The following is a 243,937-nucleotide window of genomic DNA, read 5'->3' on the forward strand; positions in this document are numbered from 1 at the left end:
TTCTAGAGCCCGATGTAGAGACCACCTGCCGGGGCTGGGGGCTGGAATCTGCTGTGCAAGTGGGGGGGGGGGGGGGGGGGGGGAAGAGGAAAAGCAGCTGCCTGGGAGGCAGGATCACCATGAAGGTGACCCAGGGGCTGGAGCCCCCCTGCTGCGGAGCCAGGCTGAGGGGGCTGGGGCTGCTCAGCCTGGGGGAGAGACGGCGCCGGGGGGGCCTTGGGGCACCTCCCGGTACATAAAGGGGCTACGAGAAAGCAGGAGGGGGCTTTGTACGAGGGCACGTGGTGACAGGGCAAGGCCGGAACGGCTTTAAGCTGAAAGAGGGGAGACTGAGGTTGGATCTTGGGAAGAAACTGCTCCCGGTGAGGGCGACGAGGCGCCAGCACGGGCTGCCCAGAGCAGCTGTGGGTGCCCCATCCCTGGCAGTGCCCAAGGCCAGGCTGGACGGGGCTGGGAGCAGCCGGGGCTGGGGGGAGGGGTCCCTGCCCACGGCAGGGGCTGCAGCTGGGTGCTCTGTGCGGTCCCTTCCCACCCAAACCGCTCTGTGGTTCTATGCTTTCTGCATGCTCCTACCTGGCACAACCCTGCGCTTCCTGCAAGCATCTCCCCAGCGAGGCGAGAAGCTGGCTACAGAGGCAGTGGGGCATCCCCGGGGGGTGCCGTGATGTGGTGCCAGAGGACCGTGGTTCCAGTACAACCAGTCTAACCGCCATGCCAGGTCGCCATCTGTCATTTCAAGTGCACACCATGTCTGCAACCTGGAAAACTGTAAATACAGCTGCTGTATTAATAACAAGAGTAATAAGTAACCTGCTGCTTCCTCCTGGCGCCGGCCTGGGGGCTGCTGCATCTCCCCTGTGATGCTCTGGCTTAGCCCTGCCTTGCCAAAGTACAGCTTGGCTGGGCAGAGCCCTCCCCTTGCCACCAGTGCAATGGACAAGAGGTGGGGTGAGGAACTTCTTCATTGTCCTTCGGGCTTCTGCGTCCTGGCTTGTACCATCGGGAAGGGAACAGCTGGATCAGGACGAGAGGGCTCGGGAATATGATTTCCAGGGCTTGAGGATACCAGGGCTGGAAGAGAAGAGCTACAGTGGTGTTGCATGGCCAGATATTTAAAAGATCTGAGCGAAGGTTTAACGTGGCTTTGCAAAATTAGGAGCAGATGGCAAGTGATGGCTTGTGCCCGAGAGAACAGGGAACTGCTGGGAAACCACTCACCAGCAATGATAAAACTCCAAGGAAACCTTATGCTCTGGATATGGGTCCTGATGGCAGCTTCAGTGTCCCAGTCGGATGGAGCGGGGCAACTTGGTCCGTGCTGCTGCTGGTGTCACAGCTGCATCGGGTTGGGGCGGTGGGAAGCCAAGGACAGAGGCTGACACGGGGGAAAGTTGCAGGGACATTGCATGCTCAGCGGAGCGGGATGTCCCAGGGGCCACGCAGGATGCTGGCGGTGAGGGATGCTCACAGGCATCCCCTGGGCTACGTGGGCGAGGACTCAGAAAGGCATTTCCAACATGGGCTTTGGACACACCAAGCAGTAGGAGCAGAAGACACCTTCAAGGAAAACACTGAAACCAGGTGAATAAACGACAGGAACATTTCCAGATTTTCCAGCAATCCTAAGGAACAAACCAGCAGCCTCAGCAGCGGCCCTGGTCACCAGCACTCAGGGAGATGCCACCGTTTGTGGCCCCCATCACCCACAGCCTGTGCCCGACCGCATCTAACTCCACCAACTGCCGTGATGATTTAGTCAGGAGTTAGGGTATGCAGGTTGAGCTCCTTCGTGCCAAGCAGAGCTCAGGGAGGTGAGGTAACCTGCCTAAAGCGGGGGGTGAGTCAGCACCGAGGCAGGAAACCTCCCCGGGACTCGCCCCTGCTGCAGCCTCCAACCACGCTCCTGATCTACAGGTTATTAGTGCGCGGCTCCGGTTGGAACGGCGCTGGAAGACAACGTCAGGGCGAGCACAGCTCGCTTGCCCACTGGTGAAGGAGCGCAGCAGACCCCTGGTGCCCCCCTCCACAGGGTACCCTGGCTGCCCCGGCACAACACCCCATGCCGGGCATGGAGCCGTGACATTTTTCTTTCTTGGTCAAAAGTCCTCACCGGGGAAACGCGCGTGTGACTGCGCAACGACATCCTGGGTGCAAAGTGCAGAAACACCGCCAGCCAGACCGAAACCAAACACGCCTGGTCTGACAAACCGCCTGGCCTCGCTCGTCTGGCCCTTTCCGTGCCTCTAAGGCACCAAGAGGTCTGGTCTCCAGCCGGGAGCGCTGCAGGGGGTCGTTGACTTTGGGTACCCCACTGGCCACGTGAGCCTCCGGCCATGGGCACAGTGTCACCGAGGCGGCTGCTGTGTCCCCTGCGCTGGCTTCGGCAGCTGCGACGCTGCTGGCTCCAGGCCCAGATGCGGCTCGGGGACTGCTCACATGATGGCAGCATCGCAGCACGCTGCAGCAGGGATGCAGCTGATGTGCAAGAGGATGCAGCAGCCGTGCAGCGGGGTCAGGTTCCTGCAGCCCAGGCATACTGGCTTCCACTGCCAGGGAAAAAACAGGTCTGGGAGGAACAAAGCCACCAAGGAGGTACATCTCCCAGCCCAGGGCACCTGTGGGCTGCAGGGAACAAGCCCCCTCTGCTCGCCCTGGTGCAACCAGCCCTGGTAGAGACGATGACACCAGTTTCCCCCTCACCAGGGACAGGTGGTGGCCCAGGACACCCATCATGGTCCCACAGCACCTGCTAGAACCGCTGAGAGGCAAGACCCATGCCTGGACTGGTGTTGCACCCACAGCCCTGCTGCACTCCCCGCTGCTGAAGGGTGCTCGCAGCTTTGAAACCCGTGGGTGGGGTGGGCAAGCACCCGCACCCTGTCCCTCGCACCCTGCAAAGCAAGGGCAAAACCAAGGATTTGCAGGGAACCGCTCCGAGCCTGGCAAATCCTGCCACAGTCTGTGCCTGCCTCATCCCTGCTGCAATCCACAGTCACTTTAATGCGATGTTAAATTCCCAGTCTTACAGCTCCAGGTGACAGAGCTGGGCAGCCAGCTGGCTGCTAGGTATTTCTTTGTTTGTTGTTATTTTCTTTTTATTTCTTCCTCAAACTCCCTCCATCATTTCAGACTACAGTGGCTCTTACCTGCTCTGCAGCTGCTCACAAACCCAGAAGGACATTTCTGTTAAAAAAAAAGGGAAAAAAAAAAAGGTACATCTTTCAATCCATACTATACCCTCATGGGTTAGAAAAACAGAAAATCATTGCAAGTTTTTTCTGAAATGGTCATTTATTTTTTTTTTCCCCAGTCAATCGTAGCTTGTGTACCTTGAGCGGCTCTGACGACGGAACGGGGCTGGGGGATGCTTTCCCGCGGGACACCGTGCCCTCCCCAGCCACACCATGGCACCAGCCACCCGGTGCCACCTGCCCGCAGCCCCCTGGCCCCGTTGGAGGTGCTGGCACAAGTGACCAATGCCTTCCACAAAGTAATAATATATCTCTCCATAAAAAAACTGTAACAATAATTTATCTGCTAACAAACATTAAGAGCACAAAACCACCTCATTTCTCTGCCCCACCTGCTCCTCTTGCACCTTAGCATTACGCGTTCTGTATCCAAGAGGGACATCTCGCCGTTTCCCCACATTCCCAAATCTTTACTTACCTTAAATCCTTAAACTTGCTGTTTGTACAGCTGCACCGACAGCCCTGGCCTCCCACCAGCATCACCGCATCTGGCTGTGAGTGCTTGGCCGGCAGCTGGTCCGGGGGAAGAGCTGGTCCAGGGATGCAGCTGTCTCCCGCATCCCTGTCACCCCAGGGACCCCACCTGTGCCCATGTGCCACTGCCGACGCCAGCCCAGCATCTCCGTTGGACAAGCAATTAAATCACGTGGAGCTCACCCATACTTTAAAATAAGCTTTATTTAGATCTTTTATAATTTTATATTTGCATCCATGCCTTCAAGGATTCTCCCCCACTCACATGGGGAAAAGTTAAATCTAATGTTACCCATAATTCATATGCTATTTATCGAAGTTCTCTTTTAAATAAATCATCCTCTTAGTACTTTTTAGAATTATTTCCTAATTTACAAAAAAGCTGAAATGCAAAGGAAACTACTCAGTAACAAGGAAATTGCTCATCTGTTCTGGTGGTTTATAGTTTAAATTATAAAAACGCAAGGAGAACAAAAAAAAACAACCAACCAACGAACCAAACCCCAAAACCCCAACAAAACGTATAAAAATGCTTCTCTGCGGAGAAAGATGCCACGGGGCAAAGCCTGCCCTGCCAACCCAGGTCCTCCCCTCGGCAGAGCCCGGGGGGCTGCTCCCTCCACTTGCCCCCCCATGGCCTCCCCGCATCATCCCTTAGGAATACACAGCGCGAGGGCATCAGCGGTTTAGTTCGGTGATTTAAGACAAAAATACCCCTTTTTCAACCGGGGTGCGCGTATCAGAATTAAGAAAAATAATACACTATTATAGCATCATTAAATAAATCTTAATACATTTTTTTTAAGAGCTTAAAATTATATCGTAAGCATTAAAGCATAAGGTACTTGTCTTGGCATAAGCAGAGCGCGGTGTGTGTTAGTGGGGAGGGGAAGCAGCGGCTGCGCCGGGGGGCTGCTCCCAGGGCATTCCCAGGGAATTCGGAAGCACAAGCTCCACCTGCGCCTCAAAATCACCCCGGTGCCACAAAAACCTCCCCGGCGGGGACTCGTACCGATTTCCCCAGCCCCTCCCCCGACAGCAGTAACACCCCACGTGGAAGCGGGGTGGCCAGCCCTGACTGGGCGACGTCTCAGGATATCTCGGGCTATCACCTCTCCCCTGCTCCCAGCTCATGCCAGATCCCCCAAATTTCACTTGAAGCAAAGGGTGAGCCCCCCAGATGTGGGGTAAGACAGAGGGCAAAGCTCCCACCAGTTTCACCCCCCCTCCCCGACCGATTTTCTGGCATGTATTTAAGTTTGCGTTTTCCAAGGCGTTAAGTGCTCCTGGGGCATCTGCAGCCACGGGGCCAAGAGTGCCGACAGTGGGGGGGGGGGTCCACGGTCCAGTCCCCCCCAGCAGCAGCTTCCCAGGACAGTACAGTACAAACACACCCTTCTTCCTCCCCGCCCCATCCCAACCGACATGGAAAAATATAAAAATCCCAAAACTTCTGCAATAATTTAGTTAGAATAGCTCCTCTGGGTTTGTGCAAATAAATTAAAACAACTAAAAAGGAACGTTAAAACACTTATTTCCAGACCGGCAGGCGTTACAACCAGCCCGTGTCGCCTCCGCGGGGTTCGGCCAGGAAGACATCACAGCGAATGAGATTTTTTTTTTTTTTCATTTTTTTCCTTTTTGTGTGTGTGTGTGTTTTCTCTCTAAGGTCCCTCAGCTGGGCAGGTTCTTCGTCCCCAGGCGAGGACATCCCGCGGGCTGGGCTCCGGAAAACAGCGGGTTTCGGACAAGAGACGTCACAAGCACAAAGTGCACAATATTTTGGGTATTTACAGAGACACAGCAGTCCTTCAAGTTTCAAGTTTTGTCAAAAGAAGAAGGAAAAAGAACCAAAAAAGAACAGAACCCCAAAACAAAACCAACAAAAACCCAAACGGACAAACTGAAGTGACAACGGAGGAGTTATCAGTATGGAAGAAAAAAAAAATACAAAAAACCACCATGAAAAAAAGGAAAAAAACTGAAGTTACGACACGGCTGCATCGCTCCCAAGACAACAGGTCACACGTCCACAGGCGGGGCTGGGGCAGGGGTATGTACAGCGGTGGCGGTGAGCTGGGGAGAGGTGGGGGGTCACCAGTCCGCATCCTCCTCGATGTAGTAGTCGGGGGCCGTACCGTCGAAGAGGCCGGGGTCGAGGGACTTGCGCTGCTTCCCCCGGGCAAACACCCTGGAGATGGAACCGAAGCCCATCTTCTCTTTCTTCTTTTTCCGCTTCTGGTCTTCCAGGTCCTCTAGAGACTGCGGGGGGAGAGGACACGTGTTTGGCCACGGCGCTTTTCATTGACCCCCTCACCCCCAGCTCCCAACAAGGATGATGGACCACAGGGTCCAGGTCCCCTAAAAGATTTGGGTCCAGGTCCAAAGCAACATTAAGACCCTGGACCAAAAAATAAAAATATCTCTGAAATACACGATAGAATCTGCAGTGAAATTGGGCCCCCTACCCACATTTCTGGGATTTTGGTTTCTTCATCCAACTGCTTCAGGATTTTGGCTCCAGCAATCTAACACCAGAGCAAGCGGCTTACAAAAATACCCCCACGTTTTAGGGGCACATGCAGGAGAATAACCTGATCTAGGCTGTGCCTTACCAAAACTAAGACTGCAATGGCCCCTGAGCACAGCAACTGCCTACGGCATCACCTGGATTTGAGGGAAACTCTCAGAATTCTGAGATTACCATCCTGAATGGTAAGGCTTCTGTGTTTTTTTCCTCCCCTAAAAGCCCCAGCCACCGCCTCTGACAGCCCCCCCAAGTACTTGCTAGCACAGGACAGGGTCTCACGAGCAGGATTTAAACAGGGCTTTGTGCCCTACCTGTACGATTGGGTTGTGCAAGTTCTTCTGTACTGGTCCAGGACTGTCCCCCTGCGGCAGAAGGAGATGGATCCATCTGTATCAGCCTCAACTCAGCCTGGGACCCCCCACCCCCCCAGCAAAAAGCAGGTTGTTTGGGCAGCTGAAAGGCTGTGGGGCTGCAATAAACTCCCTGGGACGCAGCTCTCCGGGCCACTACGCCTCCAACCCATCCCCATCCCCATCCCCAAACCCAGCAGCGCTCTGGGAAGCGAAGGACCCGCAGCATCCCCAGCACCCATCTCCCCAGCCAGACCCACAGAGTGGGGAGGCAAGCCCACCCCCCCCTGCCCCGTAGTGGCCTTACGTTGCAGAGTGAGTGCGTTCGATGCCGGGGTGAGTTGATGTCACTCGGCGTGGATGACCGGTCACCTTCGGCCGCGGAGGCATCGGAGATGATGGACGGCTGCCGGGAGTGACAGGGACTCACTCTGACCGCTGGAAAGCAGAGCAGGGGGCATTGGGGAGTTAACATCGCGCCAGCAAAAAACATCACACCCACGCCCTGCAAAGCCTCTGAAGCGCTGCCAGAAAGTTGTGCCTGGTTTTCCTTTCCCTCTAGGGGGGAATAAGGCAGCTCCCCGAAATGGTTTGGCCCGGAGAACTTGCCAGTGCCCCGACCCCAGGGGGTGCCCACCTTGCCGGTCCGCCGGGTGCTGGGGGTGCGAGTGGTAGAGGGTCTGCTGGCTCTGCCGGATGGCGGCCGTCAGCGGGAGGTCGGCCTGCATCACCCACTCCTGGTTGCCGTTCAGCACCGTCTCGCCCGGCATGGCCAAGGAGTGGCGCTTGGGGACGTCCTTGGTCAGCGTGGCGAGGGACTGCTTGGCCTGGGGAAGGACACCAAGGTGGTGGAGGGGGAAAACCCTATGAACACATCTCCCGGCACTGCAGAACCAGCAGCAACACGCCACGGCCAACCCGCCCTGCCCTTTGCAAGTAAATACCCGAACCGCGTTGCTCCCTGCACCGAGGATAACCCGCTCCTTTTTAGCGATGGAGTCTTACTTTTGATTCTTACTTTTTCTGCCACTATTGCAATAACGCAAGCACTGCGGCGAACGCAGGCATGCAACCGCTGCGGCAAACAAATGCAATATGGCAATACACGCAGCAAAACCTGCCAGGGCGTTGGAAGCACCGGAGCCGCTGAGTCGAGCACCTGGCACAAGGCTGACCCTTGAGACGTGCCCACCGCGTCTCCGAGCTCACCATGGCCAGCTCGGCCTCCAGCTCCTTCATGCGGTTGTCTTTCAGGTCGAGCTGGGAGCGGAGGGCACTGGCGTGGTCCGTCGCCTCCTTGGCTTGCCGCCGCAGCTCCCACTTCTCCCGCTCCAGGAGGTCCTTCTCCTTTGCCAGTGCCTTCACCGCGTCCTCGCTCTCCTGCCGGGACACGGGGCGGCCATCAGGAAGGGGAAACCCACCTGCTACTACAAACCCCTCTGCTGTGATCCCCTCAGGGACCACCCGACCTCTGCCTTGCCAAAGGGCAAGCAGCACCTTTGGGTGTCGCAAGAGCCCTGTGCCCGCAAGCAGGGAGCTGTGGGATGTGGCCGGTCCCCCGAAAAGGGATGCCGGGCGTGCACCTGCTTAAAATTACAACCGATTCCCCACACCTGGCTCGCTGGCCACATTTCCTCTGGGATTTATTTATCCTTAACTCCCTCCAGTCCAGCCCTTGCAGCAGGGGAGCAGAGTTTCACCCGATTGCAACCCAGGTCTTGCGCTCATGCCACTGCCAGCCCCCCACGCCACGAGACCCCGGCGCTGGGCTCCCACGCTCACTTTCCTATGCTGCTCGTAGTTCCTGATGAAGTCGCGGAGCTGCTCCTCGCGGCTCTCCAGCGTGGCGTACAGCTGCTGCATCTGGCTCACCAGGTCCGTCTTCTCTGCCTTCAAGCGTTTGCGGTCAGCTTTCATGGCTGCAGGAGAGATGACGGCTCGAGCGTGGGGGCACAGAACCTTTCTTTTGCCTCCATCACTTTTACTTGTCGAGGAAAAATCATCAAAATTATGACCCTGGGGCTGGGCTGGGTGCAGATGCCCACTCATCCCCATCGCTGCTCCCCTGCAACCCCCTGAAATGCCCATCGCATCGCTGCTGTAGCTCCTAATCATCCCCTGCTCTCCAAGGGGCAGCTCAGCCCCTGCAGAAGGCGATTTGGGAGCAAAACTGCTGCTGCAGCCACAGGGCCCGGCGCAGGAAAACCTGCTGCTCCCTTCCAGGATAAATAAACCACAACCGGTTTATTTTTAGCAGCCAGGCAGATTCCTGCAGCGCTCCCACGAGCCCAGGGCACGGCTCCCCGCGTGCCCCCTTCCAGCTCAGCAATGCTGCATGGGGATGGAGCGGGATGCAATGTGGGGGGGTTTGGCCAGCCCCCCAGAGGAAATCAAGACCTTTGTGTTTTCCCTTGCCCACGCACCAGCAAGGGATGCTCGCCGACCACCAACCCGGGGACAGCTTTGCTGTAAGTCTGGTAAAACCGGGGAGGCATTAGAGAAATACCACGTAGGACAAAGGGCTTCAGTAATTTCCGCACGTTAAGGGCTTTGCCCAAGCCTTGAACTTGGTCCTTGGCAGCGCTGCAGAAATGCCCCGCGGCTCCCTGCTCCAGATACAACCCACCCCCCAAAAATAATACGCAGAATCAAAATGCAAACATTGCTTTTTGTTATAGGACAGACTCTGCGTGCTTTTCCACCCGGAGGAAGTGCTGCTCTCAGGGGAGTGGGATGGTATGAAACAACCCCTGCCCCTCCAGTGCTCGCTGCACTGCAAGCAGCTGAGCCTTGTGACTCACCCCTCTCCATAAGAAAAAAATAATAAATCCAGCTCCCCTCCAAATCCCCAGAAAAACCAACCCCAAGCCCACCGAGAGCTGTCTGTATTACAAAACCCTCCAGATGACAGCACCATCATGAGTGGGACCCATCTCCACACACGGGTCCAACCTATTTCTATTAAAGAAACCCAGGAGGAGCGTTTCAGCACAGGCGGTGCGTCCCACCTGCCCCGTCAGGAGTCACTCCGTCTGGGGGCTCATCCTGCCCCATGATGGGCCTCAGCTCCTCCCGACGAGACACGTGTGTGATAAAGACTGGATGGAGGAATGCAAGAAAACCATTACCACGGCACGCTTACGAGGAAATTAATTCCCTTTGTGCAATGAGCACCTTCGGTACCCTTGGCTTTGCGCCTCTGCCCTCCGCCAGCCCAGGAAGGCTTGTGCGGACCCTCCCTCGGCTGGGGACCCTCAGCCCCGGAGCTGCTTTTTGTTAAGTACTCAGATAAAAGCATTTCCACCTGTGTGCAGGCAAGGAGAACATTGATATTAGATCCACACCAGCATCCTCAGGCAGAATAACCTACTAACAGCACTGTGTGTAACGCACCAGCGTAATGCACTGCCACAGCCCCCTAAAGAAGAGTAGCACCCCTGCTCAGCCAGCTGTCGAGCTCACCGCAGCCACCTCCCGCATCCCATCCCAGGTCATCAGGACTGCTGACTCGTGGAGGGATGTGCTCGGGAAGGAATTTCTTTCCGTCCACAGTTGTTGCTGTACACGTGTGCTGGGGAGATGCTTGGGATGGAGCCAGTAAGGGCTTGCAGGTTAGCGCAGGAAAAGGTTTGGGGGGGGCGGAAATCAGACCACAGGGTGGAAGAAGAGGGAGACGTTTGGGACAACACAGATTGTCATCCATTAAAAACCGGGAGCTGAAATTTTGAGATTTTTCCAACTAACTACTCTGCTATTAAGCATTGCAGGTAAATCTAAACACGGAAAAACAACAAACCAGCTAAGAAATGCCATAACGATTCCCACTGTCCTGTGACAGGGAGCACTGGGGGTTCCTCCTTGCCTGCTTCAACGAACGTGACTCCTCCTGGGACAACTGAGCTCCTTCCCACACCAGGACTTTCCTTACTTTTTTCCCCACTTAGGAAATTCCTACAGAAACCATCTAAAAATAACCGCAAGAGGACTACAGGTAAGGTCTTAAAAAAGCCCTTCCCACCACCTGCGTGTCTTTAACCACACGTGACCTCAAAACTCATTCCAAAAGCAGAAGGAAGGATGCGCGGAGCGAGCCAGACCCGCGGAGCCGGGTACGCAGCACCACCGTCCATGCTGGCTGCCGTTCCAGGGCACATGTTAGGTGACCTGGGCTCCAGCAGGGGAATTTCTGCCCCTCAGAACCCTGCCCAGGCAGGGTCCATCTCAGCCCCATCCCCGCAGGACATCACGCTGCCAAAACCCCTGTTTTCAAGCCCTTGAACGCTTTGTGACACTTATATAGGAATTTTTTCATTTCCTTGAGGATACCGAGAGGCTCTTGCCAAAGTTTAAGTCACATCTGCACTGGATGATGCTGGAGACAACAAAAGGCTCCTAATGAATTTAATTAAAGAGTGAGTCCTCTATAGCATACAACCTGTTTTAATTAGTGGCAGCGTTCAGGGTCCTTAAAGATTTACAGAAAACACTTCATCGCTTGCCAAAAATTCAACAACTGTTCAGAAGTACTATTAGGAAAAGAGCACCTACCACCTCCCAGGGTTGAATATTTACCAGTATTCAGGCTAAGCAGTGCAGCAGGAAGGTAATGGACTTTGGCTACTGCAAGAGCAGTTTCTTTCCTATTAACCCCAATGGACAATTTACCTTTTGTTTCAATTGGGATTTGAGAGATTTGCTAAAATTAATGCACTTTTTTTTCCCTCCCTGCCATTACCAGCACTCTCCCTCCTCCGAAACTGATTAGCTCCTCAGCTTACAGAAGATTTATCAGCCATTTGAGAACGTAATTCCAAACCCAATTAATAGGAAATTAATTGAAAGAGGCAGGAGAAAAATAAGAAGTTAGGCAGAAGCGAGCAGTTAGGGCTGCCAGTGGCTCCTGGACCGAGCACCGCTTGGTGCAGCAGCTTAATAGGTTCTTAGCAAACAAGCCTGGCTAATTACTCAGCCAGGGAAAATGAGCCACTGCAATCCACGGTGTGACGGCAGGGGCAGCCAAGGGGCAATAAAGTGGGTTTTCACTGGCCATCGGGGCCATCCCAGGAGACGAAATGGTGAAATTTTTTCTTTAATCTGACAACCCAGGGCCACGTTTCTGTGTCCCACCCCCTCAGGAACAGCTCAATACACCCCGCCCTCCCGCCCATCTGCACGGTGGGCTCCAGCAAAATCTCCGACCTGTTCGTCGACCCAAGACAGCAAGAGAAGCAAGAAATCCTAAACCTGTACCGTGAGTGGAAACTGTTTACCTCACGCAGCTTATTTGCATTATTTATTTTCCCCTCCCACCCACAGCACATGGCAGAAGCAGAGGGGGAACCCACCAGCCCCCCCTCAGACTCAGCACCTTGGCACCAGCCCTGGCAGCAAGCGGTGGGCAAGACAGGTTGGGAACAGTGGTGTGGACCCCCCAGCCCCCATCACTGCCCCCCACGTCCCCGTTAGTCCTGTAGCAGGTCAGCCTGTGCTCCCGTTATTTGAGCTTCCACGTCCTGCCACACGATCCATCCCCTGAGCATCGCTCCTTCTGGAGAAGAAGGATGATGGCCACAGAGTGGTGACGGGACCCACTCTACACCAGACTCCTCTTGCAGCCAAAACAATTAAAAATCCCTGCCCCCCAGAGCCTTCTGTTTCTACCTTTACCTAATGAGCCGAAATCTAACCGCTCCCATGTGCCAGCCTGAGCGGTACATCCCTGGCCGGGGCAGAGGCACAGCTGAGCCGCCCAGCGATGCCACCACCAATAGTGCCACCACCCCACGGTCCCTGCCTTGACACCTCACCAGCCTGGATGGGAATTAGCTGCTGCTTGCTAAAACCGAGCATCTTCCTGCTACGATGGGGGCTGTGATAAATACCATCCCATCCCTTCAACATTAATAATATCTAATTAAGGGAAAGTGAGGCAGTGGTGGTTGCACCATCTAGCCCAGGTTTGCTTGGAGAACACCTGGATCATAATTAATTTGGCTTCCTTGGTAATGGGATGTTAGATGAAACCCACTATGTTTGGGCCACGGCAACCTGCCTCTGCTTGGCTACCTGCTCCCGGGATGAAGCAGCAGATCCCAAACACAAGGCAGGGCACTGGCAGCGGACACGGCCACCTCTGACTCCCATCTGCTTGTGAGCGCTTCCCTTGCTGGGTACAAGGTGGATTTTCATACCAGGAATGGGATCCGAGCCAACTAACACTTACTGAGTCATGTACTTCTTCTCTAACACGGGGAAAGGCATGCTCGGGGGGCACCGCTCCAGCCTCGGCAATGCCCTGTGCAAGAGGAACGCGTAAACCCATCCTGTCCCATTAACATTCACTTAATTTCTCCTGTTTCTCTGCCCCAACCATGAAATTCAACATTGTCGCCATGACTAACCCATAAAATCAGTCAGCCCTGTGCAGGAGTCGCAGGCTCTGTAGTTAAACGGGCGCTGCCGTCACCGTCTGTGGAGATGGTCTTGCTGTCAAAGCCATCAATGTCACGCGGCGTCGGGCAGAGGCACCGCTCGCTCCCAGGTACACGGAGGTACGGTGGGGGCAGATTTGAGCAAAGTGCCAAATTTCAGGAACAACAACAACAAAAAATAATCATGTGAGGCGTTCACCTTGCGGGCATTTACCTGCAACCACCCTGCTGCGAGGCCAAGGGCTTGCCAAAGCAGAGCCCCAGGGGTCACCAAGCTGGTCAACGACTTGTGCTGTGACTTTAAGGTGGGTCTTCACAGGAGCAGAACAGGTTATCTGTACAGAGCCCCACGTCCTTTTGGTGGAGGGGGCTTCCTCCGCTGGGTCCAGGGCTGAGACGCCCATCTGCTGGATGCCCAACCACCAGGACACCCATCTGCTGGGACATCCAACTTCCCACTCCTTGGCCACCCCCTTTCACTGCAGCCAGCCAGGGGTGCTGGGGGTTTCTGCGGGGGGCTTGCCGCAGCCCAAACACCCTCCCTGGGGGCTCACAGCTCCGAGGTGCGGGTTTGCGAGGGAGGAGACCACGCTACGACCCATTTGCGGAGCAGACGCCAAGCCGGATCACGCCTCCCCGAGCCGCGGGAAAGCCAGCCCAAGGTCTCCACCTTGGCAGTCGAAAAGGAAACAGAAACCAGGTTTGCTCTCCCTGTGATAATCCCGCAGGTGAGCTCTGGCATATTGGATAAACCTGCCCACAAACGGGGCTGCTGCCATTAGCCCACACACTCACAGATGTCACCTGGCCAAGAGGCTCCTCAAGTCCTCCAGGCGCTCGGGCACAGTCCCTTGCAGCAGCAGGACCAGCAGCAATAAAGCTGTCTGCAACTTCTCCTGCCAGAGATTTCTGCATCAGAAATCCAGAACACATCCACACCTTTCCAACCAGGGCTGGGGAAAAATATCTACGTGCATTAACACTGTAAGCATGATCGGGAGTCCCAGCCCCAGCCAAGGAGGAGAGGATGGTAGGACGTAGCGCTATGGGATTCTACTTGGACGTGAACCGATTTTGAAAAAAGTGCAAGCGATGGAATTAGCCCAGAAAAAGGTGCAACAAAGAAGCCTAAAGCACATGCTGCTGGGGATACTGAAACTGCTCGAGTCAGTCCTGCAGAGCAGCCTGTGCTGCTGCAGATCCCTGCTCCCCCCCTCAGCACGGCACCGGGAAGATGCCACACGGGCTGGTCACCGGCTCTGCCCCCGTGCAAAATCGGGACGGGCTGGAAACGCACTGCCAAAGAGGGACGATGAGCCCACGCTCCTCCACCCAGACCAAACAGAACCCTGCGTGGCCATGGAAAACAAAGGCACTTGAACCTGCAGGAGCCCCCCTGAAAGCAAACCCTGCCGGCAAACCTTCTCCGCTTCCCTCGGCATGAAGGCCCTGTGAGCCAACATCTATCTGAACCGGTTGCGTCGTGCTTCCAGGCTCAGAGCCAGCAACGACAACAGATTTCCATATAATTTATCTGCTAACGACGTTACACGCGCCCCAAGGCCGGCCTTGCACCGCTGCAGGCGCAGGGATGCTGCAGCCAATGCTGCCGGGCATCCTTCAGCCAGGAGCATGGGGCTGGGCAGCGCTGCGTGCTGTGGGGTGGGGGCAGCTCTGGGAGCCACGGGGATCGGCTGACACGAAGTCCTGAGCTACAGGACAGTGTGGCCGGGTATCCCGCAGCTCCCTGTGCTGCCTTATCCCGCAGCTCCTTAACACAGAGCCGTTACTTCCCCCAGCGCCTCTATTAGCAGACACGTTTCTCCTGGCAGAGCCATTCACCAGGCGCAGTTATTGCCGTTTTTTCCCCCTTTTTGGCTACAGATAACTTTTTCACAGAAAGGAAAAAGGATTTTTCCCCATCCCTCCAGCTGCTGATCCCGTTTCCATATTACCCATCTCCATATCCGCCACCGTGCTAAGCCTGCTCTGCTGCCCAGCGCCTCCAGCCCAGCTTGTGGGGCCGGATCCAGCACGGCGAGCTTTTCCAAATTACCCCAAAGCTTTCCAGTATTGCAGGGGAGGGACGGAGCATCGATTTAAAAAGGCTTCTTGTTACGCACCGTTCCAAGTGCAAGCTGAGATTCCCGCTTCCCAGCCATCACACCTGCAAAGAAGTCCTGGAAAACCAATCCCAGTGGCTCACATAGCAGCCCAATAAAAAACCTACATTATATTCCTTAAATACTCACGATTCTCAAGCCAACCCCAGTTTTTCTCTATACTATCCTCCGCAGAAGTGCTTATAACCTCGCTGCAGCTTCCTAGATGACTACTACTAATTTTTTTTGGAAAGAGGCTTAAAATAGTTCTGCTTTTCTGTATTTTGTGTTTATCAGCACTTCTCCCTCCCCGTCCACACGGAGCAAACATTCTTTCATTAAGGTTTTTCTTCTCCAGTTACAGTTTTATAGACCCAGAGCATTTTCTGCTGCTGGAGGCTGCACTGGTGGCCTGAGGGGGCTCAAGATTTTAAAGATATTTTGGCTGTTACTAATTTATAGGAATGTTTTTGCCAATCAGAGAGCAATAGAATAATATTTTCTGAAATCCCCTCCCCAAAAGGAGACTCAGGCCAATTCCCTGCCCCCCCTCTACATCTCAGCCCCTCGGCTGGGGGAAGTTGTGATGGGTTGGGGCTCTCCCACCCTGCAGCCCCTCCTGTGCCGCTCAGCCTCTGAGCACGAGTCCTTCTGGCAGCCTCTCCATAACCCGCAAACAGGAGCCGACACGCAGAAGTTACGCTCGGTACGTGCAGGATTTGAGATGATATTTAGAGCCGCGGCACTGCAAGGGTTGAAGCAGAAGAGCTTTCCCCCACCCAGGCTCACCCCCTGGCTCCAGCCAGATCCTCCTGCCCGGACAGAAGTTTTTGGGGTAACAAAGCTGCGCCGCGGCGTTGCGCTCTGCTCGCCCCATTCCCTTGCCTGCAGCACCCCAATCCACGCGTGACAGCAGGAGACCCGGCCCCTGCCTCCAGCAGCGCTCCCGCTAACTCCAGGCGGGATAAAGCAAACTGCAGCCACCAGGAAACTCTGCTGCTTCCCTCCTAGAGTCCGAGGGGCTGGGATCCAACGCACCCCCACCTCACCAGCTGCCTTGCAGCTGCTCCCTTGGCTCTACTCTACAGCTGGCTGCAGCGGGATTCCTTCGCAAATGCCCTCCATCCCATTTCCCAGCTCGTCCTGTCCCAGTGCCACCCCTCGTCCCATCCCAGTACCACCCCTCATCCCATCCCAGTGCCACCCCTCATCCCATCCCAGTGCCACCCCTTGTCCCGTCCCAGTGCCACCCCTCGCCAGGGCAGGACAGCAGGGGGGTCCCAGGGAGCACTGTCCTGCCATCACCCCCCCCCCCTCCCCCCACATGCACACAGTGAATGCATGCTGCCCAGCCCAAGTGAAAAGGACAGGTTTTCCTTGCCTCAGTGATTAATTTCTTGGAATTTTGGGGTTGTGCTGGGGGGGTGCACGCGAGGAAGGACGCGCAGCCCTTACCCTGCAGAGCCTCCTTGGCGCGTGCCAGCTCCTGCTCCTTCTGCGCCAGCTGCACCTTCAGCTCGGTGGCCGAGAGCACCTCCGGGGACTTGCTGCCGTGCGTCTCCTCCAGGTCTTTCGTCAGCATTTCCTTCATTTGCCGGAGCAGGTGAACCTCCTCCTGCAGCTGGGCCACCTCCTCCCGCAGCAGCGCTGGAGGAAGAGGAGACACAATGTGAGGAAGTGACCGACGGCTCCCGGCACGGCCCCACACACCCGCTGCAAACTCCAACCCGGGGGAAACGCTGCCGAGGCGACCACCCCACGTGCAAAACCGCTTTGCACAGCCCAAAACCTGCAGCAGTGCTCGCAGCACACCGGGACCGGAGGAGGAGGAGGAAGGATGTGATGGGGAGGTGCCGGGTAGGGAGTGGGGAGCCTTCCCTGGGTACTGGTTTCCAGTTTTTGCATTAAGAAATTAAAAATAAGTGTTAATACATAATAGTAATAATAAAAATAAACCAAGAACCACCTCCCCACCCAAACCACTCACTGGCGGGGTGCTCATATGGACAGCATCCCACAGAGGCTGCTGAGCTCTGCTGTGCCCCATAGGATGCGCTTCAGTCTGCTCCGGCCAGCCACGCGTGTGGGGTGTACTCAGAAATATTCAGCAAAACCTCTCTGAGACTGCGAAAGGGAAGACGATGCTTCCACCTGCAGACCTGAATCCTGAATTTTTCAGGTTTACACTGGGTGAAAGCTACACCCCTCAAAGCAGCCGTGTGGCAAAAGCATCCCAGTGCATCCCAGCACATCCCAGCCTGGGTCCCCTCTGCAGCGGGAAAGCTCCAGCAACCTCCTTTCCTACAGCTATGCCCACTCCTGGGGGTCATAAAGTGCTTTTCTGCTATTCCTACATTGCACCCATACCCTCACTTCCCCTCGCTACCCTGTTCCTGCAAAGCACCGCTGGGCCATGCATGCGCCGCTGCGATCCTCCGCACGAGCCAGACATCGCGATGCAAAATGACTCGCGGCAGCGTGCGAACAGCTTTATTCTGCTTCCCCCGCCCCCGCCCCCCCCCCCCCCCCCCCCCGCCTTTGAGAACACACAGAGAAAAAACCCTTACTCATCCAAAGGGGGTTAGTGATTGCTTGGGTTTGCACCGTGCCTGGGGATATGGGGAGAAAACCCCCACCCCTCAGCATGCATGTTATGGTTACAGAAAAACAAAAGAAATCAACACCCTATCTCCAAGCTGCTGCTGTTGGGTCCTTTCCCCAGTATCAGACACCCTGGGGGCCACCAGCTGGGCACGAAACACAGAGGGTTTGTCTCCTATTTTTGCCGAGGTCCCTCCACTCGCGCTGGCGAAGCGGCGGAGGAGACTGTGGCGGCAGGACAGGGAGAGGCGGCTCCCCCCCGGCCCCACCAGCAGTTGCGCCAGGAAGGCATAAAATCTGGTTTGCATACTTGAAATGCTTCCCGTATGAAAACTGGCAAGGCCCCATGCTGTAAATTATTTAGCAGTAAAGTCACTAACGAGGAACAGTCGAGCTCCGGGCTGCAGATTTCGGTGCAGTCCAAAGCGCTTTCTTGAAATTCATGTAAAAAGCAAGAATCGAGAGGGGGTCAAGGCTGGAGGTGTCTTCCCCTGGGGGGGCTGCAGAAGTGCAGCGTTTCCCCTCCAGCCTTTGGGAAGCCGGGGGGATGCGAGGGACCCGTACACGTGTAGTATTTGCTGTGCAAAACCCACCCAGCGCCTTCCCCAGGTGCGCAAAACCCCGGGCGACCCCACAGAGCACCAGTGCCTGCCACGAACCGCTCAGGTTTCCCACATGGATAATTAATTTCCACGTCTCGTTCCAAGCCACCTCACCCAGGAGATGGGGTGGGCTGCCCCCAGCAAAGACCCAGTGCGGGAGGAGGGAGGCAGGGCAGTTGGCGCAAGGGCGATGGAACCCGCCGGGTTTCTGCAAATTGCAGCATTTTGGTGGGAACCCCTGAACAGTCCCAAGGAAGGGCAGCCCGGGGGGTGGATTTATGCAGCAGGGAATCCTGGAGGGGTCCTTGGGCACAGCCCGAAAGCAGATTTTCAGCCGCTTCTTACAAAGCTCCTGTCTACAAAGCGCTGCCCAACACAGCTTCCCCGAAACCACCGTTCTGCTCCAGCCCTGGTTAGAAAACGGCAAAAAGCACCCCAAAGGCGTTCCTCCTTTGAAGCAGGCTACAAGGCCATTTAATCCCCAGCTTCATACTCTGCTCCTGAAACCACTGCAAGATTAAATCCAAGATCCAGAAGAAGCTGCAGGTGCAAGCAGGGAAGGAGCGTATGGCACCGTGTGCCCCGTGCCACCGGCTGCCAGGCACACAGCTTCAGCTGCACGCTTATGGCAAAACCTCAGCTATGGAACCCCAGATCAACCAGAAACCAGGGATTCTTGCTTTGGCATATCCATATAATTTAAGATATATATACATCATCTATTAAAAAAAATGTATTGTGCTTTGTGATACGTATTCATTTTTGCAATACATCTACATTTTGTAATACATACATATATTGCAAAGCACAATCCCCTTTTTTTACAGATAGATATACACATAAAAATTGCAACACGCAGGCCATGCAGCCAAGGTGCGCCAGGAAAACCCTACACCCCTTGCTAGGCTTGGAGAGTGAAAGACCTCACCAGTTTTTCAATACACCGCCAAGCACTGCAGTCCTTGCTCCCCTCCCAGCTCCCTCCTGGGGCTGCTGCCGGTGCCTTCACCATAAAAACCTGGAACAGGCTTTGCGGCAAGACAAACCATCCGGACCCTTCCCATCGAGTTTCTAAAGGGCTTTCTGGGAAAGAAGCTGGCATTTCAGGGAAGCGATGGGAGTGACAGCATCTCCCGGTCTCCTTTGGAAACCATTTCACGAGCGATTTCTTGCATCATTCCAAGCTTCTTCACAGCACCCGCTGCCAGGCAGGCTGGACGGCAGCAGAGCGCCGGTGTTGCCTTGCACCCGTCATTACCCTCCGCTGCGCAGGATTCCCACCCCGCTCTGATATTCCCCCGGGCTCCCCATCCCTCCCACCCATGCCAAGTTTAAGCGCCTCAATAAATGATTCAAAAAGCGCCATTTGCAGGCAGCCCTTAGCGATCCTTACAGAAAAGTTCCAATAACTGGGAAAATAGGGCCAATTATTCAGGAACCTCATTCCAACCCCTATTCTTCCCCATGCAGACGGCTCGGCAGGGATTTCCATACACTTTCCCATGGGCTGGATGGGTCTGGGTCTCCATCTGAAGGCACAAAGGTGCTGCCCATGGCTTGAAGCGAGCATCCCCTCTCTAACAGGGGCCGGGGCTCAGCAGCCCACACATGGGGCTCCACACGCATCCCCAACATGATGCAAAAATACCATGTGGAGGACAGAATAATTTTTTTTTTTAAATTTTTGCAGTTTGCCCTTGCAAGCATTGCTACGCTGGGGTGCAAAGTTACATGTGCTGTTAGGAATTGCTTCCCAAATGTAACAACCTCGAGGCAAAAAGCTGCCACAGCACATTTTCCCCAGCATTTTTGCCCCTTTTTATCTTTTTAACCTTTTTTTGGAGTACATGTGTGACTACACGCTACAATTCCTGAGGACCTGGGGGGAAGGAGGTATCATCCCGCACGGACGAGCCCTGTCACATGCTGGCTCATTCCAGCCCTTTCCAAATCTGCCCCAAGTGGGCAGCGATAAAATTAATGCAATTTAAACATTTCCCGGACTAACTGACAAAAACTACCATTCATGCTGAAATAACTGGCTGTTAATTATCTTTCAGTTGATAGCATTAAACTTCCCTGACACTATCGAATTCTGCACCCTTGACGCTTTAAGCCCTGAAGAGACAACGTAAATAAGACTTTTGCAGGGGTTTTAATTGTGGCGGACACCTCCAGACAGCATCTGAGGCCGAAGTTTCCACTCCTGCTCCTGCAAATCCCACCTTGGGCTCCTCTCGGCAGCAGATCCACCGGCCATGCAGCAGCAAAGCCTTTTACTGGCCTTGGAGCTGGCATCACTTTAAAAACATCCATTTAAAAGCCTTTTTTTTCCCCTGTGTAACTCAGCTGACACGATTGCTGTACACGCGTTTCTGTCTTGAGAGGGTACAGATTAAAAATGAATGCGGTGTAAACGTCAAGCTTTATGTTGGTGAAATTAGTATCTTGGGTGAAAGCTGCATTTTGTGCCGCTGTTGCAAGTTTGCCAGCAAGATGGTTTTTGCTTTGCTGGGCACAAGTCAAGGGGGTTTTTATCCAGGACATCAGCAGGGAAACGGCCAGATGATGGAAGCGTGCCCTGGCTCACGGCAGTGATGGCCACACGTGGGCAGAGAGCACATCTCGCTGTGGACCAAGCGCTGAAGATCAGTGGATCAACCCCCAGGGGTGATTTGCACAGGTGATCCCTGCACGGGGATGCAAGCGGGGGAAAAAAAAAAAAAAAGGGGGAAAGATGGGAAAATGCAAAATCTCTGAGCTAACGGCATCACCTAACAGACCTTCACCCACTGAGAGCATGAACCCTCGGTCATCGTTCCCTCCCTCCTGCAGGGCTCTGGCTCAGGATCGATCGATAGTAGGTACACACACACACACGTAAATACACATGGACATACATACGCCTCTGTCCTGGGATGGCAAGTACAAGGGTCATACAATAAAAGAGTATCATTAGAAGAAAACAACGATTTAAGACCCAGGGATCAGCCTAGCGAGTACTTTAAAGAGCATCCCCAGCGCCTTTGCTCCTTCAGCAGCTCTCCAGCTTGGGAGCCAAGCCTCCTGCAGGAAGGTCCAGCCTGACATCGCTCCCAAAACAGGAGCCAAGCCTCCTGCAGGAAGGTCCAGCCTGACATCGCTCCCAAACAGCCTGCAGGACGTCCAGCTTTCCTCCCTCGCCACATCCCAACACGGCATAATTCGGAGGAAAAGCAGGAAGAACCAGGCACCGGGCTGGGTGACAGCCAGGCATGGAGCAGGGGGACCAGCCACTGCCACACCGATGTCTGCAAGGAGCCGGCCTCTCCGCAGAGGAGCCCACACTCGATAAAACATTTGCTTTGTGCAAAACACGCTCAGATTTGCAAAAGACCCAGTTACCCGCCGCTGCCTGGGACCCTGCTGGTGCAACATCAACGTGTCCAGCCTCTCCCTCAGACACCACGCTGGACACACAGCGGCTCAAAACCAAAGCCCCATGCAGCAGCATCCTCCTCGAGGGGTCAAGAACAAGGGCCTGTGACTTAGTGACTTGTCCATCACGACACCCAGCCCAGGCCTGCTGCCGCACATCCCAGCTCCATCCCTGGGCACAGCACCTACCGCAGCACCGCGGTGCTTTGGGGACCACCACTCCCTCCCAGGTGGGCAGTGGGACCCCAGCCATGCCCAGCAGAGCCTCTCGGGCTAACGAAGGGAATTTTGGTTCCACACATCCATCATTTACTTTCCAAGGAGAAAGCTTTAGATTCCACCCCTGCTACCCGCCGTTATGCTGCGAGTGAGCGAGCTGTCACGCCTGGACATGGGTACGCATGCTCCTCAGCAAGTTCAGGTTAAAGCTTTCGCCCAACACACATACATCCTCGCTAACGCCATTTCTGAGCATGCTCTGAGTTTGACACCCGCTTGGCCTCGGTGCATCCATAGGGTCACATGCTTCCAGACACTTGGCCTTGGTGCTTCGATAGGGTCTCAACCCCGGGACAGGACCCCCAGCCATACGCCCCCACTGTGCACCATCAACCGGCACTCGCGTCTGCCTGCAAATCTACCCCTGTGTCCTGCCACCCCCCCACTCCCCTGAATTACCCCCGTGTCCTGTCCCTCACTCCCCCCCAAATTACCCCCATGTCCTGCCCCCCCCCCCTCCCCCCCCCAGAAGGACTATTCCCCCACACAGACCCCTGCTCGGCTGCCCTGTCTGCACACCGGTGGCTGTCGCACAACGGATATAAAAAAAAAAATAATCAAACCTGATATAAACCTCCCGTGCATGCCGGGGCGGGGGGGAGGGGATGGGCAGAGGGGCTCGGGGGTTGCTTACAACAGCACAGAGGATTTTAAAAGCAGCCGGCCGGTGGGCTGCGACCCCCGGAGCCCCCGGGAGCCCCCGCCGGCTCCCAGCACGCTCCAACTTCGCCAGACAAAATGGGCTACGGGGTGCGGGGGGGCCGCCCGGCCGCCGTCCCCACGGGCCGCGGGGGAGCTGGACCCCCTGGCCCCAGCCCCGGCGTTGCCCTGGGAGCGGGGGCCCAGCCCGCACGCCACGACCACCCTCGGCGGCCCGGGCGAGCTTCGAGGCCGCTCGGCAGCCGCCCGTGTTTTGTTCCTCCCAGGAGGAAGCGAACTGCAACGGCACAAAGCCAGCGGGGGAGGGCAACAACCCGCCGGGCCGCGGCCCCCCCCGCGCCGCCCTGCGAGGCGGCGGGACCCCCCCGGGACCCCCTTACCTGCGTGGGCTACGCGGGGACACAGCACCCTGCCCCTGAGCATCGTCCCCCGCTGCCCCCTCGCTGTCCCCCAGGGACCCGAACAATAGGCCGGGAGCGGAGCGAAACGCCGCTGGCCGCGGCGCGTCCCCGGCTCGCTCTCCTGCTCCGACTTCATGGCGGGGGCCGGGGGGCTCGGGGGTCCCCGGGCTTTGGGGCTCCCCGGGCGGGCAAGCTCCTCCCCAGCACGGCGCTGCACGGAAGTACGGTGGACGCTACCTGTGCCGGGAATTTGACCCGTCGCCGGTGGCCGCGTTGCCCCAGCCTGATGTCACGCCAGCAGGAGTGGCTCTGCCCGCAGCCCCAGCCGAGGTGCGCAGGATGAGGCCCGCAGCTCTCCCCCGCCGCCCCGGGCCGCACCAACCCGGTGGCGGAAAATGATTCCCGGCGCCGGCCATCGCTCCTGCTGCCACCCCACCGAGCCGGGGAACGGCGCCCGCTCTCTTTGCGGTACTGGGCCCACCCACCGGCAGCGCGGTGGGGAAACTGAGGCACAAGGTAACGCGCTGCGGAGCAGCCCTGCCTCCGGCACACGGCAAAGCTCTTCCTTGCAAGGGGAACGGACGCGGCGCTTGCTCTTGCAGCGCTGTTTGTGATTTATTTTTGTGCAGGGCGGGTGGCGACTGCACAGCACCCACCACTGCAGGAGCATCGCCGCAAGCCGCCAAGGCTGGACCCCCACGGCGAGGAAGGGCAGAGGTGTGGGAGCTGGTGGGGTGGGGCGAGCAGGGACACCCACAAAAACCCAGTGAGAAAATAGGGGCCATTTATTTTTCTATAATAAAAAACTGCATAAAGACACACCGCAATCCCAAACCCTCCAAAAACCCACCAGACTCACGTCGCTTTTTGGCTCCCCTATGGCACACACCGCCCCCATTACCTGCCTTCACCCAGCTGCCTGGGCTGCCTCTTTCCAAGCCCTCCGCAGCAGACCCACTTTTTAAATTTATTTAACCCCACCAAGGAGATGAGGAACCGCACAGAAGCACTTCGGGTTTATGCATTTGTGCCCGTCTCTCCACTGCTACCCTCATCAGATGAACACTGCCCAGCTGCCGGCCCAGGGATGCTTTGCGGGCAGCTCCCAGCACGCTGCCTGCACGCACCTCTCGCTCTGCCCAGGAGGGCAAGAGCTGCCCAAAACTCAGAGAACACAGTCCTGAGACAGAAAATCACCGTGCTCCACTCTCCAACATCGCCTGGCACGCGAAGCCTCGGCCAGCCACTGCAAACCCAGCGCCCCCCACCCCTACAGCAGCGGCATCTTCGGCATGGGGAAACTGAGGCACGCCTGGTGCGCATGGGCTCTTACACTCTTGGGAAGCTGGTGGCAACGTAACCGCAGAAGTGAGCCATCCCTGGCTGGGAAGAGGCACAGCCGTGGCCATCTCGTACACCCAAGCGAGCCTGGGTCAATAAACCAGGCCCCTGCCCACCTTGCCACCCACCCCCGCCCCACTGCCGGGCATTGCCCCACTCCTGCCCTGCTGCTTCCTCCCCAGCAGCTTAGGAAGGGAGTCAGGTTTGTTTTGCAACAAGCTTTGCTTTTCATTGCAATAAACTCCAGTGCATGCAACAGGCTGGCACTGGCAGGTGCTCGCGTTTGCCGGCAGCCTGGTGCATGCCATGGCACCGCCCGCAGCGTCGCTGCCAGGGCGTGTGATGCCCCCTGATCACCCCAACCCCCTACCATCACCAACCTCCTCCATGCCCACGGAAGCTCAGCTCTTAGCTGCTGCGTCACCTCCCATCGCTCCCTGTTTGCACAACTCCCCTCCCCGGGGATCAAGTCGGAGCGCGCACCGCCTGTGCCGACTCAGCTCCCGGTGCAGCAGGGACGCTGCGCTGGCTGGAGCAACCCCAGGCAAGCGAGGCAATGCCACCGGGTTGGGGGAGCACCGGCTGGTTTACCTCTGCTTTGCAAACAAGCATGGCACAAAGGTGAGCGTGCGCCTCTCGGTGCGATGTGCCGCGGCACGGGAAGGGGGCAGAGCAGCCGTGGCCCCACCACACCAAACCTAGGGAGGAGGCTCCCTGCGTCACGGGCATTGCACAAGCCCTGAGCTCCCCAAAAGCAGCTCCTTGGAGCCTCCTCCGACCCGCTGAAGCGAGCGGGAAGACTGGGCTGGGCTCGCATCCTTGCTCCTGCTGACTAATGGCGCGCCAAGCAGCGCTACGCACGCCCACAGCACCAGCAGTGCCCATCCTCATCCCCAGCACACGCATGCAGTGAGATGTGCTGAGATGGGGCAGCACCGCTGCTCTTCAGCCCAGCAGGGATGCTCCTACCCCCTTCCTATTGGATTTAAAAACCCCTTTGGAAGGCGCATGGGAAAAGGGTGCTGCTGGTTAATTAGAAGGCAGTGCACACCTTGCCCAGGTTTGCATGGTGCAGCCGGGGCTGGGCAGCGCTTCCATTGGGGTTGGGCTCTGGGGTCCTGCCCTTGCTTTGGAGCAGCCCGTTACTGCGTGGCCAGGGCCGGGCGATGGTGGGAGCGCGGCGGGGAGGGGACGCCAGCCCCATGCCGGGAAGAAGCTGAGGCCGGGGGTATTTTTGTCCATTGAGTCACTTCCTTCCCGCGGCTCCCAGCTGCTGCCTGTGCCGGCAAGGGGGACAGGCGCTGGATGTTGGTGTGAACGGGTCTGTCCCTTCATCGCAAAGCCTGGCAGGGAGCTACCTGCCTCCTTCAACCCCCCCCAGCCAAGCCCCTCCTGAGGGGCAGGGGGGCCATTCCCCACCCAAGCCTGGCTCAGAAGGTCCCTGCAGATGTGGCATGTGGGGGCTGATCCAAACCAGGCAGCTCCACCAGAGGACAAACCTGCATCAGGCACCATCTCCAGCTTCCCGGTCCCACCAGGGTTATGGCTCTGGAGTAAGCCGGCTATGGGTGGTCACCACCAAACCCACCCACCTCCTTCAAGGTGAGGCTGAGGATCCCAACTATCCCCTGCAAGGGCAGGGACCACTACAGACTGGCAACAGGGAGTCACAGCGGACTCCAAAAGCACTTCAGCTTCAGCATCGCCACTCAAAAAGGTACCGTTCTCACCAGAACACTTAATGGCAATTGGTGGTGCATTAAATGCAGCTTGACCATATAGATGTGGATGTATGTACTACCCTGAAGGCACAGGCACCTGCGGTGACTGCTGACTAATGCAAGCGCGGTGAGAAGTACCTCTGCAGAAAGCCAGCAATGTGTTTCCATACCTTTGGACAGGAGCTGGTCCTTGCAGAGCTCCATCTGACCCGAAGAACAGTGCTGTCCACAAAAACCACCCACCCACCGACTGGAACAGAGGAACAGACCCTCTACAAATCCTCCTGCAGCAAAATGCCGCCTGCTTCCAGGAAAACTTGCCAAAACATTTCCACTGCACCGTGGAAACCCCCTTCTCCATCCTCACATCTCGCAAAAAGAAAGAAAAAAAACCCCCAAAAACCAAATAAAGGAGACATTTCGAAACAGAGCTGATTTCTTTTTTCCCCCCGGTTTTCCTTTCAAGGAAAAACTTTTCTCAGAAATGACACGTTTTTGTCAAACACTTCACTTGTGACAAATTGGCACTGTCACCGAGAAGCGCGCGCGGCTGGGAGCTTCGCGGCGCTTTGGGAAGCCTCTGTCTGCTTTTAGCGAGTTCAAAACCCGACAGAGGCGAGGCTGCAAAACGTAACGTGTGAGGCAGAGGATTAATTAACGTAGATCTGGCTCCAAAACCAGAGGAGGTAAGAGTAATTTTCATTCAGGAACTTGGCATCTCCTCCTCCTCCAGCGCTGCCGGAGTACTTTAAGCTCCTGAAAATCGCACATGCATTGCCCAGAGTTTTTGCCATGATTAATTAAAGCCTCAACGGAGAGAAAAATCCACAGGGATTTAACAAATTTTTTTATGTCCCTACCCAGTGACGTACACAGTGACTTTCTCCTTCTTTCGAATAGCACTGCAAAAGCTGTTTGCAACGTAGAGAGGCAAAAAAAGCAACGAGTAGAGGGGCAAAACACCATCATTGCCTGGTTCCTGTGCTCCCAGCTGCAAGCTCGTTTGGTACAGTTGCCCCGAGTTATTTCTACTGTGTTTGTTATTTTATCAGGAGAATTATGGTTATCACCACAGACATTGTATGCCTAACAACTTCTGGGCTCCTTACAATATTTTTATTCAAATGCTAAAAAGGCTGTAATGAGACTAAGATAATGGCCTGCAAAAAGAATAAGATATGGATCAGAATTGGGGGAATTTGGTTTAAAAAAAAACCAAAACAAAACAAAAAAGAGGAGGAAAACAAACAAAAATTACCCATCCCAATTAACATTCAAAGACAGTAAAGGGGGGGGGGGGGGGGGGGTGGGGGCGGGAAATAGGTATACTGGGGAGGGTTGTTTCAGCTGGTACCTAAACCCCAGCGCAACCTGCCCTGCTGCTTCTCGGGTGATGAGCAGCTCTGCCTTGAAGAGCGGCTGGCAGGGGAGGGAAGCCCCCCAGCCCCTGAGCCCCCCACTGCCGAGCGCCTCGCCAGCTGGGACCCACACCCCCTGGGGGGCCAGGCGCCCACCAGTGCCGTGCCCTTGGCAGGCAGGCCTGCTGCTCGCTGCCTGCATCCAGCAGCGAAGCCGCCGCCTTCCCACCCTCCCCGGCTTCATCAGCGCTAACGAGCGTGCGGGGAGGCGAGGGACACCCCGCAGCCGTGGAGGGGGACAGGGCATGGGTGGCTACCCGGCGTGGGGCATCGACCAGCGAAATGTGGGCTCCCACGACAGCGCTGAAACCCCACCAGAATCAATATTGTCCTTTTTTAAAACAACGCTGGGGGGAAACGCCGATCTGATATAGATTCAGTGTTGAGTTTTACATTATTCATTGAACCTCGTTCTATGTCATGCTGCAGCGAATATATTACCATATATGATGACAAAGAAATTACAAAACTCCTGCAAATACATGATAAAGCAGCAGCCTGGGCTGCTATGGCAGCCCGCTCGATCGCCCCATCTCTCATTAGCAACATGTAATTAAGTCGCTATACATAGGGGTTGTGCCTGTGCCGCCAGCCACTTTATGGTGAAAGAGGAGAATAATGAATCAAAACAGTAATAAACCAAACAGCAACAAAACCCAGCGCTGCGTGGCAGGTCTCAGACTTCGGGAAATGTTCCCCTTGTCGAGGTTTGCGATGCCACGTCCCCACCCGCTGCACAGCCAGCCACGTCACTGCAGGGCCACCGTGGGGCCACCACGTCCCCAGAGCCACCCAGCTCAGCCCAGCTGTGCAGGGACCGCGGGGGGCACTGCCAGGGAATGGGCTGCATGCAGAGAAATAACAGGGAAAAAAAAGAAGCCTACCAGGAAAAGTTAATAATTTATCTGTACATAAAAATGCGCCCCCATTTCTAAAGCTCACTTTGCATCCTCAACGACATGCACGAGTTCGCTGGGGCTGGAGGGAGCAGCTCAGTGCCAAATCCGGACACTATCTGTGCTAACCAGATGTTAGTGCCTTTATTTTTTTATTATTTTTTATTTTTTGAAGCTGCCCTTTAGCTTCCAGAGTTTCAAATAAGCAATTCCAGTGATCCCTCTTCATTAACACTCCAGCAAGATATAAATGTGTATTAGGGAATTCAGTGCAGAAAACATCTTTTCATGACACCTGCTGCCCCACACACAACCTGCTGCATTTATCAAAACGAACAGAGCTTACCCAGACTCTGTTTCTTTATGGCCCAAACCTGCTGCTCACCGGGCACGAGGCTGGGTTTGCACAGAGGGGGGATGGGCTGGGGACCCCCCCCCCCCCCCCCCGGCTCACGTCCCCTCCAGCAGCCCCACATGGTAAGAACATGGCACCCACCGACAGTCCCGGGGCCAGGCACGGTGTCATGACACAGGCTTGGGACTGAACCGTGAAAGGGTTTGGGTGGGAAGGGGACCGCACAGAGCAACCCAGCTGCAGCCCCTGCCGTGGGCAGGGACCCCTCCCCCCAGCCCCCGGCTGCTCCCAGCCCCCGTCCAGCCTGGCCTTGGGCACTGCCAGGGCTGGGGCACCCACAGCTGCTCTGGGCAGCCTGTGCCGGCGCCTCGCCGCCCTCCACCGGGAGCAGTTTCTTCCCAAGATCCAACCTCAGTCTCCCCTCTTTCAGCTTAAAGCCGTTCCGGCCTTGCCCTGTCACCACGTGCCCTCGTGGTCCCCAGTATGAGAAGGACACGGAGCTGCTGGAGCGGGGCCAGGGGCGGCCACACAGTGACCGGGGGCTGGAGCCCCCCTGCTGCGGAGCCAGGCTGAGGGGGCTGGGGCTGCTCAGCCTGGGGGAGAGACGGCGCCGGGGGGGGCCTTGGGGCACCTCCCGGTACCTCCTTATGCTGGGGACCCCCAAGCTGGAGGCGGCGCTGCAGGGGGGTCTCAGCAGAGCGGGGCAGAGCCCCCTCCCTTGCTGGCTGGCGGTGCAGCCCCCGGTAGGGCTGGCTTGCGATGCAACCGACAGAGCTGGCAACGTGCTGCACGTTGGCACCTTCCTTCCAACTCGCAAAGCGGGCACAGCGCACAGCCCACCGAGCCGTGCCCAGCCTCCCGACCGCTGTTCAACCAGGGCCACGAAAAGCAACAGGGCTTGCTCGTCTGCATAGGCTCCAAACGATGCTCCAAGCACGATTTTTGGTTGCTTGCAGGAATTGCAAGGGGGGAAAAAAAAAAAAAAGTGAATAAAGCCTGGCTGAAAATCGCTCAGCTTTGCAAGGCAGGTTAGGAAAGCCGGGGAGAGCTGCACGGATCAATGACCCCATGCGCCCGGACGCATCCCGCTCCCCTCCCATCCGCTGCATGTATCAACAGAATATTTATAAATCAATTGAAAGCAATTAATCAGCTAGAGGAAGATAAGGGATAATGAAGAAAAGAGATTAGCTGGCGAGGCACAAACAGAGCTCCTCCGGGGAGGAAATGCTGTGGTTGGAAGCCTCCTCTGCAAAGCCTATTAGCTCCACTTAAAAAAGAAATTTAAAAGAGGCAACCTGAATAATTAAAAGGAAGAGTTAATGGTTCATGCTAACAGCTTCTAAAAACCTGCGGCAGCCGTGTTTATTAACAGACATGGCCCACCGACAAAGGGACCTGCAGGAAAGCCACCGCCTCACGCGATGCTTGGCCGGGCAGGGATGCTCGGCTGGGGAGGGACCCCTGGCCGGGCAGGGACCCCCGCAGCCACCCAGCATGCTGGAGCCGCGGCCGGAGCCAGGGAGGCTCACGCGGATGCTGGGAGGTGCATGGAGCCACCCTGTTGGGTTCATTGAAGTGACCCACCCCTTCTAAAAAGTTAAAAATAAGAACGGAGAAACAACTCCAGGACTGGAGGGGAAGCCTCCAGGGACATAAGCCCTAATATTTCCCAGCCGATGCATCCCACAGCAGCATCCCATCGCCAGCCTGCTCCTCGTCAGCACAGCCAGTGCTAAATATACTGTTGTTTTGGTCGCCAACTGAAAAGTTAACCTCGGGTCTGAGCAGCCAACAGTTACATTTTCTCTGCGTTTTCCTACAGATTTTTCCACCCTAATCCATCCACACCAAACCCTGGGGAGGGAAGCCTCAGGACAAGACCAGCAGCAACTGCCTCGGCCGTACTGCTGCCATTAGTTACATATTTCACACCCACAGAAGATGCCAACACCAGAGCTGGGCTTCATCCAGTCTGCAGGACCAGCATCACCATGACAGTGCTACCAAGAACCAGCTGATTTTTTGCCAAAATTACACACCTGTGCTGCTCCAAGGGGGGTTACAAGCTGCTGTTCCGATTTTGAGGAGCATCCAAAAATGCTACATCCACCCGTTGTAACTGGCATCCTACAGGAACAATCCTCAGGGTGCCTACGAGAAGCCTTCCCAAATCCATGACTTAAAAATCCCTGTGCCACTGCCTCGGGGGCTGCAGGATCCCACCTGAGAGCTGAAATCTGGGTGGGCATCTTAAGAAGAAATAGCTCAGGAAGAGCTGCCACCAGTTCAGGGGACCAAACGCAGCATTTCAGTTCAGTATTTGCCTTTTTCAGGTTAACGCTCCACAAAACTGCCAGGTCAGGGCTGGAGCCCACGTGCGTTCTGCGGAGGGGATGGAGAGCACACGTCTCCCTGCCTCACTCGCCAACTTGCAAGGCAGCAATTTAACCTTCAAGGAAGAGCTTAAATTCATTTAGTAACAGCCCTTATCTACAGGCTGGGGGCAGAATAATTCTACCGAGAACAATATATAATAGATAAAAATAACTGCACTGCAGCAAAGGGATGGATAGCACGGTGCAGGGCAGCGCTGAGCGGCTACCTCCCACCAAACCAGCCCAGTTTAATGGCAAGTCACCAGTCCACAGCAGGAAAACTGTCCCCATCCTGATGTGTAAGGGCTAACGAAGAATTAACAGGCTAGCGCAAGCTGAGCTCATGTAAGTGGGATGCTCCCCAGCAGCCCAGCACCATAAGTGACTCAGAGCCGTTTCCAAATACTTTTTTCCCCTCCTTTTTAAAATATTTTAATAAAATATATATATATATAAAATAATTTTTTAAAATTAAAAAAACAACCCCAACCTGAAGGTCTTTCCAACTGCCTAAGCAGTGAAGGACACACATTTTATTTACGCACCACTTAGCAAACTTACAAACTACGTTTATTAAAGCTTCCTTCACAGCAAAGTTTGTCTTTTCCCCGTCAGGAAGCATCAGAGAAAAAACCAAAAAAAGTATCAAACACCTGAAGGTGTTCAACCCTTTTTTCCCCCCAAATTTTACCACCAGCTAAGTATCACAGCACACTTAACTGCAATGAAACAAATATACCCCTGCCCCATAAAAAACCCAAACTGACCCCAAATCAGTACCGGCAGGCTGGAAATGGGGAGGCAAATGCCAACCGCCACCAAAAACCTGCTTTTTTCTGAAATACCTGCAGCACTGTCCGACAGCAGCATTGTGATGGGTGGTGTGACACTACGCATCTATTTTATATGCACAAAGACAGAAAAAGCCACTGAAAGCTTGGAGGCCTGCACTTGGTGCCTGCCCGGAATTAAAGAACGCACAAGGTTGCAAAGTTAATAAAAGCGACAGCCTTTTATTAATCTTAGCTCGCGCTGCAGTGCTCGGAGCTGGCAGGCAGCCGCGCTCACAAAGTTATCAGTGCGTTGCACCAGGCAAACCTAGGGCTAGGAAAAATCAAATCAAAATCTTAAGAAAAAAAAAAATAAAAAAAAAGAAGAAAAACCCAAAAGGGAGCATCAGAAGCCACAGAAGATACATGCCAAAGCCAAAAGGAAAAGCCCAGGCTCCAGCAGCATCAGGCTGAGGACATGGGGGATGGAGTCCAGAGCTGGATCCCCATGGAATGAGCTGTGTCGGTGCCCCTGAGATGGGGGCTGCAGTCCGGAGCTGGATCCCCATGGAATGAGCTGTGTCGGTGCCCCTGAGCACTCTTGCTGGGGTGGAAAACTGCATCCCGGAGAAGGCAGGCGCGCGAGGAAGCACAAGCCAAGCAAGGCCAGCCAAGCAGAGGGGAAAAAACCTCGTAGTTTTTGTTTCCAAACAGATGAAGCAAATTTGGGACACTTTCTGGAGGAAGCCACGCTCTGTGAAGTTTTTCCTGGGACACGCTGAAAGCCCGGGGAGGCTGAGCACTGCAATTCCTCTGGCAGCAAAGCTCCAGGTGAGCACGGAGCAGCCGAGGACATCAAGCTCTGAGCACATACGGCATTTACACCTGCTCCTGGCAGACCCGCTGCACCGTGGTGGGAAAAAGGCTGCTGAAGCATGGCTTTGAGCTTTTAAATTGCATTAAATGCCTTTTTCAAAGCTCCCTGGGAGGCACCCAGTGCTGTGGTAAGGTTACAGGGTGGACGTGCAAAACCCGGGATGCCCCATCTGTTTTAACAGCCCTGCTGCCCTTGCACAGGATGGCGGCCAGGGGATGGTGACACTGCCACGGGGAGGGACCCCGGCACGAGGTGACAGCCTTGGTATTCCCAGCATCAGCACTGGGGCACAGCAAACGCCAGGGAAGAGTGAGGGCCAGCGGGAAAGAGGAGGGGAACAGGACTTTGTGCAGGGAGTAAAAGGAAAAGAGGGCAGAGAGTCTGGAGCAGCAGCAGGAGTGGCCAGTTTTCACTACTTCATCACAAGTCTCACGGTGATTACTGGGCTCAGTTGCTTCTTTGCTTTTTCCACCCCTCCCAAACACCAGGTTTTTAACTCAGACTCATGAAAATCTTGGCTTTCAGCTCATAAATACACGTTCCTGACCCTCCCTGCATTTCCCCCACCGCATACGGCGCAGGTGGCAAAGCCAACAGAAGGAACCCTTCCCCCCCGCACTCCTCATAATCTGGACCACGACTTTCCAACAGCCAGAGGATGAAAACCATAATAAATGACCCTAGGAGACAGGTACCCAAGAAGCAATCATATTAACTCCAAACTAAATGCGATCAAGAATAGTAATTCCGGCATGGCTTTTCAATGCCTTACTTGAGCAGCACAAAAAGGATTTTGTTTCCTGCTATTCATTCGTATAAAGGCTTCGGTGCCGTGCACCTTTCCTACACTGCCCTCACAGGACCTCTCCCGAGCCGTGCCCAGCACTGGGCACTGCCCCAGGAAAAATATTGTTGTACTGAAAATATTGCTGTACCGTACAGGCCAGTAATAACAAAAACACAACCAAAGTGACTTAGGGATTCGGAGAAGGGGGAGGGGGGGGGGGGCGGGGAAAGCCACAAGCAAACGCAATGTATCTAACCTGGCGCAAGCAACAGCGCATGGGAAAAGGATGCTCAGCTCCGGGTGCAGCGGGTACCGGGGGTGGGCACGAAATAAGGGGCACTGCAGGGAGAGCCAGGCTGCGGGCAGCGACAGGTACCAGGGTCCGCAGCGACCTGGCACAACAACAGCACCAGCGAGCCAGGATTCAGCCCGGTCAGACCCATGGGTGAGGTCACTGCGCCCCAGCCCCCCAGCACGGTAAATACGACTTTCTGTGGATGACTCGGAGCCTGAGCAGTCCCCGGGGGTCAGGGGCATGCCTGCCCCTGGGAAAACTGGAAAAATTAAAGAAATAACTGGTCATTCACACCCCGGACATCCCCCACCCCTCACACACAACACGCAGAGCACACCCAGGAGATTTCAAAGACTCAGAATTGTTCAAAAATACTTTTTCCCCTAGCGAGGCAGTGAGGTTTTTAATATTTCAGCTGGTTTGTGCCTTATGTGCACTGGGAGAGGATGCTGGCCAATTCCCCTCTCCCAGGGGCTGTGGGCGAGACCAGAAGGTGGGGGAAAAAAAAATCTTCAAGAATGAGGCTGGGTGAAAGGGTCTCCATCTGACAGCTTAATATTGCTAAATATAAGAGTCTCAGGCAATGCTTCAAATACCCAATTAAGAGGCATTAGAAGAGGTACTGTGGAGCACAGCCCCAGCCTTTGCCAAGTTCAGCTGCGGAAGGAACTGCTCTTTTCACCAATCCCCCCCAGCAACACTGCAGAAATGATTTTTTTTTTTTTTTAAAAAAAAGCCCTTTATTTTTTTTGAGCAAGATTCACCCTCGCACCACAGTCCCCACAGGATTACAAATATTTGATGCAATCTGAAAGAAAACAAAACCGTCCCAAAATGACAACTGAGAGGGAAACAATCTGGGAAGTTTTAACCTTCAAAATCTGTCTCTTAATTCTGGTTGCAGTTTCTGCAGGCGAGGGAGGAGAACAACGCAGCCCAAGTGGTGTCTGTGTTACAAAGGCAACTTCAGATGGGCTTGTAGAAGAACGTGACCGTGCCGTAGTTAATGCTATTAATGTTCAAAGTGCAAAGACAACTGATAATCCCCACCGGTTCCTGGGACAAGGATCAAACTGTGCAACACGCGGCCATGTGGTGCTGTTCTCCATCTCCTTTTATCGGGGATGTGAACGGTCAGCGAGGAAACCTAAACCCCTCCATCACCAGCCTCATCCAGCAGCTCCACAAGCAAAAGGGAAACTGTTGGCAAACTCTGCACTGAGCTTCCAAAGTTAAAAAGCAAACAAAAAAAAGCAGCTTTGGAAACAAAATCATCCCCTAGGCTGCCGGAGCAAAGCACGGAGCAGGCTCGCCCCAGGGGCTGGGGCACAGTGATGCAGATGAAGAGCCCCAGAGAGCATCCGCAGCAGGTCCCACAGCCTAGAAAGGCTCTGGAAACCGCATCCTGCAGCACTGCCCCAGGAGCAAATGCTTCTGGCACCTCGAGTCCCAAAGGCACCCACCGTCCTACACCCCTAAGTCAGCCTGCACATGTGCAGGAGCCGCCGATGGACCATTTAAGAGGAAACAACCCCAAATACAGTCCCTGGCATTTATACACACACAGTATGATTATTATTATTTTTTTTTAAACACGTGAGCCAGAGATTTTACTCTGTTCTTCAGCCACTTGCAAAATCCTCCTGAAAGGCTGCTGGGGGTTACGCAGGGATTATATTGTTTAGTGAGCCCGTTATAATCCCCCTGATAAGAGGGGTGATCTGCACAGAGAGGCATTGGCTCGACGCTATTTGCAAATAAAAATTAAAACCGAGATAGCGGCAGGTTTGCTCAACCTTATCTCCAAAGCGTGGCAGAGATGCTATTTGATCCAGCTCCGGCTGGGGAAGGAAAGCAGGGCTCCAGGGAAGTTCAGCGAGGGCAGCTTTTCCCTGGTGCAGGCAGCCCTAAGCACTGCAGAGAAAAACCAGAGAAAAAAACAGCAACCCAGCAGGATCGGCACACTGGGAGCTCTGGGAACAGACACCTGGAAACTGGGTGTCCTGTGACGGTGGTTTCTTACATGGGGAAAAGCACTGATAAGCCATACCAGCCAACCAGCAAAGTTAAAAAGTCTTAAATCCCCTTCCCCTCTGGAAACCCCCGAGCTGCTGGCCAGAGAGCAGCCCACTGGCACCTCCCTAGCGCAGGGGCTGCGATCCCAGGGAGGGCTGGAAACGCAGGCTGCCCCCCCCCCCGCCGGAGAACCCTTGGAGAGCGGAGTTCAGCTTTACGGCATCACAAGGAGCATCTCCGGAGATAACGAGTCCACAAGCAGCTCTCCTCCGCCTTCCCAGCTATAAATAGGGTAGGGCTGGATGTTATCTGCGATGCTCAGCGCAGTTATTTCAGTTACGTCGCCCCTGGGAATTGCAACCGCGACTGCTCTGCTGCTGCAAAATGATCCGCAAATTGATGAAAGATTTTGAATTTTAATTTTGATACTTCTTTCTTTTTAGATCTAGGCTCCAGCTACCTGGAGCAATTTGTTTCCTTAAGCCTGGCTGCGAAAGGGCCAGCACCACACAAAGCGCTCCAGCTCTGAAAGGGACGAAGCCAGGCTGCAGGAGCGCGGGGTTTGTCCCAAAGCCAGCTTTTCCCTGGAAATTGCATCTCTTTGGGAGTGGGCTCCTTTCCGCTCTCCTTAGGGGCTGGTGTTATTTGAGGTCAACTGACACCCCCAGCTCCCAGCTATAGCTTCAAGGGCATCTGTAAGCCTTCAATACCCCGTAAGAGTAGCACAGGTGGATTTACATGCAGGAGTCTCTCCCCAAACTGTGTTTCGGGGAGGAAAAGGGGAGCCCTTGGGGGGGATTATCCATATTTTAAGGGCTGCCATGACCCGAGAACCAGACAACCAGCATCTACTCCAGCCACTTCTCATGGTCTCTGCTATCACAGCAGAGGAAGAGAGGAAAAACAGATCAAAAGAGCCATGTGGGGAAAATAATGAGTTTTGATTGTGCCGGCGGCACCAGGTACGAACACAGAGGGAAGGAGGGCCAGAGAAATCCATAGGCAATACGGCGGGATATAACACACTCTGTACAACCATTAAATGCACGGTCAGCAGCAACCAGCCCTGATTCAGCCCCAGCCCTGCAAAACCATGAAACCAGCTTAAGAAACCCCACAGGAGTCCAAATATAGGAGATATTATATATAAATATAGAGAAACATAAGGAGTTTCTTTCACTGCTGCCGGGATTTTGGGGAGAGGTACAGGTCGGACACAGAGGCGCTGCAAAGCTGTGGCAGGCAGCAAAGCACCACACTCCCAGGGACTCATTGGCACCAACACAAGACACATTTTCAGAGAGAAAAGAGCTCTCCAGCAGGGCCTGCAACTGCCTTTTTCAAGAATATCATCCTAACATAAATACAATCCTGTTTTTTTGGTCGAAAAGGTAAGTATGTAATGATGCCACGGCTCTGAACATTCCCAACAGCCTCAGGGTATATTGGCACACAAATATGAATTAAAAGCCCAATTTTTCCAATATCCAAGTTTATTTTGGGAAACAAACAACAGGAAGATAAAGCAGATGCTGAGCCCTCCGCGCCGACAGCATCCCTGTCAGCGCAGGTATCGCTCCCAGCGAGCACACAGGCAGCACTGGAAGCCAGCGGCGGAGTGGCCGAGATGGACAGCTCTGCACTGCCTGCCAAAATATCTCACCGAGCAGCTGCACATTAACAAAAACCCAGGGAATCACCCTGCTTCCAGCCCGAATCCCACCCGTTACCATGCAGCACTGCCCTGCCTGTGTAGTTGCCACAAAGCCCGTTAACTTCCATACCCATCGCTGAAGTGTCGTTAGGACAACTGGCATGAGAGGCTAAATTCTCCTCGGCACACCATTTTAATAACGTCAGCCCTTCTGAACTCAGCAATACACAGCAAGGGAGGGACAAAGGAGGCTGCCACGACGACCAAGGGGATGCTCAGGCCCCCCAGGGACTGCAAATTCCTTGTGTCGCCCAACTTCTGGAAGAAAATCACTTCTCGCTCCCTTAACAGCAGCTTCAGCAAAGCTTTTTAATCCATTCAGGGAGAAACACAGGCCACCGGCGTGATGATGTGCACCTCCACCGCAGGGATGCGGAGATGTGCACCTCCACCGTGCCGTGGGGGATTTCATACGAGGGCATACACCCCGTGTAACACTGACTCAGTCACGTGGGATTTCACCGCCTGCTTCAGGACGCACATCACTACCCCCAGCTCACACGTTTCCACTAGCCCCCATGGATCCTGTGATGCAAGCGCTGCCCCACGGAGCCTGTGCTTCCCAGACCCTCTCCATCTTCTGCAGCAGCTCCTAAGAATAATTTAATGCAGTCTAACGTACTCTTAAACACAAAGTCCTCTCTATTTTAAATTGTTTCATTCCAAAGCAAAAGCATGTTTTAAATTAACACCCAAAATGGGGGGGGAAGCCAGCACACTCCAAAAATTTCATGTTTGCAAGAGGTAATTCCACACGTGAATATTCTCAATCATCTCCCTGTCCCCCCATTCTCCTCTTAACTATCCCCAAAGCTGCAAACAGGGACTTCAAAGCCAAACCCCGTTTCCAACTGGAAACCTGCAGACTGGTCCCCAGCGGGTTCAGGGAGCTGCAGGGCAGCGGGGATGCTCAGCGCCAGGCGACGTGTTGCCGGGGCTGGACCACTGACCCCAGAACGACCACTACACCTTATGGCATATAGAAACACATACATTGCCCTGACTGCCCCTCCCCCAGACAGTGCCTGGGGCCAAACCCACCCTCGGCCAGGCGGCACCGCTCCACAGGGGCAGGACCCCTGTGATGCTCAAGACATCACTCAACACCCCAGGAATAACAAGCCCCAGGAGGACGCAGGAGCGGGGGAATGTGCCGTTCAACTGGATTCGGCTCCAGAAACCATCCTCCCAGGTGCAGCCCAGCAGTTCCCCCCAGAGCAGCCAGACCACTTGCAGACACAAGCACAGACCTGATCTCTGTCCACACAGCAGACCCCCGGCATGCCCCACGACCTGCCAAATTCCCGAGGGTCTCACCATGGGGCAGCACCAGCAAGGGCTTGGCTGACGCGGGCTGTCCTTCAGCACAGCAGCGTTGACCCCCCAGCCCCAAAAAATTGCACCAAAATGCTGACCAAGAAGCGGTGCCTCAGAACAGCTGCGATCCCGGCCTTTTCAGCACAAACATCTCACATGAAAGCAGAATTTCCCTCCCAGTGAACAGTGGTTTATACATTCTTTGGCAACTGCATTACCATGAGCAAACACAATCTATATTTCTGCCTTGCTCATTTGTTTGCCAAACGTGTTTGAACCGAGTATTTCATCTGCCGTGAGATAAAGCAACTGTGCCCGAAGTTTTGCAGCAGGTAAGAAGCCACCTTGATCAGTCCCACCGGCATAAATCCTACCCACAAAGGGCATCCCACCAGCTTCACACCAGGACAGGGGTTTCGCCCCAGCCACCACTGCCGACAGTATCCCGGCCCCTCTTCTGACCTAGGATAACACATGGCAGGAGTAAGGGGGGAACTGAGCTGCACCAGGGCACGCTTGAAAAGCACTGTTGGATCACGGACAGAGACCAGAACAAGCCCCCCTGCCCCAAACCCCAGCCCCAACCCGAGTGCCCCCAGCGCTGCCCTCCTGCCAACGTGCCCCCAGCTCAGCCCGGCTGCAGCACCAGCACTGGGTACAACGGGGGGTTCTCAGCTCACGGCCACTTCATTAGCCCAGGACACATTTCACCAAAACTCCCTTAAAATGCCCCAAACACACGTCTGTGGTTCCATAGGATTACTTTTTTTTCTTCTTTTTTCTCCCCTTGGTGATCGGCATATCAAATGCGCTTCCTTTATGAAAAAAGAGAGAGGAAAGGGCTTGTTTGACTTATTTTCTTTTTCCCCTGACCCAGCAAGCTCCTGCAGGCCAGCCAAGCCTTGCCAGCACAGCGATGCTCCCAGCCCTCGGGCAGAGCGGCTCCCCGCTGCAATCCGCCTGGGAATCGCTGAAGGATCGCAGCCCCTGCGTCAGAACCCACTGCTGCTCCCCTCGAGATGAGTCTACAGGAGCCAAGTAAACTGAGATGCATCCCCAACCTGAAAGCAGAGGCTGCTCTGGATACACACGGGAAGAAACCAGCTAGGAACGGAGCAGCCAGGTTGCAAAGCACCATCACTCAGCCCCAGCACACTCAAAGGGCATCTGTTTTGGTTTTTTCTCTCTCTCCCCCCACAATGTTTAATTTGATTTTTTTCTGCTGCTTCCTGGCTGCATTCTGGGACACCACACACCCCCCCCCATGTGAAACTCCTCCAAACCCGCACGAGGAACTATCTGCTGCTGTGAGAAAGAGCCACTCCAGTGCCTGCCCGGAGTCCTGGCAAGGGAAAAGCCACCCCCGAGGTGCCACAGGCACCCAGCATGGGCTCCCCGCCCCCCCCCAGCGGCAGAGCCCCCGGCAGCCCCATACCCAGGCTGGGGGGTCAGGCAGAACCACTGACCCACAGCTGGGAAGCTCCCAAATCCCACCAGCAATTCCCACAGCCATCCGGTCCCAGCTCAACCTTTCCCCTCTTTACTCCGCTTCCAAGTTCAGTTGAAGACATTACCCTAATTACAATTATCTCTGGCACCATTCCGCTGACCCGGAGCGCTTCGCTCCCATCTCCCTCTCCCTACAGTCGGGCGATGATCCTGGTTTTGTAACTTGTCCCAAGAATTCCTTGGTTTGAGCTTTTTTTGCAACCACCCCGCTTCAGCCAAAAGGCAGGAGAAACAGGGATGCTGCAGGGGGCCGCGAAGAGATGGGAACGTCTGTGCCAAGGGTGGTACGAGGGGAAAAAGCCTCCATCGTTTTAAATCGGGAATACAGCCACTCCCCTGGGTGCTGTTCAAGCTAAGGACGGGGCGATGCAGGGACAGGCTCGCAGGCGTGGAGCATTTATTCCTTACCAGCACCACAGGGCTCATTTTGGGGAGCCAGGAGAATCCCCCCCGTTCGCACTCCCGCAAGCCATGCGTCGGGCACGAGGGCACACACTGATGCCGCGCTTCAGGGTACATTTTCAGCAGTTCTTTAAGGGCTTGGTGGGATTTTTAGAAGCACCTAAGCCGGTTAGGTGTCTAAATCCCACAGAAAGTCCCTTTGAACACTGCTACCTTCCTAAATCCCAGCCGGTGTTTATTAGTGTCATTAGACACTTAAATACCTCCAGCCACATGCCCTAATCCCAGGGCTGGGAAGCTGCTGACCACCACGAGCCGCAGCTGCTGGCTCACCAGCTCCACAATACAGGGACTGGGGACCCCCATTCTGGGGCGGCCCAGGCAGGCACCCCCTTGTGCCACCCCCCAGCCCTCCCCCGCCATCCTGGGAACGCAGCACAGCAAAGTTTACTTGCCTTCCCCCCCCCCTCCTTCTATCTCTGCGAGCATCGTGATGAAGGGAAGATCACTATCTACAAAGTCTCTTTGAAACAGGCGCCCAACAAAAACCTGGATTTCCTCCTGCTTCGCACGGGCCCCCACCCCGGTCCCAGCGTGGGATAAACCTTTAAAGCGAGGGGCAAGGCAAGGGAGATGCGCTAGAGCCAGCACTCCGTGGGCAGCTCTGGTTTTTGGGGGTGCCCAGTGCTCCAGACCCCGGGGTGCTGCACGTCCCCCCGGCAAACACCCCAGCGCTCCAGATCTGGGTGATTTTAACCCTTCTTCCGAGGTTGCAATGCGTGCAGACCCTCCCTGCAATCATTCTCCCACCCCTCAAGCCAATTTAATTCTCCTACAAACCTCTCTGATAACAAGGAAGAACATGCCTGAGCGGGTTTGGTGCGTACCATGTCAAATACGCTTTAATTGGTGATAATTTCTGCTGTACCCAAGTGAAAAAGAAATGTATGCGCTCCTCTGCTCTGCGGCTCAACGTTAAAAACAAAGGGCAAAAAGACCAACTTGTGAAGGGGCAGCTCTTCTAAAAGCACCTCGAGAGGCTTAAAGTTTGCTCCAACCTAGGAACAGCCAGCAAACCCCCGTTTTAATAACCATAAGGGATTTGGAGAGATTCTGCACGTCAGCAGCCCCCCGGACACCCGACGTTCGGGGAAGACACACTGGCTCTCCATCACCACCGGCTGGCTGGAATATTTTGATGGATAGCCTGATCGGCAGGTGACGGCGCCTGCTGTTTGCTTCTCCATCCCTCCAGCCAGGGGACAGAAACATGATAAATCCAGGAGGAATGGACCCCTGCCCCCACCCCCACCCCACCCACCCCCAGCAAATAAACACTGACCCAGCCGGTTTCTGAATTATCCGCTGGGTGAGGAATTATCAACTATAATTGATATATAATTGGACTATGAATGGATGAGCAGCCAGCACTAGCACAGAAACCTGAGTGGGGTCACAATTAATTCACACACACACACAAAAAGAGCTAAATTCATGGGATAAAATTATTTCTTGTGATTAATTTGGCCAGCTCTAATTACACCGTAGAACAGACTGATGCTCCATGACTTCCAGAGGTCTCTGCCTCCTCCTCGCAAGCTGGTTCCCACCAGCATAGGGGCTTCTGCAAGAGGCAGTATTAGGGGTCCTGGCTTTGGGGGCTCCCCGGTGGGGCAAGCCACGGCACCACCCAGGAAGCAAAAAGCACACGATAAAGCCATGGCAGCTGCTCCGCACCAAGCGAGCGGGGGCAAATGTCAAGCAGCGTTTTGCACAGGTAGTCACCATCCTGGGGAAAAGCAGATGTTGCAGGTCCCCCAGGTTTCCAGCCCCCCCCTCCCCTCTTTTTCTCCAGTGTGCTCAGCCGGGGCCACCTTTATGGGAGCCCCACCTCGCAGCGTAACGGAGCTGGCAGGTGGGAACGGCAGCCAGGGCATAATAATTCAAATATTCCCCGGGGAGCGCCAGCAAGAACAGCACAATCTTTCCCTTTAGCCGCATGTGAAAGGTGCTCTTTGCACTCTTGAGCATCGTGTGCGTTTAGAATCCGTGCTGGAAATCTGAATCTAATCTGATCGGTGCTTTCATTTCATTTTTTTTTTTTTTTTTTTTTCAAAACAAGCCCAACAACTCTATACAAACAAGATCTGCTGAAGCTCTTGTTCCCCCTCACCTGCCTGATTGTTTCTTCCCCCCTTGCTTTGCTGTATCAAAATAAACAAACCCCCTCTATTGATTCTGGCTGTTCTCAGAAGATTTGTGGCAGAAAGCTGATGTTCGCTGAGTTATCGCAAAGCGGGGACTGCGTGCCCACTGGTTGGAAACGCTTCCTTGGAACAAAAAGAACGATAAAAAAGCAGTTATAGTAAAGGACATGCTTTGCTTTCTCAAACTGGAAGGAAATGTGAAGTATGACTTTTTTAATAATTCATTTTGACAAGTCTCCACCCTTCCTGTTTTTTTCTTTTCTTTTTAAAATCCAGGCTACGCTAGCAAAATCAATACAAGCAATGGAGGTTTACTTTCACTTCGGCTTCCAGAAAGCAGCAGAGCTCAGAGAGCCTGTGTCTCCTTGGATCCAGCACACCCAACCATTTTCACCAACCGCTCCTGCAAAAACACATTCTTCTGTTGCATCTATGTGATGGCACCAAATGAAGGGCTTCACTCTACCCAGTACCTTCTGCAACCCACAAAACTTCAAATTCACCTTTTGCTTTTGGAGCAATTAACGCTGCAACAACGCTAACAACCTGGTTCAGCCCCAATGCACCAGAGAACTGCCACAGCCCGATCAGGATGCCCTTGCAAAAAGGCTGTCTGTACCGGAGGCAGAATGATAATCTTCTTAAAGAAGGTTGTTTAGCTCTGTAATTGCCTTACATTGTAAAATCCTGAAGAAAAAAAAGCCTGCTCTGCAGCACACTGGATACGTTCTGGTCCTTGACCAAGCTCTGCAAAAGTCTGTCAGACCCTCTTGGCTTTATTCTCCCTTAAAAAAAAAGAAGTAAAATTTGAGTTTTCTGTATGGTTACCCACAGCAGGATTTGGCATGTTTCACGAACAGGGACCGGCAGCACCAGCGAAATGACAGAGACCACAGTACAAAAGTCCTGTAGACCAAAAATCCCATGAAATCACCCAGAAGAAATGCAGGTTAAATCAACTGCAACATTTTAAATTGAGCTGCCTTCGCCCTAAAACCAGCACCCAGCCCAAACTAACACCAGCCACCAAGGGCTGAGGTTTACTCAACACCACACACCTCGTCCCCACAACCCAGACTGATGCTCGTGCTCCACAGGCTCACCACCCCCACGTTCCTTTTACCTCCACTGGCAACTCCATTAAACATCTCACATGCCTCGCTTGTAAAATGATGAGATTTTGCCACAAACCCACCCTGAGTTGACTTCTGGCCATCAACAACAGCATGTTTCTGCTCAGGGAGGTACAGAGCACCCAGCTGGCTCTGCTTGCTTTATACCTGTGGGCAGCATCCTCTGCCACGCAGGTCTACCAAGACCCACCCTTCCCTTCAGATGTTCCCACTTTCCTCGTTACCTGCTAATGAGCAAAGACCCAAGGGAAGGCAGCCAAGGCAGGTGCTAGCAATCAGGAGCCTCATCCAAGCCCAATTAGGGCCGGTGCCACCATCAGCTGACGAAGAAACCCTCTTTGATTCACAAAGCCCTGACGTCCATCCGCACAGAACCGCTGCTCAGAAACCCCAGGGTTTGCCCCAGCACCCCAGGACCGGTGGTGGGGCATGGCCACCCCAGGTGGTTGACCACCAAGAGAACTTCACGCCTGCAGCTGCCTTGCCTGAGGCTGGAAACAAGCTCCCTGCCGCCCGTGTGCTTCTATTTTAAGACTCATGATCGCTGCTTTAAAGAGGGCATTAAACTGATGGATTGTGGATTGATGCAAAACCTCGATGTCCTAGAAAGCCATGCAAATAAATGCCTGTCAGAGTAACTAGGAGGGGAGCCAAGCTCACTCTGACACTCACTGTCGAGACAGACTGGATTTTCTCCGTCTTCCCTGAACGGCACACGTTGCTGCAGCACCGTCCTGGCATCACCTGCGGGCAAAACCATCCCCCAGTCGGTGGCCCTGCAGGAAAGGCATCGATCAGAGCAACTTCAGCACGGAGCATCCACCTTCCGCATCCATCGCCAAGAGCTTTAGCCGACCAAGCGCTGGTCACCCACCCCCCACGGGAGGACTGAGACCAGGAGCAACCTCAGGCTCCCAAAGGGAGGGGATATTTTTATTTGCACAAACACAATATTAGCACTAATCACATTGTCAGGGTATCAGCTCACACTCGCTGCCAACAAATTAGGCCAGCTGCGCATCTGCACTTGCTCATTTGGCCACCAACCTGCTTTAGCAATTAGATAATTAAAACATCGCCCTGCAGTCATTACGATTCAAATCATTCCCCGTAAGAGGAGCACCATGAGGTGTGATTTCTGGCATGCCTATCTCCCGCGGCTGCTCCGCTCCTCGGCTGGAAGGGGAAGGAAGGGGGAAACCTTCAATGGGTGTAAATCCGGGCATTTACACCTCTCCCCTGTGTTGCATTCCACATCTCCCAGCGCGATGATTTATGCCAGCGGGAGAGGTGGCCGGTGGTGGAAGGCAAGGAGGACCGAGCCATGGCGGAGAGCTGGATCCCTGCTGGCCACCAAGCAGAGCTGATTGACAACTGCCCGGCTCCCTGCGTGCCGGGGAGATCGTTCCCATTCCTGCAAGGGCTGCCTGAGCACCGTGCACTGATTCTCCCCTTCCCAGTGGCGTTCATCCCCATCATTTACTGGCTTGACACCTCTCCTGACTGCTGTGTTCACGGTAGCTCCAGTGGGGCTGAATCGGACCGTTCCACTCCAGGATTTCACACTAAACAGCCCCAAAGGAGGAGAGGAGGGAGCCACCCCCAGCTGCCCCCCCACCGGCCATGTGCCCCAGCCCCGCTGCCCGGCTCTGGACACGCTCCAGCACCCGACGTCCCTCCTGCGGCGAGGGGCCAGAGCTGAGCCTGGCACGTGCGGTGCAGCCTCGGCAGCGCCGAGCACAGGGGGACGGTCACTGCCCCCGTCCTGCTGGCTGCACCGTTTTGGACACAAGCCAGGATGCTGCTGGCTGCCTTGGCCACCTGGGCACCCTGCTGGCTCATGCCCAGCTGGCCCAGCCAGCCCTTTCCCCTGAGCAGCCAGGTTCTCCAGGAGATGCTGTGGGAGACGGTGGCAAAGGCTCCACCACTGCAGCGCAGGCAGCCACCACCCCCAGCCCTTCCCTCAGCCCCCGGCGGGTCATCTTCTCGTAGAGGATCAGGTTCACCAAGCAGGACCTGCCCTTCACAAACCTACCCTGGCTGGGTCTGATCCTGGCTGTCCCACACTTGGGATGAGCTGCTCCAAGACCTTCCCCAGCACCCAGGTCAGGCTGGCAGCCCACGGGACCCCGGATCCTCCCTCCTGCCCTTCTTGGCACGCTGGCTAACCCCCCAGCCAAGTGCCCCCCCCCCCGGTTAGCTGGTAAATGACGGAGGGTGGCTCGCTGAGCACATCCAGCAGCTCCCTCAGTGTCCTCGGCTGGATCCCACCCCATTCCTCCCACCTATTTCAATCGCACTCCCTGGCCACCACTTTGAAATGAGCCCATTCTGCCGCCAAGCCTGCACTGCACGCTCCTGCCTGGCCAGAGCATCCCTTGAGCCACAGGAGGAGAACACCCACTCACCACCGAGACGTCCCCAGACCGCTGTCCGCCTGTCCCCACCAGGCTGCTGGCACAGCAGTGCCACGCACGAGATGCTAAATGGCCTTGCCACTGGGAGAAGGCCTCACACACTAATTGCAAAAGCACCGTCAAACACCGCACATGCCTGTGTCAGCAGAGGACTCCGGGGATGGCTGCGAGCCGGCTCCATCCAATGCATTATTGTCTTTTTAGTGTCCCTTTGTGTTTGAAATGAAGTCCCTTTACGTGCTCTGCCTCTGCAGGGATGGCTGCTGTGCAGTCTTGCAGCTCAAAATTAAACAAATAATTAAATACCTGTCATTACTTAGCCAAAAGAGAGCTCTCGCAGTAAGAACAGGAGAGCGAATGTCCCCGGGCTGGTAAAGGTTATCAAAATACCAGGGTTCAGAGGAAGGGGGCTGTCACACATCGCTCCCTAATAACAAACAGCAAAGCAAGCCCTTCCAGGAGAAGGAGATAAAGAATTTCTTCCTCCACCAGTGATAACTCAAAGGGCACTGTTCAGCTGATGGGAATTGATTTTTCTCCCTTCCTTTGCACTTAGAGAAAAGCGGGAACGCAGCGAGAGCCTCCCGATGCGACAGAGCCAGATCGATGGCAGGGAGGGGACAGTCGGCACCCCCGTCCCTCCCGCAGCATCACTGGGATGCCCCACACTCCTGCCCGGCTGGGCTCAGCACAGCCCCTCCTGAAAGCGGGGGGGCACAAGCGAACTTGGAGCCGGCAATGAATGGATTTGATCAGAATAAAACCAGGGGGAATAAATTCCCATTAGCACAAGCAGAGCAAATGCCGTGAGGGGCGAGTCGGGCGCTGGGAAGGGACGGGGTGGAGGACAAACCCCGCTGCACCATCCTGCCCTCGCAAACAAGAATTAACAACCCGCCTGGCTGCCCAGCAAAGCAAGACTGCAGTGCTAATCCACTGCTAATTAAACAGGTTTTCACTACAGGCTCCCTCAAACCCAAACCTTGTGCTTCCCGTGTGCACAGAAAGAAGGAAGGCAAAAAAAAAAAAAAAACCAAAACCAAAAAAAAAAGCTGTCTAACACAGATCATCCAGAGATCGATCCTTCTCCCACTCACCAAACTCTTTAGTAAGAGTCACTGAAAGGCAATGATTTTCCCCCTTCTTCTGTATCGATCATTGCGCAGCCGCAGGACGGGGGGAACACTGGATTGATTTGGTTTCGCTCTAAACCCCGACGGCAGCCTAAGGCGGCTGTATGTATAAGCACAGCCCTGATTTAACAGGCTGTAAAGCTCCACTGTTTTCTCACTATTGACTTTTATTGCGGCGCATAAAATTTTTAATGAGAAATAAACTGATAGAGATACATTACCATGGAGGAACCATGATCTGCTCATTTGTGAGCCATGATGTCAAAGATCACGTTTTTGAAATCTAGAGACAAAAACGCACCCACGGTGTATTCATGTCGGTATTCAGCTGGAATTGGCACTGAAAAGTACCCCCTGGATGGTGACGTTCCCCTGCAATGGGACTGTGTGGCGTTGGGCAAGATGCTGGTGGTGGCACCAACACAGGCACCACCTGAAGGGGATGCCCAGCAAGTGGCTTTGCACCTGCAGACCTACGGCATGTGCTGCCATGAAAAGCAGAGCCTGGAAGAGCTGGAAGGAAGAGTTCAGCCACCCCAAAAGCTACGGAGCTGATCCCCCTTTTCAGCCACCCTTTGGCTTCCACTGTGCCTCCATGCCTCGGCAGCAGCCCAGGTGCATCCCACGACAGGAACATCTCTGTGCTGTCGAGATGTGCATCAGCCCAACCCAGCAGGGAGCCCTTGAGTACCACCTGCTGTGCCCCGAGGGCAACAAGGAGTAACACCACCCCCCCCCCGCCCCCCCCCCCCCCCGTATTTCAACAAAGAACACAAAAAAGAAAGGAAAGTCACCATGGTGGGGAAGCGCTGCCCTGCTCCAACCTGGGCACTGTATCTTCATCCCTGTGCTGCCTTTGACACGGGCTCCCCACCTTCCCTGCCCAAGGCAGCTTCCCGGTGGCTGTCCAAAACGCTGGGACACACGCGCCAGGGTGACAGCCTTGGGAGCAGGACGATGGCAGAGCCCACGTGACCACAAAGGGGACCTCATGGCCACCCAGCATGGGGGGACCAGTGATGCCCTCCACGCTCTGCATTAACCTCCGCCCCCAGATGTGCTGCCAGGGTAGACAGCTGCTGCACATCTGGGTAAAACCCTTCTTTTTTTGCTCCCCTTGTCAGAAGTGGCTGGTCAAATCACACGCATTTCAAAAAACGACATCCAGGCGTGCCCTTGCCACGCTCCTGCCACAGAAAATGCACTCGATTTATCTCCCTTTCTCCCTCCCATGCTCCCATTCGTACGTGCCAAGCGCTGCTGTTCCAACATCCACGCACCATTGCTCTCCTGCACCAGTGGTACATGTGCACGTCTACCTGGAAACCACTATTCTTAACACTGATTCAGATTCACATGGATATTTTTTATTATTATTTTCAGCACGGAAAACAACTCCTTGCTTTCTGGCGGCTCCCTACCTACCACTTCGCAGCCAGACTTGGATCAATGACTTATGTCATTTGTCCGTCATTTTCCGCTGGGAATTTCCCCCCTCCAAGAGGGTCTCACAATTGCACGGGGAGAGTGCACCAATGGCATGACCTGCCTGCACGCCACTGCTTCAACCCAGCAGAGCTGAGACAACCCCCTCGTGTTTCCCAGGTCTGACAGCACCTCCCGATCCAGCAGATGGCACAGGCTTCTGCTGTGATGCTCCCCTCCCCCCCGCAGACCCCTGCCCCCAGCACGCTCACCCCCCAGACCCCCACCCCGAGCCATCGCGCTGTGACCACGGGCTGCCTCCTCCCAGGTAGCGAAGCAGAGGGGGCCATCAGTACAACGTTAATTAACAAGGTGCTGGAGCAAATCGATCCAAATCTCTTCTTCTGCCTTTGCATCGTGTCCCCCTGACAATGGGGGCGGTAGGAAAGAAAACTGGTTTAAAGAGCTTTTCAGAGGTGATGCTCTGATATTGGGTGTACTGGGAGAAATCCTGGTTTCTGCAGATGATATTCAAGCGACTGAGGGCAAATGTGTATCCTGGACATCCAACGGAGAAGCAGAGAGAGCTCTTAAGCTATAAGAAAACATCTCTAGGTAGTAATTATTGTGCTTGTAAAATATCTTTACCACCTTCCAAGTCGCCACTGAGGGTGACCACCCACCATCGTGCTGCTGGACAAGCGTTTGGCAAGCAGTGCCGTGCGCTGTAGCTGCATCCCCATCCCAAGGGCCTTAAAAACCCAACCAAAACAAAACCCAGCAACTGGCCTGACTTTACAAAGTGTTTGTTTTTGAATCCAGAAAATTAAGATTAAAAATTTAAATAAGTTAAAAAGGGGTATTTTGCACGTAAAAAAAAAAAAAGCATCCAGGCTTCCCTCCTCCCTGGGGTGGAGGGGTTATGCGAGTATCTGCCTTCACTTTGAATATAGCCCAGAGCTGCCAAGCGCTTCTAAAACCAAAGTTAACGAGTTCGCAATTACCGGCTGGCACATTCCTCATTTTTTTTTTTTTTTGTTGGTGTCATGCCTGCCCCCCCTTTTCACTCTTGCTTTATTTTCCAAGCAAGCACAAACCGGCTGCCCCCCAGCAGACCCAGCATTTCACACACCACCATTCCTTCACCAGAGTTTCCCAGAAACACGCACAGCCCTTGATTCGAGACACAGAGGTGGCTGCAAGGTGTTCCCAATATTTTTATTCCAACATCATCATTTTGCTGGGTGCTACCGTGGAGCAGAGCACCCACGTGGCCACGGAAACACCTTTCCCATTGCCCACCAACTCCAGTAGCACACGGCCACTCCTTAGCTAATAGCCGGGTTTTTTTCCTGGAGAGGGGACCCAAGGGCTGTGGGGCGAGCTGGTATGTCAGGGAAAACAAGAGCAAACCAGCTCACCTTGTCTGGAAAAGGCACACCATGTTCAGAAACCGGCATTTTTATTGCCTTTAAAATGGTTATCTCCTGCAAGTGCTGCAGGATCTTATGAATGGAGAGTAACTGGGAGAAACGGCTCAGCCATGGCTGGAGGAAGAGCCAGCAGCAGGGGGAGAAAAATAAAAATAAATAATAATAAAAAAAGATAATAAAAGACCGAAAACCTCAGACTCTCCCTCCCCGAAGTACGCTGCCTTAGCTTTAATAACTAATTATCGTATTACGAAGCAAAGGCTCACAGGATTATGGTGTTTAGTAATATTATAATGGATGCGAGCCAGCCTTCCAGAAAGCCTTTTGTATTCCTGCTTTGCACCGACCTGGCCTCAGACCTGGGCTTTGCATCCCAGTGCACTGCCGGAGACAAATACCCCTCACTCCACATCAGTAAATGCACATGCATTTAGTAAATATATGCTTAGTAAATTATATATGTATTTGAAAAAATATCTCTAATGCAGGTAGGGGGCAATTTCAGACCATGATGTTCTCTGGCTGCTTCCACTCAGCCAAATAGATTATAAAATCCTTCAGCAGCAAAATAAACAGCTTAGAGCAAACAAGAAGCTTAGCACGCCGGTACTTTAGATTTTTCTGGCAAGGACTGGCCATTGCTGAGGCCACCGAGCCCTTCCCCGCGGTCCCCTCCTGCTCCCTCCGCCCAGCCCAGAGACCTGCCCTGATGTCTCCTCTGGAGCAACTGGCAGCGATACAGCACAGGGGGGATTTTTCTTGTTTTTCCTTCAGGGCTGCTCTGCCAGCTCTACAGACTTGGGCAGAGTTTCTCCTGGCATGGAGCAAAGCAGAAAGGGGAAAGCTTCAGCAAATGCATCGGATGCTCCTAAGCTCCGTGACACACCATGGAGCTGTTCTCAGCTCCGTAGAATCGGATGGGTTCAGGTTGGAGGGACCTTACAGACCTTCCTGTTCCAGCCCCCTGCCCGTGGGGGGGCCACCTTCCACCAGACCTGGCTGCCCAAAGCCCCCCATCCAGCCCAGCCTTGTTTCTAAGGTGGGTTTTCAGCCCTCCCAGGCATCACCCCCACTCTCTTGGTCCCTCGCTAAAGGAAAACCGAATCCACAGCAGGAAGATCAGAGTACGTGCCCAAAGCTGTCGAATGCACGAGAAGGCAACACTAGAGAAAACCTCTTTTCCTCCACCTTTTCTCAATTACATCAGCAACCGAGTTTTCATGCCAGCAGAATTAGAACCAAGAGCAAAAGCATCATGTGAATGTGAAAATGAGATGTGGTTTGGGGGCTGGGTTGGGCTTGTTTCAAGCCAGTCGATGCCTCTTTGTGATTCCTATTTAGTGGCAAAGCATCCTTTCTCGGGAGGAGTGGGCAGCCACGTCCTACCTGCCCAACCCGGCTCGACACCGGGGCTGTGTCTCCTCTTCCAGAGCCGGGCACCATCGCTGCCTCCTGGACACCCCCGTCCAGCTCTTCCCACCCTGTGCTGCTGGTGGTCACTGGTTTCGGGGGATCCTAATGCCGCAGGACGCCCAGGGCTGCAGCACACCTCCCATGGCACGGCATCGCTGGGCACCCCCGCGGCTTTGCTGCCCCTTCCAAGAGTGTGTCAGCATCACAGAGGCAGACAATTGTCCACATCACCGCCACGAAAAACACACATTTTGGAATTCCAGCAAGTAATCCTGCACCAGAGAGAAGGCGGGATCGTATCACGAGTGACAGGAGGTCACATTCTCTTCTCCAGCATTTTCACCCCAGCCCTCTACCAGCATGAATTAGAAATGTCCAGCTTCATCAAGGCTTACTTGGTCCAAACAGGATTTGGGGTCTCTAAGGGCCGCTGCAGAATATCGAGTTTAAAGAGAGACGTTAAAGACATCAGGACAATGAGGGACACGTCAATGTTCCTCTGCTGCCATCTCTTCTTTTGAGACAAAATGACACAGATTCAAAAAACACGAGAACTGGATTACCCTGCTCTCTTGCCAAGTGATCAAATTCCCTTCCTACAACCCATCCCAAATTCTTACATTTCGCACTCACGGCCTCTTGCCAGGAAATACAGGAAACTATTTCCCAGCTGGGAAGGCAACAGTCCCAGCGGCCAGGGACTGAGCCCGTGGCCAACACCAACACCTAACCAGGGCACGGGATGGAGAAGGACACCACACCACACCAGCCCCCATGCAGGCAGCTCACACGTTCCTCTCTTCCGTGCAAACAATCCTTTCGTAGCTACAGCATCCTCACAGGCAGAAATCATTTTCCGCCACAAAAAGGACTTGCAGGGGATACGCGCAGATTTAAGAACAAACTCTGGGAATAAGGAACTTTTAGGAAATTTGCATTGGAGGAAAACCCCTAGGATGAAGGCCAGCACAGAGGGGTCCGGCCCCAATTCCACATCTCATCACCCCTTGCAAGAGGGGATGGCACCTTCCCCAAGCAGGTGCTGCAACGCCAACGAGACATGTTGCTGAGTCGCGTGCTATTGTTGGCCCCCTTGCCAGCCAGCAGAAATATTTCAGGCTCCAACGAGGCTGCAAGATGCTTCTAGACCCCAGCCGCTCGCCTGCATGGTGTTTATAGGCTGTAATGGTCCTCCCCTCTGCTTCAAGCCTCCTTATGCAGAAAAACCTCCAGTGAAAGCAGTGGGAGGCTCTTAATTGCCTCCGCCTCAATCAATACAAACAGTCCTCGGCAATGCCAACTGCCACAGCAAACGCTGACTCCACAACGGCTGGATTTCCACGGTTTTTTACCATTTCCACTGTAAAAGAAAGCTTAAAAGCAAGCAGGCTCTATGCGGGTGGAGGTACCGGAGCTACTGCTCCCAGGTGAAGTCCACCAAACCCTGCAGACCTCTGCCAAGGACATCGCTCTAACCTCGAGCAAAGGTCTGTGTAGCACCAGCCACAATGTTGGCCACCAGCAACTGCTTTTCTACAGGCTGGAGAGAGCCACCACCGACCTCTGTAGGTGCCCGACTCCCCTCCTCAGCTGCCTCCAGTGCCAGCCAGCCCTCCCAGCTGCGCTGCCGAGCGGGATGCAGGGGATGTGCATCAACCCTGCCCTGAAACCAACCACTGCCACTGACCAACCAAACCTGAAAGGACCCACCCACAAGTCTTCCGATTTAATGCCATCTGCAAAATATCAACGCTTATACTCAGCAGGAGGCACAGCAGCTGGGATTTCTGAAGACATAGGGGGGAATCTGAGCTCCCAGATCTTCTGGGTTCTTGAGTTAAGCAGGCTTAACACCGACCGAGGGAACTCATGTGACGCACGTGGGAAGAGTCTTCCCTCACGTTACAAAATCCCACTTCAAATACTGAGAAAACACAGCAATACCAGAAATGTATCTGAAAAGGCCAGGGTCAACCAGTTCTTGAAGGTGCTACCATGTTTTTATCTGAAGTGAGCACTAAATTGTCTTTAACAATGTGTTAATTAACAGGATTTCACCAAGTTTATTAAGCAGCTGTACAGCCTCTTTCGTAGACAAGTCCTTAGCCCTGCAAGTTTCTAAAGGTCTTCCATTCGGTAAATCACAGCCTCGCCTACGCCATCAGATAGCCTACTACCTCCGTGTGACACTCCTCTTATAATTACTGAGGTCATTTTAGCAGGTAATTTGGCATAGCTGTCATCGCTTCCGAGCTTAACATGCCTTCCTTCCCGAGTGTCACACACGTGTGCTTCTCATCTGGTCCCAAGAGCAGCCCAGAGGGCCCCAGTGGGATCTCCCACTGCATCACAGGACCACGTGCAAGGTACCAGTATCGGACACCTGAGCGGGGCACTAACGAGAGAACGGAACGGCTTCTTTCCGGACACCTCGCAGTCCCCGGGATGAGGTGCAAGATGCCAATGTCACACGGAGAGATGGGAGAGGAGCATGAGCTCAGACAGCAGTGGCAGCACATCAGACTTGTAAGAGAGCAATGCATAATGGATTTAAAAAAAACAACCACACAAAAAAAAACATGTAGAGGGTGGGAGGCCAACCTTCCCCATCCTGCTCGCTCCGTGCCAGAACCTTCACAGCAGCAAAAGCTACGCAGCAAAGCGCCAGCCACGGCACACTGCGGGAGGCAGCCGGCAGCTAAGGACAGCAGGGACCTGCCACCCCACCAGCGGACCCGGTCCCAGCGTGACCCCACGGGCGTCTCCAAGCCAGCGCCGGACCCTGGGCAGCGCTGCTGCAGGATAACCACGGGGCCCTGGCACCTCGTGCCCCACCGCTGCTCCACGGTGGCCTCGGGAAGCGCGCTCTGGTTTGTTTGCCTTCTGAACCAGGGCTCTCGGCGAGCGCTGGCGGAGGACGTGGACTCCAGCCAGGCTGCAAAGAGCACAAGACTCCTTAATTACTTCACGGCACTTCTTTTCCTTCGTTGTGTCCATTTGTGCGTGGCTGGATCATGAAGTTTGCCAGTGTTAACGATGTAGGCTCCTCCAGAGACCCATTCACTCAACGGGGCTGCGGATGGGATTGGTAAGAAATTAATTTAGGGTGCAGCAATACATCAAAAAGGAGAGGGAAATAAAGCAGCCCAGCCCTGCTCTAACGGGGATGTCAGCTGGCCAGGGCATGAGCACAAGACCACGGTAATGACAAAAACCAAGGGACATGCATCACAGTCATCTCTACAAATAAAATTGCAGAACAGAAAAAAACCCCACTCTTGAATGGTAATCCTTGGGTTACACAGGGATCCAAAGTTTAAAACGCTTCCTTAAGATACATTTCTACAGTCTTTCTTCAGGTTATAAACGTATTCACTCTCTGCTTCCCATAGATCCAGGTGTTCTTTTAGTCTGGAAAGGTCTAACTTCGTAGGCTGTGCACTTCAGACAACAACCGATAAACCCCGTTAGATTCCCACAGAAAGGACCTGAGAGGAGCCGATGAGGAGCAGACGCCACAACTGAGAGGAGACGGAGGACCGCAGCAGAGGGGGTTACACCACCACTAAGCCCCAACCTGCCTGAAAAAGAAGTTTCCAGATGGGTACGACAAAACCCAATATGCCCGTAGATCGCCTGGGAATTCCCTCTCCCTCTAAGCTTGAGAAAGGGGAGAAGAAAGCGAAAGTGAGCAGAGATCCAAACCAGCAGAACCTGGCTCCTCCTGACGGCACCTCCGAGACATCCACCGCTCCTGGGGTCCCACCTGCTTTGGCGGGGACGGAGCAGAAGCCCCTCAGCCTTGCAAAGCAGCCATGGACGCCCTGAGAGAGCGAGTCCAGATGTCCCTGTTTTTGCAAGAAACCAGACTTTGCAACTGCTCGAAATCCAACCCAACTGTGGGCGCTGCCGAAAGCCACCGCAGCAGTGCCAGCGCCCGGCAGCTACATAAACCAGCACAGACCCTGCACTGTTTGCTCCTGCCTTCAGTCCCGGCATTGGCAAAGGAAAAACCATAAAGCTGTCCCAGTGATATACATCCCTGCTCTTCCTCGCCTGCCCGGCGCACAAGGAACATCTGTAGGTTGCTCCATCCACCAAGAGTGGAGGTTTGGAGGGTGGGGATGGGGGTGCACAAACAAGACAGTCTCGTGTTTTACAAGAGATTGTGAGTTCCTCTTTCAGAAGAGAAACTGAGCGCCATTCATGGCTGGCTGTGACTCTAAATGCTTGTGAGACAGCTGCCATATGGGTTCAGATTCATCACTTGTGTTTCCTAACTTGCACATCTGTTTTCTGTAAGTAGCTGTCCAAGCCAATGCATCTCCCCTTTCCTCACGAACCGCCCACAGAGCTTTTCAAGGACAAATCATCATTGCTTTTGGTGTTTATCTGCTTAGTGGTCTCCACTATGTCATCTTAACAACCTAAAGTACTGCTCAAAAAAAGCCAGAGCGGGCATTCCCCTCCCAAAGCAGGGTCACACGTGCGCCGATTATTGGGGGTGGGTTTCATCAGGATGCTGAATGAGAAGACACGGTCTGTTCCCATCAGCAACCCAGGAACATCCCGCTCAGCTCCTCTGATTCCATTAAAGTCACCAAAATTATTCCCGTTGCCGTGTGCCAGGGCATCTTCTCCCAAACAGAAAGCTGACTGCAGCAAGCCAAGAGAAAGGGGGAATTCCTCTAAGGAGAGAAGCGTCAGGAAAATGGCAAAAAGCCGATGGGGGGTGTCACAAGGCGCTGATGAGACTTCCCAGACCCGAGCTCATCTGGACACGAGGAATGCATGGCATGCAGAGGGCAAAGAGGGCCAACACAGATCCAGGAGAGTCAGGGTCCTCCGGATGGCTACCAGAGCAACAAAACCGTATTGCTTTGAAATTTTACTGAACAGCTAAGAATTCCTCTCTCTTCCTGAAAAAAAGCCAGCACGGTGGCCTCAAACATCTCCCTACCAAAAACAGAGTACAATCCATTGTGCCTTCTCTCTTCAGTGCTTGTAAGAAACCTACCAACTGGGTACTGAAGTACTGGGATAAATGGAATAAAATAAGAGAGGAAAGGCCAAGAAAGCAAGCAGAAAGCATGTACTGGGGAATTCATGGTCTGAAAGCTAAGGACACAGCTCTGCACTGACCACCAGCTTCCAGGGCAGCAATGCCACCAGGTTCTGCAGCGCTGTGGGGATGGCTAGCATCAGCCACCCACCCAACCGTGGTCCTGGCCACAGTCACCCCATCATCCTGACTTGGAAACAGGTACAAAGGCAATGCTGATTTCATGATGCTTCAGGAGCTCCAAGAGACTTGGAGATGGCCAAAAGCAAGATGCTACATCAATGGGAAGTGGTACAAGGAGAGGGCATGGGGTGCCACCTCGCCTCTTCAGGCTGCGAGGCACTCGCGGATGGCACGTGGTTTGCTTCACGCCAAGTACAATTATGCAGGAAAACTGTTTTAAAATAAATTAATATGCTCAACTGTTAATGGTGCCCTCCAGCAGAAGCACGCGGCACGGGCCGTTGCCATCCATGAGAGGAACCACGAGCAGTACCTCAAGGGCGCACCTAAGCCCCCCAACACCCAAGCAGGACACCTCTCGGCATTTAATACATACACTCAAATCCTGCCTCTTGCTCCCCCATGGAAAAAAGCAGTGAGGAAAGGGGAAGGGTGGAGAGCGTCAAACACGTCTCTGGATTCACAGCACTGCACTGTAACAGATTAAACCACAACAGCGCAGCCCGGGGAGGACAGACAAAATATTAGGCAGAATTAAGCCTCAGAGAAAAATGATCTCGATTTCTTTTATCCTGATGTTTTGCAGCAACTTTTAAAAGCCTCCTCTTTAGCCGACGCTCCACAGTGACACCAGGCTTTCGGCAGCCCCCCCCCCCTTCCCCAACATATATAGTGTAAATCACAGCAGTCACGAATGATACTGCCATTGCAAGAGCTTTACGTTGGAACACCGCTACAATTGTCACAGAAGGCATTAAAGCCTGCCTTTGCCCCTGAAATTTAGATTTACAGGAAAAGCCATTTACTTTAATTCCCGACTAATGATTCTCTCTTCCCATCAACATGTTTTTCCTCCTTGAAGAGCTGTGTTTGCAGAGCTATTTCGCAAGTCCTCCTCCTACTTCTCAGTTAATTATTATGACAGCGCAGCAAAACTTCAAGGGCTCCTCCTTCCCCAGGTGCTGGGGAAGACACCCCGCTGCTGCCACGGTGGGCAAAGACTGGGATTTGGAGGGATCTAGAGCCACCGGGCAGCTCTTCCCACAACACGATGTGCTCCCCCCTCCCAGCATCGTCAGCTGGGCTGCAGAACAGGGCAACCCCTGCCCCACCAACTTTTTCATTAAAGAAGAAAAAAAAAAAAATTAATAAAGCAGCTTGTTTTCTCCTGCCAGACCTCATGCGCGGAGGGCAAGCTTTCTGCTACGTCTAGACATTTCTTTTTTGTAACATCCCAGCCCGACTCGCCCATCAATAGTCTTTAAATATTGAGAAGGGCTCCCGCTGTGACCACCGCCGCTCCCCCCAGCCGGCGATGGCCAAGGCCATCAAGCAGAGGAGGTGGCATCTGCCAGCTTGGGCGCAGTTGCTTAAGTGCACGGTGGCAGCCCCGGGAAGCGTATCTGCGCCCAGCTTGAGCCCTTAATTATTAATATTATTTAGATAGCGCCGTCGGGGAGCACAGAGCTTTGCAGAAGTGCAAGAGGAAGAATTTGCCCACCACTGCGCGCCTCGTCCAGACCGGGCTTCACGCCGCTGCCATGCCACAGAGCCCTTCCCCGCTGTTTCGCTGTTTGCACGATGTTCGTGTCCAACAGCTAAGCCAGGCTGGGAGTGAGGGATTACTTTCTGCCCATCAAAGGGCTGTCAGAAGGATCTCTCGCTTTGCTGATTTAGCTTGCGGGAAAACCTCGGGTGGCACAGGATGGGGGCACGGGTGGCGGGGTGTGCGTTACAGGGTTTCACTGCAAGCAGAGCTGCGGAACTAAGAGCTGGAGTCGGGCTGGGAGCAAAGGCAGCACCGGGCAGCGCCGTTACGGAGCAGCAAACACGTGCCGATGGAGACCCAGGTCCATGCCCCATTGCTTTCCTCATGGCCACACAGGCCGGTCTCAAAGGAACTGAGCAACATCCAACCCAACCTGCAGCCAGGCCTGGATGCGGCTCTTCCTCGGACTGCAGGTGCTCAGCACATGGCCAAGCACTGTTTGGAGCATCGCCGGGTGGATCCGGCCGTTCCTGCAACCATGACCTGAGGTTTTATTTACCACCCTGGGTGGTTTCTCTACCCCACAAGCCCTGGCAGCTTGTGGCTCCTGACTTCACCCCAGCGGACACCACCTCCTTCCCACCACCGTGCTCTTCCTCCCTCCCAGATCCAGCCGGTTCTCCTTCCTTTGTTGACGGAGGCCAGCTTTGTTCCCTGCACAACAACAGGTGATCCAGCAGCATCGTGTCTGGGGGCTGGAGGATGTGAAGGCAACCGCCAATGAATAAAATGTGCCTCTGGAGCCCCTCCGGCTGCAACATCCACCAGAGCCAGATGATGCCGAGAAGGCAAAACTCGCTGGAATGACAGAAAGGCTCCACTCGCCCACGGACTCAGCTCACACCATGTGCTGCAACCCTGAACTTGCGCTCCCAGCCCCGCGGCATAAGGCTTGGAGCAAAGGATGCTCAGCCCCCCCGAGCGCACAGAGCAGGCTGACGCACAGGTCTCACCCGAGGCTGCCCGGCGCTCACTAACAGCCAATTATTTGGGCTGCTACACTGACAGCTCAATTCCTTGCAGAAATGAGGTGCCGCAGCCAACGTTGCCCACCCCCCACCCCCAGGCCTGCGTGCTGGGATAGACACGCTGCTTGCAGCTCATCAATGCATCACCATCCTCAGATTTACCGGCACCTGCCTCTGGGCCAGAACCAGCCACGTTTGGCATCGCTTCGGTTTTTGCGGTACAAGGATGCAGAGAAACAGCCCACAGCTAACTGTAATAAACCAGCAAATAACTCCAACCCACCGGGGCAGCCCAAGCACCATGCTCCACTCCAGCCAACTCCAAAACCCCAATTTATCCCTCACTCCTCCACATCCTCCCACCTTGCCCCAGGCACCAGCCCCCAAAATACAGAACATCCCAGTATTTTGCTCTCTCCATACTTCATCGCGACAAACAACACAACACGAGGAACAAGCGCCGGGGAGGCACGCAGGCAAGGCACGGCTCCAAAGCCAGCACAATTCCTCCCCCAGGCCACGGCAGCACGTGCGCGGTGGTACACGGATTTAAGGGTGGTGGTCGTAACGCTGCGGGCTGGATCCCATCAGCAAAATAAAGCAGGAATTAATACACTGCCAGGCTGTGCTGAAGTGCAATACCTCGCTCTGATAACAAAATTATTTAGCCAGATTTCCCTCCCCGCTCCCCATCCCTCCCCAGACTCCCAGCTCCTCCCCGCCCCCGTGTCTCTGGGCGACCCTCCTTCCCTTTCCCATCAAGCCAACAAACACGCAGGCACCTAATGGCAATCCATACCGAACGGACAATGAAATTAGAAGGGAACAAAAGAGCAAACCTCGCGGCTCCATGGCCTGGCGCTCGGCGGCGGAGGGGCAGCCGGGCAGACAATGGCCCCAGCTGTTCCCGGGAAGCACCCAGCCACAATGAGACCCCAGCCACAATGAGACCCCGTTCTGGCTCCGGAGAGGGTCCCAGCTCCCTGGGGGGCAGGAGGTTGTCGCTGGAATATGCAGCTCATTGGTTACCTGTCAGCCTTCCTGGGCGGTTATAAAGTACAGCCGCTGCCGGAGGGTATAATGGGATGTAATAACGAGATCGCTGGCTCGTTTGACGCCGGCCCTTCGACAGAGGAGCTTTGATTAGGTGATGGGAACTGGCAGCATCCGCCGGCTTTTAAAAAACACACAAGCTCAAAGCTGTAAAATAAAGGCATCCCCAGGAATGTGGCCACTTTTCCATCCCTCCCAGCCCAAAAGAGAGAAATAAATGACAACCTTAATTTCTCGCCCTAATCTCTCCTCCCTTCGGAGGTCCCATCGTAGCTGTTCCTCTAGGCTTAGACATTATCCCCCGGCTCCTCAGGCATCCTAGAAAAATGACACGTTACAATGCCAGGAATTACAGCCCGCGGAGCGGGAAGGAGGAAAGCCCCCTGCCCCACACATCACTGCCAGGCTCCCTGGCTGGCAGGTCCAGCAGCCCCATCGGCAAGGGGGGCACCCAAAAATCCACTGGGCAGGACCGTGCCATGGGGGGGACTCACCTCTCCCCCCTTCTGTGAGCACGGCGTCTCAGCTGGCCCGCCTGCGCCCAGCCGGCTCGCTGCACAACACTGAGCACAAAAGCATGACCTGAATAGCGCTGCTGCTCAGTACCCCCGGACCCGGCCAGCGGGGACTCTTGGCTCCCAGTTGAAAACTTGTTTTTCCAGCTAAATGCACTTTTTGTGGCTGGTGACACAACTGACTGCCCAGCACCCTCCACCTACCCCCCTGTCCAGCACCACCATGCCTTCCTTTCCCCAGCACAGATGTCCAAGCAGGCACTGGGACGTGGCAGGGACAACCAGAAAGGTGTTTTTTGTCCCCACAGGCTATGGAAACATGCACAAGCAAGATGGACGGAGAAAATCCTGGGGTTTAGGCACACCAACTGGAAGAAATAAAACATGACTAATAAAGCACAGGCTGGGGATGCTGCTACTGAGGCCAGTGCCACTGGCAAGGACCCATCCTGCTCCCCTTCCTCTGCAGCACGCCCCAAGCCCCGCGGCCACGGTCCCCTACAGAGCCGGGCAGTTTCAGGGATTGGCTCCATCAGCCACGTCTCCATCGCTGCGGCGAGCACAGGGACTGGCGGCGTTACCTCCAGCGCGTCGTACAGCCCCGGCGTGTCCCGTTTGATGAGCTCACAACATCCTAACACTGGCACAGACGGCGATGGGCTGTCATGCTACGTTTCAGCCCACAGCATTAGGAGGCTGCGCTCACGCTGCCTTCCACTGTTCGGTGAATGGGCCTTCTGATTAGCCTTGGTTAATGAGTTATGTTACAATGAAAACAAAGGATTTAGCTCAGAAAAAATATATCAGCTCAGGGACTATGTTTGGCTGCGTTAAATGTTTCTCTCCGTGTTTGCCAGTGCCCTTATGTCCCATGCTTTTAACCAGAGCGATGCAGACGCGGGGAGGAAAGCGGCGTTCAGCCTAACGAACGCGTCAGTCCCCGACCATGCAAAACTCAAATTCAGTCTGTCTCTCTGCAAAGGATGAGCAGCAACACAACAGACGGGAGGCAAGAGGTGGAGGGGAACCCACCGGCTGTGTTATCCACTTCTCAGCCCAGAAAGCAAAGGGAAATGGCGTTACCCGCTGACAAACAGGTATTTCCCTCAACCAAGCGGATCCACACGAAGCAGGCAGATGCTGGAGCGTGCCGGGCTCTGCATGGGGCAGGTCCAGGGTTGGAGGAGCTCACTGGCGGCCAGGACGAGCTGCCTGCTCTTGCAGGGGCATTACAGAAGTAAAGTGGCATTTTGCAGGCTCAGCACAGCTCTTCCTTTCAGCGCACAACCCATAAACAACGGCCCAGCGGCTTAACAGGACTGAAATATGGCTGTATCCGAAGGGGGTGTCGGGAGGATGAACAGCCCATCTCCTTCCAGCTCGCTGCCGAAGCCACGTCAGGACCGGGGAGGTAACGCTGTGCCAAGCGTGCCAAATTCCCCGTCCTCGCCATTCAACACAAGCCATCGGTGGCTCGGCCACAGAGGGGACACACATTAGGGACACACACAGGGGTCCCGCTCGGCGCTGCTGGTACTGGGAGGGACACACACACACACACACACAGGGGTTCCGCTCGGCGCTGCTGGTACCGGGGCGGGGGGGGACGGGACACAGGGGTCCTGCTCGGTGCTGCTGGTACTGGGAGGGACACACACACACACACAGGGGTCCTGCTCGGTGCTGCTGGTACTGGGAGGGACACACACACACACAGGGGTCCTGCTCAGCACTGCTGGTACCAGGGGGACGCCGCCGCCGCCACAGGGGTCCCGCTCAGTGCTGCTGGTACTGGGACACACACAAGGGTCCCACTCGGTGCTGCTGGCACGCAGGGGCACCATGCCACCAAGCAGGCAGCTGCAGCGACGGGCTCTGCAGAGTCCACCCCTGGTAGCTGGGAGCGGGACGGCTGGGGGTGCTTTCCCTCCTGCACCCCCACTCTGGGGCAGCAGCACAAAGGGCCTTTCTCACCCCGACCAAGCAGGTACGATTGTCACTGAGAACGGCAAAAGCTCCGTTAACAGGGAGCATCTCTTACCAGGATGTATTTGGACAGAGGCGAGTGGTTACACAGTGTTTGACCAGACGCTAAATCAACAAGAGGATCTAATAAGAAACCCTGCTATAAGGCTTTGTAATATTAAAATACACAGAAAATTAAAAAACCCAAAAACATTAGAAGAGCAAACAGATGCAACATGTCATTATGTTTCCTCTCCGTTCGCCATGCAGAAACAAAGGCTTCCCGGCACCTTGGGAGACGTGCCAGGACTTACACAGCCATTGGTGTGCCCGCTCTGGATCCCGGCGAGCTCCAGCCAGGAGATGCACGAGCCTCAGGGTGAGCAGCCTGCAACCCTGCTTCAGAAACGGCAGGTTCAGAGCGGGATGCTCTTCCGGCGCGTTAATGCAGTTTTAAAAGAGAAGCAAGCTCAGACAACTGCCCCCGGGTTTGTGGGCTGATCCACCTCCACATCTGGTCACAACCTGAGGTTTCACGACAACTTTCCAAAATGGCAAAGCGCCACCCCAGTTCTGCGCCACCAATCCGTGCTCATTTACATGACATAAATATTTATACAATTACTATTACTATCCTTCCAGGACTGAAGTTATCGCATTTCAAAGGATCTATATTTAAAGAACACAATGCCCTGATGGCAATGCAGCTTTCCATTTTAAATAGCTGTGTTCCTCCTCATGCCTTACACACCGAGCCACTGGAGATGCCCAAGAATTCCCAGTTTCTCTACAAACCGCAGCAGCTCCCCGTTCCCCCAGCACCCCAGCTCAGCACCCCGCATCCCAAACCGGGCATCTGCCGCCCACAGCAGGGGCTGCCCACCATGTCCGCAGGGAGGGACGGGTACGAACAGCATCGCTGGGCAAAACACATTCTAACACCATCAGCTTTACCATCTTCTGGAGAAAGCCAGAAGGAAAAGCAGTTTATTTATATTAAAATAAATCGAGAGCATCACTGCCCATGAGACTGGACCCACTGCTCCTGGCTGCCGCTCCTCCCATCCCTTGGAAGAACAGGGGTGCTGCAGGTTTCCCTGTGAGCCCATCGGTTCTAAGCACCAGGTATTTCAACAGAAATTCAGTGTTAGGTCTTCATCTGCACTTTCTGAACTTCCTTACCAAGCAATGGCACAAAATTAGAAGGAATAGTAATAAATTGGGATTAGGAATTAATAAACCAGGATCAAAATACCTTTATAAATCATTTCATGCTCCCTACGTGTAGGTGGGTCTAATTACTAGAGAAGAAAAGAAGATAAACCTCATTTAGGTCAGTGCAATCGCCTTTCTTAGTGGGAAAAAACCCCACCTTTGATGAATTATTAGCTACAGAAATAAATTAGGAGGTTTTCAGGTTAAATGTGGAAACACCAGCAGAGAGAAATCAGGGTGCAGCCCCTGTGGCTGTCCCCAGCGTCCCCCTGAGGACTGGTTCATTGCCATCCTCTTTTTTTCCTGACTTAAAGCAAAAAACCAAACACATCTCACTACCTGGGGTTTGCAAACTTGGGCCTGACTCATCCGCAAGTTCCTCTAACAGAAATAACAAATAAAGCAGAGTAGGGGGGAAAAAAGGACCAAGCGGAAAAACGTATTTATGAAGGAGGGAAGAAGCGTTTACTTGCCATCCTCCTAAAGCAGAACCCCACAGCTGCTTCATTCATAAATATTTTACCGATAAGAAATCAGCCTGCCAAATCTGAACAACCGCTTTGATGAAAAATATAAAAAGGCTTTTCCATTAGTGCTTTTGATGTTCTCTGCATACAGAATAATGAATGCGGGAGATTCATCTTCTTCCCCTCCTCTGTCCTCCCTCACTTCAGGCTTTTATCTGACAGAGCTGTGCACAGCCTCCTGAGTCTGGAGGAAAAAAATAATCACCAGGATTTGTGCAGGGAGCCAGAGCAAAGCCACTGGCCTGGTCGCATTGCCCCGCACATCTTCCCCCCTGCTCCAGCTTTTCCCACCTGAGGGGCTCAAGAAGTGGGGCTCCCCCAGGCCCGGCGGATGCTGTTGGTACCCTGCATTCGCTTCCACCCGGCTGGCCGGTGCTGAGCATCATGCCTCTGCCAGAAGCTGCTCAGCAGAAGGTGACCATGAGTTTTAAAGCCCCTCAGAAGCATTTTACCGCGGACAGGGGTGCCAACACCAGACCCCGGGTGCTACCTGTCCTCTGCCCGCTCAGCACCACAAGCTCCAGCCCAGCTTCAGGAGCTTTATTCACCCCCATCCCACCCCCCCTGCATTTCTGGGGGAATCTCGGAGGAGAAAGGGGATCCTCCCTATAGTGCCAGGGAGCAAGGGATGCAGTGCTGAGGCAAATCCAAAACTGGGGAAGCAGCAAGTGACCTTCTCCCAGCCTCTTACCACTCTCAGGAGCTGCACAGCTCCCCGTTTATCTCAGCCCAGCAGAGATGTGCTGGGGATAAAGCAGCCATCTCCCAGCACACCAGCACCTGCACTTTCAACCCGCCGCTGCCGAGCTTGAAATTGCATCTTTTATCGTCTTTTCGCACTTCTGCTGTAACGAGGCAGCCAAAGCAATTAAATCCAACCTATTTTTTCCTACTTTTATTCCTTGAAGTGGAGCTTTGTTATGCGGGGCAGAGATTACGGGGCTTGGACTGGGTTTTGATTCACATTCATTTTCCATTAAGGACTCTGCTACACTCATCTCCTCTTCCTCAAATGAAGCTTGCTACATGTTCAACAAACTCAGCGAACAGCAATTTGAAAGTAGTTTAAGGGAAAACAAACAGAAACCGGTGCCTCACAGAATTTCTGCAATAAGAGTCATGGAAACACAGATAGCATTTTATGGGACTTGAAAGGGAGCGACGTCTTATCAGAGCGAGTGGGATGCGAATGTTTGCAGGAGTTATCGCCGCTCATTATTCATCCTCCTTTTTTGTATTAGGAAACCCATCACCCGCCGAGCTGCGGGGCTTCTCGGCAGCACTGACACAGCAGAGAACTCCCTGTGCACAAGAACCAAGGGCTCCTGCCCCCCCAGGGGCTGCGGGGCTTCTTTGGGGTGCTTCACCCCATTTTCTGCTCCATAATCCCAATGCAGGGAGGGGGGGAGAAGCACCTCACTCTGTTTGGGGGATGCCCCAGTTTCAGGTGAATGACTTGGGGTCTTGGGCACTTGGTGGCCCCATGGCCACAGACGGGGTCACCCCAAAAGGGGACACGGGAGGGCTGGGTCACCAGAGCAAGCCGTGCTCCTTCTTTTCGGATCAGAGGGGACTGACACCCCCCACGCACCAAATACCAACATGTTATTTTCTTCCTGAGCACCCAGCAGACCAAAGCTGCCAAGGGACCGCCCGTACGGCACGCGTGCTGCCGAGCCGGGGCTGACACACAGCCCTCGACCCTGGTTTCTCCCCACTGTCCTGCAGATGCTCTCCCTTCACGTCTTTAGCCCAAATCCCGTCCTGAACGGCCCCTTTTTCATTAACGCGCCTCTGAGCATGCCGCCTGAAATGCTCCTCTGCAAAGCCTTCCCCCCTGCAGAGCCACCATCCTACCGACAGGTCTGTCCCTGGAGGGAGCATCGCTGTGGAGGGGTGACAGCACCGCACCAACCCAACGTTTACCCCAACGGGGCCAGAACCACTGCCAGGGCAGCAGCAGGCTCAGGTAAAAACAGAAGCAAGAGCATGGAATAGGTTGGGTGTCTTTTTTTTTTCTTCTTCTTCCCCCAGAGGGCCTCCAGGAAATTGGGGTAGGAAATTAAACCTGCTTGCACGCTTTTTTACCACAGAGTGAAAGACTGCAGCACCCAGAAACCAGGCTGCCTCCCCCACTCGGGAGTAAAACCAAACCCCATTCCCAGCAACTCTGCATAGAAAAAAATTAAGGCATGGAGAAATGAAGTTACTTGAGCAGCAAATGACTGGCAGGAATTGGAGCAGAGCAGTGTTCCCGAGCACTTCTCCCTCCCTCCCAGCTCTTGCCCACTGCATCCCCTCCCACCCAGCTGCATCCATCCCCCCCCAGCTGTAACACAGAGCATTAACACGCTGCTTTCCCTGCTTGCTTCAAAAGCCCAAGTGATGCTGCACCCACAGAGCTGCGCAAGGGCACCGCACGACCACAGAAGAAATGAGCTGAAAAATATCCTGAGTCCTTCCCATCCAAACTTCCATTTCCCAGAGGAATTCAAGTTTTTGAATTATGCCACCTTCTCCCTGAAAACGGGCCCTTCTGAAGGGCAAGGCTCAAGGCACCGCAGGGATGCAGATTTTTAAACCATTCATTATGCAAATAGCTCATTTATTGCTGCTGAGCTGAAAGCAAGAATTCCAGGCATGCAAATAAAAATAAGCGGGGAGCAACAGCGAGCAAGTGCACGATGGCATCTGCTGACTTGGGTAATACGCAGCGCAGACCCGGCAGGCGGCAGCTTACGTCGGAGTTTCAAACCACAGGTTGCCATTGGTCCCCAACCAACACCAGTGACCCCCCGGCCTCCATTGGACCCCGCGACTGCAGCAGCTCCAGCAGGCAGCGAGCTGGAAGCCACACCGGTGCAGCAGATCCTGCCGTGACCCTGTTTATTCCAAAACCGTACTCATCACAAGATGCCCAAGCCCAGCATGGACAAAATCCAGTACCTGGGGGTCACCGGGCACCGGCAGACTGGCACCGGGGGAGAGCCGAGGCGCGAAGGGTTACAGCAGGTTTCATCGGCCAGGCTGCAACAGAGGCAGAACCGCAAGGCTGTCTCAAAAACCTTAATAAACATCCCGGTGCTGGGTGGGAACGAATGCTAATTAGCATCTGATAAAGATTCAGAGAGAGAATCTGGCTGGGAAAGGAGACAAAACTCAAAATTAGCCATGCAGGCGGGAAATTTCAGGCAGGACTATCCTGGGAACAGCCTGCCTCCACATTTCTCTTCTTACAGTGCCTGGAAGCACAAGGAGAGTCGCGTGTACGATGCTCCATGGCCAAGGATGAGCCTTTGTCCTCCAGGAACTGAATCATGTACAAACATTTCTGAGGCTTGGCGCCTTCCAGCTACTGAATCCAATTCAGGTCCAAGTCCTGGAAATGACCTGGCACGGGGCATCGCTGCGCTGTACAGCCATGGGAAATAATAAGGAATTCAAAAAGCAAAACAGAAACACGGAGCAGAGTATTAAAGAACGTTTCAAGTTCAAACACAGGGAGAAAAATGCGATACCGAGCCAGCCCAACATCAGCACTCAAGGTCACATGGAAAAAGAAATCTCTGCAGATCTGCCTTTAACAAGCTATTGTTAGTACTGTTATGTTAATATCATTAACACAGAATCGTTATGGAAATTCCAGTTTTTAAGCTCGCTGGTAAGCTATCACAAGGTAGTTTTAATGCAGAAGCAAAGTAAAAGCAGCTCGTGCGCTGCCCTGGGCTGAGCACCCGGGATGGTCCCCGGCCAGCTCGATGCCCAGAGCTCATCATCCGGATGGCACCTCGCATCCCTGCTCTCCCGCTGCACACAGGATTCGCTCGCTTGTATGTACTCCTATATCCTTAAACACCATCGGTACAGTCTTAGTTCAGAATGCGAGAAAAGCTTCTCTGCAATTTTCGCTGCCGAACGACCGAAATGACAAGAGGGATCCTGGCAGGATCTGATCGGGCATTCATCAACAAGCAGATTAATTGCTAAGACAGAAAGGTCCCTGATACACTGCCACCCGACAACAATCGGGTAATCAGTCATTATGTGTCTATTACTCAAAGTCCCAGAGCTGGCACGGCACCCACATCTGGAGCCACATCAACCCACGCGATGACAAATATTGCTAAACGTTTCCTGCCTCAAAACAGCTGAGCTCAGCAATTTCAGACTTGGGGAACTGAAAAGCATTAAATTTACCTGGGCCCGACATTTCGCAGCTATAGCTGAATTACATTAATAGAAAAAAAAAAAAAAAAAGAAGAAAGGTTTCTATAATGGAGAGACCGTTCCTGGCTTCAAACAAGAACATAAGAAATAATGTATGTGCAACAATGCGCCAATTGACTCCGTGTTTCAATAAGCATTCACACACGCGGTCCCGAACAGATGAAGGACAAGTGCTACGGGCTGAATGGGCTCCATTGAGTAAAGCTAATTAGCTGTATAAGCATATGTGAGATCGGGACCTAAATTTGTTCTCTGCCTCCTGGGACACCGATAACTCCCTTTTCTTGCTGTTGCGCAGCGTACATAGATAGTGCCAGCCTACAGGAACACTCCAACCCCTGGCTGTCATGTAGCACTTTGCTTGCAAAGATGTTAAGGTCAGAAAACAGCAGCTCAGGTAAAAGCAGAGCCTTGTCCATGCTCTTATCGCGGGTTACTGTCAGATCGGGAAGCACACTCCCGAGCTGCCATTAAACGATGCAAATACACAGCCATGCACAACGCCACCAAAATATTTGCCGTGAAAAAGCAGCGTGACATCCGGATAACGGATCTGGTCGTCAGAAGCTGCATCCAGCAAGACATGGCTCTAATTCCACCCACCTAAACCACGTGCTGCCGCGACAGAAGGTGAAGTCTGTCAGTACAGGCTCGATCCCGTGATTCCTACTTGCGCCACGGAGCTCCGGCATAACCTGCTCCCGGCCGGTGGTGATGGAGATGGGATCAGCGGCTTCGGCTACGTGGGGCGTAGTGCTAGAGGGAATTCAACACGCATAATAAAATACAGGTAACCTCCACCAGACCCTCCAAAATGTGTTTTTTGCCAAGGACAGAGGTGGACACAGAACTCTTCTGAAAACACTGCCCACGTCTTTCAAGACCCCAGCCCCAGCTGGCCTCTCACCCCCAGCCAGAGTGTAAAGCAAATATCCCAAGGGAATAAAACTAACCCGGTGACTGAATAACGCCTAACGAGAGTGCCTCAGGTTAAGCGGTGTTTGCAAGGAGCTCTGCAGATCCTTGCGTGCAGAAGGAAAGGAAACGACCCTCAAGGTCCTGATCCCATCCCGGCTGGAATTACTGGCAGAGCTCCCACCGCCCGCAGAACAGGGCTTGGAGGCTCACAGAGCACAGGGGCAGTGACAACGAAGGCTAGGAGGGCTTAGCAGACATGGAGATGAGGCATACTCTTCCTCATCCCATGGAAAGTCAGGTGAAATAACACAGCCCAGACGTGCTAGCAGCACGGCACTCGGTGTGGGTATCGCTGCTCCTCCCGCGGAGCTGTGCATCCCGCTGCAGCCCCGCTCCCAGCTCCAACGATGCCACCACACTCCGCACCAGCACCCAGAACCCCAGACCCGAGACGTCTGAAAGCCACTGATGTCCAGTCTGGGCCTTTCCTGCAGGAGTTGTCCCATTCCCGCTACTTACGCTAGTACTTATTAAAGGAAAGATGACTGAAACATGCAGCAACCGAATCAAGTTCTTGCTACATTTTATTCTTTCCTTAATCTAAACATATAGTCATAAGAGTAAGATATTTGCTATAAGGAAATGAGCTGTCAAGTGATTTACGGTCTTGCTCTGTCTCCGTCTCAACAGCTCCAAGTCCTCTCCCAGAACCTATTTTTAGCAAACTGTAAATTAGAGGCAATAAGGGACAGGGTGGGAGCCAGGAGCTGAGAAACGTGTAGAGCAGACTTCTCTCTTTCTCTGTTATCCTAATGCACCTACCACTGCCGTATCTCGGTACCTATGGACAACCACTGTCGGCGTTATACTGCCTTTACTGCTTAAAGTTGCCTTCTTGCATCAGCCACAGCCCAAGAAGGAGCAGTCATGGGGGAAAATACGACTGGGGTTGGGTTGGGTTTGGAGTTGTTTTTTTTAATAATGGCCCAAATGGCTTATTGCTGATGTGTCCATGGAACCTGTGTGGTCTAGAGATGCTAGACAAGACCAAAGTCAGCTGGAGTAAGCAGAGGCTTCCCCCCATCCCCCAGACTTCCCAGGAAACCTACACTTCCCACCTTTCTCCCATCATTCGATCATCTAGCTCCCCATCAACTATCAACTTAATAAAGGCAGTTGCCGTATTCACGTTTTATTGGTCAGTCCAGCCAAAATTATTCTAATAACTCCCTTCAACAAGACCTAAGGTCCTACACTGCAGAAACTTATTTCCAGCGCCTTCGCTTGCAAATGATTACAATAATTATTCTAACTCCCATATAGCACTTTCTATACAAGAGCTTTAAGAGCTTTAACAATGGAAAGTTATTACCAGAGCTTTAACAATAGGAAGTTATTACCAGCATCCTTATTGGTGAGAACGAGGCGCAGAAAGATCAAACAAATTGATGAAGATCATTCAGCAACTTGCTGGCAATGCCAGTAACAGGACTGTAATCATCTGACCCTCCACTCAGCGCCGACTTGGACAGGGAAAAGAAAAAGCATCCTTGAAGCACGTATAAAAAGGGAGAGGTTTGTTTTTTAAAGTACTGAAAATGAGCTTTTTCAAAAGAAGCAGTGGTGGCCAGTGTTGTTATCAGGTTAGGAGAAGTCTGGTATAATACTGAAAGGCATTAAATGAGGCAATTGATTGCTACCGAGGGAGGAAAGGGAGAAAAGGAGGAGGGATGCACCTCCTGGCCACCGCCTTTTCTCCATGGAGCATCCCAAAGGGGATGCCCCCACAGTCACGTAGGACTCTACCTTGTAGTACGAGGGCTGTCACGTTTAAGGATTACACCTCTTTCCTCCCCCTCACCTCTCTTCTTCCCTTTATTTTGGCCCCTGAACTGTCAAAGCTGACACATCCAAAACCAACAGTGAATTTTGACCATCTCAACCAACGCAATTTGCTCAGAAGTACCAACAAAACATACGCTAAGTCTCCATGAAGCTCTCCCCTCTCAAAACTATTTCATGAGACAATTTATTTAGAAGAAACAACAGACCTTAATCAGCAGAAAAACCATGGAGAAACAGAATATTTATACCCAGCCACATCCTGACACCAAACACGATGAAATCCTCCGAGGCGGCTATTAAGGAGATTGCCCAGCGGAAAGGAAATTCAACAAACCAGATTATCTCTAACAGGCTTATCCACTGGAAAAAAAAAAATCATCAGAGCAACAATGAGATAGTTTTGAGAGAAAATTAATGAAAGGTTGGGGAGAGGGGAGACTGTAACAGGGTGACAATAAGCGAGAATCTATAAAATACAGATTGTCACGGCTGATGAGACATAAGGACATTACACAACCCACCACACGGCTGGAAGAGGAAAGGGGCATCAAGATACTCACAGCGCCTTGTGTCTACAGCTTTGCTGGGGCATAACTGGTTTTATCTTTTCTAATACAGCGAGAAGCAGCACTCCCCTGTCAGTTCAGCCGACAGCCAGGAGCTGGATCACGAGAGGGTTTCCACCAGCAGCAACACGCTCCTCATCAGAGCCCAGCCCTGCCGCTCTCATCCATGGCCATGTCCCATGGCAGAAGGAGCCCTCTTCTCCAAAGCGTGCTCCCGGATGTTTAAATTGATGGCAAACCTCCATGAAATTAAAAATGGGTGAAGGAATAAAGATGATGGGATGGCCTTGGACTGGAAACCACAAGAGACAGTGTTAAGCTCTCCCCACTGCTGTAGGTTCCCCGGAGGAAACGATCCCTCCCGGAGCTGGACCACAATGGTATGTGAAAGGCACGGAGCTATGGCTCTGTGTCGGGGCTGGGCAAGCAGGGCTTGCTCCTGCAGGGTGGCTCTGTGCCACCTCCAACTCGGACCCCTCTGAAATCTCTAACCCAAAGTCAGAGCTCAACACCAGACAAGACAGGTAACCCTAAATCTTTATGTCCCCCTCCCTTGCCTTGAAGGTACCGTTACCCCCATGTGCTCCTCAGCAGTGGAACCAGGCAGAAAATCAAGGAAAAAAAAAAAATCCCAATGCAGAAAGGATGAGGGCTGCTGGCTCGGGAAGATGTCCACGCCGTTAGCTCCGGCTGCAGATGGGACAAGCAGGGACAGACAGATTAAGGGATTTGCCCGAGCTAATGACATGGACATCTTTCCACTGACTTCACTAGGCTTTGGACCAAAATCCTGCACAAAGAGCTGCACTCAAGAGCTATCAAGGAGCTTAATTCATTAGCATTTTTAAAGCACTTTTAGGTCCTTGAATAAAAGGGGCTATCAAAGTGCAAAGTCATTTTATTAACGATAACAGTCTAAGAACTGCAAGTCGAATCCTTTGGTCTAAAGCTTTACGGCAGAAATGGTTTTGTAACATGAATACACCACGAAGTCTTACGAGAGATTAAAACTTCCTTTCCAAGACTTCTACTGGACACCAGTTTTCTAGGATTCCCTTTAACTCCATGGATTCTGATGGCCATTTTTAAATTGCCATGCGGTAGCACGGACCCACAGCCACTGGAAGAAAGCAAGAGGTGGCGAAGCCCGCTGCAGCCCGAGGGCTCTCGCCAGTGGTGGCAGCCCTGACGTGCTCGGTACGGCATGTCAGGACACCGACCGCAGGGGACCCTAGCCCTGGATCCCTCCCAGCCCTCGGGAAGCAGCAAACAAGGCCATGGTGGTGCTGTGCCGTCCTCCAGAACCACGCCAAGGACGGGCGCGCAGGCAGGGCAAGTGGACCCCGGGCACGCAGCCTGGCACAGCCGCAGGTTGCACTTGTGCACCGTTGCTTTTCTGCTTCAAAATGCCACCCCGAGCCTAAAACACCACCCCGAGCCTACAACAACATTGGCAGCAGGCGCCGGAAGATGCACAGTGTGTGCTTCTATCGTTTTGCCTGTGGAATAGACTTCATCCTGTTTCCTCTGGCCCCAGATCAAGCAAGACTCCTTGCAGGAATTTTCCATCATCCTGTGGCAAACATACCAGGGCAATCTGGCCGCTTACCCGCCGACACACACCCACACCCCCACACACACCCCCTGGCAGCAGCCAGATCCTGCACAAAGCACAAGCCATTTCCCATACAACGTGCCGACCCCAGCACCGCAGCCCAAGCAAAGAGGGGCTGGAAATCCTGGGCAGTGGCACAGGGCTGCAGAGGGGCGATGGAGGCATCAGGGACCTCCTGTGGTCCATCTCTGCCCCCCCCGGCAGACCCTCCTGCCCCCCGCCCCCAGCTGCTGAGCCCCTCATTTATTTCCACAGCCCAACAGGGGAAGTCTGGAAACCCTCAGGATTGCTCCTCTCTTTCCACTTGGGTAAATCCTCTTCTTGCACTGCTCATACACCAGTCTGCAAACTCACCCCCCAAAGCCCCTGCAACCCCCGCACCATCACCCCCAGCTGGGTCTCCACCCGAAAGAGCCAGCCGGCAGCAAATCCCACTCCCCAGTAACTCCAAGGAGAGCATCCCAACAGCCTCAACTCCCATCCGTGGGCAGAGGGGCTCTGGAAACACATGCAAACCCCACAACACCTCTGTGGACACATCAGAGACCAGCGACAGCCGCGGTGCCCTCGCACCCCTTCGCACGGCAGGGCGAGCGGTGTGCCCAGGGTGCGCCACCAGCGCCATGGATGCGCAGAGCTTACTCCAGCTTTGTCTACGCCGCATTTCTTTGCTTGAGAAAAACGTGAGGCACCTCCTCAGCCCTGCTCATTTCTGAGGTGGTTTCTACTTTCCCCTGGGTCAGAGGCAGCGACAGGCATCCCCCGGTGTTATTTGTGTTTGGAGCCATCTGCTAAACCAGGGAGGGCTGACACAGCCGACAAGCCAAAGGAGTTGCCAAGGAGCACTGTGGTGGTGCTCCTTGGGAGGGGTGACCAAGTGACAAAAAAAATATTGGTTTTACTCCTTTTTCCCAGAGATCTGGTGTTGAATAATGCAATGGCTCAGCTCCAGCAACATCATCTCTTCTAACAGCATGGTTCGCATCATCCTGGAGAGGCAGAAGGCTGCGACTCCACAAACACATGCTTAATTACGCTGCAGCGTACAAACTGGTTCCCTCGGTCAAGTTTGCAGGCGACAGGGAATGCTGGGATGTCTCAGCCCACAGATACCGGCACCTGAGTGGGAACCCACTCTCTCCCCTCGGCCACCACACCCTTCATTAAAGAAGCCTGCGAATGAACTGAATTAAAAAAAAAAAAAAAAAGCCCTAATCCTGCAAACAGCTTCTGTCTCACACACAGAGAACAGCTCTGCACTCAGCATCGCAGGAGGGGAGAGGAGAAACCGTCCCCGGGTGCACAAAGCCCACATTGTTCCACGCGGCAATTAACTCCAGGGGAAAAAAAAAAACCAACAACCCACCACCAACAAAAAACAAAACAAAAATAAAAAAGGCGAAGGCTTTCTATTTTTGAAGGAGCAAAGCTCTTCCAGGACGCATCCAGCAAACACCCTGCAACATCCAAGATAATTGCTCGCACACCCCAAAACCCCATCTGGGGTGAGCCCCCCCGGTGCTGCCCATCCAGCCAGAGATGCTGCAACTTCAATACACCAGCCCCAGCTCACACTTGCTGGCATTTTTCTAACATAATGAATTTTACAGGGGAAATGAGATCCAGAGTCTTTCAAACCCTCTTTACAACTTGTCAGCACCTTCCTCCCGCCGTAAGGGATGAAGCTGTTGGGAACGCCGCAAAACAAGTGCCACATCACCTCTTTGAAACAAAAATATCAAGGGACCACATCACATCTTCAAATATTAATCTGTACTTACCAACTAATCAGCACTGACAAAAATAACTCATCTAATTATCAGAACACTACCACTTAAATAATGAATTATATGCCTTATTAAAGAGTATAATAGATTAGAGGACGTGAAACAACTGCAATTAGTAAAACAAGAAACGCTAGGAAACAAAAAAACCCTACAAGTGTGATCTGAATTGTGTAAATCAATCTTCCAAAACGGCAACTGATCTCTTCCCACACATCAAATGGCAGCAACATTTGAAGCCTACTGCAACTCCATGCACACCATTCACCTTAAAACTGCCGAAAGCTCCTCTTAGGACCCTGCCTCTGCCGCTCAGAGCCTTGCTCGCCCCCCAGTCCACGCCAGCGTTTCTGGAGTACAAAAACCCTTGGTCTAGCCAGGAGCTCTGCATACCCTGCAAGGTGGAAACCCAGCCTTCCCACAGGACAACACCTGCTAAACCTGCAAAGGCTCCGGGGGATCCAGTGACCTTCTCCCAGTGTTACTGGGAGCCAGCACCCACTTGCTGGGAGCCAGCACATTTCTGTGTGTGTAATTGCTTCGTTAGAGGAGACGTGGCAGGGGCCAGGGACACAGCTGCAGATAACAGCCGGGGGAAGGAGGGATGCCTTCCAGTGCCAAACGCAGGAAGCAATCTCGCTGCCCCAGTATCAGCCAGTCCCCTCATGCCACGCGCTACCCAGGCTTAGCCCCTGCCCCACATATCGGCACGAGGCGGAGAGGGAGGGCGAGGGACACATCACCCCTGCCTCTCGCTGCTCTGGTCCAGCTTTCCATCCCTGCGCTCTCCCACACAAACCCCCACGGGCAACGGGACCTCTCCCCACCGCACGACTCCTCAAGGCCACGCTTGAGGGCGAATCGCAGCCAGGTACGACCACGACCACCACCACCACCGGCACAGCCTGCGTACCTTTGCGGGGACCCTGTAGCCACGTCTTCCACCCACGTCGTTTCTTCCCATCCTGATGCAGAACCAGGCACAGTTCAGTCCACAACCACCACTCAAAGGACACTCAGCAGAAGCAGAACAAGCGAAGTTGAGTTTTCCCTGCAGGAAGGGGCTGGGGGGGGGGGGGGGGGGGGGGAGGGGGTAGTCCTGCTGGAGGAGCTGCAGCATCTCACAGTATTTCAGGAACGTGGTGTAAGGGACCTCCTTGTGCCGCTGCAGTGATGTCCAGTGCCGTCACAAACCCAGCAGGGTCCACTGCCCACATCCTGGAGCACCTGCGAGCACCCAGCCTCACACCTCCGGGGGGTCTGCCCAAACAGACCCCCCCTTCCCCCACCCCAGGTTAGACCTTGTCCTTCCCAGCCCCAAACTGCGAGATCCTGTGAGCCCTCAAACCCCCCTTCTGCAGTCTTCAAACATCAAGGGGTGGATAAATCCCCTCCATGCTGCTGGCTTGCATTTTTTTCCAGGATTCCTTCTGTTACATCCTTAGTGATATTTACCTTCTGAGGGCTTTAATGCTTGCTGCAGTCCTGGCACCGCTCAGATGCAGAATGGCAGCACACGCTCCTAATTGCACCCCAAGGTACAGCACAAAAAGAAAACGTAGCACAAAGAAAAGAGGAAAAAAAAAAGAAAACTACTGATTGCAAAACATTTTAAAATTAAATAAAAGAAATCCAAAACACTGGGTGTCTTTGAGACAGCATAATAGGATCTGAGAAACTGTAATTCATCTTTAAAATAACATCCTTCTTCTGACCAAGAAAGATAGGGAACCAGCAAAATTCTTCTTCATTTTAAAACAACCTTTTAATAACCCGAGGGCTGTTCGTGTGGACTGGGGGGTTCTGACAAGGACAAATTAACTAGCTTAGTGTCCAAAATTAATTTTAGTCAGCCCAGCCCCAAATAATTAATGCCATTCCTTGCAAATGGGTCCTCCAATTCCCCCCTGTGATCACCTGCACCACGTGAGATGAAGGGGCTTGGGGCTGAACCTCCCCCGACAGTGCCCAGGACGCCGGAGCTCACCGCTGGGTCGACCATGGGTTTCTCCTTACTAACAGGTACCTTCCCGAAAATACAGCATCTCTGGTTCCTCTGATGAATCCACCACCTCCAGCTGAGTCCACCCTTAAAGGGCTTTCCCCCCCCCAAACGGGTTACCATTTCGCACAAAAATATTTTCCATCTGAGGTCACCTTTGGAGGGAGAGTTTCAGCTGGAGGCAATTAGGAGGGTCAGGGACCCAAACCAAAAAGCCGAGTGAGGAGGTCACGACTGGCAGGGGCTGACACACTGCACACACGTAGCTCGGAGCACGCGGCTGCGCACACCGAAGCCTATGGAACCGGCCGGGCACCCGCCGTCTCACGTGGGAATATCTGTATGGGCAAATCCCCCAAGAGAAACGGATCAGCCTCGACTTCCGAGATTTTGCATCATGCCAGAAAACAAACATTTCTAGTGCAAACCTCAAAAGTACACACATACCCCCCCACCTGCCACTCAGCTAGGTGTGGGAACGCGTGGGAACACAAGAAAACGGCTGGAAAGGGAGTTAAGTACAACCCAAGGTGAAGCCAAGTTGTTTGTTTTCATTACTAAAACCCACAGAAAAGAAATGCAAAACATGAAACGGCCCAAAGCCAACGGTGAAAGTCGTGTTCCCTTGGAGGATTTTCTGAGGGTAAATGTTTGGGTTTATCCCAGTGCACTCAGGTCAGCTTGAATTTATGTTAATGCCATCCACAGAGCAGCGCCAGAAATATTCGTGCTTGACAACCTGTGGGTATTATTTTTATTTTTTTTCTAATATTAGTCTGTCCTCCCGAGCATAAATACCCAGCACTCCCTCTTTCCCAGTGCACCAACATAGACCAGTACACACCTGCAACACCTACAGCCACACCAATTCTGGCCACAATCAGTAGAGATTGTGACAGCCCAACGCCTTCATTTATTCGAAGCATCATCTTCTCACCAAACCCCCATTCTTCACATTTTTGTTTGCTACTGCGAGCTGGCAGTGTTTGCCATCCCTTGACTACACTTCTCTCCATGCTAAATCTCTGTCCTGCCTGGTGTTCGCGACACCAAGTTAATCATTGGTTGTGAATTTAATTAATGCGTTGTTTCTCCCTTCAACCAGATCATTAATAGAGTTGATAAATCAAACGTGCCACTGTACCCTGTAACACCGGATTTGTGATATTCCCCAGAGGACCGGGACACGTAAACCCAGGGATGAAATTCATTGAGACATAAATACAGCATCCTCATCTGTGATAGTCAGATACAATCATACTCCAGTGATGTGAGCAATATGTAAGGGAACGCCGTGCTCTGGCCTCCTCGACAGAAATGCCACAAGACCAATACAGAGAAACATGAGAACTGGCTGGCAATTCATTTCGTACATCGCTTCTTGTCCTCCTTTCATTTGTGCTGCCAGATCAGTAACATTTACTTTTGTTTCATAAAAGCTCAGGAAGAAAACAATACCGATGGGGCAGGACCTTCACATCTGCTAAACGGAGGATGGAGACTCAAAATTGGGGAACGCGCTCTTCATCATACATGAGACCCTTAGGGGTTTTTGTGTTCCCCCCTTACAAAAATCAAGGTGATACCTCAACGCAAAGCGACGCCTCCCCATTGCACCCTCCTGCATGCGCAACCCCTGGCGTTAGAAAAACCATCAGGAGGTTGTGACGAAAGCTGAAAACCAACGTAACACATACAGCTAGCATCAGCTTTGGACCAACGCATCCAAAGCAGCCCCACAACAGCAATCAAAGACCCTCAGCCCCCACGGCGGATGCCCGGCATGTCAATATCTGCAACCCGACTGCCCATCCTGAGCTCAGCAGATCCCTCAGCTTCTCGGTGCGTAACGATTTGTACAGGTGTTGGCCAGGAAGGAGCTATCAGAAAGCATCCTTAAAAAAAGACGAACCCCCGAAACCCCAGCAACAAACCTTGCCCCTGTGCAATCACGTAGCTTCTGCCTCCCTCTGGGGTTGTGCCGAGCCACCTGGCTGAGGACGTCCCACCTCCCAGAGCTCCTACCCTGAGCCTCTTCCCATGCCAACGCAAGGGGCAAGGCGAAGCATGAAGAGGCAGGTCACCTGACAGCACTGCACCTCCCGCCTCCACCTGCAGGATCAACCCGAACGCTCTGGGGTCCTGGGCATGGGTCACAACCCCAGGAGACCCGGGAAGGTCCCAGCGGATGCTGCGGGGTGCCCCGACAGGGGAGATGCCTCCTCGCGTGGGTCCCGGGGGCGCGCTGGGAACACCCTTGAGGAACCAACTCAGCTCACAGGTACCTCCAGACGTCACTTGACGCAAGCACAACGGCCTTCATCAAACGCAACCTTTAATTAAGCTGCCGCGGTGCCTCAGCAGTGCTGCAGCCGGTGGGAGGGATTAACATTCCGGGTGGTGCCATCTCACCTCCCACCCGGCTCAGGCGGCGGGGAGAGACCAGCATTGCCCGAGGACCACTCGGCTCCCCAGGAACGTCCCCGGTGCCTGGGAGAGATGCCCACTGGAGGGACCGGTGGCCACTGGCCACCAGCCTGGGCAGAGCCATACCTGTCGGAGGGCTCAGCTGGGGCATGACGAGCCTCAGCGCGGGAGCCCTGCCAAGGTTCAAGGGCTTCGCAATTAACTTTCACAACAAACCAGAGCCTCAAGAGCTCTTAATCTCCAAATAAGTAGAAAATGTGGGTCCGCGCCAGGGCTTCTGTGCCCTCGTTTTATCGGCGAGGTGCCGGCAAGGACCTCGCTGCTTTCGGTCTATTTGCGAGCACATCCGCACAAGGGGAGCTCCGGTTATCTGCCTTCATTTGCACAGCAGGCTGACGAAGGAAGGCACGGCGTAGCTGTGCAACAGGTTAAAACACGGGGAACATTTGCTTAGCAGTTCAACCTCATGCAAATAAGCTTAAAGGAAATGCTGAAGAGCAAAGATAAAAATCCCAGCACAGGTCCCCATCCACAGCAAAGTTGTACTGCTGTTCTCCGCCATAAAAATAAATCAAAAAATAAAAATATATATCAAAATTAAATATATATACACACATTTTTATGAGTTGATCAGAAAGCAGCTAACCTTCCCTGCTAGCCATCATTTGTAAGAGGTGAAACAACTAACAGAGCAAGTTTGTGCTTGCCCGAAGGAGCAGGCAGGAAGGAAACTGCGGCGCGCAGATCCCAGCCCAACACGGCCATGCGCCCAGCGGCTCCTCGTTAGGATTCCTTGTTAGCGACGGCACTTGTCACACAGACAGGCACCACACTCGTGTTTACGGAGTTCAGCACCTGACCAGCACCCCATTGTGACGATGCTCTTACCAACACCCAGCACAGCCCACCTCTCCTGCACACCCCTCCTCTGCGTTAGGAAACGGAGCAGCACGCGAGCTCTCACGCTGCCTGCCGCCCTACCCGTGCCTCGAATTCAGAAAGAACTGGCTGTGTATGTTGCCCAGGACCATGTTCACCCAGCTCCAGTGTGAGTGCACGGATACACCCCAGTGGTTTGCACAGCGCTTGTCTGAGTATCCATGGGACATGCTCCCACCCCCAGCCCCAAGGCTCATGGCAGCCGTGCCGGCAGGCAGAGGCAGAAGTGGACTTTTTGACATGGCATACGTGTTGGGTAGGGCCCTGGACCAGCACTGCAGGGTGCCTGCAAAAGCCTGCAAGGGGACGACCCACAGGCCAGCAGCTGACACCCTCCTCTAGTTCAAGTCTCAGCCACAGCATTCACTGCATCCCACAGCTCCTCTCCCCACCCTTCTTTCTCAATAGACTGGGATAAAGGAAAAAAATCTTTCTTTTTGTGTCCTATTGTATGCCCTTGTATCCTATATTCATTCAAAGTTCTGTGCGGGTATATTTTCCTTACCATTTTTTTTACTCATTTGCAACAGAAAAAAATGATGAAAACTTTTTGGTGATATTAATTACTGAGTTCCTACTGCTCTCTTCATGACATATACATAGATTTCAGATGAGACTAGAGCAGCTCTGCTTATCAGGGATAAACCTAGTATACTGCAGAGGGTTATACTTCTTTATTAGTCTTTCTTGTTGGTCTAATTCATGGTATTACCCTCTGAACTGTGTACACACACCTAAAGAAACTCAAGATACACTGAAAACACGCCCCAGAGGAACCAGAGTATGTTTAGTAATCTCCTGGTTATCTGTGCTACTACATCCATCCATGCCGTCCACCTGTAGCCAGCAATACCCAGCTCATCCTTCCCACTCAAGATACTTGGTTGGATATGTGTCTTTGACCATGGATATATATTAAAAAAAAAGAAAGAACAAAATTATCTTCAGAGCATCACTCCGATTTTTCCACTTCCCCTCTCCTCACCGAATTGTCACAAACACGGATTTGCCGATTCAAGTCCAGGAAAGATGCAAAACACTGCTGCAAAAATGAGCTTGTACTTGTATCGGCAGTAACGACCAGAAATGAATTAGCAAACAAGAGCGGCCTCGCAAAAACTGCAGTTAAGCAAAATCTCCCCCCATTTGGAGTAGTCTTTATGTACAGCTGCAACTAAAAGGAATGGGCATAAATCGCAGCAAGTCTTCAAGGCGCAGATAGTTTACCAAGAGAGCCCAAAAGCTCAGCTGCTCCCAGCTCAGAATACACTGGAGGATCCACCGCTGGCATGTTTGAAGGTATCAGGGTGACCTGAAGCCCCCAGCCTGAGATGATGCTGGGCATGAAGCCAGGTTAGCTGCATCATCTACTGCTGCCAACAAGCCAAGTTAATGCGTTACCTGCATATGGGTTTTTAATCCTGCAGGGTGGTCATTACCACGTTACTGTTGGACTAATTAACAGGCAGAGCTCTCATGGCTTTTTTTATGCATGTGTCCATCCCCACCCCACCTCCCTCCGTCAAAGTAAAATGAATATAAAATAATCACAGCCATACACCCAGATTTAGCATCGGGCTACTTCCAGGAGCTCCAAATGCTCTGGAGCGCACCAGTTCAACCCCGCAGCGCAGGGAGCACTATGGTCCGCAAACCACAACAGCATCAAATAAACCTCAGCTCAAGATAATACAGCTCCATTTAAATGAAAAAGAAAAGAATCTTTAAGGAACCTACAAAGTATTCAAACCTATTTAGTAAAGTGCTTCCCATTAATCTCGCCATACATGTAATGCTGAATCAAAGACGTTCTGCTGCTGCAGAGCAAATGCACCCATCAGAGGAATTACACTCCAAATCACACTGGTCCCTAATGAATGCACTCAGAAACCACAGCAACAAGCAGGGTGGAGGATACACTAAATTAGATAATTTACCAAAATACCCTGGAAATGATGCATGTCCAAGGAGGAACAGCACATAAAAAGGTTCTCTGCAAAGGTGGCAAAAATGCAAAGTGCTTTTTAAGCTTTGCTCTGCCTGAAAGCAGCAATAAATTGCGGCACTCAGAGCCACCTCGCGCTCCCGGGGAAGGATGCCCGCTGCAGGCTGCCACAGCTCCAACAACACCTCAGCAGCTGGCAGGGGACTCCAGGAAGCTGAAGTCCCCGAGCTGGAGCAAAGCCCTGCAAGGACATGAGCACGAGGACGGCAGCAGGAAGGTGCAGCAGCAGCTTGAACCCCTGCTCCAGCACAGGGGATTGCTGTCCCGCTCCTCTCTGGACCACCGCCTTTCCCAGCAGCTCCCACAGCCCACCAGCAGCACCCATGCACCAAAGCACCAGGGCTCCGGACCCCGGCAGCAATCCCCCCTGAAGCCAACCCAACTGCCTGGGTACCTTGTAATCAATAAATCCTGGAGTGGTTTTGCTTATCTTACAACATGCTACTCCAGAATATGCCTTCACGGCATTAAATACCACTTTTTTTGCTAAACGGGTGGCCTTTCTGTGGTTTCTCAGTCCCATGTCGCTATGAACTTTCCGTTTTGATGATGTTTCCCGAGGAGCTGCACAGCTCCAGCCCCAGCAGCTCCCCTGCTTCCCATGGAAATGCAGGAGCTCCATTGCCCAGCCCTCTCGCCCAGCTCTGGACCTCCCTCGGCCACGAAGGCAGATCACGCAGGGAACCAAAGCTTATTTGAACAGAAAAACCAGCTCCGTGCCCAAGGATGACACCAACAATCTTTGCAGATTCAATTACAGGATGCAAACATGGTGGGGAGCACACCGCGCCTCCGCCTGAAGGGGTTCCCCCGCTCCTGCCCGAGCCATGACTTCAGTAGGGAAGAAATAACAGCAAATTTGGGCAAAGTCATTTAGCAACTCTGGATGCATTACGGGGGATATAAAAGTTCATGAAATTAACGTTAAGTATCTGCAGGTGGATAAACAACAGGTTTTGGCTGAGCAGACGATGCAATAACTGACACACATAAAAGCAAAGAATTGGGCACATTTCAGGCTAGGAAAAACAATGCCAAACACACACACACACACAGAGAGAACATTTTGCCATTGCAGGATGAAAAATCTGTTTACTGAACGTGCTGTTATCACACAAAATCACAGAACGATGCTGTTAGGCTCCCAGGGAGCTCCTGATGCCCCACAAGGAACTCAGAGCTGGGCTCTGCTCCCGAGCCGAAAAGAGACCCCAGGGTGCCCCCCAGCATCACCCTCATGCCCAGCTCTCACGCAGCAGCATGCGACAGTGGGGCTGAAACGCGCTGTGCCCTCCCGGCTCTCCCATCATGGGGCAGCTGCTACGCAAAATCCAAAATGCAGCTGCGTTTGGAGATCTTCCTGATGAAAATCTCTGTATAGCCCACTAAAACCTTTACAGCAGCCCTTTAGGTTTCTTCTAGGACATTCTTTTTCCCCTCCCGCAACTTAAGAGAGCACCTAGACTGTCTAAATCTAGACATCAAAGGTAAGTTTCTCAAATCTATTCCTCAAATCAATTTGCTTTGCTTTCCACCCCTAACACAGCACAGCTCCCTGGAACACAGGCAAACACTTCCCATGCTTGTGCGCCTACAGCAAATTTCAACCGCAACAGCATCTTACAGCAATCAGAAATATACTGGAAAAAAAAAAAAAATAAATCCCACTTTACAATGGGAGGGCAGAAACCGTGCAAACCACCCAAGTACCAAAACCAGGAGCTTGCAAAGACCTGAGGGGTTCACAATGCTCTCGTGCACGCCTAAGCAAGAACCCAGCACCAACTTCAGCATTTTTTGATATTGTGCTGCTAAAAAGGAGCAGGGGAGGCTGTCATTGAGGGCAACGAGCTTGCTGTACAGCGACTGCTGAGACCCAGCGCTGGGCTTCCCATTCAGCCCCTGGGTGAAGGCCACTGGCAACCCCACACTATTTTTCCCAGTTAATTTCCAAGGGGGGGGATGATGGACAGTTTGGTTAAAAGTAACGGGCTGGAGCAGAAGCATGCGGTTAGGCTGCCAGCCTTCGTCTGTCATCGTCTCCCTGCTTAAATGCCGTGCATGCTTGCCTGCGCCCACTGTGGGAAAACACTCCAGCTGTAAGGTGGCCAAGGGATCTGGTTGGCAAGTGAACGCCCGGGCTAGCGTGGGTTGTTACTATCAGCAAGACAGGTCTGCTTCTGCAAATCCGCGTTTTTGTAAGAATTTAAAAAAGGCCGATGAGACGCAGGTCTCAGGCTCTCGGTTACAAAGCCCAAATGCTGTCAATGGCCTCAACCCGCCGCAGCAGCGGCACAAGCTCTGTTTCATCTTCTCTGCAAAACCTACTTCTCTGCAGCAATGTTAGCTCTCGGGGTTTGATTGCCGTTGCAAAAAGGAGTCAGAGAAAATCCCAAAGATTGGCATCAGCACGGCATTGTGCTCGCTCGCTCTCTTTACATCACACATATCATTCGTATTCACACCAAGCACTAATTCCCTCTCGCCAGTGCATGCCATTTTCTGCAGAAAGGCAATTTAACTCCCCGTGAGGGAGGGCGCACACTCTCATGAGAGAGGAGGTGACAGAGAGGTGTGGAATTCTCCTCCGGATGCCACCCAGTGAAGTGGGACAATAAAGCGGAGATTGCACGGGAGAGAAGCGCGTCCCCGGGGATGGCAGCAGCCATGCCAGCTCCCCAACAGACAGCCCTGAAGGTTCAGCTCCCAGATGCAGCCTGCAAAGCCTGTGAAATTTTAATTCAGAGGGAGAAGCAGCATGAAAAGATGCAAGGCAGAATGACTCTGGAAGAACCAAGAGGGGCAAGATTCATGGATGTCCTCGGAAGAGATGCTCCTCCCAGAAAAAAAAGTTTGCGGAAGCAGCAAGAGACACGGACGATTCTGAGAGGGGGATCCAGCCCAGCCCTCAACCACACCGCAGCAGAGCAGAGCATCACTCAGCCCCTTTTCCTTCTTCAGTGACAAGGCTGATCGTCTCCCAGGGTTCCGGTGTGGGTGCCCACAGGAGAGCCACGATGCCTTTAAGACAGCACCCCCCTCCCCTTCATCTTCCTGCAGGCATCTTCACTCCTTCCCCACCGTCCCAGCGATCCAAAAGCAAACTCGAGCCATGGTGCTGCGTGCACTTAAAATCTGTGGCTGACCACACACCTGGAAAGGAAAACTCAAGAGCTTTTTTTCCATTTCTCGGGGCAAAGAGGGCCCTGCCCGCTGCAGCTCTCATGCCGTGCAGGTGTCAGAAATCCAAACGACAAGAGCTCATTTCTCACCAGGTGCTCTACGCAAAACCGGTCTCTGCTGCAGCTTGCCTCCTGCACTCAAAAGCAGGGGTCTTTGCAACTCAGCAGTTTTCAGACACAGGCACATCACTTTACCAGGCACAGCCAAAAACCAGAAACGTGCCCCAAAAGCCACCCACACCGAGCCTAGGTGGGAGCAGCCTGCCTGCACCGCACACGGCCAGCTCTGTCCCCATCCCGGCGGCTGCTCCCAGGGACCTGGGGAAGGACAGGACTAACGAGATTAGAGAAATAAGCAATTTATCAGATTATCGAAGCCGAACAGGCAGAGCTGGGCGGAGGGGCACTGGACTACCAGGATGTCCCCGGGAGCTGCCGCTTCCAGCCAGTGTCACACTCAATCACAATCAATACCTCTGCCAAGTTGTTCTTACCCGGCGATGCATTGTCCTCCGCTAAAGCCTCTGTTATCTCAGGTCCCCTTGGTTCACAGCCTGTCACCACTGCTCAACCTCAGCCCCTCGCCCTGGGGGAGGCACCCCCAGACCCTCACCCTTGCATCCCCCAGCCTCCAGTTACCCATTGTGGCCAGGAGCGCACGAGAAAAACCTTGGGAAGAGCTTTTCCTCCCCTTGGCAGCTCCAGCAAACAAACTGACTCTGAAAAGTACTTCAGCCAATGCTTTCAAAAGTGCTTATTCGATGTCTGCATTCTGGTGAGACAGCTCAGAGCTGCTCCTTATCCTTCAAAAAACCCTAATCCCGTTCGCCCTCCTGCTAACACAGCACGCACCTCCAGACACCAAAGCATGCACTTGCCTAGCTTGAGGTCTCCAGACCTGTTGCTTCCACAAAATCCATCTCCATACCTGAAAGCATCAGCCATCAAGACTGGAGCAAAAAAGCACACAGCAAGAGGAAAGGACCAGACTGTGAGGCAGCTCCCAGAGCCCATTCGCACGGACCCACAGCCTGGTCCGGCAGCAGGGGCACGCTGCTGTGGCAGCGCCTACAGCCCTTAGCTCCCACCTCGCTGTCAACTAGAAATGATGAGAATTGGATTTTAATAAGACTGAGACTGACACTTTGCAGTCTATGGCGCTAACGCTGACATTCAATGCCTAATTTATAGCCATGCACTTGGGTGCAAGGAGAGGGGCGCGGACCGCTCAAGGAAAGATGTTTGCTCTCAGGCTGGGCAACAAGCCCCCCCAGCTGCCAAGCCCCTTTGGCCTCTCAGAGAGCTTCATGTTAAGGATGCAGATCTTCCTGCATCACCTGGCCCCAGTGCCCGAGAACACCAACATACCTGGAGTAACGGAGAATAAGTGATGGGAGGAAAGGCTGTCCTTCTGGAGGACACCCGGCCCCACCAGCGGCTGTCAGAGTGCCTGAATCCAACGGACAGAATCACCCTTAATCTTCCCCGAGTTTAAGACCGGGACTACTTACCCCTCCCCCCCTGCAAATCTAACACCAGACCTCTGTGTGGCTGCGCTACAAACCGGGGAGTCAGACACCCCGCATTAAGTCCTCCTTCAACTTCAGAGCTGACCTGAGCTTACTCATCCTCAGGAGCTTCACTACAACTCCCCTGGACGGACCCTAAAGGAATGAGAACCTAAACATTACGCTAACCATGCCAGACGAGGCTTTTGAATAGGAAAGCTCCAGGAATGATATTTTAAGTTAACATCCTCAAAGATTAAGATGTAACAGGGACCTGACGCGCTACCTGCAAACTAGTTCCTTGCATCCAAAACAGCCACGTGAGTGCTGCTGCCTCGCCATTTGTCTCCCAGAGCATGCAAGTGTTCCAGAGCATGAAACTAATTGCTCCCTCACCCCATGAACTATGCAGGACAGAGGTAAATGAAGTAGGAAATGGTTAGAGTAACAGTACACCAAGACCTTGATCTTGCCATGAGCATGGTGCAAAAATACTCCCCATACACAACTGGACAGCAGCATCCCAACTCCTCAGGTCCCTTTACAGTACCAGCTCTCAAGCTCTGGAAGAACAAATAGCAGGGATGATTTCTGAAAAGATGAGAATGGTACATTTTCAGCAGCCTGAGATGATTACTCGCAAAATAGCAACAGCACAGAGGTAACTGATTGCCTCCCGGGCGAAAGTCAAAGTCTTTGCATTGTAGCTATGGAAGTGTACAGAGATCAAAGAGAAAACGAGAAAACTCTATTTTAGGCTGCCACGAGCATAAAGGTCCTCCTGGCCCTTTGGCATCACCAGCCACCAAGACACGACTGAAACCTTTCTTACACTGCGCCTGCCCCAGATCACCGTGCAGCAAGGAGAAATCCTTGATTCCAGGAGCAGGGTGCAGCTCCGGCTCCCTTCCCAGGTGAACTGTGGCAGCATCAGGCAAACACCTTCCCCACCATCGCACCCAGCTCCACGCGAGCCGGGACGCTGTGACCACCGCATGCCGTGATGCTCTGGAACAGGCAGAGAGATATGCTGAATGCTGAGCGATGTCTTACTAATAACACTTAGCTATTGATTGCGCTTTACACCTTCAAGCACTTTACCAACAGTAATTAATTAAGATGTTTTTCATTTAATGCGGAAAGGGGACTCAAGCAAAAACACGAGGCTAAATGGACCAACCGCTCGATTCAATGCGGCGAGTCCTTGCACCCAAACTTTGCATTTCCCCATGGATGCTGCTCTCACTCCAGCAAGTGGAGGCACAGGTGTAGCTTCAGCAAAGGCCCCGAGCCAAGCGCCCAGCGGTGCCTGCAGTGTGAACGGGGCCATTGCTCACCCTCCAGCTGTCACCGCTGCCTGCGATGCTCTGCCTGCCTACCTGCATCCCTCCCCTCGCTCCCAGCATCCTGCCCCGCTGCCGCAGCCTGACCCAGACCACGGGGCATGCCTTGTGCTCCCAATTAATTCCACCAATACTCATTCAAATGAGAATTCAAACACGAGCATGCTGACATGCAGCTCCGGCGATGTCACCGAGAGCTGGCTGGAACCGCTGCGCTGAGCGCCGCGGACATGAAGTACCAATTTCCACCCACTCTGCATCCAGGCTGGGGCAGGGGCTGCAGCCAGGACACTTCTTCCAGCAAAGCCGCTGTTTAAAAAAAAAGACTGTCAGGGCTGAGAGGTTCGACTGATTAACACTCACGCTAAGGACTGTAACAATACATAAGTTCCATTCCTACCCACCCACTCACACCCACCCTCCACTCCTGCTCTCCCTCTTGGCTGAATTCTCCCAGTTTTGTTTCGGACTGCGTGGAGCAGGCCCTTGGAGCATACCTCGCCGCTGCAAAACCAGCACGTTACAGCAGAGAGAAGCCTCGGTGCGCACAAAGGGGGGCAGTTACTACCTCAAGCTGTCTCAAGCTGCACCGTAATTACACAAAGACCACACCATACTAATTGCTGACTGAGCACAGCACAGAGGCACGCACTTACCTCCTTCCACACGACTCGGGACTGACCCGCAGCCCCTGCCAGCAGCAGTGAGACCCCTGAGCTCCTTCCCACCAGGAGCAGAGGGACATGACGATCCTGCCCTGTGCTTTTCCACCCGGAGCACCCCAGATCCCCGCCCCATGCCCAGCAGCCACCCCAGCCCCACCAGTGCACCCAGTGTTCGCCCATGCAGGTGAGCGAGCGGCTGCCCTCCCAGCTCACCAGCCTCCTGCCTGCCTTGAGCATCTCTGTGTAAACCAGACAGCTTGGCAGCTCTCCTACTCCGGAGACACACAACAGCGGAGCTATTCAGAGACACTTGTTTTCACCCCATCCTTCTGAACGTCGTCTCAGAATCCTTGACGAAAAGCATAAGGCTTGCTACAGATATCTTGGGCCTGCCGAGACAAACACGGAGTGATGTAGGAGAGCGTTTATGGCAGTACATAAACAACCGCACCAAACTCGGGGAGGAAACCCAAAACAGAGAGCGCATCTCATCGGCAGGGTTTGCAGAGACCAAGGACTCTCCCCCTTCTCCTCAGCAAGCATGATGAACACAATGCTCTTCAAAGGCAATTTTACATTTAATTGATTGGCTTCTGTTACACCAGCAGTGGTATGTGGCTGGATACATCACTTTTTAAGTAACAGCCTCTTAAACTACCGGGGGAAGAATAAACACACATCTATAGCTACAAGGCCACGGAGTCACACCTCATTAGGGATCCATCCTCTCTCCTAGCTCCCCCACACCAGCACGCCAAGCCAAATTTGCCAGACTTAAGAATGGGAAGATGGAGCGAACCCTCCAGCAAGTTCAGCAGCCACCAAAGGTACTGCTCTCGCACCCGGCTGAAGCTGGGACCGCTCCTCGCCAGTGCTTACGGGGACCTCGCGACTCCAAAGCACGTGTAATTGTAGTCATCAAGCGCGTGCTCTGGGCACTGGAGGATGCTGCTTGGGCACCTTTACAGCCTACTGACTGGCTTCCATCACACCGACAGTGAAGGAACCCAAAGAGGAGCTTTTCCATCACACCAACAGATCAGAAAATCTCAGACGAAAAGAAAAAAAAAGAGCCCCCGACCCTCGGAGCACCACAGACACATCCCTCCCTTGCCAGGGCACGCTGCGGGAACAAAGGCACACGAGTGCAACAACACACACCTCTCGCCCAAAGGTTCCTGGAGAGGAAAAGGAGCGATCCCCCGAGCACAGCCCCAGCTCGGGGCGCGAGCAGCTGGAGGATGTTACCTGCTGCGTTCCCACATCCACGCTGGCACGCTCCGCAGCATGTCACCAGCTGCATTCCCGATCCCGCTCCGGCAGATGAAGGCATTCTCCGGCTGCCCTTTCAGCAGATTTTTATATCAGAAAGCGCCTGGGCAGCCCAGACATGGTACCCGGCAGGGTGCGGTTCACATCACCCGACAGGGACCTACACACACCAGTTCCGAAAATACCTGAGTGCGCACGGAACTTTACTCGCCACGCACCTGCGGCTACCGGGAGGCTCTGCCAGGTCCAGCCCCTGAGGATGGATTAACTTTGTTTAACAAGTGGAATTCACGCACCACACCCCCCTGCCACCAAACCAGCAAAATAAAACAGGCTGGATGGAACAAATCCACAGTTTAATCCTTCTAAATCAATCTGCATTAATGCTGCCACCACCAAAACTCTGGGAGGGCCACCGCAGCCCACTGGGAGCGGCGATGCCCACCGAGAGCTCGGCTGCCTTTGGAGAGCTACAGCCGAACCAAAACGTGGCCGTTAAACAACGCCCAGCCACCGCACCGAGATACTCACAGTAAATAAGTAACGAGTAAATAACAGCTACCGACGTTTTTATCACGCAGGTGTAAATTCAGTTATCGGGGAAGAGAAGGGCTTGCACTAATTTTTGCTCTGACACCCAGGCTGCTGCAGGGTGAATTGCCATGCGAGCCTGTAATTATTTGGTAAATACATATATACACGTATATATTTGAATGCAAATGTTCCTGAGGTAAGAGCGATGGCAGCATCCCCCTGGTTCGCAGGTCACAGCAGGGCTCAGCCAGGTGAGTGCTGGACCAGGGCAGGAGCGACCCGGGCCCCACTGGTGAACCCCCTCCCCCCCAAAGCTGGGGGCAATGATCACTCCCTGCTCCCCCCGCACCCCAGCTCTGGGGCCTGGTGACAACTTTTGGGGGGTTTGAGGGAGGGGTGTGTGTGCATGGGAGGGGGCATGCGTGCATGGGGGTTGTGTGTGTGCGCTGGGGGGGGGTGCGAGCATGCATGGGGGGAGGGGCGCATGCATGTATGGAGAAGCAGGGGGTGTGCATGGAGAAGCGGGGGGGGGGGGGCATGCATGCACGGGGAAATGGGGAGGGGGGGCGCGTCTGGGCGAGCCCTTCCCCCTGAGACCCAGCCCACCACGAGTGCTGCCCGGTGGGGCGGCGGGCTCCCCGCAGCCCCCCCCGCCAGCCCCGGGGGGGCGGGGGGCGGCGGTAACATGGCTGCTTTTCTACCGAATTACGAAATCGGTAATGGGAGCCGGGGTACCAGGGAGGGGGGGCGGGCGGGCGGGGGGGCACCGGCGAGTTCAGCAGCGTGCCGGGGGAGGGCGGGGGGGGGGGGCTGGAGCCGAACAAGTCATTAGGTGCCTGCCAGACCCCAAAGGGGGGGGCGGCCGGCAGGGGCGGCGCCGCATCCCGACGGGACGCCCCCCGCCCCGCAGCCGCCGCAAGCAGCCGGGGAGCCCGGGGGGGGCCGTGCACCCACCTTGCGCGCTGTGCGGGCCGTGCTCCATGGCCGGGTCGCTGCCCAGCTCGGCCAGGCGGCGGCCGGTGGCGGCCAGCTCGGCGCGCAGCGCCGTCACCTCCTGGCCCGCCGCCTGCAGCGCCCCGTCGATGCGCAGCGCCAGCTGCTTGTTGTCGTCCATCATGTGCAGGATTTTGGCCTGGGGGAGGGAGGAAGAGGAGGAGAGAGGTGAGCGAGCGCCGGGGGGGGGGCGGGCGGGGGTCTGGGGGGGCTGCCGGAGGGAGCCGCGCGAGGGGGAGGGGGCGGGGCGAGGGGCGGGGCGAGGGGGCGGAGAGGGGGGTGGGCAAGGAGAGGGAGCTGTGCGAGGTGGGGGGGGCAGAGAGGAGGGGGGTCTGCAAGGAGAAGGGAATTATGCAAAGAGAGCCCTGCAAGGATGGGGGGGGGGGGGGCAAGGAGAGGGGGGCTGTGCAAGGCGGGAGGGGGGGGGGGTGTCTGCAAGGAGAAGAGAGTTGTGCAAAGGGGGCCCTGCAAGGGGGGGGGGGAAAGGGGATGGGGGTCTGCAAGGGGGGGGGGGGTCGCCGGCAAGGAGAGGGGAGCTGTGCAAGGCGGAGGGGGTCTGCAAGGAGAGGGGAGCTGGGCAAAGGCGGCCCTGCAAGGGGGGGGGGGGGCGTAAAGGGAAGCGGCGTCTGCAAGGTTTGGGGGGAGCTGTGCAAAGGGGGTCCTGCAAGGGGGACAAAAGGAAGGGGAGGGTCTGCGAGGGTGGGCAAAAAGGAGGGGGCAAGGAGAGGGGAAGCTGTGCAAAGGGGGCACAAAGGGGAGGGGGGGTCTGCAAGAGGGTGCAAACGGGAGGGGGCGAGGAGAGGGGAGCTGTGCAAGGGGGGAGCAAAGGGGGGGCTCTGCGAGAGAGGTGCAAAGGGGAAGGGGGCTGTGCAAGGGGGGGTGCCTTGTAAAGGGGGCGCAAAGGTAAGAGGGAGTCTATGAAGCGGGGGGAGGGGGTGCGAGGGGGTGCAAGGCGGGAGCCTCTGCAACGGGGGGGCACCGCGCGGAAGGGGTGCGAAGGAGAGGGGAGCTGTGCAAAGGGGGCTCTGCAAAGGGGGTGCAAAGGGAAGGGTCGTGCAAGGGGGGTGCAGGGGGCTGTGCAAGCGGCGGGCAAAGATAAGGGGGGGGGTGTCTGTGAACCGGGGGGGGGGCGGGGTAGTGCTGCGCGAGGGGGGTGCGAAGGGGAGAAGCTGTGCAAGAGGGGTACGGAGGGAGGCGGGGGGGGGGGGGGGAGCTGTGCCAGTGGGGAGCGAAAGGGAGGAGGCTGTGCGGAGGGGAGGAACAGGCTGCGCGGGGGCGGGGGGGACCCCCTACCTGTTGCCCCCCCCGGCAGCCCGGGCAGGGCCGCGACGGAGGCGAGCGCTCGGCCGAGGGCATCCGCGGCGTTACGCGGCGCTACGCGGCGCTCGGCGTCTGCCGCGGGGGCGGGTCCGGGCTGCGCGGGGCGGGCAGCTACGGCGGGGGGCGGGGGGGCTGCGGTGGCCGCGGCAGCGATGCACTTATAACCAGCCCCCCCCCCCCAGATGCCACACACCCCCCCCCCGGGGAGTTCCGCGGTGCTGCGCGGGCGTGGTGAGGCTGCAGTGCCGGCTGGGAACACCGCTCATTAAGTGCCTTCCTGCTAATTGGGCTGGGGTTCACCCCGCGGGGGGGTACCCTGAAGCTGCGTGGCGCAGGTGATGGTCAAATGGGGTCCAACCCCCCCGGGAAGGGTCCTGGCAGGGGAAGAGCAGCCTGTGGCTGCTGTGGCAGCAGGTAAATGCCAGTGTCCTTAGCACTGGCGGTTCATGTGGCACGAACCCAGGGTGAAAAATCGAGAATTATTTAGTATCATCGCTGGCGACTGCTAGAGGGAGTGCTGATGTTTCCCTGTGCTTTATCAGTGCCTTCGAGGGTTCCAGTTGCATGCTTGCCAAGGCCTGGGCTGCAGCGAGCCCACAGAGCCACAGTCCTGGCCCAGGTGGCCACACAGGCTTCAGCCCCCCTGAAATGAGCTGGTGCTGCTCTGGAGATGGTGGCTTGCTTGGCTGCAGCACCCCGAAGCATCCCGGCCTCCCGCCCCGAAGCATCCTGGCCTCCTGCCCCAAAGCATCCCAGCCTCCCCCCAGGCAGCACCGCTGCCTGCTTTCACCCCTGCCACCAGCACCTCGAGGCATTCGGCTTTAGGAACCCCATGGCGGGTGGGAGCTGGGAGTGGCGAGGAAGGGCCCTAGCAAAGGGAAAAGCCGGAGAAAAATCACAACCCTTAAGGAAAGAGGGAGAAACAGTCTTGCCTGTGCCTGTGCCATTTGCTAAACCCTCTGCTAATTTGCCTAAAATTTTGGCTGAACAAGCTGGGAAGTGGGGGCAGGTCCTTGGAGTGCGGGCTGCCCCCCACCACCGCTGGCATTGCAGGGACCTTGGCCAAAATGCAGGAAAAACGCTAGAAAAGGGTTTCCCTGCTCCCAGTGCTGCAAAGGTGACTCCGGGAGAGGCTTGATACGAGAGAAATGAGAAGCATGTCACTGTCCCACGCAGTGACGGTCCCCTGGGAGTGCTGGGATGCAGCTCTGCAGAAGCAGAGGGCTTTGGCATGCAGTGTCCCCAGGCAGCTTTTAGGAAGAGAAACTGGGTAAATCCATCACGTCAGTCTGCTGAAAAAACATTGTGGAGATGTGGAGATGGGCCTGGGTTCCCCAAAACCTTGGACCCCATCTGGGTCGTGCGGACAGCCAGCCCTCCTAGAGCGAGAAGGACTGAGTCCTTGTCAAGGGGCATCTAGACCTTATAATCTGTGAAGGGATTTCGTAAAACAAACCCCGCCAGTCTTCGGAGAAATGAAGTACAGTGGCTTTTTCACTGGAACATTGGTTTTGACTGGGAGTTTCCAGCAGCGTCTGCAACCCAACCACTGGCGCCAGGCCAGAGCACTTGGAATATCAGTGGAAAGGCCCGTTTTCCTTAACGAATTCCCAAAGGGCGGACAACCAACCCACAAGAAGAATAAAAGCGTTTTTTAAAATTCTTCCTTCATCGTCTATGCAGCCATCCCTGAACGAGATCAAGTTAAGTATATATAGAAATGGAATTCCAATCAAGATAAATGCCTGGTTTCATGCCTAATTTGCATGAGTATTTGCTGCAAAGTGTGCTTGCAAATGAGGGAATTATGTATGTAACCAGATAACCTAAATGTGCAGTCGCGGTACCGTAGATGCAAAACTTAGTCATCGCGCTTGAATAAAACGTAAGCTTCAGCAGAAAGGAGCTCAGCTTTAAAGTGCTGGCATGTTATTTTTATCTTAAAAAATCAGGTTAAAACTGATTGGAGCTTTCCAAGAACACATTCAGCTGCTGAAGTAAAGTCCAAATTATGCTTCTTACTCAATCTAACCTTAATAATAGACTAGTTGAGTTGCTATACTGGCAGCACTGGAATCTTTTTAATTTACTAATGCAAGAGAATTTCTGCATTGGCACGTGCGCTATTTAAAAAAATAATTTTCTTGAAGCTGGAGGTGGAACTCATCCGTAAATAAATAACCGTGCTTTTACAAAAATCTTCCTTATTATTTAAGTCCTTTTGAGATTCCCCTGAAGATAGTTGGAAGGTTTTCTCCCCCTCCCCATGCCTCCTTACCAGGGAGCAGCTCGGCCCATTTCAAATCGCCTCCGATCTCTCGGAGTGGGATTTGATCTCTCTGAGCTGCCGCCTGGGAAGAGTGCTGGGACCCCGGTTCCGCCATCGGGGGAACCCACAGAGCCGCGGAACGGTCCCTATCACGGCTTTAGCAGCAGAACTGCCTTCAGGAACGAGGAGTTTAAAATACCAGCAGGGTGTGCGCTCAGGGTGTGATACCTGAGGGTTGTGCCGATTCCCATTCTGAAGGCCAAGCGTTTGCTGAAATCCTCAAAATTGGGATGGAATGAAGCATTAGGAAATGAACTGGGCCTCGTTCCCTTTCTCCTCTTAGTTCTGAATTAACAAAAAATTAAATTAAATGCTAATTAAGGAGCCAAAATTAGAAACATATTATTTCCCCAAATTGCTTTTTTTTTTTAGTTCCATCTTTTTGCAGGCAGTCTGACAGCGGTGCAGCCAGCCTGTGTCCCTGAGGAATGTGAGTCCCTGGCGGCGCAGATGAGGCACAGAAAGGTCGGGAATGTTTCCTGAGGATGCATGGGGAACCTCAGTCAAGGGCAACAAGCCTTGGATCTCCATTCACCCCCAGCTACGCTCAGCACCTTTTCGGGTGGTCCAAGGGTAGCCCTGAAAACCTGCACAACCCCCTCAGTTTGGGGCAACGCACTGTAGCAGCAGCATCGCGTCCAGGCAGGCTATTTCTCAAGAATATACATGTGTCATAAACACGGATGGAGGAAGATTGGAGAATACTGTCTCTCATCTTGGCTTTTGTTTCAACCTAAGGAGTGCCGTAAAGGGAATATGAGAAGGTTCAGGAGATGAAGAAGGTCTGGGTAGCACAGGGGTACTGCTCAAGCCTTCCAAACACTTTAATCTACTGTTCAGATTACCACTTTCTATAGTTTCATATGTACAATATGCAAAGGAACCAGTTTAACCAAATGGGAAAATCATTTTGTGTTAAGGTTGAACGTAATCTAATACCGCCCTTTGACTTGATTCAATTAAATCCTTTCTTTTCCAATTAAATAATCAGCCAGAATTTAATAAAAACGAATTTCAATGTGTCATCCTGCAGAATGATGACCTCTGAGATGATGAAGGCTTATGTAAATTCTGCTGATCGCTCTTTATCTGCTTGTGCCTCACTTCCACCCAAAAAAATTTGCCTTCTGTCTGTATATTTACATTAATTTCTCATCTGCTCCATGCATCTCTGTTTGCAGTAACAATTCCCAGCCGAAAGGGCTGCAAGTCTCAGCAGCTTCTTTCAGCGCATCCTCTAAAATGGACTTTCTGTGACTGGAAAAAAGCTTCCCAGAGACAGGGTGTCTGATCCACGCCTCCGCTTTGTGACGCCCTGGCATGCTGCAGCGCAAACAGCGGCAACTTGGCCCTTTCCAAATGTCACTGGGGACATCTGTGTGGCCATTCATTGGCAAAGAAAAGCTCACCGAGAAAATCCGGTCCAAGAGACCAGCAAACTTTAGCTGCCATCACCAGAAAAAGCACAGCCTGCCCCGAGTTCAATAGTCTCTTGTAGCGCATCTCCGCTGAGTAATTCCCATCGAAGTTACAACAGTTGCTAATATCTACGATTGTTTTTTTCCCTCTGCAAAGGTCGCGTTTTTATTTGTGTATTTTTAACTGCGTTTGACCCCTCCTTCTCAAAATACTGAGCACCAAGCCTTTTCTCCTGCAACTGGAGTGCACAGCAGCATCTTAACGCAGACCTTGCTGGTGTGTTACTGCTGCGCTGGAGCTGAAATACTAGTGCTTCAGCTAATGAGTTATTAAAACGGGATCAAACAGAGCTAAGGATGGGCAGGTTAAAAATTCAGGTGAGTATTCTGTTTTTCCCTGCCATGCTGCAGTGACACGTTTCCCTGTCTCCATTTTTGCGCGGGCGCAAGGGTCCCGGCGACCTTCTCGGGCTGTGCATCCCTCGGGACCACGAAAACAAACCCATTAATGTTTATAAAGTGTCTCAGACTGGGGGAATTACATCACTGTGGTGAGATACAAGCTTAATGGATCAAAACAAACCCCAGATCCAAAACTCCCAGCTTAGACACATCTCAGTTACCGGGCTCAAACCTCGAGGAATCCCACTGAGAAAGGATAATTGAGAGAAAAATGTGATCCCAGAGATTTTTCTCCAGTAAGCCCATTTGATGTTAATAGGAAGCAGATTTCTAGACCCCTTGCAAACAAATGACTTCCACAGCATATTTCACAGCTGAGCGCATCTATGGCACCAGTCTTCATACGCGGGTCTATTAAGCCCAACATTTGTTTAATGAATTACAGCAATGCAATGAATCTGCGTGCATTCAGCCTGTATTTAAGTGTTTACGGGGAAGACGTCAGCAGCCAGCTTTTCACAAGCAGGTATAAGTGTCAGTGATGTACCCAAAACCTTGAATGTTTTTTTGGTTTCTGCTTTCTTGGCTATCGAGTTGAATCGCTGTTTAGTTTCTTCGAACTGTAAGCGCAGTTACCCAGGAGTTTTGGGGTCTCTGCTGAACATGGAGCTGTTTGGATTCAGGGCAGATGTGGGAGGTTTGCTCCCCGTTGATGAGCCGTGTCTGTCATCTGAGAGATGCTGCACACCTCCCACCTGGCTGGGGTTGGTCCCTGCAGCTGCGTGGTGAGTTGAGCCGTTCCAGCTCCCACAGTCGAACAGGGCTGACAGGATTCCCAGATGACCTCACCTTCATCTCACGGGTCAGTAGATGAACCTTGACAAAAATCTAACTCTGGTCCACCCTCCTGTTTGAACGTGTCCTCCCTGGGTGTGAAGCGCTCCCCTTCATGGCATATAGAAGCAATAGTGATGATGGTGCTGTGATAATTTTGCTTTGAAATTCTGATTTGCGGTTGTCTCCAGCCCAGCTCTCCCCACCCAGTAGCAGGTTAGCTGGGTCCTTCCTACGTGGGGGCTGTAAGTCTCGCCAGGAGAAGGGGTGAGCCCCAAAGGTGCATCCACGCGAGCAGAGCTGCCTGGTTACACTTTGCTGCAAAACCTCTTTTCAATGTAATTTGGGCTGAAATATCCCTAGGGAGCTGGTTTTAGCATCAACCAAGTGCAAGGCTCCACTTGCTCTGGAATGGTCCCCAGCCGTCGCCAGCTCCCCGGCAGAAGGATGCTCGAGCTCCGGTGCTGGCCCGGCCGGGCAGTTTCAGAGCTGTGCTGGCTGGCAGGGGCTGCGCTGTCTGCCTGGGGGCTTGGGGGGGCTCAGCAAAGCACCGGACCCCTGGCAGTGGCGAGTGGGTGGGTGAACGGTGGCAAGTCACGGAGACCCACCAGTGCAGCTGAGCAGCTCGGTAGCACCCGGTGGGAACCCGCTCAGAGGAGCAAGGGGAGCGAGCATGGAGCCAAGCACACAGACACGGTACCGACGCGCTCCGCAGCAGTGAAGCCGCTGGATCCCACAGAGAGCTTTCCAGAAAGGAAGAGGGAAACAGGGAGCAAAGAGAAAAAACTTCAGGCAGCGTCTGTACGAAAGGCCATTTCCCCATCGTTTCCCCGTCACAAATTAGAGGGGGAAGATGTGGTTGGGTGTTTGCTGCGGGGGGGGGAGCAGGGGTTGTGGGTCCCACCAACATGCTGCAAGGCATCCCCCATCCCCGGGAAGGGAAGGGAAGGGAAGGGAAGGGAAGGGAAGGGAAGGGAAGGGAAGGGAAGGGAAGGGAAGGGAAGGGAAGAGAGGAAGGGAAGGGAAGGGAAGGGAAGGGAAGGGAAGGGAAGGGAAGGGAAGGGAAGGGAAGGGAAGGGAAGGGAAGGGAAGGGAAGGGAAGGGAAGGGAAGGGAAGGGAAGGGAAGGGAAGGGAAGGGAAGGGAAGGGAAGGGAAGGGAAGGGAAGGGAAGGGAAGGGAAGGGAAGGGAAGGGAAGGGAAGGGAAGGGAAGGGAAGGGAAGGGAAGGGAAGGGAAGGGTGGGATGTCCGCAGAGACGTTGGCTTTGCCGCCCCGATTTACCAGCCGTTCAGACACTACTGTAAGGATCATATAAAAACTTAAATGAAGAGGATGATTCCGAAGCACTTAGATAGCAGGATAATAGGTGTCGTGAAAAAAATCCTGTGATCAATCAGCAGACAAATAGATACTTAAATTAGGTGTTAGTGGGACAGGTGCAGGAAAGGTGATTATGGGTTGCCTCTCTGTTTCCTTCAGCAGGAACGATGACACACCGGGGTGGGTCAATGTACCCTGTCATTAATACAGCATCAGCATCCAGCTGACAGTTTCTTTGTCCTATGAAGTCAGCTCCAGTGAAGATTTGACATAAGCAGGAGGCACGGGGAAATTCAGACACCTTTGAATTTTCAGGACCCTCTAGAGGCTTTGGCCTGGCAGATTACAGGCAAAACCACTGTCCTAAACTGGGCAGGAGACAGGAATAAATATTTGTACCCAACCATTTCAACTGTGATAATAAATACTGGTGTGAGAACAGCCTTTTCCTCCCTCCCCAGCAAAGAAAACGAGCACCAGGTCTGCAAGGCAGAGCACACGGGAAGAGTCGGCCAGAGCATCCTGAAAGAGGAAGATGCTAAAGAGACGTGGAGGTTTTTTACTGTAATGTTTGTGAAGTAAGTAAAAGATAAGATCTCGAGTGCGGTTCAGGCCTCTAAAATAATCCTGTGATTAATGCAGAAGTGGAGAGCTCCGCAGAGTACAGGAGAGGGGATTTAGCATGCGCAGCGCACCATCCCCCCTGCCGCCTGCCACCCAGGGTACACATTAGCATCCACAAAATTCCCACAGGTATTTCGGGGACCGTACAACGCAATCCAGACAAGAGTGAAACTTAATGTAGTCTTACGAGGCTACCCAAGGCAAAGCATCCTTCCCTTTCATTTCCATGAGAGGAACCACGCTCTGGTGTAAGTGTCATCATCCTCCCTTGTTTTGCCGTGGCACTGACAGCGGGGGCACGCCTGAGGATCGCACCGCTGGCAAACCAGCCGCTTTTGCAATGAAAGAGTGGGGCTGGGGAGCGTGAAACAGTAAAACTATCTAATTTTCCTCTTTTTTCCTTTTTTTTTTTTTTTCCCAAGGTGCTACCAGCAGGGTGGACTAATTCTGTATTGCATGATTACAAATGTACAATTACATTCCCCACTAAACTATGAAAGCTCTGAAAATCCACATAGATAAAGTTTCAGCATTGAGAAGGCAGCTGGAAAACTGGAGCAATATTCCTACAGATACACATTACATGATTTGCCATCAGATTTTAAGGCTTCAGTATGTACTCACTGGTTCTGTGCACGCGGGGCTTGGAGCGTACTGGTGTCTGTCTCCTTACCTGTCTCTAACGGGGGCTGGCTGGAGTCACCTGCTGCCTGAAAAATAACGTATCTCAGGGTTCAGAGAGATCCCTTTATATCAGGTAATTCACAAGTGCTTTACTTCTTTGGCTAGGTAGGAAAATACGGCAGACACCATTCCACAGGATGGGGAAACTGAGGCACGGGTGGGCTGATCCTGGATGCGAAGGGGTGCTGAGACCCAGTGGAAAAGGGTGCCGACCCCAACCCTTAAAAGCCAGCCAGCCTTTCCAGTTAGATGGGGAACGGTCCCTAGCAACTCCTTCATCTCTTGCCTGAGCGTTGTAGGATGGTCGGTACTCACGCAGTGCCACGCCGCCGAGTGCTAGTGCTTGTGTACGGGCAGGTCTCGTGCTGCTCCAACCCCGAGGAGGCAGCGGGGGCGGGGGAGGGCTGGGGTTAAAAAACAGGGAATGCCAAGCTGCAAGCACTGGTGCATGGCTGCCGCTGCCCTCCTGACTCAAAATATTTTATCTTGACTCGGCATATTTGGGGGCACAGAGCCCCCAAACTGGTAAGAAACACCCCTTGCTGTTTAGGTCTTGCAGTAGCGCACACGGCTGGCCTGAGCATCACTTCCGAATGAGACCCGCTGGAGGCTGATTTACTGTATTTTTAAATTATTTTTTATAATATAAAAATTTATTTTCATTTATTTATCTATTTATTTCTACATATTATATAATAAATTATATATTATATATTATACATTATATATATTATAATCTATAAAACTATAAAGAATTAATATTTTTATTACCCAGCCACAGAAGGGCAGGGGACGTGCTGCTTCTAGTAAAGTCCATTTAATTTTTGACATAAATTACTTTAAAAAAGAAAACCAAACCAAAACAAACACACCAACCTGCCCCACCCCCACCGCACCAAACCCACAGGTGTTGATGAAGTATCTCAGTACAAAAGCAACACTGAGGCAATTTGCGGCCTTTGAAAAATACTGGCTCTAAGTCAGGTCACGGCAGAGATCAAATGGAGGTGCTGTCAACTCACTTGGGCATCTTACTTTGCTCCTGATGCACAACAGTTAAAATCACCCAAAATGATTCCCATTATTCCTGCATTTTCTCCTTTTTCCCTGGGGGAGTACCACGCAGCCAGGCACCCATCTCACCCACCTCCCGGTCTGTAGCATCACCTCCCGCTGAGCACTCCCCGCCGGCAGGACGGCCGGGGCTGTGGGATTCCCCAGGCTGTCGGGGCTCTTACTGGTCCCTACACTTTGGGGGGAAACTGGAGCACAGGCTGGCCGGCTGGGAGCTCCCAGCTGGAGCCAGGTCAGCCCCTGTCTGATTCCCAGCTGCCACTGGGAACAATCTGCGGTCCCCGATGGATAGCACTGCTCACCAGCCAGCACGCCAAGGGGAGCTCAGTCCTCTTATTACAGAGGACTGGAGCATTGTCTGGCCCTTCAGCAACTCAGGTGAGGCTCGTTAATATTAATATTATTGATATTAATAGCTCTGCATGAAAGCAGGGATGTTTTCCCCAAGCCTGGTGCACCAGGGGAGAGATGCCTTCAAATGAGCGGGAGGGATGCAAGGGAAAGCTGATGTTCTCATCAGAGAGAGAACGCTACGGGTGGTCTCCAAGAAAGCCAGGGAAGATAGTAGGACTTTCCAAAAAAAATAAGGATGTAAAAAACTACAGACATAATAATTTTTTAAAAAGCACAGCTGGATGGATTCTGTAGAAAAAACTAAAGATGTTGTTAAGCTCCAGCACATGCAGGAGGTTCTGTGGGTACCAGCATGTTCGATGTTCAGGACAAGACCCAGATCACGAAGCTGGCAGGATTGTCAGCAGAGGGATTTTCAGGAGGTGATACATATAAAAACTGTCAATGGCAATTAAACAGAGCAGGACAACTGCCAAGCTCTTGTGTTTGCTCACTGTCAGTAGGTTTTATGGATATAGAGATATATATCTACAAAGCTATTCAAGTGCATTTAATTTTTCCAATACCCACGTACTGTAGCTTGTATGAGGGTAATAATATGTTTGTCCCATAAAGCCAGTGACTTCGTAACGCAGGACTTGGCTCTCGGGCAGGTTTTGTATTAACTTCCTTCTAGTACATATGGAAACATAAAACCTCTCCCCGTTGCAACCCCTGGGCTGAAGCTTTGCCAGGCGCTGAGTGCAGGCTGTCATACTTCCAGGGTGCTGGGGTGGGCAATAACCTTGGAAAAACCTGGGACCTGCTGGAGAAGGCGCGAGCCGAGGCGTGGGCAGTGGGCAGCTCGCTTGGCACAGCGCAAGGCGGGGGGACAGGGAGGGAAAACCGGCGGTACCTCCTGTAACATCCACACTTCTGATACCTCCTGTAACATCCACACCTCTGCTCCTGGGCGAAATCCTGGGGCAGAGTGGTGTGAGGGGTGATGCTCCCTCCCGTGCTGGCCAGAAGGTCCGGGCGAGCATGAGGAATGACTTGGGACCCTGGCAGGTCTCCTTGCCTTCTGGTGCCACCCCATGAAAACCAACGGCTCGTAATCTGTGCCAGACCAGCAAAGATCTACCTTATTTGCAGTTACATAATTAGCAATTACCCTAATTTCACTTACATGAAATTGCATTTTTTTAAAAAAATAAATGTTATCTTTTCTGACAAAAAGAAATAAAGTGGCCTGGGTCTACTTCAGCCTATTTCATAGAAAGCAGCAGCATCATTATCTTGTTCTCAGATAGAACGTCTAGACGCTTTTAATGAAAATATTCATTATTGCTAATTTGCATCTCTTGCAATTCTAGGACGGAAACCAAATGAAGATGTCAAAGCAGGGCTACCTCTGCCTCAGGCAAAAAGGAGACGTGGTGACCCCCGAGTCCTGCTGAATGTGAGCTGAGCTCGTGTGAAAAGTAAGTGTCGCCAGTGTCCTCCTAACGGAGGGCAGCGCTGGATGAACGATGAGCAAAGAAAATCGTGTAAGAGTCAGGATCTGAAATCTGTGGCTTTAAAGAGGGGAAAAACCAGGGAGCTGAGCAGCGAGCCACCGCAACAGCGCAGAAAGCCTGCTCGGGTGGCTTTTGTTTTGTAAGGACATCGAGCCCGACCCAGCCGTAATGGGGGTTGTGAAGGAATTTGCTTCTGCCCCCACTGCATTTCAGCAGGAGTGGAGGCTCCTGCATCCCCTCAGCTTATTGCACCTTAAGCTGCAAGGTGTGGTGAAATGATGGTGTCCACCAGCATGGTGGCAACTTGTGCGGGGTTAGTAGAGACTTTTCCTGAAGATAAAAGCGCATTCTAAATGCCCCTTGCTTGCCAGTAGCAAAACTTTCCATTAGTACAGGGAAATATACATTATACCTGAGAAATACACGCTTCATTGAGCTTGGAGAGTAAAGATAAAATAATCTTTTTATAGCAAATAAGGATGAATACTGAAAAAATAATAAAAAGTTGGTGAATATTCATTTCAACTCCTAAGCAAATTTGCCCTTGTCACATTTGCATCTCTCTTGTGTTCTCTTTCTGTGCAATGGAGTTTTATTAGCACGAACATTCACTGAAAGTGAATTTGAAGCCTGAATACCCATGGGGAAGGAATTTTAAATTCACTTGCTGTGTGCAGTCACCCAAGAAACTTGATCATAATTGTTTATTATACTTAAATATTTATATTGTTGAAGCACTTGTTAGATAAAACGGCCGAGATGCTCCAGTGCTGGGTGCTGTACAAACACTGTCCCAGGCTTTGCAGAAATCACCTCTGTCCCCAGCAAACACACATCGGGGGGTGGGACAAGCTTGACCACGCTCGGTCACCTAAGGGAGGCGAGATGGCAGGTGGCAGGTTTCAAGGTCAAGAGCAAACATCGGGGCAGAGGGGTGAAAAAGCACACTTTCTGCATTTTTCCAAGAAGAATTGAAAAAGTTGCAGCGTGCCGCTCAGAGGGCACCACCTTGCACGGGGGGTGTTCGTACGGGATAGCTGGCATTGAGTTGCCGATTTAAAGTTCATCAGAAACATCCTTGTAGGAGCTTTTTTACTGCCTGAAGTCCTACGGCAGGACTCCGGCTTGCACTCGGGAGCTCAGATGTCAGCGCTTGCAGTGCCTTTAGGGTTTACAATGGATTCTTACATTTTCTGTTCCCCTCCCCTGCTCCCCATTTGCATCTATACATGCTCCAGAACACAGCACCCACTGCTGCACACAATGGCACTGCCTCCCCAGCAGATTCCTGGCAGGACAGCGGTGGCTCCAGAGCAGGAATCACAGCCCTGCTCACCAGACCAGTTAATACCTTCCCAACCCTCAAAAGCAGCGGCAGCAGCTCGCTGGGCAGGGCAGCGCTGCCCCCAGCCCTCTGCCCCCAAAACGCCTCTGGGGTGGTGTTGTGTTTTTTTTTGAGAGGTGGGTGGCACTTTCTGCAATAGGTGACCCCGGTTTTGCTCGGGCACATAGCACCCCACGCATCTTGTGCGCCCCACAGACCTCCCAGCAAGGCACAGGCTGCTGCTTGAGCTAGCACAGACTGCGCATCGACCTTCAGAGAGGATTTTCTTGCAAGATGCCAGATAAACTGTATTTTTCAGGGCTGGGAGGGAGGCAGAGGATGGTGTCCAGCCTGTTCTCCCAACCCTCGGGTGCAGCAGGGCTGCAGTCATCTCCCGGCCGCCTTTCACACGGGCGAGCCAGCGTGGTGACGCAGGACTCGGCCGCTCGGGTCACTTGGCTGTGCTGGGAAGAAGCTGAGCCGCTGGCAAGTGCCACATCCCGGCGCTCTGGCCGTGTCCAGCATCCAGGAGCAGCTCCCTGTGAGAGCCAGCAAACAGCACAGCCACGCTCCTGGGCTTTGGAGGAAGGGGAGGGGGCAGGCTGAGAGCAGGCTTTTAGACCAATCTCTGCTAAATTATTTTTCTCAATCGCCTGCCTTGGTCTAGAATGCAACGAGGGAGCGGATTTGTTATCATTATGGAGGGATAACTGCAAGGTCAAATCCCTGCTGGAAGTGGGGCAGGGCTCTACACGCTGCACCCGCAGACTGGAGCACAAGCAAATTACCAACTATTAAGGCCTGATGAGCAAAAAAAACCCTGAAATTGAAGCTCGAGTTACAGTAATAAGGATGCAGAAGAGAGAGAACTGCATTAGGACATGCACTGTCTCACGTATACCCCTTAAAAGGGGATCCACCGGCCGGAGGAGGGGATGCAGAGCTGCCCCTCGGAGCGGTGTCAGGTCTCCAGCAGCATCCCTGGCCCGCAGACACGACTGTGTTTTTTAATTATCGCCCACTGCCATCAGATTAGGGTTGCCTGCATCAATTTGCATTTGCAATATGCCGCGGTGCAACAGTTCCCTGCACCTCTATAGAAACAGCAGGTGTTATTGGCAGGGTAATTACATGCCATCAATAATTATCAAAATTTTGAATTGCCCCAAAGATGCTTGTGAGCAGATCGGATATGGTATTTCACAGCGTTTCCTTCAAGCACAGGCCACTGAGGTGACGCCGGCATCCAAGTGGAAAGCTGTAATTAGGCAAACGTGAGAAGAAGGGGAACCTGATGAGGCAAACCAAGAGAAAGCGGTGCTGGGGACTGTGCCGCTGAAACCGCTGCGGGAAAGGGCAAGGGCCGGCGGGCACCTGCTCCAACAAAATTGTTCCCGAGTAAGCTTGAGCTGCTTTTGAACAACGCTTGAGATCCAGAGGGTTGGAAAGGGGAAGAGTAAAAAATCAGGATCAGCGGAGCAGGGTGATCTCAGGCAAGGGGGGGTGATGGGGCTCCATTGCAGGACGGAGCATCCTCGCAGCCGGAGCAAAAATGGGGGTGCCCCCCTCCCCAGGGAGCTCTGAGGCTGGCGGGGGCACAGCAGCGCTGTGATACCCACACACCTCCATTTCTGTCTTCTTTTATCAAACAGATAGATAAAGAAAAGAGAAGATGCCACACATCACGGGAGCGAGACGGATGATCAGGGAAAGGAAATGAAGGTCATAAGCTCAGTCCGTGGTGCGACTCCGCAGCAGCTACTATAAGAAAATCCAAGTGCAAATGGGATAAAGATACCCTCTCCAGGACCAAATTCTGCTGGTTGCAGAGGAACTCCAAGTTGTCTTTTATGGCTTGAAGTGGTTAACTATATGGTTTCTTTAAAGCAGAGAATTAATGACACTGAACTTCACAACAACAACAAAAAATTAAAGGCACCCCAAAGAATGTTCCCTTAATTGTAGCAGCCTGCTACATTAAAGCTGCTATAGGAAAATTCATTTACAATTCAGCTATTAAATTGCAAACCATTACCACTGCTTTTATGGTTTTATATTCCTCTAACAAATTTATTATGTAATTACTCTGTGCAACAGCATCGTTCCTAGCCAGCCAAGTTGAAATAAGGCACCTATTTCAAAATCCTAACAATTCTGCATTTTCCAGATGTCACGTATTCAAAAGAGGAAAACATCACGGTGGAGTTTTCCGCCTGGGATTGAGACATTACTTGGCTTTAGTTTCATTTAGTAAATACTGAAATTTTGGGAGTCCAAGAGCCAGGGCTCAGACCCTGACCAGGAGCAACATCGGGGGCTGTGGCATGTGCCATTCTGCACCGGAGCGGGCAGACCCAGTCGATAGAGGCAGGATAAAAGCGCTCAGCTCCATTTATTGCCGCAGGAAATGCGATTGCTTTGCCGGCCTGGGGACTCGCTCCAAAGGCTCTCCGCAGCGGCACAGCTGGGGCTGGGGGAGCTGGTGCTTCCCACCCGCCAGGGCCTTCAGCCAACCCCCCGTTCATCTGCCGCTTACAAAATAAAACATAATAAAATGAAATAACGAAATCGGAAAAAGCATTTTCTGTCTCGCATTTTCCAGCTCTGCAAAATAAACCTGCAAATAAATAAATAATCTCTCAGCATCATAAAAAAAAAAAAATAAAAAAGGCATAAAGGGGCATTAAGCAGGACACGCATTTCCCGGGCAGAATGACTGGATGATTGTTGGAAGATGCAAATAAATTCACATCATGTGCCTTTTTTTTTTCTCCTTCTTTCTGTACCACCCTCATCAAAAGGAGGAGATGGTGTCGGTATCGAGCTCAGGAATCTCTTGAGCAGGTTAAAGACCCAATTATGCTGGATTTGGGGAAGCTGCCTACCGTCCAGCCTGAATCCATTGTGCTTCACAAAACCCCAGATTAAACACTGGGTAGGTCACAGCCCCGGCAGCCCCGCTCCCCTGGCAAGACCCCAGTACCACGCTGGTCACCAGCACCTGCGTGGCCACGCCACAACCATGAAACCAGCTTCTTGGAAGCAATTCCCTTCTCTCACGTGTTTTTCTGCTATCCTGATCTACCAGTGCATGTTTCTCATTACCTGCAGTCGTACCTCAAAGCCTTCCGCAGGCACGTGCCCTTAGGGATGCACCGAAATAGGCACCGTGGTGCTTTGCTGGGCTGGCCTCTGGAGGCTTAACACAAACTCAAAAGAAAAGGGAGATAAATGAAGAAGACGCCATTTTTTTCCTAATCATCATTATCCTTGATAATAATAATATTCTAATTATTATTATCCTTGCTGGTTTTGTTGATTTGTTTTGAAAAGGAGGGTCTTGGGGGTCCCACGGGCTGGTAAATGCAAAGAGGAGGCAAAGCAGAGGCTCGTGCAAACCGAGCAAGGTCCCCAGCCTGTCTCCTCCCGCTGTGGCTGCATGTTGGGGGGGACATTGACGGGGACATCGACAGGGGGTCCCCACTGTGGGGTCCCGGTGGCTCCCCGCAGCCTCGCCCATCACGACGGCACAGCGAGCCCGTTTAGTTATGCAGGAGGCATCTCCCTGGGCTCACACATGGTGAATCGCTCCTTACAGGGGCTGAATGGCACAAACCTCCCCCTCCCACCCCCCATTCACCGCGCCGGAGCCACTCGGCTTCTGTGCCAGCACTAACAAGGTCTGACTTTGTAGGATTATTTAATTTTTATTCAAAATGTTTGCTGCGGGTACAGTGACATAACCACCGAGGCTGAGCCCAATATAGTTACACAAGCATGACCCCCCCCCCCAATAATGATGAAATCACTGCAAAGCGTCGGGGGGAATGAGCTGACAAGCCCGGATAATTTATTCTGCTGAGCCCAGTGCCTGCCAACACGGTTCAGCCTGGCGTGGGATAGACTTACCAGGAGCAACCAGGCCAGGATTTGCAATGAGAAGGAGGAGACTGTGTGAATTAGATACTCAAATCTCGCCGGATTCAGCAGGAACTGGCTATTTAGACAGCCCGGGATTATTTTTCTTCCCAGGTTTGTCTGCTAGCTCATGTGCCGCTAACTAGTGTGGGTGCTCAGTGGATTTCCATCAGGTGGGTGGGGAGGAGGGGTTCAGTTCAAAAGGGGGGTTCAGGTACGGTTAACGAGTGACAGAACAAGCCCAGCCAAAACCAGGACAAACAATTAAGAAAAAAGATGCAGGGGGAGAAAAACCACATTTCCCACAATAAAAGAAACTACATTTTTGCATACCACAAGAAAACCCCAACCAGCCCTCAATGCACGCTGCTCTCAGTGCTGTCCCAAACGTCCCCTAACCACAGTTAACCTTCCTAACCCCCAGTACTGGTGACCCTGAATGCGGGCAGCAAGTTTCGCTAAGCCACAGCACCGCCTGTGCTGGTGGGGTCAGTGAGGCCGCTGGGACCTGGGGTCCCTGGGCAGGTAAACGCTGGCCCATCACCATTTCCAAACAACCTCAAATCACCGCAGATGGGAGCCAGACCACAAGGGGAGCCTGCCACCTCGCTTATGCCCCTCTGTTCCTTTAAAATAAATCTTTGCTCTAACTAGCAGCAAGATTTCTATGGAAAGGAGCCACTGTGGAAAAAAAATGAAAATATTTGGATTTTACCTTTTGTTTTTGATTGGCAAACTGATGTGCCTGGTGGCTCATTTGATTATACATCACTATTTTTCAAAGGAAAATCCCCAGCCAAATGCCTGTTGCCAGTGGCTGTCAGTCACCAGTGAGATCAGACCTTCACCCCCAGGCGCCTGCCCCGCTGCTCGGCCACGGTGTGTCCCCAGCCCTGCTGGGCATCGCCAGCAGGAATAGTGGAGTATCGCCAGCAGGAATTGTGGGGCATCGCCAGCAGGAATTGTGGGGCATCGCCAGCAGGAATTGTGGGGCATCGCCAGCAGGAATTGTGGGGCATCGCCAGCAGGAATTGTGGGGCATCGCCAGCAGGAATTGTGGGGCATCGCCAGCAGGAATTGTGGGGCATCGCCAGCAGGAATTGTGGGGCATCGCCAGCAGGAATTGTGGGGCATCGCCAGCAGGAATTGTGGGGCATCGCCAGCAGGAATAGTGGGGCATCGCCAGCAGGAATTGTGGGGCATCGCCAGCAGGAATTGTGGGGCATCGCCAGCAGGAATAGTGGGGCATCGCCAGCAGGAATTGTGGGGCATCGCCAGCAGGAATTGTGGGGCATCGCCAGCAGGAATAGTGGGGTATCGCCAGCAGGAATAGTGGGGCATCGCCAGCAGGAATAGTGGGGCATCGCCAGCAGGAATAGTGGGGTATCGCCAGCAGGAATTGTGGGGCATCGCCAGCAGGAATAGTGGGGCATCGCCAGCAGGAATAGTGGGGTATCGCCAGCAGGAATAGTGGGGCATCGCCAGCAGGAATTGTGGGGCATCGCCAGCAGGAATAGTGGGGCATCGCCAGCAGGAATTGTGGGGCATCGCCAGCAGGAATAGTGGGGCATCGCCAGCAGGAATTGTGGGGCATCGCCAGCAGGAATTGTGGGGCATCGCCAGCAGGAATTGTGGGGCATTGCCAGCAGGAATAGTGGGGTATCGCCAGCAGGAATAGTGGGGTATCGCCAGCAGGAATTGTGGGGCATCGCCAGCAGGAATTATGGGGCATTGCCAGCAGGAATAGTGAGGTATCGCCAGCAGGAACGCAGCAAATATTTGCAAAACGCTGGGGCACTACAGCAGCAGAAACTGTGCAAAAGCCTCCGAGAAAGCCGCCTGCCTTGCTCAGCAATGCTGCTGGGTGCCTCGGGCCAGAGAACACCCTGGGGGAGGCTGCAGCAAAAGCCCTTGGCCGGGGGCTGGCCAGCTGCAGGAGCCACATAGTAAGGGAGAAGGTGACCTTTTCATGGGCTGTGCAATGAAATTGGGGTGCATGGGCATCTGCCACAGTGGGTGCTAAAGCCGTTAATAATGATTCCCCCGCCTCACCTGAGCCAGCGAAACAGGGAGGGATAGCAGGAGTGTGAGGACAGGGATTTGGCCCATGAGGTGCGTTAAGGTTGGGAAGCTGCCCCTCCACTCACTTGGGTACCCCAACCTTTGCCGAAGGGGGAGCAGGAGGGGGAGCATCCAGTGGGCCAGGATGGCGGCTGCTGCTGCTGGGGTGCTGAGCTCCGCGCCCCTCTTTGAAGCCACCCAGGCGCCGTGTGCGCCATGGGAAGCCACACGTGCCACAGAGCCGGCAGTTGCTATGGTGACGGTGGATTTTCTTCAAACTCCTGCGAAAAGGAGACCAAAGGCCCAAGAACACGCAGGAGCAGCAGCAGCTTTGCAGGCAGGTTCTGGGATGAGTCGGGATGCTGCGTGACACCCCGCGCCCTGACACCCTGCCCCCTGATACCCCGTGCCCTGACACCTCATGCCCTGACACCCCGCACCCTGACACCCCCTCCGGCCGAGCAAGCTGCTCCCCTCAGACAGAGCAGCGTTACCCCACCGCGATCATTCCCATCCCTTGGCAAACCGCACTCCAGTCTCCGCCAGCTCGCCGCTGCAAGGTGCCAGTCTCCATCCAGCAATTCCATCTATTTCAGCAGCCTCCCGGGTTCACCTAGAGATGCAGCTCCTCTGTCAGCAGAGGGACCGGTTGTTAATTGCAGCCCTCCTGGCAGGGGATGAACCTCCTTCCTTCATTGATATGTGTTTTTTAAACACATGGAGAAGCCACCAAGCTGGCAGATGAGGGAGCAAAGCCCCCCCGGTGATCCAGGTTCGAGCCCAGGACATGGCAGAGCAGCACTGACCCCTTGCACCATGCTCGCAGCAGGATTGCTGGGGTGGGATGCGGAGCTGGGCATCCCAGCCTGCGATGGGGTGAAACCGCCAGCCTAAAGAACCACTTCCACAGGTCCCTAAATTCACCTTTGCCCTTGATGTTTTCAAAAGGTGTTTTGCACCTCCCCAGCCTCCGGGAGTCAGGATGAATCCATAACCCCATCGATTCCAAGAGCAGGGTCCCGCGGTCCCTAAATCTGGAGGTGCCACTCCCGGGTGATTTGTATGCATGCAAGCAGAACATCCATCTCCTAGATGGCTATAAATGAAGTGGCTGGCAAAATCTCATGAGAATATTTAGTTAGGATAAGAAACATATAGAAACACAGCTTTTGGAGCCTTCTCGCAGTAACTTTTGTTTCCATGGTGACTAATGTTTGTGTTTATATCTAGTCCCAGTGTTTCTATCAGATTTTCTTCATGGAACAGCTGTTACAAGTCATTTCACCAAGACAGATGATCCTGATATGGAGCAAAGTTTCCATTCTACACAAATGCACATTTATTTAATAAAATCCAAATAATTCAAACCCAGAAAAGATCTGTGCTTCAAAAAATTGATTATCAGTGCAGCCACCTGATGGAAAAGAGATTGAAAGCAGCCACGGAATAGCCGCTGCCTAATAAGAAGGTGATAAAAAACATAATAGAAAATGAATAAACCAACTCTGAAAACACTAGTAGCTTTATTAAATTTGGTCATGATCTTTCTATCCTTGGGCTTTACGCATAAGCATTATACCTAAAAATGACCTCCCGCTGATTTTGACGGAGCCATCAATAAGGAGGGTCGAAGGGGCTGCCGGCTCCCCCGCCCCCCACTGGCTTCCATCCCTCCGCACCATCCCAGCCCTTGGAAAAGCTGCTGCAAGCAGCCAGAGGAACCCGCACGGACTAACCTGGGCTTTCGGCTCTTGGAATCCACATTCCTTAGACATCCCGTCACTGTAGCTTTTCTATAATAGCCCTATTTCCATTTCAAATTCCATTTCAACTTAAATACTCTTCTTTTATTTTTTATTATTATTATTTTTTTCTTAAACAGGATGGCTTGTGTTTAACTGCTTGGAACAATATTTGAGGCTTGGTTTAGCCTTTTTATTAATGTAGTTGCAGGCCAAACCCCCACGATAGGAGCTCCCTGGCTGGATCTCGGCTCTGTGGGATCAGCGGCTTTTCCTGGGCTGAGCTTGTACTAACGAAAGAAGGTTGGTGCCGCAGTCACCTCTGACATCTTACGCCTTTGTTTTTTTCCTGGAAAAATCAAAGTGCCCAAGACATCCAGGTGAGGTCAGCAGGTTCCAGAGGTGCCAGCACATTTGGAGAACGGCATCTCCTCCTCGCAGTGCCCGAGTTGGGCGTTAGGCTGTTACCTGCCTCCCTTCTGGTCGTGCCACAGGCAGAGGTGCGTCCTTACATTATAAAAAAATTAAATAAATCTGCTTTTAGGTACACCACCGGAGGTAAGCACCCCGCTTCTCTTGCAGGAGACCTTGGCTTGAACTGTGCCACCCACTTCTGCCGCTGCACATTGGGCAAGCCGTAAGGAAAGTGGGACAACCCAGAGCAGAGCATCAGGAATGACGAGAGATCTGAAAGAATGAAAACGTGCTATAGGAAAAATAAGAAATAACCCGGGTGTTACCTTGCCTGTAGGCTCCTTGCATTTGTCTTCCCACAGTCCCATCCCCAGCACGGAGCCGCGGTCGCCCCGTACGCCCGCCTGTGCCGCACAGTGGGTTTGCGGGGGGGGGGGGGGGGGGGCGGGGGGGGCGGGGAGGGGGGAAAGCCCTGCTTTCACCGGCTGACCCCTCACTCCTGCAGGCTTTTTCTTTGAAATTTCTCTCTGCTTGCACAGGCCCTTGCTGAAAGCCTCCCCGGGACCAAGGATTCCTTCAACAAGGCACCAAACCAGTAGCCGTCGGCTGCTGGGAGAGGATGGCATCCCGCTCCCCCAGCGCTTGTCGCCACAGCTCGCTGGAGCGCACGGGCACTGGCAAGGACTACGCAGTTCCTTATCATTTTAACCATTTCTAAATCCTGGCTCATCACACTGCAGAACTTGAAACCTAAGGAAATGATTTTCATTGTTAGCCTCCTTCTTCTTAATTTGCAAACTTCCTGTGAGTAATTGGAATTCCTGCTCTGCAAAAGCCAAAGCCTTATCTACCGCCTTGTTCAGTCCAATTAAGAGAGATGGGACCTGACTCTAGTTTAGATTTGCTAAATATTTTTTCCCTGCCTTCAGAAACATTTATTACATTTCACATTGCACAAATAGCTCCAGCCTCCCGCCGGCTGCAGAAACACATTGAATTATTTTAATCAGAAACAAGAATCGTGTTGTAAGTAACTGTAACGCAGCACAACAGGAAACTCAGTCTTGCAGACTCCTTCGGAACAAAGATTCAAGCTTTCCTCTTCCCTCTTCGCGACTATCAATCAAACTCTAAAAATAAAGCCAGATATACAAAATTATCCTGCCATCAGGGCCTGAAAATATTTCGGTTAAGCATCTGTCAGTGCTTCCATTATGTATCTCAATTTCCCAGGTTCTCTATCTTCACTTTTCAGATTGCACCAGGCTGAAACTTGGCAGGCGCCCCGAGGACGGCACTGTAACAGTTTGCTTAACAGCAGCCGCTTAATATTCCTGGAAGCCGGCAGCACGGGGAGGCTGTATTTCTTACTCTGTCAGGCCCAGTGATGCAAACACCTGCGGCTCCCACAGATTTCGGTCGAAGCCAGAGTTACCTTCAGCACTTCCCAAAAATCAGGCCACGTGCTCTGCCAGGCTTGCTCCAGCATCGGTCCCCCCTCGGAGCATTAGGGATGCCAAGTCTGCTCTGCACTAAGGCCAGCACAGCTCCTCCCGATTCACGAGAGGGCAAGACAGGGGTAACCCCTGACTGCAACGTCTTGCTCCCCTGCGCAAGGCTGCAGCATCGGGCTGCCTCTTACCCCTCCTCCTGCATCCAGCCTGACACTCAGGCGCTCACTCCCCAGCTCCTTTGCTCGGCTCCCACCACCCATGTACCAGTTGCTCTCCTCCCTGCATGCGTCCTGGCTCGGCCCCGTTGGGAAATCTCCCTTTATTCCCAAGAAATTCCGGAGAAAGTGTTGGGTGAAAGGAATGGAAATAGCCTGCCTTTCCCAGGCTCACCTCCTGCCACCGCCCAAGGGCTGCGGGGCCACCACCACTGCTGTGTCCTCTGCCGCTGCTGGGGCTCACCTCCGCCAGCCCCGCACCAAAGCCTTCATCCCAGGCATCCTCTCCAGCAACGCCGCCAGCAGTTAGCAAAACCCTCCCAACAGCTGCTGCAGCCCCAGGGAAAAGCACTTCATTTCTTTCTTTCTTCCTCTTGGAAAACAAAAATATTTAAAAGTTAATCTAGCAAGGACTGGGCATGAACATGCATATTCTCGTTGTTATGGTCCTATTCGGTACAGCCAGGACCGGCAATATGCAGCTGGTCCCCATGACCCATAAGATCTCTTCTTGTTTCTAAAGCGGTAGATGAGGCAATGAGAGTCACAACAGTTTTGCTCTGCAGACTATTTGTTTTTTCATACTGGGGAAAGTGGGAACATATGTGAGGGGGGATGGGTGGTGGCAGCATTTGTGACGCTTAATTTACTAAAACCACACACTGCACAGATCTCCCATCTTGCTTCACTCAGAGAAATCAGGGTTCTGTCAAACCGGCCAGCTTGGACAGACATCTATCACAGGCAATGCACCGCCAGGATGGGGGATCCTTTCCCAGAGATGTCCGAGGCCAAAAGCATCGTCTTCATCACCACCTCACCTGGGTAAAACATTAATTTGCTTACCCTCTGCCTCATTAGAACATCAGGTTTTTGGTGGAGCAGAGGCAGTCACTTCCCCTGTGCATGGACCCTACCAGATATCAAGGAAGACGCTTGGATTTTAATGGTAATTCAGAAATTACTCCCAAGCTTTCTCTCCCGGTATTACAGCCTATGAAATAAGTGAGACTGAAACAGGCACAAAACAATGTCAAGAGCAGGATCGGGTCCTGTATTTGAAAACTATTTAATTTATAGTCCCTCGGTATACGAATTATTAAGAAAGAAAAATATCTATTGCCTCCCAAATGTCACCATATCCACCCGACTTCCTTGAATCTTTGAATGGATTTACCAGTGCCAGGGGCAATCTCATTTTCTAGAAAACCTGTTTTACTACCTAATATTCCAACCAAGTCTATGGCTGATCACTTAAATAGGCTTTTACCAGGCAGGGCAGGCTGTACGTCTCATTTCACTCAGACACCCTGCAGCAGGCTCCGTGCGTGGGTGGGGAGAGGAGAAATCACAGCGAGCAGAGCAGGATCTCTTTCTGTCAAATTAAAATTGTGATTAATTCCAAATCAGTGCTGTTTGCTAAGATATTTTAAAGTTGTTTAATTTCAATAACTGCAGCGTGCCTGATATTGGATGGAATGAGAGCAGCACCGCACCCTCGGCACAGATGATGCTGAAGGGATGAGACGTTTCGTAAGAGGGATAAAAGCCCTGGGGTCCTGCGGCGCGGATGAGGGAAGGGCTGCTCCTGGCTGGAGTGCCCCGGCAGCCCCAGCACAGCTCAGAGAGGCTTAGGAAGCTGAAGACCCGATAATCAAAAGCTGTCCTGAACATTTCACTGTCTAATCGATCATTTGCAATGTTTACTGATGAAAGAGCGATAAAACCTCTGCTTTATCCCTGCAGTCCTCAGGTACCTCCAGCAACTCCGTGGGAATTGAATACATTGATTTATTGTAGCACACCTAATCTGTATGTACAAGCACACGGAGGAAGAGGCTGATCCTTCGACACGTACACAGTACAATGAATCTTTTATTTTAATGTGCCACCCTGTTAACCCACCCACAGTATCGCGTGCACAGATTGCTCCGGCACGGATATGCTGGAAAGGAAGAGATAGGGTATTTGAGGCCTGATCCTGCAAATCTTACTCAAAGGTCACCCAGACATAAATAATTTAATCTGCTCAGTTCATGCCAGGAAGACCAAGAAGTGCCTGGAATATAAGAACTTTCACAGGCAAAGGGAGATACCAAAACCCGACAGCCAGATGCCGAAGCCACACCGCAAGGCTATAAGGAACAAAATGTCACTCCCGAGTGCCTCTAGGAGGGACACCCACCCCAGGGCGGATCATCTTTAGTATCATTCATTAACATCCCTGGATATCTAAGCAGCAGCTAAGCTTATTACTGCACAGTGGAAATAATTTTGCCAGGGGACTGACGTCCTGGGAGCCAACAGCTTGCAGGCAGCACAACCAGGGGTGATTTGGCTACTTGGTTTTGCGTGTAGCTCTATGCTCTTGAAAAATATTTGATTTATTGAAGGTTCACCTTAGATCTCATCAAGGCTTAGATACGACATCCAGTAAATCATCTCTCATTACTCAGAGAGGAAAGTCGTGCTGCACGAAACAAAGAGACGCTGAAAGTTAGCCTTGAAACGGGGAAGGAATTGCTAACTTCTGCTGGCAACCAGGAATTATCCTGCTACACCCAAACAGCTCAGAGGCAGAGCACTAATTGCCTGCTGTCTCTAATGGCATTTTAACAGTTTCTGAGAGAGAGTGGGATTCTCACGATACAAACCCTTCTTCAGCCACGTGAGCCTACTGTAATCAGCAAATCTCACGCGCCTTCTGTGCGAGTGCACTGCATCTCTAGAAACATGTAAGAGGCCAAATGACTTACCTGGGAGAACAGAAACAGCTCCAGAGGTGAGATCTAACACGCACACACATTCAGGGACACTGTTTGAACTTCGCTTTGCCCCATTAGATTAAATCTCCCGTGGCTCATAGAGTCAAGAAGTGCTAAGAGGCAAGTTACACAGCACAGAAGGGGTTGGTTTGTTTTTTTCCAAAAAGATCATTATGAACTGAAGTCCTAAAAAGTTTTCTTACAAAGCGTTTCTTACAAAGTTTCTTTCAAATAAAACTATAGGATCAATTAAAAGGAGAAAACTGGATTTAGAAGAGACCTACACGTCATTTTCAGGTGAGAAAACAGGTTGTTCGTTGTGGTGGACAAGGCAGCAACTTGTTTTGACCTGCTACAAGGACAGGTGGAATCCCAAACCAGCAGAAGTGACCTGTGTTAGTGGGAAGTGGGGCTGAGAAACAGCCGGGCTGGTTAAAGGCTGCACTCTGATGTTCTGCATCACACCTTGGGCTAGAGGTGATGAGATATTACAGTGTGGGACACTGGACACAGGCTAAAGCATGACTATCACAGCCAAACCCCACAAACTAGGCTTTGAAAGTTCCCTTCCTCAAGCAAACTGCATCCAGCACCCCTGTCTGTTGTTTACCCATCACGGAGGCGCAAGGAGCACGGCACGTGGATTCACCTCCCCCTTCGCCTGCTTCTTCCCTCCACTCCAAAAGCAGGGGGCCGTAAAGAGAAAATCTGAACTGCTCCCATACCTCGCTTGGCTCCCAGGTACCATTGCCTTTATTACAGCAATGTAGTCCTGGGGTATATCCTGCAAGATGGAACCGCAGAAGGGAATGATTGTCAACGTCCACACGCTGAGATCCCCAACCGTGCCCAAGCCACAGCTTCCCAGCGCAAACAGCTTCGCACTGGAAATGAAAAGCAACATCAGATAGCAGCCCTATGTGTTATCTCATCCCTCAATACCTTCTCCAAAGTTCAAACTACAGCTCCAGCCTGGAGTGACAGTTGGGAGTGATCGGATCAGAGCGAGAGGGGAAGCTCCAGCAGCGCTCTGCATTGCCACTGCTTGTTCCTACTACCTGTTCCCCATTAATTAAACTGATAGCTTGTGTTCGCCGAGTTGATACAGAACAAGGGCAAACAAAGGATTAGGCAGAACACATGAAGCCTTCAATAGGTGTATTATTGAAAAACATCTCTCCCCACCTCCCCCACACTGCCTCCGCATCTCCTGCAGCAGAAGATTTCAATTAGGGAATGGGGGAGCAGGAGGAGGTGGAGATAAAGGGAAAATAAAATTGCTTCCCAGCTTCCTCCTGGCTTGCACACACGGCACACGCGGGTGTGTTTTGCACACAGGCACTGCATTAACACCTTGCTCTCATCTGGCTTGAGCCGCATGTGTGCACTCCTATCCTGGGGGGGGTAAAAAAAAAAGAGAGAAATGGGGGGCTTTGCATGGTGGGCACCCCAGCCCAGAAAGACAAGATTGCCCCAGTGTGAGCTGACCCCCGGGGCTACGGAGAAGTGGACTTGTTCCCTCTTCTTCTAGGGCTGGGCTGGAGGGGTGAGGAAGGAAATGTAGGATTTCCAGAGCCAGCTTTGCAGTTGCTAATTGTGATTCCCCTCGTAACTCCGCTCAGTGGATCCAGGAGGCTATCTCCTGCAGGCACTGCTGCCCTTGAGATCCATGAGCTCCTCCACGAAGCTACCGTTAAATGCACCAGACATTGCGCTTGCTCGCTCAGGTATCTTACTGCCATGCTAATTTTCTAAGCCAAGTTGTGTGAATCCCTCCCCTCCATTTTACTATTTTTAATTTGGTTCTTCTGGTGGTGGTTTTTTATGTGCTTTTTGAATCCAGGTGAGCACATGAACCTCTATTGGCCTCAGCGGGTTTCTCTCTCCATGCAGCTTGTCTCAATTACCAGTGATGCATTTTCCTCCTCTCCCTTTTACATCATGCGTGTTGCCCAATAAAGGTGAATAACAGTGAGATCTTTCATAGCTTCCTTCCTCACCTGCTTGAAATTCCATCCACACTTTCAACGCAAGGAAAAAAAAGTCCATTTTTGTGCTCAACGACGCTCCCAAGTCAAACCTCAGACTAATAAAAATGACCGATCCGAAGGATCTGCCACTCTGGGAGGCAGAGCTCAGCTCTCGGGCAGCTGCTAATGGACTATGGCCACCCGACTTCACCACCGAGCTGCTGCGAGGGCCTCTTGCCTGTTAAAAGCAAGATGTTTTGAGCAGCTCAGGTCAGGGAAGGATGAAGCAGAGCACAGTGGTGAGATGCTGTGCCTGCTCTCATGCAGCCAGGAGGGCACCCGGAACGGTGCTTTACAAGTCATTAATGTGTCACAGCCACATATTAGAAAATAGGTGCAATTGGCTGGGTGGAAAATTAAGCGTTTTGAGAGAGTCGCGCTTGGACAGATTCGCCTAAAGTGTGGCAGGTTGTTATCTTCATGCAGTGGGATACAGAGGAACTGAGGATGGGAACATCACCACGAGCTGTGTGCTGCAGGGTGCAGAGCAGAGAGCACCCCTGGCATGCAGGCTTGCCATGAAGCTACGTGGTATCTGAATCACTCCTTCCTAACCACCTCATTCACTCACAAATTGAACAGAAGTGGCATTATATCCTCACATACTCATCAAATTGATGATGGTTGCGCCTAGAAGGCACCACCAAGATCCAGGTCCTGCTGCGCTTTGTGCATCAAAGGAGATGACAGACCCAGCCCTGAAGATTTCATAACCTGAGGGGTTGTGAGAGCCCAGTAGACGAAAGGAATCAGCAGCATCCCAGTGGCAAAGGCTCGGTATGCCCACAAGAGACAAAAACACCCCCAACCGTGTCGGGGTGCAAGATGTGAGCTCCCCAGAACAGCAAGTTCACGCCTCGGCGAGGTCACCCTGAGCCCACCGCCCTCCAGGGCTGAACAGATCCCCATTCACTGTGAATCCCTGCCGTTCCCAGGGCCCTTCGGAGAGGGGTTTAGGGCAGGGGTGCCCAAAGGCCATGAGGCTATGGTCTGAATTCAACTCCCGTTTTCCCCATGAGCTTTTGACATTCTGTGACAGTAAGTGGGTGACCTCAAGTTTTGCACGGCGAGGCAAGCAGACACACGCACTGTCATCTCCCCCAGCCCCCAAGGTCCTCAGCTCCAGCATCCCTTTAATTCCGAGCATGAGTTTCATCTACCGGCTTTGCCATGACCATTCCCAGAAAGCTCAGCCCAACGTTCACCAGAGGAGGAGACCTTCTCCCTGGGGCACGACTGATGGATGGTGAAGGACACCCTTCCCTGCTGCACTGAACGGAGCGCCGGGCAGGCGAGCAGCTGAACGCTGCTGCCACAAACACCTTTATCCGGGTAAATAATGATGCCATGTCGGCAGCTTTATGAAAAATATTGGGATGAGTCATCCTGAGGATTAGAGCCTGAAACTGAGGAACACAAGAATATCTTTGCATGGCAATGACATCCTGCTGTATCTTCCCCCCCCCCCCCCCCCAGCTAATTCTATAATCACCCTTAATCAGTGCATTGGAGAACGGGGCAGCCCGTACAGCTTTAGGATCAAGTAAAAAGAGATCCAAAGCCCTCACTATGCCTCAGCCACAAACCAGACTGTGTCCACTCCAAATGGGCTGCATGATACCCGATGGCAAATCAAACCGGCCTCATGCTCCCACCTCAAGATGATTCACATTCATTTGTTATTTCATAGAAGAACTTTAACCCAGGAAGACAGATTAATAGCCAGAACTTAATTAGGTAGCCTTTGAAGAAGCAAGGGATGCTTTGGCTGCTAGCCATGTTATCCTGCAGCCCAGAATTTCCCCAAGGAGCTGCTGCTTTCAGCATCAGGGACCCAAGCCGGAGGGATGGTATTTATTGCTAGCTGTTCACCGTTGGCCATCTCTGCCCTTCTCATGCCTTGCGCTTGAGTTTAGTGCTTCCAATCAGGCAACTTTTCAGACTTTTAAAGCAGTTTGTTCTTCACCAGGTTATGCGCGTGGTTATTTACTCAGGCAGCCGTCCTTTACGTAAAGCAGACAGCTTGCTTTGTTTGAAGAGCGTAAAGCACGATGATATCCAAATGCAACTGGAATAACCAGGCTTCCCTTCAGAAGATGAGAGCAGCTGCATGTGGTGCCTCTGTTCAAAACCCCCAGAGCACTGAGCCTGCTGAAGTCGTCAGGAATGGGAACGAGAACGGGTCCCTGCCCCCCTGGCTGATTCCTGCAATAATTCCCAGCCAGCGTGATAACAACTCAAAAAGGCGCAGCTTTCTGAGGTGCGCCACGAATATACTAAAATCCACGTAGGACGCCAGTTGGCTGCGACACAAGCCGGATTGCATGCCGACTGTGCCGCTCGCAGAGCGGCTGGCGTGAAACGCCAAAACCTCGGAGCAAGAGGAGGGTTTCCCTTTGGGGGAGCTAATCCTGCAGCGCTTATCTGCAGCAAACCAGGACAGCTGGTGCCTTCAGAGAAAGAGCTCGTCGCTGCGGTGTTTGAGATGGTAAATGGAGTCTCTGCGGAGGAGCTCTGCTCCCCGCTGCGCTCCTGCGTGTCCTGATGCGTGCAGGGCAGCCCTGAAGCTGCTGCAGACCTCGGCATCGCACGGTGCTCCGGAGTGCAACTGCCCCAGTGCTGCCCCACGGGTTGTCGGTACGGCTGCGGAGGGGCTTGGGACCTCACCCAGGGGGATCTGAGGGCATTTACTCACAAAAATGTATGGTCTGGAAGATGCTGCTCCTGGTCCTGCAGAGCCGCGGGCAGCGTAGGATCAGAGGGAAGGGGAAGGGGGACTTTTCACCTTGCCTGCCTATCTTCATCCCAAAAAAGCCTTAATGATATGTCTGATTTCCTATGTATTATCCGCACTACAACCAGAATCTCACTTCTGATTAAATCTACATGCTTGACAATTCTCAGCAGATCTCCGAGGAATCAATACTTATTACCCAAAGAGCTGCAGCCTCGCTAAAATTAGTGTTAAGGGAAGTGCAGGTTTCTTCCTGCGCAACATCACTTGGTAGACGTTACTTCTGTGAGGGCCTTTAAAAACCATTAATGGCTCCCAGGAGAGCACTATTCATTTTCTACATGTCCTTATCCGCTTAATCCCATTATAAAGATTTTGTAGCATGAAAGCCGACCACTCATAATCCCAAGCTCAGATGGAAAGCTGGAATAACAGGCAAGTGACATTTGGGAGGAGAAGGAGGCGCATTCTGCTTGCAGTGCCTGGACACTTGCACAGCCTCTTCAGAAACAACACAAGTGAGGGAATAAGACTAAGTATCTCCAGAAATACAGCAAACAGCAGTTTTAAAGAAGTTACATAGAGATGTCACCCAAAAAGTTTATCCTCAAGGTCACCCCACCTCACATATTGAACAGGAAACCCGGAACCATCATTCAGCTCACAGGGACAGGGATGCTTGTCCTTGATAGCCGTCTCATCACACCTGATAAAACTTTTTGACACCTTTTGGGGGATTGCCAAGCCCCACCTGAGCGTGAGCGTGGCGGCATCCCCCATCCCACAGGCATGGCAGGGACAGACCCCCGCCTGCTCGCCCAGCGACACCACCACAGACCAAACCGGAGACTCCCGGCTCCCAGGGCTCCTCTCTAACTATCCAAATTGAGTTAAAAGGTGCTCTGCTAACAGCTTATTCAATGGAAATCTCATTATCCAGAGCTCTGCCAAGAATTTATTCAAAAGAGAGCCTTCACACGGATCTTTGCCAGTAGTTCATTGAAAGGGAATCTGTTATGGGGTCAGATGCTATTTTATTCCAGTGGAAACCCACAAAGATGGACTTTGCTAATAATGGGGTCAGTCCTGACATGATTAAATGAGACTCCTCTAACGGGCTAAAGCTAAGGAACACATTAAAAGCTGTCTTACTTGGAGAGAAGCACTAGCCTGCTGCCCACCTCATGAAAATACCGTCTTCGTACACCAGCAATGTAGTTAAATACATAAATAAAAACCCTGAACATACATTTAGAGTCTCCAATAAAAGCTTGCAACCATTTTTCAGTTTGCAGAATGTCACACTTTCCCATTGCGTCCTTCTTGTTCCAGTCCCCAAGGCCCCGCAGAAGAGCTGCGACGCTCCCAGGGACCACGAGCATCCCCCGGGGCCACCCGCGGTGCCCAGCCTCAGCACGGGACAGGTCGCCTGGCCACGTACCGGGGTGATGCAGCCAGGACGTCTGGGAAGACACGAGCTTTAGGCCAAGGGCTAGGAGAGATTTGTTTTTGAAAAACCTTGATTACTTCAGTCTGAGTCTAATAAAAATGGAGGGGACCTGGCCCTATCGATCTCTGCAGAAATGGGGAGGAAGTTTTGATTTTGTTTCATCACCAGCAAATATAAGCTGGTTCTGATTTTGATAGTGGCAGAAAAAGTCAAGGCTTAGCTTTGGCAAAGCAAAGCGCGAGCTGGTTTACCTTAAAGGTGCCTTTTCTGCAAAACTCAAACAGTCTGGAGCAATCTAGGACTTTGTTTACCTCTGACAGAAAGAGTTTCAAAGACATTGAAGTTTATTTTCTAAATAAAACATTTAAAGGCTTGAAAATGCCAAACCTCCTTTCTTCGCTGGCTTGAACAGCAACCAGAAGCAGTTGCACAGATAAAGATCTTAGTGTGCTGCAAGTGTATAAACACCTGCTTTTAACTAGACACAAAGCTGTAAATATTAACAGCACAAACTCGTTTATTGCCAAGCTGTGAGCCGGGTGCCTCAGTGGCACAGTGACACAAGGAGCACAATCATGAACGTCGGAGCAGGGAGGTCTTGGGACTACCCAGTCCCACCTCCTGGCCTGGAACTGGGGGACACCCGCCCCCAGCCAGCCTTGACAAACCCATTCAGAGACCCTACAGCATCCATAGGTAGCACATCCCAGTGTCCCACTAACCTGACAGGCACCAGGCTCTCCCCCAGCCTGGCCTGGCTGTATCCCTGCTGAGCCAACGGGAGAAATAACTTTCCATACAACGCTCCTCTTGCCCTCCAGAAATGGTATTTGCTTTTTCTCCTAGCAACTGTATTGCATCGCTGAGCAATTTTTTTTTGTCTTATCGTGATCTGCCATGGACCCCAAATACTTCTAGCACACGCTTGCACCAAGGTCGCTATTCCCCATCTTGCAGAGCTGATTTTGCCCTGCAAAGAGAAGGTCTTGGCCAGCTTCACACGCAGCCTCATCCCGTGCCGAGCAGCAGCGCAATGAGCCAAGGTCAACCCGAGTCGCAATCCTGCCTTCCAGAGCGCCTGCAACCTCTTCCACCCCCTGTGATTCGCAAGTTTGGTAACTGTATCATCTGTTATATTGTCCAAACCACTAATGAAAATAAACAGTGAATAGAAGTGGATCCTGGAGAGACCCATCAAAACCCAGGCTGAGCATGAGTAATAATAACCTGCTTGTATTTCTGGTAATAACGTCTCCTGTGACTAGAGTGATATGCAGCACACTGCCAAATAGCCCAGGATCAGAGAAACAGGGCTTCATTCGTTGCTTTATTGAAAGAAATTAAGCATTTCAGCTGCAGAAAAACTGCAGTTAAGTTTTGCTTAACATAGCGGCTCCAAAGTTAAAAAATAAGGCTGGTCCTCAAAACTGGAAAGCTGATTCCCACATACCTTAAGACAGAGCGTGAGCTGTTTAAATACCAGAGCTGGGTCTGGACCTTCGGTAGGTGTTGCCTGGATTACAGCATAGTCCCAAATGCATGCTGGCTCCTCTGCTTTCATAGAAAAGCCTTTTTTTACCCATGTCCCAGGGAGAAACCTCAGCACACTCCCATCATTTCCAGCTAAAAAGAGATCTCACCTGCTGACGGAGCGGACCTCTAGGAAAATTACCATCAGGGGCTTGGGGGAAATCACGCAGGCAGCCTGACTGCAATCCTACAAGCAATAGCTGTGTGCTCTTGGTTTTACAGTCTCAGGATGATGCATTATCAGCTAGAACATCAGGCAGGTCACTGACTCCAGTATTGTCCAAGTTGGGGATGGGAGGGAGACCCCAGTTTGGGGTCCAGACCTGGCTTTTTAATGGAGCTATGCACCACTGCTCTGATGGCAAGACAGAGAAAAAACACTCCAGCAACAGCAGTGAAGCAGTTTTCTTGCTTCAGCTCTGGCAACCTGTTTTGCTATGAGATCTTCCAGGAGCAGGAGGAATTCGGCATCAAACTGACTTGTATTTTCCCATTAGGAGCCCCTCTGCGTATCTTTTGTTCTCCCCCTTGAGGAGAGCTAAGGACTGCCAGATGATTAAGGGTTGTTATAACAATAATAATAAAAAAGCCCGTCAAGTTAAAGAAAAACATATTCGCTGGCCCGGCGGTGTTGCCATCAGCAGCTCTGCGGGCAGGGAGGGTTTCGGGGCACATAGATCAGCCGCTTGTTTTCGGCGCCCTGTGGAGAAAGCCAAGCGCCTGCAGCTGCGTGGGCAGGGGGGGACCTTCTGCACCTTGTTCTGCCACGACTCCTCAGCGGCTGGTGCAGCTGAGCGAGTGCTGGGCTGCGAGCGCTCTGTGAGCCCAAGCAGGCTCCTCAGCGCCGAAATCCACGTGCACCCAAGGGTGCAATCCTTGCATCGAGCACGCATGTGATAGGGATGGGTAAGCCCATCTTATCCCAGGCTTTTAGCTGTGTGGTGGGCTAACCACCTTCGTGAGGAGCCAAATGGAAATCAAAGAAGACGCGCCCTGCCCTTTGCTGTCTCCGTACTGCCTGCGTGGGCTTCATCTCCAGCAGAACCCTGATGTTCACCAGCAATCTGCACAACCTGTGCCAGTGCACAATAAGTGGGCACAAGGACATACCCACCGGCCCCAGGACCCGCAGCCACGCAGCACGGCTCTGCCATAATGCCTCAGATGACACCGTGTTGCCATGCAATAGATCCAGGCGTGATGAGACGCAGAAGAGTAAATTGCTCCATTGAATCTGCAGCAGGAGTTTGGCCACCAGCCGTGAAGTCTTTAAATAGCTGATTAAAAGTAACTGTGATGCTGCCAAAATTACTGACAGACAAATCGACGCTTGTCTTCTCCAAACTGGGTGTCATGGGCTGCCTGGTAGAAGCCTACGCGCCCTGTGCGCTGCCTGCCTCCCACCTGCAGCTCGCCCAGCCTCACTCAGGACAAGCTCCCTGCAAAGAATTCCCTATTAGCAGCTCAGCTACACCTGCAACAGCAAGAGAGCCTAAAAATAGGGTGTTGGTTTTTTTCTCCCTGGCTGGCTGGAAATATTCACGGAAGAATGAGGAGATGAACAAATTATTTAAATTGCATCAACCCAAGAGCTATCAGTGCTGCCGGAGATGCTCCTCGAAGCCCAGATAACTGCGGAGCATTCTGCTGTTGCACATGACATTGGGATTTCATACCCCGTTCACAAGCTGCTAGCAAGGAGATGACACTGTTTTTGATATAAAATGACGAAAGCAGAAAAAAAGCGCGCCATTTTTAGACTACTTAGCATCATAATAGAGCTATACAGGCCCAAAATATCTTGTGCGGCAAAGAGAAGGAATTAAAAATTCTCATCACGCCTCCCTGTGAAGTGGCTCTTAGCGATTTCTGACGCTACTCAAAATGGATTAGGAAATACTGCGTGTCCTCTTTGGCCAACGCAACGCCATGTGTTTAGTATGTAGCACATAGTACGTAGCACACAGCAACGAGTTAAAAGGGCAGGTACTGCACAAAAGCAGATTAGCCGCGGCGGCACCCAGCATCTGGAAGAGCTGCGGCTTTGGCCATGGTTTTTGATCCAGCTGGGATTATCCGTGGCTGTTTCAGATGTGGAAAGCCAGTCTGTGATCCCAGTGGATGGCTCTCCTCATCGCTCCACTTCAATGGAAAACGGGAAGGACCCAGCGGGTGCTGGGCCAGCTGCTGCCTCTCCCCCATGGCCGGCTGCTCTCCAAACGCCTCGCTGGACTGGCACCAGTGAATGCATAATCCTGCTGCTTCCGATTGAAAAAACCACCAGTTTTAACAGCTACTAACCTGGACTCTTCCACAAACTTTAAGGAAGCTCTAGAGAGGTTGCTTGATTACATGGAAAAGGGCAAGATGCTGAAAGAGAGACTATTAACACAGAGCTAGATAAAGAAAAACAGCTTTGGGCTCCCTTGCTGCTGGGAACGGCTGCCGCATGCCATGCTGCACTTCAAGCTGTGATCAAACACAGCCTGGGCAGTAAATCAAGTGCAAATTCTGTTTTGAGGACAAAGCACCAAAATTCAGATATACTCCTGGAATGTATCAGGAAATAGCTGTTTTTTCAAGCACCATTTCTTGAACTGCTGCTGCCCACAGAGCGCATGCAGGTGGTCTGTGAGCCCCTCCAGCCTGTCCCCCTCCTAATGCCCAGCTCCCAGACAACACCGACTTCTTACCCCAGGAATTAACGTTAAGGGAATTTCACCCTGGCAGCTACAAGGCTATATGTCCAAGTAAAATAACAACGCACGGGTTTTATCCGTAATAACAACTGCTCTGAAACCTTCCAGACTTCAATCTCCATATCGCAGGGTCCTTCGTATGAGCCAGGTGCCCCACGGCTCCTTGCTCTGCTCCCACAGCCCCCCTCCTTTCCAGCTTCCTCAAAATAGGAAGCATCTTGGGGAGAAACACATGAAACCCAGGGGCCGCGCACCCCCCCTGAAAAAGCACCAAAACAATCTGAATCTTTATCTGGAGTCCATCAGAGACTGCCTGTGAAGCTGGCCAGGAAACTTCAGGAGAGGTTGAGCTGTTTCCATGATGTCAAGGTCCCCACCAGGATGAGAACAGTGTTCCAAAGCAGCTGCCCCCCGCAGCAGCACCCAACCTCGGTGAAAGGCAGGAGCCCAGGGAGCCCAGGTAACCCGACTGCATCTCCCCTGTGAAGGAGACCTTGCTGAGCTGCAGCGGGAGCGAAGCACCCATGCTCTCCTGAAAAACCCCAGACACAAACCTAATTCTCTGCCCTTTCAGATCATCCTCGAGTCACCGCTGTGAGTCACAGGGGCTTGTCTGCTCTTTTTCTGGCAAAGTTTCGCCGGCTTTGCAGACATTTGCTGCCCTACGAGAGGTGCGGTGCCCGGCTGCTGGTGCACAGGTGCTCAGCCCCCCTACACCTGCCCCGGCAGTGCACCCAGCAGGTCACCCCGGCTGCCCCAGCCACTCCTCCTCATGCTTAAAAGGAAAATAAATCCACTCCCCTCATTCCTAAAGTGATTTAACTACCGAAGACAGCCTTAAAAATGCTGTGATTATTGTTATCATCCACATGGGACAATTAAACGATTACAACGGGAGAGGGAAGGGACTCGTCCCAGCGGCGCAGCGATGCTGTGGATTCCCCCAACTCCTGCTACTGGCCCGGTGACCAGCCGGCAGCTTTCCTGCCACTGGCTGACCCGATCCCGGCAGGTGAAATGCCGGAGGAGCACTTACACAGCCGTAAAAGCCCTGTCTCTCTGATCGCATCTGGATTAAGAGAAATGTAGTTAGAGATGTGTTAGCAACGCACCTGTAAAAAAAACAGGGGTTTAACGCACACATTCTGTTTAAAGCAAGCCTTAATGGGAAGCCTAGTATTTACTTTGATCTGCTGACGGGAATAAAAATATCTTGACCTGTCTTGTTCTGCATTGGGATTTTATGTTGATTTATTCCATTGAAAAACACGCCTGTTTTCTTAACGCAGACAGAGCACAATTGCCGAGGGGCACCACAGATGCCGCGTGCTGTGTGAGCCTTTTGAGAAGGGCTGCAGAAGTTTGCAGGAGGAGACATTTTGCTTTATGAATACAAATTTATGGCTAGATGGAGACCTGCCCCTAAACGCAGCCTGCTAAACGAGCACATCTCAGGTATTTCAGAACCTTAAACCTACCGAGTTTTTCTTCTCCCGTGGCTGATCAACCTCACCCGCCCATATCCATCCCTGCGCCTGTGTCCGAAATATCCCCCTGTCCTGGATGTACATCAGGTAACACGCAATGGCACATCCTCACGGAGCCCTGACCCTTCGGCTCGTGCCAAGCAAACCAAACGCCACTCCTCCGGCCGGGGGTGCCCTGGGCTCCTGGTGGCCAACGCAAAGCAACAGCCTTAACCTGAAATTACTGGGGGAAACCACGGAGGCCACGTCAGGGTGGAAAACTGTGCCAAGAAAACAGCTGCACGCTCTGGGGTTACCCATCAATAAATAAATAAATGTATAATGGCGGGGGGGGGGGTGAATGGGAAGGTGCAGAAATGACCAAGGGGTGAAGCCGAAGCTGCTGGCCCAGCAGCAGCAGAAGCAAGCAGCTTGCAGGGGGAAGGGAGCGTGTGCACGGGGGGAGCAAGCAGCGAGAAAGGAAATGGAGATTGCGTTAGGGGTTAAGACAAATACAAATATCTTTTTTTTCCCCCTCTTCCTTTTTTTTTTTTTTTTCCCCCAAGTGTGGAATACAAAAAAGGATCATTGAAAGAGACTCAAGGGGCCTCTGGAAATACAGGGGGATCAGATTGCTGACAGAGAAAATAGATGGTGCTGAAATATTAAGAATGTGTTGCCTTGGTATTTGCTAAGAAAGATGGGCAAGAGAGAGGCTGCAAATGTGACCCTGCAGGGGAGGAGGGAAGGAATAAATTCCACCACAAGGAATAAAATGCAGAGTATAATTTAGCATACAAAATCTCTTAATGACGCCACTGTCCTTGCTGCAGCACCCATAGCAGTGAGCTGTCCTAAGCAGCAAATTATTGTTAAATGAGAGTTGCTTATTCCAGAAGTATCATTATTATTAGATAAGGCGAGGCAAAAGTTAAGCAGCGACATCCCTAGGGCGCACATCAGGCGTGGGAGCTGCGGGGAAGCGGAGGGCTGGCTGCAGGTCCCCAGCTGTGGCAGCCCCCCACCCCGAGCCTCAGCCAGCTGGCCAGGGCCACCCCACTGCCCCACCGCTCTCCAGCCAAGTGATGTTGAAAGAGGTTCAGAGAAAGACATCCAAAGCGGAGAGAGTTATCTGCAGCCAGCAGAAATCTCTGCAGCTCTGGAGATTGCACCTGACACTAGAAATAACTGGAGCTAAGACTTGCTTCCCTTTTTTTTTTTTTTTACCCCCTATCTTTTTTTTTTTTTTTTTTTTTTTTTGTCTAACAGCTGTTTCTATAGGTGATGCTGGCAGTATACATCTGAAAATAACTGCAGGCTACTGATGTGCCTTTCCTGCTTGGCCCAGCGATCCTCAGAGCACGAACAAATGCCATCAGCACATTTTTTCCAAAGGGTGAAAGATTCATTTCAAGGGCTCTCAGATCTCAAGAATATTTACACTGCTCAGAACAAATCTTGCCTGTGTTGACATACCAAGCATATTCACTTTATTTATGATTATTCTTTTATAAAAATCAAAATCGCTAGATTTTAGTCAGGAAAACTGAGAAAAGTGCTGGTGTAACAGGAAAAGCATAAATGAGAGAATGGAAAGAGGATGGACGGGGACAGAGAAAGGAAATGAAGATTAGAAATAAAAAGGAAAAGAAAAAGCCCTTGTCTAAAGCTCAGGAAATGAGTTGGCTTCTCAGAAATATTAGTACAAGAAAAGAGCTCGGACAGATATGGATGACTAAGGAAATCACAAAACCTATCAAGGAAAATAAGAAGGTTTCTGACATTTGAGGCATCATGAAACATGAAAAGCAACAAAGGGAGCGTGAATCAAGCCAGAAAGGGTACACAAAACAGACTGGAGTTCATGTGCAGAGTGTGATTTTTCTATTATATGAATATAAAATATTAAAGCAGATGCAGTGGCTGAACATTGGGCTGTATGCTCACCCCAACTCCCCCGGCAGCACCGTGGTTGGTGTGCTGCACCCTGTATCACGAGGTGCAGAAAAACGTACAAAAACCTGGATAATTTAAGAAAAAGTGATTCATCCACTTCTGGAAGATGGGCTCCTTGGCAAAGCAAAATATCCATGCAGGCCTGTGTATCACTCTTGGCTAACCCGAGGCGAAAAACCTTCAGCTGCTCTCCCATGATTTATCTGCCGATTGATGGAGTGAAGATCTTTTTTGGTTTTTTTTTTTGATCCTGAGCACCCAGCATCAGCATTTTGGTGCTGGCACAGATTGTTTTCCATGCTGTAAAAGCTGCCAGTGGAAGCTCTGCTCTGGCAGGACAGGTTTGTGAAGGGAGCCAGCTGAGCAAGCAGGGATGCAGATCTCCGCATCCTTGCGCAAAATCATGCTGTCCCACCACACAGGTTTTCCACGTTAGGCATTGCTCTCAAAACCGTATTTTGGGGTTTTGGCATTGTAGAAATGCTCCCCAAACCACCCCTGCTCCACTTGTGCCTCTCTTCCTCCGCATTTCATCTGGCACCGTGCTCACCTCGGTGCCCGCAAAGCGAGCTGGAGGGTGGAAAGAGCAGAGCGAGGCATCGCTCCCGAAAACTGGCTGTCGAGTTTGCAACCCCCCAACTGTTGGTGGTTCTTGGAGACCTGCAGGGCCCAAGAGAAAGTGCCAGAAAACGCACTCCCTGAAGCGGTGTTTGCTGTGCTGGGTGGCCCCAACACTCAAGTGGGGAGGAGCGGTGGGGACTGCACCCTGGGATGCCCCACGGCAATGGGCGTTTATCCCGAAGGAGCTGGTGGCCGAGCCACAGCTGTGCTGAACTGCAGTAAAAATATTTGCTTTTTTACCCCGGGGGGCGAGGTGCTCATGAGCACCCAGCAGATTTGCAATGGCAGGACAGAACGGGCATGGCTTCAGGTGGCGTGAGTGGAGGAGATGTGGAGAACACCCGTGGGGGGGCTTTACATGGGCCCAGCGCGATGGGCTGACCGGGAGCCGAGCCGCCCCCCCGGCGCCCCTGCAAAGGCAGGGCGATGCCAGCCCCCCTGCTAACAAAGTGACAGATGTGAGGGAATAACACAACTCCTTCCTTAGGAAAAGAAAACACAAGTTTTTACCAGTGAAAGCTATTTGCAAATTACACATCAACCTCAATTAATCTGCTCGAAGAGATGAAACACCTGTTTTGAAACAAACACCAAAGACTCCATAATTTCCACGGGTTTATCAGGGTCAGAAGTTCGTGCTTTATCTGCAGTAAAGCAGTTTGTTCCAGAGCTCCCAGAGCTTCCCCAGCGGTGACACCAGTCTTACAGGCTGCACTGAAATAGCTGGATAGGCCAACCCATAAACACATATAATTTTTGGTTTAGATGCTTCCTAAATCATACTCTTTTATCCCTTGGGCATCCTACCAACTTCCATTATCATGTTCTTATTCTAATAGGCACAATCTCAGTACCGCAAATCCCCCATTTTCCCCAGCTTTCAATCAACACTAAAGAGTAAAGATGAAAAAATCTGCATTTCAAATCATTGTTTGTTGTTATGACAACATCGCACGAATTTGGTCCTCGCTGCAGCTTTTTCAGTCTTGGGCTTCAGAGTATTGCCGAAGCTTTTATGAAGAGAGCACATTTGTACGAGACGGGGGCCATAGAGCCGAAGAGGTTAGCTTCACATGATGTAAAGCATCAGGAGAAGCCTCCTGGAATATAATTCCAGCGAAAATTATCTCGGTGGCTTAAGCAGAAACTCTTCCTCCTCACAGCCTTCCCCGAAATATGTCTATTATTAACTACATATACACACTATAGAACTGTATTTAATGTGTATATCTAGAGATACATCATTATATGACATATACGCTATAAAACTAACTGCAGCTGAGACAATAAAGACCCAAGCGGGTCTTTTGAAGGTGCCCCAGGCAGGGGCAGCCTCTCTTCCCATCAGAGGAAGGTTTTGGTGTACGGGATTATTCAGCAGGCGTACAAGCCTCATGTGCTGCACTAACTAAAGAATGTGGATATACACAGGGAAAAAGGAACAAATGAAATAAGCATACAATTGGGACCTTTGGATCCAGTGAGGTGCAGTACTGGAATGCATGGGACCAGCAGCTTCGCAGCTTTTAGGGCCACAATTAATCACGATGAGTGCCCGAGACAGAGCTCAGGCCAGAGATCTCACCTGATGATTTCTGAGAATCCAGCCCAATATATTGCCAAAAAACCACAGCAACTATTTATATGAAGTTTAGGATTAAAGATTCTTCTCAATGTCAATAAAACACATTAATGGCTTTCTCTTACAGCATCCTCGCCCACCCCCGCCACGGTGACCGTTGCTGCCCCGCACTGCCACGCTCCCTCCATCTGACAGTTCCACCCAGACAAAATGGGGATATTATTGGGATATGTTGAACTGACACATTTTGACGTGTTATTCATTTTTTAAAAGATTTTACAGAACGTTTAGAATGTTCAAGCTACTCAGAGATCCCAGTTACTCCTGTTCATCATGAGAACTTCAGCCCTTGGGCAGGCGAACGCGTGCCGCTGGAGCAACCACGGGGAGATACAAGTAGCCACAGCTTTTATTTCATTAAAAAAAAAAAGGAGAAGAGGTCTGCTAGCCTGGCGGGGAGCCAGGCCAACATCAAGGGACCTCTTCTTGGGGGAATAAGCAGAAATTATCTGCTAGGCCCCACAGAGGCTATTTCAAGCTACAACTCCCTGAAGCTGGAAAGACGGCGACGTAGGAGGCTGCCCACGTCTCCCCCTGCACTGGTGCAGCTCCCAGAGGTGCTCATCCCATGGGTGCCGACATCCCTTCAATGCAACTTAAACTCAGTAGATAAGGGAGGGCGGCCCTATCTGGGAAGGGGAAGCTGGAGGGCAACGATGCTGGTGCAAAGGGGTAGTGAGGGGCAACGGGGGACGTCTGAACAGACGTGGCAACGGGGGTCTGCAGGAGGGAGGGGGAGGAAGGAGGAGAGATCTGGGGCTGGTGAGGAAGGCATTCCCAAGTAAGAGCCCTGCAGTTGTCCCTGGGGTGATGAGGGACCAAGCTGCATCAGCGCTGGGCATCGGCATCTGACTGAAGTAAAAACCGCAACAAAGCCCACAGTGGTCTTAGTGCATTGAAGGGAAAAAAAAAGCATTCGAACTAAACTATTGCCATCTGCCTTCAGCTGAATGCGTGGCCACACATTGATGGCAATTCATAAATAGATTGGGAGCCTTATTAAAGGTTAGTAAAATTGTCCTGACTCCTTCTCTCTCCTCTCATTGACATGAATAGCTGCCATTCATTCCGGGGAGAGAATTTTGCTTGTACTGAACCAAACAAAAAAGGCCAGCACACAATCCGCACTCTTCATGGTGTGCTCCCCGCATTAGTGCAGTCATTCAGCCACAGATGTGCGGCTCTGCCCGAGCCCAGACGGCCACTTTGCTCAGCCCGTGGAGGGAATAAAGTCACCCGCAGCACAGCGAAGGGGTCATGCAGGGAAAAGCTCTTCCCTTGTTTCTTATTTCATACTCCCCCGCACACGAGGAGCCCGTGGCTGTCCTGTGAGCCAAGGTTTGCTGCATTTGAAGGGTGTTTGGTGAGGCCCACGGCAGTGATAACCTGTTAACCACCTAACAGCCACACACCAACCCCAGCTACAGCTGTGGCGTCCGCAGCACGCAGCCATCACTGGGAACGGTACCAAGCGGTGGCTGAGGGTCAGGCAGCAAACGCTACCTCCCTACGCCATCCCAACACACCTGTGCCAGCATTACCAGTGTGTCCTGGCAAGAGGAAAAGTCAGAGAATATTTTTGCTTTTTAATATGGCTATGAAGACGGCCATTTTCCGAGATCTGTTTAAAAAATCCTTCATGCTTAGCTACTTGTGGACCAGCAGGCTACGAAGTCCCCTTCTTGCATTACAGGCACTGACGTGTGAGGGAGGCAGTAACCGGCTGTAGGCAGGAGGTCAAATACACGGAGCATCTGCATGCTCAGCTGGCTACTCAGGATTATTACCCCATAAGATGCGTAAAATATCAAGCAACAGCAGCTTTATAAGATTTTACAAATATCCATCTAATATACTTCATATGAGAGCTCATGAGAAGCAGAATAAGGAACTCCAATTTCACAGAAAGCTAAATGTATATATATATTTAGAATATGTATGTTTGGAAGAAAGCACTCCCAATGATATTTCAATCAGTCCAGCAATGGGATTATTTCAGAAACAGCCACATGCTGAGCTTTCATTAGCATGTAGCATGAGAAAGATTTCATCACCTTAATAATTTTTCAACCTTCCCTAATATTCATGATTGCCCATTAGTTCCACTGCCTCAAAGTGACCCCTTCTGCTTTTTGTTATTAAGCAAAAAGACAGAAAACAAAATGAGATGCAACCTAGCAAACACAAACTAATGACATCTGGGGGGAAATAATTGGAAACAGAGATTCAAGGGGGAAAAGATGCCTTGGAGCCACAGTAAATGTGACTTAATTTAAAAGGTGGACAATAAATAAGATATGAGTTTGCAGCATGAGGTATGTGCGTAAACTGCCAGCACGTTTTCAAGCTGCATAATAACAGGTTCCCATTGCAAACCCGAGAGGATTTCACCATTTCACCCTGCTCCTGAATGACCCTGGGATAATCTCACCTTCACCTCGCGGCAGAGGAAAGCAGCCCAGACGACCTGTTACTGGAACACTCAATTACACCAAAGGTTACAAAGGATCCCTAACATGAGCAGCCAAGCGAGATGACATACAAGGCTGAATGTGCTGAAAACATGCCCGTGCCAAAGACGTGGAGGAAATTAATAATTTGAAGGACAGAGCTAGAAACAAAGGGATGAAATGGAAGGGAAATGCAGGCTGGGGTTGAGGAAACACACCCCCAAAAGGACACACACGTTTGTCATATATATATATATGTACATATGCTTCTCTGCTTATAACCATATATACATGGATATGTGTATATTTTACCTTCACAATCTAAGGATAGGAGCGAAAATCACCTGGCTTGGACTTCTACAGACGCACGGCGCTCAGTGGCATTTCCACACCATGGTGGTACAAAGGGACCTGCAGGAGGTTTTGCTGGATTATCAGGGAGATGCTTCAAATGTGCCAACGGGCTGCTCCCAGGGTGAGCCCCCTGACCTCCACCCGGTGGTGTGAACACCTTGAAAACTAACGTTCCCCACCAGGAACATGATTTAAGAAGACCTGAGATGACGAACAGCCCTTCTGTGCTGCTTTGCCGTAGATCTCCAGCTTTTGCTGGTGGCTTAAAGAGAAAAATCACCCAAACGATGCCAAACTCATTTACATCTTTTCCTTTTCTTCTTGCAGGAAAAAGTCAGCATCAAAAAAACCCCCACATACCAACAACAACCCAGTGATGGACGAGACACCGGGCAATGCGTCGGGTTTATTTTAATGGGGGGAGGATGTGGGGAAAGGGAATTCAGAGCCGCTCCTGCGAGGTGTGCATCATCTGCCCACGCTCCCCAAGCCTCCCAGCGCCTGCTGGGGAACAGCAATGACTGTGGCCACCAAAATGATACGACCTAAGCCTGCCCCTGCTGAAGCACTGGAAAAGCTGCTGTTATTTAAGTAAGGCCAGAACTAGACCACGGTCAAATAAAGACGTAAAGAGAGAAGTTCAGGGATGCCAAATTCTTTCCTTATTATGTCTCCTTACGTAAGTTATGCTACTGTAAACTGTTTAGGGCTTTGGAAACTCTGTCTGCATTAGCTACACCTCATTTTCCACTGAATTACAGCCAATTTTTTTTTCCAGTGTATTTTATATGGGCTTCTTGCAGACCACAAGGAAACATTAGGAAACTCGGCTGGAGCAGGTAATTCCCAGGTTTCCATTTCACAGGTAGGTGAACAAGGGAGAGGAGAAAGTCAAGGCACAAAACTCACCTGCCCTTCTGAAGGCCACCCTGCACCTTTGGTCTGTAACAAAGTTGCAGCTTGAAATGCAAACAACCCCACATGAACAAGTTTTGCGAACAAAACCAAGAAAATAGATTCTTTTTTCTGACATACACATCTGTTCATTAGAGCTGTCTCCCAGACCATTACAGCTGCTCACATTTTAAAAGAATAATAAACACTTCAGGCAATATTTACAAAAGGAATTAGCAACAAAACGCACACAAATAAACTTTGCTTAGGAATGTTTTGGCAATAAAATGTATTTAGTATATTCCTATGTACCCTCTTAAGCAACCAGGAAAATACAGGTGGTTTGATTCTGGTGCTGCGGGCAAGGACAAAGTAGCCTGACCTGGGGGGAAAATGGAATATTCTGCTGTAAATTTTGCCTGGTTTTCTGTTTTCAGCCTGACGGGGAATAGGTTATTTTGGTGTCTGCCGTTCAGCGCAGTTAGGAAATACAGGGGCTCTTTCTGCACGACCGGTTTGTTATAACTGAGCACTGAAAAATTTGCCTGGTTGTATTAAACTGCCTGTTTTGTACCCTCCTGCCCGTGTCAGCTTACGATTGCATGGCTTCTACATTCATAACAATGTTTAGATGAGCTTAAAAATTTTAAATATTTTTATTAAAACACAAGGATAGCTCTGAGGTGGTTTTGCATTCGATCGGCTCACACCAGCCTCTAAAGACGTGGGTTTTCTAACACAGGGCACGGGCTGACCAAGAGACTTGCAGCCCCCAGTGCCAACCTTGCCGCTCGTCTTGCACAGTTTTAAGATGTTCTTTTTCCTTCAGAGTATCCCGGCTGAAACCGCTGAGCTTGTCAGGTGGGGTTTGAGAAAAAAGATTTTGAAGAGGAAAGAAGAGCTAAACGCCCCCTGCCTCCCCTCCCCGGTGCGCACGTTCCTCCTCCTCTGCCCTTCCCTCTCGCTGAATTTTACTTAGACCTCCAGCCTCCTCCTTTTTATTTCTTCTCTTTGCCCGCTTTGATACTAAGACGCGGTGGAAAAGTCCTTGCTGGAAGAAAGAGAATGCACGGACCCCCCCAGAGCCCACAGGATTGGATTCCCCAGCCCCGGGCTTTGACCCCAGCCCTGGCAAGAGCCCTCAGATGTTAACAGCATCCTACTAGAAAAAGGAAAATACGGTTTACTCTCAACATACTACCCCAAATAAAGAAAATAAGCCCTCAAATCTATACTGAAACCCCGAATTCACTTTAAAAAACTATTCATTAGAACCACTGCCACAAGATTTTAAGTGCCCAAAAGCAGAAGGATTAAGAAAAAGGGGTCTGGATGTCACGCAGGGAATGTAAACACCCAGAAATGAAGTCGATAAACAGCTAATTTATAACCTTTCACGGTTCAGGGACTAAGCATAACATTAACTGCTTGTAGGTAGGAAGACATATCTTATTAAGCAAATTATTCCTGTGACCTCTTCGTATCTCCTGCCTCTGACCTGTATTTATTTGGACTTCCCTACTCCGCTGGCGCTTCCCTTAGAGCAGATTGCTGCGGGAACCCGTTCCTCACACAAACCCACCTGGAACTGGCAGCCGTGAGCCCAGGCACACCGGAGGCATTAGAAGCAGATGAAAAGCTGTGGCGGGAGGGGGAAGTAGTCTCCGTCTGCGCTAGCACCATTAGCAATGAAAGGAAGTGAAGGACAAGGAATAAACAGCTTCAGAAAGTTAAAGAGAAGTGTGCCTACATCAAACGCTTTCGAGAGCTCTCGCTGTGCCACCAGTGAGCCCTGACAGCGGCGGGCAAGTGGCAAACGGCACCGAAGCACAGGGGATGGCTTCCTTCTGGAGAGATCCGTGGCCAAAGCAGCACTGGAAATGCAGCTGCACGGCCCTGCTGCGGGCACAGGGCAGCCACTAATCACTAATCTGTTGCTTTTAATGACTTGCGATCACTGGGTTTGGAATATATGATTGTAAGAGGAGGAAAACAGAGCCCTGGCACCTGCCACTTAGCATTTCTGGCATCCATCAAGGATGGAATAAAGCCTGCCCAGGGATCAACGCAACCCGAGACAAAGGCAGCGTTTGTAGTTCACCGCGGTCATCTTCTGGCCAGGTAGATGAAATGGCCACAGCAGCACAGCTACCAGGCTGCAGATGAAGACAGCCAGCATGAAGCCAAACACATCAGCATCTTCTGAGAAATAACATCCCTGCTGGCAAAATCTGCTCTGGGGTTACATGGCACGGCCCTGCCTTGCTGTGGCCACAGCCCCGCAATCCTGAATCCAACCAGCAGAGCTGGACCACCACGTACCAGCTAACCAGCGCTGCCCACCCTGCTCACCACGTGTGTAAAGGCACGGATGGGAGCACAGAGCCCCTCAGGACCATCCTGCCACCCACCCCAACGCACCTCGGCACAGGTTAGGGGTGACGGGCACTTGGCTCCTTGCTAATTAAAACTGTGACAGCATAGCTCTCTTCTCTACCACAGTCACTTCGATTTGTGTCCAGATGAGGTTTGGAAAACGGCTCAGGCTAGGGGGATGAAGGGTGGAAGGAGGAGAGAAATGCATAATTCTTCTCAAATCATTCCTTCACTAACTATGCTAAAAGTGCAAAGAGTCCAGCAGACACTTCGGTTTTCAAAATCAGCTTTCAAGAGTGGCCCAAGCAGTGAAACCAGTTAATTTTCTGAGTTACACTTCTGCATTTAACGAGCTTCCAGTCCCTGCAGCCTTGAATCCACAATTTGGACTCAGAAGGGCTTTTCCACCCCAAAGGCACCACGTGGAGCCAGTGGGATCCTTCACCCACGCCCAGCCGCAGAGGGGAAGCCAGGTGCACGTGCCCACATCGCTGCAGGATGCTACGGCATCGAGGCTCATCCTGCAACATTTCTGTAATGCTGACATCTCTCTGAACATAAACTTTCCCTCACCGCTGTCTGAGTAGGCGATGAGAAATTTTCTGGACAAGCTGTGATGTCTGGGGCGAACCCCGCCTGACGTCGCTGGTGATGAGCTCGCACACAGTCCTGCTGCCAATCTTCTCCCTTTCAAAAAATGTCAATTTATCTTCCCGAAGGCTTCGAGATCTGCAAGTCAATTACATGACTGTTGTATGTGAGGGGCACTAAGCACATACTTCTCATTCTTGTTATGCCAAAAAATTCTCATTTGCTTCCCAAATAGATTATTTTTAAGCACGTGCCCCTCTGTTGCGTTGTATTCCCTCACTAAATTTTTGTTTGTAAATTGAACAGAATCTACATAGTAATTAAACATGAAGCGATAAAATGCAGTCCACACTGAAAGATATGCTAGGAAAATACCGAGGTTGAGAAGTTTGTAATTAAACAGACGACGAGTATACCCCACCGCACACACACATGTGCCTCCTTTTGCCTGCAGCTCCTGGCTGCTGGATTAAATTGTGGTGCATCACCCCCGTGCCAGGGTGCACTGGGTCAGGAGGTGCCGGAGCATCGGATTCTTGATTTTATCAGAAAGTCTCCTGGTATTTGGTGTGGTTTTTTCTTAACGTCTCAGCTTTGACCATCAACTGATCATGTCTTGCAGCAACCCGCACTCATGGAGCCACATGTAATGTGGGCAGCAATGCAAAGGCAGAGCGCAGCCAGTCCCAGTGGAAACCCTGCAGCATTCCAGTTCATCCGCCCGGCTTGCGGGGTTCGGTCTCGGGCAGCGAAGGCTGCCTTGCCTGCTGTACCTGCTGTAACAGGAAAGGAAAATTCCCCCTTTCTTTCTGCTGCTGTGATGCTTGTTATGCTGAGGAGCAGCTGCATACCGGGGGGACCCATGCAACTGCAACAGAAAGGGTTTTATTGCACCTATTCTAGCCCTTGCAGGCTCGTACGGACCATTTTCCCTCTGCCATCTGAGTGTCCCCTTGTCTAACACACACCGCGGTTTTTCCAAGAAGTGTTGAGATGCAAGATGTTGTGTTCACTATTATCTGCAGGAAAGCAGGCGAATACAATGGAGGAGAAAGGGTAATTCCACAGGGCATCCATGTCTGGCAAGAGATATCCTAAAGCAGGCTGAAATTAGAGAAGGATTTAGTAACATAAGAATTATGAAGTTGGGGAGGGGAAACAAAAAACCCAACAAAACAAGCTGCTCTTTTGTCCTCCTATTTCTTTCCTTGGCTTACAGGCCTGAGACAACAATGACTGTGCCTCCGCGGGTGTGTGAAAGTTGGGATTTGCAGAGCCTGGGGAACGCCGGGGTGGAGAGAGAGGGGAGAAGAAATATTCCCAATGATTCCCTCTGGCGCTGGAAGCCAAAGCTGGCGTTTCTCCAAGGGACGGCCCTGCCTGCAGTGGTCCCTCATCGGGATGGCCAAGCGCAGCACTGCAGTTACACATCTGTAATTAGAACCATCTGCCCGGAGCAGCAGCTCTGTGGACAGAAGGGCAGCCGTCCACGCAGAAACCTCCCTGACTCTGGGTGTTTAAAGGACATTTTTTTCCTGCAATGAATGCTCCTCCTGCCGAACACATGGCATAAACACGCGGGGAGCTGGCGTGGGTGGCATCCTGGTGCAGGGGTCCGGACATGGGCAAGGAGCTGCCTCTTCCCTTCCATCCGCCTGGGGATGTGAGAAATGAGGCTGGGTGTGCAGAGAGAGAAAATAAAAGATTAAAAAAATGGGAAAGGCAGCTTTGGTCAAACATTTATCAGCCGTCTGGTCCTCACAAACAGAGCTGAGCGAGCTGCGGTTGCAGCAGCCTCAAGAGCTTCATGCAAGATTAATGCCTACGGGGCTACCTCAGCCAAAGCGCACATTGCAATTCTGCACGTCGGGCTGGCAGCCGTGCAAAATGAGCGATGCTGCGCTCATCAGGACATGCCTGGGGTGCCACGCTGAGCCTGATGGCAGCCCTGGCTCCTGCCCCCTCAACCAGCCCCCCTGAGCCTGCTACCCAGCTGTCCCCCCAACGGCAGCCAGTGCTGCTCAAAAAGAGCATCTCACACACTCGCGTCCATCCCGCCCCCTTCGCCTTTGCAGTGAGCCCCGTCCTGGGGCAGCCACTCTCTGCCTGTAGTGAAAAACCCTTAAGCTCACTCAGATATTCTGTATTTCTTCATTTCAGGGCTTTTGCTGCAGGGACTTGCCAAAGGAGCAAGGCACACCAACACACCTCGTGTGGAGGGAGCATCAGCCGGGAGGGCTGGTCCGGGAGGGCTCTCCCCACGTGTGTCCCAGGCTGTGCCACCCGAGCCACTCTCCTGCTTTCTCCCTGCATTGGTAAGCCATCATTTACTTTTTATAAACCCGATGTTTTTATCGTTTGCCTGCGATAAAACCAGGCAGAGCTGGGCACCCTGCCTTTCCAAATTACATGGAAACATGCAGACCCCTCCCCACTATGCCGCACTGCTCGCTTTCCTGCAGCGTTACCAAACCCAGACCTCCCCAAAATCCCTGCTTTTTGGCCAGGGAAGGTCTTGCAAGGCATCCACAATAGAAAGTTCTGGTTTCTTGCAATTTGTCTTCCCTTTTTCTTGCAGCCTCTGCGTTTTCCTGACTGATACTCAATGTTTCAGGGGACAGAGGCTTTTATTTTTAACTGAACGATTCAGTTCTGACACGATCAATTGATGGTCAAAGCTGGGACATTAAGAAAAAAACACAGCAAATACCCGGAGACTTTCTGATAAAATCACAGACGTTGGCGAGACTGGATGAAATAAGACACTTCCCCGAGTTTGCCCTAGATACCAGATGCAAATCAAAGCTAAATGGGCTCTGAAACTTGGAAGTGCATGCAGCTCCCCACTGATTTCATCTGGAGTGGTGGGTGCTTAGAAATCTGATGCAAGATATTTAGCTCTTTCAGTAAAAATGAGGGCCTGAGGGTCTCCCATCAAACAGAAACCCCATGCAATGAATCCCTGCAGCGCATGCCCAGCCAAATGGAGAAAAGCAGCAAAGCAGGGGAGCACTCAGAACTGCATTTACGAGCAAAATTGGCTGGTGAAGAACCTTGCCTCCACCCCCGACCCGCCAGCCGCACACTGGTCCCACTGGGCCAGGCAGAGGAACCCTCGAGCAGATGCTGCCTGAGCAGGCTCCTGCCATTGACACTTCTCATCATGCTCACATGGATCTTTAGATGAACAACAATGCAAACAGTTTTTTTGGCAAAGCTGGGCACCTTTGCCCCTTTGCAGGGCTCTTGTTCACTGCAGTGCAGTGGGTACCGGGTGATCTGTGTGTGCAGCCTGAGCATGGCGTTACATACCAGAGAGAGGGGCTGCCTAACCCTGACCCTGCTGTGAGGAACCAATTATCTAGCAGTTAAAAGCAAGTAGTTAACACACACATTAAGGTCAGGCTGTAAATACTTGGGTTTTAACTTAACAGCTGGTATTTGATTCCCTGAAGGCTAAAAAAATGGTTTATTGTGGGCATAACTGCACAGATGAACATGAGGGAGATGGTATCTGCCTCTGGAATTGAAGTGACTCTCTAATCTAACCGGCCAGCTCGGGTGAGTTTTCTGCAGCAGTGGCATTGTTTCTTTCTCCCCGGTGATTTTCTAGAAGGAGAAGTGATTAGAAGAGCTGATAACATGAAATAAAAGCTCTTCTGGAAATTTTTATAGTTCATGAGTGCTACACAGGAGTGTTGGAGTCCATTTACACAACCTCTATATCCTGTATATCTTACGGGAGAAGAGCATCCCCGATGGCATCCCCTCTCACACTGACAGGCACGTCTCTCGTCCCTGCGTGGGTCTGTGGACCGGCTGGGCCGCCAAGCCCAAAGTAGGGGTGGATGGAGTCACATCCCACCAGCGCCGGGCACATGGGGTGTCCCCAGGCTTGGGGCTGGGGTCAGCCCTGGTCAGCAGTTCCATCAATGGTCTGGACGAGGGGATTGAGCGCACCCTCAGCACGTTTGCAGAGGACACCAGGTTGGGGGGAGTGTCGATGTGCTGGTGGGCAGGAGGCTCTGCGGGGGCTGGACAGGCTGGGGGGGTTCAGCCTGCAGAGAAGGGGGCTCAGGGGGACCCTCTCGCTCCCTGCAGCTGCCTGATGGGAGCGGGTAGCGAGGGGGGGTCGGGCTCTGCTCCCAGGTGACAAGCGACAGGACAAGAGGGAACGGCCTCAACTTGCACCAGGGGAGGGTCAGGTTGGGCATTAGGAAAAACATCTTCACCAAAAGGGCTGTCAAGCGCTGGGACCGGCTGTCAGGGAGCTGGGGGGGTCACCACCCCCGGGGCGCTTAAAAGACACACGGATGTGGCGCCTGGGGACATTCTTTAGCGGTGGCTTGTTAATGGTGCCAGGTTAACAGCTGGATTTGATGATCTTAAAGGTCTTTTCCAACCTCAGCGATCCCATGGTTCTACTGGCCTGCACCACGTGCAGCCGGTGCAGAGCAAGCACACGCCGGCACAGCTCAGCTCCTCCGGGCCGGAGATGGGTTATTTAAAATGTTCAGAGAAGTCTCTCAGCACACCGCAATCCAATCAGCCCTGGTACCCAAAGGTGCCAGGACGCAAAGACTTAGCTTCCCAGGGTGGAAGCTGCTCTAAGCATCCAACATGAATTTTCATAAACACATAAACAACCTCCTTCCTTTGCTTTTTTTTCTATCACCAGGAGAAGCCCATAGCATGACACAAATATCTCCGTAACCTGGCCGAACGGGAGCACCCAAAACCTCACGCAGTGTGGGCTTTGCAATTAGCTGCTCATTTCCCAGGAAACAAAGAGCGACTTGAGGGCTGTTTAATCCTTCTGCCAGACTTAACATGATGGCCTGCAGCTAGTTCAGAGGCACCTAGCCTGAAGTACTAAGATAAGAGCAACATACCAATTATACTTAATAATATTCATATTTATAAGAGCGAAGCATCAATTGTGGGCACTGGCTGTCTTTGGCATTGTTTAAAGAGATGAAGGATATAAAATAAACCCAGCAGCTTCCTCTGTTGCCCAGAAAAGAACCAGGTAATAATGAAATGTAAACCCCCCCAGGAACCCGAGCCTCCTCCTGCAGATGGATGGGGCACTGAGGAAGAGGGCTCTGTCCTGCTTCATCTCCCCAGCTCCAGCTCCCTGCTCCTGAGCTCATCATCTCCCCCAGCTCCTGAGCTCCCTGCCCCACTCAGCCACCCTCCCACCACCCGGCTGAAAACAAAGACTTTTGGGTCCCCCACGCTCTTTCATGTGGACTCTCCGAGCCGAAGGCATGAGTTTGTGCCAGCTAGCAGGCAGGCGGTGAGGATGCGAGCCAGCTCCTGCCGGCAGGGCTGCAGAAGCTGGGTGCCATGACTCCCCGACCCCCAGCAGGCGTTTGCTAGGGAAAAGCTCTGCCGGTGCTGAGCAGCCCCGGGCACACACTCGCCCCACTTGCCAGCCCTGCAGGGACCACTCGGCTCACACCCCCCAGTCCCCACCGCATTACCTGCTTTATCGTGCTGAGCTATGAAAAGTGATGGCAGGGACTTTTTAAAAATGCAGGTAGCAAAATCGATTGATCAATTTAACAAAGCAGTTCCCCTCCAAATGCTGAATTGCACCACTAGCCTTAATTAGATTTTGCAGCCCGACTGTGAAAATTAGGGCCTTTAATCTGTAAGTTATGGTAACTTGCTGGCGTTTATTAACCTAGCATGTTCAAATTTTAGGTTTCATGGTACTGTACATCATAATTCAATTCCTACTGGAGAGCTTCACCAAAGCGGCGGTTTCCCAAAATTCCCGCATCCTCAGGGAGGAATCAGAAACTGCTAATGATATCTGTCTGGTGAAAATGCATGGTGTCAGTGGTGCTCAGGATCAACCAACACATAATCTATAACAACAGGGGGGCCCAACACATGAAGTACAAATGCTGCGTTAAGCTCTCTGATGCCCTGAAAGCTATGCTCAAGCCACGGGCTTTCTTGGGATGGACCCTAAGGCATGCTCTTTGCAGCAGGGGCAAAGGCCACGTGGGTTTTATATTTGCATTTACACTTTGCATTGCAACCGCTGGAGCTGCCTACACTAATGTGATGTTGGCAAAGGCAGCAAAGGGAAGCGCGGGCGGGTGAACCAGCAGGAGAGGGCACCCGGCAGTGGGTACGCCTTCGTTTGCATGCAGGGGATGAGGAGGACGGTGAGGACAGCAGCCGCCTTGGCACAGGCAGGATAGAGCCGTTGCATCAGCCAAAGGTCGCTCAGGACCCACCAGGTCCGTCATCCCATCTGCACTTGACATCCCAGGGAAGATCTCACCAGCTCTGCCCGATGTCCTACACAAACAGAAGTCCTGTAGCTCGTGGCTGAACAACAGGGACAAGCAGTGTTTGCTGCTGAGAAATCACAGCTCAACCCCGCTGGGGTCCCCCTCCCCCACCACCTGCGCCAGCACATGGGTTTCCATCTCCATCCTGACGCACCCCGGCAGTGCTGCCCCGGCCCCTGGCCTGCGTGAGGAAGGCTGACATCCTCCTCCTGCGGCTTTTGAGGGCTCAGCTGAGCTCCTGAACACGGCCCGGCAGTGTTTACGGAACAGCAGACTGCCTTTGTGTCCGTTACCTGAACAGAGCCGTTCACACCAACCAAAAAGCACCTTTAAGCACATCTCAAAAACCCACAGATTTTCTACCTGCGTGCTTTTCCCTCTGATAACTATCCAAGAGCTTCCTGCACATGAAACATGAAGAATAGTGCAGTCATTACAAGTTTGGGGTCTTGTGGAGGGTTTGGTGCTTGGGCTTTTTTGGTTTTGTATTTGGGGTTTTTTTTTTTTCAAAAATTTGTAAATGTTAAATCTCAAGGGAATTCAGGCTCGTACCATCCTTCCCCTCACTGGTGCCTGTTCCTATGCGGTGCCTGAATCGTAGTAACCAGCCCGCTCCGATTGATTGATACCGCTCCTGCGATAATCAAACATGCTGCTGTTTGATTAACGCGGGAGCTCACGGCCATGGGAAATAACTCTTTTCTACCTTCAGCTTGAACAGAAAAAGAGGATGTCTATGTTACTTCATTAAAAGGGATCCCAGACAACCTTCCTCCTGATGCTGCAAATCAGGTTTGAGAAGAGCCTGCGCCGAAGGCAGGGATAAGCAGCGATCATCAATAAGGATCAATAACCGAGGTCCCGGCAGGCTGCGTGGCGCAAGGCAGCAGCAATGCGGATCTACGCAACGGTCTACACACAGAAGAAACAAAAGTTTTAGCCTGAATTAATATCTTTTGTTAGACCCGCTGGTGTAACCGGAAAAAAACAGACAAGCTTTTGGGTTCACAACCCCTTCATCAAAGCTGACAGAGATGAGAAGTTAAACATGCGCTTGAGTGCTTTGCTGAATTAGGGCCCTACATCAGTTCAAGGCCATTGCTCTTCAGTTTCTCCCTTAACTTTTTTCTGCTCTTTGCTCCTTTTCCAGACACTGAACGTATTAAAGGAGGTTCCTGCTGGATCCAATATATGGCTATCTGGAACAGTCTTCCCACTTTAAACCATAAAGAAACAATTTCCTCTGAATACAGCCAGTTGATTACTACCACAAGACTTCATACACATGGTGAGCAGAAAGCTTGGACAGCCTAAATCAAATGTGCTGCCTTACTTTAGTTTACCAAAATTGTCAGTACATCATTTGATAGCATATTAAGTATTGAAGCATGATTTTAATTCAGTAGTAATTCTAAAAATACCTGTACAGAGTTCACTTTTGCTTTTTTCCTATGACTGTTTCAGACTCAATGCCTGAAATATGCCAGCTATTAAAAATGATGGCAGGGCACATACAAACTCATGAACACGTGCAAGAAATACGATCAGATGGACGGTTAAACATGCAGAAGAACGCACTCCAAACTGGTGCCCCAGTCTCCATGGCTTCCTGTTGCCTGTGACCCTGCTTAAGATGTCCAGATGTCTTTTCAAAACCTTCCTTAGAAAATACAATACTAAAAAATAGAAGCAGAGCGCAGGTTTTCTAATTCTAATCCATCCTTGCTGTTTACACTCCAGAACGGTGCTTCACTACCACAAAAGATTTGGAGATACCGCAATAAAACCTGCTACCCAAGTGCACAGATTACCCACCTCCTAGGGATTTTTGTGAAGCGTTGATTAAAGGAAGAGATATTACTGGGTTCGTATCTACAGCTGCCGCTGCCATTTCAATTATCGAACGCTCCTCAGTCAGCACGTGAGGCAAAGCAAATGCAGCACACCGCTTCTCCCGAAAGCTGAGCCTGGGACACACGCAAAGTGGGTCAGATCTACGTTCCCCCGTGAGGAATTCATTGCCTTGATCCTAAATCCAAACTCAGTTTTGCAGCTTGCCCCCACCCCAATGACAGCGCACTGCTCTCACAGCTAACGAAGGAACGTTAATACATTTTTCAGCCCTCAGTAAAAACTTAGTTTGCCCAATTATCTTGTCTAATTGCATTACACATTGACAGATGAATACCTGACCCCCTGACATTTTAGTTTGCCACCTATAAATCTGCAGGAGAGATCCCATTCCTATTTAGTTTATTTGACTTAGATTTTCTTTAAGTTGCTCTACTGAACAATGCCTTTAAAAATTAACTGTTGCCATGCTAAAACAAATTCATTTCCCCTGTGCCAACTGAGGGAAAAAACAGAAAAGCTTTACCACCTAACTGCTCTACAGGAGACAAAGACAGGCGTTCCCTGAGTGATGGAATGATGGAAGAGAAGGAATCGGGAGACGCTGAAACTGCTGGAAGCCAAGAGCAGAAACCTTTAGCCAGTCTGACGGGAGCGAGGCTGCTGGTGGAGGCTGTGTAGCAACAGTGATCCCTTTAGTGCCAGAAAGAAGAAGACGAAGAAGCTTGAACCGAACAACATTCATGTGTTTCCCACTCAGAAATTTTATTTTCTGTTATAACTGGTGGCAAAGGCTCAAGCAGAATTTCCCCATTTCTTGCTCACGGCTCACCCTGCCCCAGCCACACACCCTCAGCTTGCACTTGTCCAGCTCCTTAGGCGATTAACAATGATGTCTGGAAGTTTACCTATTTTATCCATATTTTTAGCTCAGAAAATTACCCAAAAGTGCACTTTGCTTTTATGTCCCTCTCTCTGAGTGTTCCTGGACCAGCCTGCTGGGCTTTTAGCTCCCCGCTGCTCTTCCTGCAGAAGGTGCATGCCCCAGAGTGCCGTCACCAGCTTCACTCTGCATCATGGCCTTAAATCACACACACTCCAGTTTGGGGTCTTGTGGAGGGTTTGGTGCTTGGGCTTTTTTGGTTTTGTACTTTGGTTTGTTTTTTTTTTTTTTAAAGTCCCTCGGTATCTTGCTGAATCTCCTCCTCCTTTTATCCTGGAATTGCAAAACCCATCAGACGCCCAGTAATAACACTCCACTGCCTAACTTCTCCCCCTCTTTATTGCAGAGATGCTGTCTGGGTGGTCATTTACCAGAGCAAACAAGCTCTTTTCTCATCACGCATCAGTTCTCTCTGCACGCTCATGAAAATAAATCTCAAATGGAGCGATCCACCAATATATCCCTCTCATACCAGCAACCTTAGGGAAATCCTGCTAACTGGGGGTTGCACAAGCTGGTGACAGCAGGCTCCACCGCCTGTTCCTAGGGTTTTTTTTCTATTTTCGGTGAGGCCGTGCCTCCCTACCAAATCCCCCAGCCTTCCCGGGCTCCCCAGCTGTGATTTGGGAGCGGAGCAAAGCCACCAGTGCATCACCAGCGAGCACAGCTGGCCCACCCAAGGACCCTCCCTCCAAACTTGCTGTAGAAAAGGAACCAACAAACCTCCAACACACAACAGGAGGGAAAGCATCTTGTTAGCACAACGCTTTAAGTACAGCAAAAGATGTCCATTTATTCAATAACAAGCTGTTCATTGCTCTCAGCCATCTAAGAGAAAAAAGTAAAATTGAAATTCAAGTGTGTCTTTTTGACTAATTATCAGAATTAAACTTTATTTTTCTAATTAGAAGTCCTATGGTGTTTTCTTTTTTTTTTCCTACGTTTGAATTAGAAGTTGAACTCTAACTCTGTTCAGTACATACCTCGTTTGATCCCAGTGTAATGAATAACAGGGAATGGAGGTGGGGATGATGAACACGTCAAATTAGCCCTTTGATTACTGACCATCCCAGTGCCAGCAAATCCATCACCCACACTGCCAGGCTCAGATTTACGGGGGCGTACACCACAGCTTGCCTTGCAAAACCCTTCATCCCCCTCTTGTTTCTGTCTCTTCTCATATTGGGGTTAACCACTGCCCTCCACGCACTCCTCCTGCCCGCAGCAGAGGAACGGAGACCCAGTCCATGAACCTCAACCTCAATTATTCCTGTATCCCCACCCCAGAGGATGGAGATGCGAAGGAGGCGGTGATTTTCAGAGGTGCTTGGTGACAAGCAATTAAAGCAGCTCACGGTGCCGAGGCGTACCCAAACTGTATCACCCGACCGAAGCCGGTGGGACCGCGAGGGGCAGCCCCCAGAAACCAGCATCCCCGCTGCTGGCAGCAGCCCCTCGGCTCGCAAAGGCAGAGAGCTGCAGGGAAGGCATCATCCTCATCGGGCTAAAGGAGATTAACGTTGCCGCTTGCTGCCTTTTATCCTGTCAAATCGGGCCGGCTGCAGCGCTTATCAGGCAAAGCAATATACCTGCTAGGTGGAAAGGAGACTTTCCAAACGTACCAAGGACTGTTTAGTACAACTTCAGCCACCTGCCCTCCCTCCACCCCCGCAAGCAGGTTTTGGAACGGAAAACCTCAGAAACCCGATAGGATTTTAGTCAGCACAGCAGTACTATCCCCCACGCGTTTTGAGAGGTCTGGCACAATTTGATGCTCACTGATATTTGGCCAGATGTTTCAAGTTATTTAAGCCATTACCTTCTGCCATTATTGCTTTGAAGTGATGAAAGAGAGATCAGAGCAGCCCTGCAAATCATGAAAGCACTGTACCAATAACCACCCTACTCATTCCAAGGCGAAGACTCAAATGGCGAGGACAGTAATCTTTCTGTGCTTTACAGATGGAAAACAGACGAGTAAAGGGTTAAGCAGTTGGTCCAAGATCTCTCTTGGAAGATGGTAGCAAAGCAGGGCTGAAGGGTCAAAAGCGTTCCCAACTTTTGCTTTGAGCTCCACCTTACAGGTAACGCACGTTTGGTCAAGCATCGTACCAAGGGGAAGGGCACTGGAAGGTGCAGTGTGCAAGAGGAAGCCAGAGGAAAAAAAAAAGAAACTGAAAAAGGGGGGAAAAAGCCCTTCTCAATCCATTTACGGTGAAAGGCAGATGCTGAGCCCAGGAGTCCCTGCCCCACGCTGCTGGCAGAAAGGTGCTGAGGCTGCGTGCTCAGCAAGAGCAGGTAGCCTTCCTGCAGAGTGCCCCAGGAAGGAGGGGACACGCTCCCTGTTAGGGGATCACCATCTGTTTGATTATATCATTGATTATACTGTTTCACTGTCGTGATTACATTATTTGATATTACCCATCACATCCCCTGTTTGCTACATCACCACACAGGAACGAGAAGGGCACGGTGACGATACCAGTGCTCCCTGCTCTTGAATACGAAAGATCTCCCTTTTGGTCAGCAGGTCCACGGATCACTCAGAGAAGTGATAAGTGACCTCCCCAGGCTTTTCCCAAGTAAACCAGTCTACCCCACAGCAGCTATGTCCTCTGAGTGCCAGGACAGCAGTGGCAGCGATGAGCATTCCTGCAGAGATCCCAGAACTCTCCGATCTAAATGGGAAGTTGCCTCAAGAAACCCACGGCGCGAAGCTTGTCTGAGTTCCCTCTGACTTCCCACCTCGTGGTGCTTTGCTGCTCCAGCAAGTTTTAAAACACCCCAATCACAACCAGACTCTGTAGATAGAGCTAATAGACAAATGGAGTTCGGAGTCTGCAAGCAGAAGATATTCAGACTGGTGTTGCTTTTAAACTAATGGGATTTGTAGCTCTCACAGGTTAGGGAAGAGCCAACCGCTGTGATGAAGAGACAGAAGAAGCCACATTAGCCAATGCACTGCAGGGCTTTCCATTTTACAGCATTAGAATAAAAATAATGCACTAGAAAATGCTGTTTTGCAGCAGATTGGATAGCACAGCATTTCCTGGCATGGCGCTGGATCAAAGCCAAATTCTATAGCATTAATTATGCAAACACCAACGAGATACATTTTGTCAGTTAAAGCAAAGAAAAATAATCAGATCAGTGTCGTTACAGTGTGAAGAAGCAAAACAGATTTTGTGCAAACGATTAAATTCATTTGTGCAGTCAACCTGCACGTACGCTTCCTCCAGATTTGCAAGTTATTGCGCCAGTTTTCTCAAATGCGAGAAAACGTGAAGCTCACACACAATGCCATGTCAGATGTGGTGACAGTCCTTAAGTGTTTTGGTTTTTTTAAATTTTCATAGCTTATCTCATTGGTGGGTTTCTGCCACAGAGAAAAAGTAGCCGGGCACATAGATCTATGTCGTTCTCATCACAGCTGAGAGGCAAGAGCAAAACAGCCGTTTTTCTTTAACAAGGCTTAGTTAAAATAGTAGCAAATGCAAAATGCAAGTGGATGAGACCAAATACCTACCTGCACATAGTAATGAAATTTATATAAAGCCATTTCTTTAAAAAATTACACAGGAGCACACCTGGCTGAGTGAGTACACACAGGGCCTTTCTCTGCAGACGTTAAATGCCTAACAGCCACTGGCCGCAGCCTGCGGGGGCGTGCAGGGCTGACGGCTTTTCTGACCCCCTCCTGGCCCAAGTGCAAGCAAGGGTAGCAGGGGAATCCGAAAATAAAAAATATCTGCCTTTAGCTAAACTTGTTTGGAATATAAATCCTAGAGCGGTTTGGGTGGGAAGGGACCGCACAGAGCACCCAGCTGCAGCCCCTGCCGTGGGCAGGGACCCCTCCCCCCAGCCCCGGCTGCTCCCAGCCCCGTCCAGCCTGGCCTTGGGCACTGCCAGGGCTGGGGCACCCACAGCTGCTCTGGAACAGTTTCTTCCTAAGATCTAATCCCAAAGTCTCCAGTGAAAGGCATAGGCAGGAGGCAATTCCTTGCTTGCCTGGGTGTTTGGGGAGTTCAGCATAGCTCCACGGGGTACAACCCTCACCCTGAATGTTACCCAGATTTCTGCCTCGGGCACTTCCCCCCCCCCATAGTATTTTGGATGCACTATGGAACTCACATTTGGAGCCCTGTCCACTTCTGTAAGCTCCACTCTGCTGCCTGAGACTGCCTTTGCTTGTCAAATTTTAATTGCTTTGTCAGAAAATAATTACGGCTCTTTCACAGCTCTCTCTGCTTTCTGGGCTATTTCATTCCAGATCTATCTCTCAGTTCAGTTTCTTACGACAACCTCAGAAACCCACAGAAAAAAAAAAATAAAATAAAATCAAGCCAGTTCCTCAGCCTGGGATCAGTCACAAATACCTCCAGCTGTTCCCTGGTTTGGGAGTTTTGCTTAAAAACGCATTACTCAGCTCTCTTGTTTTTACAAGGAGCACAGGGCTGAGGTTTCTGTCCTAGGATTCTCCGTAAACCTCCTTTGCCCGAGGCAGCTGCACGCTGTAACACCACCAACTGCTTCCCAACCAGCCTGTGCCAGAAATCAGGCTGCCTCCTGGCTGCCCTCTTTTTCGGGACACCTACGGAGCAAAGCATTGTTTAAACCCTCCGTCACTGTCTTCCATGTACCCAGGAGGTTTCTTTCAAATGCAGCTTTTTATCAATCTGCTCTTTCGCTCAGGCACTTTGCTGTTTACTCCCAGTTGCAAATGCTACTCAGCAACCACAGAAAGCCAAGGGGCTGGACACACACAGCTTTTTTTCCAGTGCCCACATTCTCTTCGCCTTTAATAACCTGAGTGGGTTTATGAAGATAATGAGCCTGAGAGCCCACCCATGTTAGAGTCACCCAAAGCTTCAGAGGTTTGCCTTCGCTTCAGCAGCCCGGCTCTTCCTTGCAGCCTGCGCACAGCCCACAGCACAGCCTGCCTTCGGCATGAGCTGTCTGTCAGCCTCTAACGTCTGCAACAGCACGTGTGACTGGGCCCTTTAACATCGGTGTGTTTGTACGCAAATACTACCAAAATCAGCGTTTTTACAAAACCAGTGGTATCTACATACGGTAAACATTTGACCTCACATCTCCTATAAATACCATATTTATATATATTGTTGGAGATAATATATGTATCTATATATATATTTATATTTCTATATATATAATATTTGTATATATTATTATATTTCTATAGATATTTATCTATATAAAAATATATATTATATAATATAATATAGAATATATATAAATAATATATATATTATAGGAGATGTGAGGTCGAATGGTTACCATATGTATTTATGTATATAGTATTTATAGTATTTATATACTATATATGTATATATATAAATGAAAACACATTTCAAACCTATTGACTTCAGCTTTGATCCAGTGACACGCCAGGAAACTGCTGTTTCTATACTGCAACCACATCTGACCACCAATGCCTACTTCGCTGCCACTGACCGTGTTTTCCAAACGGCAAGAAACCCCACTATCGATGCATTCGCAGCAATTAATGAGGTCCCAGGAGCATCGCTGCCTTGGCAGAAGGTTGCCTGCTGAAGAGCATCCTCGCAGAACCACGGGGTTTTCTTTCACACGCCAGACAGCAGAATGCTGCCCACCCGCCGGAGCCGCGCCAAGCACCCAGGATCCTTATTTTCACTAAATTTCCCCTCGGCTGTGCGCAGCCCCTGCTTGCCTTGCCACCTCTTCCCTGCCACAAAGACTTCAAGGCTTTAAGCTGTGACTCGGACCTCCCAACCACCGCTGCGTAGCTCCAGATCGCAACCCCGGGCAGGCTGCCGGTGAGCCCTGTGAAACCTGCCCCTCCTGCAGGAGGTGGGCACCGTGCCCTCCCCGCGCGTGCTGGGTCTCCTGCTCCCACCGCTCTGCCGATAAAGACCATCTGGTTTGCAGCCGGGAAAAGACACACGCGGCTCAGATCAAGTGAGAGCTACATCCAGACGAGCGGAAGGGTTCCTATTTTAGCCTCTTCTCTGGCGCTAACCCACAGGTCTGCTCTCAGCTGTTCGTTTCCCTGTATTTTGAGGAGGACTATGTGGCCGTAGTTCTGTTATCATATTCACAGCCAAAACCTTTATGCCATTTTGCTCCTTGCATCCCAAAGCAACACCATCCAGATGCAAGCTATCGCTGCCTCCCTGTTCCCCACCATTCCAAGGACCGCACAGGACATGCCACCTTCTCTTTATGACTTCCACAATGAGACGCCTAATTACTCTGCTCTGAAAATTCAGTTTTGATTGAGTTTTAGTGCTGCCTTATGGGTCCTTTGTTCACTGAGAAACAAGCTACCATCCAGCCTCACCTCTTTTGATCCTCTGCTTCTGTAATTAACCAAACTTCGTGGCCAAAGCCACTGTTGTATATAAAGCACCTGCGTTTCATCTAATAGAAAACAGCAGTTTCCTAGCTGGAATGCAAGCACCTGCCTCTTGAAGCTCAGTAATCCCACTAATTAGCTCCTCCTCTCCATTTTGCCTCTAAATATGTATTCTGTAGGGTGAAAAGAAGTGCTGCCACCTGCTACCACTTTTTTTCCCCGCACAATTCCCAGTGGATTACTTCTACATATTTATCCTGGGCAGAGGAGCTGTTTCCCCCTCCAGGTTTATTCTCCACAAGTGTCCTGTAATGGGTTTCCATCCTTGCAGGAGGGACACATGTGGGTCCCAGAGCCGCTTCCCAAGCAGACCCGCAGCTGCTGGCACGTTTGGGATTTGAGAAGCCTTTAATTATCCCCCTTTCATTGTATCAGTCGAACGCTGTCTCTGAGCACGTAATGTATTATTTTAGTGGGCTGCCACATGAGATCTCTTGGAAATATAATTTAATTCATGTGTATACATAGGTGTATGCTATTTATATTATGACTTACAACTTTCATAATATCGGACTGGTCCGCAGTATTTGGGAGTCGATCTTCTGTTTGCTTTCCACGAATGTCCGCAGTCCCCAGGAGTGTTTGTGTTACTGATTATGCAAACAAAAAATGTATAAGCATATTCTCTAGAAATTCCAAATACCTCAGGGAAGCTTTTAAATGCAAAGGTACAGGCTTGTCAGATGCGTCCATGGGACAAAATGAACACAGAATGGAAAATAAACCTCCACTGCAAAACGTTCAGTCTTAAATCAAATTTGTAAAGGACTTAGCGTCGTGCCTCTTTGTCATTGCTAAGGTCACACATCATGTTATCTAAGTGAAATACCAGTTCTCAACTTAGTTTCTTAGCAATAAATGGTAGTGGCAAGAAAGCTATTGATAATTCTGGCACCAAAACATTATCAGACGCTGCCTGCAGGCACGGGCAGTCCTCGCCGCTCCAGGCTATCGCTTTTGGTTGAATTCAGATATCGCTCTCTTACTTGTAGGCAGAATGCAGATAACATTTTAGCTATAGAAGCGAGCTTCAAGGCAAAACATGGAACTCGTTAAAAGCCATTAGCATAAGCATTTTGAAGGTTTCTTGGGCTTCTGCCTGTTCAGCTTTGCCTCATTTGGGGCTCAGCCATCAGCAAACTGCTGAATAAGGTGTCTACCAACGTCCTCCTCGGTGGGATGCTATGAGGCTAGCTTGACCTGAGCCGGGTGAGGAACGTAGCACAGACACACTGCACCACCAGAAGACAAGGAAAGACTCTTACCTAAATAGAAATGGACTTCGCCATGAGATAGAAATCTCAATTATGCACAAGGGAGAAATTTCTCAGCAGTGTCAGAGGCTTAGTCTCCTGAAGCTTACCCAGAAAATGTGGTTTGGCACCCACACACCTGTATCATTTCTCAACTCCTGCATATCTTATCCAAATCTTTACTTCCCTCCCTGCCTCCAGGAGAATATGAAATGCTTTTCAATACAGTACCTCTTGCTACTAAAAGCAGAGGCAGAAATGTGGTTTGGCATCCACAGCCCCATATAGCTTCTCAACTCCTGCGTATCTTATCCAAATCTTCCCTTCCCTCCCTGCCTCCAGGAGCATACCAAATGCTTTTCCATGCAGTACCTCTTGCTGCTAAAAGCAGTCAGGAAATCATCCCTTCACGCGTACTTAGGACATCACATCTGCGAATTTGCTGTAGATACAAACCTTGCTTTTTAAAAAAGCCATTTTAAAAATAATCCTCATTGGCAAAAATCTGTTTTCCCTCTAGAATGGGCTTCCTAATAAACTCCAACCACTTAACACCCCAGGCTAGTTTATCATCTCTTTTCCATGACCTTCATCTAACTTCAGCTTTCATACACAGAGTAGGAGTGAGTTATTTTGATTAATGATGATTGCTTCTTTGTCAGACCAGTAAATCAACTAAAATAAGAAACTCATACCTTGAAAGATTTAGAGGAGTTGCTGCCAAGTATTTTTATAAGGTCTTCATTCACCCTCCATTGTGTGCTCTACCCTCAAATGTGCCACAATAAAATCCCTTGCACCATCAGTTCCCCTCCCCCCTTCCGCAAACATTGCACTTTGGTGGTTTCAGCGGGGCTGACACATTAGCACAGCTGTAGGACTGGTTTATTTTCTTGTTTGTGCACAGTCATCACCAATCCTATGAGCAGCGTAAGTACGGCAGGACAGGAAGACTTGGGCCGGCTAATAACGCTGGATTTGGCAGGGAGGGTGACATTCACAACGGCCACGGGCTTGCCCAGTGGGTGGAGAGTGCTTGACTAAAGCTGCTGAGGGAAGGGACCTCCACCCATCCCACTCCTACCAGTTTGATGCCAGTGCCAGCAAGAGATGCCCAGAGCCTGGAGAGGGATGGCAGGGCAGCAGGAGAGCACATGAAGAGCAGCACAAAGGAGTTCCAGCCCCTCTGGCCAGCATGTCAACATCGGGGTCCAGCTCCGATGCCTCTACGCAAAGGCACGTCACACGGGGGAGAAACGGGAGGCGTTAGTGATATGTGGCCAACGGTTCAACATCCAGGCACAGACCAGTGCCGAGCGGCATTCCTCAGGGATCAGTACTGGGAACAGCACTGTTTAACACCTTTAGCAGCGACACGGACAGTGGGATGGAGCCATCAGCAAGTTTGCGATGACACCAAGCTGAGTGGTGTGGTCAACACGCTGGGTGGAAGGTTGTCACCCAGAGGGACCTTGACAGGCTGGAGAGGTGGGCCCGTGTGACCCTCCTGAAGCCCAACAAGGCCAAGAGCAAGGTCCTGTCCGTGGGTCGGGGCAATCCCAAGCACGAATCCAGGCTGGGCGGGGAATGGGGCGAGAGCAGCCCTGTGGAGAAGGACCTGGGGGTGCTGGTGGATGAGAAGCCGGACATGAGCCAGCAATGCAGTTTGCAGCCCAGCAAGCCAGCCCTACCAGGGGCTGCACTGCCAGCAGGCGAGAGAGGGGGCTCTGCCCCTCTGTCCCGCTCTGCTGAGACCTCCCAGTAGCGCCGCTTCCAGCTCAGGGGTCCCCAGTATGAGAAGGACACGGAGCTGCTGGAGCGGGGCCAGGGGCGGCCACACAGTGACCGGGGGCTGGAGCCCCCCTGCTGCGGAGCCAGGCTGAGGGGGCTGGGGCTGCTCAGCCTGGGGGAGAGACGGCGCCGGGGGGGCCTTGGGGCACCTCCCGGTACATAAAGGGGCTACGAGAAAGCAGGAGGGGGCTTTGTACGAGGGCACGTGGTGACAGGGCAAGGCCGGAACGGCTTTAAGCTGAAAGAGGGGAGACTGAGGTTGGATCTTGGGAAGAAACTGCTCCCGGTGAGGGCGGCGAGGCGCCGGCACAGGCTGCCCAGAGCAGCTGTGGGTGCCCCAGCCCTGGGGGGCTGGAGCTGGATGCTCTGTATGGTCCCTTCCCACTCAGACCCTTTCACGGTTCTACGAGCGGGGAGTTGTGCCTGTTTTGACAGCCCCCGGTGCCGCTCACCCCCAGCAGTATCACAGATGTGGAAGTGGCAGCTGGCCATGCGGAAAAATTATAATTACGCTTTCAGTTCCATACATTCATGAGAGTTATAGTGTTGCTGCTGCAGCTCTTTAACAGACGCTCAAGTGCATTATTCATAGGGGGTTTTAAAGAAGTCTGTAATCACGGGAACTGCTTCCTCTATATTTTTAACCACACGGGAAGGATCTCCAAGTACCACTTCAGCTCCCATTTTAGACCAGATGCCATTTGTTTAAATGCATCTTCGCATGCTGAAAGAATTATGTTGTGAAAATTCAAAGCCGCCAAAGTTTGGAAAATTTGGCCCAAGTTCGGCCTGCCTTTGAAGAATTTAATCTGAAATAGTTCAGACCGACTCTGAAACAGTTTGCCTTGGAATAGCAGTCCTTACCCGAGATGCTGAGGCTGATGCACCTGCCCTGGGAAATGTCCCTCTGCTCCAAAATATCCCTTGCCAGTCCCCTGCCTGCAGCCCAAAGGTGCAGAGGGAGGGATGGGGCATTGGGGCAGGGCTGGTTCTGGGGCAGCGATGTCCTGGCAACACTATGTGTGCATTCACGGCAAGATCTCCCGTCTTGGGAACAAGTCAAAGCGGAGACACCTTTGATGCCTCTGTTTGGAGAGACCTGGCGTGTGACAGGTCACCCCTCAGGGCCACACGGGCAGGGGGTCAAACCTCCAGCCCAGGGCGATGGAAGAGCAGAGCAGCACCGCGATGCTTCCCGGCCTCCTGGCAGGCGGCTGTACTTGAGCACGGGGAAGGGGGGTGCGGGGGGTTGCCACAGGGAAGAGGACTGCAAGCAGCAGGAGAAGCAGCACCTCTTCGGGAGGAGCTTTTGCCCACCACATCAGCTCAACGACCGAGGGTGCAAGAGAAACAACTTACCGGCAAAGCAACGACGATGCTGAGCCCAGGATCTGCACCTCAAATATGACTTAAATAGAGCTGAGCATTCATCGCTATGGATTTCATGCTTTCTCTTAACAGGCGGCTAGCGAAAAATGAAGTCACTGTATTCTGCAAAAGCAATGCCAGACACAAATACTGTTTTCATGTAAAATCTTGGTGGCTTGTGCCAATATAAGACAAGCATCAGTCACAGATGTTAGTTAAGGACATCTTAATGTAGTGTTCACTGTGCATTCTGCAGCCTAATTACACTGCCTTCATTATTAATAATGTACAAACTGAGTAGCAATAGATTAAGACAGTTTTCTCTATTTAATTTTAGGTCTTTTGCAATGTAAGTCAAAACCAGATGGATAAAAAGAAAAAGAAAAAGAATGAGATTACTGCGAACACAAAAATGAGAGATAAAATATTTCAGAAAAACAGACGCTGCTTTTACTACCATTATGCAAAAAAAAATAATGGAGACTGACATCATTTGGAAGGGAAATGGAAACAATTGGGGAATATTAATTGGAGCACACATCATGCAGTGATTTTGAATTCCTCTATGCAGAAAGACAGAGAGGAAAAAAGTTGCTGTATTCTCCCAGCCTCCGGCAGTCTGCGGCCAGCAAGGGAAGGTCGCGCTTGAAAGAGGAGCCGCAGCCCCCCCTAAGTCAGCTGAAGCACTTTTCAAAGGGGGCAGCACTCCCTGCTTTGGGGGGATGAGCAGTACATTTGTAGCTCGCTCTTTTTAAGCTGAGAAATAAGAATATCTTGACTTCCCCCAGGCTACCCAGCCCTGCGTTCACAACTCACCCCCTTTACAAATGTACTCGCTTCTACCTGTTAACCCAGCTGCTAGAATACTATAAAATACATCACAGTCCTAGAGCAAATAGCTTTTTCAACCACTGCAGAAAAAAATGGGTACTGGAAAAGTATTTCAAAAAGAAAACCTTACTTTTTTGGTTTTCACATGGTACATATCTTCTCTTTCCTTATAGCCATTTTTATGGAGATTTCTCACGCAGAAATAAGCATTAACCACTAATTCACAGGTGATGTGAAAAGCGTTATTTTAAGAAGAAACAAGGAAGATGGCCAGTGGGCCTAAGTAAATCACAAGCCACTCGTGTGCCCCTATCATTACTTTTTGCCTATCAGGAGACAGCAGCAAGAAATCCTGCTGACCTCCCTGACCGGCCAGCATCCCTTCACCCCTCCGAATCCCCCCTCCCAAACCACAGCCCACCAGGCACGCCGGCAGGGATGCAACGCCACTCAGACAAGGCACAGCATCAGCACGAAGGGCTGCAGCGCTCCGACTGTGTCACTCGAGGTCCTGCCCTGCTCCATCACTTCGTGGTCTCGCTTACCAAAGCACCTCCAGCAACTGGGAGACGTTGCGTGCGCTCTCAAGCCAAGAAGGACAGTTTTCCACTGGCTTGCCACAGACACTTCTAATACAAGGTCTTTAAATACTTATGGTATGGCGGGGTGGGGAATTCCGAGGAATTAGGCTCCTAAGCACCTCGGGCTGCTCTGCGCTGGGCAGCCGGTGTGCTGGAGTGGAGTGATCCAGCTCTTCTTCAACATCTCCCCCATGTGGCACCAGCAATGTTCACAGTGCGCTTCGTGCGCACGATTCACACTCCGCAATGGGTGAGAGGGGGAGCCGGGGCTGCTGCTAACGAGGAAATGCTTTGCCATCAATTCCCACCTTACTGGGCACCAACTTTCTTATGCATTAATTGGGTTTTCGTTCCCATGGTCCTTCCTCCTGACTCCATCCCCTCTGTCATGCCAGGCTTCGATGCTTTCCCCTTCAACAGAAATAGCATTCATATCCTTGAAAGATGAGATAAATAAAGAGCTCACATAAAGAAATTATGTGGGACAGATATTCAGAGCCTCCACTTACTCTACAGAAGAGTAAGCGCTGCGTGCTTGAAATCTAATGAAGGTTTGAGTTGGGTGAGTGAGCAGCAAATCATTGCTTTTCCACAAGAGCCAGACTCTACCACCAGAGTGGAGGTTAAGCACAAAAAGCAGGTCAAAAACTATCAGCATGTCAACAAAATAGTTAATTCAAATATCAAAAGGAAAAAAAAAAAAAAGATTGCAGTTCCCTTATAATGAAAATTTTCATGTAACATTTAGCTCGCAGAAGGAGTGGCTAATTCCATCTGTGTTAATCTTAAACTAGCGTAGTTTTGCTTTTAGCTTAATCACTAAGCGACCAAGTTACCAGAAGAAGACAAGCTATCCAGCAATTATCACACAAACAGGTCTGGGGCTGGATTCTGACATCGCACCAACAAAATCCATGGAGATTTTCCCGAGAGTCCCATGACAGGAGAGTCAAGGATATAAAAACTGACATATGATTACATGTTAATTGGTCCCAATCCCATTCGTGGTTCCAGTCCCACTCAAAGCCTTTTAATTCAGGGAAGAGTTGGGCAGAAATGATAGCACCAATTATTGCTAAGAGGTACCAAGGTGCATTACTTGATATTTATTATTAACAGCATCTTTTAAAGCAATTTGCATCCTAAGGATCTCAGAGCTTTTACAAATTAATAGATGAAGAGCCTCACACGATCACTGTGAAGTAGGCAAATATTACTCCCAACTCACAGATAAATGAGGAAAATGGGAATTAAATCACATCCTTAAATTTACACAATGGATAAAAGACACCTTTGCCCGATAGGGAGAGCAGATCTTAAGTGATGACAAGGTCTTGCAACCAGTGAATCCATCTCCTTGCTCGGAAAATTTGAGTCCAGAGCAAATCTGCAGTTTGCCAAAGCTCTGTGCAAACGAAACCAGACAGAGCCTATTTAACACGGATGCTTTCACTGGAAAGCAGCTTAGCCTACAGCCTAGAAGGAGTTAAAGTATAAAGGATTACAACATCTGGACAAGATCTGCTGCCAGGGTTAACTCGCATGGCTGTTTCGAATATTTTTGCCTCTTTTCAGCAGGAATAGCAGACCAGCATTCTCTTTCAGAAACCGGCTCTTCCGTTTGAATTTGCTTTCAAAAACCAGACAGCTTCTGCTTGCAAAATGAGCTCCCTGTCCAGCATCCCAGGCGTGAATTCAGAGAAATAGCTTAATTTTTATCAAGCAAGCCCTTGAAGCAACTGTTGATACATGGGGAAAGGACACAAACACTTGCTCTATCTCGGAGAGCCATCAAGTATTTATTAGCCTTTCCGAGACAAAAATACAAACGTAAGTTTGGCTGGCTCACACCTCCCAGCCGGGCTCGACTTTGCTGACCTCTGAGCTCCCAGGTTGGAAGGAAGGTTTGCAGCTGACTCAGGAGAACTAACTGCTCCATGATGGAGCTCTCGGCCTTCCCGGTGGGTTACTCCAGCGGCACAGCTCTGGCGCAGCTTGCGCAGGGGCTTAGCAGGGGGTTTTGCTTGTTTGTGAACTAGAAATGGAGCAAGAGGCTCTTCAGGCAGGAGAAAGCACACCGAGCATTCGGAGGGAATAAAACACATTTTCCCGAGTCTTCACATCCTCGACTCGTGCAGAAGATGCTTCCCAAGCGCAGAGTGAAGCTCACCGGGATTTTGTTTCATTTGTTGGCTGCACAATTGGGGTTTTCTTTTCTTATTAACTGAAAATCTGCAATGCTGATAAACTGCTGTGATAGCAGATACACTCTGGTCTCCCCTAATTGCTTCTTCTGCATTTATGAAGATACTTTTCATTTATCTCTCATGAACTCTAATTAAAGCTTGCAGAGCTTTTACACGCACACCCCCCACTCATGAATATACATCATGTTTTAAGTGACACAAAATTGCCATCTTCTTTTCTTCAGCATTCAACAGGACTCTGCATCTGAACCGCTCCATCCCGGACCACCTGCTCAGGGGTGCAAGGGCATTTTGTGAGTGAAGGAATCGAAGAAACTGGAATGTTGGTGTTCTCTGGGTATGAGCTCCATTTGCAGTATTTACTGCCCGCAGGGATCTGCCTCCAGACCTTGGCTTCCTTTTGCGTTTTCTCTTTTAATCAGTCTTGCCTCCCCTCTGGCTTAAAGAAAGGCATCTCTCTTGTTTCTCAGCTGCTATATACACACAGAATCACCACACGGGCAGGGCTGGAAGGGCCCCCTGGAGATCATCCAGCCCAAGCCCCTGCTGAAGCAGGTTCTCCTACAGCAGGTTGCAGTCTCATGTCCAGCCAGGTTTTGAACCTCTCTGGGCAGCCCATCCCAGCGCTCCATCACCCTCACAGTACAGAAGTTTTTCCTCACATCCAGACGGAGCCTCCTGTGCTGCAGTTTGTGCCTGCTGCCCCTGGCTGCACCACTGAAAAGAGCCCGGCCCCGTCCTCTTGGTGCTCGCCCTCAAGAGATTTGTAGACACTGGTCAAGATCCTCTCTCAGCCTTCTCTTCTCCAGGCTGAACAGCCCAGCTCTCGCAGCCTTTCCTCCTCAGGGAGATGCTCCAGTCCCCTCCTCATCCCCGTAGCCTCCGCCGGACCCTCTCTAGTGGTTCCCTGTCCCTCTTGAACAGGGGAGCCCAGACCTGGACCCAGCACTCCTGATGTAGCCTCACCAGGGCAGAGCAGAGGGGGAGGACCACCTCCCTCACCCTGCTGGCCATGCTCCTCCTCATGCACCCCAGGGTGCCACTGGCCGTCTTGGCCACCCGGGCACACTGCTGGCCCATGGGCAACCTCCTGCTCACCAGCACTCCCAGGTCCTTCCCCACAGAGCTGCCTCCAGCAGCTCAGCTGTCCCTCCCCAGCAGAAGGACCTCACGCTTGCTTTGGTTGAACTTCACAAGGTTCCTCTGTGCCCAGCTCTCCAGCCTGCCCAGCTCTCACTGAACGGCAGCACAGCATATAGATGCATATATGTGCGTGTGCACAGCATGCATATATGCATTTATCTCCCTGAAGCACAGTGCCGAGCTGCTGATATACAACATCCAACTTGGACCTCTCCACTGGTATGACCATTCTCTCCTGCTGACCTCCACACCGTAATGAAAACAAAAAAGTCAGCACTAATTTATAAGCAATTAAATGAACAACAGACATGTTGAGAATCTCACTCCTGCACCCTTTAAACACGAGGTTATGCTCTCCTACTTATACACATGATATTTTTTTTTGAGTCGTCTTGCTATTGCAGGGTTGCAAATATTGAAAGCATTTCTGACCTTTCAACCACAATATCCAACCTAACTCCGAACAATGAGCATTTTCCAGTACGAAAGGAGAGCAAAGCAAGAAAGAGCGAGAATGAAATCAGAACCGAGCCCATGCCGCTGTGTTGAACCAGCCTGTACCCAACATGATACCACCAGCTCCAGTCCTAGAGGACTCAAGTGGTAGTGAATGGAATGTTGTTTTCCAGCCCCATTACTTAGTGATTTAAATATTACGTTGCAGCAATGCTAGGCAATAGAATCTACCTTCTGCACGGCCCCAGCTCAGCTCTCTCCCCCACTATGACAGTTTTCTCTCCCCTCCTAAGCCCTGCTGCATTTCCAGAAGCAGATGTTTAAGCTGCCCCCCCGGCTACCCCCATGCCCAGCCCCGTCTCCTCCCTGCCTTGGGACTGCTCCTTCCCATGCCCCCAGCGCATCGGCAGCAGCGCAGCAAAGCACGCCGAGAGCTGCACCACGGCACGGCGAGGAGGGACGGCAGAGCCTCAGCAGCACCGAGCATCTGCGCACGAGGAACCAGCTGAATTTAGATTCTCTTCATGGCACAGACGGTCACAGCTGGTACGGATAAGGATTTAAAATATTTAAGATGGCTTTTTCTCTCCAGACCAGGGGAGGAGGGGAGCGGGGGCTGGCCAGGGCACAGCAGTAGCTGAATGACCACAGTGACCCTGGGATGGCGACCCTGCAAGGTATAACACCGAAAAACATACAGCAACAGCTCCTCATACCCGGCACCAGGCACTGGGCTGAACACCCACGCTGGCGTCAGACGGAGGAACGTGTGGGACAAGGCTGGCCCTCCCGCGGCAGCCGAGGGTCCCATCGGTGGCAGGGGGTGACGCTGCCGTGGGACGTGGGGTGGAGGATGGACAGGTCAAGACATGGAATTACAACAAGTACAGGCTAAAGCAGACCCTGAATCCACCACGGCCACCTTGCCTAAAATGTAAGATCCGCATGGATGTGCTGCAAGGCAAATTTTCCAGATTTAAAGATCTGGAAGTAAATTGAATTTAAATACTAGGAGAAAAACTATCTTCACAGCTGGATTAGCTTTTACTTCACTGGCTGCACCCACCTGAGACAGACCGGTTGGAACCACAAAGGGCTTTTGGCCCCTTCAGCCGTGCATCAGAGGTTGCGCCAAGTCCATCTTCTCCTCCGTTTACACGCAGTAAGGAAATCTCCTCTGTCACTTAACTCAGTACCAACTCAACGGCATCACTCCTTTACACTACGAGTGAAGGATGGAGAACATCAGCCTACCCCCCTCCTCGTATGAATCAGTAAACTACAGGTGGCTGAAAGCGGGTGGTGAGTAATCAGTGCACCCAAGGCGGGACACGGAGGAGGACCACCGCTCCGACCGAGACCCACCGCCTGGGGGTGACTAACGATGCGCAGACAGACAGCAACACACACGTTCCAGCACACCTATTTCCAGGGTATCTTTGATCTGCCCTCATTACGGAACACATCATTCTCCAAACAGGCTGAGCTACCAGAGGCAGTCCACAAATCAATTCTTCCTCTCCCCGACCATGAAGAGAGGCAGCGGGTTGTCAGCTACACGTCTGGGGACAGGCACTGCAAACCGGGCTCCTGTTAGCACACACTAATGATGTCATTAGACACAACACAGCCCTTGACGAAGCTGGCTAGGTTCGGTGTTTTATCTTCTCATCCTTCAAGAGAAACCAGAGCCTTTTGTGCTCCCTTTCAGGCTAGACCTAGAGGGATCATTAGAAGATGATTCCAAGCTGCTGGCTTGGAAGTGGCTAAAAAGATTTCTCCTTATGGAAATGGGATGGCAAGATTCATGTAAAAAAACCCGTGTGCAGCAGCAAGGCTTTTTTCCAGGCTTTCCCCTAAAAACATCCTGATTTTAACTGAAGCTTTTTTCCAAGCCAAACCAGCTTATGAGATGCGAATGCTGACACACATGAACGCCAATTTACAAATGCATTTTGGTAACATTCCGTAACAAAGAATTAGCACTGTATCTATTCCTGCATCCTCCAAAACAAATAAGTGTGGCGAGGACGCTTTCAGAAGTCGCAAGATCTAAGTTTATTGGAACAAACAGCAAATCCTCCCTTCCCTTTTCTTCCTGTTAATACTAATATGACCCACTCACGTGAAAGTAAAGGTCCTGGGGTTTGGCTACTGAAGCTCAGTCTGCTAGAAGTCTGAAAAGCAGATGGTGCTAAGTGTTTAACTAGCAAGCAAAATATTGCAGCAACATGGTTGGTTTTGTACAACAGACCTCCGCAGAACATAAGAATTACTTTTAAAGGTCAGCTGATGAAATAGCACTATTTTGCTACTAGTTCTGCAGCTGTTATCACAGCCGTCTCAGCAACAGCCTGCCTCAGAAAGACAACAGAGACTGCTGAAGAGAAAATGATCAGGTAAAAGAGCTCAAGAAATTAGTACTTATTTCCAGGTGACAAAAGGAATAGAGGCTCATATAAAAAACCAAATCTAAACAGCCGGTGGGATGCTGAAAGGCTAAAAGTAAGTCATGCCAAGTGGGTTTTCCCTTTTTTCAAAGGCTGAAAGACTCTCACCTGAAATGATTCATTTACAGGATCTCAGTGTCAAATTTAAAGGGCTTACGGTGGTGCCAACTCAAATACTCAAATATTTTCCGAAGAAAAACAGGGCAAAATCCTCTACCCAAACTGGTACCAACTTCCAGCAATATCTACAGACCTGTCTTTGTAGACACTCGCTAAAGGTTTGTCCCACTAGGTAATGACAGCTGGAGCCGTTTGATTCAGAGTGAAGTGCTAGAACACTGGATTTTAAACAAAAGAAGAAAAAAAAACCCCAGCTTCTAAATGTAAATGGAAGGGTTCTTTCCCCTGTGATTTTGGGGCAACCACCATACTATTTTGTTAGCAACTTAGGCTAGAAGTACCACTAGGCTTATTTTCTGCCTTTACCTAAGAAAGAAACAAACCCCTCAGCAGGGAAGCAATTGTGTAGCTCTACACCCCCACGCTCTCACACTTAGTCAACAACTGAAATCCAATTAAACAGAACCCAGGTGTCCCACAAGGTTACTAAGCTCATCGTGCTCTTAAGCCATCCCTTGCGGTACGACTGCATTTGAGAAGTCCAGCCCAGACCAAAGGATTCTCTCTCTGTCCATTCATCCCTTCTGTACCAGCACCTAAGGGGGCCCCGACAACAATCCCAGTGCTGCTGGGAAAGAACTGCATGAAAAGAAGGTATTTCTCCCAAAGAACCTAAAATCCACTCGAAGTCAATTAAACACTTTAAGGGAGTAACTAAATGCACTGAACTTCCTGAAAGCTTGGCTTTTAAGGTCAGGCACCCAGAAAAATTACATGTGTTCCTTCATAACCCTGCGTTCAGAACATGACCCTGCATCTGAGGCTGACGCTAGCGCCCGCGTGCACCTTTCCGACTCGATTTACAAATCGCTTCAGCAAACTGCTGGATCAGAGCTGCCGTGTATGACTCAGCCCTTCAATGTTATGATCTCTCTTCTGCTCCACGCCAGCCAAGGCTCTCACAACAGCAATTAGAAAGTCAAGTGAAACAAAACAAAACAAAAAAGTAATTTTGGTAAAGCTGGGGGGGAGATTTAAAGTTTGGAGGTGTAATGGATTCGCATCACGTGTGTCTCAGAAGCAATAAATCCTGCTTAGGGAAACGTCTGAGGAAAAACCACACTAAGCTATAAAATTCCACCTTGGAGGATTATAAAACAACATGCATAGAGCAAACATCCTTTCCGAGCATAATAGGACTGCCAGAAATGATTGACAACAATGACAATCTATCATAGGCTGCCATATCCCCACGATAACACCTTGCACGGGGCTGTCTGGCAGAAATTAAATTGTTTATTCATTCCTATACTACGTAGAGGATGGAACATGTCACACGGAATAAATGCACCTTTTCTTTCTGTCTGCTTTTATGCACCCGCATTATTTAAGTACACCTTTTAGTTCATACAACACTATTTCAATTTCCTCTCGGATTTCTCCCCCCCTTCCCAGCCAGCTCTGCAGATGATGACTTGCTAAGCACCGTTTAGGGGAACGTGATGCCTTTATACCTCCAGACTGATGTCAGGAAGCTGCTGCACAGCTGAAACAAATACAAGAAATGAGCAATCTGGATGGAAAGCTCCAACCCTCACTCAGAGGGAGGGTGATGCTCCCTTTCCAGAGCTCTGCCAGCCCAGCAGCGAGCATGCAGGTCAGCAAGCAATCCCTCCCACAAGGTATTTTCATGCTGAGGAAATCCTATCCGGGGTGTGTAAATGGATGGAGACCACCGGGGTCAAGAGATCCCTGCAGATTGTAATGACTTTCATTAAATCACTGTCTTCCCTGGGCAGAATTTGAGCTGACAGCCTATTGCTGAGAGACTCCACACAGCTTATTACCTATCCCCACATGCAGTTTAATACCGCTGACATGCCAGCTTGTGTCCGAAACGGTGCAGCCAGCAGGACGGGGGCAGTGACCGTCCCCCTGTGCTCGGCGCTACCGAGGCTGCACCGCACGTGCCAGGCTCAGCTCTGGCCCCTCGCCGCAGGAGGGACGTCGGGTGCTGGAGCGTGTCCAGAGCCGGGCAGCGGGGCTGGGGCACCTCTCCGGTGGGGAGCTGGGGGGGTTCAGCCTGCAGAGAAGGGGGCTCAGGGGGACCCTCTCGCTCCCTGCAGCTGCCTGACGGGAGCGGGTAGCGAGGGGGGGTCGGGCTCTGCTCCCAGGTGACAAGCGACAGGACAAGAGGGAACGGCCTCAACTTGCACCAGGGGAGGGTCAGGTTGGGCATTAGGAAAAACATCTTCACCGAAAGGGCTGTCAAGCGCTGGGACCGGCTGTCAGGGAGCTGGGGGGGTCACCACCCCCGGGGCGCTTAAAAGATGCGTGGATGTGGCGCCTGGGGACATTCTTTAGCGGTGGCTTGTTAACGGTGCCAGGTTAACAGCTGGATTTGATGATCTTAAAGGTCTTTTCCAAGCCAGTCAGTTCTGTGACTCTATGACTCTCTGTCAGCACCCACCTCTTGGCCAGCCCTCGGCACAGGTCCCAGCACCCATCCTGCCAATGCTACTTCAGTTGACATCACTGATGTTTCTGTAAGCAGGATGCAAAATACGCGAGGCAACGTCCCATTCTCCATGGAGAAAGCCCTGTCACATATGGGATTTTTTTTCCCTCCCATTCAAGAGCTGTTTCTCTAGTCTGTTTGTCAACAAGTGACCTCCAGCATGGCGAATTTCTCCTATAAAGCCACAGTCACTACTGTCACAGTAGTGTGTACACCACTACTGCAAAACCTGAGCCATGAAAATCAGTGAAAAGTAAATTGATGGGAAAACAGATGGGGAAAATAGGCTCTTCCAAGAAGCCAAGGGAGAAATAAATACGGTCCAACGAAGGGAGTGGGATGACGCTCAGGAGCATGCAGTCCACATTCTGATTATCAGTAAATCTGGCTGTGAAACCCCAAACAAACTCCCCAGTGCCTCTGGGCTGTGGTCCCTCTTCTCCACGCTGACAGGCATCCGTTAGCGGGTCCTCTCGGCGATGCATTGCTGAGGGCAGGGACTGGCAACTTCACAGCCAGATGCACATGGTCCCCGAGGCAGCCTGGTCTAAAAACGTTCACAGCATTTTCCAAAGTGGAGAACTATGTTTGATTGGTTTCGTGATTCATCTTAAGTCAGAAAAAAATTACTCGGGATCAAAGTTAGATCCGTAGTGGATCCGAAGACTTTTCTTCAGCCACATCTCCTGGCCTGCTGGTGTCCTGGCAGAGTTACAAAAATTTGTCCAATTTCTCTCCACACCAGAAAGGCAGCAAGTGTGAGACATCATCCCCACAGGCTGTGTTTTCAAAGCAGATTAGCAGTGTCAGAGAAGTGAGAAATGCCCATTAACTGGCCCCTTTGATCACTCGATTCTGGGGGGGTTGGCAGCCCACCTAATTTCTACCCAAAATTCCAAGCCAGATGTTCTCTCCTCAGATTACTGACCAGCGAAAATCGGGTCCACATTAAGAGAGGAGGAAAGGGAGCAAAAGAGCCAAGCACTGGATTTCAGCTTATCTTCGTACAGAACCTTGCACAATCATTCTTAGAGCTGCAGGGCTCCATTTTCCTGTAAAAAACACTAGCTGGGAAGAAATGAGATCAGGTGAGGGAAAGGAAATAATTGCATTGGTGATATTTTTTCCTCCTGTGTAATTAGAGCCATAGGGCACTATGCAGTCAGGGTTAGTATGCACTTTATATGCACACACTGGCAACAATATTCCTCTTTAGGTAGCTTGCTGCCAGCCTTGTGTTTCTTTCATTCCTCAGAGCATTTATTTTATTGGGGTTTTTTTGTACTTGACATTGTGAGCTGTTCAGTTCCATCCTTTTGCTTACCACTCACCGCTTCCCACCTTGTCATCCTGAAAATCCCAGGCGAAGAAACTGCCCTGTCCTTTCTGGTAAGAGACGTGGGTGCATCACAAGGATGCAGGAGTGTGTGACATTTCCCCATTGCTATTAGCATTTCCTTAATCAGTCACTCTATCACAGGCACCACTTAATATGCATTCAGGACAGCTGATAAGTAGCAAAGCAAAGCTCTGGTGCTAAAAAACCATATTCCTGCACAAGGGGTTTATAATAGGTACCTTTTTGCCCCATATGCATTTTAAACTGCAACATGCAGATGCAGTAAACATCTGCCTGCCCTCACGCCTGACTCCTTAAAGTGATTCCCAGCTGCAGCACAGGCCACAGGAGGAAATCCAAACTCACAATCCAACCCTCCACATTCCCCACGGCATTGCGGCAGCGCTCCATCCATTGGTTTGGAGTAAATGGAGGTGACTTGGCTAAAGACCTACTAAAGTGACATGAACACCACAGTCATAGAAACAAAATCCTGAGCCCAGCAATAACCATTTGCTCACTGCGCACTCCACAGCCCCCAAAGCCTGCACTGACTCCCCGTGCAAAAATACTCAACGTTAAAATACATACATCACTAACAGCAGGGATTCCCAGGCCACATGCAACAAGGTCCTACTACCCACAGTAATGGGGACCAAAGGCTCTGAAGGCGAGAGAAGCAGGTAAGGCAACCACCAGACTCCACATGGGAGAACAGGAGACTAAACCACAAAAACGCGTGGGTTTTTTCTCCATCCAGGCACCTGGGAAATGCCGGCAGCACGGCACGTACCAGCAGCACCGCCAGCACCAGCACAGCGGGGCCCAGCAGGGACAGCCATCGGGAAAAGCCCCAAAGAAGATTATTTTGCTAAACCCCTACAGGAATAATTTCCTCCTCTCTTATTTCCGTGTTCGGCTTCTAAGAGGCAACAGGCACAAACTGCAATAGGGGACGTGCCAATAGATGTTGAGGAAAACAAAAATAAAACCCTGTGAGAGAGGTTGAAGCGCGGAGCCCGGGCTGTGTGCAGCCCCTGCAGAGCTCGGGGGTGCTCAGGACAGTCTCAGACCTGCTCCGCCAGATTTTAGGGCTTCCCAGCAGAGAAGGGAGAGGAGACCGCCCTGTTTTCAAAACAACCCTCTGACACAAGCTGCCGTTTTCCATCCAGGCTTTACAAATAAAGACCAAAAGGGAATATAAAAAAATAATATATATTCTGAATATTTCAAAGGGGCTTTTTTTTATAGGATGAAGGAAGCACACTGTAACACAGCAAACCTACAGAGGGAGAGATTTTATGTCAAAGCACCAAAGGCACAAAGAAACATCTGCACATCGTTTCATGACTTTTAACTGGCATTTTAGAGCATGGCTAAAGCAACAGCTCACTTACGCGTCTGGCACTTCTAAAACCAGCATTCAGCACAGATGCTCAGTGGCAAAACAATTTTCTTTTGCTAGGGCTGACACTGGATTGCCATCAGCGGGCATATCGCTGCATTTTCTCTTGAAACTCCAGAGCGATTTTCCACCCAGGCCATCACAAGCTGCACGCCCAGCACGCCGTGATGGCCTGCCCACACCTGCAGGTTTCGGAAGCCAAAGTCAGTTTTAAACAAGTGTCAGGGACTAATGCTTTCCACTGCAAAAGCCGCCAATAAAAATGACATACCGCCTCCAGATCTGTGCAATGAGCCTTGTGTCCTAGCAGATGGGAGTTTATCGATTTCCTACCTGCGCATCCATTAGGAGGTGCCTCATCAGCATCATGGCATTTTTCAGAGATTCCTTCTCGCTGGGCAGAAAGGCATCTTCCTCTTCATCCAGCGTTTTTGATTTGTTGATGATAAAATGGGAGATCTGGTCATTCAGGGAATGGAGCGACTCCACAGCTGCAGAGACAGAGAGGGAAAGCAAAATGGGCATGAAACCACACTGAAGGGAGATGACACCCTTTGCTCAGTTTGAGATGAGCTATGGAGTGCAATCTGCTTTTGAAAAGCACAGCAGGAAACTGGTCCCCATCACCTCCCTTGGCCTCTCTCCTGAGAGTGCCAGCAAAAGGCATGATGAAGACTAGTGACCACTGTAAAGTCATATATCGATGGAGAACTGCAGCCAACAGCAACAAGGCAATGCGGTCTAAATTAACACTATAGTGATCATTTTTTATTACTTCCAGAGATCAACTAGATTCAGTTAAAATCTAAACACTGCAGTCTCACCGCTCCCCCAGTCAATCCACAGCCAGTCAATTTTCCCCATGTGATAAGGGTTTGCAGCACCAAAATCGTATTTTCAATAGTAAATGCACACCGCAATGGACATGAGTATTACAAAAGTACTGAGCTATTGCTACAAGGATCGAAAATGGTAAATAACCAATAGATACACATGCATCTACAGGTGACTCATCTAAGGTTGGAGGTTACTTCCCAGCAGTAGCCAGGGCAATATATGGATGGGAACAAGATGCACTGAAACACTGTGAAACAGAAGAACAGTTACAAATACGACTTTTCATAAATTTGTCCCGTATTAGCATTCATAAAATTCAGTTGGAACTGAAGATCCTTTCTGTTAAGCAAGCCGTAAGCCTTATCTCCCCTCACAGCATATGGCAAACCCAAACAGCAGTACCCTATAGCTGTGAAGAAAGCAAATTGCCCAAGGTCAAACAACAGGTCATTGCCAGACAAAATTTGTCTCCTGACTCCCAGCCCAGAGACCTGCTCCCCACGATGTGCTGGGACTCAGAACGTCAGACAACATGAAGGGCAGAAGCTGGAAAAACTGGCTTTTTATTAGCTACGGTAGGAGAGCACAAGACCGATAGCTAAAATATTGCTCATTTTCTTTCTTCATGATTGTCAGCATTTGAAATGCTGCTAATCTTTTAAGTTCTCCTTTGTAAGGTCAAACCCCGGGTATTATATGTGGGGTTCTGCCCCCCAGTCATGCACACCAGAATCCAGAACCTCCATGGCTCTCACAAGTCCCCCAGCAATGTCACACACTTTATGATGCTGCAGTTGACACAGGCTGCAACACAGCAACTAACGGCAAAATGTATTTCTGCCCAACGAAAAGCATTGCGTTTCTACAGATTTGAAAAGTCTGCAGTGCAATTCGCTTTTAAACCAGCGCAGGTTTGGCGTGTTCATTTACACTGTATTTAATGTACTCATTACATAAATGAGGCTCAAATAATCCTTCAGCATCTTTTCTGTCTGCCGGTGGTTCACCCAGTGCAACCCTTTGAGGAGCTCGGAGTGCCACATCGCCGTGCCGCACGTGGCCAACCCCGATGGCTCGGGCTGTTTAGGAACAAGGCAATGTGCTATTTGGGACTCTCTGCAAACTGATTTTAAGAACACGAGGCCACTGAAATATCTACTCAACCTACTTCTGTCCAAAGAAAATCTCACTGCAAAATCCAAAGCAGAAAAGATTAGCCAGAAAGCGTACTCATTACAGAGCAGATCCTCCTCAGACAAAAGGTCCGTAACAAACAACAGGTGTGTCTCCAAAATGCAGGAATGAAAGGACAGAATCCTCCTTACTGAAGGTGTTTGGGTTTTTGATTTAAAGGGGGAAAAAAAAGGGAAAAAAATCACAAAGCACAAATCACTGTGCCTTACAAAGCCTCGTGGAGAGCCTGAGGGGACTGGGAGGACCGCCCAGACTCCGGGTGCTCATGCTAATAGGAAAGGTATTTGAGGCTCCCCACGATGGATGGGTCCGTTTTGAATCACGCCATAAATCACAATAAGGTAAGGGCTTTGGAGCGACTGACTGCACCAGCTCCAGCTTCCAGCAGCCGCAGGGGCGCGGGGGGCCGTGCCAATGCACCGCGCTCGCCGCTGCAGCTCTGAGCCACTCGAATGCCAAGATTTCAGCTTTTGCAAATCATTCCACTGAACAAAACGAGGCTTGTTCCCTCTGCATCAAACTGAGTCCTGCACCCCTTGGCACCTTCACAGTATGGCAAACCGGCACTGCGACAAGCCTTTCGCCGGGGCGCTCGGCATACCAAGCTGGATGCTCACGCTTCTCCTGCTGTGAGGTTTCAAGTAACACACAACCACGAACACACTTGGGAACTTTTTCCAGTGTTACACACAACCCAGTTTATCATATCGATCATGTGCAACAGCAGGGGTGCCTTCCATAGCGCTCGGTCCTGGTCCTTACCAGAAAGACATGGGAGATGCACCTGCTGCCACTGGCCTCTGCACCACAGCCACCGTGGCCACGCGCCTCACGGCTGTGTTTTCCTCCCACACTCGCCCCCCCCCCCCCCCCCCCCCCAGTTACAAATATATTTCTTCATCAGCCCAGCTCTGCCTGCTGAGGCATGCCCCGTGGGCAGAGGGGGAGGCAGGACGGGATTCGGGGGGGCAGCCATGTGTTGCAAACAAGTGATGCAACTGCAGTGGGGGCATGCAAATCGTTCGGGGAGGTCCGCGCGTCGCCCCTTGGTTTCTGGTCCCATCCCAGGTGTATTCTGACAACGCACATGTCCTGCACTAGTACCAGGGCCAACGTCTTCAGTTTTCTGCCCACAGTCCCCTGGAAAGTCTCTGTATCTATTTCCCATAAGTTTAAGCACTTTCTCTTTTCCAAGGCCCATTACTATGGCTTTGTTCATCCCGTTATAAAAAATGATCTCTCAGCATTTCGATTATAAATCTCTGCAAGTCAGGCAGAAGGATTCATTCCAGCAGTGTGGTGCTGATGTGATTTTTTATAATTTTTTTTTTTCTAATGAAATGGAAGTGAGGAACTAAAAACCATGCAGAGCTTTTGACACCTTAAAGAAATTTATTTCTTGAAAGGAAGAAAATCAGGGTTCAGCATCCCTCCATTTGCAAGCAAACAAGCATTTCTCCAGCATTGTATCACTTCCCAGAAACAGTTTCACCAAAAATTTGATGGGCTGCAAGCAAAAGCTTACATCTGTCTTGGCTATGTAAAACTTTTACCGATGGGTGAGGCTTAGGTAGGTGACACACCACTGTACATCATAACCCAGGTCAGCATCATGCCTGCAAACCAAACACCCTTCCCACGGTCATGCACATGAAGCCGGTGCTATCCCAGCGATGCTCCGTGGCAACACCGGGCTTTGGGGAGCAGCACGGCACAGCGGTGCAATGGAAACCACGTGGAGCTAAGTTTCCCCAAGCCACCACGAAGCAAACATCTGACCGCCATACGTCCTCACACCACCAGCACTCAAAAGCCACAGGGAGCTGCAGGTTTCTCATGCAGGACAGGGCGTGTACGCCGCTGCACGCAGGGAGCAGCAGCACTGCTCTGCCCATCGCTCCTGGGCTGCACGAGCATCTCTATCAGACACGTCAGCCCTGAAAGCCATCTTCCCAGTGCTAACACACGGGTATGGATTCATCCCAGCCCTTCTGACCAAGAAAGAATTGAGGACGGATCGGGTTTTTTGTACTCCAAAGTCCTGGCTTGAGCTGTAAGCCCACACCTGCTCCTGGTGGTACAGATGCCTACCAGTTACGTTCCTCGAGCCACTGGCTGCCTCCCAGGTTCACACTGACCCCAAGTAGGAACTGGTACACAGGGCAGTTGTCCCAGCCTTTATGATTTTAAAGTATTTCAAAACAAAATGGTATTATCCTAAGTTATGCTAACCTCCTTATCTGAAGCGATAACTCTATATTCTCTGGTATTTCTTCTCTCACCCTTTGGGAAGTTCAGCGTTGTTTGAGCAATATGTGGCACATTAAACTCCGGGGGGCAAATGAGTCTCTCATTTGTAATTCTGTTAAGTTTAGAGAGATGCCAAAGAAATCAGCAGAAATATTTCCCAGTAAGAATGTGGAAAAAGCAGATCAGTATTTGACTTGCACTGATTTTTGTAAGCATCTGTCATAGTGCTATGTTTAAACTCTGCTCAGCAAAACAAATCTTTTTCCATGCAGATAACGGAAACTGTATTTGAATATAAAATCATCTAAGCCTTCCTCATGAAAGCAAAACTCGCATTTCTGAACCTCTGGACTACACGCAAAGTAAAAACAAAGGAAGCCTAAAAAATCCCAAACGATTTCTGGTTTTCTGGGTGTCCTGTGTCAGTCTGCAATGCAACTGCCAAAGAGCCCTTCTCCTAAGAGAAGATATTTGGTGTTTCTCATGTAAATCACGAGGACCTTCCCACCTTGTGCCCACTAAAAATTTAAGCGATAAAATCTAAGGATAATGAGGCAAACCCTCTATCCCTCTCAACATTAAGCCTTAAACATTTCTGCCGAGCAACACTTCAGCTAAACCCAGCAATTCCTTTGTAAACGTGTAAGGCTTATAAAAAGAAAAAAAAAATGGACCTCAGATACACACACAGTTATGTTCAGCTCAGATTAAAAGACACTTCTTGATCCCCTAGAAAAAAAAAAAAAAAAGGCAACAATTTTCCCTTGCCTTATCAGTCCTCTTGGCTTCAGGTTGATAACACATTGGTAATGCTGCAAGCGAGACAACCAGCTAAGTAAAAGTTACAGCTATCAAAGCCCCCTTGGCTTCCCAGCTTTTCCCATTCCAATTTCACCATTTCCTCACTGCAAGGAACAATTTCAAGAGGCAAAGAAACCATAACAACCCTCCATTAGTGCTTTGACATCACCTTCAAGGAGAGAGAAAGCGATGCATTTCAGAAGTGGTGCTTTTCACTGCTATCAGAGCCGATGTGCTGGGGGGGGGGAACTCAGGGCAGGACCATTTGCCACCCCCAAAAGCAAGACCAGGTCAACAAGGCAAGGTTTTTTGCAGGGCACTTCGGGGTGTGAATCACCGGAGCCTGAAGGATGTGCAGGGGAGAAGGGAAATTGCTTTCTGTCAGGGATGAGGGGAAAAAATATACAGACGCCACTGACTACTTCAGGGAAGAGGCTGCAGCAATAACGCTGTTGCAGGAGACCCCATTTTATACACTCCAGCTACTGCCCAGATGAGTACTAAATAAAATAAACCATAGATAATATATCCTGAGATCTACTGACAAAATCCAGCAGAGTCTAAAATTAATTCCCGCTAGCAGGAGTGACTGAATGAAAGAGGATGGACACTATCATGTTTTTATCAGGGGACACGGTACAAGGATTCCTGGGCTCCACCACTGACTCTGCTGCAAAAAATCAGAGCAGACACTGAGGTTGGACTTCTCTGTGAAGCAGTCAGCACTTGCCACCGCGACCGGAGATGTGCTGCCGTGAAGAAAAAAGCCAAAAAGCCACCCTGTGTGCACAGATCCTTTGAAAATCCATCCCAGCAGAGCACGGAGCAGTCTTCAGAGCCAGGGGCTGCAGGGAAACCTCGCCTGCTAATGAGCCTTTCTGACCGTCCGGCAAAATGCAATGATGCGTGGGGGCCAACTGTGCAATTCATTATCCCTTAATATTACCAAGCAGCTTCTCAAATGCCATCTACGGGTGCTGCTTTTGCAGAGAGATAAAAAAAATACTCAAAGCACCTCAGGCCTTTCCTGGAGGAGCTCCCCCCACAGCATCCCAGCAGCCAGCCACAGGTCTCCGTAACCCGCGGGGCTGCCGGAGCACCCGGTTGCCTTTCTGCACAGGATTGCAGCATCGCCCACGTTGCGAGTCCCAGCTGGCACCTCTCTTGGAAGAGCAGTTAAAACTGCTTTGCTTAGATGATTTGACTACATTTTTAGGTATTTTTTTATAATCAAATAATAACCTTCTGTGCCACTTCAGCCCCAGGAATAACGATCCCGCTCGCAGCAAGGATGCTCACCAAAGCTGTAAGAGGAGAATCCAGGCTGTTGCTGCTCTGAGGTTTCATTTCCCCAGCTGGCTGGCCACAACCCTTGCAAGATGCTCTCAGCCATGAGCCAGGTGAGACCACCACACGTACCTGAGACCACCGAGCACAAGGCTTCCCCTTCTGACACCTGGGCAACCCCCACATCTGGGGCATTAAAGGCACAGAGAGACCACCCGCACACAGATGAGCGGTGTGCTTTCCCCTTCCTTGAAATCACAACTGATTCCCAAATGCTCCCTCCTTGCCCAGCAATGGCTGCTTCCTGCTGCACGGGTTTGGAGAGGAATTAGGAGTGTCCTTATGAAAGCTTCAGGTCCTGACTTTGGGACCAACATCCAGCCCTGCGGGTGCAAGCTCAGAAATTGGAGGCAGTTGAGGGTTATGGCATGTAGACACATACAATGTATTAAAACGGGACATTTGTAGAGCTAACCTGTAAATAATGCCACACTGATTTATATCACGGAAGTTGGCCAATGGCTGTTCTGCTGGGTCAAAAAAAAAAAAAAAAAAAAAAAAAAAAAGGACATGCAAGACTGCCACCAGCTCATTTCTGCCTGATTGATGATTCTGATTAGGAAGCCTTTCCCACTGTAGCATTTGCTAATTGCATTTGGACACATCAATTAATTTATTCACTTAGCCGTCGATGAGATCTCCCTTTGTAAAAGCCAGGCTGATGAAAATCATTCCCCACTCCCTCACACCGGTACCACTCTGCTCCAGCACCTCTCGCTCCCAACGAGACACGAAGCGGATGGGCCGGGCGGCGAAGCCCACCTCCGTCGGGATCAGAAGGCACCAGCTCTGCCCGAGCAAACCCAGCCCGTCTGCCTTTCCCCAAGGTGTCCTGCGTCTTTCCAGCTGGAAATCGCACCTTGCAGCACGTGCCCCAGCTGTTCGCTTGTTTGCACGACACAGCTGCCTTGCACGACGCAGCCGCCTTGCACGACGCAGCCGCCTTGCACGACGCAGCCGCCTTGCACGACGCAACCTTACACCCACACCTGCCTGCAGAAACAGTGGGGACAGCTCGATCTGAACCACTCCGTAAATATTTTCTCCCATCACCCATGAGAGGAGACCCAGGGCTTTTTCTTTCCTTTATGGTCTTTAACTTGTTTAAAAGGAGGCATTCAACGAGCCCCCTCGCAGGAATAATTTACCACGCCATTAACCGAAGAAAAAATATCTGGTGTCTGCATTAGGGGCTCAATCACCTTTCAGAGAAACACTGTGAAGAACTCATTACAGTAATTACTAACGAGCTGGCCTCTTTGAGCTGTAAATGTTTTGTGTGTAACTGGCAAAGAGCTGCATTCAGAGCTTCCCAGATGCTAGAGAAAGCCATCAGGCCAATAAAATGCCCCTACAGTTCCAGAGGAAAACATGCTCAGAAACGAAGCTGGTCATTTTTTCAGCTTATTAGTTTCTCCTTACAAATCTGGCCTTTTGGGAAGTGAAAAATGACATCAAGAAGTGGAGCTCTGCAGAGCCGTGGCAGCTCTTATATTATTAAAGTTTTTCATTGCCACCTTTTTTTTTTTTTTTTAATGGTGCAGAAGCTTCTTTCAAATTTGGATTTTTAACTATTTCAGTTAAAATGCCAATTTAAAACTGTCCTTAAAAAAATGGATATATTTTGAAGCCAGCAACACAGAAACATATTTTTTTTTTATTTCTTGTTACACTCCGCCTCCACCGGGAAGCACATTAGCAGACAGCAGGAAAAGGATGGGAGTTTCAGAACCCTGCTGCAAGGAGAGATGTCCATATTCTCCTTAGAGAAACCACCTGCTGCTCAAAAAATCCAGAGATTGTGTATCCAAGAGAGACCTGGGCTGAGCAGGGAAAGAGGAGCTGCTGGACTTTGCTCCGACTTTCTGAGGGTTTGTTATCAGCCCTTGGAAAGGGGTTTTTCTCCTTTGCCTCAGTTTCTTCATCTCAGTCCCAGCGAACACCTCAGAGCAGCACACTGAAGTTAATGAGAGTTTGGCCAAAACTGTAAAAATGGAAAAGCTCAGCGTTTACTCCAGCTGAAGTGCTGCCGGGGGTCATTTATTAAATTACCAACATGCTTCTCCTTGGGTGACAGCCTTACTGCAGCTACAAGAATACCGGCGAGCCGAAGGGGCGACCCCATGCCTAAGAGCTTGCCTGTTCCCCCAAGGTGTATTAATTAGAGTAATCAATAACATTACCACTCACCCTAAAAGAAAACCCAATGAGAATAAATTCCTCTGCCATGCTTATGCTTACGATGGAGAGTCCGAGGACAGAATAAGCAGCCCAGCGATGGGGTCCTGCTGCTGTCGGTAGCGCCTGGAGCCAAAAGAGCCCATGGCTCCTCCAGCAGTCGGGACTCCAACCTTTATGGCTGGACTAGTGTCATTTACAGAAATATTTGAGATGCTTAATGCCCCAGAGAGCTACCAACTGCCAGGCCAGGGCCAACATCAAACTCTGAGAAATACAGAAGGCACAACGCCAAGCCAGTAAATCTAACTTTGGGAAGAGCAACTATTTAAATTTGCCAAGAATCAGAATACCTTTTCCAAGACGGACGAGGCATGGTGGCACCCAGTTTTACAGCTGTCTTGTTTCTGTTGGGCACCCATTTATTTGCCACCTCTTTAGCTAATTGTGCAGCTCTTATATTCCATAAGCCATAGCTCCTTATTTACACAAAAGTGACATATGCCAACACAAAGATGTCATGGGCCAGATATCCAGCTGCTAACAGCTGCCTTCAGAGGAGGGATGCCCAGCTGTGCTTGCATGTATGATGCTGCTGGGTTTTGGATGGGGTACAAGAAGACTGGATCCTACTTTGCCCAAAATTGGCTCCAGGATCATGGATGGGTCACCTCAACCCTCAGCACCTCAGATTTCCATCTGTAAACACAGGTTCTGTAGCCCATGGAAACATTCTAAACCACAAGGGTGAGATGCTACCACTGGCGAGGGACTCGTCTGGCCTTTCCTTACTATTCACCTACACATGGGAATTGTTCTGGTTTCACAAGCAGCTCCTGGTGCACCTCAATGCCAAAGGTGGAAGAAAACACCACCTGAAAGGAACGGAACGAATCACAGGTTTTTCTGGGGTTTGAATGAAATTATTAGAAGACAACTAGGTTTGGTTTGCTTCCCACCAAACACCTGGAAAAGAGAAAAGCTCTCAAAGAGTTACGTGTTGTTGTGAGTATTGGGAGACTAATTAGTATCATCTTGCCAGTCTGCTGGGGTTGCAATAATCAGAAAGGGTCACCAGAAATCCTGAAACTGGGTTGAAAAACAAGATGTAAAAACTAAATAAACCACATTTGTTCACATCAGCTCTTGAGATCTTCCTTTCACCCTTAAGACTGCACTTCTCTTAACCAGAAATGTTAGAAACATAATAAACCAAACCACCAACAGATTTGTCACGTAAGAAAAAAGTCAACGGAGACCTGCAATAAAGTCATGAAAACTAGCAACCCGCAAATCTCTCCTTGGACATGTCTGTCTGCTGTTTGTAGCAGAAAGATGGGATGGAGGATGCTGTTAAAGCAATTACTTAAATTTCCTTGGGAGCTGCCTCCTTGAGCAGCTCTGCTGCTTAACACCGCAAGATGCGACGCTAACAAAACACTGGGCTTAGCAGCTCCAGGCTAACAAGCCCCTGTACCGGCAGAGCATCATAAAAAGCTAAAATTCAAACACTGGAAGCATCCAGGTTGATAAACCTCCGCTGAGTACAGCGGATCAGAAGGTCAAGTTTTATCAAGCACTCGCACAAACCCAGCTGTCTGGGTGAGCCGGGGGGGGGGGGGAGGGGGAGGGCTGGTTCCCTCTGCAGATAAAGGTGACACTGAGGACCACACCAGATGCTACATCTGCACCGATACTGCCAGCGGAGCCACACGCTGTCAATTCCTGCCTTTTAATTGTTTTACTGCTGCATTTCCTCCTCATTCAAGGCCCATTAATCCATGATGTGCAGCAGTGGCATTACCTCATTTTGCAGACGGAGAAATCCAGAGCTTTTTTTATTCATTTAAACTATTCAGCTCATGGGATAATGTCATCTGAAGACATCCAATGCCATGGATATTTTGGCTTACTTGTAATAGACATAATTTTGACATTACTGTGTCAATTACTGCCCAATTCTGGCTTGTGCCATTACATCCAGTATCACCAACCCTGGTGTTGTGGAATAAAAATAAGCATCTAGAAATATATTCATTCAATTGAAGTTAAAATGAGTCTGTATTCAGCATTAATAACCCTGACACGATTTTATCTTTCGAGCAAAAGCTTCACATTCAAGACGCTTCTTCAGCGTGTCATTTAGTTTTATGGGCACAGAACTGAATAAACTCCTCCTAAAATAAAGCGGATTTTTCAGACCAGTATTTAAACTTGTTATTTCTGTTAACTAGGTCTATAAAATGCAGAAAAAGAGTATTCTTTTTAAAGATTATTACCCTGTGATCAACTATGTCTGTATTCACAGCTTCAGACCTAGCTTTCCCCACAAGCAAGAACAACTCAAGCAGTGGTTTTAGAAAAATCTTTCATGTTTCTATTTCTTCAGTGTAACAGTGCACCGGCCTTTCCCCCAAGCAGTCAGAAAAACTGACCGGCTTAACTTTCCAGAAAATAGGACTTCATCGTCTTTAAAAATAATAAATTGCATTGTCTTTAAAGATAATTTATTATTTTAAAATAATCAATGGGAAACACAAACTGCAGGGAAGCTAGCTACTTTATCCATGCTCCTTTGCAACAAGTGCCATGACACAAGTTCACGGGAGGCTCGTGCTTCACGGCAGTGTACGGGCACTTGAAGCTCCCGCGTACTTGGGAGTGAGTTAGGGATGCCTCGGGAGCCGCTACCCAGATCACGGGCAAATTGCTATGCCTTTCCTCATCTCACCCAACCAGGAATTTTGGAATAGCTCCTGACATGGTCAGAGGTAAAAAGGGATGGCAAGAAATGTGTCAAACTGTTCTATTTTGTTTTTTTTCCACTGGAACCCTCCAATTTTCAAAGGCATGTCGGTTGTGAGGTTTCGTTTAGAAAACGTGCAAGCCTCGAGGATGTTCGAGCACATCCTCCTCTTGTGTTTGGGATGGCATTTTAACGGCATTTCATGGGCACTTCCCATTTCTTTTCAGTGATGCTGTTTTCACTCTTCCTCAGCACGACCATTTCCAGCAAAAAAGAACAAGTAAGGCGTTCAATACTAATCACGTAGTATTCAGATGTTTTTTCTCACTTTGAATCATTATTTTTTATTTATTAGGTTTTCCAGATGCTCCTGCTAAGATGCTTTTAGCTCTATTGAAGTCTGGGATTTTCAGTAGGGAGAGAGCATCTTATAACTTTTTTTTCATGTAAGACGAAGTGCGTTTTTCTCGTTGATGACCGGTGGTGGGGGGAATGATTTGCTTCTAAGTTTCCCTAACTGCAGAAAACAATGCCTTCTTTGTTTTCACTTCCCTAGGTTTTGTGATTTAGCTTTGAACCTTGACTTCACGGCTGACCTCACATTTTAGATCTAAATTACTCACACTGCATTTGTAAACATTCACCGGTGGCATTTCTTTCAGCCGGAAAGAAACAAATATCCCTGTAGACGGGGATAACATATATTGCATTAACCTCCTCTCCTCACTTCCATCTGCAGCCTTTGTGGCAAGATTGTTTGGCAAGGCGATGAAATTAAACTTTAATAAAGGGCAAGAGGAGTAACTGTTCCCAGTATGAAACTGGGGGTGCAGCACTGTGCAGTCCTGGGGCTGGGGTCTCCCTGCGCCCAGCCTGGTGAGGAACTGGGACCACAGCCAGGCGCTGCAGAGGGGGAGGTCACTGCAGCAGCCCAGAGCAGCAGAGAGATGGAAACGCCTTCCTCTCCTCCATAACGCAGAATATTAGGTAAATAGAAAAGGTTTTGATTAAAACGTTCAAAAGCCCTGAAGTGACCCAGGGACTCGTTTTCCTTTCAGTCACACCCACGGTTCTTTGGCTCCTGAGTCTCGGAGCATCGGTGGCACACTGGCATCCCACTCGCGTTTGGGGACGGAGCTTAACCGCTTCCGAAGGCACGGGTCCAGGAGGGCAGTGGCTCTGGGTGCCCAGCCACTGGTGGGTGGGAGATGCTCCAGAATGAGCCCCCTTTACTTGCTGCCCCTGCACCCTGCTGAGCCCCTGCGGCCGAGCCCCCACATCCTACAGCGTCTGGATGCCGAGCAGCTCCAACTGCCCTTCCCTGCGCGACAGTCTCTTCCAGCTGCCAGTAAGGTTGACTTTGAGTTTCGGAGAATCTTTCATCTTCCTAAGGCTGCTTAAACAGCAGCGTTAACATTAAACGTTAATTCACCCTGTTAATAACCCGGCCCATCACTGTGCTCTCTCCTGGCAGCTGCCTAAGGGAACAGCCATTCTCTTCGGCACAAAGCATTTTGATGGATGAAGGGAAAGCATTTCATTTTGACACTTGACTGACAGAAAGTGTCCCTGTTAATTATGACCAAAAAGACAGAAAGAGAGGAAAATGATAACACGGCTCCATAAACTAATTTTGGTGTCATATTTAGGGTGTCCTTAGAAGATGCAGAGGGTGAGCCAAGACCACACAGTGCAAGAGGTTTATTTACTCCATTTCTTACAGATGGGCTGTGAGCAGCACCAAACCCGCCAGAGTTCAACAGCAATGGAAAATATCGTGTGCTTGGACTTGTGTAAATCAGAAGCAACCTCCCGAATAGCTCCAGCTGCACAGAGGCCCACCTCTGCTCTCACCAGAGTCACTTCATGGTGGGCTTCACCCCTATCTATGCCGGCACGAAGCAGAAGTCCCCCTCTGCAGTGCTCCTCCTCGGTGCCTTGCGCTGGCTGCAGGTTCATGGAGCCAGCCTGGCCGGGGCAGGATCCAGACCTTGGGGAAGGGAAAAGCGCTGGGAAAGCCTAGCACAAAAAGCACGCCTGGTCCTTTTGAACCCCCCAACTCCTCCAGCTTCCAGCATTTCCCTTCCACCTACATGTCAGAAATAACCGATGGGAAGGGAGAGCCGGAGGGACCTGTCAGACAGCAGACCCAGAGCGGAGACCAGGACAAACCCATCCCTCCCAGCAAAGTCTCACAAAGCCTCCAAGCGCAGGTTTCCCGGGCTCTCCCTAAGAATCTCAGGCCAACAGGCAGCAGTGGCCCGAGAAAACTACTGCGGCACGAGCCTCTGGCTCCACTCCCATGGATTTCTGCACCCCCTCAAGAAGACAGACCCCAAAGCCATCCTTCTGCCTCCCTGTCGAGGCGGCGTTCCCTCACCTGAGCCGCTCGCTCGGCTCTTCTCTCCAGGTTTGCCATGGCAACAAGAAAACCGCATGTTACCCCTGTGAAACGGATGGGTTATGCTTTTAACTTGCCCTTCTGACTCTAGCTGGGTTACGACAACCCCTAGCTACAAGACGTGCAAGACCGGCAATACGCTCACCGCCGTGAACAGCCGCAGCACAGTAAACCCTGGGCAGTAAATACATTCACAGGGCAGGCACGGGGTGAGGGCAGGCAGGAGTTGTGTGACTTCAGAAACCAAGAAGTAAGGCGGTTAGAAAAGCGGTGGCATTGCCTTCCCGTTGGATTTTGTCACGGGCACTGCAGCAGCGCACCCTCCTCGGCCGAGCCGCAGAGCCTGAGCCCAGCGCTTCCATCCACGCAGGAGGATTGACAGAGGCAGGCCAGGGTCTCTTAGCAACAGCATCGCCTATGGGTCCATTAACTCCAAATTCCTCCGCAAGTAAATCCTGAGCTAGAAAAAAATTCAGGCGCTTACTGACAGCCTGAGCTACGCGTTTTGTTCAGCCTGAGAAAGGGGGAAATAACAGGGGGACGTTGCAAAGCAACAACCAGAGAGGACCTGCGTTTGGGGTGACGGGCTCACCGCTGGCTCGTGCATCAGTTACGGTCAGCTGCCTGGCGGGTCTCTACAAAAGCCTCAGCTGTAGAAATTGCTCTTGCAATTCTGCGAGGGGATTGCTTTGGTCAAGAAGGCAATCGAAAAGCAGCTCATAAAACACAACAGAAAAACACAGAAAGAGAATCAGAGGGCAAGGAGTGATTCACGTTTTATAACAGTTTGATTTTCCCCGTGCAAAGGGCTGCTTATTTGTGGGACTCTGTTGACTCATTTCATCGGTGTTACTCCTGATTTACTGGTGGCACAGCAGACCCAACAACGGCAGGAGCGGACGAGGTGGCCAGGAGGCTCCTCCTCTTCCCTCTCAACCCCCATTTGCAATATTTCTATTCTGATTGTGGCTGACAGCAACTGGGACTTTACTTCACCCCGAAGTAGCTCTTTATTTTCTCAGAGCGCATCTCTAGGAAACATGCAATGGTTTGAGCGGCTCCGCTTCGGTTTTGGAAAGCTACACCTTCAATGCAGCTGAGCAGAGACTGCAAATGCCACAGCGGGAGTCAAAGTGTGTATTTAACCACATTTCAGAGATGGTTTTAAGACACCCTCAGAGAGGCAGGAGACGGATGCTGTTTGCACCATCACAGTGAATGCACGGAGCTGGCAGCCCCACGCTTACGCACAGAGCACGAACACACACGGGTCACCTCTGTGCAGGATTTTAAACGTCACATTTTCACCATCTACTCAGACTACACGTATCTTCCCATCTCTCATTAGAAGGGCCCTTTTGCCGCTGATGATTAAGTTATCATCAGAGGTTATGAAGTCAATGTGAGAAAAAGGCAAGATAAGTACCTTTATAGGCTGTACCAGGGCACTGGAAAGTTCCCTCGCTTGAAAAAGTTCCCTCGCTTGAAAAGGTCAGCTCGTTTCAGATTGTCTATTTGCATAAATTTTCAGCAGTTTGCTGAACCCTTGCTCTTCCGCTGGTACAGAGGGGAAGCCTGTATCGTGTGTCATACTCGGACAGCATTACAGACCCTGCTCTTCTACTGTGAAACAAAACCATCTGATAAACGTATGCCTACTGTGATTTTGATTCATTTTATGTATTAATACCTCTAGAAGTAAAGAACTTAAAATTACACTTCAAAATACTTCCACTGGTATTCTTACAAGAATAAAGGGTAGATTTCAATCTATGACACAATACACAGAAGAGGAGTAGCCGTGGCCAAGAAGTAATTTGCTTGTACAATCTACAGCACCATCTGTCTAAAGCATATTTAGATGCCAATTACGGTGCACGGGTCCACTGCATTCACCTCATCAGTTCTTCAGCTGCGGATCAAATCCCTCTAACCCCTTTGTGATTTGCATGAGGAGTCAAAATGATAAACCCTTTAATAATGCCAGCAGATAGCATGCGTTGGACTAGGGGAGAATAGATACCGGTTTCTTTAATGAAAAGAACATGAAGTTTATCATGTTCTCGCTATTAAACTCAGACGAGATTAGGCTAATGAAAAGCAAAAACAGCCTCCCTCCCCCCAGAATTGCTCCTCGGCCTCAGAAATGTTGGCAGCGAGGAGACTATCAGACACATCCTTGTGGTTCTTCATCCCTGTGTGACATGACACAGCGTTCCCACCACCCCCAAAAAATAACATTTAGGTGTAAGACCTCCATTTTTCGGCTTTAACAACAGCCTCCTCTTGTTGCTGTCTAATGGCTTTTATTTATATGTTGAACGAAATAAAGGAGCAGCTACACACATAACGCCTTTTTTGCCACATCTTAACCCCTCAAAATAGCTCATGGCCTGAGAAGAGCCCTCGTTAGTGTGCATTTCCATACCCAGATGAAAAAAGAATGCGAGAGTAAAATTTTCCTTGGAAAAGGAGAGGATCTCAGGCTGCTAATATGTCATTATGTTTCTGTTCATTAGCATCTCTGGAAGCTGACAAATATGGTTTTAATGGCTTTTCCCCCCCAACTCCCCCTTAATGCTCTGTAGTATCCCCCCCTTACTGCAGCGCTAATAAGGTGTAAAAGTCTTGTCCTGAAACTCTAACCCCAAACCGCAGCTCTCATGGCTGCAGTCTGAATGGGAAAAATTTCTCACAAATGCAAATTAAACCAAGTATTTACCAGTACGCAGAGTCAACTTGTCAACACATTAAGACTTTCCCCAACCTATTTAGGCAAGATTCAGTTTCCAACGTGGTTTAAATAAAAATGTACGGGAGATTTTTAGTAATAACTACAGAAGAACTTTGCTTGGACCAGGTAGAATTTTTCACCATCACAACTCGACTGGTAAAGGTGCAAATATATATATATATATATATATATATCACTCCATATGTGTGTGTGTGTGTGTATATTTACACATATATATGTGAAAACCCAGCTGTACTGGCTGCAGCACTATTCCCCATGTGGAGCAGCTTTCAGATTGAAGCAATTCCATTTCATACCGCTTCTGCATTTGGCTGCAAAAGAAACAAATAAAGAGTGCTTCAAAGGTATTCACCAAATACTGAGGTTCTCTCCGTTGTTCTCTGGCGAATCAATGATCTTTGAATGAAATTAATGTTTTTGTATGGTTTGGGCAGTTTTATAATTTAGAGCCAGATTCCAGCAGGAAAGACTTGCGTCAATGCAACACAGCTGCTGGAAGATAGATGTTAGCACAATGTCAAATCTAATCAGGAATGACACGCTGCTGTTATTTGATTCTGCTTATCGAATTTATTTATCTCCAATTGTTGCTTTTTGCAAAACGCTGTAAGGTGGGAACATTTGTCAGTAACATCTGTAAGGGAGAAGTATGATTAGAACCCACCTTTCCCCACCTCCAGACCATATGAGCAAGCGCTTATTTTAATTCTTTGTAAGTACAGCATTTTAAAGCACATTTAGGTGTTTTGCTGATAGTTCTGCATAGTGATAAATGATTCATTACGAGGACAAATTACCCAAACCGGGTCATAATCAACATGCTATGCAAGCTCCAAACGTGAGATGGGGAAGCAGGTGGTGACTCACCCCGTGAGAACAGGAGAGAGACTGATTAGTGCAAATGAATCCAAAGGGCAAATGTGAAGTTATTCAGAACATCGTGTGAAGAGTTCACAGCTCTCGCTGACCTTACACGAGGTCTTAAATGGTTTGAGAAACACTGGGAAAAGCAAAACTTAGCGATCCCCATTTTGCAAAGTCTGTGTGTGCTGAGCACGTAACAGGCAGCACAACCCAGATGCAGCAGCTAAGGCAGGGAACATGCCGTAAAAAAAAAAAAAAAATATCGCACAGGGCTTTTTGGGTTGGGGGAGCACGGTGAGGGCGGGTTGGAACTGGGGCATTTTTGTAGGAATAATGCTGGTTATAATAAAAACTAACAATCCTGGCTTAGCACACGGGCTCGTGGTGGTGCATGCCCTGGCCATGTCTTGAAGGTACCCGACGCTTTGGAAACAAGAAGTAGGAATACTTGACAGAACCACAGATGTTCCTTATGCCAGTTATTTCCAAGGTCTAAATTATCACAAGAAAAAGAACGTTCAAATGAGATCATTAAGAAAAATATGACTATATAGTTATATATTATAAAGATGCAGTACAGAACGTACTGCTTCTTCCTTTCATGCACGTGGGTTTGGCCACCCATAGGTGTGTAACACTGAACCAGGCGAAGCGCTGCCGCACTCCGGCACCGAAGCCCCCCTGCCCGCCGGCAGCCCCCGCGCCTGCCCACCGCCCGGCAGAGGGGGGCTACCCGAGCCCACGGGCTTTCCCCCCGCAGGTCTGGGCCAAGGTAAGCCTTCTCTGCTTTGAAAGGGGGGCAAAGAGGAAACCCACCATCCCATCCACACTGCTGGGGGTCTGGCACCCACCCAGTGGGTGAGGGGCTTGTTCTGGCTTCGCCCAAGCCCAGACGTGCCCAGACACGCATCTGACTGTCACCTGCGGGAGGAAGGTCTGGGGGAGGGGGGGTCTGCAACAGCCCTGAGCAGACACGGGAGGAGGATGTTGTCACAATAACCTTAAGAAATAAAACAGAGAAGCAGCTCAAGAGACAAACTCTTTCATCCCTGCCCTCCCCTAATCACATGCAGAGATGACACGGAGTTTCAGACAGAGGAATTAATTACTCCGTTAACCCAGCTCCATTTCATGTGGCTATTGCTTTCTGGTGATAAGGAGGGAACAATGAGATTTCTCCTTTCTTGAGCAAGCCTCCAGCCTGTTTTCCTTTCGCTACTCCTACACATGGCTTTGCCTCTAACAGAAGTATCTGACTTTTTTTTTTTTTTTTTCCTCCTTTGATGGGGTAAAATAATAAACAGGAGATGAAAAGGGAGGAGAAGAGCACCCTTTTGGCTGGAAATCTGAGAACGTGGCTTCCTTCTGCTTCCAACTACATCTTCTGAAGTTGCCTCAAATGAGTTAAAAAAAACCAAACAAACCAAAAAAACCCAAACAACATGAGTTGTCATGAATTCACAAAAAGCGCTACAACAGGCTTAGCCAAAATCAGGTTCCTTTTACACTCAGTATAACCTATTTCTGGCATGTTCAGTATATTTGGTTTCACTGCAGATACATCAGCTCTCACATGGCTTAATTAATTATGTGGCTTCCAAGTGGTATTGAGATGAGGGGAGGGGAAAAAGAAAAAAAGGTGAAATACTCCTCCTGGTTAAACTGGTGTAAACTCAGAGGTCGCATATTACTCAGCTGGTAGGTTATGATTTTCCAGAATGCATAGCAGGGTTGCAAAGTGTGGAATATTACATTATAATTTCAAGCAAATAAAACTCAAACTAACTCCTACACCTTTTGAGGTCCAAGAAGCTCAAGCAGCGTAAAATTGCCATATCATTGATGCATTTTTATGCGTAAGAAATTAAAGAGAATTAGCAGCGTTTTCATTTTAAATAAAGGGCTGCCAACCTGGAGGGAAGAAAAAAAACAAAGGAAAGAAATTCAGCTCGGAATTAACATTTGGATAGGCCAAGGGATGACCTCTTCATCCACCAAGTCCCAAACGTGGGATGCTGTACACACGCACACAGACGTGAATTACTCATGCAAGAGTCTTTAAGGGGGGAGGTGCCTTTTTGTAACTTTACGCTTTGATCATTAAATTTCAGCAAAAATAAAATAAGCGAGTGCAGGTGGAACTGAGCAGCGGTTCTGGGCAGAAAGCGAAAGGCAAGGCACAGTTTTACCCCCCTGAAAGAAGAGGGGAGAACCCATTGAGGCTTAAGCTCAGCAAACCGCCCGCGGCAGCGTGCTGGACCGTACGGCTCTTTCCCAAACGCGAGGGGAGAGGTTTCTGCTGGAAATCCAGCTGGGAAAGAGGGTGCTGTGCAGGGTTCTAGCAGGTGGTCCCTGGCTCCAGCTGAAGTTTGGACTCTTGATAGCACAGGTGGCTAGCAAAAGGACATCACTCGGTATATAACATTTAGAGGTCATTAATATACCCAGAGCAAATACTACAAGTATTTGTACATGTACATATACATGTAAACCGCCCGCACCGCCATTCTCTTGAATGACAGCCTTTGGTGTCTAGGGAGAAGCTCACTCCACTATCACTCTGGAGTAAATAGGACTGAATTATTCCACATTTAAGTACGTAAAGTATCCTCAGCACAAAAGCAAGCAGCTCTGAAGTCCATGTTTCTCCTTTATTTCGTGCAGTATTCGGCGCTTGTGGAGATATTTATGTCTGAGCCTGCGGTAGATCGAAGCTGCTCTGGAGGTCGGAGCTCACCTGCTCCCTCCCTGCAGACGATGCTCCGGCCTTTGGAATGACGGATCAGGAACAACTCCTCCATCTCCCTGCCTCTTGCAAAGAATTCCTTTACAGGACGGCAAGAAGCGCTGGCAGTCGCAGGCAGCGCCACTTCTCTCTGCATTGTCGGGCTTTTGAGGTTGGGTATTTTTTTCCCTTCTCTGATTTATTCCTAACATGCACTTGACCCCTCAGAAATAAAAGAAACAAAACTGTCAGATCCTGGAGAATACTTCAGGCACAGAGAAAACGCCAGAGCTCACAGGGGGTGGTGAAACAGCAGGAATTCACACAGAGGTGGGATCCGCTTCCTAACGGTTTATGGATGGAGTCGAAGGGACAAGCAAGGGCAGCCCCCCAGGGGAATCGCCCAGCAGCTCCCCGGGGGCAGCCTGCCCCACGTGCAGGATGCTCAGCTGGGGATCACCCTGCACGGGGAGCACCAACACTCAGCTGTGAGCCGCCGCAAACCGCAAGAAACCAGCGTGCTCAGCTCCGCGCAGCCCCTTCCCCACTTAGTCTGTCCTAACGGTGGGCTACGCAGCATCTGTTAAAGCGACAAGTAAAGAGCAAATCAGAGAAAAATTAAAGTTTGTGGAAACTTTGTGCTGCTCCTTTGCAACATTCCTGTGTCATTTTTTGTGGAAACTGTGAATCTGGCCTTTTATGTTGCTATAACACCCATTTCTATTCAGAAGGGTGTTTTTCTTGACTGTGTTACATGACTATAGGGATTTTTCAGTGCCTGAGCCCATCGCTGAGCTAATATTTTCCTTGCAAAGTTCAGTGAGTTTGCTCAGAGCTCTGCCGAGTCACACTTTCTGCTCATTTTTCTCACAAGCATTTCTCCGTCTCCTGCCGTAAATTACATTCATTAGAAAGCAGCAGGAACGAAACCCACTTCAGATTCCTAAATACCTCCTCTAAAAGTGAGAGCAAGCAGATGCCCAGAATCTTGTTTCTTTCCTTTTTTTTTTTTTGTTATTTTTTTTTTCCAACCAACACACCAAAGGACTGACACCTTTTTACAGCTTCATCCCTCACAAGTGACTTCACCCCTGAGCCCCGGTGGGCTCCGCTGCAGGGCGGCACACGGAGCACGAGGGTTAGGCAGTGCATTAACATGCAATATTCCACAGGCTGTGATTTATGGTCTGTCTCTCAGAGCAGAGCATCGTGCATCTTAATTCTCTGCTCCCTTCCAGCTACTCGGTGTGGTCGGGAGATTAGAAGTTTTTCCATCCACCATGAATTTTCATGGAAATATGGATGTTGGACAGGCACGGGAGGTAAAGATGCAGAAGCAGAACAGCAATACCCAACAGCCTCTCTGTGCAGTGCATGACAATGTATCCTAGGAAATAATTATGCATTTTTCTTTGTCTGACTTACAAGTTTCAGGGATTTCCCCAATGGGATCAGCTCCAGAGTCCAGAGGAAAAAAAAACCCAAAACCAACCAAACACCTACGCCTTTGCAGCCAGCCTCCAGGAGCTCACCGTCAGCAGATCTCCAAAATCTTCACGGTCACAGAGATTATTAGCTAGTTACAGGAATCCATACAGACCCATGGAAAACGAAGGCAGCTTCAGCTTTTTATTTGGCTCACGTCTGGCAGGCAACATGCCGCTTTCAGGGTCTAAGATCCTGTAACTTTTAAATCAGACAGAAATACCGTGTGCGCTGGCGGTGTCCGACCTGAGGAAGTTTAAATCTCTTCAGCCGCATAGATTTGCGATTAAAAATTATAGATTTAAAATTATGAACACAGCATAGATCGAAGAAATGCATGTCCAACAGCAGTGGAAAAGCGTTAATTGTACAGATGATGGTTCCATGAGTCAATTACAGGGCTGTTATTTACAGGTTTGTACCCAAAACCCATCTCTGCCCCATCCTGTGGATGTTTGGGATAAATTACGTAGGTTGTGTTCTGTTCTCCATGACCTTTTCACCACCCCTCCTTCTCAAGACATTTTGCTGCCTTCAGAATTTTTCTATATCCACATAATCACAACCGCGTATCATTAATTCACCTGGCATGCGAGCAACCTCGTACCGCAGGACCACACTCATCTGAGACAGTCTGTTCCCAGGGCTTAAAAGCGTTAAGAAGTTGGGAAAACACTGGAAAAAGGGGTTTGCTGTGATGGGTCAAGGCAGCTGCATCGCCGACACTCGCCCACCACCGCAGCCCATCCGTGCGGTTTTTTTGAGCCTTGGAAACGCCAGCTGGGAAGAAGAAGGTGTTTCTAAATGCCCATCCCGCAAAAGCCTTCGGTGCATTGATTTCTCCGGAGCTGTATTTCTCTGCCTTGCCCAATGAGTCGACACAACCCAAATGTTTCTTTTGTATTGATTTAGTCTCTCAGAGTTTTTGATTTTTTGTTTGTTTGTTAAATCCTTACAGTATCAATATTTTTCAGGCTGGCAGCCGTATAAAACCTTTGGAGACATATGAGATACGTATTAAGAGTCTCATCGCCCAATAAATTAAGGGCACAAATTATACAGCCAAATCTGATGAGCATCTCGTTACAGATGGCACATTCTGACATCACAGCACTTTGCAAAAGAGACTTATATTCATATATTCTGGTGTGGAATTTAAAATTCCAATTGGCAGAACCACAGAGGGGGATTACATTACCTTTGACTTGCATTCAATTGTGGTTTTTATTCTACTAGATCGCCAAGCTTGCAAAATAAAATAACTGTATGTATTTGATTAGGATCTTAATTACATGTTTGCGTATTACTATATCTGTTTAAAGACTTAAGCTTTCTATCCCTTGGAAAATTTTTGGGAAACAAGGGGGTATTTATAGTACTGAGTAGAAGTTTAAATACACGAGACACTAAAGGGAATAGTGTGATCCTGACGGCAACACTTTCTCAGCATCCTACTGAAAACCCGAATTAACCGATACAAGCCAAAACTCCACTTGACCTCCGAGTTTCTGCAGTGGTCAGCTTAATTAGTCCATTAAAAATTAAATGTTGATACCAGTTTGAGTAAACTCACGCTTCTCTGTGTTTAGAAAACAGTATGGAGAGGTGACGCATCTGAAAGCATGCCGTAACGCCACGGTTTCTGACAATAAATAGCTTTTGACCCGGCAGACTGATCCATGTTATTACTTAGAGGCTGTTATTAGCCTTAGAGGGTATCTCGGGGCTACTTAACGGGCCATCGTTGACCCAGCAGAGCATCGCTCTCCAGCGCCACGTCAACGCACATGCCACTTTGCATGCAAACCTAACTGGAAACAAGGGATAAATGAGTTCATTTCTTCCCTTACTTCGTGCCCACTTGAATGCTGCAAGTTCCAAAGTGCATTAAAAAAAAAAAAAGTTGGGGGTGGGGGGGTGGGGATCTGCATACTGATGTATCAGGGAGGAATAATTCATACAGGAAAGAGAAGTACTGCTGCAAGACACGGGATAGCGCAACCCTAGTGCATGGCACCCCTGACCAAAGCTAAGTCAAGTTTTTTACTGGCTGAAGACTAAAACATGTGGCTGTCGAAGGTCTGTTCTATCTTACGTCTTTAAAACCCAAAGCCTCGTGCAAATTCAAGAGCTTACGAACCCTCAGGAGGTGAGTCTGTTACTGTTCAACATCTGGCCTCCCCCAGGCGCTCGCATTGGGAAAACCAGCAGTGATGCAGGTAATGCACAGCTCATCAACACCGTACCTCATCCGTTCAAAGGACCTCTTACAGCAACTGCTCATATTCAGAAAACATTTAGCTCACATATCATCAGTTTAAGATGAAATATCAAGTAGCGATCACCAAAACGCAAGGTGTGGCGCAGTCAGATAAGCATCCAAAATGGCAGGTGAATGTACAAAGCCCCGTCTCTAACAGATTTCCAGAAAATGTAACCTATTAGTGAAGTCTCACTTGTAGAAACATTATGTTCACAACGCCCCTGTCTCTTCTGAGGGCTCCTGCCCTTCACTGACTTTCTCACTTTCTCAAGTGAGCCTTAAACTCCTTTTTTACCATTCTAGTTTTAGAGACAGAGCAAGAAAATCTAAATAAACGAACCTAAGGTTTTCAAAGCTTAGCAAAGTTTCAGGGTCACTCCTCGGTCTGCATAGATGCATCAGTCATCTAGCTTTAATAACTCTGATTCCATGGTAGGCAGTATATAAAGCCACAGAAACCCACCAGACATAAATCCTCATCAAGTTAACTGTCCCATTTTCTTTCTGCCAGATGCAGTTTTGCCCAAAGTGCAGGAGACTTTGATTTCTAGCACAACCTCTAAGAAAATAGCTTCCTCTGTCCCACTGTCCCCACTGCATCTCCAGCCTCGTAATTTTTAATTATCCCTTCTGTCAAACAAGTAATCAGAAAAGTATGGAAACAGGTCCAAGAGTACGTAATTCACAGAGGCAAGATCAAGTCTCCAGTACAACTACTCAAAAATGAGCTTAAAACCAACAACAAAACCCAAGCAAACCCCAAGGCAGCTCCGTCTCAGGCACTGCAGCAGGTGTTCTCTTGCATTTTATCAGCAAAAAGGTGATTTTGTGGCTGGGGCATTAGAACTGGGGTGTAGGAATTTGAGTTGCCAAGCCCTGGAACACGCTGCCCTAGGAAGTGGTGGCATCCCCGTCCCTGGGGGTGTTTAAAAGACGTGTGGATGTGGCACTTCGGGACATGGTTTAGTGGTGGGCTTGGCAGTGCTGGGTTAATGGTTGGACCCCATGAGCTTAACGGTCTTTTCGAACCTGAACGATTCGAGGCTATGCCTGTAAGCCTTTGCCTTCCCAGTAATGCCAGGAGCATCAGATTGCTGCCCCGTATCCTTCGGGCCAAGCAGCACTTGGGACGAGTGCTGGTTCCCCAGGGCACCCCGTGACACTGGAGTCTGCTCACAACCATCACAACCATCACCACAGCCATCCAGAATAACGCAACACGTGGCAGAAAAAACAGCCATCTCCCCCCTCCGCAGAGCGCGAGAGGAGAGCCAAGGACAAACGGAGCTCTAACGACAGCGCGACCTGGAACGCTTGCACCAATTTTAAGAGGATTAAACAAAGCTCTCTCCTCCAGAGACTTCAACAGACACTTCCCCAGGTTGGAGGGATACAGCACAAAAAGCAATTTCATTTCTTCCTTGGCATTTATAAGTAATAAAAGCAGCACTTGCAGTTTCCAAAACCAATTGTCAGGTTTTGCAAGGATATTTCTGGGATATATAAGACAGATACCCCCCATTTATAACTTATTTGCCAGCAGGGCTCTGCTCCTCTAGCTCCCAGCCTGTGGTTTTCACAGCCAATCTCAGATGCTGAGGGTAGCGTGGAAAACAGAGAAATAAACATTAAAAACCCCAAACAACTGCAATGAGCATTTTAAAGCACTATGGCAAAAGCGGTCCATTGCAAGAAAACTTTTAATCCTAGCTTGTACAGGACTCCTCACACAGAACACAACCAGAAGCTGTTCCCACCACCTGAACTAATCGCAACAGAGCCGTCTGTAATATTAACTTTTTTTTTTTCCCCCCAGTGCATGTTTAATGCAGCCATCACTACAAAAATCTGGTCACCACAATTACTGAAAATATGCTCCCAAGATGAGCACTGTTTCATTAACCCTCCCACTCCTCGCAGAGGAAATGAAAGCAGTAGGACAGACCTAATCTCTCACCACACAGATGTCTGATGGCTTTAACTGGCTAATTACAGTTACAGTGAGCAATAGTTGAGAAGCTCTACAGTTGGCAGATGCATTTATTCAGCAATTACTATTAGATTTTAAATCTGTTTCATTCCACAGATGACTGTGACATTCGAAAGAATCAAGCATCCAATTAATAGCATCCAACAACGGAAGGAATACTAAAATTCCTCTTTTAGCAAGGATGGTTGCATCTACAGTTACAACACGAGTAGTCCAGGATAAAGAAAACAGGAAACCTCTTAGAGGCTACCAAGGAGAAAATCTGCCATTTGTTTCCCTGGTTCTGGCTGTACTTTTGCATTTGTTTGTGAGAACACGGCCCCGGTTTGCAGTGTAAAATGCAGAGTTTTACAGAGTTGCCCCCTCCAGAGCGCCTGTCGCAGGGAAGCGAAGGCAGGGGTGCGGGAGCTGCGCCGCACCACGGATCTGGAGGCGAACAAGCGCTTTGCTCAGCGGCACACGGGGAGCCCCCGGCAGGGCGCATTACGGGGAGCCAGCCGGGGGTACACGTGTCCTTGGGATGGGGGGCGGGAGGGGTGGGAGCCCGGCCCTGCAGGCAGCTCCCCCGCTCCCAACCCAGGTCTTCACCCGTGGGACACCGTCACGACAGAACACCCCACCGCCCCAACGGACCCCCCCCAGCCCCCATCGGGAACACACCTCCCCCACCCCACCGCGCCCCCATTGGGAACCCCACCACCACCACCCCAACTGCTCCTCTGGGGCGTGCGTGTTCCCCTTGGCGGCTGGGTGAGGCGTTCCAAGCGCTGCAAGTCTGCTGAGCTCCTGAAATTAAGGCTTCTTCCAGAGCTTCCTCTAACAGACAGCGAAGGGGATGTCCTTGGCGTCAGCAAGCACAGCCACAGCCTGAAGAGCCTTTGAGGATTTGAGGAGAACCTCTGCGGGAAGGGTTGCCTTCCCAGACCTTGGACCCTTGGGTCTCGCAGGACGAGGTTCTCCCAACTCCTCCGCTCCTGGCAGCGGAGCCATCCACCCAGCCAGAGCAGGAACCTGGTTCAGCCCAAGCGTCCCTCGTTCAGGAGATGCCTGGGAAGACAAGCATCACCAGACCAGTCACCTCCAGGAGCACCCAGCTCTGGTCACCTGCCTTCTAGAAGAGTCCCAAGCAGCACACCAGGGCACTGAACCACCGGTTTGATTTTCTTTCCCTTTTTCAGACTTTTGAACTCATCCTGCCACTGGCCCCGAGGTCGACAACCAACACACGTGCCTCGCACCTGGCGCCGCTCTGACCCACCGGCACATCAATGCTGCTGCAGGGCAAACACTAAAAAATTATTTCTGGGATACAGAAGATGTGCACACCCCATTTATAATTTATTACATGCCAAGAAACGCCTGTTGTTGGGGAAAAAAAGAAACATCTGCAAACATCTGGATGCTTAACCGAGCACCAGAGAAAGTCCATTAAAATCAAAATTGAAGTTAACTAACTGATGGACTCCCCTGTTCCGTTTGCTTTAAAGCCATCCGCACCCTTCCCTCGGTCTATCGACTAGCTTCATTCAGTCCCAGTCAGTATATCAAAGTGATGTATTCTGCTTACAAATTCAAGGCAAAGCACATTTATCTGTAACAGAAGGAGAATGGATTTACATTTAAATGGCTGTTCTTCACGTCTCTAATAACTCAGTTGAGTAATCAAAGTAGTACAATCTAAGCGGGAGCATCTTTGTGCCTGGCATTCATACAGCCCTCAAGATTCACTCCACGTGCTTCTCCCAGTTTGTTTCATGGGTAGCAAGGAACAGAACAGGAATGCTGTCGGTCTCCAGCCACAACCAGCCAGCAAGGTTAGCTGGGAGTCAACCGCCCGTTTGCTTAGGCTTTACATTTCAATTAAAAATTCAGACTCAACAACAGAGCAAGAAATCACCATGGTGCCTGGACTTCCATTCCTTTTCAAAAGTAAATAAACAAATAAGGCTTCGAAGGTGCCAAAGGAAGTTTGGCAACGAAACCGCTGCCACTATAACTCAGGTTCACCATATTCAGCGAAAAACTGGATTGCACCAGCCTGGACCCAGCAAAACAGTTTGCAAAGGGAAACACACATGGGATAGGAAGAGCCAGATAGGAAACAAAGTTCAAAATTTTGGTAATCAACTTCTTAATTCCTTTTCATTAGGCTACACTCAATTTAAATAAACGTAGGCAGAAAAATGCGTGTGTGCATTAAAAAAACCCCAGGAACTACAGCTTAATCCAAAAGTGCTGGTAAACTTTTTAATGAAGGGTTTGAAAGCATAGAGTTGGCTATTAATTTTTGAGTTACTGTGATTTCGATGGCAACTAGACCCCAAAAGCCTATCAAAACCCAAGTCAAAGATAAGTAATACGAAAGAAAACGCATGTTTCAATCAGACAAGAACAAAGCAAGTTTATGAGTGATATCATCAGCAAATGATACCCTCCACCAGAGCAACCGCCCTCCCTCCCAGCCACGTGTGAGGCACAGCCATGCCCTTCTGCAGGCACAGGACAGCATCTCTCAGCTCTGGCAGGGGTCGTCCTGCAACCTGCAGCAAACCCCCCTAAACACGGCGTGTGCCAGGCTGCACCATGGCTCGTGTCATTCTGGGGGGCAGCTCTCAGGGGACGAGGAGGCTGGAAGTCATCTCTTACTGAGAGCAACCAGAAACATCTCCCTGCCGTCATTCTCACAGAAGATTACAAACTCAAATTTGCACACACACCCCTCTGTAAAACCAGCGTTCTCCCCGCCACTCTCTCCATAATTTTGTTACCCAATGAAACCCTGGAGGAGACAGAAAACCCCGCTTCCCCTCGCTTGCCGATTAACAGCCTACTTTTCACTGCAGCAAAAAATTACAGCAGCTGAAGAGGTCTAAGAGAGAACGCAAATTCGGAGAGTTTGTAACTCAGCACATACCCACCGCTGTTTTACTGCAGGGGCTGTGCAGTTTCCCACTATGCAGGAAGCATATGGTCTAAATAAGGCTAATAGAGATACATTAATGTGTTTCTGTTGCCTTCCTTGTAAATAAGATTTCCCTGTGGGCTACTAATTTATCAGCCAGTTTCTCTACAGCTTATGACCACAGATCAGAAAGTTGTATAAAAAACCTTTCAGTCTGCTACACACACTCCCCCTCTTTTCCTCTTTGCTTTCTTTAGGCTAACGTTGGGCACGGGCACCCACAGCAAAGTCTGCTCCAGGGATGCTGAATTTTAGGAGGAAGCTTCCTACCGTACGGTGCAAAATCTACACAATGGGTTCGTTTGCTGCTGAACTCTCAGAAAGCTTAGATTTAGAAACAATTCCTGGATAATCTTATTTATAGGCTTTGTAAGCGACCAGTTGAAATGTAAGCCTTTTCACAAGTCCCCACCGCCGGCTGAATGTGCACGAGCGAAGCGCAAAGCAATCCTGCATCATCTGCCTGCCCCTGTGCCAAAGGATGTGCTTCACCCACCCTGCCCCAAGCAGGAATTCTTCTCCGCCTTTTACTGCCTGGATGCACGGCAGCGGTGCTGGAGGAACCCAAACCTCCTCCTCCCGCCGCAGAAGTGCGAGGAAAGCAGCACGACGGTGCCAGCGCTGGAGGAAATGCCTCCGAACAGCTCCAACAAACGACAACATGATGTGCTGAACAAAAACAGTTCCATTATCAGCTTCGCCCTCCACCTGCAATTACAGTACATCTCGGCTGAATATTTTTTCCTGGAAACTGAAACTGTTTCATTACAGCTTAAATATCTGACAAGACAGCTGACTACAGACTTGCGAAAAGCAATTATTTTGGACACTGATTACTTCCCATGCAGGCAGCGAGCATTCCAACTGCAGATAGCTGGGAAAGACCACAGCTTTATGTGATGGACTACAGTATCTGGAGGAGTTAATTAATGTTGCGAGGTGAGTAAGAAGAGAGAAACTCTGCAAATACCCAGCTTAACATTCAAATTAATTGACGTGAAATAACTTCATATGTTTAATTTAAATGCAATTAATTTATTAGAAAAAAACTAGTCTAGGGACAGATAGCTGGTGCATCTGGCACAACAGCTAGAGCAACATCAAGTTCCCATAGCAACATATTTATTAGAAACAAGACAAACATACTTGGGATGATGTGGGTTTGGTTTTAATCCACCAGAGTGATGACAACTGCACCAACAGGACCGAAAATATTGCGATAAAATTGAAGACATTAGGAACAGATACGAAGACTAATTTCCTTCCTCTGAGCTGGGAGGGCATTGCAGTGAAACCTGAACTAAATCTGGAAAGGCAGGTGCTGATGTGGGCAATTGCAAAACCAACTCGGCACTGCATTGAATCAGCAGTGAGCACCAGAGCCCACCCACAGCCCATCAGCAACCCACCCCTGCAGACAGAGGTGACTGCACTCACTGCCGCTCCAAGGCCAACCACATCTTGTGCTGAGGTTCAAAGGTCCTCCTTAAAATGACTCCACTAATAGGAAAGAGAAAAAAGGCACCAAAAAGCAAAAACCTGGCAGTCATTGCTATAATTGTTTATGGATTTCGGTTTTGCAGCGCTGTTGCAAAAAGATGAGAAATCCTGCTACAGACGAGCTCGCATATTATTATTATTATTTTTCAAAGAAGGCTGCATGGAGATACTGCTTCCTAATGGCAGATACTGTGTTCTTTGTATGTCATTTTATATGTCAGGCACTGAGCCACAGGGTGTCTTAAAAAGTTTGCCCAAGTGAAACAGAAGGTGCAAGATCGAGGGGGGATGTAACACAGATCCTGGAGTCCCGTGACATCCCTGCGCCACTGCCCACCCAGTGCAGCTTGTTCTGCCCGACGCAAGCTTCCAACCCAGTTCAAGTCAGAACCGGGAAAAAGAGGAAACCTAAAACCCATCAATACATCAATACACAAAACTGAGTAGACCTTCCCCTCCTGGTAACACAGAGATACAGGTGGTGGCATTTTTTGAACCAATTATATGTGTTTGGGCCTCTGAAACAGCACTGAGGGATGAAGGTCAGAAAACAAGCAGCCTACATGTAACAGTGGTCAAGAAAAGAAAATAAATTTGGACACTAGAGGGGTGGGGAGTGCCTCTGGGTCCTTAAGCACCCAGGCTGCACTTGGCAAGTTGTCTTTTAAAAGTGTCCCCTGAACCATCTCTGTTTATCTCCATAGAAAAATAGCAGGCTGAGGCTGCGGGGCAGGATTTGACCTCTGGATCCAAAGAATATTTACGTAAGCTTAATGCTTAGTTGCAATTCATTCATTTACCTTTTCCTGAGGAGACGTTACAATGCCACCTTTGGATATTTTCTTTCCAAGCCCCCAGCAGGGCACACGTCTGCATCCCTCCAGACTGATGCTTTTCTGCTGAGAGGATGCCCTGAGCTGCTGGCAGCAAATTTCTGGTTGCTGCAAGATGAACACACAGAGGCAGAGCTCTTATTCTTAGTAAGCAGCAAACTGGGATGTCAGTGAGCAACTAAACTTGGTCCCTTCCTTAAAAATTCCCTTTGCGTTTATATAAATGGTAAGACACGAGCCTGAACATGGCCAAACCGCTTTCCCGAGGGACCCCGAGCGTGCCGCACTTTGGTTGTGACCGACACTCTCGCCCCCCTTGGTTGCTGTGGATGCACTAGTTTTAGGCAGGCACTAACAGGAGCCTTTTGCCTTTCTAGAGCAAGCCCCAAGTACAGGGAAACGGCGTTTAGATCGCGGAGCTGAGCCAGCCCAAGTGCAGATCCTTCCCTCGTGCCCTGCAGGTCCCACCAGCACCGGGCTGCCAGCCCCCTCTTTGGAGAATTCATTTCATATTCACTGCAGCTGCGAACTGAACCTGGGGGGGTCCCTCCAGTTAATATGGGGAAAGAAGTTTCTTCTTCTTCTTCCCCGAAGGACCACCCTCTAACGGCAGCCAGGCTCTGCACCGAGGGGAACGGAGAGGCACCGAGCTGCCCTGCTCCCCCGAGCACCGCTTACCTTCACATCATCTGCGAGACAGAATGTATTTGTTTGGTGCTGTGTTCATACACAACGTGCATTACTTTATTCCTCTTCCTCCTTAATTCAGCAAGGTCCAACCATTCATCATCCTGACTCCGATTCCCTGAACTCGGCTATGCTTTAACGAGGTACGTGGGCTTCCAAACCGCCAGCCAGGAATTCATTCACTACTTCCCACTGGCAGGCAGGTGTTTTGTCACTGTAATTATTCACACATCGTTATCATCTCATTCTGCCCTTGTCCCTCACTGCAAGGCAGAAGGACAAGCATTAACCCTACTCTATTATTTCTTTTTCCTCCTGCCTACACTTGAGACTGCCACACTGCTTCAGCCATGCCCATCTCCGCCCCCCCAGGACCCCCAAACAAGCCCCCTGCTCCCTCCCTGCCTTTCTATGACCCATTTTCACCCATTCTAGAGATGTCCCCGTCCACCTCCCCGGGTAGTGAGATGTATCTGCAGGGGGGGATGGACATGGACCTCCCCAGGACCCCCCCCAATCACTTCCTTTGAAATGCTCCCTGCACCCAGAGCAGCAGAAGGTGGTTGATGAATTTATTTCTCCTGAACTCTGCCACCCCTAGGGAGACGCTGAGGAAACAGTTTCTAAAAAAAAAAATAAAAAGAAAAAAATAATTTGGGTGATACTTGCTACTACATCCAATTTCATAGCCCACAGAGTTTTTCAATCATTGCACTTGTTCTGCCTGGGCTGATTTTTTTGCATTATACGTAAAGTATACACCAGGATTAGGAATTACAACAGCTCAGCTACTCTTCTGAGAAAAGTTAGGCCTGAGATAAGCATCTCCAGGAGAAATTTCTCATCACCAGAAGTGAGGGGAAATTAAAAAAAAAAAAAAAAAAAAAAAGCGCACTGGAAGGCACATACTAGTCTCAAGTCCTTCAAACATAAAAAAATTACCTGACACCAAAGATTTAAAGCGCGCTCATAACTTTTCCTTTGGGGGATGGTTTCTTTCTTGGGTTTTGTTTTTTTTGTTGTTGTTGTTGTTTTGGGGTTTTTGTGGGGGTTTTTTTGTTGGGTTTTTGTTGTTGTTGTTGTTGTTTTTTGACTGTCCCTTTATACTGGCTCCCCAGCTACAGAAAGTGTTTTTCCATGTAATATACACATTAGCCTCCAGCAGGGAAATGTAATTACCGTAATAAGTTTTAAGAAAAACTTGGCTTTTATGTTGTCAATGGCATTAAAATTTAAAACTTGTGCCAAGTTCATAAAATGGTTCTAAAAAGTAAGAAAAATATACAGTAAAATCAATAATATTAAGAGTGAAATGGACTAAACTGGAGGCAATAAAGCCTTTCATTCCATTTGAAAAAAATACTGTAAAATTATAATAAATTACTTTCATTTCATTGCTTGGTAAATTGCTACAACATCGGTGTCGCTGTAGCAGCACTGCTCTTACCGAAGGAGCACTTCACCACTTCGACTGTTGTATCAGTTTGATAATATTTGCATTTCTTGACAATGCATCTCGCGCGTAACTTACTCTACAACATTAACAGGTGTTGTTTCAACACCTCTCCTGCGCTGTTCTTCCTGGTGTCATTTATTATTTAGACACTCACCCATTTCTTCCCAAATCTTCAGGCCACTCCACCTCAGAACACGAAGAACCCTGCTGCCTCGGCACTTTCGGCACCAGCTCAAAGGCAAATGCAGAGGGGTTCGGGGGGACCCACTTTCTTTTCCTATGGCTTCACTTACGCTGGGTTACAGAGCACCCTGATGGTGCCAGCCTGACTTGGCTACGCTTCCTCAGGATGCATTTTAGGAATGATGACAATTAAGACAAGCGATCCAGCTACCGAGCTTTAAGGATGGCACTTGGTGCAACGTCGATATCGGCCCCGCGCTCTTCTGCACCAAAGCAACTGAGTGAGCGTTGCCCACGTATTCCCGTCCAAATCCCCCTGAAAAACTGCGCAATACTTTACGTTCTTGTTCTCCTGTTACACTCATCACAGCAGCATTTGTGCATGCACTTCTAGCTGCTTTCTGCCTCAGATGAAACCAGAACTTCATGGTATGGCATGTTACGCATTCTGGACAACACGGCACCAGCTCCGATGAGCAGGAACGTGGCGAGGCAGCGACAAACTGGGCTCCAGAGGGCTGCGCTGCTCCCACCCAGCGACCTGCAAACCTCTTGCACAGCTACCTCCCCTCCCTTGGTAAACACACCACCTTTGCAGCTCTCCCACATTTAAGACCATTTATTCCTTCCAAAAGCTGAGCCAGTTCTGCCATAAAAGTAAGGTGGGAAGATGTCGTTAACCCTTAAAGCACTTCTTCCACTGCCTTTGCTGACTAGTGAACAACTATTTCCAAATACCAACAGGTCAGGTGCATAGCACTCAGTCCCGAAGGAAAATTGCAGTAGTTTTGCCTTGAGGTCAAGATGAGAAAAGCACATTTGTTGCTAACTAAACAGCAAAACGTCCTGCCCAGGGGTGTGCAGAGAGCCATGGGACCACAGCCCCTCAGGCTGTTGCTGGGGTTTTGCAAGCCCAGGGGACGGCACTGGCTGCGGAGCAGGACACCTTGCCGAGCAAGCCTTCTTGGATGTATCCACAATAAGCAGGCAAAAAGGGATTGACCGCAAGACCAGACCCACCGAATTATCTTTTTACCCCTGCAAAAAGCACACCAGGAGTTAGCAACCACCCAGAGAAGATTTTTCCCACGATTTGTGCGGATGGGCGATGTGCTGACACAAGAGCATGCGCTGCAGGGAGGCACACACAGTCTGTCTTCCCACTGGGGGCAAGCGAAGGAGAGGGTGTTGTGGGGTTTTTTTTGAAGTAACAACTTGTTACATTTACCCCTTGCTCAAGCAACAGCCACATAATGCTAAAGAAGAGGAGAGCAAAGCGAGCTGACTGGGTGCAAACGCTGCGGGTTTATCAGCGAGCAGAGCTGCTGCGTTACCCACTGCCCCTCCGCGGGCAGAGCTCGGGGGGCCATGCCACAACCCCCCCCCCGCAAACCCAGCAAAGCCCCCGGCAGCTTTAGGATCCAACCCTGTCAGCCGAGCACCCCCAAGGCCCCCAAGCCCGGGTCAGCCAGCGCCGGGCAGGACACAGCTGCTGCCCCGCCACGCGCCAAGCACAAACACAGGTTTTCCAGATTCTCGCACTGGAGAGGAGCTATTAAAAAGGTTTATGCAACAGAAAGATCCATATGTATCACAGATAAGGCATATAGTGCTACTGCCGCGTTGTTCTTCCCCTTTGTAAGTCTCAAAGTTACACACAAGAAGATGAAATAAACACAAAAACATTAACTTTGTCACCAAACTGTAAGGTGGGACAATACAAGCATCCCTATTTTACCTACAGAACAGTGAGGTACATCAAGGCAGAGGTAAAACGGAAAAGAAACATTATTTTCTGAAATATTTGGAAAACATCCCACTTGTCCAAGACTATCAGGACCAGCATTCGGGAAGGATTTCACATGACACTGAACATTAACCGATTTCCAGGGCACAACCACAAGCAACCTCAAGTACTGCTACAAAGTTCTCAGCACTTCTGCAAATGAACCACACTAAAGACACCGACCTGTTGTTCTTGGATGGTATTTTTCTGTAGGTTTGATTAAATTTGACTTAATACAAGGATGTGTAAGATTTCTAGAGAGAAAAATTCCACAAAATTATAACCAAGAGATAATGCAAAAAGCTTCCCACTGAATTCTCCGCTAAAACTCTCACTGAACACAGCCACACCTGGGTTCTAACCCTGAGGCTCTTGGAAAATAAAGCGATGGCATAAGAATTCAACACTACCAGCATTCTGTCCCTCAACAAACCCATTAAAAATGAAATTTTTAAAAAATCCTGAAGCGACAAACTCGCACTGTACTTTCAATTGGTTTCAGACAGAGCTAAATTGATGTTCTGACCTGTCTCACAGGCGCAAGTCCGAGTAGTTTCCTTTCCCCTTTAAACACCGTTAAGTGGATGTGACATTCCACCGGGATCTTATTGACATGGGAATATTCCCCACGCAGTGACGGGTCCCACTCACTCAGCTGCTCCTCCAGCATCAGCAATAACAACAAACTGGAGCGGGTGAAACGCCACGTGCAGTAACTGCCCACTAAACCCACTGCTTCGCTTTGCAAATTCCAGTTGCATCGTAAACCTGGTCCTTTCCATCCCCCCTTAAAAAGCACCAGCATTCGCTCAAGATATGGTTTTAAAAGGAAATTCCTTCCTCATGCCGCACTCGCTCATTAATTACTGACACATCCAAATACAGCGGCATTCATCAGAAATTTGTAATTAAGGCTGACTTGTATTTTGCACTTAAAGCAGACGTTATTCTTTGGCCTCCCCCACCACTTTACAACACTGATCTTTTGGATATTTTCAGAGCTCACTGGAATATTCAGCAATGCGCTTGACCTGCGGGCGCTACCATCAACACAGGCCCCGCTACCAGTGGTTTACTACCAGAAGTGCTGCTGATTTGCAGCTGGCATCGTTTCTGCTAACGACCGTGATCACCCACTGCACCAAGGCTCCCCTGCCCCATCCCTGCATTCTTGAGGGATGATTCCATGGAAAGATAAAAGGCCGAGGGTAATTACGCTGCTTTTTATTTCCACCGGTCTCAAAGCATTGTGTAAAATACATAAACACCTCTGACGTACAAACATCAGATCTAAAGGATTACCTGATAAATACAGAAAGAAATAAGTCTGGTTATTTTTCAAGGATTAATATTAGAAACACTTCCTTTATCTTCCTCTCCAATATTTTTTCCTTTTGCAGTTAATCTATTAGCTTGGATGTAGAAAGATCTGATAACAGACAGAAGTGCCTCTGGTAGTGCAAATACTCCTACTACAGTAGTAGAAGTACAGATAAATTGGGAAATGGAATCGGGGTTAGATCACCATTTTTGCATATATTCTCCCCAGCCTTCAGATAAGACCTGCTGAGTTTCCAAGTTGAAATCGCTGATCCCAGAAACACTTTATTCTGACTTCCAAGTTGGACAGAAAGGTCTCGATGCTCAAAGCTCCTCGGACAAGGGTGGGGGTGGAGGGGATTCCTGGTTTATCCATCACGTTGATTACAAAGAGCCCCAGCTCGCTCACCCACAGCTGCCTGTGCTGCCCAACAGTTTAAAAAAGCAGCTTTTGTTGGTAAACCCCCAGCTCAGCGCCCCTCAAACCTTACCAACTTCTGCAGAAGGACGTGCCCTTCTAGGTAGCAGTTTGGCGAGTTACAGCTCTGCTTTGAGAGCCAACCGTGTTTGAAAGCCATACCATAATGGTCATCATGCTTTCATCCGTACTCACGCAGATGTTATTCAGACTGCTTTACACATGCTCCTCTGCAACCCAGAATTACTAAACAGCCCCTAAAAATTGGGTGCTCTTACAGAACGGGGGGACAAAGAAAAGAGACTACTGCATCTTCCCCAAGAAGCAAAAGTCAATGAGATTTGCAACGAGGAATCTTCAAACTCTCATTTTTTTTCTGTAATGATTTTTTACTGGGATATCTGAAGTTTCTGTTTTGCCATTACATTACCACATGGAATAATTTCTCCTCTACATGAAGGGAATTCCTTTTGATAAGCTTTTGAGCAGAGCAACAGGCGTTTGCATCTTGAACAGCAAAGGACAAATCCAGTTATCTGAAATATTACAATACTGATTTTTATTAATTGGCGTCTCGTTTGTTCCCTTCTAAAACCAAGGCATGAGCACATTTATAAAGTCCCTCCAGGGGGGCTAAAAGGTTAGACTGAAGAGTGTTTATTTTTGATTGGAAAATAAGGCACAGGTAATTATTCCAGATCCTTCTTACTCCCTATCATAACTATGCCTTTTACAAAGCTACTACTGTCATCATGCCCAGTATGTTCCTACTGGTGATATACAGAACTGGGGGGGGGGGGAAAGTCCACATGTGCGTAAAAAAAAAAAAAGAAAAGAAAAGCAAACAAGAAGAAAATTCCAAGTTAGCAAAATTATCTGTAGCTTTTCAGCTGGCAAAATACACCTTCACCTTTCTTTCTTGCAATATTTCAGGGTTTTTTTTCCCTCTGGAGAAACTAGAAATGACAAAAATGTGGGGTTGGATTTCCTTTCATTCGTGGGTGTCTCCCAGCACGCTGGGAGCCTGTGGCATTACCAAACGAACACTCGGTATTAATGAGCAGCAGCTTCTAATCCCCGGGTAGGTAAGAGCAGGGAAGAGGAGGATGAAAAAGTGAAACAGAACAACCATGAAATGATGGTATTTAAAGAAAAAGTGGGAGGGCTAGTCGCTTTATTGATTTTTCTTGTAGTTATATGAAATGACCTAGTGAATTAAGCCAAAACCAACAACCCTGGAAGACAAAATGTGTGTCTTGGGGGGGTGGGAGGAAGCATGCAACAGCATAATCCCCCTTGTTTGTCATGAGCTGGGGGGGGGGGGGGGTAGGGGTCGCAGCCACCCCGTGGGCCCCAAACTGCACCCCCTTTGTCCAGCTGCTGAGCACAGCAGTGCCTACAGGAACACCATTTCCAGGAGCATCAGGAAGACTTTCGCATCTTCAGCGCTTCTGAAAATAAGACACGGTAACTAGATGCAACTCAATTTTTTTGGAAAAGAAAAAAAAAAAAAGCCTTCAATTTTCCTGGTTCTGTTCTTTAAAACACGAGGTTCAATACTGTCTAGAAACCTCCATGCTGCAGATTGCGTAGGCAGATCATTACATCAGCGCTAACTCCTGGTAGTACCGTCCCCACCTTCTTCTTCACATGTGCTACTTGGGAGGACGGATCAGGAGTCACATAGCAAACCCCATCTGAACTCCCAGTCAGACACGGCGCCAAACTTTCTGCAGTTTTACTGTTAACGCATTCAAGCATTTCTAATGTTATGTGTGGTTTAGACATTTTTAGGAAGAAAGATGGAGCGAAAAGTAATGAAATGAAACACTTTGCTGCAGCTCAGAACTCCATGCTTGAACAGGCTCCAAAATGTAGAAGGCTTTGCCTTGGCTTAAAGTAGGAAAAAGCATTTTAAATCAACTCTTGTACTGCCCAGCGTGCATATCCTCCACCCAAAATAGCCTGAAGTGAATTTATACTGAAGTAGCCTCCAAACATTACAAGCCCCAGAGCTGCACGGTCACTGCCAGAGACCTCCACAAGCACTGGACTCCGGTGCCAGAGCGGCCACAGCCAAGGACAAGCAGCATCTGCTGGGCTGCCTTGGCTGGGTAAAGAGGGAAGCGCTGCGGTTTGTGCAGATCCAGAAGCGAGTGCCTCTCCACCCATGGGCGAGGATTTTTACTCGCTCATCTCTGAATATTTATGGCTGCAAAGCGCAGCTGCGCCGGAGCCAGCTTGTCTGCACCGCCTGACCCCGAAACGCCCCTCAAGCCTTCGCCTTGTCTTTTTGATTCTTGCCTCAAAGAGGACACGCGCCTCAAAAAGCAGGGTGGTGTGTATTAAACGCTTGCACAGCCTCCTTTACTACAGCGTGAAATGGATGTAGCTTAGTGCCACGGACCCTGTTTGGAACCTCAGCACCAAAGCACCTGGGAATTCTGGAAAAGTGCAATAAGGCGCTCGGGAGAGCTGCAAACGTGGGGCTCCCCCCGCCTTGAGCGCTACCGCTGGGGTACCGCAATGGTGTAGAAAAGGATGGGGACGCACACCCGCAGGTAGCGGAATGCAGAGGGGCACACAGCAATACCGCCGGGACGCAGAGCACGTTTTTTACAGATCCCACGCCAAGCCCGCTGTATTGCCAGGCAGCTTGTTTCCAGAGCATCGTGGAAAAGCAAGAGGGTAAATTCCTCTACAGAGGAAGGAGCTGCTCCTTCCAGAGCTCTGATTTCACATGTCATTCAACAAATAACATCTCCACCGCCTTCCTGGCACCCCACCAGTGGTGTTCCCATAACAACAGAGGGGATGGCTCCATCGCTCCGCTCGTTGCTCATTTACAACCTGAGCAGCAACAGGGAACCAGATCTGCTAAAATACTTTCAGGATCTTCAAGGACCAGATCCTTACCCAATAACTCAGTCTTGCACACAGTGAAACACATCTGCAATAACACTTCCATTCATCCACCTTAAGGGAGTTTTTAATATGAAGAAAAACATAAGCTTATAAAAACCAAATAAAAAATTTGGATGCAAAGCTAGAGAAAAAAAAAAATCCAGGCTAAAATAACCAAACAAACCAACAACTCTGAGAACCTCAAGTTTTGTAACCCTTCATTTCCCCTGAATCACAGTGAGCTTTACAGCTTTACATATTTAATTCCATCAAGTTTTGCAACTCTCTACATCATTTTGTATGTGGAATAATACCATGTAGAAGAACACAGCAAAGCTTAAAGCACTGTACGGAAAGACATAAAACACACCATACGTGATGAGCCGGAGGGGTGAAACGTGAGCAGTAAAACAATAAAGGATATTTATAGATTAAATATTAAAAAAAAAAAAAAAAAAAAAAAAAGAGGAAAATTGTAAAACAAATACAAAGAAGGAAGAAAACCTAGTAAAGTTCATTGGGAATTCAGCAAGGAAAACAGCTAATACTTGCTCAGAGAGTCTCGCTCTTCCATAAAGATTCGAGAATTTCTTCCAAGGGCTCATGTACGCCTTTACGTAAGGTCTGTCCAATTTGGTCACATGCCCACAGACAGCATTTATTTATGTATAAGTTTACTTAATTATTCATCTATTTATTAACCACACCAGCCCTAGGAAACACGGCAAACACGCTCCTTCAAGTGTGTTACTCTGTGCTGTAATGCCCCAACCCCAGTAACTTCTTTTTCATTGTACGCTCGTTACTGTTTATTAAAGGAAATAACGGCACCGCGGCAGGAACTCTGAAAATGTCTCAAAGACACACGCAAATGCCCCGCAGGGAAGAGCCTTGCCGGGGACTCGTTTCATTCCACATCGCAGCACTAACACTGTGAGCCGCCCCTACCGCACCGCCCCGGCACCTGGGGGGCTGCAGGCGGCGTGCAGGGTGACTCCCAAGGAGCACCCCCACCCCCCTTCATGCCGTGGTCTGTCATGGCATGGGCTCCGATGGGAACGGGGGGGCCGACGGGGTTGTGCCCCCACCGCCTTGGCCCTCCGTTCTCAGCCGGGGCGCCGTGAACGCCAGCAGGTCTCGGGGACCAGGGGGCTGCGCAGACCACCCAGCCACGGAGATCATCACCTGGGCGATGCGCCGGGGCACTGACGGTTTGGACTTGCAAAGGGGGATACGCCAGGTAAGGTAAGCGGGAAGCGGTACAGGGAGCATTTCCCGGCAGCGAGCGTTGTCACTAATTCTCAGGCTGCTCACGGAGGGCACAGCCTGGCCTCGGCCGTGCGCGGGCAAAGCCAAACCCAGCAGGTCTGAGCAGCGCCGGCCGGCTCGCGGGGCACGGGGGGAGCCCAGCACCCCCGCACACTGCCGCAGCACCTCCGCTTCTCCGAGGGCTTCAGTTACACCCATCACCAGTCCAGACCCAGAAACCACCAAAGCCTCTCCCCCCACAAGATTCACATTTTCCCCAATTCCCTAATCCTTTTTTCCTCCCCTCAAAATAAATAAATAAAAAAAAAAAAACCAAAAAAAACCCATACACCAACCACCAGCCACACCCAAAACCCAAAGAAACAAAAATAAATAAATAAAGAAGAAGTTGAGGAAGGTGCTATCGCAGCTAGCCGAGCGCCTGAGCACCTCCAGTGCGGAGGGCATGGTACAACGGATGAGAACCCACAGCAGGCGCCGCACTCCGAGCTGGCAAAGGGCGGGTGATGGAGCTCCCAGTTGAGCCACCGGTAGGAACTGGTGGCTGCGGCCAAAAAGCCAAACAGCACCTCTGTCCCTACCAAAACTGAGGAAAAACCTTCCTGCCTCAGGTATGCCATGTGTAAAATGGGAATAAACAACATTTCATCAAGAGTGTTGCAATATTTATTAATCCCTCATGTTAGCTGAGCTAATCAATAATATAAGAGTTATCGAGAGCAATTCCCCAACAGGATTACCACTGAATTACGACAGTAATTGTTCACCAGAACTTTACTTGGCTAAAATCTCTTGTCTGGCAAGAAGTCCTGTGTGCATCTTGCCCTGAGCTTCAACCACGCAACGATTTTAGGGTGAGTTATTTCTGCCCTGGGTAACTCCTCAGTGCCTCCTTGGGGTACTGCGAGCAATACCACACAGTATTTCCACTTTCCTTGCACTTAGCCATGACACAAAGACTTTTGTCATCTTCTTGCTCACGCTGCCCTAGCATCGATCCCAAACACGCATCATGCAAAACCCTGCAATGAGCACCGGGCACGTGCCCCAGGGCAGCCTGAGCCCGACCCCTCCGACATGAGGCTGAGCTGAAGGCAATGATGCGTCCGAAAGAATTCAAGGTTCCCTGGGACCTCAGATAAAAGTTTTTACATGGGGCACAATTATATGAAAACTCATTGATGAATTTGGAATCATCCCCAGAAGCATGAGAGACGCTTGATGTGACTCTTGTAAGAGAATGGTTGGGTTTTTTTATTTCATGGAAATGCCTTTTTTTTCCCCCAGCAAAATGGCAGAGAGCAGACTTCTTGCTAGGAAAAGACTCAGTTTTCTGTTTACATTTTGCTATTCAGTTTGGGCGGTGTCAACACACAAAATCAGGAAAATTCTCACAATCGAAAAAGCCACAAAAGCTCTGATTTTCCAATTTTTATTTCTTTTCGTTTAGCTGGTTTTTTCACTGGAGATGAGATCACCGCATGATTCACACAGCTGAGCACTTCTTGGGCTTGAATTCTCAGGGCACATCTGATTTATACGGAGTGTTGCCTATTTGATAAACCAAATGCCACCGCTTGTAATCACCAAATTACATTAAATTAACCTAATTACCCTGAAACGAACCTAAATCTGGACAGATTAGCCAACCTGAAGCAGCTACCATCTCACAGAGTTAGGTTTCACCCTAGGACGTGCCAGACGCGTTGGCGCAGGGCAACAAGCCCCTGCGCGGTTCAGGGGTGACCCCCAGCCCCCCACAAAGGAGCGTTTGTCCACAAGAGCCGCACAGCCGGTGGCATGGGCTGGAGGAAGGGATGAGAGGTGACCCGGGGCACAGGACAGCTTCACCCGATGCTGCAAACCAGGAGGACCACCCGTTGCCACCAGCCTGAGCCCAGCGAGGGCACACGGGGCGGCCCCGGTGCTTTGCGCTTGGGGCAGCACAAACCATTTTTGCATCTATAAACTCAGACAAATGGGACTGGGAGTCCAAGGAGCCCTGCTTTGCAGCGTGCTCTGCCTCCCTCTCCTGGCCTGTTCCCAGGCACGGTAGAAATCAAAAACTTTGGTGCAAACCCGAAGGAAAGCGGCGTTAGCCAGATGAGGGTGTTTGTCCCTTCGAGACGCCCAAAGCCCGCAGATGAAACCCGAGGAAATCCTTCCCACCGCCGACCTGCCGACCCTGCACCGACAGCCACAAAAGCAGATTGTGCCACGGACCGGCAGCTGTAACAAACGCCCAAGGAAAGGAACGACAACAGCCAAACCAGAACACTGACAATCCCTGTTTAAGATCACATGCCCAAGTACCAAAGCCGAGCAACTGCTACTCAGCCTTTCTAAAAAGAAACGGTTACAATCACACTCTCATTAATCATTTTAAACTTATTACAAAATGCAGTCCTCAAGGGAAAGAGGAGGGGAGGAGGGGAAGCATCAGCCGTACACCAGGGCTCCCTAATTCGGACAACGAGCAAGCAAGCCTGGAGTGGAACGTTACCAAGCTCCGCGATAGTTCCAGACATCCAAATCCCTCTCTCCACAGGGAACTTCCCCAGAGCATGTCAAACAGCACTGGGGCATCCCCAGGTAACTGGGGCCAGCTGGGTTACAACAGCTAAAAGGGAAGGGGGAAAAAAAAGAAAAAACAACCAAAAAAACCCTGTTCTACTTCGAAGGCAAAGCAGCAGCTCCAGCCTGCATTTGTGGTTTTATGTGGATAAACATCAATGTGCACAAACTGAACTATCAGAGCTCTAGATGCTCCAGACCAGGAGGATAATTAGCATTAGAAGCAACTGGACTCATGCAATTAAGATTTTTGAGAATTTTGTTTGTATTTTAAACTTTCCTGTGTGTACTTTGCCATCAAAGCTGGAGATTACGTTGCTTTGGGTTTTTCCACATAGGCAACAATCGATATCAAAGGGTACAAAGCCCCTCAGGAAATGGCAGCATGCATTTTGGCCGCCTCCGATCCCAAGGAATATAAATTTTTAAATAAAAATGCAGAACTTCATGGAGAAATGCCTTTTCTGGGGGTCCCACATGTGTATAAATCATTACAGGAGCAAATCCAATTTAACCAACTATGAATGTTTAATTACCCTTCCAGTTCATTTACGGTTTGCCTTGAAGTTAAAAGCTTTATTGTATCTGCAAAAGCAGCATTTTGCTGCTTACAGAAACCAAATCCTAGCTTACCAATTCAGGTAGCTGACACGTATAGCTCTTGATGCATTTGCTGTACTTACCACGTTATTTACTAAAGCCCTGGTTCTTGAGGGGGCAGGGAGCAAGAAAATCTCAGTTTTCACATAAGAAATGGCATCTATTTCTAGACAATGTTGGAAACCCAGATCGAAGCCCAAAAAGTCTTTTTCCTCCTCCACCACCACCACCCCCCCCGCCCAACTCAGCCGGGGCTGCCCGTACCAGTACCCCGAGACCCATAGGAACTTGTTCTCATGGCTCAATGGTTTTCCAGTCAGTATGTTATTGGCATATGAACACACACCACAAATTGAAAGATTAGCTTGTGAAAAACAAACTGCTCTCAGCTCTGCAACAGGCCATGGGAAATACACTCCCCAAGCTGCATATCGAAAAAGAAGAAAAAAAAAAAAAAGAAAAAGAAAAAAAAAAGGAGGTTTTGTTTCTTTGAGAACATTTGTGCTATCTCTCAGAATACATTCCAAGAAATGAGCTTTATTTTTTGCCCCAGATTTATTTTATTTAAAACCAGGCACTTACTAGGAACGCAGGCTCCAGAACTGCTCAGGAGCTTTTCCCCCGCACCCTGCAGGAGACACCGGGGGTCAGCACTGCAGCAAAAAGGACATTTAGTTAAGAAAATACCAGCTTCTCTAGGAAAAACAGGATTCAGGTTGCGGGTACCAGCCACAGCCATGCACAGAGCGATGGCAAGCCACATCCCAGAGAGGGGCTAGATTATTTCGTGAGATTTTTGAAAAAGTCATGGACAGCGCTATTTTTCAGGGTCCTTTGCCATCGTTACCTGCCTGCGGGTGAAAGAAAAAGGAAGCCCAGTTTCTTTGCAATCATAAAAATGACCCATTGGTTTAACCTGCTGTTTGACGTGCAATTGGCATCTTCCCCGACACAGCAGAGCCCTTCCCGCACGCCGTGCTGAGACCCCGGGCACCGCAGGGAAGGGAAGGCAATTCCCTACTGCTATTGCAATACCCTGTGAGGCTGGAAACCCTCTAACAGTTCCTGGAAGGAATATCCCCAGGAAACGTCCAGAAGACTTTGCTACCTCCAGATTAGCAGGCAGCTTTGCGGACGAACTGCAAGTCCCCTGGATGCCAGCCTGCATGCTGGGGCAGGGTAAATGCCTGAGCCAGCTCAGCTGCTGCGAGCTCCACCTGCAGCAGCTGGGAAATAAGAATAAAAATGAAATGAACCTACCCAGGGCTCCGTGACACCCCAGCCAGGTAACTCTTACTATTTCCAGTTCATTTAAAGGAACTGAAGTACCTTTGCACCGCACCTGCCCGCAAAGCTCGCGGTCCATGCCCAAAAGCGTTAAACCCTTACCTAAAGCCTATAGAAATGATGCACACGCTGCCAGCTGGGGATACAAGTGCTGTTTGTCACGGAAACACGAGGCCTTTGCGCTAGAGGCTGGTCAGAGCAGCCTGGAATATTCAACACAGCCCATTAAAACCCTGGGATCCACCACGTATCGGAGCAATCCCAGCAAGCACCACCTTGGGAGGTTTAGGCAAGGTTGGAGGGGCGTGCAGGATTTGTCCTGCCTTCCTCTGCTCCGACAAACCGCAGAGCTGCTGCCTGTAGATCCCAGCCCCTTGGGTACAGCTACGTGGGGACCAGGCATCAGAGGAAACACCACGTAATTGGGCTCTGGAGCAGCAGCGAGCAAAAATTAATTCCACCCACTGGAGGTGTGGGACAGGTGGAGAACGTTACAGGAGCAGGGCAGAAGCCCGCAAGCGCAGCAGGCATGCGTGCCTCCCCCCTTCTGCCAAACCGAGCTCCACCAGGCACCTCTGTAAGGGAACCTGAACCGCTCCAGCAAGAGGCAGGAACTATTTTTATCCCTGCAGAAAGATGCTGCAAGGAGAACGAAGCTTCATTCTGCTGCCATCTCTGCATACGCTCAGAGCATCAGATGCCTTTTATTTTGCCAAGCCATTACAGACACCCCCTGAAATTTCACTTCTTTGCTTTTTTAACCATTGAGGGCAGCAGTTCCAGCCCCTCGGTGAATGGCCCCACAGAACCGAACACGCCTGCTGCAGGCAGCAGGAACAGGGGCGTTCGGTCCCTGTAACCGGGATCCAGCGTGGATCACTGCACCGAGAGCCGCCGGTGAATGTTAAGCATGTGCACAGGAGATCATGTAGCAGAATTGCATCACTCAAGTAATTGGGTAATCAGGAAAAAAAGGAATAGTACAAATACAAATACATTTAATTACTGGAACTTACCCTCAGCACAACAGGCAGCCAAGCCCAACTGGCAGGCACTAATGCAGAGCTCGTACCGAGATGAACGGTATGTATAATTAACCAGGCTGTCAGCAATTTTCTTCAAGGTCACCACCCCTAGCTGCTTTACTGGGAGCTGTTGAAAACTGGTTTTTGGATCCAGTCTTACAGAACAATATTGCAAAAATACAATATGCTTCATGTGTAACCCCTCACCCTGGGGACACAGCAGTGCTCTTTCTCTCCGGCAGGAAAACCACCGGTCTCTCTACGCCAACCCATCTTCTCCTTACGCAGAGGTTTGGCAACCCGCGCTTTCATGCCTGGAACTAATAGAATTCAACCACAGCTTCCCCATCTCGCACGACTTCATGTATCTTATTTCATTCAAAGCCAGGATAACATCTCGATGTTTCAGGGGTACTGCATTTTGGCTCTGTCAGAATGTTTTTGTTTGGAAAAAGCTCAAACTTTTTTAATTTCGTCATCGCAGCCACTATATTAGCCAGGATGATAAAGCACAGAGGCAATACCTCAACCTTTAGCTGCTTTCCCCATTGAAATGTTGATGGCCTAGTATGTTCTAGTAAAATACCTTCATTGTTTCATAACAGAATTTAAGCAAAATATCCATTTACACTATCCTCAAAAATACCCACCTACCATAAAACAGGATAAAGCCATGGTAAAGGCAAATATCTTTCTTAAAGTCTTCCATTCCACTTTCTTTTAACAATGCACAGGCATCAAATTTGCCTGAAAGACCCCCAAAGAAAGAAAGGATAACTAATTCATGTTCATAGTCGCAAATCTTATCATACGCATGTTTTCAGTTCATTATTTTGCTGTCATAAAAATATGACGGTTGCTTTCAATTTGAAGGAATTATTATACCCTTATACTTGGCTATTTATGAACATTAATTGACAAAACCAAATTTGTCCGTCAGGAGCACAGATGAACACTACCCATAATTTAATCAGGAGCAAATCAGCTAGCGAGCAGTTAGTATACAGAGGCTGTAGTAACTGAGTCTCTCTATTGAGATGATGGGGAACAATTTATATTTCATTTATGCAAAGAAAAATACTTTCAGTATTTCTTTTCTGGTTTCTGTTGTTGGGTGTTGGGTTTTTTGGCAGACACTTAATGGCATACGGCAGTCCTAAGGTTTTGGAAAAGCTTTTCCTCGCAGTTTAAAGAAACACCACCACCACCACCCCCGGCTGCGTGTTATATATATAGGTGTAGGTACATAACCATCCATACCGCTCAGGATGCCCGTGGCCACTGCCCCCCCTCCTGTGGCTATTCTGGGCTGGTTTTAGGCAGGTTGATCATGGCTGCAGGGGCTCACCCAGCACCGGGGGGCTCTCCCATGGGCAGGGGTGACAGAGGAGTCACCTGGCCATGGGTACCGTGCTCAGCCCCCGGCCGCTGCTACCTGTGCGACAGGATCCCAGAGGTCCTGAGAACCACCCCGGGGAGCACAGCACTGGATCCATCATTGGAAACAGGGATTTAGCTGTGCTTCCAGTCCAGCTTTCCCCACTTCTTTAATACCCCAGACACGCTACGTTCCCCACTTTTGGAAAACGCTGGGTTTCTCCCCTCTTCCAAGCGGGCACAATCCATCACCCGCAGGACACGATCCACTGTTTGGCCATTAGAAACAGCTACGCTCTGCTGGAAGAGACCCCATCCCCACCCCAGCCACACACTGCAATTCCCACGAGCTTTTCAAGTCTGAAAAGCTCCAAACTAGGAAACCCACTGACAGATAACCCCCCCCAGCCTGCTACACTCTGCTCCACTCACACATGCCCTCTCCTTTGATTCTCACACACTTCACATTCATATTGCTAGGGCATTAGCTAGTCGCTGTCTTTCATGCCCCTGCCCCGTGCAGCACCCTGGGGTCACCCGCGGCTTCCCCAGCAAGCAGCAACAGCACAGCATTTGTGTGATGAAAAGGAGAACCTTGTAAAGCAATAAAAGGCACAAACAGCAAGCAAACTCCATCCACAAGGTACAGATTGCCGTTTTCCTCCTGGGGGAGCACAGTGTTTACCCAACAAAGCAAAGGGAGCGATAAATGTAACTTTTTTTTTTTTTTTTTTTTTTTTTTTTTATCTCCAGTAACAGCTCATTCCCACTGGGTGGAAAAGAAAAATATTAGTGATCTTCCCATTTCATTTCTGTGGCCCCTTAATCTATTCAGCTGAAGCAGGAGCACATCATCTGTCAAGGAGGACTTTGACTTAGTGCTTTTCTGGGGAGAGGTAAATGACTTTTCCTCCTCGTGCCAGCACTGGCCCCAGAGAGGATCAGATTATCTTGTCCTCCGCTAAAACACAAAACTCAAAGGGCTTTTGGAATAGTTTGTTTCTGATACATTTCTTGTCATCTCAGAAAAAACGGAGTTTGGTTTTGATAAAAATGTGACACCTCTTTCTACACCAATGCACACAAGGGTTATTTAGCATGACAGTATCACACAGGGAAAGTTGTCAGAGATCTCATCCACACGTCCTCAAGCACCACAGCGATGAGCACCGGGATTTACACCGGCTGCCTTCAAGCTGCCAGAGCCTGCTGTAACACCAGGACGTAAGCCCGGACGATGGGTCCACCCCAAGGGAACAGAAATAGTCAAGAGCAGGCAAATTTAGTAAAAGGAAAAAAAGCAACATTCCCACCCCACCATGAAATGCCAACAAAATAACAGTCAGGCCTTAATTTTGTAATGCTGCAGTAAATAATTTTCTATTCCAGGTGCTGCAGGGCTGGCCAGCAGCCTAACGGCTTCTGGTACCTGCACCGAGCATCACCACTCTGCCGCCCAGGAGGACCAGGCTCTTGGGGATCTGATCCCTGAACTCACCTCGCTCCACTCATGGGACACTGCTCCTAGTTCTCATTCCCCCAAAACTTGGAAATCTGCTCATGCACAGACCTGTGGCTCACTAATTAACCAAGAATGTTGTAATCATCTTTGGAAACAAAGTTCTTTTATACACACACACACCATCTTCTCTTGGGAGAGCAAATGAAACAACTTGTTACCATGAAAAATTTATCACTGACTAATGCACGTAGGAAACCTAATGCGCTAAGTACCACGGAACAGGCTTCCAGCCCTGATGCCGCGTGGTCTCAAACCCACCGATCCAAGCAAATTTTATGCTGACTGTTTTCCCTTGTTGTCCATGGGAGGAAAGAAGAGCTGTCACAAAAGCTTTGCTCAAACGCTCTCACAGCCGAAGCTGGAGCTCGCTCAAGTGTTGTGCTAAAGGAAACCCAGGGCCAGAAGGGATCGCAGCCGTGATGCAAACCCGTTAAATCACCTTCCACCATACAGATGTGGCAGAAAAGACAAGAGGGGCACAGCTCCCCAGGTGCCTGACAGGCACTGCCTGCCCCAGCTTTTGGCGAAGGAGGTGGAATTGTATTGCTACTGCTCCAGTTCAGCCCCAGGTGAAAAGTTTGAAACCAGACCCTGTTTGGCTGGTGTTTTAACTAAACCATGGAATAACGCACAAGGGACTAAAAGACAAAAATATGAGAGAGGAGAGGGTAAACGCTGTCTCTTCAGCCTCATTCCGACAGGTCGGAGATGTCCTGCTGCGTCTTTCGAGGAGCTGAGATTGTCCCCTAGATCTTCCCCGACTGCCTGGTGCGCACTGTAGCTCAGCGTTAGTGGTTTTCTTAACAAAAGACGTGGCTGCAGAGGAGTTACCAGGCAGAGAAACGGCCCCGTGGAAAGGGGGTAAGTCACAGGCCAGCGCTCGTCTGTGGGGTTATTTTTAAAAGATGCCCCTGCTCTGCCGTGACCCTGCCTCTTCATCAAGCTGTCGGTGCTGGGTTTCCCTCCGACCAGACTCGTGTGCTGGGGAAATCTGTCTGCTGGGTGAGTCTCTCCCTCCTGCACCGTCAGGCCGCACTCCTGGCAGCTCAATGCCCTGGAAGCGCTTAAAAGCAAATTGGTGCATCTACAGCACCCGATGCTGTCAGCAGTTCCATCAGGAATGCTCGACGTTCAAATCTCTTCAAGGAAAATTGGCTGCGTTCTCCAGTAAAAAAAAAAATAAAATAAAATAAATATAATACGAACAGCACTAAGGGCCAAGCGGCTGCTCAGCTGGAGCATCAGGATGAACAGCAGCACCTCTGCCACCCCTCCACGGCACTTGCTGTCCCGCCCAGCCCTGCCCACGCTCTCCCTGATGTGGGAAACCCCCCTTTGCTACCGGCACCTTCCCGGTGCAAAGCTGCCAGGGGAAGGGGAGCGGCTTCCCCAAGGGAGATGCAAGTACAGCATCCGCAGGGAAAGGAAAACTGGGAAGGGCTTGGGAGAAGAGTGAGGCTCGGGCCCCGGGAGACGGTTTGCTCCTCAGGCTCTCACGGCTTGAGGTGGGGGAGGTGCTGCCCAGCATGTGCCCATGGGGGCCCTTGCTTCCCACCACCACCAGCAGTTCTGTCCCAGTGCTGCTCCAGGTCAAGTTTGCTTCTTCCCCTCCCATTTCCCTACTCGGAGAAGCACCTTCTTGTTGCACAGAAGGTGCTAGAGGAAGCATCACTATGTTATTATTATATACACTATAATAATGCACTGCATTATTAAGATAAGTTTTGCTCAAATTGTGCTTCACAGAAAAGAAAAAAAAAAAAGAAAAAACTTTAGAGCAGCAAGATATCACCAAACAAACAGATACACAAACACAACCTATAATTCATCAAGAGCTCTAGGTTTGGGTCCTCAGTTCAAGGCACATTTTTATGGAGATGCAACATTCACACTGGCACTCTCTGCACCAAGGAGCCCAGCTCCCAAGGAAATCTTCACCCAGATCAGAGGGCACATAACAGATTGTTTTAAAGGCTATTCAATTTGTTTAAAAACCATATTCGGGCACCACACAGAGGGATTCTAGGTTGCTCCTCCCCCAACAAGATGCTAGACCAGACGAGATTGCAGGGATTTCACACTGCAGGACAAGTATATAGCGTAAGTAGTGCCACAACTCCCTTGCCTCACATTCCTCTCAAAAGGGACTGGATCAAGAGCTAAACCACCAATCTAAAGGAAAAAGACAAAAGCTTTGAGCCACGTTAATCTCCACCAAAGAACTCCTACGAACTTTGCATCATGTCCTTCACATTCTACCTGGTAGCCAAACCAAACCTGCACCCACTCGTGGAGCAACCAGAGCGGGGATACACAATACACATACTAGATAATATGATGTAATTGAAAGACAATACGTAAGAGTTTCAGAGCAACATTTTAAAGTCTGGATGATTTTCAAATTACTTAAGCTTTCTTGTTCATTCTGGTCACATCTTGAGTTCCTTATTTCATAACCAATGGAAAACTAACTGGCAAGGTATAAAAAAACAATTGGGAGCCTAACAAATCAGCAGCATCTGTGAGCCAAAGAATTAATGGGAAATGACAATTAATCTAATGCAGCAGTAAGTCAGAGAATAATACACAGTGGTGAGTCCAGAAAACTGTGTTATGCCAAATAAAGTTGCTTGGAATTTGCCCATATATAAAGTGGTTTCTCTGCTAACCCTGATTCTTCAAGTGAGCTCTTAGCTCTGCCTGAGATCAGGTCTCGCTCCATATACTCAGTCCTTCGTGGGAGGGCAGTGCAGAAATACCCTTCAAAACTGTAGCCTTGCACATTTTTAGGTTGGGGTAGAGCCAATCATAAATCTGACAGGCAATATTTTTTACTTTTTTTTTTTTTTTAATTCAGAAACTGTCAAATGGAAAGAAAACTAGAGCCTTTCATTTCGGTATTAGCAGAAATTATAGCCTGAATCTGCGCCAGACCCAATTTCATGCTTCAAACAGGAAAGATCCTGCAGTGCTGCCCGGGTCCCCAGGACTTTCAGAGGAGCTTGGGAAGATTTAGGGCCAGGCTTGTGGAGAGGGCCTCTCTCTCCATCACTCCTCTGAGGGGTCACCAGCCGTGCAGTTAGGGCTGGACCAGGTGAAAAACCAATCCACCTGCCTGGCTTGCCCATGGAATGAAAGCCTTATTCTGTCAGCAATCCAGACAGGAATTACAGTCCCTCTTTTGGAATTACACTCTCTCAAAAGGCGACACCGACAGGTCTTTGGGGCATCTGGCAAATTTAGCGCCTATAACAGCAAGGATTTGCTGCCTTGGGAAACAGCAGTCTCGCCGGCAAACCCCCAAAGCAGGGAGTTAAGCCAGTTTGCAGTCCTCCAACTGGTGCTATTCCCTACACTCAGTGCAATAAACCCCCCAGGTAATTGCACAGGAGGCATCCCAGCAAACAAACGTTCTGAGGCACAGTAAATTCGGCAAGGTAAGCGGCAACAGTGCAGTAGGGTGGAATAGGAAGATGGAAAAACCAATTTCCAAAAGAGCATCCTACGTAACGTACAAGTAAACCGTGCTTCAGAGGTTAAATAAAGATCAAGTACTTGTGCAAAGGGCAAAACAGCTTTGGAGCAGGGTTCCCACATGACAACATACTCTTCAGACTAATATTGTGATTACCATAGTACATCCTAGGATATTATGCAAATCTACAAGAACTATGCATGAATAATCAGCCAATTATGCAGAATCAGCTGCACACAAAACTTTTCAAGTCTTCCATCAAACGGGAGGACTTGCAGCTGGCAGGAGACAAGTTCACTGTCAAGACTTTCAGTAATTGTTTTGCCGAGCAGGCTACTGCAGAGCAGCACTGGGGACACACACACACACCTTTGCGGCCAGGTACCACGCACACTCGCTCCTTCCCTCGAGGGCAGATGCTGCTACACAAAACCTAAGGGATATTCTGCAAGTGGACGCGGCAAGCTCTTCTTGCGGGGGCTTTGGAGGAAAAAGAGTCCTTACAGCAAAGGCAAAAGCTACAGAAAACACGAGGTCTTTCCAGGTGCTACATGCAAGTTGTGCTGTCAAGTCTGTCATTTATTTAGAGTTCAGCATTTCTCCAGGCACATAGTCTGACATTTAATTAAGGCCAGGACCTTCATCATTCGAGCACATCCCAGCGTTACTGAAAAAGCCCCTAATGTCACCAAGGACAGTGACGTGGCACTGGGCCTTGCCTGTGAGATGTGGATGCAGAGGCCAAGACCCTGCCTCCACGGAGCTCCTCAGATGCCGTTGCTGCAGGAGAGCCCAGGGCAAGGTCTGGGTTTATGGTCTGTAAAGGCGCCTGCACAGCCCTACACAACGTAGGGTCCCTTTACAGCTCTACCCCGAAGGTCATCTGTGGTGGCACAGGACACAAGTAGATAACCAGAGCAGATCCTACCCTGCCCCCACTCCCGCTCCCCCTGCGCATCCTTGCTGCCCGCACGGAGACCCCGCAGCACGGTGGCAGCTTGGGCAGCCAAGTTCACTCAAGGCCCTATGAACACAGGCGCATCCCCCAAGCACATCAGCTGAAGTTCTGCCCTCAGGTATGCCAAGCAGATGTTGTTATTGCCATAAGGCTAGAAAGCTCACGTAGGCGTAGATCACACGCACATCATCTACTTATTTGCTTTGAACATCAGCGGCGTGCGTGGGCAGCCATCCCTACATCGCATTGTGCCTTGTACCTGGAGGCTGCACATGCCTGAGAAGACATTTAGAAAATCCTACCAAAATGGTCCACCAGAAGGTAGAAAATCTGATGGCTGAGTTACTGAGGTGGGATTCAAAAGCCCAAGATTCACAGGTTTCCTCTCTGGCATTTCCCTGTAAGAAAGGGAAAGGAAAAGCAAACCAAACTAAAATGAGAAATCGTGTTTTCCCACCTTCTTGGTCTTACTATTTGGGAAAACCAAACAGCCCTGGTCCCATGCAAGCATCGTCACACATCTCTTCTTTGTGTAAGATCTGACACAGTGGATCCACAACCTTTGGACTGATCCCAGGCCCTATAATACAAAAGGCTAGCACCAAACCCTCCTGAGAAACTGCCTGACATTTCCTTGGAGGGCAAGCAGCATGACCGAAGCCTTGATTAACCGAGTAGTTGTCAGCTAATGAGTCATCCTCCTTGCTTAAACCTGTGCAAGTACTGCGAGAGGCACAGTGCGAGTCACACGGACCTGCAGCAAAACCCCGGTATGTAGTATTTTGGATCTCACCATGTAAACAGAAACACTCCAATCCAAACATCACTTGTTACAGAATTGGTTGGGGAGAATGGAGAAAAAAAGAGGAGAAAGGAGAGGCTGGGACACTCCGGAGAACATGTTTATTAAGATACATGCACCATCACTAACAGTAAGAAGAACGTACCAGTAGGCCTGAGTAAAACGAGCCCCAGAAATTCAGAGCAGTGTTGTTACGGCATCATTGCAAACAGCCGGGCTTTCTCCACAGCTGTAAGTAAATAACTACTAACTACATCCATTCCCAGAGCTACCTAGAAAGAGGGATAGGAAAAAAAGAGAGCAAATCCTGCCCTGTAAAATTCACTATGCCAACCTGTTAGTCTTAGGAACTGGGGCATGCTGGAGGATGCTGGTGCAAAGCTCTGGGGCACCCGCACGCCCTGTGCTTCAGGGCACCTGTGCCCAACACATAAGAAAAGCAAGAGGCAAAAATTTGGATTAGTCACATTGCACGCTCCCTCCTTAATATCCAAAAGGCACAGACAACAGATAATCAGGCCCATCTGGAGAGACATTACAGATGCCAGAAAACAACCAGGAAAAGGAACAGAGCTTCTAGGTAGTAGCACAAACAGCCAGAAAAAGCAAAGGGAAAAACCCCAACACGTTGTCCTTCATAGGACTGAGCACCGAAGCAGAGATCTGCCCTCCTAGGATGCCCTGTACTGCAAGTCACCCTCCAAAACAGCAAATCGACCCCCAGTTTGAACATCATTATTTTGACATTGGAAAAATCGCTGTACCCGTCGCGGACACATCTACATGTAACGGTAACAGCCGCTATCAGGCAAAGCGCGGCTCGTTCCAGTCCACATTAACCCCAAGCCGTGCCACCACCCCAACCCTGGCCTCGTGGCTGTAATTATTCAGACACAAAGCTCTGAAGTGGTGAGGGTGAACGTGGAGGCAGGTGGCACCCGCAGCAGGGACCACTCCAACTTTCCCCTGGGAAAACACCAGGTTTGGGAAGAACTTGGGAAACGAGGCAGGGAGGGGGGAGAGGAGGGGAGGGGTGAAGGACGTTGCAGCCCGGGGTGAGGAGGCTGCCCCGGCCCGTTCCCCCTTACCTGCCTCCATGAGCTGGCACTGCTGCCCGAACACCGGCGAGAAGGTGGCGGGGCCGGGGGCGGCCGGCGCGGGGTCCATGGCTCGCTGCGGGTCCCGGCCGTTGGTCATGGGGCAGCGCCCACGGCTGCAGGAGCCCGGGGCCCCACCGAGCCCGGGGACCCCCGGCCGGGGACAGCGCCCCACCGGCCCCGCCGCACCGGGGCTGCCGCCGCGTCCCGGCCCTGCGCCCGGTGTGTGTGTGTGGGGGGGGGGGGGGGGGGGGGGGGGCGGCGCGCGCAGGCGGGGCTGGGGGCTCAGGCGGGGGCGGGGGCGCGAGGCCGGGGCGCCGCGGGGGGTCCCGCCATGGCGGCAGCGGAGCCGGGAGCCCCCTCCTCCCCTCGGGGAGCCCAGCGCCCCCCGCAGCGGCCGGGCCCCCCCCCGCAGGCAGGGGCGGGACGGGGATGCCGAGCCCTCCCCCCGGCCCGGGGGCGCTGGGGGCGGCGGGGTCTGCGCCTCCCCGGGGGCCGCCGCGCCAGGCCGCACCTCGGGCGGGCGGCGGAGCCGATGGCGGAGGCAGCCCGGTACCCGGTGCCTGCAGCGCCGCCACCGCCCGCAGCCGGGGCGCGGGGCTCGGCCGGCCCTGGGCGCTCCCCCCCCGCTTCAGTCCTGCCTCACCGCCCCTCCCCCCGCCAGCCGGGAGGGGGAGGGGGCCGGAGCGCCGCTGGAGAACACCCCGAGCCCGGCTGCAGCGTCCCTGCCCGCCCCGGCGGCTCCCGGAGCTCCGCGGCGGTACCGGCCGGGACTCCCCGCCGGGGGGTGGCAGGGGCCGGGGGGTGGCAGGGGCCGGGGGGTCACCAACGGCCACGAGCCCGGCACAGGGTCACCCTCACCGTGCAACCCCCTCCACCAGCGGGGGGGAGCTGCGGGAGCCCGGACCGGCTCTGCCCGCTGGCGGGGGGGGGGCAGCAGGGAACGCGGGGGGCTGCCGGGCTGCAGCTGCAGAATGCCCAGAGCATCGAGACCCCGGTGAGGGGGGGGCTGTTCTCAGCCCCGTCCTGCCGCCAGCTGGGGTGAGGTGACCTGCCCAAGGACACCTGCGACAACGGGAGTGCTGGGGGCTGAGGCCACCTGCGCTCGGCACCCAGCGCGCCCAGACAGCCCAGCTTCATCGTGGATCTGCTGGTCTGAAGAAACGGGCAGATTTAGCACTTCCACAGCTGCGATGGCCTCCCCCTCCAATAACGGGGATCTCCATCACCTGCACGGCGGGATGGAGCCCTTAGCACCTCTGCAGCCCCCACCCAGCTGAGCGGCACGGCCGGCACACCTGGGGGACAGGAGCCATCAGAGGGGCCTGGAGGAGCAGGCGCATGTGAACCTCGTGAGGTTCAACAAAGCCAAGTGCAGGGTCCTGCACCCCGGTCATGGCAACCCCCGGTGTCAATACGTCTGGGGCTGAAGGGATCGAGAGCAGCCCTGCGGAGGAGGACTTGGGGGTGTTGGTGGGTCCCCGGTATGAGAAGGACACGGAGCTGCTGGAGCGTGGACAGAGGCGGCCACACAGTGACCGGGGGCTGGAGCCCCCCTGCTGCGGAGCCAGGCTGAGGGGGCTGGGGCTGCTCAGCCTGGGGGAGAGACGGCGCCGGGGGGGCCTTGGGGCACCTCCCGGTACATAAAGGGGCTTGTAGGAAAGATGGGGACAGAGATTTTAGCAGGGCCTGTTGTGATAGGACAAGGGGTAATGGCTTTAAACCAAGAGGGTAAATTTAGACTAGATATAAGGAAGAAATTTATTGTGATGAGGGTGGTGAAACACCGGCACAGGTTGCCCGGAGAGGTGGTAGGTGCCCCACCCCTGGAAACATTCAAGGTCAAGCTGGACAGGGTCTGAGCAACCTGATCAAGCTGAAGATGTCCCTGCTTGCTGCAGGGGTGGGACTAGGTGACCTTTAAAGGTCCCTTCCAGTCCAAACTGTTCTGTGATTTAAATGGGTTTAGGCTCAGATCAGCTATGGCAGAGTACAGTCCAAACAAACAAGAGACATCTTTGCATGTTTACTTTGCTAAAGGCACAGGAACAATTTCTGTCCTTACAAGAAGATGGAGATTTAATTTGACGTGCTCATCTATTGCGTGGAGGAAAGCAAAAATTGGGCCATTCAGTCCATATGTCTCCAGCATTCAGGTATTTATTGCTGTGGCTGTTCTCTCCCTACCTGACCCTGCTGCTCTCTGATCGTGCCCAGCTGCCCAGAGCAAACTGTCAGTCGGGCAGAGCCGGCTGGTATGTGAAGCCCACAAGAACACATTCCAAACCTATGCAAAGTGTCAGAAAAAGCCAGTATAAAAAGAGCGGCACTTAGTTGGGTGGGAAGGGGTAAGTGAGGAGCCAAGGGAGTAGAGCCGGTTCTACCTCCAGCATCACCTTGTGCAACACGTACTGCTGATCTGTGGGTACTGCTGATCTGTGGCGTATGAAGGCACAGACTGGGGCTGCGGTGCAATCACAGAGCCTTTATTGTGCAAAGAAGGTCCATCAGAGCTCACAGGTAGCAGCAATCCCCCAATTAAGGTTTTCAATCCAGACCATTATGCATAGTTCATGAAAATCAGGCGACCACATCACATACTGCGTTGGGGTGAGCACCATGCGAAGCAGTGACCCCCAGTCATGCCGTGCGAGTTTATAAGACTCTGCCACCGCTCCAAGAAGGGACATGGCAAATGTACTATGAATTCCCCCTTGCCTCACTGCTTTTTTAAACTCTTTAAGAGCTTCATAGCGCATCAGCTGCCACTCTGGAGGCTGATTTGGTGGATAAAACACTGGACATGCCATCACAACTGCCAAATCCCCTCGTCTAAGTGTTCTCGCTTGCATTCCTGCCACCGATCCCTTAGACCCCCTCCCATCCTCCCTGAAAACACAATCAGCTCATTAGGGTGGAGGAAAAAAGGTCTGGTTCCCTTTCAGGATCTATAGGACCTGGGTGAAAAGGGTTCTCAGTGTCACTGGAGCCACTGTCCGTATCATCCTGTTCCCATACTTGGTCGCGAGGGCCGTTGCAGCTGCTGATGGGAGCTTTCGGGGCAGAGGAGGTGTGGACAGGGTCGCCATCCTTGATGGGGTGTCACAAGGAGCCGCGCTGTCGGCAGTGTTTGCAGCCTCCCCGGTTTAGCACCGCTGGCAGAATTGTTGACACTCGGCGGAGGGCAGTCAGGATCTGCCACCAGGTCAACTAATGCTTTCCCACAGCAGGGTCCCCCTCCGCACCAGCATCATGCCATCGTTTGCCAACTGCTTGCCAGGCAGGAATTTGCAAAGTGCTGTCAGGCGGAATGTCCGGCACTTTGTCACGGATCCATCCTGACAGAGTCAACCAGCCCGGACCTGCCACACTCATGGCTGAGCTGCCAGCAGCCATCGCAATACGTCCAGGCTGTGCTGCTGGTCTCGGGATAACTTCCCTCCGTGGTTCCCGACTGCTCACCTGCTTCGTAGGTGATGGGCACACAGAGTCCCCACAGCTCCTGGCTGAGTCAAGTGATGCCGTGAGCCTCTTCCGTGCCCCTGCTCGGGTGCCATTCGTGGCGTATGAAGGCACCACAGGGGCCGTGGTGCACCCAGAGACCCCGTGTTATGCCAGGAGGGTCATATTTACATCTCTGAGCCTGGGTACACGTTTCTCTGGTATCTTCCCTCCAGGCCCAGGGCAGACACTGTTCATGCAGTTATATACCCATCAGGGTTATAATCACGCAAACACTCCTTGACCAGATAAACATGGTTTTCTCTCCTACTTCCCTTTGTATGGCTCAGCAGTTTTCTTACTCCCCACTGGCAATATCAGTCTCCTTCCTCCTCCCCCACACTGAGCGTGTGTCAGGAAACCCTCCCAGAGCTGTTTGGCAACTTGTCTGCAAAATCTGCCGCATAGCCCTGAAATATTAAAGCATAACTTAAAAAAAAAACATTATGCAAGACGCTACCTGCAAGTCCCGTTCCCCTATTTCCTTAACAAAACTGCTCTAGCTCTTCAAGATTTCGGGGGGTTAGTGTTGCAGAGCAATTCACAGATACATTTTTCCTTCTCCCCTATTCCATTATGTGTTAGGAGAGTGCGCACTGAAGGTTCTTGAAAAGCAAAAAAGCCCACCCAAAAGTCTGAGAACATCTGTACTCTGCAGATGCTAAGGACTGTCCCTGGCAGCACGGGTGCCCCGGGTATAAGCAAGCTTCCCAGAGCAGGAATAGAGAAAGTGGGAAAGTGTTACAGCCCGTTTGCTCTCGGTTTTCTGGAGCGTGCCTTGCAGCGGCAGTGCTGGGGGCAGCGCGCTCACCACCCCCCCACCCCCCCCCACCCCGCTCTCCACAGGGTTTGACGGCTCTATGTGGGGCACCGCAGCGCTTACACAACACGACGAGCGGCCACGCTTCGCTGAACAGCACCGTCACAGCTTGCAGCCACGACACCAAGCCAGTACATGTCCCTAAAAACCAGAAAGGGAAGGAGCCCGCTTGTTTGGCGGGCTGGGGACTCGCGTACCTGCTCGGGTGGAATGCCTTCTCTGGCAGCGAGATGCTGGGAGCAGAGCAGCGGTGCCGGAGTGCACGCCCCTGCCAGACCTTACCCTGGCCAGCAGCCCAAGGGATGCTGCAGTTTAGCTCAGTACGTTTTGCTCCTAAGAAATAACCCTTCATGAGGTACAGAGATTTCCCTGTACCTTCCACTGACCCTGTTGCCAGTTGCTCTCTGATCGTGCCCAGCTGCCCAGAGCAAACTGTCAGTCGGGCAGAGCCGGCTGGTATGTGAAGCCCACAAGAGCATGTTCCAAACCTATGCAAAATGTCAGAAAAAGCCAGTATAAAAAGTGGCATTTAGTTGTGTGGGAAGGGGAAGGCGTTTTTTTTTCATTCACAGTTTTTTTCATTCACAATTACAGTGATATTTAACATCTCTAGAAATACCCTGTGCAAGAAATGGGGGTTATTCACAGCAACATTCTTAGCAGCGGAGGACTCTGGAATGGAGGAGGACTCAGGAAAGAACACAGAAAAATTCAGATATTATCCTTACCGAGATGTCATCAGCAACAAATGGTAACAAGTGAGAACTCATTTCTTGTGTGTCAAAAGTCAGTGTTTTGCTGTTACAAGGCAGAGACTGGATACACACATACACACACAAACAAAAAAAGGCATACACCCCCCCCCCCAGGTAAGAATTTTAAGGATTTTTGCATTTGCTTCCAGCAGAGGCACTGTACTAGCACAAGGAGGGCTAGCAAAATCGTTGGCTGGATGCAAGGGGAAGTATGGATGCAATTATTCCTCCACAGACACCACTACCAAGATCAGTTCTGGAATGTTTATGCAATTCTGATGCCTGTGTCATGCAAGGAAAATATATTGTAGAACTCAGAAGGAACTGAAGCAATACACTTAAGGCTTGGCATCAGGGACAGCAATCAAACATATTTCCCCCTTCCTTCAGATCACATCTCCATCAATTCTTGGCTGAAAGAGTATTATTCTTTCTTAAAAAATAAATGTTTGAATGCCACAGAAGAAAATTATGTAAGTGGTGCAGAGAGGAAAAGTCCTACTCTAAAAGACTTCAGAGAATTCTTCGGGTAGTTTAACAAAAGGCTGAGGTATGGCTTAATTAATGTATAAATATCCTTGTAGGAAAGAAATACCAACTATGAAAGGACTCTAATCAGCCAGTGCCAGGCACAAAGAGAAGATACAGACATTATTTACTAGGACAGGGTACTAAAGGAAATAGTCTGGATATTTCACTTCTCAAGGTTAAATTAAGATGCGTTCCTAAATCAATATATCCTAGGTAAGCCTTAACTGCTGCACTTAATAGAGAAACCCACGCAAGCAGCTCAGGGAGCCTGTCGGTTAAGTCCTCTGGCTTTTGGAAGATCCAAGGTATGACAGAGTTACTCCCCTCGTGCAGAGGACGGGGATGCCAGTTCCACAGCAGCGATACGGTCCAGGGATGCCAGTTCCACAGCAGCGATATGGTTCATGGTACCATTTGCTGCTGTGATGCTGGTCCCCGAACCACCCGTTCCCCAGCGCTGGAGATAACACCCTCGCGCCTGGTTCCCTGCAAAGCCGCTGCACAGGCACTGGCAAAGCGAGGGCAAAAAAATTTAATAGAAAGAGAATCAGCCCTGAGAAGCCCTGCTGAGGTCAGGGTGACTCAAAACTTAGTGGAGCAGGAAAAGGGGGGGGGTGGGGGTGGCTATTTGCATTAGCATCTTATAACTAAGATGGTATTTCCAGAGCACTCTAATCTTTAACAACTGCCTCTTCTCCTTCCTAGGCAGCTGCAAAGCAAGCCCTAGAGCAAATGCAGCACAGCTTGGAGCCCTCCCAACCCCCAGGCACCTGTCAATCCCCCTCCTCCTCTTCCCTGCAGAACAAACGGTGATTGTTCTTGTGCAGCGGGGCAGAGCGCACTGCCCTGCAGCTCCCGGGCTGAGAGACCACCCCCAAGCCCAAGAGAAGGCCCTTCGCACCCGGCGCCAGCCCCTGGTGCCCATGCGGGATGGGGCTGCGGGCATCGCCCCGCGCTTCGCCCAGCACCCGCAGCTGCCACGGGCCGACCTCAGCCCCGCAGCATGAGCCAGCGACCCAGCAGGGCAAAGCTGTGTCGCTCCTGATCCTGGAGGACGATGCTCAGTGGGTGCTTGACGCACATTCCTGCTCCTACTGTTCCTCCACCATGGGACCCATCTCACATGTGAAGTGACAGACTGCTGGCGCACTCAGGTGTGACGTGCCAGTGTCCTCCATGTCCACAAAGTGGCTTTTCCTTGCGCACACGCGACACTCCGCACTCCGTGTGTCATGTCGCCTTGAAGGACTCTACATCGGCACGGGTGTCAAAGGTGGCGCAGCCCAACCAGTTTTCCCAGCTGAGGCCTGGAGGGGATTCAGCTGCCTGCATCCTCTGGCCCTGGCAGCTGCAGGCACCGCGGTACGCACAGTGTAGGAAGGCAGGAGCTTCGGTATGAGCAAGTTTTTCTCCTTACCTGTTTTTGAAGCTAGTCTTCTCCCAGCAAAGCCACAGCTCTTACAAACAGGAGTAATTACTGCTGCTTCAAGTGTCAGCTCAGACAGAAGAATGCCAGTACGTAGCTACGCAGCTATTTTAGTACGCAGCCAAAGCTGTGCGGCCGTTGAGCTATCTTTAAGAGTATTTCAGAAGATTCTCATGCAGGGAAAGAATGACAGTTCAGCAAAATCTGATCACTCAAAACTTAACGGAACCTGTTAACGAACCCCAGGTGGGCTGGAGCACCGTGCACAGGGCAGCCACGCGCAACGGGGACAGCAGTGGGATTTTTACTAACAGGTCAGATTTATAATGCGTAAAGAATGTTTGGATTTTCTGGGGCACAAGAGCCATTTTTAGCCTACATGAAATCAATATCAAGACCTAAACTTCAGCTGTTCCCAAACCTGTTTGTTTAATCTGCTACTGATTTTAAAGACTGTGGCTGGATTAATGCCCCAGTGACCAACGGCTGCCCACCGACCCCCAGCGATGCCCCTGCAAACATCCTGGACAAGGCACCCGCCTCCCCTCAGGGTGTTGTGGTGGAGCATGGCCTTCCACGGGGATGAATGAAACGGGGAACATTTCTAGGAAGCAAAACCCCTCCCGCTTCAGGCCCTGCTACAAACCTTCCCCTCCCAACAGAGGACAGCAGCCCGTGGAGTTTGTTGTACCGTGCTGCTTCTGCAACGCTTCAGCGAGAGCTTTGGCTTTGAATTGAGAACCCAAACTACAAAGGGCTCGCGTGCTGCGTATCCGAGCGTGCAGACCTCGAGCCTGGAGCCGTCAGGAGAGCTGGGTCTGCAGGAATTACCACTCCATGCACAGAGCTTGAGAGACCGAGGTGACATTTCTACCTGCTTCTCCTCTCCTGCCACCCATCAGAAAACCCCCAGCCGTCCAGCAGTTTCAGAGCCACAACACATCGAATCTCCGTTCTGAAGATTTCCCTTGCTGAAATAACAATAAATATTTCCATAAAGCAGTTTGTCACATGAATTTATTCTTGTTCTTTTTCTTTACATGGCGGACAGACAACAGAGCTTTCAGTCTTCCAGAGCAACGTTCAGAACCCAAGCACCAACCAGCTCATACCACGTCTCCAGACAGTTTATTTTTAATAAACTTCTCAGTATCAGCATTGTCATGAGAGCACTGCAGAGCTACCGGTGTCAGCCTCACAAATTCCTACATGCAAAACCTGAGCTTTTTCCCCACCCTCTCCTTGAACTTTCACAAGAACTTGTGATATTAGTCAAGGGCAAAATTTCACGTTTCATCAGCAGGCACGGGGGAGGTTAAAAATTTGCTGCAAAACTGTGAAATTCTGCCTTGGAAAAAAAAAAATGGCATACTTTCCTGAATTTACTGTGAATAAAATATCCTCATCGCTCCAGAGAAATGACACCATTTTGAACTGGCTCTTTTCTCTGCAAGAAAAATCAGCTCCCCCACCCTCCCAAAAAAACCTGTGTTTTTAATCTGAGGGAAAACGATGAGAAGTCTGGTGCAACCGTGGGTTATTTCTTGTCAGTGGTGTGGGATATTTTTCTGCCACAGCTTAGACCATAATGGATCCTTCAAACAGACCAGTACAATATAAAGCTGTGTGCTGTGGTCTCTTGGTTGAGTAACACATGTTATAAAACTTTAAAAACGGAGCATTTACAACCAGGGACATAAAGACGTGCTTTTAAAATTGTAAATACATATTTACATGGCTTGTGTGATAAACCAGAATTTCTCTGGGAAAAAAGCGTTCATATATCACAACAATTTACACACTTCTCTCCTTGAGTTTGTCAGTTATTATAGTTAATACCACTCTAAAAAAAGCAGCAAAAATAAATTGCACAAAAGTGACCTCTAATAACCTCATTGGTATGCCTTAAAGGCACTGAACGCAGCAGCAGCTGTGCCAGACACTCGGTACTTGATTTAACTTACTGCTGCTGGAAGTTGAGTGGGTCTCGGAAGAACCGACTGTTTAAAGCAGGATTTGGGCTGCGTGGCAGGAAAGCTCTTCCCCAGCAGCACAAATGTCTCCGGTAAGCGTGACTGCGGCAAAGCTGCTCCGGGAAGATCAAGGGCATTTTCAGACCGGTGCTTTAAGACAGAGTATATCGGAGCTGGGCTTTACTAGCACTGCACTGTCATCTTTCAAATGACCTAGATGCTGTCCAGACACACAGGAAGGTAATTCCCGTTTGAAAGAACAGGGTTTACCATACTAATTCCTAGATGATAAGAGGAAGGAGAACACGTGGAGAGACAAGAAAAAGAAGGATAACGTGCAAAACTAAAGCAAGCCAAACAGATTAAGCTGTATGTGCACGCCAGCTTCTTTGAGATATACATAAGGCCAGGAAACGTAATTACTGTGCTATTTGACCAAGATTTACCAAGCTGCCTAGCAGATTTGGATGCTCACTTCCGACTAGCTTTAATGAACCATGTGAATCTCAGTCTCCCAAGGCTGCTGGGAAAAATTTCAGCCTTTGTTTGGAATCAGTACATCACATATTTTCAAGAGGGAATTATTGCTAGCAAAAAGCTCAAGAGGGGACAAATCCTAGAGACTCCAGGAAAAAGAGCAGCCAGCAATGGCACAAGCTCTCCCCACAAAGCCTGCATCTCAACGGTCTCACAGTCTCAAACTGGAAGCATCACTTCCAGCGTGGGAGGGGATGTAGCTTTTTATGGCTCACCTAGTCCTCAGCATCTCAGCCTTCCCCCGAACCACAATTGCACTTAGAAAGCCTCCAATAGGGGTTTATCCAAAAAGTCTGTAGCTAGACAACAGAAGATCCCGAAGACCTTTTCTTTCCAGCTCAAACAACACGTAGCTAAAACATTTTTTTTTACGTTGAACAAAACCCATGTTTCTTGTTTAAAGCTTCTGTATTCCTTTTGAACAATTTGATTTTCATCAAAACTATAAAAAAAACCAAAACTGTTTTCAGCAATTTCATACATATATATATATAAATACATATGTCATATATATATATGAAGATATATATAAAATTGATCCTTTTTTTCTTTTACTTTATCAGGGTGGCGGGAAGGAGTATCAACCGGGCACTTGTTTGTGTTTTTCTTAACTAATGTGTGCATACACAGATGTGTGCTTATCTGTGCGGAGTGCAAAGACAAGGAGAGGCAAAAATAGACTGAATTAAGGGGGAAATAGAGTAACCAACCCCCCTGGCCTCCTTGAAAAATCCCCAAACCCCGACGCTACATTAGCAGGGATCCTACAAAAACTCGTCTGGACAGAAGGAACCCTTCATCTCAGAGGTGAAACCTGCAGGGGCCCAGAGAACTGTCGCTGCCAGATGATGCACCTGTGTGTGATTGTCACCATTTTGGGGCACGAGGTAAGAGACCTTTCTGCACCGCATTCTACCAACTGACCTGTATGTTTCTGCAACTTGTCTTTACTGGCTGCCAGCTACCTTCGTGGATGCCCTCTCTACAGGACCGCTGAAACTAAACATGCTGGTATCGAGGGTTGCAAATGCAAGCTCTGTATTTAAGGAAAAGTGTTGCTTGATACTGCACAGCAACGTGCGTGTTTGATACTATCACTAAATAAATAAATTCTGACTATAGCAAGAGTACCAGACTGGTAACAAATGTAATGGCAGCTTTTGAGAAATGGATGCTTGTCCCTTCATGAAACTGGGCAATCAGTGCATTTCACAGAGATCACTTATCAGGTGGTCTTCCAAAAAAAATGTGGGTCCTGACGCACTTTGAAAGCAATGGCATCATGCCCCTTAAAGCTAATGGTACAAAGTCAAGAGACTGGGGTAACCCACAGACTTCAGATGTGGAAACCTCAGCAAAACCTACCATTCCCTTCCGTGGGTTTTTGTGGGATGCCCAGTTCTTTACCCGTTAGGATGTAAAGTAGAAACTAAAATGATGTAACAGTCTTTTCAGAATTTAATTGCATAGTATGTTAAACCCCTCTGTGTCCTACCAGAAAGAGGAGACTCATCCAGACCCATCAACCCTCTGAACACGGTTAATCTGCCAGCAAACGTCTGAACATTTCTCCATGCTATTCCACCAGCTGTCGATGCGTGGACCCCACGTGGCAGGGGACCCCCGAGATCACCCTCTCGGCAGCATCCACAGTTCATGGCTCTCTGGAAAAGGCAGGAGCCCTGCTCTGCGCTCTCTCCCCCCCTCTGGAAGGACGGTATGACAGAAGTGTGCCACTGCTTCCAGAAGAAACCGCTGTCCCTGTTACCTACTGAGGAACCGGTCCCACCTCATCTCAGAAAAAGCAGGAGAGGATAATGCTTGAGGATTACTTCACCTCACCTTTTCCAGCCACAAGTTCCTAGTACCTGAAAATACAGAGTTGCATGTTATCAGAGTCAGCTTTAAGATTACGCAGTCAGAGTAACTGCCCCGTCACACCGAGCTGGAAGCAGGTCAAGTTGTGCAGCACACATTTATTTAACTGTTTTTTTATTTATATTTATATATATAATTTATTAATTTAATAATTATTTCTTTGATTTTTTAAAAATAATTTTAAAAAATGAAATTTGAAATTGAAAACAATTTTAAATAAAAATATATTTAATAAAGAAATATATAGAAATATTTATATATATATTTAAAAATATTTAAAAAGTAAATTTAACTGTTGCTTGAGCTTCCCATGACTAAATGGTCTGTGCTGCAGTTAGGGATGTTAACATCTCATCAGCAACCACCCCTGTTATTCGGGAGGTAGTAAACTTTAGAATTTTACTGACTTTTCCTCCAAATGTTATTTTTTTGAACATATTGAACAGAGAATAAATTTTGGGCTGCAGCCCCAAATTTTGCTGGCACCCGTTCTCACCTTTAGGCTTACACATGCGAGTGTAACGTTCCCTAGCTGTTACAGCAGCGTAAAGGAGGTGATTATCTGCCTGTCACAGGTGGCAAAGGGAAGGAGCAGAAGACAGCGTCTTGCTTAAAGCCAACCAACAGGAAACCAGTTCAGCATCACCAGTAACACTGGACCAGGTCATTAATTTGTCCAAGCCCATACAGCTTCATTACACCAGTTTATCTTGCCACCACCCCAACCGATGCTTTTGTATGTTACGCCAGCGCTGCGATCTGCATTGTAACGCTGGTCTTTGAGCTTCTGGCATCCGACACAAAGCGGCCAGCTGGAGGGCACGCTCCCCAGGCACCCGTTTTTTGGTCAGGGTTAATACTGGTTCAGTGTTTAACCGCTCAGCCCAGGTGGTTTCCAAGGACTTTGCCCACTACTACGACCAGATGGAAATGCCACTCCTTCCACGGCAGGGACAAACCCCATCCTTACAAAAGACCCATCTTCAAGATCCAGAGGAGCAACACCTCAGGTCTTGAAAGCTCATAAACGAAAGGAAACTCCTCTCACCTTCCAGGGGGGCTGAAGAGCTGACTGCCCTGCGAGAGCCTTTTGATGGGATCTAAGCACACATCGCTGGAGAAGTCCTTGTCCCCTTGTGGGCCGACCCCACCGAGGGGCCCCACTCCTGCCAGCGTTCTCCCCCTTCCCTGGTGACACGAGCAGTGCCACCGCGCTGTCTGAGGCTCGGGGAGCATCGCGGAGCCCCCTGCCCACGGCACACGCCGCAGGTACCCCCCGCACCCCGCGCACCCCCTGCCCGTGCTGCAGTACCTGCCCCCGCTGGCCACGCAGGGGGGGTCTATTCCTTGAAGAGGTGGGATGCGGTGCAGCTGGATTTCTTGCATTGCCGGGTGCTGGTGTTAGGCGAGGAAGAGGAGGGACATCTAGAGGCCATGCGGAGCCTGTAACTGTACAAAGAGGCAGAAGAAACTCACACACATGCATTAGGGTATGGGGGGGGGGGGGGGGGGGGGGGGGGAAGCAGAGACATGCTTTAGGGCCCCATAGGGGCTTTAGTAAGCTATGAGGGAAAAAACCCTACCCTCCACCCTCACCGCAAGTACCGAGAGCCACTGCGGAAGGTGAGAGGGCTTCTCGCCTTGTCCTGAACTGACAGTTTATTTAAGTACGAAACATCATCTGGAAGCAGCATCCACTCTCCCACCCAGTGTCCCAGACCCTCTAACTGGGACCGACAGACAAATCCACCGTTATGTAAAGAACAGCTAAAAGCATCGCGGTCTGTTTCCTCAAGACAGTCCATATCAGATTTTAAAATAGATATATATGGAAAAGGAAATTTACTTTACAGAAGCCTAACACGACACCTGGCCGTTTTTCCCGATGTCAAAGCCTGCTGCACGCTATTGCCACTCATGGTGCGGGCAGACCAGACTGTGACAGGTACAGGTGGCTGCAGGTACCGCCGCTGCGGTGCCTCTGCTGTAGGTGATATGTAATGCCACTCCAAATTTTACAATACCGCCGAGAATCCCAAAGCAAAAGTGAAAATCAGGGATTTTAACTGGCAGTAGGACACTTCTGCGGGCCGTGATTTCAAGCCTGAAAGCACGAGTCAGCGCAAGGGAAGGTGAAAGGCTGACGCTCTACTCTAAACACCCACCCCAGTCCAAACACACACCACCCAATGTAACCTT

The 243,937-nt window shown here is 50.8% G+C and overlaps 2 protein-coding genes across 11 annotated transcripts in view; both read right to left on the minus strand.

Moving 5' to 3' along the window:
• Positions 1-3,911: 3,911 nt before the first annotated feature.
• On the minus strand, positions 3,912-230,445 carry KAZN (kazrin, periplakin interacting protein). Of its 5 annotated transcripts, XM_055799768.1 has the most exons (10): positions 230,309-230,445; positions 174,780-174,937; positions 92,879-93,056; positions 16,594-16,785; positions 8,388-8,524; positions 7,815-7,985; positions 7,243-7,432; positions 6,913-7,043; positions 6,567-6,617; positions 3,912-5,987 (listed from the first exon to the last, which is right to left on the minus strand). In XM_055799768.1, exons 1-10 carry the CDS (start codon positions 230,415-230,417, stop codon positions 5,820-5,822), a joined length of 1,485 nt encoding a protein of 494 aa, XP_055655743.1. In that variant the 5' UTR covers positions 230,418-230,445; the 3' UTR covers positions 3,912-5,819. The 5 variants fall into 5 exon arrangements, with proteins under 5 accessions (XP_055655743.1, XP_055655744.1, XP_005229673.1 ...); XM_055799769.1 differs by lacking the exons at positions 174,780-174,937; positions 230,309-230,445 and adding an exon at positions 94,211-94,315; XM_005229616.3 differs by lacking the exons at positions 92,879-93,056; positions 174,780-174,937; positions 230,309-230,445 and adding an exon at positions 23,336-23,505.
• A 12,603-nt stretch (positions 230,446-243,048) lies between these two features.
• The window catches only part of PRDM2 (PR/SET domain 2), a 68,963-nt gene continuing 68,074 nt past the window's right edge, over positions 243,049-243,937 (minus strand). For 5 of the 6 annotated variants that reach the window (XM_055798717.1, XM_055798720.1, XM_055798722.1 and 2 more), the window contains one exon: positions 243,049-243,187. In XM_055798717.1, coding sequence (XP_055654692.1) covers positions 243,079-243,187 — 109 coding nt within the window. In that variant the 3' untranslated portion in view covers positions 243,049-243,078. The remainder of the gene's footprint in view (positions 243,188-243,937) is intronic. The other variant, XM_055798718.1, reaches the window with a different exon arrangement.

The sequence above is a fragment of the Falco peregrinus genome, chromosome 3 (assembly GCF_023634155.1).
Source record: "Falco peregrinus isolate bFalPer1 chromosome 3, bFalPer1.pri, whole genome shotgun sequence".
Lineage (NCBI taxonomy): Eukaryota > Metazoa > Chordata > Aves > Falconiformes > Falconidae > Falco > Falco peregrinus.

Bases quoted from the DNA above. Each gene is read 5' to 3' on its own strand.
- KAZN (XM_055799768.1), bottom strand. From the start codon at position 230,417: ATGACCAACGGCCGGGACCCGCAGCGAGCCATGGACCCCGCGCCGGCC. The intron at 7,044-7,242 runs GTGGGCACCCCC...TCTGCTTTCCAG, and splicing joins GCACCCGGCGGACCGGCAAG to CGGTCAGAGTGAGTCCCTGT. The intron at 6,618-6,912 runs GTAAGGCCACTA...CTTCTGCCGCAG, and splicing joins GAACGCACTCACTCTGCAAC to GGGGACAGTCCTGGACCAGT.